General features: G+C 38.7%; 8 protein-coding genes across 16 annotated transcripts; 4 read left to right on the top strand and 4 right to left on the bottom strand.

Annotated features, from left to right (window-relative positions):
• Nucleotides 1–17,570: 17,570 nt before the first annotated feature.
• On the top strand, nucleotides 17,571–138,391 carry osbpl3b (oxysterol binding protein-like 3b). Of its 5 annotated transcripts, XM_067402103.1 has the most exons (25): nucleotides 81,466–81,608; nucleotides 81,736–81,867; nucleotides 82,054–82,149; nucleotides 86,322–86,553; nucleotides 94,259–94,375; nucleotides 94,888–94,941; nucleotides 95,876–95,989; nucleotides 98,252–98,416; nucleotides 99,715–99,826; nucleotides 99,910–100,013; nucleotides 101,892–101,984; nucleotides 102,309–102,468; nucleotides 103,377–103,507; nucleotides 108,319–108,426; nucleotides 111,714–111,851; nucleotides 112,589–112,682; nucleotides 114,251–114,495; nucleotides 124,853–124,990; nucleotides 127,196–127,259; nucleotides 127,353–127,431; nucleotides 133,266–133,410; nucleotides 134,462–134,606; nucleotides 134,808–134,934; nucleotides 137,125–137,247; nucleotides 137,450–138,391. In XM_067402103.1, the coding sequence occupies exons 4-25, from the start codon at nucleotides 86,458–86,460 to the stop codon at nucleotides 137,544–137,546; spliced, it is 2,649 nt and encodes an 882-aa protein (XP_067258204.1). In that variant the 5' UTR covers nucleotides 81,466–81,608; nucleotides 81,736–81,867; nucleotides 82,054–82,149; nucleotides 86,322–86,457; the 3' UTR covers nucleotides 137,547–138,391. The 5 variants fall into 5 exon arrangements, with proteins under 5 accessions (XP_067258195.1, XP_067258233.1, XP_067258204.1 ...); XM_067402094.1 differs by lacking the exons at nucleotides 81,466–81,608; nucleotides 81,736–81,867; nucleotides 82,054–82,149 and adding an exon at nucleotides 17,571–17,927; XM_067402122.1 differs by lacking the exons at nucleotides 81,466–81,608; nucleotides 81,736–81,867; nucleotides 82,054–82,149 and adding an exon at nucleotides 84,666–86,208.
• Nucleotides 73,996–81,461, top strand: LOC137029109 (histone-lysine N-methyltransferase set-1-like). Its single transcript, XM_067398634.1, has 8 exons — nucleotides 73,996–74,051; nucleotides 74,947–75,059; nucleotides 76,858–77,020; nucleotides 77,766–77,958; nucleotides 78,058–78,126; nucleotides 78,322–78,420; nucleotides 81,114–81,242; nucleotides 81,393–81,461. Exons 1-8 carry the CDS (start codon nucleotides 73,996–73,998, stop codon nucleotides 81,459–81,461), a joined length of 891 nt encoding a protein of 296 aa, XP_067254735.1.
• Nucleotides 138,392–143,890: 5,499 nt separating the features above from the next.
• On the top strand, nucleotides 143,891–164,756 carry gsdmeb (gasdermin Eb). 4 transcript variants are annotated; one of them, XM_067402071.1, is made up of 11 exons: nucleotides 143,891–143,976; nucleotides 144,763–144,905; nucleotides 145,883–146,090; nucleotides 148,047–148,239; nucleotides 149,558–149,726; nucleotides 149,888–150,014; nucleotides 150,262–150,378; nucleotides 152,863–152,990; nucleotides 156,332–156,503; nucleotides 156,680–156,753; nucleotides 159,200–164,756. In XM_067402071.1, exons 3-11 carry the CDS (start codon nucleotides 145,883–145,885, stop codon nucleotides 159,428–159,430), a joined length of 1,419 nt encoding a protein of 472 aa, XP_067258172.1. In that variant the 5' UTR covers nucleotides 143,891–143,976; nucleotides 144,763–144,905; the 3' UTR covers nucleotides 159,431–164,756. The 4 variants fall into 4 exon arrangements, with proteins under 4 accessions (XP_067258172.1, XP_067258156.1, XP_067258182.1 ...); XM_067402055.1 differs by having other exon boundaries at nucleotides 145,849–146,090; nucleotides 159,200–164,755; XM_067402081.1 differs by lacking the exon at nucleotides 144,763–144,905 and having other exon boundaries at nucleotides 143,904–143,976; nucleotides 145,849–146,090.
• A 41-nt stretch (nucleotides 164,757–164,797) lies between these two features.
• pals2a (protein associated with LIN7 2, MAGUK p55 family member a) lies at nucleotides 164,798–190,644 on the bottom strand. Of its 2 annotated transcripts, XM_067402033.1 has the most exons (14): nucleotides 190,519–190,644; nucleotides 182,115–182,193; nucleotides 181,388–181,489; nucleotides 176,239–176,357; nucleotides 174,794–174,946; nucleotides 174,402–174,551; nucleotides 173,263–173,490; nucleotides 170,600–170,731; nucleotides 170,374–170,470; nucleotides 169,749–169,820; nucleotides 168,578–168,739; nucleotides 168,288–168,490; nucleotides 166,899–167,027; nucleotides 164,936–166,556 (listed from the first exon to the last, which is right to left on the bottom strand). In XM_067402033.1, the coding sequence occupies exons 3-14, from the start codon at nucleotides 181,416–181,418 to the stop codon at nucleotides 166,380–166,382; spliced, it is 1,653 nt and encodes a 550-aa protein (XP_067258134.1). In that variant the 5' UTR covers nucleotides 181,419–181,489; nucleotides 182,115–182,193; nucleotides 190,519–190,644; the 3' UTR covers nucleotides 164,936–166,379. The 2 variants fall into 2 exon arrangements, with proteins under 2 accessions (XP_067258143.1, XP_067258134.1); XM_067402042.1 differs by lacking the exon at nucleotides 181,388–181,489 and having other exon boundaries at nucleotides 164,798–166,556.
• Nucleotides 190,645–191,509: 865 nt separating this feature from the next.
• Nucleotides 191,510–196,690, bottom strand: LOC137025017 (pro-neuropeptide Y-like). Its single transcript, XM_067393031.1, has 4 exons — nucleotides 196,645–196,690; nucleotides 195,864–196,024; nucleotides 191,790–191,906; nucleotides 191,510–191,608 (listed from the first exon to the last, which is right to left on the bottom strand). The coding sequence occupies exons 2-4, from the start codon at nucleotides 196,022–196,024 to the stop codon at nucleotides 191,551–191,553; spliced, it is 336 nt and encodes a 111-aa protein (XP_067249132.1). The 5' UTR covers nucleotides 196,645–196,690; the 3' UTR covers nucleotides 191,510–191,550.
• Nucleotides 196,691–199,604: 2,914 nt separating this feature from the next.
• Nucleotides 199,605–225,486, bottom strand: LOC137025009 (serine/threonine-protein kinase 31-like). Its single transcript, XM_067393019.1, has 24 exons — nucleotides 225,456–225,486; nucleotides 225,299–225,351; nucleotides 225,055–225,150; nucleotides 224,777–224,848; nucleotides 222,657–222,815; nucleotides 222,239–222,548; nucleotides 220,709–220,887; nucleotides 219,205–219,330; nucleotides 218,979–219,091; nucleotides 217,306–217,462; nucleotides 216,984–217,109; nucleotides 213,501–213,683; nucleotides 212,366–212,482; nucleotides 211,480–211,599; nucleotides 211,231–211,362; nucleotides 210,935–211,036; nucleotides 210,765–210,845; nucleotides 206,333–206,458; nucleotides 203,126–203,245; nucleotides 202,927–203,013; nucleotides 202,433–202,582; nucleotides 202,155–202,280; nucleotides 199,791–199,862; nucleotides 199,605–199,709 (listed from the first exon to the last, which is right to left on the bottom strand). Exons 1-24 carry the CDS (start codon nucleotides 225,484–225,486, stop codon nucleotides 199,605–199,607), a joined length of 2,943 nt encoding a protein of 980 aa, XP_067249120.1.
• Nucleotides 225,487–232,788: 7,302 nt separating this feature from the next.
• Nucleotides 232,789–245,744, top strand: LOC137025003 (uncharacterized). Its single transcript, XM_067393008.1, has 9 exons — nucleotides 232,789–233,365; nucleotides 234,801–234,963; nucleotides 240,619–240,826; nucleotides 240,965–241,051; nucleotides 241,427–241,518; nucleotides 242,820–243,047; nucleotides 244,129–244,556; nucleotides 245,010–245,183; nucleotides 245,426–245,744. The coding sequence occupies exons 1-7, from the start codon at nucleotides 232,988–232,990 to the stop codon at nucleotides 244,413–244,415; spliced, it is 1,443 nt and encodes a 480-aa protein (XP_067249109.1). The 5' UTR covers nucleotides 232,789–232,987; the 3' UTR covers nucleotides 244,416–244,556; nucleotides 245,010–245,183; nucleotides 245,426–245,744.
• A 7,380-nt stretch (nucleotides 245,745–253,124) lies between these two features.
• Nucleotides 253,125–254,276, bottom strand: uts2r3 (urotensin-2 receptor 3). The gene has a single exon (XM_067392994.1). The coding sequence runs from the start codon at nucleotides 254,274–254,276 to the stop codon at nucleotides 253,125–253,127; it is 1,152 nt and encodes a 383-aa protein (XP_067249095.1).
• Nucleotides 254,277–255,434: the final 1,158 nt, after the last annotated feature.

Here is a 255,434-nt window from a genome sequence, read left to right as displayed (position 1 = left end):
GGCGCGGCCCTCGCCGTTAAAGAGCCTCCCAATTTTTCAATGCCTCACCACTGTGCTACGTGCAGAGCCCCGCTGCACGAAGATGACGGACACGGGGAGTGCGTTGGATGTCTGGGCGTTGCCCACGCAGATGACGTGCTTGCCGGTGGCTCATGCCCACACTGTGAGTGCATGAGTTTAGCGTCTCTGCGCTTGCGGGCCGCCTTCTTCTCTGAGATCGACCCCCCTGTTCATGCCCTCCCGTCTCCCGCGCCTGCCAGGAAAAGACCGCGGGGCAGAACAGTTCAGCACATGGAGACGGGCGAGCACACATCGGCCCAATGCCCGCGTGCCTCGCCCTCTCCTCACAGAGAGCAGACCCCCGTCTCATTCTCCCGCCCAGACCAGCGTCCCTCGGTAGATGCGAGCGACCTCGTCTCCTTCGGTGGATCAGATGAGGAGCCGCTCTTCGACTCCTTATCCATGGCAGCCTCTGAACATGAAGCGTGGGCTGGCGAGCCGGACGACCCCGCCCCCCTGCCTTCATTGGAGCCTATTGACCACGGCACTGGCATGGACCCCGAGTTATTCCGCGTCCTGTCTAAGGCCGTAGAGGAACTGGACCTCGACTGAGCTCCGCCAGAGGAGCCATCGCGGAGCCGCTTGGACGCTCTGCCCTCACCGCCATGGACGGCGCGGAGGAAAAAGGGTACGAACACCTGCCGCCCCTGGACGAAGCAGTGGCCGCTCATCTCTGCCCTCCCGCGGCCGTGGGATGGAAAGCCAAGAGAGCCCTCCCGTCCAAACCCTGCAGGACCACCTCCGCCCTAGCAGGAAGAGCCTACGCCTCAGCGGGCCAGGCCGCCTCAGCACTTCAATCTATGGCCATCTTTCAGGTTTTTCAAGCCAAACTCCTCCACTCTCTGGACGAGTCCGGTATTGATGCGCCTGCCTTTAAGGACCTCCGCAGCGCTACTGACTTAGCCCTGCGGGCCACGAAGGCCACGGCCCAGGCCATTGGCAGGTCAATGGCCAGCCTTGTTGTGCTGGAGCGCCAACTGTGGCTGAATCTGACGGAGATCAAGGAGCAGGACAAGACGGCCTTCTTGGATGCCCCCGTGTCCCCGTCAGGACTCTTTGGACCCGCGGTGGAGGGTTTCACAGAATGCTTTACTGCGGCGCAGAAGTCCTCTCAGGCTATGAGACACTGTTTGCCGAAACGTTCTAGCTCCGCGTCTGCCTCTAGCTGCCCCAGGCCTGCGCCGGCTCAACAGACCAAGCCCACCCCTTCTGCTTCCCAAAAGCAGCAACGCCCAAGGAGCAACGCCAGCACTCGCGCTCTTCTAAGCGCTCCTCCTTCCCCAGGCGCCAGGGACCCCGGCCCAGGATTGTGCTGGACCCTGTGACTCCTAAGTCATCCTAGTCTGAGAAGGAAGAGGATTGGGGCAGGTCCCGCCGCGGCCGGACCCCCCCAAAAACGCTCCCGTGCAAACTCCCCTCCGCCTCGTTTATATCTGGGCGCGGGAGAAACACAACCTGCTGTAATAGGGCCCACATGTGCTGCGCCCTCACCAACTGCCGTTTTCACGGTGACCCATTTTTTAAATATTTCACAAAAGAGCAAATTTCCTCTTCCACCCAATACGGTGCTCGACCCCCTTCTAAGCGGGCCGTCATCCGATATTATTCTCCCTCTCGCCACCCGGACCGAGGCTTGGAAAGCCATCCCCGGCGTGTCAGAGTGGATTCTGAAGGTCATAAGCCAGGGCTACTCGCTCCAATTTGCCAGAAGACCTCCACGGTTTGGCAGGGTCATTCAGACTTCAGTACAAATGGACGACGCACATGTCTTCCGATCCAAGGTTTTAACCCTGTTGAGAAAGGGGGCTATAGAAATAGATCCCTTCCCAGAGAGCGAGTCGGGCTTCTACAGCCGCTACTTCCTGGTGCCGAAGAAAGACGGCGGTCTCAGACCCATTCTGGACCTCAGGTTACTGAACCTTTCCCTCATGAAGGGAAAGTTCAAAGTCCTGACGCTGAAGCAGATCCTCTCGTAGATTTGCCACGAGGACTGGTTTTGTTCACTGGATCTGAAGGATGCTTACTTTCACATCCAGATAGCCCCCTATCACAGGCGATTCTTGAGATTCGCGTTCGAGGGTGTGGCTTACCAATACACGGTCCTCCCCTTCGGGCTCTCCCTGGCTCCTCGCACTTTCACGAAGTGCATGAACGCGGCCCTTTCCCCTCTGAGGCAGATGGGAATACGTGTTTTAAACTACCTCGACGACTGGCTCATTTTAGCCAGCTCGCGTACAGAACTAGAGCACCACAGATCCGTGCTTCTCAGCCACTTACAGTGCCTGGGTCTCAGGGTCAACCCAGCCAAGAGCTCGCTGCTTCCCACTCAACGTATCCCGTTCCTGGGCGCAGTTTTCGACTCTGTCCATATGACGTCAGTAGTCTTGCCAGAGCACGCCCTGGCCATTCAGCAGCTCGCGGCATCCGTCAGGAATAAAGCCTACCTCCCTCTGAAGCTGTTCCAGAGGTTGCTAGGGCTCATGGCTTCTGCCTCTCCAGTTCTTCAGCTTGGCCTACTTCGCATGCGGCCTCTGCAGTACTGGTTGAAGGTTCGGGTACCTCCCTACGCTTGGCGCCACGGTCGCCTGCGCCTCAAGGTAAATCAGGCCTGTCTGGCAGCCCTGAAGCCCTGGATGAACCCCACTTGGTTCTCACTCGGAGTACCCCTTCAGGCGGTATCACGAAGAACGGTACTTTCGATAGACGCATCCAACTCGGGTTGGGGCGCTCTGTGCGAGGGCAGTCCGGCCTTCGGCTCGTGGACACACGAGGAAAGCCACCTACATATCAACTGCCTCGAAATGCTGGCAGTGGCACGAGCCCTCCATGACTTTCGGGCTCATCTGAGGGATCACCACGTCTTAGTCCAGTCGGACAGTATGACAGTGGTCTCCTATATAAATCGCCAGGGAGGTCTTTTGTCCAGCCGCTTATACGCTCTGGTGAAAAGCCTTCTGGAATGGACATCCCCAAGGGTTCGGTCGCTCAGAGCGACTCATATACCCGGAAAGAACAATCTGGGAGCAGATATGCTGTCGGAGCTCTGTGATCTACATCTGTGGATTCTCGTCGGGAATCATCTGACCTTCCGATGGAAGTGCTAGATACCATTTTACAGGCGAGAGTCCCATGTACAAGACGCCTCTACGCCCAGAAGTGGTCGGTCTTTGTTAGCTGGTGTTCCACACGCAACATCGACCTGGATGGATGTGATGTTTCTTCCATCCTGACCTTCCTCCAGGAGCGTTTAGAGTTGGGACGAGCCCCCTCTACGCTTAAGGTCTACGTAGCAGCCATTGCAGCGTTTCACTTGCCCATTGCTGGACAATCAGTAGGGTGGAACGATTTGGTCATTAAGTTCCTGAGGGGCTCTAGGCGATTGCATCCTCCTCGTCCCCTCACCGTTCCCCCCTGGGACCTCTCCGTGGTCCTCAGAGCTCTTAAAGGTCCTCCTTTTGAGCCACTGCGTCTAGCGGGCCTCAGACCCTTAACACTCAAATCTGCCTTACTACTTGCTCTGGCATCAGTAAAGCGAGTTGGCGATCTGCAGGCACTCTCGGTGAGCTCTGCATGCCTTGAGTTCGGTCCAAACAACTCCATGGTCGTTTTGAAACCAAAAATTGGCTACGTTCCCAAAGTGCTCTCAACGCCATTCAGAGCACAAGTGATTTCACTCTCTGCGCTTCCCCGTTCATCGGACGAGCCAGAGCTGGAAACTTTATGCCCCGTTAGGGCTTTACGCGTCTACATTGAGCGATCACAGCCTTTCCGGCAGTCTGATCAGCTATTCGTTTGTTTCGGTGGTCGCACCAAAGGGTCCCCGGTCTCGAAACAACGTCTATCACGATGGATCGTTGACGCTATAGCTCTTTCATACTCCTCTGTGGGCGCTACTTGCCCCATCGGAGTTAGGGCCCATTCCACTAGAGGCATGGCTTGGTCGTGGGCCTGGTCCAGTGGAGTCTCAATCAAAGACATTTGTGAAGTGGCCGGCTGGTCTTCGCCGTCCACCTTTGTCAGATTCTACCAGTTGGACGTTCCGACCTTACATGCTCGGGTCCTTTCAGTGTAAATTCGCGGCCCTCTAGGTGTTCCGCTTTTTGCACAAACCCAGGAGTTCTCTCCTTTGTAGTGTAACAGGGTAACGGCAGCTTCGGCCTTGTCCTTGGTCCCCCCTTAATGGCGTCCGGTCAAGTTCTGTCGTTCCTCAGCCGTGGCACGGCGCGGTTGAATTCGTTCCCCCATACGCAGTACGAGTGAAATATCGAAAGGGAACGTACTCGGTTACTAACATAACCTCGGTTCCCTGAGATATGGAACGAGTACTGCGTTACTTGCCGTGCCACGAGGCTGCGGCTTAGGTCGTCGCTTCAGTCGATATGGCCTGATGGCCTATGGCGAAACGCTCGCTTATATAGCACATTACCCCGCCCCTGTTGGCGGGAATGTTTGCGCGCTCTCTTCTTATAGGCCGCGCAGCTGAGCCGCGCCGCCATTGGTTCAACAACTTGTCTGAGTGAACCAATGACGGTGCAGTTACACTGCGTTATTGAAAAGACTTCAGTAGCGGGGAAAAAGGGAAACTTTTCCCCCATACGCAGTACTCGTTCCATATCTCAGGGAACCGAGGTTACGTTATTAACCGAGTACGTTTTTAAACATGCCCTACATTATGGTGACAATATTGCAAAATTACAAAGCTCACAATTAGTTTGAAATATGAAAACACAACACAACATAACAAAACAACATAACATAAAAAAATAACATAACATAACGTAACGCAATGTAACAACATAACACAAAACAAAACATAACACAAAACATCATAACATAACATAATGTAATGTAACATAACAACATAACATAAAACATAACATAACATAAAACATAACGTAACATAACAATGTTACAACAGAGACACGGAGGCAGAGATAATAACAATCCAGGTAAGTTTTATTCACGTTAAGCAGAGCACTGGGTGATGGTAAGCAGATAATGGGAAGATGAGAGATGAAGAGAATATAATACTGTCCTGAATTTGTCTTGCAGATGCAGATGCAGATGATGGAAGGAGCTGGCGGAGACACTCACACACACAGGCAGGTAAGTACACACGAGGAGCAGGAGACGAGGGAGCTGGAGGAGACGTCTGGAGCAGGTAGATAGAGCGTTGGGAGTCCTTGAGGTAAGCATACATTTGAGGTAAGTGCAAACGAGACCGGACAGTGAGTGTGTGTGAGTGTGGTGTCTTTATACTGGTGCTGATTGCAGTGCTGATGAGTCACAGGTGGCGGTGATCAGTATGCTGGTGATTGAGTGCGTGGGTAAGGGAGTGAGGTGGAACCTGACGTGTCTGTGACAAACAAAACATAACATAACATAACATAACATAACATAACATAACATAACATAACATAAAACATAACATAAAACATAAAACATAAAACATAAAATAACATATAACATAACATAATATAACATAACATAAAACATAAAATAACATATAACATATAACATAACATAACATAAAACATAACATAACATAAAACATAAAATAACATATAACATAATATAACATAACATAAAACATAACATAACAACATAACATAAAACATAAAACACAACACAACACAACACAACATAACATAACATAACATAACATAACATAACATAACATAACATAACATAACATAACATAACATAACATAACATAACATAAAACAACATAAAATAACACAACATAACATAAAACAAGATAACATAACATAATATAAAACATAAAACATAACATAACATAAAATATAACATAAAACATAACATAAAACATAACATAAAACATAACATAACATAACATAAAACGTACTCGGTTACTAACGTAACCTCGGTTCCCTGAGATACGGAACGAGTACTGCGTATGGGGAAAGGTCTCCCTTTTTCCCCGCTGCTGAAGCCTTTTCCAATAACGCAGTGTAACTGCACCGTCATTGGTTCACTCATAGACAAGTTGTTGAACCAATGACGGCGCGGCATAGCTGCGCGGCCTATGGCGACAAAGCGCGCGAATATTCCCGCCGAAATGGGCGGGGTTAAGGGCTATATAAGCAGGCGTTTCGCCATAGGATTTCAGTGTCATTCGACTGAAGCGACGACCCTGAGCCGCAGCCACGTGGCACGGCAAGTATCGCAGTACTCGTTCCGTATCTCAGGGAACCGAGGTTACGTTAGTAACCGAGTACGTTCCCTTTCGATACTTCACTCGTACTGCGTATGGGGAATGAATTCAACCACGCCGTGCCACGGCTGGGAACGATATAGCTTGAAGTTTGGACACCTGAGAGGGGGCCAAAAAGACAAGCGAGAGGGCAAGCCCTTACCGAACCCTTGCGTTACACTTAGAGGAAATTTATTTCCATGATAGCGTGAGGCGGAGCTCATCTGAGGCCGCTAATCACACTGAAAGGACTCGAGCCTGTAAGGTCGGGACATCGAGATGGTAAAACCTGACAAAGGTGGACGGCGAAGACCAGCCGGCCGCCACACAGATGTCTTGGATGGAAACTCCGTTGGACCAAGCCCATGAGGAGGCCATCCCTCTAGTGGAGTGGGCTCTGACTCCTATGGGGCATTTGGCTCCCAGTGAGGAGTAGCACAGCGTAATAGCGTCCACTATCCAACGAGAAATGCGCTGTTTTGAGACCGGAGATCCTTTGGTGCGGCCTCCAAAACAGACAAAGAGCTGATCTGACTGTCTGAAAGACTGCGATCGCTCTATGTAGGTCCTCAATGCCCTGACAGGGCAGAGTAACTCCAGCCCTTGCTCTTCCGTCGAAGGGGGCAGAGCAGAGAGCGAGATGACCTGAGCTCTAAACGGCGTTGAGAGCACCTTAGGGACGTAGCCATGCCTGGGTTTCAGAACGACCTTAGAGTCTCCAGGCCCGAATTCGAGGCATGCAGGGCTCACAGAGAGGGCCTGCAAATCGCCAACGCGCTTAACCGAGGCCAGTGCTAACAGCAAGGCGGTTTTTAGCGTCAATGGCCTGAGGTCGACTGAGCCCATTGGTTCAAATGGGGCTCCTTTTAAGGCCCTGAGGACCAAAGACAGGTCCCAGGAGGGAACGGTGAGGGGGCGAGGAGGATTCAATCGCCTAGCGCCCCTCAGGAAACGGATGACAAGTCCGTTTCGTCCCACTGATTGGCCAGCAATAGGAGCATGGAACGCTGCAATGGCTGCTACGTAAACCTTGAGCGTGGAAGGGGTGCGCCCCATTTCCAAGCGTTCTTGGAGCAAAGACAGTATAGAAGATACGTCACTCTCCATTGGGTCTATGTTGCGTGACGAACACCAGTCAGCAAAGACCGACCATTTCTGGTCGTAGAGGCGTCTCGTGGACGGCGCTCTAGCCTGAGAAATGGTATTTAGGACGTCCCTGGGGAGGTTAGTAGGCTCCCATCGAGGGACCAGAGGTGCAGAGCCCAGAGCTCCGGCTGTGGGTGCCAGATTGCCCTGTTCGCCTGAGAGAGGAGGTCCCGTCTCAGGGGGATCGGCCACGGGGCTCTCAGAGAGAGCTTGAACAGCTCCGAGGACCAAATCTGGTTCCTCCAGAGCGGGGCTACTAGAAGGACTCTGTGTTGGTCTTCTCTGATGCGCCTGATGACCTGAGGGATCAGGGCGATCGGAGGAAAAGCGTAAAGGAGCGTGCTGGGCCATGAATGGGCCAGAGCGTCGACCTCCTTCGAGAAAAATGTTGGGCAATGAGAGTTGTCTTCTGAGGCGAAGAGGTCTATCTTTGCCTTCCCGAAGAGCTCCCAAATCCTGAGGACAACTTGGGGATGGAGCGTCCACTCGTCGGAGGGGACGTTGCTCCGTGACAGCATATCTGCACCCAGATTGTTCCTGCCAGGAACATGAGTCGCTCTGAGCGACTGAAGCCTCGGAAGAGCCCATTCCAGTAGACGTTTCGCCAGAGCGCATAAGCGGCTGGACGAGAGACCGCCCTGGTGGTTTAAATATGACACCACTGTCATACTGTCCGATTGGACTAGAACGTGACGCCCTGTCAAATGAGCCTGAAAGAACTGAAGGGCCTTCATCACTGCTAGCATCTCTAGACAGTTGATGTGCAGAAGGCTTTCCTCTTGGCTCCATGAGCCGAAGGCCGGTCTGCCGTCGCACACAGCGCCCCAACCCGAGTTGGAGGCGTCTGTTGCTAGCACCGTCCTTCGTGAGACCGCCTGTAAGGGCACTCCGCGCTTGAACCATACAGGGTTCGTCCAAGGTTTCAGGGCTAGAAGACAGGCCTGATTGACCTTGAGGCGAAGGCGGCCGTGCCGCCAAGCGCTGGGAGGAACCCGGAACTTCAACCAGTACTGAAGAGGCCGCATCCGAAGAAGGCCGAGCTGTAGTACCGGAGAGGCGGAAGCCATTAGCCCTAGCAGCCTCTGAAAAAACTTCAGAGGGAGGCAGGCTCTGTTCTTGACTGAGGCTGTGAGCTGCTGAATCGTCAGAGCGCGCTCTGGCGAGACTACTGCCGTATATGGACTGAGTCGAAAACTGCTCCCAGAAACGATATTCGTTGAGTGGGGCACAGCAAGCTCTTGGTTGCGTTGACCCTGAGACCCAGGCATTGTAAATGGCTGAGGAGCACGGATCTGTGGTGTTCCAGCTCGACTCGCGAACGGGCTAGAATGAGCCAGTCGTCGAGATAATTCAGGACTCGGATTCCCGCCTGTCTGAGAGGGGAAAGTGCCGCGTCCATGCACTTGGTGAAAGTGCGAGGAGCCAGAGACAGCCCGAAGGGCAGGACCGTATATTGGTATGCCACTCCCTCGTATGCGAATCTCAAGAATCGTCTGTGACGAGGGGCTATCTGGATGTGAAAATACGCATCCTTCAGGTCCAGCGAGCAGAACCAGTCCTCGGGGCAGATGTGCGCGAGGATCTGTTTCAGTGTCAGCATTTTGAACTTCCGTCTCATGAGGGAATGATTCAAAAGTCTGAGATCCAGGATGGGTCTGAGACCACCATCTTTCTTGGGGACCAGAAAATAGCGGCTGTAGAAGCCTGACTCGCTTTCCGCGGGGGGAACTATTTCCACAGCTCCTTTTCTTAGCAACGTCATGACTTCGGCTCGGAGGACATGGGCGTCGTCCGGATTGACCAAAGTTTGAAGCACCCCGCCGAAGCGAGGGGGCCGGCGTGCAAACTGGAGCGAGTAACCCTGAGTTACGATCCCCATGACCCAATCTGACACATCGGGGATGGCCTGCCAAGCCTCGGCCCGAGTGGCAAGGGGTTGAATGATATCGTGTGACAGACCGCCGCTGAGGGGGTTGTACACCGAGAGTAGCGGAAATTTGCTCCCTTTTAGATGATATAAAAATTTGTTCGCCGTGAAAACGGCGTTTGGAGTGGGCGCAACAGTTGTGGGCCCAGTTGTCACTTGAAACATGTTTCCCACGCCCGGATTTAAACGAGGCGGAGGGGAAAATGTTCGTGGGAGCTTTTGGGGTGGTCCGGTCGCGACGGGACGATTCCCCATCCTCTTCCTTCCTGGCAGATCAGGATGACTTCGGAGGCACCGGGTCCAGCACAATCTTGGGCCGGGGTCCCTGGCGTCTCGGGAAGGGATGGCGCTTGGCAGAGCGCGAGCGCTGGCGTTGCTCCTTAGGTGGCGCTGACTGCGGTGCTGCAGGTGGAGCGGGCTTGTGCTGCTGAGCCGACGCAGTCCTGGGGCGGCTGGAAGCAGAGCTGGAGCGCTTGGGCAGGAAATGTCTCATGGCCTGAGACGATTTCTGTGCCGCTGTGAAGCGTTCAGTGAAGCCATCCACTGCAGGGCCGAAGAGACCAGAGGGAGAGACCGGGGCGTCTAAGAAGGCCGTCTTGTCATTGTCCTTGATCTCCGTCAAGTTAAGCCACAGGTGGCGCTCCAACACTACCAGGCTGGCCATGGAACGGCCGATGGCCTGAGCCGTAGCCTTCGTGGCTCGCAGGGCAAGGTCAGTAGCGCTGCGAAGGTCCTTGAAAGCCGGCGCGTCAATCCCAGACTCGTCCAGAGAGCGGAGGAGTTTGGCCTGGAAGACTTGGAATATGGCCATGGAGTGTAGCGCAGAAGCGGCCTGTCCTGTCGAAGTGTAAGCTCGACCAGCTAAGGTGGAAGTAGTCCGGCAGGGCTTGGAAGGGAGTGACCTCTTAGCTTTCCATCCCACAGCCGCGGGAGGGCAGAGGTGAGCAGCCACTGCTTCGTCAAGGGGTGGCAGGTGCTCGTATCCCTTTTCCTCGGCGCCGTCGACGGCAGTGAGGGCGGAGCGGTGCGTGGTATGAAGGCGGGCGGAGTACGGAGCGCGCCACGACTTCGTCAGCTCCTCGTGGACCTCGGGAAAAAAGGGCGCTGCTCGCTGGCGAGGGGCTTGGCGGCGGCCAGGCAGGAACCACTCGTCAAGGCGACTGCGCGACGGCTCCTCAGGTGGGGCCCAGTCGAGGTCCAGCTCTTCTACGGCTCTGGATAGGATGCGGAAAAGCTCGGCATCCATGCCCTGGCCATGTTCAATGGGCTCCAAGGTAGGCGGGGGGGCGGGATCATCCGATTCGCCAGCCCACACTTCTGCTTCGGAAGCCGCAAGAGACATGGAGTCGTCCTGCTCGTCGTCTGTTCCACCGAATGAGACGAGGTCACTCGCTTCCGCAGAGGGACGCTGCTCAGGCCGAGAGAACAGGACGGGAGAGGGTTCCCTCGGAGGAGAGGGCGAGGCACGCGGGAGCTGGGCCGGCGTGAGCTCGCCTATCTCCTGGCGCTGGGTCGCTCTGCCCCGCTGTCTCTTCCTAGCCGGCTCGCGGGAGGAAGGAGACGGGAGGGCGCGAGCGGCGAGATCACCCTCTGTGAAGAAGGCGACCTGCGAGCGCAGGGAACTGAGACTCATGCACTCGCAGTGCGGGCATGAGTCCCCAGCGAGCGCGCCGTCTGCATGGGGCCTGCCCAGGCAAGCGACGCACTCGCTGTGACCATCACCATCGTGCAGGGGGGCCCTGCACGTGCCACACGAGTGGCGGGGCATCTGAGAAGACGCCGTTGCCGTGAAAACGGCACTTGGGTGGCTCTTTCAGAGCGGCGAGGGCCGCGGAAGCTCTAGAAGCGGTGAAAACCGCTGAAATACGCTCTTTTAGAGCGGCGTTAAGCCGCGGTGAAGCTCTCAAGACGGCGCGCCGGATGGCGGCAGGGGACACACAGGAAGCGGCCGGGAGCGGGAAGCGGGAGGCGGCGACTCGGCGACGGCGCTGACGCTGCAGACGGAGAGGGCGCCGGCGCTGTCCTCAGTCCGGCGAGTCCAGGCGAGTCCGCTGCGGGAGCCTCTTCAGACGGCGGCGAGAGCAGTCAGGAAGGCGGCGAGCTTCTCGGCTTCAGGCGGAGATCAGCGAGGAGATGATGAGGTCGTCGCTGAAGGAGAAAACACTGAAATCCTATGGCGAAACGCCTGCTTATATAGCCCTTAACCCCGCCCATTTCGGCGGGAATATTCGCGCGCTTTGTCGCCATAGGCCGCGCAGCTATGCCGCGCCGTCATTGGTTCAACAACTTGTCTATGAGTGAACCAATGACGGTGCAGTTACACTGCGTTATTGAAAAAGGCTTCAGCAGCGGGGAAAAAGGGAGACCTTTCCCCATACGCAGTACGAGTGAAGTATCGAAAGGGAACATAAAATAACATAAAACATAACATAACATAAAACATAACATAACATATCATAAAACATAACATAACAACATAACATAAAACATAACATAAAACATAAAATAACATATAACATAACGTAACATTGACATAAAACATAAAACATAAAACATAACATAACATAACATAAAACATAACATAACATAAAACATAACATAACATATCATAAAACATAACATAACATAACATAACAACATAACATAAAACATAACATAAAACATAAAATAACATATAACATAACATAACGTAACATTAACATAAAACATAACATAACATAAAACATAACATAACATAACATAACATATCATAAAACATAACATAACATAAAACATAACAACATAACATAAAACATAACATAACATACATAACATAACATAACATAACATAAAACATAACATAAAACATAAAACATAACACAACATGACATAACATAACATAACATAACATAAAACATAACATAACATAACATAACATAATCCTGGGCCACCAAACCAGTCATAAGTTGCATGGGTATATTTGTAGCAATAGCCAACATACATTGTATGGGTCAAAACTATAGATTTTTCTTTTATGCCAAAAATCATTAGGATATTTAGTAAAGACCATGTTCCATGAAGATATTTTGTACATTTCCTAGTGTGAATATATATATATATATATATATATATATATATATATATATATATAAAAATATATAAATATATAAATAACTGTGAGTGGATATGTGTTGTTAAGGACTTTTTGGACAAAGTTCTCTATAAAACTTCTGCTTTTAGTAAAATAGCCACTAGATAATGAGAACACAATTTTGTAGTATCTTAATTCCAACACTAGATGGGAGCATTGTCTTTCTTTAGAAATCTTCAGCCAACTGAAACAAAGCCCTGTGTAGCAGTGGGTTTTATTTAAAACACTCCCATCCTCTTTGTCCAAGACAGTATTTGAAGGCTTTCCTATCTAAGCTGATATGTGCTTGTACTTCTGTTGTAATTTATTCATTGCATTTAAGCAATTAAGATCATGTTCATATAACTGAATTTAAATAAGTTAGCAGAAGCCCTCTAGTGGGCACCAGCACCCTGATTGAGAACCACTGCTGTAGAGCATTTGTGTTGATTATAGCTGAACTCATTTGAATAATAGAGTTATTTTGCCTACTCGTTATTGTAGCTGGAGGCAATTACAACATGTAGTGTAGTTTAATACGCTGTACATATAAATTTTTTCAAAAAATAAAGACAGACATCGATAGTGTAATGTTGCTTAGTTAAAGGATTAGTTCACTTTCAAATGAAAATTTCCTGATAATTTTCTCACCCCCATGTCATTCAAGATGTTCATGTATTTTTTCTTCAGTCGAAAAGAAATGAAGGTTTTTGATGAAAACATTGCAGGATTTTTCTCCATATAGTGGACTTTAATGGAGCCCAAACGGTTGAAGGTCAAAATTACAGTTTCAGTGCAGCTTCAAAGTGTTCTACACGATCCCAGATGAGGAATAAGGGTCTTATCTAGAGAAACCATCGCTCATTTTCTAAAAAAAAAAAAATTACATTTTATACAGTTTAACCATAAATGCTCATCTTGAACTAGCTCTCTTCTTCATCTCTATTTGAATTCCAGCAGTGTAGACACTGCTAAGTGTATTACTCCCCTTTACAGGTCAAAGTTTTAACTAAATTGTCATATTCAATATGCTAGTACAAGTATATAACAATTAGTTCAAACTTTAACCTGAGGAGGGCTGTAATACACTTAGCAGTGTCTACACTGCTGGAATTCAAATAGAGAAGAAGAAGAAGAGAGCTAGTTCAAGATGAGCATTTATGGTTAAAATGTATATAAAAAAAAAAAACAAATTAGAAAATGAGTGATGGTTTCTGTAGATAAGACCCTTATTCCTCATCTGGAATCGTGTAAAACGCTTTGAAGCTGCACTGAAACTATTTGGAGGCCATTGAAGTCCACTATATGGAGAAAAATCCTGAAATGTTTTCATCAAAAACCTTAATTTCTTTTCAACTGAAGAGAGAAGGACAAGGACATCTTGGATGACATGGGGGTGAGTAAAATTATCAGGAAATTTTCATTGAACCAAAGTGAACCAATCCTTTAAAGACTCAACAAACCACATTTCACCATGGGAACTTCCTCAAACTCTGTGCTTTGGAAATGTTTTTGGTTGATGGTGGATGCAAATTGTTATAATGCTGTGTGATTATTGTTTGCATCTAGTTTTTGGTGGAAGCCCACACATTTCCAGTGCAGTCACGCACAAACCCACTTCACATGAATGAATACACTGTCCTCTAACACACATAAGCACTCTCAATGATGAGGGTGTGTGTAATACCCCAGGAATGTGCTAAAAATATGCACAGCTTGGTGAACACACCCCCATAACACACAGCATGTCCGACAATGACTAACAATACCCTCAACATCCCTTCTCTGTTTTTACTTTCTCATCCATTACAGGCAACACCAAACTGATGAAAGATACATTGTGCTACTCATGTATTATTTGGCTTCTCTTTATTGCTGCTGATTGGTTTTGATACAAACTAGAGGCTTGGATGCTCTTGAACATTCTTGAATGCTCTGCAGTTATTATCTGATAGTTCATTCTCTGAAGGGTTGTCCACTTCTTACTCATTGGTGACTTATTGGTGTTATCATGGTGACAACCTGAACATAATTTATGTGCCTGTGGATGTTGCTATGTATAACAAAAAGGATATGACATGCATTTTTAATAACCTTGAAACATTATAGAAACATCATAAATCAAACTGTAACATCATACATTTTATGTGTTTATGTGTAAAAGCAGTGATTCCCATCCTTTTTGTGTCAGGTGCCTCCACAACTGAATGAGTAGTGCCACTCCATTTAACCAAACCATTAGCACTGTAATGAAAAGGACTAAAATTGCAGTTGCACTTTATATATATATATATATATAGGGATCATATTGAATTAGTTTGAATTAATTTTATTTTAATTCAGTTTTGAATATTATAAATTAAACAGCTCGTAAACACTTTATCATTAGGAAAAAAAATGAGTCACACTTTAAATTAGGTGTCTTTAACTACTATGTACTTACAAAATTTGTTTGGTACAATGTACATTGTATTGATGTATTTCAAAACATTTGTGCTGCTATTGAGATGGGATATGGGTAAGGTACAGGTTTGATGGTCTGGTTAGGTTTAAGGGTGGGTTAATGTGTAAGGAGAGGGTCAACAGCCGTAATTACAAATGTAATTAAAGAAATTAAAGAGTTAGTTCACTCAAAAATTAAAATTCTGTTATTTATTACTCACCCTCATGCCGTTCCACACCCGTAAGACCTTCATTAATTTTCGGAGCACAAATTAAGATATTTTAGTTGAAATCCGATGGCTCAGTGAGGCCTGCATAGGGAGCAATGACATTGCCTCTCTCAAGATCCATAAAGGTACTAAAAACATATTTAAATCAGTTCATGTGAGTACAGTGGTTTAATATTATAAAGTGACGAGAATATTTTTGGCAGGCCAAAAAACTTAGTGATGGCCTTCGTGAACACCTATAGGTGTTACGGACAGATGGGACGGAGACACAGCAGGAAGTGAACAGAGATGCAGATAAGTGAAATGGGTGAATAGAATGTAGTTAAGCGGAGACTGGAGATAATACTTTATCTTGCAGGTGCAAGGATCTTGAGAGGATGGGTGATTTGTGATGGTGAGGATACACATAGGAAGTAAGTTGACGCACGGAGACTGAGGAAACACGTTGTAGTGGAACAGGATAGTAGATTAGCCATCTTGGCGATAACCATGAAACAGTCCTCTTCGTAATAACGAGACCAGACAACTGAAGGAGGTGAGTGGTGTGTGAGTCCTGTGTGATGAGGTGCTGATGGGGAACAGGTGTGTGTTCAGCTGATGGTGGAGTGAGGGCCAGGGAGGATGATGGGAGATGGAGTCCAGGACAGACGGAGACTGTGACAATAGGGTTCTATATAGAAACCTACTTTTTTTCTTAGAGTAGCTTTTACCAAAAGTACTAAAATATACTGAAGGTGCAAACAGTGTCATACACACACATACAAAACACCATGACAGTGAAATATAATGCAATAACCATTAATTCAACAACATAAGATGTAACAAACCCTAATGTGCATGACAAAAACAAAAAAACCCAAAAACAAACAAACAAACAAACAAAGAGACATATGCTAAAAATGAAAAGCCGTAAAATGTGAAGTGTCAGGGAATTCTAGAAACGCAAGTTTATAACTTTTTAATGTTAATTATAAGACGATTTGTTTATTTTTACTCCCAAAATGGTACATTAACCACATTTTACCGTGAAATTACATCAATTAATTATCAATTACCCTCACACACCTGCAGGTAATGGATAGATACGTAGGAGAAAGGACCAAAAAAGTCAAAAATCAAAAGCAAAAGAAAGTCCCACACACTGTCAATGCTTACAAAAGATGGATATGCCTGATCAAAGTCAAGACCAAAACGTGCAAATAAAGGTATTTTGGTGATTTTGTAAGCATTGATAGTGTGCAGGAGTTTTTTTAAATGTAAAATTACATGAAATGTATTGCAGTTTATAACATCTACAGCAATTAACAGGTTTTTTTTTACTTTAGCAGTTTTTACACTCTTTTACAGTTAAAATTACAATCTTTTTACAGTGAAATCAATGCCATAGTAGAAAAACTCATCAAATCTCTCACCTTTTCTGTTAATGAGACATCCAGGCTTGTTTATCTTTCACAGGTTTTTATAGTTCTAGGAGCAAACATGTGAAGAACCGTTCATGATGAGTTTCTGAAATCTGGCTGGTTGAATGTACATTTTCAGCTATGAGTGTCATCCATACAAATGACCAAACATGTGCTTTCGGCCAGTGGATCCCAAACACGTTCCCACATTTGCATGTCTTTGTCTGACACACCAATTTTAGATCTTGAAGTCGCTATGAGCTGATAACCCTAATCAGGTGTGTTTGATGGAGGAAACATGCAAAATGTGCAGTGTAGGTGGGCCTCCAGAAATGTGTTTGGGAACCACTGCTTTAGGCTATATCTTTCCTCAAATTAACTAAAACAAAAACAAAACAAAAAAGAAGATAATTGCAAATATATTCATCTTTTGACTAATATTATTATAGGTTTGTTATAATAGGCTATTTAAATACATTTAGAATAATTGTAATTTTATTATAGATTAATTATTTAATCTAATATTTCATGCAATCATTTATTGCAATCAACAACATTAAAATCATCCAACTGGGTAGCTTTACCCGTGGGTATGTCATTGCTATATAGAGGGTCTTTTTTCAATCTATGGTCCATCTGGAAATGTGTCAAAGGTCAAGGAAAGTCTAAGAAAATGATGCTATATATATTATAAAAGCTGTATACAAAGTGACTTTGGAGTGACCTTCATAAGGACCAACATCCATCACCAAATAGCCTATTTAAAATGTTGCTGACCAGGCACAAGATGTATTAATAAATTAGAAAATGTAGGCATTATGTTAAAAAGAACCATTTATATTCATGAAAGTAACCAAAGAGCAACAAAATTGGGTGCTTAAAAACATTATGTTACATTTAGTGAGCTCTGAGAATGTGGCGACGTCACGGAAAGGTGTTGTCAACCCGGTGTAGCCCCGCCTCTACTTGTGACGTACGTGGTAATTCCCCCGCTGATTGGTTAAGGTCACTTTCAGTTGCGTCTGTGAACCGCTCGCAGAACCCACGCGCACAAGACCGTTTATTTGCACAGTGAGCGCGAGGGCAGCGCATCTTCTGACTCGTTTTTGATTCAGCTCATTTAATCTTTTTATTTCTACATGTCGAATAACAGCGGTTTGTTTCAATATTTAACTGTATCCAGTCCTATTGCTTGGAGGCCAGTTACGCTAATACCCATCGTAAACTTCAAAAGAGGTGACAGTCTCCTCACAAATCTATTTGGTTTGTTATTATTCTTCGCTTGATACGCTGTGTTGTCGACAAGATGCCGCGCGGATACATTTCGTAGTTCTCTCCGCAGTTTTCTTATCCTCCGGAAGTGGCGGTCAGTTTAACACTAGTTTCTTCAGTTTAAAAGGTAAGTTAAAAACTTCTTAAACTACTGTAATTATGGCATTCCTTATTCTTTTCACAATTTTATTGGTTCTGCATGCCATGCAGTCCGGAAACATGTCCATGCATGATTGCAAGCAATGTATTTACCATGTAAAAATGCTATAATAACTGATGTGATTAGGAAACTATTTTAGCTCGGGCGTGGACGACAGGAATTTTTGCAGCTATAACTAAAAATCCCTTTTGAAGAGAAAAGTATATCAGTGTTTTAGTTTGAGAGTTGCTTAATGGCTATACATTATCTTAATTTTAACGGTTGGCTGACATTTATAAAAATACAACCCATGGCATTATATTAATGTGAGCTATTTTCTTAAATGCACAAGGCATCAAATGTTATTGGTCTGTCAAAGTTATTCTTTCATCTTTCTTCATTAAAGAATGTAATCACGCATATTTCAGTATTAGAGTCTTTCTGTATTGATGACTTTAATCTCTTTAGATGCAAATAGGTTCATTAAATTTGCAGTAGGAAATTTGGTGCTTGCACTTCAACATGTATTAAATAACAAGCAGTCTAAAGTACAACTCACAAGCTTGTCTAATTGCCTCAGTGAAATGGCATGTAGTTGCAAGTGAAGATGATGAAGGTGATGATGATGGTTTGAAGAGTTAATGTCAAAGAATGTGTTTGAGAGGTCTGGGTGTGTGAACTACTGGGTGTCTGACTTTGAACACTATCTGAATGTGACAAGGAGCACTGTATCCATTAGAAATACTCTCTTTTGTCATTTCCCTGTCACCATGGTAACAGATTGTGAAATGTGTTTTCTATGTATGTACTAGTCCTAACCAGAACTGTGTGCCAGTGAAGTACATTTTTTTAATACTTGCTACCACATTATTTAAAGGGACATTGAGCTGCCTCAGTGGCCAATTTGTGAATATTTTCGCAGAAAGATATATTGGGGGTGGACTGACTTTTATCTTCCTTCACGGCCATTTAGAGTAGAAGCTATGAGGAGGATGTTCTCTCTCCCTATCTCTTTATTTGCCACTTTCTATTAACAATACTCCAAGAAACACAGACTTCAATGCATTACAATTTTAAAAACTGAACACCGCAGTTGAACAGGACAGAGCATTTCTGCAGAGATTCCTGAAATGAATATTTCACACAGTATCCCACTGTGAAATTCAGTGCGTAGTGATAGCCCAATATTTTATTGATTAAAACGACACAAATTTACGCTGAGTCAGAGTGTGTTTGTAGATTTCTTCAGCCTGTGTCAGTGTTTCAAAGCATGATTGGATAGAACAGGGGGTCAAATTGCCCTCTGCGTAGCTTGAGCACCAGTTGATTTTTGCAGTGATATGTGAAAAGGCTGTTTCTAACAGACTGGACTGAAAATGAATCTGGCAGGTCCCGGATGTCTTCAATAACATCTAAAATGATGAATGACAGCAGTTAATCCTGCCTCAAGATCAGTGCCACAATGTCATGAGAAATACAGCTTTAACCTAGTTTGCAACCTAATGTGTCAATTTGTACATTAAAGTATTTTTGTTTACTAAAAATGTTACAAATTGAAAGTTTCACTGTAAGTTCAACTGACAAATAGAACAGACATAATCCAAGAATGCATAAGTCAACCTCAGACATATTGACAAACTCAAAATAATTTCAGAGATGCTTAAGTTCAATGATAAAGATTTTTTTTTTTTTTGTATTATCTGTTTATTCATATGCCTATGAAGTAATGTTTTAAAATATCTTCATTTAAAGGCACAATATGTAAGATTTTTGGATTAAAATATCTAAAAACCATTAGAACAATGTTATATATTTTGTTGACTTGTGTACTTACATTATCTCAAATGTTTCCAAGAATGTTTAAATCCAGGGAAATAAGTAATTTTAACCAGGACACAGATCGTGTCCTTGCGTCGCCTATCAATGACATCATACCTGCATCACCCTCGATTTCCGGTTTTACTTTTGTAGAAACCATGGAAACACCAAAGACACTTTAGTATATGAACCACTTGCAGAATCTGCGAAAATGTGAGTAATTTTAACAAAATAAGAGAGATGACCCAAGGGTGAAAACTTTTTGAATTTGAAGGTAAATTGTACTTAATTTGTCTTCCGGGAAACATGCAAGTATCTTCTGTTGCTTCCAAAGGGCAGTACTAAATGGGAAAAAAAGATATTTCAACAAAATAAGAAAAATTTCATCCTGTTCAAAAGTTTTCACTTTCACTTATATGTAAACATCTTTTATGTAAAATATCTTACTCAGGACAGTTCTAAATAAAAAAAATAACATGCATTTTGTATGATCTCTCTTATTTTGTTAAAATTCACATTTTCACAGATTCTGCAATACTTTTTAATGCAACTGTATTATGTGTTTTATTAGACAGGTGAGCAACTGTTTGGATACATTCATTGACAAAAAACTAATCATGTTCAATAGTTCAACACAGTAAGTCTTATTGTTTACCGTAAATCTCATTTTCTTGATTTACCACGAATACCATGTTTTACCATGCACGCATAATATCGATCTAGCTTACTGCAGTGTGCAACAAGTGTCTCATAGCAGCTGCCGAGTGAACAAAGAGTACCACTATAACAACTTTCAACAAACACAAATGTATCTAATATGAAAAAAAAAAAAAAAGCTCTGCTTTACCCCACATACTCATGACCAGAAGAAACGGAAGTGGCGACAGCGGCATAATAAAAGTTCTGCTGCTCTCGAGCTGTGTGTCGCGCTCATCTCTCATTAGCAATCGCTCTAGCGGCCTCATTCCACTTCAGCGGCTTTCAGCCACACCCTGCTTACTACTAAATAATAATATAATAATAATAATTCCTTACATTTATATAGTGCTCAGTGCTTCCCACACATAGACTTTACTTGGGCGGGCCGCCCAGGAAAAATAACGGCCGCCCAAGTATATTGGAGACACATTTTTGCTTTTATTATATTTATCTCTTATACTTTTATATCCGCCCAAGATAATGAAACCATCCGCGATCGATTAACTAGTCGTTTCGTACCTTTTCGTATTTTTTTTTACAGTCTATGGTTCTACAGGCTCGCGCAAACCTGCTTCAAAGTGACTCTCAATCAATGAAAAGCGCAGATTTATGCCAAGCGATTGCACATGAACTGAAGTTGATGAATTATTAGAATGTCTACTTCATGGCCTTTATATAAATCATTTCATACGGTTGTAAGAATTGGAAGGAACATACATTTCAAAATAAGAGTCCCGGTGTATTTCGAGCTTGTTTATAATTAAAAGTCACATGCTAAGTTGGATTTATTTTGGTTACACAATAAATCGTATTTAATTTGATTTCCATTTAATTCATAGTAAATTATTGTAGTCTCCCCCACAGGAAGAAAAGACTAAGAACATTATTTGACACATATATTATTCATTTTATAAATTGTACTAGTAAAATCTGTGTCCCATTCACTGAGAGAGACACCATATGACAGCAAAGAAAACATAAGAAAAGGAGAACCATTTAAATGCTGTAATTTTGCATAATTTACAATGCATAATAATGCATAATATTAGTATGTAATTAAATGTAATAGTATGCTATGTAATTAAAATTAAATAAAAAATACAATAAATAATTATAAAAACATTATTTGTTTGTCACATGTAGTAGACCATTTTTGTGCTGTGGGTAATAGGAGGATTTTTTCATCCGGCTACCACCACAAGTATATTTCAAACCTGTGGGAAGCAGTGAGCGCTTTTTCTGGGCACTCAAAGCACTTTACATATTGAAGGGGGAATCTCCTCAACCATCGCCAATGTGCTGCATCCACCTGGATGATGCGACAACAGCCATATTGCGTCCAGAAAGCCCACCACACACCAGCTTATTGGTGGAGAGGAGAGTGATGAAGCCAATCAGTGTATGGGGATGATTAGAAGGCCATGATGGACAGAGGCCAATTGGCAAATTTGGCCAGGATGTCAGGGTTACACCCCTACTCTTTTCGAAGGACATCCTGGTATTTTTAACAACCACAGAGAGTCAGGACCTAGGTTTAATGTCTCATCTGAAGGGCGGTGCTTTCTGACAGTATAGTGTCCCCATCACTATATTGGGGTGTTAGGACCCACACAGACCACAGGGTGAGCACCCCCTGCTGGCCTGACTAACACCTCTTCCAGCAGCAACCTAGTTATCCCAGGAGGTCTCCCATCCAGGTTCTAACCAGGCTCAGCCCTGCTTAGCTTCAGTGGGCAACAAGTCATGGGCTACAGGGTGATATGGCTGCTAGCAAACTACTAAAGTAATGCTAATAAATCTATAATACATTAGCTCATCCATGAATAGACATGAAGACACCCTCCATGATTCGGCAAAATCATGCCATCATCAAGCTACGCCTTTGTTTTGAATAAGCGACCTCTAGCGGCAAAAAATTACATATTGTGCCTTTAAGGACTTTTATCTATTAATGAATTTATGCATTTAACTGTGATTAATTTTATTAATTAATCAGCTTATCATGTTAATTTACATTAATCCAAATATATATATATATATATATATATATATATATATATATATATATATATATATATATATATAGTATTAAACATGCTTATAACATTGTTATAATGTAAATATGGCTCGCACATTATATTAGGTGTCTTTAAATACTATTCACTTGGTGAACAAGGTGTCCATGTTGTATTGCCATTTGCTGCTATTGAGGTGGGATACGGTTAGGTTAGGGAAGGGTTGGTGGTCTGGTTAGGTTTAAGGGTGGGTTATGTACCCCCGGCGTGCGGTGGGTTTTGTGGGGGTAATTGAGAATGAATGGGGTAAAGTCACGTGAGAGGAGGCAATGTCTCCTTTGCGGTATGATTGGATGTAATTGGATATGATTGGTTTGTGCGATAAATCCTGCCTCTTGTTGATGTGCACGCTTTGGCGTCAGTTTCAATGAACAAATAATGGCGTCAATGGGAAGACTAATTGAAAAGTAAGTAAACAGATCACCCAGTTGGATATCACCGCTTTATGTCACGTCAAAATCAAACTTGAAATTGCATTAAAAACCCCACAGTCATCATGTTTTCAGTCCATCAGCTTGGTGAAATTAAAAATACATCTTCCTGTCTGTGACAGACGGTGTTTACGGAGCATGATGATCCAAAATAGCTCAAGTTGACTATTAAAAAGAAAAACATCAATACACAAATAAAATGTATTGTTTAAATTATTATTGCCTTTAGTTATTATTTTGTAATGAATGTAGAAATTCTTAAAACACTAACTTGATGAGATTGACTTGGTTTTGATAAATAGAACATTTATTATAATACATTGTTAATGTAAAATTACAAAACAGAATTTTATTTGGTTTCTTTTTTTCTTTTTTGTTGTAATGTAATGTTCATTCAAAGGAAGATATGTCAACGTTAAGCGTAATGCACATGAATTTACATTGATTCATAAATAAATAAAAATTGTGCCTCATTTCAGAACACCACTGCATGCCACTGGTACACAATAAGTGCATTGTATCAAATGATACATAGTTGCAAGGGAATGAGATGGTCCTCTATCCATTGCCCTTTCTCATAAAAATAACCTAAAAGAAAGTTCCATATCATCCATTCTGGCTTCTATTTCAGTGCTTGGTATGTCCCAGCCTGGACAAACCTAAAGGATGCATTAGAGGCTGTAATTTCCTTTTCCATCAATATTGTATTATGGTGCCATTATGGTGCACTTTCCATTTCTTCTCCATTTCTTCAAATGGAAACTTCCTACAGCTTTTCTGCTTCCCACTGTAGAGCCCATGCAGCTCTCAGATTAGTTTTCACACTGAGTGTGAAAAACACTGCTAGATACACCATGTAGGAGAATAACTTAAAACTAAGCTGTGGGCAAATGACTGGGCCAGAGCTTATGGGAAGAAATGGAAGTTTTAAGTTCTATGAGGATATCCACCATATGTTTGGCTTTTTGGTTTCACCTGATGTCTGACAGCAGCTATGCAGGTAATCCTCCCCAGTATGGGGTTGCACATAGTAGCTGTGTCCTTTAACAAGAAAATGCACCTTTATTTTCACACCAGGACAGCATCCTGAGCTCAGGACCGTTTTACAAAATTACACACGCTGTTGCCATAGTCACAGTGTGAGGTGAAATAAGTTGAGTTTGATAAGAGTCCTCGGGAGGGTGAAAGAGGCTTGATTCTGTGGTTCTTTCATAAGATATGGGAAGTTCTCTACGATCTCAGCTGTGTGTTGGAAATGTGTTGTGGATATGGAGAGAGTGTATAGGGCTTTGAGAGCAGATGTTGTCGCTGCTCAAGAACAGTGGCAGGTGTTGCCACCGTCTGCCTTCTTCATCCATAAAAGATGTGATTTCTAAACCTAAACAGGTGGGTGAGGTTACAGCTAGATGGAAAGACACCATTCTGTCTCAGACTTCTCTGGTTTTAACTGTATTAATATGTTGTTTATTTAAAGCAGTTTGTTTTTCACATGCTTCATTCACCTTTATTGAGGCAAAATCTGATCTCTTTAACATCGTATTTAAGCCTTAATGATGACACATGATCTCATTATGTCTGTTCAGACAGTCTGTGCTGTAGACAGTTGATATCAATAGCTCAGTTCAACTTTCCTTTGGTGTCATTTCATTGCTGTCTTCTTTGTGTTGTAGAAAGAGGACAACTCCCAAAAAAGTACATGTATTAAATTTATTATATGTATGTTAAATTGTTAGTTCACCCAAAAATGAAATTTCTGTACTCACCCTGTTGTCCCAAACATGTCGTCCCATAACTGCAAGACCTTTGTTTGTCTTCCGTACTCAAATTAAGATATTTTTGATGAAATCCGAGGGTATCTGATCCACACATAGGCAGCAATGACATTGCACCTTTTGAGGTCCAGAAAGGTGCTAAAGGCATTGTTAAAACAGTCAACGTGATTACAGCAGTTCAACCTTAATATCATGAAGTGACAAGAATACTGTCATTTCTTTATCCTGTAAATGTAAGAAACATCATTTATATTATATTACACACTGTTATCCCATTACAGTTGCCACTCTTATAAAACATTTGAATTACATGTTGACTTTTAAACCTAAATTAAAGGCCCAACAACAGATATTTCAGCAAAATTAATATTTTTGCAATAAATATTGTCTTCCTCTCTAATGCGTCCTAAAGTTTGAAGTTTAACGCAGACTGTCAGGATGAGCCATCATGCAAATGGAAATATGTGAAATTGTAACACTTACAAAAAATGTTATCATCATAAAATAAAAGTTTTGCTCTGAGGAAACATATCACATATGATTTATAATCTGTCAAAGTGCATGACAGGGCAAGCCATGTTAAACATTAGGATAATGCAGTGGTTCTCAACCTTTTTTCCCAGTGGGGCACACTGTGGTCCAAGTGCAAGTTTCACGGGCCGCATATCATATGAGGTCACCAATGAAAACCAATCAGATTTAATATTATGGAATTAGCAGATATTATTATATTATACCTACCTATTATTAAATTATTATTATTATACCTAGATGTTGCACATACAGAAGAGTTGGTGTTTTCTGGTGCCACATACTGTATTTTATTTCTGTCACACTCTGCAAAATCAACAAATACCAAAAGAAATTTGTTTTTGTTTCAAACTGTGTTGAAATTACTGGCATTGTGACTTCTTCATATCAAAGTGAAACTCTCTTCTTCAATAAACTCATGTTACACAATCCCCTGATATACAGTAGGCTATGTCACAGAAAACAATTTATTCCACTAAATAAAAACTTACTGACATTAGTATTACAGTAATCAGATTATAATGCTCAATGAACATACACAAAATGTGTACAAGCACTTAAAGTAACTATTTAACTCTGGATGTAAATCTTCAACAGCATCGTAACAGTCACCAAACAATGACAGTATGTTATACAAGCCACAAGTGCCTTAATAAGCAAATGCTATTGAACTCTTTTTACAAACAACACTGAGCGCCTTGTAATTACAATCTCTGACGATATCAAGCATTCTTTCACGTCGCAGTCCCTCGCGCAGCATCCGCTAGCATTCGTGTGTGCACCAATGTGGTTATTTTTTATCAATTTAAAATACAAGTACATCAGAGAAACACATCGAATTCACATGTCTTTTGACACTGTAGGTTTTGCATATGCCAAGTACTTTACTACAGAGTAAACAAAGGCTACCCCTCTTGCTCATTGACAGCAAACTGATTCTTTCTCTTAAATTCTTCTTACCTTCACTGCTGATGCTACGATTCTTCTTGTTTGCAATGTGTTCCTTCATTGGTATGTTCCTTACTTCATTTTTCTCCTCTAATAACAAATTTGTCCATTTTTATCCCTAAATTTACAAAAAATAATGGCTACTATTGGAATTCTGCCAAAGTGCGTGCTTGTAAGTGTTCGTTAACTGAGTAGCCTCAGTAGTAGGTGTGTCTGAAAATAATATATATAGGCCATATGATCACCAAAATAATTTTATATGACAAAAAAACATTTATAGTTCAAACTTAAATTCCTCTTATCCATTTAAATTTAATTTAAAAACAAAAATGAATTGTAAAACTGGAATACATTTTTTCAATGTGGTCGGCATATTGTGGGCTGCATTTCCATTCGTGACGGGCTGCAGGTTTAGAAACACTGGGCTAATGCATTAGCTTGAAGCTTAAAAGAGAATTCTCATGTTTTTGGCAGCTTGGATCACGTACCTTTCCCTCAGCAGCTCACTCTGTTTCCTCCACTATTTGCATTTTGTCCCTAGAAATGCGTTATTAAAGGATTAGTCCGCTTTCAAATAAAAATGTCCTGATAATTTACTCACCCCCATGTCATCCAAGATGTCCATGTCCTTCTTTCTTCAGTTGAAAAGAAATTAAGGTTTTTGATGAAAACATTCCAGTATTATTAGCTCTCTTCTTCTTCTCTATTAGAAATCCGGCAGTGTAGATGCTGCTAAGTGTATTACTGCCACAGGTCAAAGTTTGAACTAATTGTTATATACTTGCACTAGCATATTGTATATGACAGTTTAGTTCAAACTTTGACCTGTGAGTTTATTGAGCAAGAGATTTGCCAGTCATTTCAACACACTGTGAAACAAAAACAAATTTCTTATAGTATTTGTTGATTTTGCAGAGTGTGACAGAAATAAAATACAGTATGTGGCACCAGAAAACACCGCCTCTTCTGTGTGCAACATCTAGGTATAATAATAATATTATCTGCTAATACCATAACATTGAATTTGATTGGTTTTCCTTGGTGACGTTATATGTAAATGAAATGCACCCCACAAGACTTGCACTTGGATCACAGTGTGGCCCGCTGGGAAAAAAGGTTGAGAACCACTGAACTAACCAGTCACACCGGTTATTTCATCCCGATCTAGCTTTTATAATATTCCAAATTGTCTATTAATAGGCAAGTCAATGTGACATAAAATGACATTACCTCATCGCTCATTCACAAATGTTTCATAAATGGAGTTCATCTTATCTTAATAATGCTTTCTCCAATGTTTTTTTCCGTTCAAAACATTTTAAATAATGTACATGTGATTGATGTCTGTGTCAGGGCAACCCATTACTACAACTTTTCACATATTTTGGAATCCTGTAAGAAATCTGCAAAATATTTATGCTGTGTAACCATACCAACTTATTCCATCATTCTCTTCTAATTCTTTTCAAGTAAAGAATTGTATAGTACATTTGAGGATATGAACGTCCAGTACTTTTGAGGATATCATCCTCGTACCGGTGGCCTAATAAAAGCTGTTTTATTTTACATGGAGTGGGTTGCCTCACTGAAACATGGTGGTGCCATAATGAGATCACGTGACCTGCTGAATATTCGATTTACCTCAGTAAATCTGTGAACAGAAAAATTAATCATGATTGCAAATTCAAAAAGTTAATCACGACTGCAAATGCTTTTATTTGAAATGAAAAATGTAGCTTTTGCACGATGCAGTGCAACATCAACGAAAAATGACTTTTGCACCTGAAGTGCACCTTTAAGTTTTTTTTTAACCCAGAGCTCATTCGAGACTATTAAAAAACCTGGCAGTCATAGAGAGTGCAAGTGTTTCTTTCTGGACAGGTTTTCTGGTTTAATAAGTCTTGCGAAGAGAAAGCAAAAAAGGTCAGAAAATCAAAAGACCTGAGCCAGTTTGCAGAGACGGTTGAGTTGTCAAGCTCAGAGGTCATGACTAATTGGCTACTCTGCCTTTTAAATATTAAAGACAACAAAGAGCTTCAACATGCTCCTCCACTGTTCCCCTGCTGTTCTTGCCTCTTAAAAATACCTGTAACTAAAGGGTCAAAATCGCTGTGGTCTAAAAAAAATCTTTGGCCTTAAATAGAAATGGATCAAAGCACATCTGCATCCCAGCAGCCTGTGGAATGAGGCCTCTGGTGGAGAGATAAGAGTTTATGGCCCCTTTGTGATCTAACAAGCCTCATTAAATAAACTTTGCTGAAGATACAGTACTAGGCTGTTCTTCTGCACAAGACTGCAGTCTAAAGTGGAGTTTTATTCAATTCTAGCTGTGATCGGGTTTTATCAAATGGTCGCTGATTGAAACTATGCACTTTAGCCTCCCTCTGCTTCTCTGTGCTTGCCTGGATGCGCTGGAGTTTGTAATAAGAGTGGAATTTAATATTCTGGCATCTCCTAGAGTGCTTTAGATTACTATATGTTATGTCACTTTTTTTTAGCGTTTAGAGCATCAGAGTTTGCCTGTTATTTGCAGGGGGTGTATGGGGAAGGCAGGATAAAGCTCTTACTGGCGGTACTGGCTAACTGATGTGAATTATCGTACATTAGACACATTATTTCAGGAGGTGGAAATTTTTCCAGAGCAACGCTGAAATGTGAGCCTGTGTTGCCTTTGTTTGCAGCATCTTTCCATTTCAGCAACAAAATGGAAACCTTTTATTGGTATTCTCACTACATGCACTTTATTTGTGCAAAAGAATCAGACACTAGCCCTCCTAAACAAAGACGCCTACACAGAAAATAAATAGCTGAAGTTTGGCTCACTGTCATTGCTTTGCTTATGAAGAAATGTGTTATCACGATTTGATAATTAGCAGTCTTACAATGCATAAATTAGGAGAACCTTTGGTGTCCAGATTCACCTTTCTTGCATTTTCTCTACAAATATCATTAAAAAAAGAGATGCTATTTTGATGATGTTTGTATGATTTGATGAAGTGGATTTCTATTTGGAGAATCAATGGAGCTATTGATATTAGAGCTGCTTTTTAAAGAATCCCTAATTATTTTAAAGATGAAGTGTACATTCTTAAAAATGCTGGGTTGTTTCAACCCATGTTTGGGTCAAATATGAGCAAACCGCACCATTGGTTTATATTTTTAAATTAAATTTTCAAACCCAATGGTTGGGTTTGTCTATATTTGACACAAACATGGGTTGAAGCAACCCATTATTTTTTAGAGTGTTTACATTATGTGCCACTGTATTAAAAAAAAAAAAACTTAAAGCTGCAGTCCGTAAGTTTTGCATCTTTGTCACCATCTCTGTTTGAAACATGCAATTGCAGTTATTTGCGGAATTATCATCTTTATGTGTGTTGTGCATCGGCACGGCTCCTCAGCGTGGATGAATGTAATGTTTGCTGTCAGTCACCACATCGGTGGATACTGTGCTTCGGAATCACAGATTTTAGTCTTGGAAGTGTGACCAAAATAAGAATTTTTACTGGAGAATGTCATGAAAGTAACAAATCTGCCACTTTTGTTCTGACCAACTGAGAAAAAAAAAAGCATTACAATAAATCGTTCTGCCAATGGTCATTAAATCTAACTATAGCTTAGCACATATCACATCAAACTGTGCAAATTATTGTTATTGTTATACTTTGTTCTCAAATTGTTAATGTTAACAACATCAGCATTGTGTAACTATGTGTATTTAGCGCGAATTAGCTTTACCTGTAGATTTCAATTTCTGTACAGTCTAATCACTAACATTAACTCCCTCGGGTCGGCGGTCACGCCGGCGTGATCACCGCGTTTTTTTTCTAACCAGTGTGAAAGAGACTCAAAATACTCTGTCAATGTTGCACATACAATTAAGAGTTATACACCATTTTAATCTGTGGAATATCTTCTTCAGAGTAACAACAAAATGTTGTGCGTTTTATAAAATAAAGAAAACTAACATGATGCGTTATCTCTCGTCTCCCTCTGAACTAACTCCAATCTGATAGATCTCAGAAAATTAACTGTAACTTAGTGAATACTTATCACAAAAAAATTAGACTTTTTGAAAAAACATTGAAATGTCCGGTTTTAAATCGTGTAAGTCAAATTAAAAACAAATATTCTGTGTTTATGTAATCTATATGAAAAGAGAGCCATGTCAGAAGTCCATGATTCAGCTCATTATCCGCTAATGCGGCCACGCATGTATCATAATGAGGGAGCGCTATTCAGACGCAAATTCAGTCAATACATGCATACATCGTCTCAATCGTGTATTTATTGTCTTGAAACGTGTTTTGAATAGCCACAGATCTCTGGCCTCTGTTAGTTCGGTTAGTTCCTGGATTGCCTATTCTTCTTTAGCAGGCATTTGTGGACAAAAGGGGCAGAGCGCCCTCCGGCTGCAAGTATGAATTGAAAACACAGTATCCAGCAATCATAGTAATGACAATAAATCCTGAATAAATATTACTCCTCTGTATAGAAAATTGACAAACATATGAGAATCCAGCAATATTTCTCCAAATGTGCATGCTTTTAAGCTAAAAGCCTATATGAAATGCCATAGAGGTAACATAATTGTTCAGACACTTTGCATCACAGAAATACATTATATTTTAAAGAATATAAATTGTAATAATATTTCACAGTATTGCTGTTTTTTCTGTATGTTTGATTTACACCATGATGAGATTTGAGACATGATCAACAGAGGGTTTTTTCACAGCCTACCTGTCTGAAAGAGTTCATTATTTATGCAGGTCATTAGAGCTCTTTATGCGATTATTTTGTCTTCTCAGGTGAGAATCACCCATTATTCATGATTATTCACACCTCCACGCATACTGTTTCTTGACCAAAGATGTTTTAGAAAATTTTAATCTCTCTATTGTTTTATATGAACAAGCAGGCAGCATAATTTTTACCTCATTTTGAAGAAAAAACTCTGTCTACAACCTCAAATACCCAGAAGTCTTGTGAACAAAGATTTAATATAGATTTTTTGGCTTTATTTCAGTGACTTAAGTTTTTTGTTTTTTCAATAACCACGCATAAACGTTATTCCTTCAAAGACACAAACATGTACATACATGTTCCTCACATATTATTGTAGCCTAGTTTGTGCTGAATACAGTGTAATGACACTTTTTCCATTAATATGTTTATGAACAACTGAAAAAAGCACAAATGTCAGGGCATGTTAAAACTTCTCCAGGGTCCCAAAAATCCTCAGACCCCTGAGGGTTAATTTGTCATACCAAACTACGCGTCATCAAAATGATAAGTTTAATTATTCCAGCTGCTGTGAGAAAAGGCTATAAATGATACGTCACCTGCAGCATCCTCACATGATATAGCCTACTAGCTGGGACTCCTTCTTATGTAAACAGACATGAAGTAATGACGAAAGGAGGCAAGTTCGAATTTCCTGCGAAAACCCACCAGTACCACTCAAACTAGAAAATATTAGTACAAGCATTCTGTTGTGAATCAGGCTAAGGTAAGAAGATAGTTTTGAACACTTTCTGGTTATGTACTTGCTCAAAAATTGATTTTAGGTCATTTTTAATAAAAAAAAAAAAAGCTGACTGCAGCTTTAAGTTTGGTTGCTACCTTAAATTTTTAAGTGCAAACAACTTGTCATTTCAACTTGAATGATATTAAACTGACATAAAAAAGTTGAGTATTGTATAAGAATAATTTATAAAAAAAAGTTGAAAGTTGCTTAACTTATTTTGATGAGTTAAAGTAATGTAAAAATGTCATTACTTTTTGTACAGACTAAACAAAAACTGTTTTTGAAGATTGTTTCAAACGATTTTTTTCATTGGACCCCACTGATCCAATTCATGTGGACATTTTTCATTTTTCAAACCACTGGGACATGTGTGTGTGAGAGGGTTTTGTTTTATTTCTACTGTGTCTTGTTGCTCAAGTGATAAACTGTGTTGAAATAAATGAAAAACACACGTTTTGTAGTGGCAAGGTTTTATGCATTGTTGTTAATAAAATAATGTTCTGTTTTATGAGTAATTTGAAGTGGTTTACTTGTTGCCTGCAGTATTGATTTAAAGGGTTAGTTCACACAAAAATGACAATTCTGTCATTATTTACTCACCCTCATATCCATTGATGAATGTTTATATGTGAATAAAAGCCTAAATTTAATCTGTTCATCATATAAAGCGATCGTGTCTACAAAACCTCTCAATTCATATGGATTAGTTGTATGATCTCTTTATGACATGACATGAGGGTGACTAAATGATGAAAGAATTAAATTTTGGGGAGAACTAACCCTTTAATATCACCACTGTAGTAGAAGATCTTTGTATTGTACTGAAGCTAAAATGTTTGTATCGATCCAACCTCTAACATGCATTAATATTCAGAGAATTTGTCTTAAAAATATTTCAAGTCCAAGAATAAATTCAAGGTTGTGCAGTTATAAAGTATCTGCTGTTGACATTGGTTTTCTGCAAGGCAGTAGTTTTATTAGGTCAGGGCCTCAGTCTCAGAGCTGACACAAGGAGTCTTCAGTAAGAGCAGAATTTTCCTGCTGGGCTTCTGTGGGTCCACTGGGAATGAACTGCCCTGTTTGCGTTCTTGCCAGAGGAGGATTTCTGCTGCTCTTACACAGTCTTGCTCTCACTAAAGTCAGTGTGACATCTCTAAAATATTCTCTATTTTAAGATATACATGACTTCTAGTAGCCACTCACAGTGTCTCTGCAGAGATCTGATCTTTCTAGATCAAAGGAGTTGATGAAATATTTCAAGCAAACATCCGTTTGGTCTCTGTCGAAGAAGATGGTTTTCCCCGTCTCGGATATTGTTGTCTTTCCCCTCAGCTCTAATGAGTCAGTATTTGGCACGATCACGTCATCTGAAGAAAAGGGAGGGCATGTAGCATGTTTCAAACAGTCTGAATTCATGTCAAGAGATTTACGAGGAAGGGAGGGGCCCTAGGGTGGATGGGGGTCGGAAGTGGTTGAAGCACAGGAAGCAGAGCTTGTTCGTTCAAGAAACATTCAATCGGAAAAGTGTCTCACAACGCTAGACTTCATGAACTGTATTAACAAGGAATCCTCCCACATTCTGTCAAAACCGTTAACTCTTCCATCTCAGCTAGTGCTGCTAAGAAAATGTCAAATTTGAAGGTCAAGTGCGTGAAGTATTTGAGTGATGTAATATTCATCATTCTTCTCTCTACCTTCTCAATGGTTAACCTAAGCGATTTTTACTAAAATCCAACACCCATCATGCCCACCTGCACACCATTTGAAAAACTAGAAGTTATCTTCACAGTTCACTGAAGAGCTGTTTCTCAATATTCTACATTCGCTCTGAGTGCCAATACTAATGCCAGTACATTTGTAAATGTGAGCGCGCTGGCATGGTCTCATGGAGGCTGAAGCACCAGGGTTTGGCAGGCGCTCAGATGGAGCTTTACAGCATCTCATGAGGAAAAGAGCACATCTGTGCAGTCTCATGCTAGAGGGAAAATTCAGCCTCGAAAACACATCAGTGTCATGCTTTCTGTGTAGACATCTTTGTTGATTATAATGGAAGAAATTTCAACACATCATATGGCTTCGTTCATGTTCAGTGTAGAGTGTACACTAGAATAGAATGATCAGCATTTATTTGAAATAGAATTTAAAATATTTATATTTTTTCTGCTTAATTTTTTTTTTTTTTTTTTTTTTTTTTTGTGTGGAATCTGTGATACACTACCATTCAAAAGTTTCCCAGGTGAAAAAAAGTACACTTCCATAATGTACTTAAAGTGTTCTATTTTTGATTACTTAATATACTAAAAAATATATATATATTTCTTAAGATCATCTTAAGAACATGTAAGTGTACTCAACTGTGCTATTTTGAGACACCATGAATATGAACTAAAATGTGCTTTTAACATACTATCTCTACATTTTTCAATATAGAAGATAGTATTTTAAAAACACATTTTAGTTCATATTCATGGTGTCTCAAAATAGCACAGTTGAGTACACTTAGATTTTCTTAAGATTATCTTAAGAAGTACTAAAGAAGAATTTTTAGTATATTAAGTACAAAATTAGTGTGTGAAAATAGAGCATTCTAAGTAAATTATGGAAGTGTACTTTTTTCACCTGGGTTGAATTTAAAAGGAAAGAAAGGAAATTAATACTATTATTCAGCAAGAATGCATTAATTTGGTCAAAAGTGACATTAAAGACATTATAATGTTACAAAAAGATTTATATTTTAAATAAATTAGGTTCTTTTCAGCTTTCTTTATTTTCTGTTATAATTGCTGAGCAACACACAACTTTATATATTAATATATAGCTGCTTTTCCATCCACATTTTCATCATTTTTAAAGAGATAGTTCACCCAAAAATGAAAATTATCTCATGATTTACTCACCCTCAAGCCATATAGGTGTATATGACTATCTTCTTTCAGACGAACACAATCAGATAAGGATATTTTAAAATATCCTTAGTCTTCCATGGTTTATAATGGTTGTGAATGGGGGCCACGTTTTGAAGTAAACAATAATGCATCTATCCATAAAAAAAGTAATCCATACGACTCCAGGGGGTTCATAAAGGCCCTCTGAAGCAAAGGAATGCGTTTTTGTAAGAAAAATATCCATATTTAAAACTTTTTTAAATTCAAATAAGTAGCAGAAACACATGCCCAAATGCTAAAAACAAGTAATAGTTTTTGGAAAAAACTTACCTTAATGCAAAACTCCAGAAAATCAACCTCAGCCAAGTTTATGTGGAGAACAAATGTTTTTCTTTAACTGAAAATTTGCATAGTTGGATGAAAACCCAGCATCTGCTAATATATAATTGAACTGATGTCGGGTCACAAGTTTGTGTATATTGACTGTTTAACAATGGTATCAAACTTGACTCATCCATTGTACTATTTTAGTGTTATATAATGTGAAACTGTTTTTGCACAAATTCCAGAGTTATTCAGTTGCGTCCATCAAGTTCCACTTAACCTTCAATTTGGAAAGTATTTCTAGGAATTCACTGGATTATCAGAAATATGAATTGTGACATGGTTATATAATATATAAAACAGTTGAATTTACAGAAAAATAACTATATTATGATACAGCAGATACAATTATGTTGATATAAAATTTCTTGTACTGTAAAATAATATTTAGGCTATCCTGCAAACCACATGCAATTTAAGTAGCCCTAATTTAGCCCTTCAGTTTATGCTTGACCAACACACTAGTGTGTTTCCTTTTTTTAAAGTGTCTGTAAAGCAACTAGTGCATCTGATATTGTACAGCATAATGTTCTGCTCAAGGACACAGATGGAACAGACCAACAGGACACTACGCTTTCAGGAAAGCTGCTGAGAGACAATCTGATTTTGTTAATGCAGTGTCATTGTTGTCATTGCGAATGTTTTATTAACAAAGTTCGGGAGGAGTACGTTCAGATAATCTACAAAATTGGCTGAAGAGGAGGCCTAATAGCTGACCAACATCTGTCCCACAACAATTTTCCAGCATCTCTCCTCCATCCCAACTGCTCATGATTATCTGTTCCCATCCCACTCAGGGATGGGGGGAGGGGAGTACTCTGGGTTTGAAGTTTGAAGCTCTCCCCCTCGGACAGCACTTCAAATACTCCTTACTCGATTATATGCAAGTGTGAACTCATGAATTATCAGCATAACGATTTGCCTGAATAATTGAATTGAAATTTACAATTTCAGAAAGTCTATGACAGCAGCACTTGAGCTGAATAAACTCTTTTGTTTTAAATATTCTAAAATCAGACACTGCAGTATTTAACAAGCACAATGTACTGAATGTTAATTTGTATTTAAAGAATGCTGAACACATTCTGCTCTAAATGAAAGATGCATGCACAGAAACTAAGAACTTTGTCTATTGTAAAGATTTGCATTTTACCTGCATATTTGAATTTGAATGTAAATGCAGACAGAGGTGCAAAGTGGAGTTTGTAATGGATCAGATCAACACACCAGCTGAATTTTCTATGTTGGACAGTAAGCTGGAGCAGACATATATGATAAGAGCTGCCAGAGTGAAAGTTAATGAAGACCGATGTCCAGCTGAGATAGAACATCCTCTGAGAAACCTGCTCACAAAAGCAACCTCTCTGCTTCTGAACTTCCCTTTGAAATTGAAGCCTGCAGCTCAGTATTACAGCATAGACTTAATGAGAGATGGTACTGATTCTTACGTCATTCTACCATTATTTGAGTCCTTACGGATCCCGGTAAGACATTTATCTGTCCTGAAGACGCTAGAGAAGTCACTATAAGCGTGAGAATGTCATTGTTCTTGTCTTGTTTGTTTTTTAACCGTAAAGATGAAAATCCCATCACCCATCTTAGGGGTGTGTCTTGGGTAATTGTAATTTGGGTGGGACAGGGGCATTTTTTGTTCATACCGTGTTCATATATATATCATATATCTCCATATGTATCTCATTGCTGTGTTTGGTTCTTGAGTACAGTTGTGATAATGGCACGATTTCACCCTCTGGATCAGTCTGAATCTGTTGGTGTGAGGAACGCTGTTACGACAGAGATAAAAATCACACCTATAAAACACTTCCAAAGCAGAAGCTCCCATGTTTCTTGCACAACACTATGAGTCATTCATGCCTCTAAGACCTCAGACCTCACATAAGTATCAATAAAAGCTCTATCTGTGTCTCATCCACAGCAATTCATTGCGAATCAGAGAGCAATGCATTTGCCATGCGCCACTTTGTTTTTGAGTGTCTTCAGGATCTGCTGCATAATTCAAGCCCACCAGCTGATTAGATTGAGGCTTTGCCCACGGGCTTGACTCAGGGCTGTTAAGCGGAGGTGGCACAGTGTGCATAAGCCTCTTTGGGCAGGGCTTTCTCAATGGAGTAAGTAGGGATTTCCTGACTTAATCTATTGGAAACACATTAAAAGACAATGGGTTGTATAGATTAGCCTACGGCAATGTTTTGATTTTGCAGCAGGGGATACCAACCCCTTCAAAAAAACTGGGCCAAACAACATTTTTTCCAACATATTTTGTGTGTTTTCCATTTATGAAAAAGTTTCCATTTATGGAAAATTACTAATTATTTGAATTGCTATTTATTATTTATTATAACAAATATCTAAAACTCTTTAACTACATGTTGTCATATGAACAACTAATCAGTAATTAAACTGGACATTAGATTTAAGCTACACTTTTTAAAGGATTAGTCCACTTTCAAATAAAAATTTTCCTGATAATTTACTCACCCCAATGTCATCTAAGATGTTAATGTCTTTCTTTCTTCAGTCGAAAAGAAATTAAGGTTTTTGATGAAAACATTCCAGGATTATTCTCCTTATAGTGGACTTCAATGGCCTCCAGATGGTTGAAGGTCAAAATTACAGTTTCAGTGCAGCTTCAAAGGGCTTTAAATGATACCAGATGAGGAATAAGGGTCTTATCTAGCAAAATGATCCTTCATTTAAAAAAAAAAAAAATACAACTGTATATGCTTTATAAACACAAATGATCGCCTTGCACGTGCTTCCGCTTTCCGTATTCTTCAAAAAGCTTACGCTGTATGTCCTACACCTTCCCTATTCAATTTACGGAACGAATGCAGCGCCAGTTCCGTTTTTTTCCGTAAGTAGAATAGAGAAGGTGTAGGACATAAATCGTAAGCTTTTTGAAGAATGTTGACAATTTTTGAACAATGTTGACAATGACAATGTTACTATTTTATGAATTCTGTATGAACACAATCATTTTAATGAATCAATTTAGTAGTTAATTTAACTCTACCATACCTTAACATAATATTAAAACCGAGCATGTATTTCTAACTGGCAAAATGCCGTAAATCCATTACATTTAATCAAATTACCTCATGTTTTGCAGTCTAAAATGACTGCATCCACACAAGCAGCATGCAAATGATAGATTGCGTGCAGAATCTGCTGCCTCAAATCTCGCTAAATTACTGCCGTTCTCGAAGATGCACCTTTGTAAAAGTGAGGATTTAGCACTTGCATGAAGAACATATATAGACACAGATAGTGGATTTATATCAATTTAAGACTCAAACTTTCTTCGATATAAAAACATACCTTGTGTGAGTTCTTGTATTTAAGTACTGTCAGTATTTACTCTATTTTGCAACGAAAAAATATTTCTAACGAAAACCAGAGCAGAACTACAACACACGAATGCGGCTTTGAACGAATCGCGAGAGTCAATGATTCAATTGTTCATTCACAGCCACTTGCTTCGTTACTGAATGAATGACTCGATGACTCACTCATAAAAACAGTGACTGCTGCCACCTACTGGCAGTTTTAGTTTAATATTTAAAAGTATCACTTCGTTTTACCATCATTGCATATTTCTCTATTAAACATTTTTTATAAACATTATTTATTTTATAAAGTTATTCATAAACGTAAAAATATGCACTGGAAAATCAATTTAGGGGGCAAATATTGTCCCTTAATGGAAAAGGTGTGACTGTAGTCTAAGTAGAAGAGAGGGGGTACGCAGAAGGATGGGAATCCCTTCAGGGGGTACTCCATGCTAAAAAGTTTGAGAACCACTGAGTTAGGATAACACAATAGAAAACACTTTCAGTTATTTTGAAATGCCCAGTCTTTCTCTCTCTTCACATTCAGTTGACAAGTTCACAACTAGGCTAAAATATATGTTTGTGGAGAAAACGTATATCTTTTGTGTTTCTTTTTTTCTTTTCTTTTTTTTTGGCTTGGCCATTTTCCCTTTTCTTTATTTGGTTCTCTTTTATGTTCTCTTTCTCTTTGTGTGTCCTGCTTGTGTTTCTCTCACTCTGTGTTTCTGTTCTGTCTCTGTCGATTTTCCTCTATTTCTGTGATCATTCACCCAGATACCCCCACTATTATAGTGTAACGTTGTGCAGTCATATATGTTTTATCCTCTCTCAAAGTAACAGACCTTGTGTGATTCAAAACAAGGTCTTTTTCAAGTCAGCCAGTGTAATATTACTTGACGTGTAGAACCAGAGACCAGACTTCAGACTGACATGTTTTGTAAACTGGACTGTTATGCTATGGATGCTGGAGTGTTGAAGAAACAGTTGACCAAAAATGAAAATCTGGTCAGCATTTACTCAACCTCATGCTGTTCCAACCCAGTATTATTATCATTTTTTTTTTTTTTTTTTTTTTTTTTTTTTTTATGAATTCACACAACTTGAGTGTTATATTCCAAGTCCATATGATCTCTTCATATGCAGAACAAGACTGAAATTTAAGCTGTTATTTACTGCTAATCTTCCTTTATGGCAGAGCTCTCAAATATCCTCATTGTGTTTAAAAATGTTAATATGATATAGGGAGCTACGGCAAAGGGGAAGATTATCAGTGTCATTAGTTGACATGAAATTGTCACAAATACCAACAGGAAGCCTGAAACTAAAAAGTTAATTATTAAGTTAATTATTTCATATTTTGTTGTTGAAATTTTTCATGTTTTTAAAGGGTGAATTTTACATAACATTTCTGGGTCTCATTTTATTAAAATTAATAACATAAGAAATTTAAGGCAGTAAATAGTAATACATAAAATAAAGCATAGACTTTTATCATTTTGTTTAAAGTCCCTGTAAAGTCATTATAAAGTATGTGTTCTGAGTTTGTCACACCACAGAAAAATGTGTTATTAACCACCCAGCCAAATTTGAAGGATTAAAAAAATCTGCAAGTAAATGAAATAAGTAATCAAAATCTCGAATAAATAGGCAGCGCTCTTTGCTCTTAAACGCTAGGGGCATGTCCGCTGTCGGCGCTGAAACCACACCCACTCGCGAGAGCTGCCGTCTCAACTTACTTGTCTAATGAGTCAAACATACTGGTGCATATAAACAAAAGAATCACGTTAGAGGGTTGCACTTTTTAGTGGAGTTACTGTGGGCTACCTACTAATTATAACATAAGCACACACGACAACTTACACTCATTGGGCACGTACTGCCGGACTGTTGTCGAGTCGACAAATGACGGTGCCGCGAGACGGGAGGATGAAGGCCGGGAAGGGAGAAACTCTGTCCGGCCCCATATATCATCGGTTATCGTCGGGACGGTAAGAAGGCCGAGGCGGGATGGGGGGCCGAGGTCTGTTCAGTCACATTCACCAAAAACAGCGGATTATCTGTGAATCCCAGCTGTCTGATGAAAGTTTGTAAAATTAACCGGTGTAGAACGATCACTTTAGAATCCTTCATATCATCGTTTTAGGAAATTTAAATAAGGAGACATTATAACAACCATGTAATATGCATTTGCGTGATGAAGGCATTACTAGCTAAATGTGCAAAGGGCTGTATATAACTGTAATGACACTCTAGAATCTAGCTGTAGAGGCGGTGCCACGCTCGGTGCGTCATCAACAGTTATATAGTGTTAGGGGCGGGGCTATGCTCGGGGGACGATGTGCGTCATTAGACCCCCGTTTTAGCTCCGCCCAAAAAATCCTAAGCAGAGACTTGGTGAAAAACTGTTTAACGCTCTAACTTCACAATTAAGCATTACTCAATTCACAGACTATGTAATGTGTTTCAGCAATACATTTGTAACATTTATAAAGTTTTTAGAAAGAATTCTCAGAATTGACTTTACAGGGACTTTAAGGGATAGGTAACCCATAAATATCTTCTTTCAGAAGAACACAATTGGAGATATATTTAAAAATATCCTTGCTCTTTCAAGCTTTATAAGCTTTATAATGGAAGTGAAGGAGCTAAGTGGTAAGCTTAGACTCCTCTTGCAGTTCAAACAAATAGGGCTGGGCAACAAACTCAAGCTCCTCTTATATCAAAGTCCTCCCATATTTCTCTTTAAAAATGATCACTTTAGACTAATTTGTGACCGGTGTTTTGTTTTGCTCTATCCTCTGCTTCCATGTTCATCATTGCGTCGTGTGTCGGGTCAGAGGTTTCTCTTACGCCGCAAATCGATGCGTACGGCCTTCTGCCGGAAGCTACTTATTAGTTTTAAATAAGGATATTTTTCTTACAAAAACCCATCGCTTCACATCAGAAGGTCTTTATTAATCCGTTGGAGCCATATGGATTATTTTTATGATGGATGGATGCATTTTTTGGCTTCAAAATGTGCCCCCCCCCCCCCCTCCCCACAATTACATACCATTATAAAGCTTGGAGGAGCAAGGAAATTTTTAAATATTTCTCCATTTGTGCTCTTCTGAAAGACGAAAGTCATATACACCTAGGATGGCTTGAGGGTGAGTAAATCATGGATTAATTTTCATTTTTAAGTGAACTAATCCTTTAAGATCATATATTAATCTACTTTTTAATTTGACAATGTACTCAAAATGTATCGATGTATACATAAACTGTAAGATCTAGTCTGACTTTGGCACCCATTTCTCTGCAACTTAATCACTGTTGCACCTTGGCATTAAAATATGTAGCCCCAAAACACAGATCAAGGGAGTTATTTAAAGCCCCAGCAGGCCTCCACATCATCTTAGACCCAGATCTCGCCGACCTGGGGAGAAGGACCTGATATCTCTCACTGCCATTTCTGTAAACATAAGAAGAAAACTGTTTAGTTTGCAGAACGAAGTTTCATGTCAGTGTTAATCTACTCTCACAGCAATTAATTAAAAAAAGAAAGATAAAACAGGAAATTGTATCATGGAGAGGACTCCTGCAGACCTTCTTGACTGTGCGGCAAGGTCAATTAACCTTTTAAAATATGTAAAATATATTTTAGAAATTTTTAAATATTGTTTTTATGACATGCAAGGTTATTTTAGGTTGTTAAATATAGTACATGGGTTATTATCGATAACTAAAGCTAAAATCATAAAAATACATGTTCATTACTTTAAATAAAATAAACATTAACTGAAATAAAACAAATTACCCCCTAAAGGGGTATGTCACATTCAGGTCATGTTCTGTTTTGTTCATTGTCATGTTCTTTTTAGTTTCTAGGTCATGGTTTTTGTTTTTTGTTGGCTATGTTCAGACTGCAGGCAAATCGGATGTTTTCTCGAATCAGTTCTTTTCAGACAGACTGTCTGCACTATTAATTGTAAGTGAACAATTAAGATTTGTTTGTCCAGACATAACCAACCTATCTGCATGGGTTGCTTTGGTAACAATGTAGGCATACCCATGTATGTGATGAACCTTTCAAAACACATGCAGGGAAAATGGAGGTGCATCATCTTACTCTCCATATAAGCACCCTGTCAAGCTGCGGTGCTGAATTCCTCCATCGCACAAGAAAAACATCTCGGGTTACGAATGTAACCCTTGTTCCCTGAGAAGGGAACAAGGTGCTGCGTTGTCTTGACAACATTTTGGGGAAGCCCTCGGCGTGTAAACATTTGAAACATCTGCGTCGTGACATACTCAGTGACGTGGTATACACGCAAACTATAAAGAGATGCCGGCACACAGTAGCATCAGCTTATGATAGGTCGAAGCAAGCAAATGGGATGCAGCGTCTCATTCCCTTCTTAGGGAACAAGGGTTACAGTCATAACACGAGACATTCCCTTTCAAGGGAACTTGCGCTGTGTCATCTTGACAACACTTTGGGGATTGTAATGCCCACTGCGCCATGCCAATTGATGTCTGTCCTAGCGTGTCCAGGCACAGCTGCCCAGGCACAGCTTAGGACGAGAGGACCTGTGCAGCTGGTGTGGAAGGAAGATGCAGACTATAAAATCTAATGAATGTTTGCGGGGTAGCCCAGCCCACAAATTTCTTGCAAGGCATGCCGTGCACCTGGCAGACCCAAAAAATTGCCTCGACAATCCAGTTGCTGATTATCTGCTTGGAGGCCGTAGATCCTTTCCTGGGCGACCCGAAACATACTAACAGCTGGTCTGACTTCCCCCAGTGAGAAAACCTCTGAACATACAACTCTTGGGCCCACACAGGGCAGAGTAAATGAAGTCTCTTCTCTTCCTCCAACACATGCGGTAGAGGATGGAAGGCCTGAAGAATGGTAAATCTAGGCACCTTAGGCATGTAGCCAGATCTAGGGTGTAAGATAGCCTTCACCCTCCCAGGAGCAAATTCCAAGCAGGGAGGGGAAATAAACAGAGCTTGAAGGTCCCCAACTCTCTTGATGCATGTAATGGCCAGCAAAAAAGCTATCTTTAGTGTGAGAATTTTGTCAGACACTGACTCAAGCGTTTCAAAAGGGGCCAGGGATATCCATTCGAGAACCACCACCAGATCCCAGGCTGGGACTCTGGTATGAATCGTAAGCCTCAACCTCCATACGAACAACCAACTGGTGCCTACCCAGAGTATAGTCTTGTCCACTCTGGCTGAGAGACCAGCCTCTAGGTACTGAGCCCCCTTAGGGGCCTGACCCACAGTTTCCACAGCTCTGGAAGGCGGTGAAATATTGTGCCCCCACCCTGAGAAAGCAGGTCCCTCCTGATGGGAATCTCCCAAGGGGGACTGGCCAGAACGGGGCTACCAAAAGTATACTGACCCATCCCGATGGACCTTATTAGAACTCCCGGGAGCAGAGCAATCGGGGGAAATGCATACAGGCAACGTCTGCACCATAGCGTCCAGACCCAGGGGTGCTGGATGCTTGAGAGAGAACCACAGCAGATCTAGAGCACAACCTCTGCTTCTCGCAGGGCCAGTCAATATTTAATTCCACAAGCTCCTCATACACGGAGTCATGGAGTGGTGAGTCTTCAAATTCTCCCATGTCAATGCTGAGCACATCCTCAGATACAGATAGCTCAAGCATCAAGCCCTCGTCCTGGGTGGAAGAAGCCACAGAGCGGGCTTCTGCATTGGGATTGAGGCCATCAGAGCTGGCTGATGAGTGCTGAAAAAGTGCCTCAGCGGCATTTATTAACCCACTGGAGTAGTATGGATTACTTTAATGATGGATGGATGTGCTTTTTGGAGCTTCAAAAACTTGGGCACTATTCAATGCCATTACAAAGCTGGGAAGAGCCTGAATATTATTTAACATAACTCTGATTGTGTTTGACTGACAGAAGATAGTCATATACACCTAGGATGTCTTGAGGGTAAGTAAACTATGGGTTAATTTTAATTTTTAGGTGAACTAACAGTTTAAGATCACAGAAACTACATTACCATGGTAAATACACAATACTAATAACATGAGCTGTTAAAAAAAAACATATGGACAATGATACTGATGAATAGAATGACATGAAATCATAACTGCATGCAAGTACTTCCCAGCTAACACATGGCATACCAGTTATGTAATTTATTTGGTACTTTTTGTTAATTTCATGACTTATTAATTGAAAACATAGCTATGACGTTGAATGCTCATAATTTCATTTGCTCTTTATAGTGAAGTGATATACAGCACATAGCTCCGAATTTGCGCATGCTGCAAGCACAGTATATATGACAGGACAGGAAAGTTGTTTTTCTAAGGTGAGAGACAAGTTATAAAAATAAATAACATTAGAATAATGACACTGACATATAGCCTGACAACATCTCATCTGACATCAGATAATGAATCAGGACAACGCGTTTTTCTCAGGCACACTTTACTTAAACTGCGTCTGACAGAAGAGTCAACAAAATAAAAGTCTTGCATCAGAAAAACATTTAGAATTATGTTTTTTGTTGTTGTTTCTTTGCGACCCACTTTTTTGCGACCCAACATTTGAGAAACGCTGTTTTAAAATATGTTTTTAGAAAATGTTTCCTCTTCTTTATCATTTACCAGGGGAATCAGTGATCAACCATCAGAACTTCACAAGAAGTTATAAATATTTCAAACTCTTTTCGAGTTGTTTTGAACTTGAAAAATAAAGCTTTGGCAACCAAATTATTGCTATACACTCATACTAGTAGATTTAATCAACCTAGAATTCAATTAATTCAGAGGTCTCCAAAGAGCACCGGTTGTCATAGAGGTTGCATTAATACGGGTAAATTTCCTACATTAAACTTGTTTCTCCTGAGGGAAATGCAGGCCTGTGCCACAAATCAAGCTCAAACATGTCTCTATCCCCATAGGTCCCTCCCACAAGAGTAGAGTGCCTGCTTGATATGTTTGCCAACACTTTGTGCAGGCAGAAGTTGTGAGAAATCCCTTACCATAACCATTAATCTAACAAGCTCTGCTGGTCATAAACCTCTCAAATATACTCCAGTCTGCTAAACCACCATCTCGTTACCGCTGTAAGATGTATACCTCTTTAATCAAACTCGATCGCTCCAGTAATACTGCCAATTACTCTAGCCTGCTGTAAAATCCCCCTGATTATCCCGCTTGCTTATGATAGAGGCTGCAGGTTAATGATAATTTGCCAATACGATCAATCTGGTGCATTTACGCTTCTGTCTATGACTGAAGCTGCCTCTTACATTTTCAGTAATTAAGCGTTCTGTGGTTTACTTATATACCTTATACCTTAAATATTAGAACAAACTATAGCGATTTTTTTGTGGTGTATTTGTGTGTGTGGGTGTTTCTGTGTGTGAGAGAGAGATTTGGGCATCCTACATTTACAGCGACCCCTTGACATCACCCTCTCATTTTCTGGAACATTATAGCACCTCAACCCTCCGCCGCCACCCTGCCTGTACCGCCACTGTCATTCGTTTTCCGTCAGAGCTTTGTGTGGTAGTTATTTTTGGCATTGTGTGTGCCGTGCTCACTTTCAAAAGAAACATGCAATACGCTGCACCCTGTGACAGAGAGATTAAATTACAGGGCCGCAGACACAGAGAGAGCTGCCAGTCATTCTATCTCACCTAGACCGTAATACGTCACTCCCTCGTCTTTGCAGACGCTGCAGTAACAAGTGCAGGTCTTGACCCGCAGAGGTGGTTTTCACTGTCTTTCTGCTGTGCTGCATCTGAGTATTATCCTAATTTGTCTCCCTGTCGTTTTTGTTTTAGATGGTTTGTTGTTGCAGCCCATTCACCATAAATAATAAATATTGTTCTGAGAGTTGCCTGTGATTTTTTAACAGTATTTTTATTTATTGAAATTAATTTTAATTACATAGCATATTACATTTAACTACATAATAATCTTATACATTATTATGCATTGTAAATTATGCAAAATTACAGCATTTAAGTGGTTCACCTTTTCCTATGTTCTCCTTGCCGTCATAGAGTGTCTCAGTGAATAGGACACAGATTTTTACTAATAAAATTTATAAAATGAATAATATGTGTGTCAAATAATGTTCTTAGTCTTTTCTTCCTGTGGGGGAGACTACAATAATTTACTATGAATTAAATGGAAATCAAATTAAATACAATTTATTGTGTAACCAAAATACCAATAATGCCCAAAAGAAAAAAAAACTTAGCGTGTGACTTTTAATTATAAACAAACCCGAAATACACCGGGACTGTTATTTTGAAATGTCTGTACTATTGCAGGCTGATCCTTCAGATTCTTACAATCGTCTAAAACATTTGATATAAAGGCCATGAAGTAGACTTTGTAATAATTCATCAACTTAAGTTCATTAACAATCGCTTGGCATAAATCTGCGCTTTTCATTGATTGAAAATCACTTTGAAGCAGTCTGAAGCGCTGTTGCGCGAGCTTGTAGAACACTCCAGAACATAACAGCGCCGCCTAGTGACTTTGCAAAATGCAGCGCCCGTGGGAATGCTTGCGGGAGTAAACAGTTCTGACGCACACATAACGAGCAGGTATGAAACGACTAGTTAATCGATCGCGGATGGTTTCATTATCTTGGATATCTTATATCACGGATATAAAGTCTGCACAATCCTTATAATTGTAATCCAATAGGGGTGTAACTATACGAACCAGGCCCCACAGTTCACAATGCATGTGATTTGTGGATTAACTGCATTTAGCCATTATATAGTGAAAGTTTAATATTTGCACTTGTTTGTAAGTCTTACCAATTTAAAACACTCAAGCGTTTTTAAACAATTCAAATGCAAGAAGAGTTTAATTTCGCAATCGTGCGTTAACCTGTCGGACAGTTTTTGTTTGCCTGTCGACTAAGTTTTGTCACTGTTCCACACCGTCGGCTGAAGTTGGTCCTCGTCTGCTTTTTTTCAGCCGATTCAATATGTTGAATTGGCGGCAGAGCTCGTCAGGCCATCTGATCATTCTGATTGGCTGTTCAGCTACTGCCACCTGCTGGTACGGGAAGGAATTTCTTCTTACGCAGGCGCAGAACGGACGTGCTACTTAGCCGTTGGGTGTCTAGTGTCGGTTTGAGATGTCAGAGCAACTTTGGACCCAGATGCTGCCGACATGAGCCAACCCCACAGTCTGCTTTCGTCGGCACTAGTTCGTTGCCGTCGGCTTGGTGTGTTCCGGGCTTAACAGTTGAGATAACTTGAGAAAGAAATTGGATGCGTTTCATCATATTGGTTCCATGCATTCGGTCGTGCATTCATACTTGGTTCCACGCATTTAATGACAGCAGCCTAAAAATAAGGATGTCATTAGTTGTCAAACAACAAAACAACTTTAACAACGATTATTGTATATTTATTTTATACAGTGAACACTTGCAGTGTAATTACAATTATATTTATATTATTACATTTCTGTACATGAATACTACTGTTAGACCTAACTTTATTCGTAACTGTTCTTTAGTATTTATCTATGTTTTAATTTGGGTATTCTTATTTTTACTGTCTGTTCACTTGTCTTTAATGATGTTTGAACTTTATTAGTTAGGAGTTTTGGCTGTGGTATCAAAGTACTTAAAGTGTTTTTAAAGTTAAATGTTCAGTATAGTTACAGTTGTCTTAAAAACTCAATTTTTATTTGTTTATTTTTATTTTTTATTTATTTTTTGCTATTTATCTTTTGATTCAAACATATTATTACAGTTTAACACAATTGTTTTGTAAGTTTTAAAAAAATAAAAAATAATAATTGCATTAATTTGTTCCTGTGGTGGAAAAGATGCTTTTTTAATACATAGGCAGAGATTGTTGCTCTTGTGATTCTGTTAAGATAGTCTATTGTTCCATTTCTCTTTCGCTTGCTTCCTTTAATAAATAATGAATAGGTCATAAATAGTACTAAAAACAGCTGCCTCAACAGAGTTTTGATTAAAGAGTGAAAAGAAGAGTGTGTATTTATCTGTTATTTCTGTGTCTATAATTGATGTTGTGAGAGAGGGTCTTGGATTGCCCACGGCATTAATAAATCTTTGATTCAGACCGGCTGTCTGGGTTGGAGCGCTGTGATGTGGCCCATTTCCCCAGTCTGTCACTTCTATGACGTAACAACCAGAGATTCACACATTAACAACGAGGGGTGTGAGGGGTTTCCCAAAAGCATTATTAGTGATCTATGGTCACAAGTTCCATCGTTACCAGCACAGTTCAACAAAGTTCAGGTGTTTCCCAAAACCATAGTTCCAACGAACATTTGCAAACAGTATTGCAGTATAAGTTGTGTGGTTGAAACTACAGCTCTTGAGCCTCAACCTGTGGTTAGAAGGATAGTTTCTTGTTAGTGTGTCATGTGACCTTACATAGATTGTGCTTTTGAGCAAAATAAGCAACAACATGAAGTACATTCTATATCTTTCATTCCAAATATATACAAATTATATTCTACGTCTTTTAGTTTGTCAAGAGAATTAAAGTGCTGCAAACCCCAGAGTGATGTAAGAGGGAACTTGCGTTTAAATGAAACATCTGGAAATAAACCAAAACAATGGAGAACAAAAATAGCAAAGTAGTCTTCAGATGCCATGTTCCTTATTTACAGCAATAATCTGACATGAATTCGATATAGAATGGATTAATGTTATTTCTCCACCACCTGTGATGCATATCGTTGAACCAATGTGGTTCGAAAGACGGATGTGCAACAAAGTTACTATGTTTTCGGGAAACAGTCGTGACTAGCTAGTTAATTTCTACAATGATGCATTGTACTATAGTAGTTAAGCAGTGTTAAGTGACTGAGACCAATCAGACACAATTATTTGTTATATTTCATAAATAATCATCCAGAGCCTTACCCAACAAACAAATTAGGTATCTGTGAAGTATTCCCAAACTGTAACTAACACTCAGATACAGGACAGGCCTCTGTATACCCTGGTAACAATTAATAGTTTCTCCATCAACACCCTATCAAATTACATATTCAAAACACCATGCTCAAAGACAAAGGATTGTATGGTTTCCTTCAGAATGTATGACTCCTTATAGGCTCACCCACCTCCTAAGGGTGTGACATCTTCACACTTTAAAAGATCACAAGATCACATGGATTCTGAGAAATTCTGACCTGAAGATGATGCTGAGCTAGATAACCTAGCTTAGATAACTAAGTTTGTGACAGGCTGCGGTTGAGGTTAAGACTTTCCATTCATCAAAGACCCTCTGACTCAAACTGATTTGCACAAGGCAGTTCATGTGCTGGATTTCAAACAATGTGATAACTTCTTGCTTTCCTGTATTCTGCTTCAGCTCTCTTTCCATTGCTAAACTATATGCACGTATGCGTATGTTAGATTGGGTTAAGTGTTTAATCTAGTTAATAAAGTTTTGTTTGTATCACATATAAAGTTGTTTGCAGTTCATGCTCATACTGTAGTCCCTGCAGATCATGCAGATTTTGGCTTCATGCTACATACAGTGTTACTGTACAGTAAGAAAGTTATTTCCCATGTCCCCCAAAAATGAACATTTCTTAGAATTAATAAACAATGAACTTGATTGCTGGACGAACTGGTTAGTTGATTGTGGCATTAATTCTGATATATCAAGTAGGGCCTAAATTCTTACAGCTGATCTAAATATAAGATTAGTTAGAATTAATTATTCAGATTTCCTTTTCAGCTAATTTGCTACAGCAGGTTACATCATTGTACAGGAAATGTACCCCAGAACTTTTGACCTTGCTCGGCTGGATCTCAGGGTCGAGTTGGTAATAAACTTCTCATCTCTCTTTTCCTAATACAAGTGAATTTCTAAATGTTTGCAAGAAACTAATCTAATCCTGTTAATAATAACACAAAGATATATAAGTGGTTGCTTACCTGCTTATCATCAACTCTTGTCCAGTAATATGGTTTTATGGCTGCAGTAATACTCTAGAACAGGGGTATTCAAATAAAGTTACAAGAGGTCTAGTCTATATATTTCCTTCCCAGCGGAGGTCTTTTTTGGAATAGTAATAAATATTTCCATCTGGGCAGCATTAGTATTTTGTAAAAGAAAAGAAAATAGCTAAACATTTAAAATAGCCATCAAAATGAGGATATTGAGTCCCGAGAGCCAAAGCAGTGGCGTCTGAGAAGTTTTTTTTTTAAAGTCAATATCTCATTTGCACAATTGGATATGAATATTAGTTTTCGGTGTAACGTGCAATAAATCTCATCAGAATCTCATCTCCCATTCCCCTTATAAAGCCAGTTGTTCTCACACCATGGCGGATTCGCTATGGCGGAATTTGCAAGTGGGAAAACATCTCGGTTACGTATGTAACCCTCGTTCCCTGAAGGAGGGAACGGAGACGTACGTCAGTAGTGACCTACGAATTGGGATATCGCTTAGAGAGCCCTATCATCTTCGTGTAAACTAAAACAAGCCAATGGAATTGGCGTGCGATATTTGCATAATGCGCACCGCCCCCGTCAGGTGTATATAAATAGGAAGCAGATGCAATTGCACTCTGTTTTTCGCTGAGGAGACAACTGGTGTCCGCGCTACAGCGAGGGTACAGAAACTGTGGCGACGGGACGTACGTCTCCGTTCCCTCCTTCAGGGAACGAGGGTTACATACGTAACCGAGACGTTCCCTTTCAGTCGGTCACGTTCGACGTACGTCAGTAGTGACCGACGAATTGGGATCCCAACTAAAGCGCCACAGTTACGAAACCCCTTCCAGTGCCCAGCGCAAGCTCAGCCGCCCATAGCACCGGCTGGCGGTGAAGGGGGCGAGCTTACACCGAGAGAGTCTACTGCTGTCTAACCACTACCCACTTAAGTAAACTAGACACACTGGGGAAGCGAACCCGTAAGGGACGCTGCGGAGACCACTACCTACCCAATGGGGGAGGAGTTTACGTGGGAAATACACACATGGACTGGCCCGGGGGGGCAGTACGCATATGGAGTCCCTGGGATGGCTCCACCTGGTTAGGGGGAGACTCATCTGACAGGTGACAGCAGAGCTGGCTCTGCTAAGGGAAAGACACGGACTCGGCCCGTAGGGAGTTTTAAACCGTGGAAAATACACATATGGGACCGCTCACGTAGAGGGGTCACGACATATGGGCCCCAGCCAACAGACAGCGTCAGCGACGGATGTAGGCCTCGCATCAGACACTCCGCAATGTCCGAGCCGAAGGGGGAGGCGGAGGAACTCGACAGGGTTCGCCAAGCGGGGAACACGACTGGAGTGAAAGTATGCACGTATCCGGCCAGTGGCGGGAATGGCATTGCAAGCCGACACTTAGAGCGGGTACAACACGTCTACCGACTAGTGGATGTGAGTACACGCGAGGATACCGGCTCTACACGTAGGCTATAAAACCTAGCGAACGTGTTAGGTGTCGCCCAGCCCGCAGCTCTACAGATATCTGTCAGCGAGGCGCCATGAGCCAGCGCCCAGGAAGAGGCCACCCCTCTGGTGGAGTGGGCTCTCAACCCGAGCGGGCAAGGCACGCCCTGGGATTCGTACGCCAAGGCGATGGCATCCACTATCCAGTGGGCCATCCTCTGCTTGGAGACAGCCTTTCCCTTCTGCTGGCCTCCGTAACAGATGAAGAGCTGATCTGAGGTCCTGAAGCTTCGCGTTCTGTCCACGTAAACGCGCAGAGCGCGGACGGGACAGAGCAAAGCTAGGGCTGGGTCTGCCTCCTCCGAGGGCAGCGCTTGCAGGTTCACTACCTGATCTCTGAAGGGAGTGGTAGGGACCTTGGGCACGTATCCAGGCCGGGGTCTCAGGATGACGTGAGAATCACCGGGCCCGAATTCTAGGCACGTTTCGTCGACCGAAAATGCATGCAGATCCCCTACCCTCTTCAGGGAAGCCAATGCAACCAGAAGAACCGTCTTAAGAGACATTAGTTTCAGGTCGACTGATTGCAAAGGTTCGAAGGGATGACCCCGGAGAGCTGTGAGAACCAGGGTCAAATCCCAAGAGGGTACGGAGGAAGGGCGAGGAGGATTCAGTCTCCTGGCCCCCCTCAGGAATCTGACGATCAGATCGTGTTTCCCCAGGGACTTACCCTCAACTGCATGGTGATGTGCGGCAATAGCGGCAACATACACCTTGAGGGTGGAGGGAGACAGCCTTCGCTCCAACCCATCTTGCAGAAAGGAAAGCACGGATCCGACCGAACATGATCGGGGGTCCTCTCGGCGAGAGGCGCACCATTCGACGAACAGGTTCCACTTCAACGCGTAGAGATTCCTAGTGGAAGGAGCTCTAGCGGAAGTGATGGTGTCTACGACCGCTTGCGGGAGATCACTCAGAACCTCCGCATCCCGTCCAGGGACCACACGTGGAGGTTCCACAGATCGGGACGCGGGTGCCACAGGGTGCCCCGTCTCTGAGTCAGGGGGTCCTTCCTCAGAGGAATCGGCCAGGGAGGTGCTGTCGCGAGGAGAATGAGGTCTGAGAATCAGGTCCGAGTGGGCCAGTACGGAGCCACTAACAGAACCTGCTCCCCGTCCTCCCTGACCTTGCACATGAGTTGTGCAAGAAGGCTCACTGGGGGAAACGCATGTTTGCGCAGACCCGGGGGCCAGCTGTGTGCCAGGGCATCCGTGCCGAGCGTGCCGCCGGTCAGGGAATAAAACCACTGGCGGAGGGCAGTTTCCGGGGAGGCAAACAGGACTACCTGGGCCTCGCCGAAACGCTGCCAAATCAGCTGGACCGCCTGGGGGTGGAGCCGCCACTCGCCCGCAAGTAGATGCTGCCGTGACAGCTCGTCGGCTGCACGGTTGAGCACACCTGAGACACGAGTGGCCCGAAGGGACCTCAGATCCTTCTGACTCCACAACAAGAGATGGCGGGCGAGTTGCAACATGCAACGGAAGCGTAGACCACCTTGACGGTAGGTGTACGCAATGGCCGCAGTGCTTAGTGAGCGGACTAGAACGTGCTTGCCTGACAACAGCTCCTTGAAGCGGGCCAGCGCAAGACGAACCGCTAGCAACTCGAGGCAATTGGTATGCCAATGCAGCTGAGGCCCCGTCCAAAGACCTGTCACTGCATGCCCGTTGTACGTGGCCCCCCATCCCGTGGCAGAGACATCTGTGGAGACCACAGCGTGCCTGGACACTCGTTCGAGGGGTACTCCGGCCCACAGGAACGAAGGGTCCAACCACCGGACAAGGGTGCGACGGCAGCTCGGTGTCACGGGGACACGGAGCGTGCCGCACTGCCACGCCCATCTCGGGACCCGGCCGCGGAGCCAGTGTTGAAGCGGTCTCATATGAAGCAATCCGAGCGGCGTTACCGCGGCTGCAGATGCCATATGCCCCAGGAGCCTCTGAAAATCTTTCAGTGGAGCCGCTGTCCTGCACTTGAGCGAGCTCAGGCAGTTCAACACCGACTGGACGCGCACCTCGGTGAGACGCGCAGTCCGTGCAACCGAGTCTAGCTCGAGACCGAGACAAGAGATCCCCTACCCGGGGGTGAGTTTGCTCTTGTCCCAGTTGACCTGAAGACCCAACCAGCTGGGAGCTACAACCATGTCGGGTAGGACTTTGTACTGGCATGCCCGACCCTCGAACGCAGACCGACCTAGGAAGGGTCTGTGTCGAGGCAGAATCGAGACATGAAAGTACGCGTCCTTCAGGTCTATTGCTGCAAACCAATCCTGGGGACGGTCCAGGATTGGCCGTAGCCCACCGCCCTTTTACGGTACAATGAAGTAGGGGCTGTAAAACCCCGCCTTCATATCGGCTGGAGGGACCGGCTTGATTGTACCCTTCGCCAGGAGGACAGCAATCTCCACCCGGAGAACAGGAGCACTGTCCAACGACACCGGAGTGAAGTGGACAGCCCTGAAGACCGGGGGACGCCGGGCGAACTGAATCGCATAGCCGAGTCTGATAGTACGAATGAGCCAACTGGACAGGCTGGGGAGCGTGCTCCACGCTTCCAGACACTGAGCCAGCAGGACCAAAGGCACCACAGACGCACCGGGGGTGGGGCAGCAAGGCAGAGAGGGAACCGACCCAGACGGCTTGGGGGCGGCCCGGAGTGGGGTCAGACTCTGCGAGGCAGCAGTGTGCATGGGAGACAGCGCACGGGACGCGGTCTGTACAATCACACTGCCACCTGCTGGCGAATGGGGAGGGAGCTGTCAGCGGCGAGGCGGAGCCTGGCACACTGACAGACACCCCTTGTTGTGACCTGGAGTTTGAGGAAACTGCTCTTTTTGTGAAAAAGTGGGTACCGCTGGACTCCGGAGAGCCAGCGGCGGTGGACAGACAAACACAAATTCCCCCCGGCCCTCCTCCGGGGGTGGGAGAGATGGTGGAAAACTCTCCCGAAGAGCAAGATCCTTCCCCTCCAGGTTGCCCGTCTCAGTGCCGTGTTTTGCTCTTACGCTTACCACCGGGCTTAGCGGAGACGGGCTGGGCACCACGCCCGCGACCGGCACCCTGCTGTCTGGCTGGTGTAGGCTGCTGCTTTGCCGTTTTAGCAGGGGCGGAGGACGATGCAGGCGGGCGCCCTCGGCGACGAGCGGGCTGACTGATAGCCTCAGCCTGCTTCTGTGCAGCGGAGAACTGATGGTCGAAGCTCTCCACCGCGTCGCCGAATAGGCCGACCGGGGACACGGGGGAATTTAGGAACCTCTGCTTATCGGCATCCCGCATGTCCGCCAGGGTCAGCCAGAGATGGCGTTGCTGGACTACCAAGGTAGACATCGCATGACCAACAGCGCGTGCTGTCACCTTCGTCGCCCGGAGGGCGAGGTCGGTGGCAGCGCGCAGCTCCCCCAGCAGCTGTTGGTCAGGACCTTCCTGGGGCATTTCTGACAGCGCTTTTGCCTGGTAGACCTGCAAAAGCGCCATCGCATGCAGGGCAGAGGCAGCTTGCCCACAGGAACAGTAAGCTTTCTCAGTCAGACCGGCTGAGAATTTACAGGCCCGGGACGGGAGACGCGGCTCACCACGCCAGCCAGCGGCCGTTGGACACAGTTGCATCGCAACAGACCGCTCGACTGGCGGGATCCTCGCGTACCCCCTGGCTGCCCCGCCGTCCAGGGAGGTGAAGGCGGACGGGGGGCCAGGCCTCGAACGAACACTATACTGTGTCTGCCAAGACCTGGTCACCTCATCGTGCACCTCCGGGAAGAAAGGCATTGGGGCGGGACGCTGGGGCTGACCAGCGCGACCCCCCCCCCAAGTACCAATCATCCAGCCGCGATGGGCCGGGACAGGGTGGAGGGTTCCACTCGAGCCCGACACACAAGGCGGCCCGGGAGAGCACAGCCGAGAGTTCGGGATCCGATTCGGGCAACGCCGCCGTCCCGGAGGGCGGCAGCGCGTCCGGATCTTCCTCCCCCGAACACTCAAACTCGCCTTCCGACGCAGCAATCGACATCTGATCCTCCGCCGGCGCACCAAAGGTAACGGCTGGACAGTCCGAAGAGGGCCCAGCGGAAACCAACGGCGGCAGGATGGGTTGCGGTGCTGATGAGGGGGCAGGGGCCCGCGGAGCGTTTCCGCTCGACGGGGGAGCCCTGACCGTTATCCTCAGGTCGCCCTCCCTATACAGCGCCCTACCGTCATTCCGGTTCCCGGGGCCGGAAAAAACGGTCGTACGCGGCATAGGAGAGGGGACTCCCGCTTCCTGAGACTTCAGGAAGGAGAGCCTCGACCTCAGCACCGCGATGGTCATGTTCCCGCAATGGGAACATGAACCATCCACAAACGCTGCTTCAGCGTGCTGAACGCCCAAACACGAGATGCAGCGATTGTGCCCATCAGCAGGGACCAGGGAACGACCGCACCCAGTAACGCACAGACGAAATGACATACTGTCAGGGTTCGTCTGTAAAGCTCTTTTAGAAGGGGAAGTCAACTCACTCGTGCTGAAGCATCCAGGGAGCGACGCGATGTGTCAGGTACACCACTCCCTGACACACCGAGGAACCGGCCCAAATCGCTACCTCACACACACTCTTTGTGTTGCTGTGAAAACAGCAGTTTAGAGCTTATAGCTCGGCTCCTCAGACACTCGCGACCTCGCTGCACGTGCCCTCTTCACCAGCACCGAAGCTCGCTGCAGATCCTCTTCTGAGGCAGTGTTTTAGTAGAAAAAACACACGAAGAAAGGAGTCTTCTAAATAGGACACCAGTGAATGGCTCCGAAGCGAAAGAGTGCGATTGCATCTGCTTCCTATTTATATACACCTGACGGGGGCGGTGCGCATTATGCAAATATCGCACGCCAATTCCATTGGCTTGTTTTAGTTTACACGAAGATGATAGGGCTCTCTAAGCGATATCCCAATTCGTCGGTCACTACTGACGTACGTCGAACGTGACCGACTGAAAGGGAACTGAACACTTCTCTAGTGAGGAAACAAATCTGCTCGTGCACGAGGTTAAAGTACGCAAGCAGACCATCTACGGGAAAAGCTGGCTTCCACCAAAGCATTTTTTCCTTTATGCACACAATAATCTTTTACATTGTAATCCTTTTCTTTTTAATATTTGGCATGTTTGTGTGCTTGTGCGTGTCCCTGTGTGTGTAATAAGCAGAGTGTACACGCGTTGTGCACCCACATATAGGCGCATATTACTAACGCGCTCTTTAAATAACAAAACAAATATTACACTATTGACTTTAGACCAGGTTTCAGTTGGTCAGTGGCGTAGTCTTTTTCAGTTTCCTCAAAATAGCAATGCGTCAACAATGTGCCTGAACACACCTCGTTTTCAGACCAGTACGCCACAAATGGGCGCAAATGCATTTGCTGTTAAAATAACATGGTGCAGGACATGAAAATGATAACTGCGTCGGGCTGAAACTAGCAAAATACATTGCGCCAGGTGTATGATAGGGCCCTAAGTCTGGTACGGTAAGTCTAAGTCTAAAATGCTCTATTCAGCATTTTGAACAGAAATTGTTATATATATATATATATTATGCTATGCTGGTGTAGAGATGAGGCTGATACGGATTTCCACAATTACCATAGAACTTTAATCAAACAAAGGCAAGGAACGCCAACATACACAGTAAATAACATTCAAGACGGACGAGGAGTGAAGGGAGTGAGTGCAATATAAAGGGAGTGCTAACAATAGAGTCCAGGTGCAGGTGATGAGTGATGATAAGGAACTGACGAGGGAAGTGAGTGCAGGTGTGGAGAACAGGAGGATACTGGGAAATGGAGTCCAGGGAAACAAGGGATCTGTAACAGTACCTCCCGGGCGCCCTGGAGACCTCAAACTGGAGCAGGGGGAGGAGTAGACTGGAGTGGAGGTCTCCAGGGCAGGTCCAAAAACCATGGCGGGTCAGGAGCCGTGGGCAGCCATGGTGGATCAGGAGCCAAAGGCGGCCATGGAGGGTCAGGGGCCGAAGGCGGCCATGACGGTTCAGGGGCCGAAGGTGACCATGGCGGGTCAGGTGCGGCGGGCAGCCATGGCGGGTCAGGTGCAGCGGGCAGACATGCAGCGGGCAGACATGGCGGGTCAGGTGCAGCGGGCCGCCATGGCGGGTCAGGGACCGAAGGCTTCATGCCGTTGTGCCCAGGCGGCGCTGAAGGACCGGCGGGAGATGGCGGAACCAGCGGCTCCAAGTTCATAATTGGAGCAGCTTGCTCGGCGGCGGAGACTGGCGCTGCTTGCTTGGCGGCGGAGACCGGCGCTGCTTGCTCGGCGGCGGAGACCGGCGCTGCTTGCTCGGCGGCGGAGACCGGCGCTGCTTGCTCGGCGGAGGAGACCGGCGCTGCTTGCTCGGCGGAGGAGACCGGAGAACTTTGCTCGGCGGAGGAGACCGGAGAACTTTGCTCGGCGGAGGAGACCGGAGAACTTTGCTCGGCGGAGGAGACCGGAGAACTTTGCTCGGCGGAGGAGACCGGAGAACTTTGCTCGGCGGAGGAGACCGGAGAACTTTGCTCGGCGGAGGAGACCGGAGAACTTTGCTCGGCGGAGGAGACCGGAGAACTTTGCTCGGCGGAGACTGGGGTTGAGGGCCATTTCATCCCCTCAAATACAATTAAAATCCCCACAGGCACTGGAGCTGGCTCTGTGGGGACTGGAGCTGGCTCTGGAGATACTGGAGCGGGCTCTGGAGATACTGGAGCGGGCTCTGGAGATACTGGAGCGGGCTCTGGAGATACTGGAGCGGGCTCTGGAGACACTGGAGCGGGCTCTGGAGACACTGGAGCGGGCTCTGGAGACACTGGAGCGGGCTCTGGAGACACTGGAGCGGGCTCTGGAGACACTGGAGCGGGCCCTGCAGACACTGGAGCGGGCTCTGGAGACACTGGAGCGGGCTCTGGAGATACTGGAGCGGGCTCTGGAGATACTGGAGCGGGCTCTGGAGATACTGGAGCGGGCTCTGGAGATACTGGAGCGGGCTCTGGAGACACTGGAGCGGGCTCTGGAGACACTGGAGCGCAGGAGACTGGAGAGCGCTCGCCCTTCTTCCTCTTCCTCCGTTTACTGGGCCCAGTAGAGGAATGAGGGTCCAGCATGGGGCAGGCAGGGAGTTTGCTGGAGGGGTATGCGGAGGAAGACTGAGGTTGACTGACTGGCCCGGCCAACCGTGTTTCTGGATGGACTGGACGACAACACTTATCCTGAACCCTATCCACGAAGAATTTGGAGCCATTTAAACACAAAATTAAATTGATAGTTTCGCTTAAAGAGAAACAAAAAACAGGTTCATCAAAACGGATAGTGTCGTCATCCAATCCATACAAAAACAGGGAGATCAAAACTGCTTCAGGCCAGTCAGACAAATAAGCAAGCTCAACGAACTCCTCCACATACCTCTCCAGCGAACGTCCTACCTGCAGGAGCCCGATAAGGCGATCGCTGGCTGTCAGGGTGAGAGGCGTTGGAGGAGCTGGATCCAGGGAGCTGGGGAAAGTCTCCATTTTTTTTCCCTGTGAAAATCCAACGTCTTTGGTCTGTCTTTCTGTTATGCTATGCTGGTGTAGAGATGAGGCTGATACGGATTTCCACAATTACCATAGAACTTTAATCAAACAAAGGCAAGGAACGCGAACATACACAGTAAATAACATTCAAGACGGACGAGGAGTGAAGGGAGTGAGTGCAATATAAAGGGAGTGCTAACAATAGAGTCCAGGTGCAGGTGATGAGTGATGATGAGGAACTGACGAGGGAAGTGAGTGCAGGTGTGGAGAACAGGAGGATACTGGGAAATGGAGTCCAGGGAAACAAGGGATCTGTAACAATATATATATATATATATATATATATATATATATATATATATATATATATATATATATATATATATAGAAACCGTTGCAAACCTGGTTTGAAAGGTCAGAGACATACTGTATGACGGATAAAAATAACTATTTGCTTCATCCTCATTTTCTAAAGCGTTTTAGTGAAAATATACATTATTTTGCTGCTCACCATGTTTCTTCTACTGTTACTGTGTCATGTGCAGCTCTTATAGAGCTTTACGTCTATAGCAGGGGAGAGAAGTAATGCGCAAGGAATGGAAAGGGCTTAAATGTAGCGAGTTTGGCTCTATATAAAAATAATGCTAAATGATCATTACCTTAAACGGCCCTGATGCCTGCTAAAATATTTGTTGGCCAAAAAAGTTGTGATCCATACAGCTTTTGTGCTTTATTCCAATGTTTTTTGGAAGCCGTACTATAGCTTGCTGTGTTGAACAGACAAAAATGTATGTTATTTACTGAAAGTCTTGACATCCACTCTTTAAAATGCACACCTTGGCACACTTAGCGATGATCATTCTTGTCAGTTGGATCTCTTCAATTAATGATTTGATCTGGTACACAAAACCAGTTGATCTGTTCAACTCAAAGACCGGTCACAGCAATTCTGAAAAAGAAGAAAGTTGTCAGTGTGTAATGACAATTTCAATCTGTTCTTCACAAAAAAACTGGCTTCAGAAGGCATGTAATAGAGTCACATAGACTATTTTATGATACTATTATGGTACATTGGTGTCCATTTCGAAGCTTGAAAGCTTCAATCTCCGTTCACTGCAATTGCATCAAGAGCAAGTTCTTTCAAATTTCTCTTTATGTGTTCCATGGAACAAAGTTAAATGGGTTTAAAATGACATGAGGGGGTGTAAATGATGCTAGAATATTTATTTTTGGGTGGACTATATCTTTGAAGCTCAAGCTGACTGCCTGAGCCCCTTGATTTCAGAAGACAAGCTGCAATTGAAAAAGGATCTTGTGAACATATGAACTCATGAAGCAAATACACAACAAAAGTGCTATTTAAGGATCAATCAGGATTTAAGCATCAGGTTCCTAAGAAAGAATGTGAAAAACATAAATAGCTCATATCTAACTGATATCCAACATCTATATTTACAACTTAAACCATTCTGTCTTTGTGTCTGTATTGTCATAAATAAATAGCCTGTGCTGTATTCAACTGTACACATGACAGTAGGATGTGACTCAATGCCCAGAGATTTTCTTAAGATTTTCTTCAGATAAACAGCCTGCTTCATAAAGCTAGAGTTACATGCCGTGTGTGCATGTGTTTGCACTTCTGCTGGTCTTTGTAAGATGGTTATTGTGTGTGTGCGCGCATAGTTTATATGCTTCTGTGCACATATATGTTTGCATATTCCTGCTTGTGTGTAAGGTTAGATAATGCATGTCCGTGGATTTTCTCTTTAATTAACATAGATTTTACAACCCAGGCTCATTGGAATAACGTGCTTGTGGCGACATTTCTGCAAAACGATATTATGTTGTTTCTGGCACATTTCGAATCACTTTAATAGTAAAATGTTCAGTGAGTGGCATTAAAAGCGTTTAGTTTCATCTGAAACAGATGAATGTGAATCTGGAAATGTACCAAAAACATAATCAGTCCGATTAAAATCATTCCGATTGAAAGATTTGGTGGACTGTTTACATGAGACATTATCTAATCCGATATGGTGTTTACATGCGCCAGCGCTTTCAATCGGAATGACTTTGTGACATGCGCACATTAGCCTATGTCCTGTTTCAGTTTTACTCCAGATTGATTTTGCCACCGCCATTTTGCATTCTGACGACCCCTGGCCTATTGATGTGATGACGTAGACGAAAACTAAAATCAGTTAAACGTGTTTAAATCTCAGAATTTTTATTTTGTTCGGTTTATAGAAAGGTTTATCCCACCCCTCTCAAACTGATTACAATTTCATTCGATTTGGGCATTTTTATTCCGATTGAGATGTTTATATGGAGCACTTTTTTATTCAGATTTGACTTTTAAACCGATTACAATGCTCCGTGTAAACGTACCTATTGACCAAAGTCAAGTCAAGCTAAGATGAATATTGTATAGTTTGTCTGAGCTGTAAAAATAGACTGGTTTCATGTTCAGTTGAGCCAGATTGGAGATGACTCTTAAAGAGAAGTTTACTTCAGACAGCTAGCGCATTTAGCAAACCGTTAGGGAATGAAACGGGTCCGGAGAGTCTGCAGGGTCCAGAGACACAATTTTTTAAAACTTTTAATGTAATCTTCAAAATTAAAAGCCTGTGGTGAAATGCTTAAAAACAGTGTCTAAGGGTGTGTTCACATTTGGCAGGTTTATTTAGATTAAAATGAACTCTGGTGTGATTGCTCTCAATGCTTTGTTAGTGCGTTTCATTTGAATAAGTGTGAAAGCTGCCATTCGAACATTGGTGCACACCAAAGAAGCAGACCGAGACACCTGAAAATTTTGGTCTCTGTCTGCTTCCAAACAAACTATGAAATATGCAACATGGACCAAAGACATCTAAATGAACCAAAAGATCAGTTTCAAACTCAGTTTCAAGATCAGTTTCAAACCAGAGTTTAGTTCCAACCCACAGAGGAGTTTTCCTTGCAAACTGTAGCAACTAAACACCAATTTAAGCAGCATTTATTTATGGTGTGTGTATATATATATATATATATATATATATATATATATATATATATATATATATATATATATATATATATATATATATATATATATATATATATATATATTGAAATATAAATTTTAAGAAAATAAATCTAGGAAAGATGTATATTATAGATGCTTTGCTTTTTCAATCAACCTTTTGTCTTTAGAATAGTTAATCATTGGTAACACTTTACAATAAGGTTCATTAGTTAAACATTAGTTAGTGCATTAACTAAAATGAAATAACCATGAGCAATACATTTAGGTAACACTTTATTTTACAGTGGCCTTGTTACACATGTTACATTTAGTTATTGTAGTAATAACTATAAATTATGCATAATTACATGCAACTAACCCCAAACCAAAGCCCAATCCTAACCCTAACCCTATAGTAAATACATGTAGTTAATTATTATTACACAGTACTTAAATGCATAATTACACTGTAACACGGACACCTTAAAATAGTGTAACCTACATCTTTTACTCTATTGACATCGTTAAGGTTAGTTAATTAAAATACAATTGTTCATTGTTTGTTCGTGTTAGTTCACAGTGCTTTAACTAATATTAACAAGATTTGAATAATGTATTAGTAAATGTTGAAATTAACATTAACAAAGATTAATAAATGCTGCAGAAGTGCAGTTCATTATTAGTTCATGTTAACTAATGTAGTTAACTAATGTTAACTATTGAACCTTATTGTAAAGTGTTACCAAAGGTTATTAAAGCGCATTTATGATGATTAAAGAATTAGAAAATGCAGTTTAAATTGTTTTAGGTGGAGTCATGTCATATTACAATGCAGGATATATCTTCCCACAAAGATTTCATGTCAGCTACTTATGTGTGCGCGTCTACGTGTATGGCTGCATGTATAGTGTGTGTGTGTGTGTGTGTTGAGTGTGATCAGTGGAAAGTGAATGAATAAATAATAGGGGCGGCAAACGGAGGCAGCTGCTCTCTGTTGGCTTCTGAAGTGGCGCGGGGTGAGGTGAGACAGGCGGCGGTGGAGAGTGCCGTTTATTCACAACCAGGAGTCTGTTTACCGGAACAAACCAGTCACCACAGCTACTTAAAGCGACCGCATACTGAGACCGTAATTAGCCGTATTTGTATCCTCGATTGCTCAGTAAGAGGTTTAGGAAGTTGCTGTCAATTCAAACAATCAACTTCATGCTGACTGATTTGACTCATCTGAGATTAAAAAAAAATACAAACTCCAATAGAATTGAGAAAGTTGAATGAGAATATCCAGCTGTTATTTCACCTAAAGATGCATATAGAAACAAATAGGCAACAAACCTCTCTTGGTGTTATAAATGTCACAACAGCACCCAGTAAAAGTATAAAGTGTAAATACTAAAACTGTTATTACTATTAGTCATCATCAGTGAGGTGCTTAACACGCACCATCTGTGTAACTGCAGGTGTAAATATGATTTTGTGATCTGATCACTGAAAACAGGGACTCAACTGAAATAACAATGAGCATTTCAACATTTGTGGTGAAAGTAAAAATCAAGCACATTGAGTTCAACAGCATTATTTTGTGGTTTTTCAACATGTATAGTAGTGACACATTGACTAAAATGCCATTGATGACATTTTTGACTGGTCACAGGGGACCCTTTTGAATGCATGTTAATATCAGGTGGAAATGGCAACATGTTTCGGCTATCCACTTTGGATGCAAGATTGATGTTTTTATGACAGGACGCGGTCAATGCAGATCACTCTCTCAACATGTTTTCTAGTCTATGAAGGTTCAGTCATCCAGGTCATAGCTTGTCAGTTAAAATTAACACAAAAGCTGATTGTAAATTTTAAAGACACGTCTTCACACTGCTGCATTAAAAAAATGTGGATTACGCCATCCTCACAGGAAGTGATTAAACCTCAGAATGTCATTGTGCAGCAGACACATGATCATTAGCTGATGAGTCGTCATACTGCAACATACTGCATATTTTCACAAGTTCCTGTGTCGTATACTGCTCTAAGTGAAGAGAAAGTATAATTTTACTAAAAGAAGTAGGAGTAAACAACCGAAAGAGAGAGTGAGAGAGAGTTGCAAGAAAGGTTGTGTGTTTCTATTGACTTCCACAGGCTGATGGAAATGAAGGGGGGTTTAGTTGTGGAGTGCAGAACTAATCTAATTAACCTTGCTGCATTTCACTGTCCCACATTGTGACCTGTGCTGCTGCTCATAATGAAAAGAGAGAGAAAGAGAGCGAGAATATGCTTTTTAAAATGCCATCAAAATACACAGTAGAAATCTCAGCCAATATGTGCCTTGCACATATGTAAGACTCGGCTACCACAAACCATAAACAATTCATGGATAAACATATATATATACTAAAATATAGAACATTTTGCTTGCCTTTCTATTACTAATAAATACTAATTTGGAGGAAGACGCAGAACTGGTAGATGGGACAACCCAGGACGAAGGAAGAGCCAGGGAGGAGATGACGGAGGAAGAAACCAGGACAGCACTTACTGTACAGCGGGAGGAGACAAAGGCAGGAGGAGCCAGGTGGGAACCCAGAGTACTGTCAGGATGAAAGCCCACGGTGGATTCGATGGTTGGTGGTGCCAGGGTGGAGTCAGCGGTTCTACCAGTAGTCTGAAGTACTCAACAGCGGTGGAGCCATGAGATTTGGAGACACAGGCATAGTTTGGGTGTCTGCTTGGGCGCTCTCTCTGTGTCTGCGGTGGGCTTAGGCAAAATGTCAATTTTGGGTGTTGTTGGTGGCTGGCTGGTCTCTGGGTCTGGAGTGGGGCTGGTGTTGGCCTCATCCGAGAGGCAGACAGTCACTGAAATAGTTAACCCTGGGTCATTCTAAATTCCGGGTAAATGGAATCCTGGGTTATCTTGCTTCACGTTTCACACTGCTCATATTTTACCTGGAGTTAACAATTAATCCTGGGTTTTTGTAAACTGATGTTTAATGTTCTTATTTGCATATTTGTGGTGTCTGTGTCATTGATTGGATGAACGCAGCACGTGATCTGTTCACATAACGCTCTAGCATTCTGCATCCTCGTATTGACGACCGTACTATCGTGTTTATACTGAATGGACATTTCGGACTAATATTGTATAGTCTATATGATGATAATATGACATATATATGACATTAAATAAAAAATACAGTTGACGAGTGTCTGTGTCTTCCACGGGTTTATTTTAACATGCAAACAGCAGCATAGAACAGATAAACAACAGAACCTGGATTCACATTATCAAATTGTCACGCACCTGCAGCGTTTCTGACAACAGAAAAAAATAATTTAAAAAAAAAGCATAAAATAAATAGGCCTACACTAAATATTTTTCACTTAAATGTTTAACAAATTAAGATGACAATACAAAAACACGGTGAATCCATTGAAGCTTTGAACAACCGGTATTTTAGACTTTTCCGTCAAATAAAAATAGCAGGCCTACCTCAAGGATTGTTATTGTTATGACCACGGACGGTGCACGTGTGCATACCGAACGCGTCTTTCTGCGCTCATGGGCAAAGGAGTTTCTATGAAAGGCTCGGGCACGAGACTGAGCGGAATGCAGGAAATGAAGTATACCATGGCCCTAAATTGTAATGGACTGGAGCTCACGGTTCACATCGAGAACCGCGGGGGGAAACGCGGGGGCACTGCGATGCGACCGCAAAAGGCACTTTCACTTTCGTGATCAAAGTGCATGCCACTGATAAGCTTTGTAAATGCAGTATTACAGTAGCTATACACATACCAGTTATACGCGCAGGTCTCCTTTCGTGCGTCCTCCCCACTGTGTCGCCGGTCGAGGCAATAATTTTCGTTTCGCTTTTAGATATGTCTTTTATAGATGCCATCAATGCTTTTAACTTTCTAGATGTAATTACCAAACTCAAAACAGTCCATAAACTACAAATCCTCACGAAAACTTCAGTCAAGCCAGCTCGCGCGTCAATCTGAGAGATCAGCCTCTTACCTTAAAGTGTCAAATTTCTCGGTTTCTGAATGGACGGTTTTGCTTGATTGACAAACGCTAACGTTCGGCCACGATTGATATACCATCGACCTGTCCTAAAACGTTAGCACGCTGTGATCGATTATTTATGAACAAAAGCTCACAGAAATGTGAAAATGGTCTCATTTGAAAGAAAATATCCTAAGCTAAAAGATGATATATTGTGACTGATTGAAGCAGCCCTTATCAAAAGTGCGGGGGTCGAATTCTGTCTTTTCAAAACTGCGGGGGTCCTGATCCCCTATCGAAATGGTCAGTACTTCTTTTCGCTCGCTTCATTTTGCTTGTTGCTTAGCGAAATATGTCTGGCACGTGTGAAACGCCCCGCAAGTTAACAAATAAGCATATATGTATATATAGCATATTTTTCTTTAACCATGCAGCAAACAGCAAAAAAAAAAAAAAAAAAAACGTTTAACTGATAGTATTAATCGGTTAAAATTCTTACTTTCGGTTAACTGTTAAACGGTCAATGTGAGCATCCCTATACAGTATACAAGAGTAAATACAAACAAGTGTTTGTTTGTCGCAAACAGCACAGCATCTCCAGACAATCACTGACGCTCACACCCAGAGTTACTCATGTGTGAAGCGTCTGTTTTCAGGTTTTCCTGCTTGGCTCTCTCCAGCGCTGGAACGCTTTTCTAATATTAACGCGGGTCCTAAAGCGCTTGCCCAGTCATAAACCTTCATTCCAGTGATATTCTTTTGAGCTCTTTTATATTGTCTCATCTCTCTTTCTGCAGTTTTTTTTTTTCAAATCTCCCTCTTGCTCGTTCTGTGTCCTCGACCGTCATACGCCCCCTAATGCTGATTGGTTACACATTTGTTGTTGGTGTCGGCCCAACTAACTTCCAAACAGTGTTTTTGAAAAAACACTTTTAATCTGTTGAGGAAAAACATACACAGGGAGTGGTCGGGGAAGGTGGTAAGGCACGGCAGGTCTAAAACATCACTTGTGTGGTCCTCGAGGGTTTCATCTAAACAGAGCAATCTGACCGCAGGAAGATTAATTTTTTGTTAGGTTGGGTATTCTGTAACGTTGTGGCTGTATAATGCGCACAATGACGAGTTTTTAATGAATAAATCCAAAATGTAATGCTGCAGCTCGACAGGAAAACAGAATAGCACAACCACATAAACAAGTCCAAACACTGAACAAAGGGAACCAAGGGCTTAAATACACAGAGAGACTAATTACAGGAACTGGGAACAGGTGAGTACTTAATTAAAACCTATGAAAACATATGAGTGACTAGGACTAAACCAAACAATGACAATGAAAACTAAGACTAGACAGAACAGAACAACAAAAGAACGTGATAATACCATTCACTTTCTTTGTTTAACAGTTCTATTAAATAATTTATTAGACAGATAAACAAAGACTGTACATGTATGAAGACAGAGAATGGGAGCTCATGTGAATCTCCGCTTAGGTGCTGCAAAGCTGCTTTCTCAGCGCTGCCAAAATAAAAGTTCTGGTGCTGTCAGAATAAAAGTACGCTTCCGACACTTATTGGCCAAACTTAAAGGTGCCGTAGAACGTCTTCTTAAAAGATGTAATATAAGTTTAAGGTGTCCCCTGAATGTGTCTGTGGAGTTTCAGCTCAAAATACCCCATAGATTTTTTTTTAATTAATTTTTTTAACTGCCTTTTTTAGGGGCATCATTAAATATGAGCCGATTTAGGCTGCGGCCCCTTTAAATGCTCACGCTCCCCACCCACGGAGCTCGCACTTGCCTTAAACAGTGCATAAACAAAGTTCACACAGCTAATATAACCCTCAAAATGGATCTTTACAAAGTGTTTGTCATGCAACATGTCTAATCGTGTAAGTATGGTATTTATTTGGATGTTTACATTTGATTCTGAATGAATTTGATAGTGCTCCATGGCTAAAGTTAACATTACACACTATTGGAGAGATTTATAAAGAATGAAGTTGTGTTTATGAATTATACAGACTGCAAGTGTTTAATAATGAAAATAACAATGGCTCTTGTCTCCGTGAATACAGTAAAAAACGATGGTAACTTTAACCACATTTAACAGTAAATTAGCAACATGCTAACGAAACATTTAGAAAGACAATTTACAAATATCACTAAAAATATCATGAATATCATGAATATCATGGATCATGTCAGTTATTATTGCTCCATCTGCCATTTTTCACTGTTGTCCTTGCTTGCTTACCTAGTCTGATGATTCAGCTGTGCACAGATCCAGACGTTAATACTGGCTGCCCTTGTGTAATGCCTCGATCATGGGCTGGCATATGCAAATATTGGGGGCGTACATATTAATGATCCCGACTGTTACGTAACAGTCTGTGTTATGTTGAGATTCGCCTGTTCTTCGGAGGTCTTTTAAACAAATGAGATTTATATAAGAAGGAAGAAACAATGGAGTTTGAAACTCACTGTATGTCATTTCCATGTACTGAACTCTTGTTATTTAACTATGCTGAGGTAAATTCAATTTTCAATTCGATGGCACCTTTAAAAACTAATCAGCCAACACAATAATTATCAAAATACCAATATATCAGCCTTGGTGATGTATCAGTCTGTAGGTTGGTGAATAATCAAATAAACATGCAGAAAAATATTTTTAGAACATTTAATAGGCTTAAAAGTTAAAACATTATCTATATTAGCATTTGTGAGGATAATACTTCATGATAATACATAATGTTAAATTTATATTAAATCACAACCCATAGGTGTATTTAAATTTAAATGTGCAGTAGGTGATCTGGGAAAAGCTAGCACTGAAAACATACGATCCCACCCTCCATGCAAAATGCCATCTGAAGCCACGCCTTCTCCAAAACACATAACACACAGCTGCTCTTGGCAAAGCGTCACAAGAACACGACGTTAAAGTACCTCATGTCTCAAAGCACATAACATTACAAAAATAATGAACGTAAACAACTTAGGCCCCGTTTACACTAGTGCGTTTTTGTTTTAAAATGGCGTTTTAAAATGAAAATGATCTTTGTCTACACAATACACAGCCGAAAATGCATGTCACATGATTGTTCATGCACACTGGGAATCAGAGTACAAGTGTAAACAGTTGCCTCTTGCTCATGTAGGTAGCTGCAGTATAAAAAAAATGCAGAGTGCACAATGGGCAGCCCATATATACTTATATTATGTGTGTGTGTGTGTGTGTGTGTGTGTGTGTGTGTGTGTGTGTGTGTGTGTGTGTGTGTGTGTGTGTGTGTGTGTGTGTGTGTGTGTGTGTGTGTGTGTGTGTGTGTGTGTGTGTGTGTGTGTGTGTGTGTGTGCTTTTGTTTATATTACATTGTGGGGACCAAATGTCCCCATGATGTAATATAAACCTGAGTTCACCTACATCGTGGGGACCAGCCAGCGGTCCCCACAATGTAAATGGGTTTATAAATCATATAGAATGAGTTTTTGTGAAAAAGTAAAAGTTTGCACAGTTTCCTGTGAGGGTTAGGTTTAGGGGTAGGGGCAGGGTAGGGGGATAGAATGTACAGTTTGTTCAGTGTAAAATGCATTGAAGTCTATGGAAAGTCCCCACAATTCACAAAAACAAACATGTGTGTGTGTGTGTGTGTGTGTGTGTGTGTGTGTGTGTGTGTACCTACTTATGTCACTTTTGGGTACATTCACCAGGATACACACCAGTAAACTGGGGACCACCAAAAAAACTTGGGACATTTTGTATGTCCTCATTTGTTTGACCATATAGTGGCATTCAGCATGCTCTAAAATGGTTTCCTGGCTTAAAATCTCATTTGTCCCAAAAATTCACTTTTATGTGATTTGTGTACTTAAAGTGTGTATGCCCCCCCACTAAAGTGTGTATAACACAGCGCCCTCTAGGAGAACTGCACTTCCGGAAAGATACACACTTTTGGGATTCTGACCAATCAGAGCGCAGGAAGATACTACGAGCGCGGGACTGGTGATCTGACCAATCAGAGACCAACACGTCACCAATAAAGATGGCGGAGGCAAAAACTATCATGAATATGAATGAATTGACATATAATCCACATTTAATTTGAGAAATATTCACAATAATTTGTGTTTAAATAAAAATAGACTCATTTGCAGGAGCTCTCATGCTTTATATTGGCATGTATTATTAACTTTTAATCCTCGGAGTTTTGCTCTCGCATCAATGTGTGTGTAAAGATCGCGCTGCCCCGCCCCCGCCTAACGGAGACTATATCCGCGTACTGTAACTACAGTTTATTAATGTACGAACGAGTTTGACGCGGGGATGACAGACATTACGTCATGTGAATATGAAACATACATATTTCCTCCCAAAAGCGGAGGGACAACTGTTTTAATCCGTCAAGTATGATGATTTATACATATGAGTTTATTTAATAAAATACACAAGCAACAAAAAGATTTGAAAACCTTCAAAAATCGCTTGCTTTTATGAGTGATTTTATTTGCTTTAAGTGTTTTCTCCTACTTTGCGTTCTGCTGTTCCTCCATTAGTATCAGAGACAAGAGACAAGTACAGTACACAAATAGTAACATAAAAAATAAATAATAAAGATATGTGAAAAAAATATATTATAATATTATATAGATAGGAGCAGTTACAGCAAACATTCTCTTTATATTTTATATATAATATAATAATTTATATTTATATATGATATTTATAATAATTAATATTATATATAATATAATAATTTTATATTTTATATTATATTATATATAACAGTTTCTCTCACTTTGGTGCATTTCTCCAATCACAACTAAAATTCTTACTTGTTCAACATCCACATTATAGTCTCTTGTTCACATCATAAATGAAGATATGTGAAAAAAATATATTATAATATTATATAGATAGGAGCAGTTAACAGTTAACTAAAATTCTTACTTGTTCAACATCCACATTATAGTCTCTTGTTCACATAATAAATAAAGATATGTGAAAAAAATATAATATTATATAGATAGGAGCAGTTACAGCAAACATTCTCTTTATATTTTATATATAATATAATAATTTATATTTATATTTGATATTTATAATAATTAATATTATATATAATATCATAATTTTATATTTTATATTATATTATATATAACAGTTTCTCTCACTTTGGTGCATGTCTCCAATCACAACTAAAATTCTTACTTGTTCAACATCCACATTATAGTCTCTTGTTCACATCATAAATGCAGTTTCTCATTCTCCTGAACAAATTGCAAATGCTTTGGTACATTCATGCATTTGATGTACAAGTGTCAGATGTTTCCTACATTATCACTTGCTTATGTCATGTTCATCAAAATATACTAGGTGTCGAATAGTTTTTATTTTCATAAGCCATTAAATGCAAAATGGTTGAACTAGTCATAAACTGTCAAGCATATTTTCTATACATTTCTTTTAGACTTTTTTTGTCCTGAATTATTAAATTTCAGGGATGAATTTTGAATTTCAATAATGAAGGGGAATGTAATTCAAGCAATGTTCAACAGTTCTCTAAAATATCTCAGATGCCATCTCATTTGGGAGGCACAGACAGAGCACAACACAATGTTACACACTCTGAACATGAATGAACAACAAGGACACAAACAGAGTCAACAGACAGAAGAAGGAGTAAGGATGTGTGGTGGAAGGGTACGGAGGAGAACAGAGGAAGAGGAAGAAGAGGCCAAGACTGAGATGTTTCTGATGGAAATAAGAGCCACTGTTGTAGATCATGCTCTCAGTCATGACCTTAAGGCCGAGATGGGTCAAAATAGCCGAATGATGGGAGATGTGTTTGTAGACAGAACAGGTGTGAAATCAGATAATGTTCACTATGTACTGTTCACTACATAAACTGTAGACTGATGTAATGCTATGTTACTGCAGTCTACTTGCATTTTACATTATACAGTAAATATTACGGTGGCTGAGAGAGATCACCGCGCACAACTGAAGAAAACACATGCAAACAGAAAAAATGAACAAAACATCTTGATCAGTTTGACAACACACTTGCTGCAAATATTCACCCAAATACAGAAACTTGCTGCAGACAACACACATACAATGATGATGAAAACTTTCAGGTAATCGACAACACCACTGACAAGTGTTCATTGAACAAGCATGTTCCAGCCAGGTTCGTCACTTGTTTGGGGTACCCTTGAAACATTTCTTTGTTATCAGTTCTCCTCTGTCCAACAGTGAACAGAGCATAATTCAGGCAGCTATCATAAGTCCGATTGGGATGATCGCAACAGTCAAAGTACTTATTCCAGTTCCATCCAGTTGAGGATCATATTCATCACGCTGGAATGGATGGTTTGGTGAGGATCTGTGCCACTGGCTGTCATTATATCACATGACATTGTAGCTACTGTAATTTTTTGACAGACCACCAGAAAGTATATCTGAATCCTGTCTCATCCAGTCTAGAGTGACGTGTTCATACTGTTGAAATGTACGCCATACAGATAAAGTGCAGTCTTGTGTATTTTCAATCACTGACATCAAAATCGTATCCATATTACTTCTGAAAATACTGTCAGAGTGTCTTTGTGAACAATGATACAAGGACTTGTCATTTTGATGACACTGATATAAGGATTATGAGCTGGTTACAGGCTATTGCATGTAATCCATTGTGTGCTGTTATTTGTATGAACTGTTTTAAGAAATGCACATACTGGTTTACATCTTAAGGATGCATATGAATGAGAATATATAATAGGAGAGCAGTTACAGCAAACATTGTTTTATATTTAGAGAGAGAGAGAGAGCAGTTACAGTGTTTAGTATAAAAAGTGTTTAAAAGAATCATGACTCAAGCTGGGACGTTTACATGTTTGTTTACAGATTTATTTTGTTCATACTTTGATTTTAAAAGGCACTGGATGTGAAACCCCTGCTCCCCTAACACTAACCCTAACCCTAACCCTAGCCCTAGCTGAGAGCTGCAGACAGTGACACTGAGTGACTCGCCGCCCTTCCCCCACCGGCTTCTGATCGCGCGGGTCTCCCGCCCATCCCCCACAGCAGCAGCGCAGCAGCTTGAGTGCAGAGTGAGATGAGCTCTGAGGAGAGATCACGAGTGCTGCTCAAATGATGGAATAATCTGTCGTGGCTATGCGTTTTTAAAGCACTTTTACAAGATCTAGCAGCTTTTCCTTCCTTTATATTTAATATAAAATACCATAAATTAAAAAAAAAAAATTGAAAGAAAATGCTGTTAATAAAGTGCACGTTAAAGTTTATTTTAGAGCCTCGAAATAATCCACACATCTCCCTGATTTTAACTCAAACATTTGATTAAACAGAATTAGTAAAAATTAAGATATGTTCCAAAGAGATCGTTTAAAAGTGATCATGTGCTCTGTCCATTAGAAAGACGTACGCCTCCGTTTTTATTTTATTTTTTATTTTTTTATTTAAGTTTGAAGAACCAGTACTGTGAATAAATCAAACAAAGATCTAGGTGTTTGCCAAAATATTTATTAGGTCAAATAAATGTAGTCACAATTTCAACGTGAAATCCAAATACGTAACTACGTCATGCACGCACGTCAGCTGTGGATGTGTTTTCCCGGGAAATGCAATCACATGGCATTGCTTGACGCGAAAAAAGACGACAACCCCCATCAATGGACGCTGGAGAGGTGAGATCAAGTGTTGTCCCGAAAATGCATGATAACTAAAATACACTGTGAAATATGAAAGTTAGTAAGATGTATGTTTACTTTAGTGGTTAAATTATTTTCTGTTAATGTTTTATTTCTCGATTGTATTTGAGTTTGATTCTCATTTGATTTTTTTTTTGCAATAAGGAAAAAAACAGTTTATTGCTTATTTGTAGGCATTGATCAGCAAATATAATTTTGTTATATTTCATATAATATCTCTTTAGATTCTACAATTTAATCAGTGGTAGCCTGTTTTTCTCATTTTTTGTAAAATGTCAACAGTATGTATTGTAATTTGAAATAATTAATTTTCATTTTTTATTATTTGATGTCATTTTTAATTTTATGTAATACATTATTTACACTTTTTTTTTTTTTTAGTGGAACACAAAAGTATCCATGTTTTTTTATTTATCTTCACAGAGCTTTTTTGCACAATGACAGTACATAGACACTTTATAGTATTTTTTATTCTGTGTGTCAAGCTCCAAAGCAGACAAAATAGTCCATATGAATCTATCAGGTTACTGACTGAAAATCTGTAGCTTTTAAATTAATATGAATATGGATTGACATCAATCATCTGGTCACAATGGTTTTTGGCATCAATGATATTGCTGTTTTTTTTAATCTAAATGCCTGTTTCAGACTGGTCACATGTGCTGTCATTGCATAGAGCTCTGTATTACATTTAAAAATAAACTTTAGTGTTCCACAGAAAAACACAACACAGGTTTGTACAATTTTAGTACAGGATTAGTACAATAATTATGTACATTTTTGGGTGAACAATTCCAGTAAGATCAAAAAGATTTTTAAAATGCTTATTTAATCCATTCACCTTATATTTCTTTTTATTTCTTTTTTCCAGAAATAATGCTGAAAAGCAAAGGCGTAAAACACCTCTGCAGGATGCAGAGGATCACATGACCCGTAGAGCTGATAAGCCTGGGCTTCAAGAGCAGTTCATCAGCAAATATAAAGGCAAGTATTTATGACTAACCAGATACACGAATGGTTTGGTCTTGATGTCATTAATGCAGAATAACCTGCTTTACAAATAAAGTCTTGTAGTTTAAAGGGTTAGTTCACTCAAAATTGAAGTTTCTGTCATTAATTACTCACCCTCATGTTGTTCCACACCTGTAAGACCTTCATTCATCTTCAGAACACAAATTAAGATATTTTTGATAAAATCTGATGGCTCGGTGAGACCTCTAAAGCTACTAAAGACATATTTAAAACAGTCATGTGACTACAGTGGTTCAACCTTAATGTTATGAAGTGATGAGAATATTTTTTTGTGCACAGAAAAACAAAATAACCACTTTATTCAATAATATCTAGTGATGGGTGATTTTGGGCACACAAAAGTATTGAACTGCTGTAGTCACATGATCTGTTTTAAATATGTCTTTAGTAGCTTTCTGAACACTGAAAAAGGAAATGATTTTGCTCTCAATGCAGGCCTCACTGAGCCATTGAATTTGATCAAAAATATCTTAATTTGTGTTCTGAAGATGAATGAAGGTCTTACGGGTGTGAAACGACATGAGGGAGAGTAATTAATGACAGAAATTCATTTTTGGGTGAACTGAACTTTTAGGTGGTTATTGGTTTGTATGTAAACCAGGACAATGGATCATTTTTATAATAGGGTTAGTTCAAATAATGTCATTTATTACTCACCCTCATGCCGTTCCATACCCGTTAGACCTTCAATAAGGTGATTATTTTTTTTGCAGCTATCAGTATATCGTTGTGCATGATCATGTACATGATCAATGTTTTTTTAATTTTTTTTTTTTATTATTGGGTTTTGGTTAAATTCCTGAAGTAAGGGCTGCTTTTTCACTTTTTTTTTTCTAAGACACAATATACATCAGTAATACCCTCTTGTGATTTAAAAAAAAAAAAAAAAGCTTTTACTTTAAAGGCAGTTGCTAACAAGTGTCTAAATGGGAGACAGAGGTTTGTCTGGGACATTAAAAATCGTCACCTGAACAGATAAAGTCATCTACTCACTAGTCACTTTCACAGCCTCGTTGTGTTTAGAGGTAGATTTAGGGATGTACACTGTACACAACCATTCAAACATACATTATAAGAATGCAAAACATTATACTTATTACACAGGGAGATGGATTTTTAAAGTTTTACAGTTCCTGGAGGCACATTTATCAACAACAACAAAAAAACTCTTTATCTAAAGCCAAAAACCATCCATAAACATCCATACACCACAAAGACAAACTATCCAGAAGCGATGCATGTTAAACACAGAATTTTCTTTTAAAAATAATATAACAAAAACATGTTCTAGATGATTTCTTGAAGCTTAATCATGAGGACGATGAAGTTTTGCAACTGTGGTGTATTAATAGGCAAACTTAAGCTTAGTTTCTGCAGCAATACAAAAGCCAGTTAAAACAACATATAGGGTTTTAGTTGAGGGAACCAGGGGTGTGTGAACTACCGGATCACCTGCAAAAATACGTCATCGCTGCAGCACTCTATTCTAAACTATATAAAGCCAAGATAATATTGCTTATGTATGAAAGAGTATAAAAATTTTAACTATATAATTTTAAGACTTTAAAGTATAATGTAATGTATAAAAAGCACAGCATACTTAGAAATTTGCCTGGCTATTGACTATTTTCATTCAGTAATTTCCCTTTTACATATAATGTACATCATATGGCAGAGAACTTTAAGTAATGATCAAAATGATAGTTGACTTTTAATAAACTGCTGAATCTAATGCATTTCTCCTCTTCAGGGCGTGGAGTTTTCACCACTAGAGCTTTTTTCAGAGGTGATTTTGCTCTTGAATACAGAGGTGAACTTCTGAGTTCAGAAGAGAGTCTTGACCGAGCTGAACACTACACTGAGGCCGAGAACGCGTTCCTGTTTGAGTTTCAGTGGTGTGGCAGAAATTGGTGGTGAGTACAGACCTGTTGGATTGATGTAGTAGAGGCACTATATTGTATCGCAAACCTGCAAGATTTAATTCTAGCGGGTTTGCTGTCTCGTGTTTTTTAATTGACTTGCTTTAAATGACCATCACATGCAACTTGAAAAAGAAATGCCTCTATCGTGGTCAGTAGACGAGGTGGCAGCACAACTGTAATGATCAGACTATAATCCCAATCACTTTGAAGCGGTACTAACTGCAGTGGAAGAACAAACCGAGCCGAGTTGAGTCGTACCGCACAGTGAGAAAGTGCCATAAAAGAGCAATGGCACCAGGGTTCGTTTTAATCTAAACAAACATACCAAGTGTGAACACACCCTTAATACTTAAAATCAACCATGAACTGACTTGAAGGGTGCTGAGTGCAGTTTCTTTGAGTCATCAATATTCGTTTTTAACCGTATTCCCAAAAGAGAACAAAATGGTGAATGTTAGATGCATTTGTCTGCTGAGAGGATGTTGCCATACACTGTCCGATAGATCCGTGGTTCTCAGACCCTCCTCTCTGCAGATTCTGTTTGTCTCCTTAACCTGACACACTCGGTTGAGTTCATAGAGCTGTGTCCTGATGATCAGCTGATGGTCTGAATCGGGTAGATTAAAAACGAGACATACAACTTATGCAGAGCGGTGGGTTTCCACTTAAAAATAACTCTACTTGTCTAGCATATATAAGATTACAAGTATTGAGTAATAATTTTATGTCTTTATAGCATAGATGCATCTAAAGAAGACGGTTCCTTGGGAAGACTTGTAAATGACGAACACAGAAATCCTACTTGCAAAATGAGAACCCTTGAAGTGAGCAGGAAACCTCACCTGTGTCTCTTTGCTGTGCGAGACATTCTACCAGGGGAAGAAATCACTTTCAATCACGGATACTCAGATTGGCCATGGCGAGTCAAGGTACTATCAAGAAAATGATAGAAAGATTGATCAGTAATTCAGGATAATCTTTTACTATCTGATTAGTTACCATGTGATTGTGGTCTCATATTTCTCAAGCCTTTGAATCAAGCATCAACTGAATCCTCTGATAAAAAGCCATCCATCAGTTTGGGTCCGCAGAGATCGGTAAGTCCACTTTAAAACATCTGTATCATTATTCTATATTATTGACTCTTTTGTGAGTAGTGTGTCTGGGTGTTAACAGAAGGAAAGGAGTGATAGATAAAGTTACTGTAGGACAGCTAGAGTAATTACTAGTTTTTCTGTTCTATACAAACATTTCTGATTTTTATATTCACTGGTTCCTTTTCTGGCATCCAGCCTCATTGTGCTGCTCCTGTTTCTTCACCTGGATTGGACGAGGTGAACAGCAGTGGTCCACATAAGCAGTCAGGCAAAGCAAGAACATCAAGAAAAACGGTAACTATCTCATAATGCAGCAACTATTAGATGATTTCTGGGAAAAACTGTTGATATTTGAAATCGACACCCAAACAACCACACCCTCCCCTTCATTGCTCCGCCCCCAAAATACTGAACACCCTATTCAACACAGGCAACTACTAACAGCTGATGCACAGGTGTTCAACTAGAAAAGATCTTTATCGCTGGCAGACCATGGGATGCATTAGAAGGTTTGTTTTTAGTTGATTGTAGGTGCGTGTCCACTTCATCCAGCACACTTTGTGTAAACGCTCCAAATGGTACAAAATAATATTCTGTCAGAATTGTAAAAAGTTAAATTGGTTCCTTCCCGGTCTGGAAGGAACCACTGCGGAGAAGCACAGTATCTGTGTGACTCGTCATAGACATAAACAGAGAGAAGTAGCTCCAGCTACAGTGTTCTTTAGACACATGCAGTTCTGTTTATTAACCGCTCAAGCACCAAAAGTTATGGAATGTAAATGTAGCGCCTTACTACCCACCTCTGCTAGTTACCTAGTTATTGTCACAATTTTATTTTCAATATTGTTAATGTACATTTTATGTTTGTTTAAAAGGTTAGTTCAAATAATGTCATTAATTACTCACCCTCATGCCGTTCCACACCTGTAAGACCTTCATTCATCTTCAGAACACAAATTAAGATATTTTTAATTAAATCTGATGGCTCAGTGAGGCCTCTATTCAAAGCAATGACATTTCCTCTCTCAAGAACCATAAAGGTACTAAAAACAAATTTAAATCAGTTCATGTGAGTACAGTGATTCAACCCTAATATTATAAAGTGACGAGAATATTTTTGTGCACCAAAAAAACAAAATAACGACTTTTCAACAATATAGTGATGGGCCGATTTCAAAACACTGCTTTGGAGCTTTATGAATGGGTTGTTTGCACATGACGTCACAGCAGCAGCGCGAATGAGTCTGGAGGGCAGGGAGTGATGTTTCTATATAGGAATCCTATCAAAAACTCAAAAGGTTTTGCATTGTTTATAGTTGCTCAAATCGTTAAAATCGAGAACCCAGAAGGTGTTTATATCGTTTACATAACTTATACCGTTTTTTATAACTTTTCATTTTTTAACGTTAAAAGTTGTCGCCTTTTTATAGCGTTTTGCATCTGCTGATACTGAAATTAATATGGATACTTACCTTTTGTTTTTGACTCGGTTAAATATTAACATTCTACATGCTATCGTTTGCAGGGAGGAGAAGATATTTTATCCTATTTAATTATAATTGGGTGTTTTCCCTTCAGTTTTGTAGAATTGTTTACAATGTTGATCTGGTTACCACGAGAATAGTGTCACGCGCTGCTGCTTTCAGCCGTCGTATGGTAGAAAATGTCCAAATAAAATAAATATTTAACAAGCTGACAGAAGATGATGCATTTCTTTGTTGGAAGCGTGTAAATGTAACTAGTTTTAATGTTATTTTTGTAAATATTCACTTTCCCCATAAGGAGAATCGGAGGGTCACGATCAGGGGACGGACACCGACACGCTGTATTTTTGTATTTATTTCAACAAATGACCAAAATCAAACCCATAGAAGCTTGTGAACAGTTTTGAAGTGGCTGTGTGCAAGTTACAATCATTCACAAGCGAGTGATCATACTCGCAAACATAATGTTAATTAATTATTGCACAAAAACCAAATACAAAACTCAAAAAGTATGTTTGTTTTTTTAGTTTTTTTTTAAGTGAAAGGCAGTGGGTTTATTTAGTCACATTATTACATTTGCTAAAAGTCATCTTTCCTCACCTTCTCAACCAAGGCGAAAATTGTATTACCGTCCATTTTTTTTTTCCCCGAACGATACTGTGAGTTCCTATTACAATTCTCGATTCAGCATAAATGACCAACAATGGCGACATTTTTCACAATCAAAAAATTAAAATACTGCACTTGACTTCACTAGCAGAAAGGCAGCGCGATATAAACAAACCAGACTAGAACTGAACGCGGCGTGACGGCAGCTTCACATTCTCTATATCTGCCTCCGCGATGGCAATCAAGTCTTTCAATTCAGTGGAAAAGTCTCTCCTCTTCATAACACAAGGATCGCCAACATATGTTGTGATTTTCTGTTTAAACCTTTCTAAACCAGCACAGAAAGGACTTTTTCTCCATCTTTTCCATTCTAATTTTCACTGCTTGCCCTCCACCGGAATTTTGCGCTTCACCAGAACCACGTGATTGCAAACAACCTATTGAATCAGTGACTCGGAGCGCCAAAGTCATATGATTTCAACAGTTTAGCCGTTTGATAGGAGAGCCGAGTCACTGATTTGATTTGTGAAGCTCCGAAGCAGTGTTTTGAAATCGGCCCATCACTATATTGTCGAAGTCGTTATTTTGTTTGTTTGGCGCACAAAAAGTATTCTCGTTGCTTTATAATATTAAAGTAGAACTACTGAACTCACATGAACTGATATAAATATGTTTTTTAGTACATTAATGGATCTTGAAAGAGGAAATGTTATTGCTTTGAATAGAGGCCTCACTGAGCCATCGGATTTAATCTAAAATATCTTAATTTGTGTTCTGAAGATGAACAAAGGTCTTACGGGTGTGGAACGACATGAGGGTGAGTAATTATTGACAATATTTTCATTTTTGGGTGAACTAACCCTTTATGCTAAATACTTCTTTATATATCCACAGAAGCGGTTTCAATCAAGACTGGCAAAATTAAGAAAACATCATGAAGATTGCTATGAATGTTTTAACAGGGCAGAAATTGAAAATGAATGCAATACGATTGCTAAACAGCTATCACAAAAAGATTGTTTGGTGAGTAATATGTCAACATCATCACAATACTCTGTGATCAACACCTCAGTCCATTAACAGCTAATTATTTTAATATTAATTAATAGTTTCCTTAGTTCTTTTGCTTGTAGACCTTGTTTTTATTCAAATTATATTTTCAAACTGTTACAGTCATCCTTAGTCACGTCCACAACTGATGCATCCTCTTCATCACCACCTGTGCTGTGTCCACCTCTGTGATGACCTCATCACCGTCACCGTATTACCGGTTACCAGAGGGGACACTGCAGTTGGCAAAAATGAGTAAAGTCCTAATGGCCATGGAGAAAGGAACACTGTCTGACTTCAAAGGAAAGAAACTTGACAACATTGAAATTGACCCAAATGGTATGAGTATACTTGAATGGTCTGTGTGTGTCTGTGCTGTATATATTTGCAAAAACTGTACATTATCATATGTTACAGATGCTAAGTATAATCAATAAACTGTTGATTTTTTTTATCAATTGTTTAGAGCAACTTGAGGCTCAAGGTGATTCCATGTCAAGTGATGAGGAGGATTACAGTGACGTATCTCAGACAACAGCACCAGCAGAGACTGATCCACCTGTTCAATCTGATCAATCTGTTTCACAAGAGGATCAAGGTAAGAAAAATCTCTAAACTACACACACAATAATCATCAAATAACCATAAATTAGCTCCAAGCAGCAATAGCCATCCAAAGGCTTTTCAAAATTCCAGAAAAATCTACACATTAGGACATATGTATGATTTGGTCATACTCACTGATTTAGTTGTTATGAGAATTACATTTTTAATTATTCCATAGGTTCTTCAAATGCTCCAAAAAAGAAATGGGAGGACAATGAGGTAAAAGCAGTAGAGAGACACATGATGGAGTTCATCAAGACATGCAAATTTCCTGGTAAGCAAGACTGTGAAAGATGCATTCACGCAGAGCCAGAAGCTTTGAAGCAGCGAACATGGACTGGTGTGAAAAATTATGTGCGGAACAGGATCACGACTCTTAAAAGAAAGGGTGGTTTGTGAGGAGGCACAAACACAAAAACACTTCAGTGCCTTTTATAACTTCTTTACTTTAAAAAAAAAAAAAAAAAAAATAAATAAATAAATAAATATATATATATATATATATATATATAAAAAAATATAATAATACTGTAAAAATATAATATGATGTGGAAAGTGTTAAAAGTATTATTTGTGTGAAGAGAGTGGCTCAACTAGTGACCAGCTCATTGAAAATGCTGTACATTAAAGTTGTTAGCAGAAGACTGTACTGCGATGTTGCATAAACTAATCAAAAATACTTTTCTTTAATCTGTACCATTTATCCCAAGTAAAATAATCCCATATTAGCTCTTATAAATATATTTTACATCAAGAAAGACAGAGTATAAGAACGCTAATGAAGAAAGAATAGTTCATTTTCAATTAGGGCTGGGCGATATATCGTATGCGATTGTCACGCGCATTTCGTCAGTAAAGCCGGTTCCCTGATTACCACTAAATCGCCATCACCTGCTTTCAAATGGAGCGGCATTTAATAGGCAGAGCCGTAGGATCACTGACAAGCTACGCAATATCGCGTTCATTATTGCAGATGAATCGCCTTCGATAATGAAGGCGATATTGCGTAGCTTGTCAGTGATCTACGGCTCTGTCTATTAAATGGCGCTCCATTTGAAAGCAGGTGATGGCGATTTAGTGGTAATCAGGGAACCGGCTTTACTGACGAAATGCACGTGACAATCGCATACGATATATCGCCCAGCCCTATTTTCAATGTTCCGTTTTCATTGTTGAGGTAAAGGGGATAAGGGGGAGGAGCGAATGTAAAGGTGAAAAGAGGGAGGAGCGAATGTAAAGGGGATGAAAAGAGGGAGGAGTGAATGTAAAGGTTGTGAAAAGAGGGAGGAGCGAATGTAAAGGTTGTGAAAAGAGGGAGGAGCGAATGAAAAGGTGAAAAGAGGGAGGAGCGAATGTAAAGGGGATGAAAAGAGGGAGGAGTGAATGTAAAGGTTGTGAAAAGAGGGAGGAGCGAATGTAAAGGTTGTGAAAAGAGGGAGGAGCGAATGTAAAGGGGATGAAAAGAGGGAGGAGTGAATGTAAAGGTTGTGAAAAGAGGGAGGAGCGAATGTAAAGGTTGTGGAAAAGAGGGAGGAGCGAATGTAAAGGGGATGAAAAGAGGGAGTAGCGGAATGTAAGGGTTGTGGGAAAAGAGGGAGGAGCGAATGTAAAGGGGATGAAAAGAGGGAGGAGTGAATGTAAAGGTTGTGAAAAGAGGGAGGAGCGAATGTAAAGGGGATGAAAAGAGGGAGTGAATGTAAAGGTTGTGGAAAAGAGGGAGGAGCGAATGTAAAGGGGATGAAAAGAGGGAGTGAATGTAAAGGTTGTGGAAAAGAGGGAGGAGCGAATGTAAAGGGGATGAAAAGAGGGAGGAGCGAATGTAAAGGGGATGAAAAGAGCGAGTGAATGTAAAGGGAAGGAGGAGGGTGAAGGTAAAGGAGGAAGTTAGAGAGAATTTAAAGACTGATGAATGGAGGAAGTACGGAAGCCTCCAAGTTAGTGCCAGTTTTGCATTTGCATCGTTGTCCTTTGTAAATTGTTTTTTTTTCCTAATCTTTTTGAATTTCTGTTATTCTCCACAATGTGTTGATATTGTTAATATTAAAGACTCATTTAATCAGTTTGTCTCACTAGAGTCCCCAAAGAGTCATTTTATCGGAGTGTGTGTATCACTAGAGTCCCCAAAGAGTCATTTTATCGGATTGTGTGTATCACTAGAGTCCCCAAAGAGTCATTTTATGGGATTGTGTGTATCACTAGAGTCCCCAAAGAGTCATTTTATCGGATTGTGTGTATCACTAGAGTCCCCAAAGAGTCATTTTATGGGATTGTGTGTATCACTAGAGTCCCCAAAGAGTCATTTTATCGGATTTTGTGTATCACTAGAGTCCCCAAAGAGTCATTTTATCGGATTGTGTGTATCACTAGAGTCCCCAAAGAGTCATTTTATGGGATTGTGTGTATCACTAGAGTCCCCAAAGAGTCATTTTATCGGATTGTGTGTATCACTAGAGTCCTCAAAGAGTCATTTTATCGGAGTGTGTGTATCACTAGAGTCCCCAAAGAGTCATTTTATCGGAGTGTGTGTATGACTAGAGTCCCCAAAGAGTCATTTTATCGGAGTGTGTGTATCACTAGAGTCCCCAAAGAGTCATTTTATCGGAGTGTGTGTATCACTAGAGTCCCCAAAGAGTCATTTTATCGGAGTGTGTGTATGACTAGAGTCCCCAAAGAGTCATTTTATCGGAGTGTGTGTATGACTAGAGTCCTCAAAGAGTCATTTTATCGGATTTTGTGTATCACTAGAGTCCCCAAAGAGTCATTTTATCGGAGTGTGTGTATGACTAGAGTCCTCAAAGAGTCATTTTATCGGAGTGTGTGTATCACTAGAGTCCCCAAAGAGTCATTTTATCGGAGTGTGTGTATCACTATTTTTATTCATATAGTTTTTTGACTATTATTACATTTTGCAGAAAACATGCCTAATGTCTTAAGGCCCCAGTGAGTAGCCAGAGATGACTCTGGTGAGGAAAACTTCTTAAGATGTTTTTGGGGTAATGATTATTTGCAGTCAATACTAAATAAACTAGAGGGATGCAGGCAGTGGTCAGGGAAGTGTTCTCTGCCTTGAAGTCAAGACAACTTTATTTCTAAAGTGTGTTATACTATACAGTTAACTTCAAAACACCTTAAAATAACTGTTGCAAATTGTAACAATTGACATGACTTATATTTGAGTTGTAAAACAGTTCTGCAGAAGACAATAATGTCATTATTCAGCTTAATTCAGTTCATCTTTTGTTCTCTGATAGTCAATACAGTCGAATCAATAATATTTCTGAATGTTAATTGTCATTTCCCAACTGAGCAATCCAAAGGCACTCGATCTCAAGCTGCAAATCAAATGAAAATGTATGCTACCCATTTTCAGTGCTCTTGAAGAAGTTAAAAAGCCCAGTTTAGTCTCTCACACTAGTTTCTCTGCTCTAGCTTGATTCCAGTACCCAGTATTGAAACTTTGAATTGTAATATTACACTTCTGTGTCTTCTTAGGATAAATAACTTACAAAATTACAAGTTACAACAAAGTCCTGAAAGTGTACCTTAACCAGAGTCTGTGTATCTCCACAGTCCTCAAAGGATGACTAGATCAGAGTTTGTGTATGTCCCCAAATTGGACATATAAAATACTGTCCCCAATGTGAAGGTAAAGTGTCAGGTCTTTAAGGAAGTGTTTTATTGATAAAATCAAGTGATATCTGTAATAAGGGCTTCTCCAGAAGCGCAGTGATGTCTTTCTTTAGTCTCTAGACCCTTCAGAAAGGGTAGTCCCTAAAGGTAGGGTATCCAGTCATACGTCCTCACATTGTAGTTAAGTAGGTATGTGTGTGTGTGTGTGTGTGTGTGTGTGTGTGTGTTTGACTTATACACCACACCCTGTAACCTACTCCATTATTTGACACTAGGTACAGGTGCTGTAACACGAGTATGCATATGGTGCTGTCGTGACACAAGACTTCAAACAAACCCAGACACAAGCAAGAGGATATTTGCATTTTGTTCTCCATTCATGTGAGAACCACACTGAGAGGAAGACAGAGCAGTTTGGACGAGATGAGACAGGGAAGGAAGGACGATTACTACAGCGATCATTGACGTCTGTTTCTGCTATAAATGAAGCACAGATTCAGTCAGTGTGTGTTCAGTGTAGCCCCCACACTTTCATAACTCTGTAATCATAATTCAAAGAAGCTGAGTGAGTAGGAGACGATCTGTGGACGACATCTATAGTATGTTTCACACTGGCATCTTTCCTCAGCACAACCCTCAGATTGTGTATCACGCTGACCAAGCCTTTATGCTTTCAGATAATTCTGCTATTTGATATCCTGTGGTGGGTGAGTGGTGTTCATTACCTGTACAGATGAAAGCCTGACATCATGTTGAGGTTGCCTTTCTCATACATCTCCTGATCGACCCTTTCTTTCTCTCTTCGTCTGTCCACAGGCTCAAAGCTTTGGAAGAACAAGCAAATGGAGACCCACAACTGCTGAGCTATCGGTTCTCCCTCCCTCTTTTCCTCTCCTCCAGTTCCTCCTCTTCCTCTTCTTTTTTACGTTCTCCATCTCACTGAGAGGACGAGATGAGTTCAGAGGAGAAAAGTTCCACCATGTCCCAGAAGATCTCCTCTCCATCTCACAGCAATAGCAGTTCCTCCTCCAAACATGACAGCAGACAGGTGAGTTTGTGTGTGATTTGACAATTAATAAGCTACATTGGTATCTAAGTCATCCTGTACCTTTGGATGGATGAGAAACCTCAAATCATTTAGCATGTTTTGGAGAGGTGTTGTATTGCTTTTCTAAGCTATCAGAGAATGATTTTCACCTGATGGATGATAAAACGACCAAATCAGAAAAAAACTGAAATATATAAGTTTAGTATAACAGCACAAAGCAATCAAAAAGTCTAACTAGCGCTATCAAATACAAATGAGGTGAGGATGAACAAGACAGACTTCCAGCTGTTTTGTATTAGTGTGTATGAGATCAATTAAGACAGTGTTGATATTCCAGGTTTAATAGTCCTGCTTATACTGTAAATAGGTAGTTGGCGTGAAATACTTTTGGGAAATTGACATCCTGTGGTGTGACATGAAATGCGTCATTTAAAATTCTTTTTAGATGATGGTTTCTGACTCTTTTATAGTAAAAAGCATGAAAGCCTGCACATGTTTATTGGAAAACAATTTTTTTTACATGTTTTTATTCAGAGTTCAGTACATAAAAAATGCACAGTGCAAAGACAAAACATTTTTGAAATCACATCATCATGAGTGTCTACCATTCTTTTATAATTGTTATGCGTGTATTTATATGCCTTTGTAGTAACTGAGAGAATACATGAAATATTAAATATTAATTTGCCACACCACAGGACTATTAAAAAATGAATTTTGAAAGAAAAAGGGTAATTAACATCAATAGTTAAAGGGATAGTTCACCCAAAAATGAAAATTATCCCATGATTTACTCACCCTCAAGCCATCCAAGTTGTATATGACTTTCTTCTTTCAGTCAAACACAGTCAAAGTTATATTAAAAATATCCTGGCTCTTCCAAGCTTTATAATGGGAGTGAATGGTACCATTTTTTTGAAGCTCAAAAAAGCGCATTCATCCATCATAAAAGTAATCCATACGGCTCTAGAGGGTTAATAAATGCCTTCTGAAGTGAAGCGGTGAGTTTTTGTAAGTAAAATATTCATTATTATAACTTATTATAACTATAAACTGTAATCACTATCAAACATTCACGAGAGAGTCAAGTTCCGGTGTATAACGTAGGGTAAGTGTAGCGTGAGCTTAGATGAGAGTAGACGTCTCTCATGATTCAAACAAATATACTCAAGCTCCTCTGACATTTCTCTTTAAAAATGATCTTTTTCAACTTCTAATTCATGACCGGTGTTTTGTTTTGCTCTATCCTCTGCGCGTCTGCGTTTGTCAGTACATCATGTGTCTTGTTACAGGTCACTCTTTGACCAGAACTAAACTCGTTTACGGCCAGATATTATATTTTATAAAGTTATAAATAGGGGTGTAACGATACATCGATATGGATCGATGCATCGATCAAACGTTTAACGATACGATGCATCGATGCCACATTTATAATGTCGATATGAGGTACCTTTATTTTGACACCCTCCACAACCTCACGTGACGTCCGCATTTCCGCTAAAGTGTGCATTTTCGTTTTCTCACCATACAGTCTGCTTGCGTGTCAGATTGCGAATGCGATGGAGCAACAAAGCGGTTGTAGCAGCGAAAAGACAGATGCAGAAAAGTTTGTGCCTGCTGTAGGATGCAAAGCATTGGTTTGGAAACATTTTGTATTTCTGAAAGCAGATGGGCAGGCAAAGAAATCCCACATTATTTGTAATCTTTGCCAGTTCCAGTTGAAATACTCGGGAAATACTACAAACTATTTTTACTATAAATACTATTTTTATTTATTTATTTTTTGTAAATGTCCCAATTGGGATAGAGGGTGTGTAATAATAATAATAATAAAAAAGAGATTAATAAAAAAGTTCATGTTATCAATTTTGGTTGTGGTTATGAGTTAATAAAAGTATAACTCGTTGTATAAACCTGGCACATAATATCTAAATATCGATAAATCGATCGATATAGCCCTGAATCTAATCGAATCGTAATCGTTTCGTGGAATTTTTTGAGGTATCGGCAAATATCGTATCGCTGGCTGACAAAATCGATATCATATCGTATCGTGATGAACTGTCCGATTTACACCCCTAGTTATAAATTTGGATATTTTTCTTACAAAACCACATTGCTTCGCTTCAGAAGGCCTTTAATTATTAACCGCCTTGAGCAGCATGGATTACTTTTGGATGGATGAATGCATTTTTTTGGGCTTCTTTCCCATTATAAAACTTTTAATATAACTCTGTGATTGGCTTGAAGAAGAAAGACATGTACATCTAGGATGGCTTGAGGGTAAGTAAATTATGGGATCATTTTCATTTTTGAGTGAACTGTCTCTTTAAAGGCCAGAACACACCAAGCCGACGCCGACGAACTAGTGGAGACTAAAGCAGACTGCGGGGTTGGATCACGTCGTCAGCGTCTGTGTCCAAAGTTGCCCTCATACACCAAACCGACGCTAAACAGCCGACGGCCAAGCAGCACATCAGTTCTGCGCCTGCGTGAGATGAAATGCCTTTCAGAAACAGCAGGCGGTAGTAGCTGAGCAGCCAATCAGAATGATCAGATGGCCCGACGGACCGACGAGCTCCAACGCCGATTCGAAATGTTTCGAATCGGCCGAAAAAAGGCAGACGAGGACCAACTTCAGCCGACGGTGCAGAACACACTCAGAAAACTTAGTCGGCCGACGAAGAAAAACTGCCCGACGGCCGACCGTCAGCTTGGCGTGTTCCTGCCTTAAGGAAATTGAGACATGACCAGCAAACTCTTGATGGTGCAGAATGATTCTGTCTCGGCATGTAATCTGCTAGCAATCACATTGATTACTTTATGGCACAAGCTGATTGGTCTCAGATATATCTGCAACCCAATGAGCTTGCTTGCTCAACATTTAAATAGACTGGTTCAGAGTTTTCTGTAAGCCGGTTCATTAGTATGCTCTCAGAGTTCCTCTGATAACTTCCACCTCCCCCAGCGCCACCTGTCTAGATCTGCTATATGGGTAATTTTATGTATGTATATTTGTGCAGCTGCTGCACATCTGTGAATGTATTGACAGAAGCAAGTCTTTGTACTTGCTCTGCAGCAGCAGAAGCATGCTTAGCAGATCTAGTCCTTTAAGACCAGATAAAATGACATTGTCATAATCATTAACATGTTAAAACTGAGGGTCGTCATGACTGAAATATATTTACCCTTATACATTTATATGAAAGTATTTATAATCATTTAAATTTGAACCTAAAATCTTGATAGAAATAAAAATTGTCAAGAAATAAAAATTGCATGCATACATGCATCAACTGCACAAACATTAGCTTTTAGTTAGATATGATATAGCAGATATGAGAATCTATAATAAAACAGCTATGGTTTGTTCTTAATGCCTGATGTTCTGTTTAGCATCATGTAACTTTTCTTGATACTTTTCGTGATTTAAAAAGATATTGAACAAAACCATATGAATAATTGACATTGCTCAAAATGAGTTCTTTTTTGTAGTTTTCTGAAAGCAAATGAAAACTTGATGGACATGACAGATGAAAGCAGAAAGCAATGGACTGGACAAAATTTTTTTGGACTTTGTCCAAAAATTTCTCAGCTATTCTTTTTTGATTTATCTTCTTCAGTCTCATTACCCACTGTTCTGAAACACAGTATTAATCTGTCTTCTCTCAGTCAGAGGACTCTGTGGGAAATATGAATATCACTGATCTATGAAATGAGCCTTGAGCGCCAGATAAATAAAAAAAACTCAGCAGCCCTTTTTTTTTTTTTTTCATTTATTTCAATCCCAAAACACTTCCTGATACTTTGATGTGAATGAATTAGTGGTAAACTAATCATCTTCTGTGGAAATGAAGGATAAATACAGCAGGATTCAAAAGTGCTCCCAGACTTTTGGACACCGTTGCGTGTCTTTAATCACACTTTGTTCATGCAGGTTTATTTATATTGTGTATAGACTTAATATATCTGTGTGCATACAGTATGTACACCTGCATGTGTGTGCGTTCATATGCTTTGAGCTCCGGAGGGCGGATGGGTGTCCTTCTCCCCAGATGAACACGCTGACCTGATTATGAGGCTGTAATCTCTAATCTCATCATTTGGTAGCATTATAAAGCTCATTACTCCTTCTAAGCGGAGATATGTTTCACTGTTCGGGTGGCAGACGTTACTCTCAATACCAACATCATGGAATTATGTTGTGTAGAGTTTGAACTACTGCAAGGGGGTTGAAATCCCAGCAGATGATCTGATGCCCTCATTAACAGAAGTATCTATCAAATAAATACTTCCTGAGAGTGCTGTTTTTAGTGCTGTATATACTTTGTGTCACAACATGGGGAACAACAGACATTTTTCCCATGTGGGAAAAAAGCACACTAAAGAATATATTATTTATATATAAAACATTATTTCTGTAATAAGTACTCTTTTTAAAAGTATGCTAAAGTGTACTTCTTTTTCACCAGGGTGATCAGCTGGGCTCTTTCACTGTCATAACTCCCTTGAAGGTTGTGTTTGCTCTTTGATTTGAAATATTGTGTAAGAGCCGTTGGTTTCATTAGTCTCACTCTGTGGTTCTTAATGCATGTTTGGGTTTTGTCCTTGGCAATATAGAAATGTCTCTTTGAATGTTGTCCTTGATGTAGTGAATTGCTGAGATTGTGTTTGGGCAGTGCAGCTCTTGCCTTGAGGAAGAGACAGAGTTTGCTGAAGAGGGAGAATGGAGACCCACATTTATGTCCCGTCTGTCAGGGCTCTAAATAATAGAGAGAATATCTCTCTTCTCTAATTCCCACCTGATTGCTACCAGTGTATGCACATAAATTTGTTATACAGTGCCCTCCACTAATATTGGCACCCTTGGTAAATATGAGCAAAGGTGGCTGTGAAAATAAATCTGCATTGTTTATCCTTTTGATCTTTCATTAAAAAAAATCACAAAATTCTAACCTTCCATCGAAGTAAAACAATTGAAAGTGGGGAAACTCACATTATAAAAAAAATGTTTTTCTCCAATACATGTTGGCCATAATTATTGGCACCCCTAGAAATAGTAAAATTATATTTTACCCCTAGTAAAATATCTCTGAAGTATATTCCCATTCATATTTAAAATTTTTTTTAGCACAACAGGGTGACTAGGAGCATGACATTGTCCAGCCATGACTTCCTGTTCCACAGGAGTATAAACATGAGGAATCATGAAAGGCCAAATTCCCTTAATCGTTCATCACAATGAGTAAAACCAAAGAATATAGTTCTGATTTGCAGCAAAAGATTGTTGAGCTTCACAAAATAAAAGGGGCTGTAAGAAAAAAGTTAAAGGATTAATCCACTTTTAAATAAAATTTTCCTGATAATTTACTCACCCCCATGTCATCCAAGATGTTCATGTCTTTCTTTCTTAAGTCAAAAAGAAATTAAGGTTTTTGATGAAAACATTCCAGGATTTTTCTCCTTATAGTGGACTTCAATGGCCTCCAGACAGTTGAAAGTCAAAATTACAGTTTCAGTGCAGCTTCAAAGGACTTTAAACGATACCAGACGAGGAATAAGGGTCTTATCTAGCATTTAAAAAATAAAAAATACAATTGTATATGCTTTTATAAACACAAATTATCGTCTTGCACGTGCTTCCACTTTCCGCATTCATCAAAAAGCTTACACTGTATGTACTATGCCTTCCCTATTCAACTTACGGAACGAGCGCGGTGCCAGTTTCATTTTTATCCGTGAGTAGAATAGGGAAGACGTAGGACATACGGTCTTATCTATCGAAACAATCGGTAATTTTCGAAAAAAATACAACTGTATATGCTTTATAAACACAAATGATCACCTTGCACGTGCTTCCTCCAAAACCACACTTTTGTGGTGACTTACTTACGAAAAAAAAAACGGAACTGGCGCCGCATTTGTTCCGTAAGTAGAATAGGGAAGGCGTAGGACATACAGCGTAAGTTCTTGAAGAATACGACAGTGCGGTTTTGGCGGAAGCACGTGCAAGGCGATCATTTGTTTATATAAAGCATATACATTTACAATTTTTAGCGAAAATGACCGATCGTTTCGCTAGATGAGACCCTTATTCCTCGTCTGGTATCGTTTAAAGTCCTTTGAAGCTGCACTGAAACTGTAATTTTAACTTTCAACCGTTTGGAGGCCATTGAAGTCCACTATAAGGAAAAAAATCCTGGAATGTTTTCATCAAAAACCTTAATTTCTTTTCGACTGAAGAAAGAAAGACATGAACATCTTGGATGACAGGGGGGTGAGTAAATTATCAGGAAAAATTTTTTTTCAATGTGAACTAGTCCTTTAATGTTCAGAAAGGCTGCATTTTTTTATCAAAAATACAATAAAACACTAATATATTGAAATAATGTTATAGTCTTTTTTACAAAAACTTTTTTTCTATTTTAATATGGTTTAAAATGTAATTTGCTCTTGTGATGGCAAAGCTGAATTTTCAGCAGCTGTTAATCCAGTCATCAGTTTCACATGATCGTTCAGAAATCATTCAAATATGCTGATTTGGTGCTCAAAAAATATTAATTTTTATTATCACAGTTGAAAACATTTGTGCTGCTTCATATTTTGGTGGAAACCGTGTTCTTCCCCCAGATTTTTTTGATGAATAGACAGTTCAAAAGAACAGCTCTTATTTGAAATTATATCTTCTGTAACAATATCACTTTTGATTAATTTAATATATCTTTGTAGAATAAATGCCAGAATTTTCAATGGTAATGTGTATATATGATTTGTGTTGGTTCTGAATTTTATCCTAAATTCAGTATTTTCTTTTTACACTGCTTTTTATTCACAAATATTTCCAGTTTGTGATCTAAAGAAATGACAGTCCTTGCATGCAGGAGCTCTAAACCTATAAATAAGTTGAATACTGGGATGAGTTGATTGATTTTATTTTTTTTTTCTGTGTTCCTAAATAAGGGGAGAAGAATCATAAGCTTGCATCAACTCCATTTTCTAGGCCTGGTGCCTTCATGACCTATTAAAACATTTTCTGTAAATTTATTATGCATCTTCATCAAAATTGGCAAATCTCTACATTATTTCACACACAAATAAGGACAGTGCGGTACGACCAAAATCATATACCTGTATGATCCTAAACCAAACCCTAATGTAACCCTTATAGTAAGTAGTTGGTTTGGTGTTTTATGTTTTTGTATTTTTGTTATTTATGGTGTTGGAATGTTGTTTTAATGGAAAGCACTTTGGCCAACTCAAGTTGTTTTTAAATGTGCTATAAAATTAAAAAATAAAATAATAAAAACGTACATGTGGTTAATTAATATTACTCAGTAAATCTGTAGTTACACTGAAACAAGGACACCTTGAAATAAAGCGTAACCCTTATTTCATATTAATGTGTCGAGGTTCTTGGCAGTCGCAAGTGATATCTTTGTCTTGAAAGACTGACTGTTTTCACATTGCATGTTTTTTCATCATTCTCATGTGTAAATAATGCAAAGCAGTCCTGCCTAATGATTGTCAAGTAATTATATTTACTGCAGTGTAAATTACATCTCTACCAGTTATGGTCAAATGTTTTATTTAATTGCCATTTTTTCATAAGATGTATTTTGATAACCCATATTTTCAAGACAACTCATATACAACTTTGTGTTTCATTGTGCAGTGTAAATATGTATTGAACTGAATTGTACAGGACACCTGGGAGATCGTCGAGGGCTTGCGTGGTGGTCTTTCCATTGTTCAAGAGCCAGAGAAGCAGGCCGGCTACATGTTGAAAAAAAGAAAATGGCCCATGAAAGGTTGGCACAAGGTATGTGTGGGAAATTGTCATGCCTCTACCAGTGTTTTGTTCAAAATATTTGGAAAAAGTGGAATAATTGGATGAATTAGTGTAAGTGCAGAAATTTTCAGCATTACATCTCAAAGTAGCTGAGTGGATTAGTGCTAACCTGTCTGAACACATTATGCTCACACTGACAGACTCTGGGTTGCTGATGAATGATCTACCTGTGCATCATTTTGTTCAATTTAAGCACACAAACACATCTTTTTTGATGCTAAAATACTTTCTCATGCTATTCAATGTGGAGATACAACCCTAAGTATGCCATTCTAAGGTTTATTTGCCTTGAAAATACACATATTCCCCTTCAAACAAAAAGAGTGTATACAAGAATAGACAGAAAAGAGGCACAGTGATATACAGCCTCTCATTCATCAAGAGTGTGTTAGCGTCCCCTGAGAGGACATTCATCATTTACCGAATAAATCTGACCCAAGTTTCTCCTCTGTCCTTTCCTCTTTGTGCTTCTTTTTTCACAGAGATTCTTCCACTTGGACAAGGGCATTTTGAAGTACGCCAAATGCCCAGCTGATGTGAGTCTAAAGGGCCTCACGTATATGAATACTGTATACACACACACTCACTCAATCCATTGAACTAAAGCACTTAGGACTTTTAGTGGTTAGTTCTCCTTCATGAAAGTCTTTACAGAGCTCCAGCAATCTTCAGATGTCTTCATCCTCCATCTTTCCATCAAAACATGTTTCCTGCTGATAAAGCCTCTACTGTGGGAATGTAAAATCAAGGTTAATTTCCTCAGGGTGTGACAGCCGATAGTTTGCAAGTGTGTACATTTAATAACAGAAACTGTTATGCCACTACCACCGTGCCGTGCTTGCCTTCCCTCACTACAATCTGCCCTCTTAAGCAGCATTATAAAGTGGAAACTTATGGCCAGGGCATTAAATTATAATGAAAGTACGTAATTAACCTGCCATATATCTTTCAGATTTTTTTAGCCTCTAAATCAAGGCCACTAGTCGAATGTGCCTGTGAGAATGGATCATTGACAATTTTACAGTACTGCAAACTCCTCACCTTTATGTGAAAAACACTGTTTTGAATGCACAATATGATGCTGAATCACTTTACTTTTTTCAAATATTTATTCCTTATAAATACTAAAAGAGATTTGTTAATGGAACAGTTAAGGAACCAAATCCATCTATTCTTCACAATTCTCACCCTTACTTTTATGTCACTAATGCAAATCTATGAAATAGCCACAGTAAGATGGGTTTACTTGGGCTATCTCACTCTATCTGTTGTATTTTTGGTGTAAAGGATGCAGTAGATTTGATTATTTATGGAAAAACAAAACCAAGAATTCAATTTGAATCTATATTCAAACCAAGAGCAACACATTTGCTCAGTAGTAATTTGAGTATGTTGCAACAGAGTAACAATGTTGTATTGATATATGAGGTAACGCTGATATTTATAGGTCAAACCTTCTGCTGTGTGCAGGTCGAAAAAGGCAAGCTCCATGGCTGCATTGATGTGGGGCTGTCCGTCATGGCCATTAAGAAGAAAGCCAAGTGCATTGATCTGGATGCTGAAGAAAACATTTATCACTTAAAGGTATCACAACAATTATAGTATTACACTGACCTCAGAATGTTCTGCGGTCACAGGAGGAGCATTAGTGGAGATTGATGCATACTGTAATTTTGCTGCAGTTTTACTGGAACATTTTACGTTATGATGGAACAGTAGATTTTTTCTTTACCCTCATATTAAAGTAGCACTAGAAGGTTATTTTGCCTTTAAAGGGGTCATGAACTGAGAAATCAAAATTCCCATGATCTTGTGACAAGTGGGCCCCGCCCACCGATTCGCGCATGTAATAGGTAAATAACTAGAGAGGCATACGCAGGTCTACCCAGAAACTAAACATTAAAGATGGCTCCAAAGACAGCAAGATGCTGTGCAGTGCCAAGTTGTGGAAAAACACAGTCTTTGCGTTGCCTTCCTTCTGATCCCAAAATTAGGAAAGAGTGGATGAACTTTGTTTTAAAGGATTAGTACACTTTCAAATAAAATTTTCCTGATAATTTACCCTATGTCATCCAGGATGTCCGTGTCCTTCTGTCTTCAGTCGAAAAGAAATTAAGGTCAATGGCCTCCAGAGGGTTGAAGGTCATAATTACAGTTTCAGTGCAGCTTCAAAGGGTTTTAAACGATACCAGACTTTGTATAGATACCATGCTTTGTATAAACAAATGATCGGCTTCCAAGTAGTTCCACCAAAACCACACTTTCGTATTCTTCAAAAAGCTTACGCTGTATGTCCTACGCCTTCCCTATTCTACTTACGGAAAAAATGGAACTGGCGCTGCATTTGTTCCGTAAGTTGAATAGGGAAGGCGTAGGACATACAGCGTAAGCTTTTTGAAGAATATGAAAGTGCGGTTTTGGCGGAAGCATTTGGAATTCAATGCAAATAAACATGTATACACAACACATTGGGTATTTATATTAATATATTAATAATAAAATGACATAGTAATAACATTGTGTACGTATTTAATTCATATATATTTCAATAATTGTATGTGTATATATATATATATATATATATATATATATATATATATATATATATATATATATATATATATATATATATATATATATATATATATATATATATATATATATATATATATATATATATATATATATATATACACTACCATTTAAAAGTTCAACATTACTATTTTACTTACTACTCTTACATTACTACCATTCAACATTTTTTTCAAACATATTTTTAATGTTTTTGAAAGAAGTCTCTTCTACTCATCAAGCCTGAATTTATTTGATAAAAAATACCTTTTTTCAGGAATCTTTGATTAATACATTTTTTAAAAAAAGCAGCATTTATTTAAATTAAATCTTTTGTAACGATATACACTACTGTTCAAAAGTTTGGGGTCAGTATTTTTTTTCTTTCTTTTTTTTGGAAGAAATTAATACTTTTTTTCAGCAAGGATGTGTTAAATTGATAAAAAGTGATAGTAAAGATTTATATTGTTAGAAAAAAATTATATTTTGAATAAATGCTGTTCTTTTTAACCTTTTATTCATCAATGAATCCTGAAAAAAGTATCACAGTTTCCAAAAAATATTAAGCAACACAACTGTTTTCAACATTGATAATAACTGAGTATCAAATCAGCATATTAGAATGAAGTTGTTGTAGATAGATAGATCATTTTTTCTCTCAATAATTTTCATTTTATGAACAATGGTGGAATAACACATTTCCCAGAATGCTTTGAGTAAATATATTATAGATTAAAATATGATATGAAGTTGCTTAATATAAAGTAAAAAATAATAAGAATACATGTCTGAATGAAAATTATTTGTTTTGTTCAGAAATTTCCTGTGTTTAATTTCTTTGAATTCCAGTATCTTCTTAAATTCTGAAATTTGTCCAACCATGTTTTTACTGATATTATCTTATAGGTTGTATAGGCTGGCATATCATGTTCAAAGCTTTTAGAAAATCATTACAGTCCCAAAACAGATTAACATTTTAAAATAAGAAAGCTTTATAAAACTCAAGAGAGAGATTGATTTTAAAATGAATTTCGGCTCCCATGTAGTGGATCCTCTTTTAAAGAGATCATTTAAGGGGCAAAATCGGTTTTATCAGCTTCTATTTGTTTTTCTCCAGTTTGAACTCTTGATCTTAGGAATAGGCAGCTAGTCCTTCAAATACGAAGTCATGAAGTCAACAGCAGCATAGCATCAAGAAAAACAGCTTCTGAATCCTGATTGAGTATAGGTTTCCTTCATCCCAAAGCTTTAACTGTGGTCTCCTTGTGCTTGCAGATCAAGTCCCAGGAGCTGTTTGATGAATGGGTCTCTAAGCTACGTCACCACAGACTTTACAGGCAGAATGAGATTGCAATGTTCCCTCATGAGAAAACACTCTTCCACCCTCATTACCCCCTCACCTCCTCCCCCACGATATCCGACAGTCAGTCCATCAGAAAGGTAATGCCATGGGACATGTAGAGGGTTTAGATGGAAAGATAATGTCAGATGAAATGACAATGACTGTGCCAGTGCTTTAACTTTGAGAGGACATTAAAGGACTATTGTACTGTAAAGTCTACAGCATTTAGAGGAAAAAAAACCCTCTCAAAAATCACTTTCCACACTAGTAAATTTATTTTGTCCACTAACAACATCCAACAGTGTAAACACATTTATCACAGTACAAGTTTTTTTCTGAAGGTAATGAAAATTAACACCATATTTCCACCACATCTCAAATAATTTATTGTGTTCAATATCATTCTGTGATGATTATGGAAATGGCATTTTTTTAATATTTTGGCATAAATTGGTTTTTGTCTTGCTCAGGCTAACTTCATAGCTAATATTAGTCCTAAATACACATAATAAAGCTGCACATTCACACTTTGGTCGCTCTATCGACATCTATTGCATGTTCGCAGCTCTTACATCAGTTACGTGCTCTTCTGCACGGATGAATCTGATGCTTAGAGGTATTCCTATGGTTACCAGTGATTACCATATCAGAGTGGATCATTATACAGTACACCAAGATCCACTGACAGTAAGAAGATTTTGCAGATAAAGTGCAGATACAGTACCAAATCTCAAGCTCAAACTTTAAAGCATTATTTTGTAGGTTTTGAACACAGATTTTATGTACTCAGTCAATAATGGAATTTCAGTCATATTTAATCAAAATATCTTTCATAATACAGCTTTAAATAATATTGTTATCCTTTTTTCCCATAATTTGACCATCACAGATGGATTGGAAATGGTGCACAATTAAAATATTCCATTCATAAGCAATATTTACAATAGTTTGGTGTGGTGGAAATGATGTCACAGCTGTGGGACAGTTGTAGTTTTTGCAAAATAAATGTAAATCAATTTCACAAAATAAATATTGAAATGGTTTATGTCATAAACATAATTTCATTTGAATGTGACCTTCATATAATAAAAAGAAAGGGAAGCCTAGCAGGCATTCAAGAGGATTTAAAACTGGAAATGTATTACAGTATATATATATATATATATATATATATATATATATATATGACATGATATATGACAATGAATTTACTTTAATTTACTTTAATGAAAATAAAATTGTTTTACTTAGCTGGAGTTATATTAATACATTTAGCTTTCTTTCTCTTTCTCTCTCTTCTCAATCATTTCCTGTCTTCTTTTCTGTCTCTATCATCTCCATATCATTTTTTCATGCTTCTCTCTCTCTCTCTCTCTCTCTCTCTCTCTCAATGTAGCGTGCCTCTCTTGCAAAGCAGTCGTCTCTCCACTCGCCTGTATCTTTTACCAGCCAGGCCAAGGTGACCGCCTGGCTCCAGTCTTCTGATGACATGGACAGGTGCACCAAAGGTACGCACATACCAATCTCACACTGAAGATGCAGTGTCTGCAGATTTTTACAACACAATGTTCTTTCTTTCTCTCTCTCTCAGAACTCTCTGTATGTGAGGCTCAGCTCCTGGAACTTAATCACTTGTTAAGAAGTATGGAGGTGTTACACCGCACCTACTCCGCCCCAGCCATCAACGCTCTGCAGGTTACATGTCATTCACACACAAATTTATAATATTTTTTGTTTTTATTTTTTTTTGTTAACATAATTACACAAGTCATATATCAGAATTTGTTCTTGGTTAGATTAAGTGTTTTACATATCAAACAAAAGTAAAGATGTTTTTGGTGAAGTGGTATTATTTTATATTTTTTAAAGTGCCCCATTATGTGCGATATATAGTGTGAACAGCTGTTTATGAATGTAAAAGAACTGCAAAGTTTCAAAGATCAAAGTGCACTTTAAATAAAGTTATTGTCTCCCAAAAGAAAGAACCGATTCTCAACTGCCTGAAATGAGTCTTACTTCCTGCATAAACCTATATGTAAGTTTGTAAGACAAATTTGCATAATGCCACCTGATGGTCTTCATTGGCTGCCTGTCAACATCATCTGCATCATCATTTTGCCCTGCACTCAAACACTGTAGTTGTAGCTGAGGCCTGGAAGAGTTTGGTTTGTGTTGTCGAGATGTTGAGAAGACGCTGTTTTCTGCGCTATGAAAGCAAATCCACTTTGCATGCACTTCTAAAGGATGAGGGCTAGCCCTGGAATTAAAACCAACACAATTGTTCCCATTCGTATCCCTGTGTAAATGTGCTGAGGAAGCCTTCGAAGCTGAAATTCAGATACGGTAATGGGAGTTTCCTTTCCGACACACGCTGTAAGCAGTAGACCAATCACAACAGTTTGGGCCATCTGACCAATCAGAGGAGAGCAGGCTCTCGGAAAGGTGGGGTTTAAAGAGACTGAATCCTTAATCGAACGCTTCAGATGCCGTAAGAAAAGAGGTGGTGCTGCAGTGTATATTATGAGAAAATGAAAGCATTTTTTGATCTTGGATGCATGTAAACCTATTGTAGCAGACCTCCAAAACTAAATTAACAGGCACTTAAAGTTTTACTTGGAAAACTTTAAAAAAAATCTTTAATAGAAAAAACTTCTTTAAAATCGCTACCTTCAAAAAAGGCTAATCTTAGTCCCTCAGGCAGTGGTCCAGCTGTGCCTGTGGATGCTGTTAATGTTCTTGCCTATGGTACAACTGACAAACAGTCATTCGGTTGATAGCACAAGTTCAGAGGATAGCCATGATGAGATTTGCAGTAATAAATCTAATTATTCCACATAACTGCAGTAACAGATGAGATATTATTCAGAGAGCTGTCCTTTTCATCTGCCAAATGGGCCACCTTATTTTATTACAATTTCTGTTTACTTTAGCTGCTGCAAATTTAAATGTATTCTCTGTACTTAAAGGACAAGTTCGCAGATTTTCATTTTGTGTCATATGGCAGACAAGGAAACAGAGAGATCTGGGTTCAGGTAACATTGGGAGAGAGTACACGTTGTTCATTTAAATATACTACCGACACTGTAACAATGCAAAGATGAATGAAAATTGCGAACTCATCCCTTGAGATGTTGTGAATTAATCCTCTTATTTTGCAGTAGAATTGTATTTACAGTATGGCCAATAAAACACTAAGCTAAAATCAGTCATTAGGTAAATGAAAGCATCACAAAATGATGTTTAGTATGAAAAATAGATATTTATTTTGAGATTCGCTAAAGATTATATTTAATTTGAACTCGTAAATTATAAGTGTTTTTAAAGATTAACTTTAAGCGGTTGTTCAATGATGGCAAAGCTTATCTAAATGTAAAACTAGGGGAAATGAGCATAAACAATTAAATTTCCAACATTATATATCCAATATTAATCGATAGTGGTATATTAAAACATGTCTAATATCGGCTGATAATCCATATGGTACTGATATATTGTGCATATGTACAAAGAATACATTTTAGCGAATGGTTTTCAGTATGTATTGGGTATTTCAGTATTTTTTATTTTGTGTAGGCTTCAACGTACGACAGCCCAAAAAAAGAGAAGAGACATCCCAGAAAATGGCGTTCCAAGAATTATGGGAAAGACAACAAAACAACCCTGCAGGTGATCCGTGACCTTCTACTTGCATACCTGATATTAAAAAATCTTCACTTCAGTTTACACGAGAGCCATGCATTTTTAATGTTAATGCAATGTTTTATTGAGCTGATTTGCTGATGTGACTATGAAAGTCACTCTCGTTCGCATGGCTCGTCCTGTAGTCTCTTAACTATTACACAAAGGACCATTAAGTATTACTGCATGGACGAGAAATTTCCTATTACGTTTTCCTCAGGCCATTTATCTCGCAGTGTTCCTTTTGCAAAAATGAATAGCACCATCATTGACCACTGACCTGGTATTTTCTCCTTCCTCTGATGTTTTTAGGTTCCAAGCTGTATTTCAGCAGGTTCTATCCGTCTCCATGCATCCAATCCCAACCTCTCTTCAGTAGACCTGACCAATGAGAAGAGTTACCATGAACCTCTAGACTCACCCATAGATGTATCCAAACTGCAGGAAGACTTCTGCCGTGTCGCAAACAACCGTGAGTGCTTCAACAGATTGCAACTAGATTTAGTAATATATATCTAGAATGTGTCCTTTGTGACAAATGATACTTCATCATTCTCCCCCAAATGCTACATTTTTGGCTCAGAATTTCTTATTTGCATATAAAAAATGTGTCATTAGGAAGAAATTGCTGAGGGACAAAGCCAAATCTCAACTGATGTTGATTGCAAATCGTTTTTTGCACTTTATCTTCAGGAGGATTGTGAAAATCAGTCTCTCATGGTCAAAGAAATTTGCCAGCTGCTCCTTTAGTACAAGTCAAGAGGTTTCATTGGACAATATAACAACTTCTCTAGATGAGCAACAAGAATAAAATACTTAAGTATATATAACATATAATTTAGTTTTCTTTCCGCAAAATGAAGGAACTGAATAAAATACATTTAATATAGAAAAATATAACCACCATTAACTATTTACCTTATAGTATCTAATCTAATCTAATTGAACTAATGTAAATTCACTAAGAACATATGGAAGAAGTAAAATTTGGAGAAGCCATGTTCAACAAGCTTTCTTTTTTTTTATTTCTGCAACATATCAAATCAATATCAACTCAAGTACAAGTTTTCACTGCACACTTCCTGTTTCCTACCTATAGATTCCTTTTCAAATCACTCAGTATGATTTGCATCTGTGCCAGTTTTCATGTGGAGGCCAAAGCAGCTTTTACTCTCCTGCTATGATGAAACAGAGACGCTTCTAAAATGCACATTTTGCTTCCAGACATATGATTCATATGTATACTCCCTCAAATTACAAACAGATTGTGTTTTATAAATCATGCATGAAGAGAATCAAAACCAGATTTGTAAATGATTTGTCCACCTTGTATATATCTGAAATGGTGCTAAACTCTTTTTTTTACATGTTTGTTTCCAGTTCATACAACCATGAAATCAGCCCTGTGCATGCTGACTACAGAGAAAGAGAGACTTAAACAGATGCTGGAGCACGAGTCTTGTCCCTCCCCCTCAGCCCAGCTCCTAGGACTGAAGAGTGCCCTGACTGCTGTAAGAACACACACACACACACACACACACACATTTCCTCTCTGAGCATTTCCTCATGCTCAACACTGTTTACTAACAATTGTTCTGTTTCTTGCCTAAATACTGCTTTAAAGCATTGCATGCTACTCAAGCAGATCTCTTGTTTTGTGCAAATGTAAACATGCTTCTCTTATCATCAATTCATGAATGGCCAAAGAATATATTTAGATGTGCTTTCTCATAAAGTTCAGGGAATTACCTGTGGAAGGGCTATTGTAATATAACGAGTATGTCGGCCTTCTAATGAATCTTGTGAACAATAGAGTTGACCCTCCAAGGAGCCATTTTTACATGCTAAAAACAGTCTGTGCTAAATCGAGTTCTGTAACGCTGAATTATGACTCATCTTCTTTAGTGAGTCACGTTATTGTGAAGTAGACCCCTACTTTAGCACTTCTGAGAAAGAACGCCAAACATCTGCTCTCTGTTAGAACTACTGGGGAATCTTTTTGAAATTCACAGTGTATCCTTACTGGCCACATTTCAAGTAACTTGGAACTCCATAACTTTGTTCTGTGAGACTTTTTTAAAGGAATAGTTCACCCAAAAATGAAATTTTAAAAGTTGTTTACTCACCCTTATCCAATCCTATTTAACTTGCTTTCTTTTATACAACATAAAGAGAAATATTTTGAAGGATGTTCATGCTGCACTTTCCCATACAGTGAAAATTTGCCAGGACCAGGCCTAACTAAGACAACAACAAAAAAAAAGCATAAAGCACCATTAAAGTAGTCCATATAGCTTGTTCAACTTTCAAGTTGTTACATTATTAAAAGAAAATACCTTTATCTGTCACATTTTTTTATTTTGTACTCAAATCTCAAATTCACTGTCACAATATCAGTCCACTATACGTTTATCTGGCCAAAATGACATTTTTTGCTGCCTAAAATATTTGTGGCAATTCTTGTTGTTTTGCTGTGAAAATATACTACAGACTACATTCTTCTAAAATTGTTACTACTTTTCTGACCCCGAGAACCACTGACAGGGCTCCAGACTAACATTTGAAGGCAGTAGCACGGGTGGAATTAAAGGGTCAGTTCACCCAAAAATGAAAATTCTGTCATTTATTACTCACCCTCATGCCGTTTCACACCCGTAAGACCTACGTTAATCTTTAGAACACAAATTAAGATATTTTAGTTGAAATCCGATGGCTCTGTGAGGCCTCCATAGGGAGCATTTCCTCTGTCAAGATCCATAAAGGTACTAAAAACATATTTAAATCGGTTTATGTGAGTACAGTGGCTCAATATTAATATTATAAAGCGACAAGAATACTTTTGATGCGGCAAAAAAACATAATAACGACTTATTTAGTGATGACTGATTTCAAAACAATGCTTCAGGAAGCTTCGGAGCATTATGAATCTGTGTGTCGAATCTGCAGTTACACTGATTCATTTATGCTCCGAATCTTCCTGAAGCAGTGTTTTGAAATCGGCCATCACTAAATAAGTTGTTATTTTGTTTTTTTGCCGCACCAAAAGTATTCTCGTCGCTTTATAATATTAATATTGAACCACTGTACTCACATGAAATGATTTAAATATGTTTTTAGTACCTTTATGGATCTTGAGAGAGGAAATGACATTGCTCCCTATGGAGGCCTCACAGAGCCATCGGATTTCAACTAAAATATCTTAATTTGTGTTCCGAAGATTAACGAAGGTCTTACGGGTGTAGAACGACATGAGGGTGAGTAATAAATGACAGAATTTTTATTTTTGGGTGAACTAACCCTTTAAGTTCTACATTTAACGTCTTTTTATTTTTAAATAAGTGTTTGCTTTCTGGTCATCACATTAAAAATAACTCAAATAATGGTGCCATTATCAGTTCAAATTGGGTAATATTTAAAGCTTTGAAATGCTGGGAAAAGTTGTGTAAAGCACTTAAAAGCAGACAAAACATTAGACCATTTCAGCCACAAGTTGTTTTTGTTAGTGTTACTACAGTAAAACCCATGGTGAATGTTGGTGATTTGTGGACTGAGTGATTTGTGTTCATGGAATAATGTTTCCCATGGTTTCATAGTCGGCACTGTTTGATCTGATATCTGTGGTTTAACAGAAAATTATGTGCTGAATTTCAATGCTTAAAAGATTTCACAACTATGTTACTGATTCTGTGGTGAATTCAAGCTCTTTCTAAACAGGATCTCCCAACGCTGTATATTAACGGTGTCGCTTGATATAGATCAGCCCGTTTAAGTCAAACAAGTAGCGTGGATTAGTTCCACTTTCCTGTCATTTGTCCATTGTTTCCATTGTAGATCGGTCTTCATGCAAGACTGTTCTTTCCATTTTTGGATTTGAGAAACAGCCTTTGTTTCACTGAACGCACCTTGCGATGATGTGACAGGATGTATCTAAGCCCAAAATCTGCAGAACATCTGTGGCAAAGAACAAAAAGCCCCTCTAAATATTGCAGAGTTTGCTTGATTTTGCGATAAATTCAGCGATCGCAGAATTGCGAAATCCTGGAGGGATTGGTAGTAGCTACATACTCCCTGTGTTCCATTCAACCCTATGCCCTAAGGGTGAGTGAGAGCTCTGAAGGGAGAACGGGTGTAGAAGAAAAAAACAAACAAAAAAATAAACTGTTGCCTGTGCAAAGAATCATGGGTGCAAAGTGTCAATCAGTTGTACTCTTTGAAATCCTTCATTCCAAAGGCACCTTTGGAGTGGCCAGTTTTGAGCACTTCGGTTAAAACAACCCTTCAACATGGCAGCCATGATTGTTCTCCCTCCGCAGTTGAATACACTGCGTTCCAAATTGATATTGACATATCAGTAAGATTTCAGTAGAATAAACATTCAGATTTTAGTTTTTCTAAGAAAATGTTTGTTTGTTTATTTATCCATGTCTTTTTAGATAACTGGTATCAATCTCAGATAAAATAATTTGCCAGATCTATGGAAACCCTACTTAGAGGTTGTTCCACATTATTAAGCAAGTCATAGTTCTCATGCAATATGGGGAGGAAGAAATCTAACAAAGAGAAACATTTACAGAGGGTGTAGAAATACATTTTCAAACAGTTTTATTGCTATGGTGTTTTTTTTTTTTTTTGCAGCATGGGATAGTACATAGTGCATTGTACAATAGTGCATTGTACTATGCACTATCCTCCTTTTTATACCATAGCTGAACATTTTTGCTGCTCTACACTGGCTTTTTTATAACTGCCCTTTTAATACAATTAATTTTTTTGACAGGAACTTTCCTCAATAAGCCTTTATATGACCAAGTTCTCCTGTGCTCTAAATCACTCACAATCTCCATTCAGTTTCACACATTATTAGTTGTTTTCATGCCTTTTGCACAACATTGCACCATTTCATGCTTTTCATCTTCAGAAAGATCTTTCTTCATCCCCATATTGCATGAGAACTGTGACTTGCTTAATAATGTGGAACAACCTCTAAGTAGGGTTTCCATAGACCTGGCAAATTATTTTGTCTGAGATTGATACCAGTTATCTAAAAATACATGGATAAATAAACAAACAAACATTTTCTTAGAAAAACTAAAATCTGAATGTTTATTGAACAGAAATCTTACTGATTTGTCTCTTGCATAATAATTTGGAACGCAGTGTATATCCCATTTGGAATGCAGCCACTTTGTCTTCTTATCCCTTTTTTTAGCCTAATATGTTGGAGTGTCAACCAGGGCTGCGTTTCCTAAAAGCATCGGAAGCCTAAGTAGATCGTAGAACCATTGCCACCAATAGTCTCTACGATCAACTTGACTCACAATGCTTTTGGGAAACACAGCCCTGGTTGACACTCCAACATAGTAGATGGCTGTACTGAACCTTAACGGTAGGTGACAGTGCTGCACCTTAATAGTTACTGGTACTGGATTATAAATGCTATTATAATATGTGTAATATTAACACAATATCAGTAGTTATCTTGGATATCGTCACTGTACCGATATAATTGCAATATCCTTAATTCAATCACAGTCACAATCCAAAAACTTTGACTGTTTATGAAAAACACAAGAATCAGTGCCATTTGATGCCATCAACATCAAAACCATTGCAACAAATCTTCGCACACCACATTTGAAGTGCGAGATTTGAGAATGTATTTGCATTTTTTCTGAATAAGGGCCAGATTTACTAAACAGGGTACATTTAGAGTGAGAGCGCAATTCTAAAAAAGCGCAGATGGGAGTGTAAAGTTCTGCGCATGATCTGACGACATGCAAATTAAAGATCAGATCACTTCCATAATGACCAACAACAATCTACCAAGAGCAGCGCAAATTAGTGTCTAGTTTAAGACATGCTTTTTTGGGTGGTAAATAATGGAGAAAACACCAATAAATTAACTAGCTCAAACATCAGTAAATCACCTTGCATGATTAATTTACATACTCTTCCCCCATAAATTTTGCGTCTGAAAGGGAAACTCCTACAAATGCATATGCGATAAGGTCGGCTGCAAAAAATAACTGTGTCCATGCCCATTCAGCACTAATTTTTTACTGCCTGTCTTTAATAAATCCTGACAGTAGGTTTTTAATGGTAGAAGAGGGTTTGTGCTGGTGCAAGCTGTGAGTAAATCTGGCCCGAAGTGTTCTTTTCTTAGCTTGACAGTCCTAGTCACTGTATGCCTTTGTCGTAAAGGTTTGAAAATCCATGAGGGTGAATAAATAATGAGCTGATTTCTGTTAATTGCTTAAGGTATGTTTAATAGTTAGGAGCTCTATGTGGACTCCATGTGAGTTTTTGCTGGTTGCTTTTGCAGGCTGTAACACAGAACACTGAGCTGAGAGAGCGTCTGTGCAAGATTCACGCTGAGTCGCACATCTCTGAGCCCTCTGTCCATATAAACCTCAGTCCTGGCCCCCTGCAGGTGGGTCTGGGAAATGTGCTATTATTACACCCACCCACCACCCCAGTGCCATTATCAAGACCAGACCATTTCTACAGCTGCCACTAACCATACACACTACATTTCATTAGTCATTGCTCACTAATCACAAGTAGCGTTACTGTAGAAAGAATTACCGTAAGATTTGTCAGCCGAATATTTTTTATCACCTTGGGTTAAAACCTGAGGCTTAAGTTGATTTATGCTAATTGAATCCACAGATACTCTCTGGAGAGGCTGAGTCAGACTTACTAATGCCAGTTAATCATGTCTCTGGGTAGTATATGCCCAAACCCACTTGCATGCACCCTAACAATCTTATATTGCACCCACGCTTCACATGCTATCAGTGATATGTTCCTGTGGAATTGTTTTATCAATAACCAACTTCCCTAATTGACATTCCAGTCAACATAATGCTTTTACGCTAATTATCTTGCAAAGCTCTGCCAACTGTATTTCCTTTTTGTCTTACTCCTTCATAACAAGTCGTGATTCAAAAGAAATTGCTTGCTAATTGTTTATTTTACTTAATTATGTTTACTTGGTCTTGTGCTGATATTCTCTATTATTTAGAATTTTTGTTTGCTTTAATCTTCTGTTGGGAACTTGTATCCTGTTTGCTTCGTATTTCAGCTAATGAGTTGAATCTCATGAAAGCTGCAGGAAATATCCAGGACAAATCTTTCCTCAAAATGAAAAGGAACAAATAAGAAATGTTGTCTTTTATAAAGAAAATTAAGCCTATTTTAAGACCAATAATATTTATCCATAGTGATTTTTTGGCATTTTCATGACAATTAGGCATATTTAACAGATCTCTGTAGCCTACTGTGACATATAAAAATCTTATTCTCATAACTGACATGTAGAAAACTCATTTACCTTACTCTAATGTGAAAATGTGAAAGTATAAAGTACATTTGTACAGTACAATTCTAAGTCTAATATTTGATGTTGTGAATGTAACCCTTCTAATGTATTCAAAAACTACCAACACTTTTTGCATTCCTGGTTTAGTTTTGACACGTAGGAATGTGAGCTTATAAAACAAAACTAAAACAATATTTTATCTGAGAAGTAACTTAATTAGTGAATGCACAAACATTTCTAAGCATTGATTGTTACTGTGTTATTATTACCATTTTATTACTATATCCATTTTGGACTGTCGTTCATTTGACATTTTGTTTATTTGTTATATCTTTTTTCTGCTTATAGTTTCTTTGTGCATGCATATGTTTACCAACAAAAAAAAAGTCCTAAAAGTGTATGAAATATGGGAAAGAAGCTTAATATATTTAATATATTTCACAAAAATACTTTGAGACAAATCTGGGCTGGATTTCCTGAATCCTTGTTAACTCTACGTCATTCTTAAATTATTCCTTAAGCTGTACCTCAACGTTAATATGTATATTTCCCAAAATGCTCTTAGTCAAGTATACCTTCTGTAAGTCATTCGCTCGTAAGGTTGGTCTGAACCACTTTTAGCTATACCTTATCACTGTTGACAATCTATACGAATATAATTCCGAAGTTGTTATACAAACAATGTTCATTTAGGATAATGGCAAAGAATAAAATGCAAAGATTTTCATGCAAAGAATAAAATTGTCATTGGTTGTTAACTTTTTAATTAAAGGTACATCAGCTGGCTATCCATTAGGCAGTAAAGGAGTCTATTTAAAGAGAATGATTGTGGTGGGGAGTTTGTCGAACTATGGCAGCGATACAGCGAATAGTTGTGCTAAATCAAAGACGCCGCCTTCGACCCCCAAAACATTTTAACCTTTTGACGTGTACGATCACACCGGTGTGATTAGAACATTCAGTGCGTCACTGCTAAATTCACTTGTGCTTTGGCACTGAGACAGACATGCTCAGCGCTTGTCATATATCACTATTCAGTGTTTTCAACCACACCAGGTTTATTTTAGGTTTCATACATTTAAATAGACATTTGACAAACAGACATTTACAGTTTGTTAAATTAAAATTCCATACACTGATGTCTATGGAAGCTGCGATAATAATCCTTTTATAATTTGACAAAGTGTTTTATTCATATCAGATACACATCGTGTATGAAACAATAAAGCTTACTCTATTCTTCTCCCAGTTCACCGGCCACTTATTTTTATGTATTTCGGGGAAAATTTTGTAAATCCAACAAAATTTACTTCCACATATTTTACAATCGGAATATATATAATTCATGATATATTTTGTGAATATTTTGAATAAAAAAGGAAAAACTAAATAAACCCGATACCTACATATCTGTCAGCTGCATGACGCGTTTCCAAGGAATTCATACGTTATAAAATAATGTTCTAAAATAACAATCGCCTTAAACTCACGCTGGGGGCTCAATATAGAATATAGAGGCCCCAGAATATAGATAAATTTCAATATAGATTTAGTTTGCAATTTGTATTATTTTTATAAGATAACATGAGTCCTGATACATGCAATTTCAACTTCTGAAGTGCTTCTTTTATAAAGACCACTGCTTTCTTACATAACACAGTGAAGCAGCCCTGCATAGAGTGAATTATCGATTCTCGAGCCATCGATATCAAACAAATCAGCACCGCCACCATGGACAGCACCTGATAACATCGCACTACCTTAAGCAACCTGATTAGGTATAGTTAAGGGAATATGCCTAGAAAAGGTATAACTTTAGTTAAGATATACCTTTAGAGTCTTCGTAGCATGCTAAGAGACAACGTTATCAAGAAATCCAGCCCCGACTCATAAAAAAAGTCTCCCAAAAAGACTCATGTGTAAAGCCTCAGTTGAAACCTAGATTAAAATTGACCCAGAAGTGTTACAATGTATATTTTTAAATGATTATATCTATTTCAAAAAAAACATTTGTATTTTGATATTCTTAATCCATTTTCAAAGTTAAGCTCTTTAAAAAACAAAAACAATGTAAATGGACAGGATGATTCATTTCTATATTAGAGGATAGTGTGCCTAATTGTTGTGATAATAATAAAAAATAATTGAATGGTCCCAAATAATATAATATAATATAATATAATATAATATAATATAATATAATATAATATAATATAATATAATATAATATAATATAATATAATTTTCATTTTTATATTAATATAATATTATGAATAATTTATATAATTTATGAATATAATGTTTGATTATAGGGACAAATATGATCCACATAATTCTTTTTGAGATTCACCCATTTGGCTCTATGTGACGTAAAGCCATGATTTCTCTTCAAACAGAAGCAAGACTCCGCTGATGGTTCCCGCCCCCTTGTCCACCAGGAGTCCAATGAGAGCAGAGCTTCCATTACAGAGTCTCTTTCGGAGTTCTTTGATGCACAGGAAGTGCTGCTGTCAGCTAGCTCTTCAGAAAATGAGGTGAGGATGAATTCCCCTCTTTTCACCTGTCCAACCAATGTGCTACTATAAGTATCATCACAGTTGGGCACTATGACCAAAATGAGTCACGCACTGAAAGTGTCCCTGTATAACACAGTTTGGTTATAGTAGGTTATAGTATAGTTTCAGGTTTTTTAAATAGCTTGACAGACTGATACATTTTGCCTAGCTCTACCAAAGCATCAAATATTTCATTTACTGCACTTCCTCAAGAGACCAGCTTCCTCTGCTCTTCCCTTCACCTAAGGCAGACATTGAACTAAACACCCAATTAGGAGACAGAGGAAGGGACTAATTATATTAAACATGTAATAAGTGCTACGGATGACATTCCACAGCTAGAGGAACCAGCCATCCCTGCTTTCTCTCTAACTTAATTTCTGACTCACATTGAGGCCGACCTGCTCAAGCGTCTCCTGTAGCAGAAGTAATATGAAAATTGAGATAATTGCTTCTCTCTAAAAATACCTTATGAAGAATTTGGCTTCTTTGACAATTAGAACCCTGAAAAACTTCCTTCATCTGCTCCATTTGAGTGATGGACACACAAACACACTGAAGTCTTCATTGTTATGATAATGTGGTTTATTAGAGGGTGCAGAGAGATCCATTTGTTAATTTGTTTCAGTTGCTAGATAATTAATAGACAGCCTTTGATACATTTATACTGATAGAGAGCCAAACACCTGTAATGATGATGTGTGGTTTCCCGCTAGCCTTCGGAAGATGACTCATATATCAGTGACATCAGTGACAACATGTCCATGGATAACTTCAGCAACGAAGCAGAGAATGACAGACTCAATACAGGTGGGTAATGTTCCATCTAAGTTGCACACGTACGTGAACATGATCATGATGTCGCACCCACGCAGAAAACATAAAATGCTGCGCAGAAGGCAGATGCAAAATGTGTGGGAAAAGCCATTTCGATTGTATTCTAGTGAATGAGAAATCATTGCAATGTTCTGGTCAACCACTATAGAGTTATAAAAGCTGCCATTTTAGAACCGGTGAAAGCGGTTTACTGGTTTCATAGAAAGAATGGACAGTTCCTGTTCTATGAATGATGCTCTAAAGAGCTCAATAGGGGAACGCAAAGATAGAGAAAAAAGTCATCATGTTTTAAAGAAGAGTGACTTGGTCAGATGCGGAAATAACAGATGATTTGCACAACGTAGTATTTACAATTACACACCCACCACAGGTGTAAACTCAAAATACCTCAATTTAAACAGATTTTGTGCACCAAAAACACATAATAATGACTTTATTCAACAATATCTAGCGATGGGCGATTTCAAAACACTGCTTCATGAAGCTTTGAAGCTTTACGAATCTTTTGTTTCGAATCAGTGGTTCGGAGCATGTATCAAACTGACAAAATCATGTGATTTCAATAAACGAGGCTTTGTTACATCATAAGTGTTTCGAAATGTTTTGAAATTTCAGTGGTTCACGTGAGTTTCACCATGACTTCCTGTTCCACATAAGTATAAATATGAGGAAACACTAAGGCCAAATGATGGACTAAAACCAAAGAATATACTTCTGATGTGCAACAAAAGATTGTTGAGAACAGTCTTGATTAAGAAAACAGCTAAAGCATTGAAAATCCCCATTTCCACCATCAGGGCAATAATTAAGAAGTTCCAATCAACTAAAGATGTTACAAATCAGCCTGGAAAATAATATAATATAATATAATATAATATAATATAATATAATATAATATAATATAATATAATATAATATAATATAATATAATATAATAATTTAATATAATAATTTAATATAATAAAGAATTGAACTGTTCTGCAGTTCTGACTTTAAAAAAAAAAAGTTTTTATTGAATTTCTTGGCAAAGAATGGCACAGCACTGTATAAAACATTCTCAGGTAACCTTAAATTGTGCTTCATATTTAGTAACTTCTGAATTAACTGCTTATTTTCAAAAATATGATTTAGAATCACATAAGTTACATCCAGGGTCAAATAAAATATATGTTGCAACTGCAGGATATGTAACCACTTTTTGTGTTTACGCTGTACAGGTCTGCTGGTACTGTACAAGGGACATTTTTGCTTAGAAAAAGAAAAAGGTTTTGCTAAACAATAAATACAAATTAGTGGGTACATTGGTTGGTATGCCACATTTTTCCTCAAGTCATTGATATTTTGCTTTAATTCCAGTGAATGCATAATGCATTTCATACATTTGACAGCTGTTTTATAGCAGTATGAGGGATTTGGTATGCTCAGAAAGACCACTGACAAGCAATTTTAGCATGCCATAACAGAAAATCCCAGAGACACAATTGCTGTAGATCAATCTTAGATGCATTTCCTGAACCACAAATGTTTTTTTGTTTTTTTAGGTTGCATAGAGAACGGTGGTTCTCAAGAACAGCGGCGGTCTTGTCTTCCCTCCCCGAGTCCCAATACCAGCAACATCAGCCTCTGGAACATCCTGAAGAACAACATTGGGAAGGACCTGTCTAAAGTAGCCATGCCTGTTCAACTCAATGAGCCGCTCAACACACTGCAGAGGCTGTGTGAGGAACTGGAGTACAGCGAACTGCTGGACAAGGCTGCACAAACACAGGACCCGTTTGAACGCATGGTAGGCAGAGGTCACATGCATAATTGCACAAACCTATTTGCATATGAAAAGTATTTGGAATTTAAAAACATGCATGAACTTAAGCCTACATTAATATTTTTAGCTAATCACAATTATTTTGCACATTAAAATAAAAGAAATATTGCCATCCAAATGCTTTCTGGTGAATTTTCAGGAGATTTTCACTTTTGCGAATGCTGGTTTTGCATATCCTTACAAAGTTAAAGGGTTAGTTCACCCAAAAATAAAATTTCTGTCATTAATTACTCACCCTCATGTTGTTCCACACCTGCAAGACCTTTGTTCATCTTCAGAACACAAATTAAGACATTTTTGATGAAATCTTAGAGCTTTCTGACTCCATAGTCAACAATTTAATTACCACTTTCAAGGCCCAGAAAGGTAACAAAGTTAAAATAGTTAAAACAGTCCACGTGACTACAGTGGTTCAACCTTAATGTTATGAAAAGACGAGAATACTTTATGTGCACTAAAAACAAAAAACAAAAAAATGACTTTATTCAACAATTTCTTCTCTTCCATGTCAGTCTCCGTCACTGTTCACATAATAAACACAGTGCAGTGGTTCCGGGTTTTACGTCACGTGGACTATTGTAATGATGTCTTTATACCTTTCTGGGCCTTGAAAGTGGTAATTAAATTGCCGTTTACGGAGGATTCAAAGAGCTCTCGGATTTCATCAGAAATATCTTAATTTGTGTTCCGAAGATGAAAGACAGTCTATTGGGTTTAGAACGACATGGGTGAGTAATTAATGACAGAATTTTCATTTTTTGGGTGAACTAACCTTTTAATGTAACAAAATGTCACTGAGGAAGAGATGAGAGCTCAAAGTTTGCATAATAAAGAATAATATAAGTATAAAAACTACATTTTGTCAAATAGGGTCAAAACAGAAACTCAAAAAGTTCTTCCTTCATGTGAAGTAAAGAATCACAGGTGTAAATGATGAGCCATAAAAATAATATTGTAATGTTTAATTTAATAACTATCCATATTATGTTACAACATTATATACAGTGTACACCGATCAAGCATAACATTATGATCACTGACAGGTGAAGTGAATCCTCAAAGTTGATGTGTTAAAAGCAGGAAAAATGGGTAAACATAAGGATTTGAGTGAGGTTGACAAGGGCCAAATTGTGATGGCTAGATGACTGGGAGCATTTCCAAAACTGCAGCTCTTGTGGGGTGTTCCCGGTCTGCAGTGGTCAGTATCTATCAAAAACGGTCCATAGAAGGAACAGTGGTGAACCGGGCAACAGGGTCATGGGCGGCCAAGGCTCTGGGGCCATGGGGAGCGAAGGCTGGCCCGTGTGGTCTGATCCAACAGAAGCTAAATTGCTCAATAAGTTAATGCTGGTTCTGATAGAAACGTCTCAGAACACACAGTGCACCACAGTTTGTTGCGAATGGGCTGCAGAGCAGTCAGGGTGTCCATGCTGATCCCTGTCCACTGCTGAAAGCACCAACAGTGGGCATGTGAGCATCAGAACTGGACCATGGAGCAATGGAAGAAGGTGGCCTGGTCTGATGAATCACGTTTTCTTTTACATCACATGGATGGCCAGGTGTGTGTGCGTCGCTTACCTGGGGAACACATGGCACCAGGATGCACTATGGGAAGAAGGCAAGCCGGCGGAGGCAGTGTGTTGCTTTGGGCAATGTTCTGCTGGGAAACCTTGGGTCCTGCCATCCATGTGGATGTTTCTTTGACATGTACCACCTACCTAAGCATTGTTGCAGACCATGTACAATCTTTCATGGAAACGGTATTCACTGTAAAAAGTAATACGCTATATCTACTCCATAAAATTTTGGCAACAGATTACAAGCAATATTATTAATTAAATTCAACAAATAGAATTGAGTTAGGATTAATCAAATTAATTCCTTAAATGTCAACCATTTAAAAAATATATCTGAATTAAAAAATATATCTGAATAACAGACAGACGTCAAAGATGAATTAAGAACTTTTTAACATTGAACATGAACATGATGATAACAAGCAGAATCACTGAAGAAAAGAGAAACACAAGAATTAACAGAGGTTTAGATGTGTAATGATTCATCACTCGACATAGGATCCATTTTGCAAGCTTTATTAAGAGATGTCGTGGTCATACAGGCAGGGGTCAGAACCAGCAAACACAGCAATGTAGAGCAGACAGAATCGTAATCAGGGACAGGCAAGGGATCGAGGCAACAGGCAAGATACACAGTCCAGAGAACAGGCAGAAGGTCGGTAGGCAGGCAGCAACGGGTCAATAAACGATAAGCAGACAGAAACAGCAACAGGTAATCAAACAGGGTACAAACGCTCAGAAATGACAGCCGGGGCAGTAATCAAGACTTCGCGTCAGACCAGTGTCTAAGAGCCGCTTAAATAGCGGTCTAAACGAGCTGCAGCTGGTAAGCAATCAGAGTCCAAGGCACGGGGTTATGGGAAATGTAGTGAGGATCAGTATAAGTGGCTGAGTGGATGCGTGATTGTCAGTATTCTGGGGATGGAGCCCTCTGCTGGCCAGTAGAGGGGCTCACGGGGTTCGTCTCCGTGACAGAGCCCCCTCCCTGCGAGCGACTCCTGGCGCGAGGTGGAACACGACGTCGGGGCCTACCGCGTGGTCGAGGGGCCGGTCTCCCGGGATGGCTACGGTGAAACTCGTCGATCAGGTTGGGATCAAGTATATCCTCAGCGTTGACCCAAGATTGCTCCTTGGGACCGTACCCCTCCCAGTCAACCAGGTACTGGACAATGCGTCCCCGACGTCTGGAGTTGAGTAGTTCTCGCACCTGATACACCTCCTCGCCTTCCACTATGACAGGCTGGGGACTCTGCTCACGGGACCTCCCCTCCCCCTCCTCACTGGGATCAGCAGCGGGCTTGAGCAAGGAAACATGAAATGTGGGAGAAATACGATAAGTGTTAGGTAATGCAAGACGGAATGATACAGGTGTAATTTGACGGATGATTTTGAACGGACCCACGTACCTTGGACTCAACTTTCTGCAGGGAAGCCGGAGGCGAAGGTCCCGAGTCGAGAGCCAGACCCATTGACCGGGGTGATATTCTGGTCTGGGGCGTCGTCGACGATCAGCATATTCTCTCTGGCGGCGAATGGCTTGTTGGAGGTGGACATGAGCTTGGTTCCAGGTCTCCTCACTTCGGTTGAGCCAGTCAGTGACAGCCGGCACATCGGTGGGTTCTCCTGACCACGGGAACATGGGTGGCTGGTAGCCCAAGATACACTTGAATGGCGTGATTCCGGTGGCAGGTTTAACTAAAGAGTTCTGGGCGTACTCGGCCCATAGAAGGTAACGCCCCCAGTCCTCTTGATTCTGGTGGCAATATGATCGAAGGAAGCGAGTGAGTTCTTGATTAAGCCTTTCGACCTGTCCATTGGCCTGAGGATGATAGCCGGAAGTCAGGCTTACGTTGACGCCCAATGCCTGGAAGAAGGCGCTCCACAGACGAGAGGTGAACTGGGGGCCACGATCTGAGACGATGTCTTCCGGTAATCCGTAGAGACGAAAGACCCAGTTACACAGGAGCTCTGCCGTCTGCATGGCCGTTGGGAGTTTGGGCTGAGGGATTAAGCGACAAGCTTTAGAGAAACGGTCAATGACAGTGAGAATGACGGTATTACCTTGGGACTGGGGAAGGTCAGTGATGAAGTCAATGGCTATATGTGACCAGGGACGTTGAGGAGTGGGAAGTGGATGGAGTAATCCAGCGGGTAGCTGTCTCTGGCTCTTATGCATGCTGCAGGTGTGGCACTGCTGAACAAAGACCGTGGCATCCTTGACCAGAGATTCCCACCAAAAGCGGTTCTGTAGCAGATGGATGGTGGCTGTGATACCAGGGTGGCCGGAAGATGGCAGACTGTGGGTGAGGTTCAAGACCTGGTCTCGGAGACTGAGAGGCACGAACACCTTATCCGGAGGGCATGCGGCTGGAATGTCTTGCTGAGCGTTATGTTGTTGAATGAGAGTCATGATGTCCCACTGGATGGGTGCTACGATTACTTGGAAGGGAAGAATGGCTTCGGGTTCACTGGAGGTCGGTTCCTCCTCGTACTGGCGAGACAGGGCATCAGCCTTGACGTTTTTGGAACCTGGACGGTAGGTGACTGTGAAATTAAAGCGAGTAAAGAATAAGGACCATCTGGCCTATCGTGGATTGAGTCTCTTGGCAGTACGCAAGTACTCTAAATTCTTGTGGTCAGTTAGAACCGTGAAGGGGTAATTGGCACCCTCTAGCCAATGCCTCCCCTCTTCGAAGGCTGCTTTCATGGCAAGGAGTTCTCGATTTCCTACATCATAATTGCGTTCCGCTGAGCTGAGTTTGCGGGAGTAGAAGGCGCAGGGGTGAACTTTGGCTAGAGGGCCCTGTCGCTGAGAGAGGACTGCTCCCACTCCAGTATTTGAGGCGTCCACTTCGACGATGAAGGGAATGGAGGGATCAGGGTGGCAGAGTATGGGTGCGGTGATGAAGCGCTGTTTGAGCTCCTGGAATGCTTGGCGGGCTGTGTCTGACCAGTTGAGATGACGCGTTCCTTTCTTGACCATGGATGTCAGAGGGTTTACCACGGTGCTGAAGTTCTGTATGAACCGACGATAGAAGTTGGCGAACCCCAGAAGGCGTTGTTACTCTTTCAGGGTGCTGGGTTCGGGCCAGTTGAGGACAGCATTGACCTTACTCTCATCCATGGCGACCCCCTCTGGGCTAATGACGCATCCAAGGAAGACAGTGGACGTGGTGTGGAACTCACATTTCTCAGCTTTCGCATACAGTTTATGGTCGATTAGTTTCTGAAGGACAGCTCGGACATGGTGAATGTTTTCATCTAGAGTGTTGGAATATATGAGGATATCATCCATGTAGACGATCACCGATCTGTTCAGCATGTCCCTGAATATGTCGTTGACGAAGGACTGGAAGACTGACGGACTGTTGACTAGGCCGAACGGCATGACCCGGTATTCGTAGTGCCCGTTGGTCGTAGAAAAGGCCGTCTTCCACTCATCACCTTCTCTGATGCGAATTAAATTGTAGGCGCAGCGTAAGTCCAGTTTAGTGTAATATTGAGCCGTGCGAAGCTGTTCCAGGGCTGAGGGTACCAGTGGCAGAGGATAACGGAACTTTAGTGTGATTTCGTTGAGACCCCTGTAGTCGATGCACGGACGAAGCCCCCCATCCTTCTTCCGTACAAAGAAGAAGCCTGCGGCTGCAGGAGAGGTTGACGGACGGATGAACCCTTTCTTTAACTCCTCCGCTATGTATTGAGCCATGGCTTCAGACTCAGGTTGGGACAGAAGAAAGATACGGCCTCGGGGAGGTGAATGACCTGGGAGCAGATCGATGGCACAATCATGTGCGCGGTGTGGTGGAAGAGTGTTAGCCTTCTCCTTACTGAAAGCCATTATGAGGTCGTGGTATTCTTGAGGCAGATTGGGAACGGATGACTCTGGTGGCTTGACACAGACAGCGTGAACTGGAATGGGTGTAATGGCGGAGAGACATGAATCTTGGCATTGGGCGCTCCATCTGGTGATCTGTCCCTCTCTCCACGAGATCTGTGGGTCATGGAGCCATAGCCATGGTAATCCTAGAATGATTGGGGCATTTGAAACAGGCAGGACGTAGAAGTGAATCTGTTCGTTGTGAAGTAGACCCGTTGACATTGATAGTTCCTGGGATAACTGATTGATTGAGCCCGTCCCCAAGGGACGTCCGTCTATCGTGGCTATGGAAAGGGGAGATGAACAGGGAATGAGAGAAATATTATGGGATTTAGCGAACTCCTCAGAAATTAAATTGCCAGCAGCCCCGGAGTCCAGCAGGGCGGTGGTGATCACTTGCTCTCCATTTATCAACAATGTGATCGGCACCGTTACACAGTTCAGAGAAGTGACAGAGTTCGAGGTGGGACTCAACGATCTGGGGGCGGTAGAAGAAGGACGTGAAGGGCAAGAAATCCGCTGATGACCAGGTAATCCACAATACAAGCATAGACGGTTAGTGAGACGACGATTTCTTTCCTCGGCTGAGAGATGATAGGAGTTAACCTGCATGGGTTCAGACGTCTCTTCTTGACGCGGTGGTGCAGTGGCAACGGGGCGTCGCGTGTTGGTGCGGCGCGCCCGCTGTAAATTATCAATGGTAATAGCCAGTTCAATGAAACTGTTGTCACGGCATGCGAGTTCGGTTTGCAACTCGTGAGAAAGGCCCTTGCGAAACAGTACTTTTAGCATGTCATTCACCCAGGTAGTCTGTGCAGCCAGCGTGCGGAAATTCATGGCGTATTCCGCTGCCGTTAGTTTCCCCTGGGACAATTCCAGCAAACGTTCGCCTGCTCCCTTACCCTCTCTGGGATGGTCAAAGACCTCACGGAACTGTCTAAGGAACTCGTTGAATGAGACAAAAGCCGTTCCCTCAGCGGACCAGACAGCAGTAATCCAGTCCAGAGCTCTGCCCGTCAGTAGAGAGCAAACAAAAGCGATCTTACCCCTCTCTGTGTTATAAAGGGTAGGCTGTTGCTCGACGAACAAGGAGCATTGCAGAAGGAAGCCTTTGCACTTGGAAGCATTCCCGTCGAACTTCTCCGGGAACGCCAGGCGGGGGTTGACATGAGATGGCGTCTCCGCTACATGTGTAATGGCGGACGCTGCCGGCGGTGACACCGCCGCCGCGGTGCTGTGAAGACTCTGAACGGCCTTAGCCAGTTCCTCCGTAACAGTGGTCAGGCGGTTCAGCTGGTGTTGGTTGGCAGCAATCTGACTTGCTTGGGCAGCCATGTGAGCACACAGACGATCATAAGCTGCTGGATCGGATAGTGGCGAAGTCTTCTGTAATGATTCATCACTCGACATAGGATCCATTTTGCAAGCTTTATTAAGAGATGTCGTGGTCATACAGGCAGGGGTCAGAACCAGCAAACACAGCAATGTAGAGCAGACAGAATCGTGGTCAGGGACAGGCAAGGGATCGAGGCAACAGGCAAGATACACAGTCCAGAGGGTCAGAGCAGAAGGTCGGCAGAAGGTCGGTAGGCAGGCAGCAACTGGTCAATAAACGATAAGCAGACAGAAACAGCAACAGGTAATCAAACAGGGTACAAACGCTCAGAAATGACAGCCGGGGCAATAATCAAGACTTCGCGTCAGACCAGTGTCTAAGACCAGTGTCTAAGAGCCTAAGAGTCTAAGTGTCTTAAATAGCAGTCTAAACGAGCTGCAGCTGGTAAGCAATCAGAGTCCAAGGCACGGGGTTATGGGAAATGTAGTGAGGATCAGTATTAGTGGCTGAGTGGATGCGTGATTGTCAGTATTCTGGGGATGGAGCCCTCTGCTGGCCAGTAGAGGGGCTCACGGGGTTCGTCTCCGTGACAAGATGTTGGTGTTGATTTTATTTAAAATGTTTGGTCACTATTATGGTGATCAGTATTCCATTTAGTTGGGCAGTTTAACTCTGCTTTTTATGTCAGTTTGTGGGTTTTGCAATGGTGTTTGTTAATTTTACACATTGATGTAAAATGGTTGTCTTTTAAGGAATTAATTTGATTAATTCTAACTAAATTTTTATATGTTGAATTTAATTAATAATATTGCTTGTAATCTGTTGCTACAATTTTATTGAGTAGATAGAGCATATTACTTTTTACAGTGTTCCCTGGTGGCTGTGGCCTCTTTCGGCAGGATAATGCGCCCTGCCTCGAAGCAAAAATGGTTTAGGAATGGTATGAGGAGCACAATGAGTTTGAGGTGTTGATTTGGTCTCTAAATTCCCCAAATCTCAATCCAATCGAGCATCAATTGTTTAATCAAACATTAATTTACAGAATTGAATTAGAACAGAATATACCATTCTAATACATAAAAATAGCCTAATAAAAAAAAAATGAAATGGTCATAATCAAGTCAAAACTGCAAAATGCCTGAAATGCAGGAAACATAGCCTATATTCAAAACACAAGCCACAAATAGTTAAATTAGATAACCTAGAGTGATCAATAAATAGATTAAAATTAAAGAAATTATTAAAATAATGAAAGTATAGCCAGAATTGTCAACTTTTGTCTTTTTAACTGCAGAGACAATAAACACTAAACTGGAGTGGCAGTCTTTTTAGCTAAACATTCACAGCATCCAAAAATCAAATTAGAACCGGCTAAAATGTTTTGAAATCACTTGTACCCTACCTGATCGAAAAAAATTCTTTCACGTGATCTGCCTGTGTCCGTTTGAGTCTTTTCAAATAGCGTGCTAGTCAGCTAACATTAGTCAGCTCGTTGCTGGCAGAAGCGCAACGCAATGTTTGACGTTGTTGAGCGGTAGGACATGAGCTGTTGGCACAACTTGCATCATGAGTTTTTTGGATCATTTTTTACAATTTCAAAGTGCATCCAATTTTACACTTTAGATTTTCTTATCCCAGACATTGTTAAAGATTTAATCCCTGATGCCAGGATGCTCCTCTATCAGTCACAGATCATGGTTCATCAAGTGAAACTTAAATCTGTCACAGGGGTGGTTGGATTTATTCACGCACATTAAAAATATTATTAAAAGCTTCTTTCTTTTCACATTTTTATTTACAGGATTAACATAATAGGCTGTATATAAACCTACTAGGAGAGAACCGGTACATCTATGTAAAATCACATATTGAGCGCATCCATATCTCCTTTCATAACACCACTCCTATCGAAGCATCGAATTGTCGACTATTCAGGGTCAGCCCTAATATATATATATATATATATATATATATATATATATATATATATATATATATATATATATAGTAAATTTTATTGTTTACTACTATTATATTGTAATATTCACACACTTCCATAGTCTGACTTAAAGTGTCACAATGCATTAGAATTTATTAGCCTCATGTGATTGTTTAGAGTGATAAAAAATGTCTGATCCAGGCTCATAATCATGGGACCTGCACTCTACTGTATCCAATGACACTCAATGAGTGCCCATCATCGTTCTGTCTTAGTCTCTGGAGGAAGACAGCAATCCTTTCTCTCATTTTAAATAATAGCTTCATCTTTTGAATTTCCAATGCACTAATGTCTTGGTAGCTTAGTGTCTTGTAGCTTTTCAGTATGATGTTGTTATGATCACCGTCTGTTCCTGTCACATCCCGGACTACATTTCCCATGATCCTCCATTGCTCATCACCTGCACTCACTTCACAATCACTCCACACTAATCACCACACCCAGCTGCCACTCATTACCAGGACTATAAAGGACTGTCACACACACCACCTCACCGCGAAGTCTTGATTCCTAGTGACAATTCTGAGCGTTCCTTCTATCCTGTCTGCTTGTGTTTGATTTTGCCTGTTCCTGTTTCTTGACCCGTTGCTGCCTGTCCTGACCCTTGCCTGTTATACTGTTCTGTGAATGATATCCGCCTGTCCTGACCATTGCCTGCACGCTGATTACGATCCTGCCTGTCCCTTGCTGTTCTCGTCTGCTCCTGATTGACCCTGCCTGTACGACATTCTTAATAAAGCTTGCGTTTGGATCTTACCATGACTCCCGCATCGTTACAGATGTAGTTTAATCACAAGAGAAAAAGAATTTTAAATCAATATGAAATCAATATTGACCGGTTTACTCTAGTTGTGCATGATTCATCATTGCACATTATTTAATTGGAAAAAAAAACAAAAAAAAAACTGGTCTTCAGTCAGAAAAAAATAAATTACTTTGCCTCTGAAATGAGTTTCCTTTTTGGCTGATGTCTCATAGGCCACATTTTCCCTCAGGTGATTGCTAAAAAATGTTTCTGGTACTGAATGAAAATGAAGGTGTATTAGATACCCGTATCACAGTAATTTAATGCCAGTTAACATTAATATAACAAAGGTTACAGCAATAAAATAAAGACAGGTTTGAAAAATAAGCGTTACCATTGGAATACTTTGAAGTGCTCTAGAGAGGGTAGACTTGATTTTCAGCTTTCACATCCCTGTCAAAAAGCCTCCCAGGTGCTGCCAGTGTTCCAGAAGAGGGATTCATCCTCCACAATGAAATGCAAAGTCAAATTCAGGTCTAAAAAAACACACTTTTCGTGATCTAATCATTTCCCAATGGATAAAAACAGGTCCAGCCTAGATTTTTTTATTGGTTGAATATTTTGTTTCACACCAGAATATGTAAATAAAATGAGTTGTGAATAATATTTCACATGCCGGACAGATCAGAAACAGTGTCATTTCAATAAAGTCTTAATAAAGAGTGTAAAGAAATGGGCAACATATATCAGAGCATAACTAACCAAGAGTGCACTGATCTGTTTGTAGGTGTACATCGCTACATTTGCCGTGTCTGGCTATGCTTCCAGTTACTACAGAGCAGGAGGAAAACCCTTTAATCCAGTGTTGGGCGAAACCTACGAGTGTGATCGTCCAGACAAAGGCTTTCGCTTTGTTGCCGAGCAGGTAGGATGCTCTACGTAAACTGTGTTTTTGTATGGTATGTGAACATAGCTATGTTTCCATTTACCCACTTTTAAGCGAATTTTGTGTTATTGCATAAAAAAAATGCTGATTGGAAATGCCAAAATGCTCATAAATTCCAAAAATGCGTATAATTTTTTTCCGATAAGAAGACATGCACATAAACTACAAACCCGATTCCAAAAAAGTTGGGACACTGTACAAATTGTGAATAAAAAAGGAATGCAATAATTTACAAATCTTGCTTAAATTTTATTCACAATAGAATATAGATAACATATCAAATGTTGAAAGTGAGACATTTTTAAATGTCATGCCAAATATTGGCTCATTTTGGATTTCATGAGAGCTACACATTCCAAAAAAGTTGGGACAGGTAGCAATAAGAGTCTGGAAAAGTTAAATGTACATATAAGGATCAGCTGGAGGAACAATTTGCAACTTATTAGGTCAATTGGCAACATGACTGGGTATAAAAAGAGCCTCTTTTAGAGTGGCAGTGTCTCTCAGAAGTCAAGATGGGCAGAGGAACACCAATTCCCCCAATGCTGTGGCGAAAAATAGTGGAGCAATATCAGAAAGGAGTTTCTCAGAGAAAAATTGCAAAGAGTTTGAAGTTATCATCATGTACAGTGCATAATCTCATCCAAAGATTGAGAATCTGGAACAATCTCTGTGCGTAAGGGTCAAGGCCAGAAAACCATACTGGATGCCCATGATCTTTGGGCCCTTAGACGGCACTGCATCACATACAGGAATGCACAACATGGGCTCAGGAATACTTCCAGAAAACATTGTCGGTGAACACAATCCACCGTGCCATTCACCGTTGCCAGCTAAATCTCTATAGGTCAAAAAAGAAGCCACATCTAAACATGATCCAAAAGTGCAGACGTTTTCTCTGGGCCAAGACTCATTTAAAATGGACTGTGGCAAAGTGGAAAACTGTTCTGTGGTCAGACGAATCAAAATTTGAAGTTCTTTTTGGAAAACTGGGACATGATGTCATCTGGAATAAAGAGGACAAGGACAACCCAAGTTGTTATCAGCACTCAGTTCAGAAGCCTGCATCTCTGATGGTATGGGGTTGCATGAGTGCGTGTGGCATGGGCAGCTTACACATCTGGAAAGTCACCATCAATGCCGAAAGGTATATCCAAGTTCTATAACAACATATGCTCCCATCCAGACATCTTCTCTATCGGGAAAGACCTTGCATTTTCCAACATGACAATGCCAGACCACATACTGCATCAATTACAGCATTATGGTTGTGTAGAAGAAAGATTAGGGTACTGAAATGGCCAGTCTGCAGTCCAGATCTTTCACCCATAGAAAACATTTGGCGCATCATAAAGAGGAAGATGCGACAAAGAAGATCTAAGACAGTTGAGCACCTAGAAGCCTGTATTAAACAAGAATGGGACAACATTCCTATTCCTAAACTTGAGCAACTTGTCTCCTCAGTCCCCAGACGTTTGCAGACTGTTATAAAAAGAAGAGGGGATGCCACACAGTGGTAAACATGGCCTTGTCCCAACTTTTTTGAGATGTGTTGATGCCATGAAATTTAAAATCAACTTATTTTTCCCTTAAAATTATACATTTTCTCAGTTTAAACATTTGATATGTCATCCATGTTGTATTCTGAATAAAATATTGAAATTTGAAACTTCCACATCATTGCATTCTGTTTTTATTCACAATTTGTACAGTGTCCCAACTTTTTTGGAACCAGGTTTGTATAATAGAAACACAACAAAAATCTCACGTGACTTTTGACTAAACAGATGATGTGAGTGCAAACTGGACTAACCAGGGGACCAGTTTCATTGCACAGCATCTCAAATGTTGCTTTGATCATTCTGAAATGCCTGAGCCAAAATCTGTCATCAACATGTTTGGGTATAATAACCTTTCAAAACTGTCTCACTCGATTGTGTTCCCAAACACCAGGCATCTGCCTCTGAACGCAAGATAACATGACAGTGCTTATTGCGTTTCATCTGCATGCTCTGGGGCGCAAGTAATTTATGAAAAAAGAGCCACAATGGCTTCCCTGATTGCAACAGCTTCCATTTTTATTCCAGACATTTTTTGCCAATTTTCTAGGAACATATGGGATGGAAACGGTGCTTTATTTGCAAATGTTTAATGCAATATTACAATTTTGTTTTCATCCTCCAGGTCAGCCATCACCCCCCTATATCAGCATGTCATGCTGACTCTAAAAACTTCATCTTTTGGCAAGGTAACACCACAGTAATAATGCAGGCTTATTGTGTGCAAATTAGCTGATGTCTGCAGAAGTGAAGCTGATTGTGTTATATGTGACTGATTTCAGATGTGAGGTGGAGGAATAAGTTCTGGGGAAAGTCCATGGAGATTGTACCTGTAGGAAATACTCATGTGGTTCTCCCTGGGTAAGTGCTTCTGTTTATTTCACATGCTATCCGGTCTGCTGTTTTTGGGCTTCCTGATATATGAGGAAGTGCGATTTAAAAAGTGTGATTTATAGATCTGGAAAAGTCATGTAATTGAATACAATTGTAAAACACCATGTGTGAATTAATATACTGAATGAAAATGAATACATTTTTCTAGTTATGCCAAGCTCTTTAATATTTTGTCAGGTAGGAATGTTTTAAAGGGAACCCCTGGTATTAAGACTTGTATGACTTAATATAATGTAAATGATGTCTCTTACTGAAATATGTAGTGGAAAACCCATGAATGATTTATGTTTTTTTTTTTTTTTTTAATCTTTGACATATTTTGGACAATGGGGGGCTCCATTTTGTTTAGGTGTACGGTGTATTCTCCTCTTCTTATTGCTAGGAAAGCAGTGAAGACTTGCATCGCTTTTCTTGTTGCCCTTTGACTGAAAATTACAATCAAAAGCCGCACAATGTTGCATCGAATATTATATTTCAAATTGTGTTGTGGTAAAAATAGCAACAGGGTAGTGCCAGTAGCTCACTGAATGCAACCATTTGACATCATCGACATAGAATAAACAAAACGGCGCCCCCGATTGTCCAAAATATGGATAGGATATTTATATAGGATAATAGGATTTTTTTAAAATAACGAAAATCTTTCATGGGTTTTCTATTACATATTTCAGTAAGAGACATCATTTACTTTATATTAAACCATACAAGTTTTAATACCCGGGGTTCCCTTTAAATGCTTATCCTTAAACCTTATCCACTAAATCACAAACAATTGAAAAAGTCATGGGCTCTTTTGAATATGGTTTTGGAATATTGTGTGAATATTGCACACTTGAGAGAAGCAAGCATGTATTATTAATACATTGAAAGTCTGTTTATACATTAAGGGCAGGGCTGTACATACATGATGATGCAGTAAAACAAGTGTTGAATGTAAATGTAATAAGGTTTGTTGTGGCGTAATGGTCAGAGAGTCGGACTTGTAACCCGAAGGTCATGGGTTCGAGTCTAGGTACTGGAAGGAAATGTAGTTGGGAGTGGTTTCTTTCACTCTCATTACCCAAAATTGGAGCTTGAGCAAGGCACCTAACCCCCAATCGCTCCCCGGGCACCGCAGCAAAAAATGGCTGCCCACGGTGGGTGTGTGTTCATGGTGGATGTGTGTGTTCAATACTCACTGCTGTGTCTGTACTATTGGATGGGTGAAATGCAGAGCACAAATTCCAAGTATTTTTGTGTTATTCCTCACCTACAGGCATATTAATAGAAAAATAGACAACAAACTCACACTATAGCTAAAGTTCAACTTGCTCAGTCAGCCTAGTTCTGGTTCTCCAAACTCCCAATAGATTGTTCTCCATAACTGCATCCTCAAGGATGAGACATGCAGATGACTACATAGTTCAAAGATTAGTCAACTCTTCAGTAATTCTGAGACTGTAAGGTCTGTTTCAAATGTTTAACATTCTTTTAGTTGTCAAAATAAATTAATTGCAATAGTTCCAAAGCCTATACTTAAATTGAACTCAGTACAAAGGAAAAAATTGTGTTCTCTTTTGAATCCCCTTGTGCAAGAATGTGAATATAACAAAGGCAGAAGCCAGTCTTCTGACAATTTGTACTACCCTTTCAGATTTTGCTACGTCCTATTGAAACAAGTAGGTAGCACAATTCAACAGCAAAAAATGAAATGGATGGATGAAATGTCAGGACACCTGTAGCACATATGCCAGAATGTAATTCATAATTTGTATTGTATTTGACCAAATAACACAAAATTGGCGCCTATTTGCTAGTACAAATGCACAGTGCTCGCATTTATTGTGCATTAAATTACATATAAAAAAATACATATCAATTTGTGCCTTAAATTGTGATCTCACATAGCAGTAGGCTCTATTTTAATCCTTACATTTGAGATGTGACGCATATAACAAATACGTATATGCAGGGGTTAAATTAGGATTTGTTATGTGGGGGGGGGGGGCTCTGTGGTTTTAGGGGTTCGTGTGTATGTGAAGACACACTAAAATATAACAAGTTGAGAGAGCCCTCTGCTATGAACACTAAAATTCAGATCAAAATCATTCTATAGATGCTGGTAGTGTGCAAGGCTACATCTGATGACAATAAAAATCTTTCTGTAGGCCTGTGCCTTCTCCTTTGTGTCAGTATCAAATATAAGAGTGATGCTACCATTAAAGGAGAGAATATAAATACAAAATACAGTGCTCGACATTAATAGGATTTTTTGTGTGTTGTAAATATAATTTATTCTGAAAAACACAATATTCTCATCAGTGTTTTATCAGCAGTGACATATTTAAATCTGCATATTATAATGTTAAGAGATTCTTTAAATATTTTTGAATATACAAATAAGAAATGTTGGTGGGAAATTTTTATTTTTAAACATGAAATTAAACCGCCAGTAGATGGCGGCAAGTGACCATCTTAATGAGTGACCCATTGAGTCATTTATTCAAACGATTCATTCAAAAGGCTGGATCAAGAATGAAGCAGTTGTTTATGACTGGGCCATTAAATCTTCACTCAACCGATTCGTTCAAAACGCTGAATCATTCTAAACAGCTGAGCGCAGCTGCGAGACGCGTTGGTTCTGCCTTGTTTGGTAAGCCTATGTGCCGGGGCTCAGCCCTGGACGGCCCCGGCCCAATTTAACCCCTGCGTATATGCATGCACAGTTTTGACACTGCTTTAATTGCCTCCATATTTAATCATGTTGTAATAACTCTTTCACAATCTTGTATATCTACTGTTCACCACTTACCATTTCCTCGCTCATTTGACTTGTGCCTAGCACTGAGGCAAAGTTGGCGTGCGCACCTTAAAAGTCTCCTATTTATTGTAGTTGTAAATAGGCGGTTGTATGTCTAAATAAACACAATTTGTGTCAAGAAAAAAGAGAAACAGCAATTGTGAGCGAGGTGGCCAAGATAAACCCCCTAGCTCCACCCCTGCAACTATAACGATAACAACACAGAGAAACACTATTGTCGGAATCATTGAGAGCCAATAAAAACATTGACAGCCAATCAGAATCCATCCTTCTTTAAAGTGCATGAGGATTTAAAGTTCTAGATGACATAACTACAGTGTTCGCTTAGAATAAACAGAAAGATAACGTCTGTTGGTGTGGACAATAATATAGTTATCGTTATAGTTATCCTTCTAGTTGTCATTCTTGGTGTGAAGGGGCCTTTAGTGTTGCTTTGAAACTTTTGACTAAAGTAGACCATAGAGGTAAGAATAGATTGTAGGTAATTGGTGTCTTGAATGATGGAACTGTCCAAATTATAGCAGCAGCTGTGGTTGATGTTGTCAGTGTCCTTATTCTCTCTAAGCAATGAAGCAGTTATCTTTCCTGGAAACAGTAGACTGGGGCAGCGAGGTGTTGAAGTTGTCAGTGACAACAGCAGCCAGTTACTCAGCAGCACACATTGTGATGACATATGATGACGGACTGTTTGTGATGAGTGGGTTGCGTTGCTTTCACTGTTCTACAGGTTTTACAGATCCTCCAGTTCTATGAATGGAGCTCAGTTTTCTCCGCCTAACTCAGCTCATAATGTAAAAGTTAGAAATGGTAGTGAAGAGTTATAGTTTTGGTGATTTAACTATGGTATTGTTTTGGAAATTTCTCTCCCGCAAGTACTTAACGCTGTATAAAGCTTATATATGGCAGGGCTCTTTGGAATACTTTATTCTGATTGGTCGATCATGGCATTCTGTGTTGTAATATGTTTGAGTAATGAAACTAAAATTTCTAAACTGTAAAATTGACATTTGAAAACAGTTGTGCTGCTTATTTTTATTTTTTTTATGGAAAACGTGATACTTTTTTCAGGATTCTTTGATGAATAGAAAGTACAAAACAACAGCATTTATTTGAAATAGAAATCTTTGTTACATTATAAATATCTTTAGTGTCATTTTTGATCAATTTAATGCATCCTTTCTGAATAAAAATTTTATTTATTGATTAAAATAAATTTATATATATATATATATATATATATATATATATATATATATATATATATATATATATATATATACACAGTATATACAGTGGGTAAGGAAAGTATTCAGCCCCCTTAGATTTTTCACTCTTTGTTATATTGCAGTCATTTGCTAAAATCATTTAAGTTCATTTTTTTTCTTCATTAATGTACACACAGCACCCCTCATTGACAGAAAAACACAGAATTGTTGACATCTTTGCAGATTTATTAAAAAAGAAAAACTGAAATATCACATGGTCCTAAGTATTCAGACCCTTTGCTGTGACACTCATATATTTAACTCAGGTGCTGTCCATTTCTTCTGATCGTCCTTGAGATGGTTCTACACCTTCATTTGAGACCAGCTGTGTTTGATTATACTGATTGGACTTGATTAGGAAAGCCACACACCTGTCTATATAAGACCTTACAGCTCACAGTGCATGTCAGAGCAAATGAGAATCATGAGGTCAAAGGAACTGCCTGAAGAGCTCAGAGACAGAATTGTGGCAAGGCACAGATCTGGCCAAGGTTACAAAAAAATTTAAGGTTTCTAAGAGCACAGTGGCCTCCATAACCCTTAAATGGAAGACGTTTGGGATGACCAGAACCCTTCCTAGAGCTGGCCGTCCGGCCAAACTGAGCTATCGGGGGAGAAGAGCCTTGGTGAGAGAGGTAAAGAAGAACCCAAAGATCACTGTGGCTGAGCTCCAGAGATGGGAGAAAGTTGTAGAAAGTCAACCATCACTGCAGCCCTCCACCAGTCGGGGCTTTATGGCAGAGAGGCCCGACGGAAGCCTCTCCTCAGTGAAAGACACATGAAAGCCTGCATGGAGTTTGCCAAGATGGTAAAAAATAAGATTCTCTGGTCTGATGAGACCAAGATAGAACTTTTTGGCTTTAATTCTAAGCAGTATGTGTGGAGAAAACCAGGCACTGCTCATCACCTGTCCAATACAGTCCCAACAGTGAAGCATGGTGGTGGCAGCATCATGCTGTGGGGGTGTTTTTCAGCTGCAGGGACAGGACGACTGGTTGCAATCGAGGGAAAGATGAATGCGGCCAAGTACAGGGATATCCTGGACGAAAACCTTCTCCAGAATGCTCAGGACCTCAGACTGGGCCGAAGGTTTACCTTCCAACAAGACAATGACCCTAAGCACACAGCTAAAATAACGAAGGAGTGGCTTCACAACAACTCCGTGACTGTTCTTGAATGGCCCAGCCAGAGCCCTGACTTAAACCCAATTGAGCATCTCTGGAGAGACCTAAAAATGGCTGTCCACCAACGTTTACCATCCAACCTAACAGAACTGGAGAGGATCTGCAAGGAGAAATGGCAGAGGATCCCCAAATGAAGTTGTGAAAAACTTGTTGCATCTTTCCCAAAAAGACTCATGGCTGTATTAGATCAAAAGAGTGCTTCTACTAAATACTAAGCAAAGGGTCTGAATACTTAGGACCATGTGATATTTCAGTTTTTCTTTTTTAATAAATCTGCAAAAATGTCAACAATTCTGTGTTTTTCTGTTAATATGGGGTGCTGTGTGTACATTAATGAGGAAAAAAAAACTTTAATGATTTTAGCAAATGGCAATGGCTGCAATATAACAAAGAGTGAAAAATGTAGGGGGGTCTGAATACTTTCCGTACACACTGTATATATGTATCCATTATTTGACTATTATACACTATTAGTTAACTAACACTAATGACTAACTGGGCATATTATAAATTTACAGTAGACACACACTCACAGTTTACTCTCACCTGCAGCTTTGGGGATCATTATGAGTGGAATAAGGTGACATCATGTATCCACAACATTCTGAGTGGGCAGCGCTGGATCGAGCACTACGGCGAAATCTCCATCAAAAACTCCAACAGTGAGAAATGCCAGTGTAAAGTCACCTTCATCAAGGTCAGCTACCTCTATATCCCATTCATTCTGAAATTCTTTTTTTCTGATATTTTAAGGTTTCTTCACACTGCATTATATGGAATCTTGTTTCTGTCACTAGATAAAATAAAATAAGGTAATTGCAACTTTGCAATTCTGACTTTTTTTTCTTGCAATTCTGACTTTTGTTTTCGCAATTCTATATCTAAACTCTGAATATATATATGATATATAATATCTTAACTTTATAACTCGCAATTGTGAGATATCATCCGAAATACTGACTTTTTTCATGCAATTGTGAGTGTATCCCAATTCTGACGCAATTCAAAGTTTATAACTTGCAATTCTTACTTTTTTTCTCAGAATTCTGAGTTTAAATAATCTCACAATTGCGAGACATAAAGTCGGAACTGCGATTAAAAAATAAAAAATAAAAAAAATTTGAGATATAAAATTGCAATGCAAAAGCTTCCATAGCCTTGGGCCAGTTGCTATTCTGATTCAACACTGCCTTGCCTGACAAACTTATAAGACATAAAATGTCGGTCACCTCTACCTGCCCTTTTAGAGAGCACCACATTCTTTAGCATGTAATGAGGGATCTGTGTGGCACAGTTTAGATAACTGAACTCAGACACTGAGGTCTTTAAAGACTTCCAGCAGACTTCAAGGACAATGGCTCAGGCTTTGCTGAGGGGTGAAGGAAAGACAGAAAAGATCAATTAGGGCAAAGGAGAGCAAGATCAAACAAAAAAACAGGACAGAATGAGATTCTGCAAAAGTCAGATAATTATTCATGGTTCATCCCCTCTGAGATTAGTTAGGTTCACTGACTGACTCAAGTATGACATCTACTGGTGATCTCCTTCATCTGACCTGATTGCTGCAGTTACTGTTAAATGTCACTGTTCTTTATAATGCCACATTAGTGATGCCTTAATGGTGAATTGATTCGGTATTTTCACTAATTTGTTCAGTATCAGTAAACCTAACCCAGGTGGTCTCATTTAAATATGCACACACTTCTTTGTTCAGAGGTGACCTGATGAAACATCTATGTCCTTTGCAGGCGAAGTACTGGAACTCCAGCATGAATGAGGTGGAGGGAGCTGTCACAGACCACAAAGGAAAAGTCATCCATAAGCTGTTTGGGAAATGGCACGAGGGAATGTACTGCGGCAGCCCACCCTCTGCTACCTGCATCTGGAGGACGAGTAAGAAGCAACACACACACACGCAGTCTGCCCTCTTTTTTAGATGTGCCATAATTTTCTGGTGTCTGCTATCTGATGTCATTCACAGAAGATACAGTTATTAGTGTTTAGTAGTTATTTATTCATTTGCTTAATATTTCAGAATGTATTTAAATGAAAACTATTTATCATCAGCTTTTATCTGTGTATGTTTGTGTACAGATCCCATGCCTTCTGATTATGAGCAGTACTATGGTTTCACCAAGTTTGCTATGGAGCTCAATGAGCTCGACCCTCTTACCAAACCACATCTTCCACCCACGGACACCAGACTACGACTTGACCAGAGGTAAATACTTACATCTATATTGTTGAGCTTCCAATGAAAGGTTATACACTGAACAAAATTATAAACGCAACACTTTTGTTTTTGCCCCCATTTTTCATGAGCTGAACTTAAAGGTCTAAGACTTTTTCTATGTACACAAAAGGAATATTTCTCTCAAATATTGTTCACAAATCTGTTAAAATCTGTGTTAGTGAGCACTTCTCCTTTGCCGAGATAATCCATCCATCTCAGAGGTGTGGCATATCAAGATGCTGATTAGACATCATGATTATTGCACAGCTGTGCCTTAGGCTGGCCACAATAAAAGGCCACTCTAAAATGTGCAGTTGGCATGCTGACTGCAGGAATGTCCACCAGAGCTGTTGCCCGTGAATTGAATGTTCATTTCTCTACCATAAGCCATCTCCAAAGGCGCTTTAGAGAATTTGGCAGTACATCCAACCGACCTCACAACCGCAGCCACCACACCAGCCCAGGACCTCCACATCCAGCATCTTCACCTCCAAAATCGTCTGAGACCAGCCACCCAGACAGCTGCTGCAACAATCAGTTTGCATAACCAAAGAATTTTTGCACAAACTGTCAGAAACCGTCTCAGGGAAGCTCATCTGCATGCTCGTCGTCCTCATCGGGGTCTCGACTGTAACTGACTTGAGTGGGCAAATGCTCACATTCGATGGCATCTGGCACTTTGGAGAGGTGTTCTCTTCACGGATGAATCCCGGTTTTCACTGTACAGGGCAGATGGCAGACAGTGTGTACGTTGTCGTGTGGGTGAGTGGTTTGCTGATGTCAACGTTATGGATCGAGTGGCCCATGGTGGCGGTGGGGTTATGGTATGGGCATGCGACAACCAACACAGATGCATTTTATTGATGGCATTTTGAATGCACAGAGATACCGTGATAAGATCCTGAGGCCCATTGTTGTGCCATTCATTCACGACCATCACCTCATGTTGCGGCATGATAATGCACGGCCCTATGTTGCAAGGATCTGTACACAATTCCTGGAAGCTGAAAACATCCCAGTTCTCATCCCAGCATACTCACCAGACATGACACCCATTGAGCATGTTTAGGATGCTCTGGATCGGCGTATACGACAGCGTGTTCCAGTTCCTGCCAATATCCAGCAACTTCGCACAGCCATTGAAGAGGCGTGGAGCAACATTCCACAGGCCACAATCAACATCGTTGATTCGAAATGTTGAATCGGCGTCAGAGCTTGTCGGTCTGTCAGGCCATTTGATCATTCTGATTGGCTGTTCAGCTACTGCCGTCTGCTGGTTCAGAAAGGCATTTCATCTCACGCAGGCGCAGAACGGATGTGTTACTTGGCCGTCGGCTGTTTAGCGTCGGTTTGGTGTGTCAGGGCAACTTTGGACACAGACACTGCCGACGTGAGCCAACCCCGCAGTCTGCTTTCGTCGCCACTAGTTGTCGGCATCGGCTTGGTGTGTTCTGGCCTTTAAACTGACAAACACAACCAACTAATGATCCACAGGTGGGAGAAATACTGGGAGAGGAAAGGAGTCAGGAGTGCCCTCTGGTGGATATCATGGGCACTCCAGCAGGCAGATGTAACATTTTCATTTTTTATTATATTATTATTATTTTCAGTTTTAGTTTTAGTCATTTTAGTATTTAGAACTTTATAACTCACATAACTTTATAACTTTATAATATCTTATTTTATTTCAGTCAGTTGCCAAGGCAACATTTCTAATTTTTGTTTGTCCAATATTTCTATTTTAGTTTATTTCAGCTTAATTTCAATTAACATTTTTTTAATAGCTTTACTAAACAATAACTTCACTGCAGTAGATGATACCAGTGCCAGGGAAATTGTACAATTATCAATACTCAATTTCAATATCTCAGCAGAACCTGAAATGCCAATATTAAAATTGATATACCATGAATATTAAGCTATGATCACATTAATATTCATGAGCTAAGTTATTCACATTGGAAGGTTTAAAATTGTGCAACTCGCATACCTATTAGACAATTTTGCACAAAATTACCATTAATTTTGACATCCACAGTTGGAGTTATTCAGATATAAATGTATCACATCCAGGACCAGAAATAACCATTAGGGCCACCAGACGCTAACATCATTGCATCCGTCGGGTTGTGCAAGAACAAATGAATTTCATATGAGACTGTTTGTGTGTGCATGCAGGTTATTGGAGGAAGGGAATGTTGAATCAGCAGAGGTGCAGAAGCAGAGGATCGAACAGCTGCAACGAGAAAGACGCAGAGTGCTGGAGGAGAACCACATAACACACCAACCTCGATTCTTCCAGTATGAGCTAACTATCCTGCTTTACCAATCTTTAAAAAAAAAGGACCTATTATGCTTTTTTACATTTTCAGCTTTCTTTAGTGTGTAATGTTGCTTTGTGAGCATGAAAAGGGTCTGCAAAGCTACAAAGTCCATTCCAAAGGGAGTTATGTGGGGTCCAAATCCAAGTTGTTACAACTATTTTCTGCTTTATCACCAACAGGAAGTCCAAAGATGACACCTGGGTGAGCAACAACACTTACTGGGACTTAAGGAAAGAACCTGGATTCACTAACCTTGACTGTCCAGTCCTCTGGTAACTCAGAGGAAGCCAACATACATCTGTGCTCACCGTTGCCTGCTCTGACCAACATTAAAGCTTCAAAAGACAACAAAAACCTTTCAAAGTGAGGTAGAGACTGATAAAGCTGTGAGATACTGATGGCCGCAGAATTACAATCTGATCGTTTCAAATCATTTCTTAATATTCATTATTTAATGTCCCAGCAGTTCACTTGCCTTAATATGCTTGCATTATGTATGGTTTCATTTATGCAAATGGATCCCTTGGAAGTATGAGAAATATGCAATTTTGGCCCAGTTCATATTTTTGTTTTGTTGATGTGCACAATACGTAGCACAAGAAACCAAGAGAAAAACTGTTGGATTGTGGTCTCTTGTGGCTAAATGTAGTACTGCAGATGACCGCAGCCCAAAACATTGTTTTTTTTTTTTGTTTTTTTTAAAGATATATAGTATGTTGTCAGAACAAAACTGCGTCGTCTACCTCTTAAAATGATTTGAAAAAATGTTTATTAGACTACTATGAATATATGATACATACATATAATGCCTTATATAACATTATATACATTTACTTTGCTAGAACTTTTAATCAAAACCAATGTATCGTTACAAAGTATTGTAATTTTTCGACCGCCTTTTATTCTGAGACTCTTGAATGAACAAACTGTTTAAGGTTCTCAAAAATATTTATATTCATCTTAACTTATTCACAAGACTGACAGATGGCTCAACAGTACCATCACAGCGTGAGCCTCGCAGTGTTTTAAAGCTTCTTCCACACAGTTTGACCTGTAACCTGTGTTCATTTCACTACGCACTACGACAAAAAATGTTGGGGGACTGGGTTACTTGCGTGTTGATCGCTGCAGTGTTTCCTCTGTCCTTCAATAAAGTCTCATTTAAAAGATTGTTCTTTGTTGGTTTTATTTCATATTGAGACAATGCGTGCATTTGCTGGGCTTTACTTGGCTGAGGAAATGAACCTGGGCTTTGTAAGATTCAGATTGTGTGATCTGGGTTTTTTTCTGTCACATCTATTGCATGCAAACATCATCTTTGAGCTGTTTGTGTAGACCTTTTTTAATGGCTTTTATATTGTTTGACGTAAATCGTTGACAACCCACAAAGTATTTCCTGTCATATGCAACACTGGATATTATGAGTCATTCAGTTAATAGGGAGATTCTTCCAATCAGTCTTGTGCAGTTTTGGAAAAGAATAGTGTTGCTAATCCTATAACTAGATTAAGAGAATGCAATTCAATAAAATAATACACTAATCTTTTTAGTTTTTCAGTAGTAAATATGGAGAAAGATTAAAGTGAGTAACTGGACTCGGGTGTTTCAAAGATGACTCAAACCAAAACTCTGGTTTTCACCACACTGGTTCATGTTTCAGTTAAAGGCACACTATGTAAATTTTCACCGCTAGAGGTCACCTATTCAAAACAAAGGTGTAGCTTGATGACGCCTTGATTTCGTGGAATCATGGGAGGTGTTGTCTTCATGTCTACAGCCGGTGGAAAAGAATCAAGACAGGACTTGGGCAGAAATTATGTTCATGGATGAGATTATTAAAGGGTTAGTTCACACAAAAATGAAAATTATGTCATTAATTACTCACCCTCATGTCGTTCCACACCCATAAGACACAAATTAAGATATTTTTGATGAAATCCGATGGCTCAGTGAGGCCTCCATTGCCAGCATGATAATTAACACTTGCAGATGCCCAGAAAGGTATAAACATATTTAAAACAGTTCACGTGACTACAGTGGTTCAACCTTAATGTTATAAAGTGATGACAATAAAAACAAAATAATGACTTTATTCAGCAATATCTAGTGATGGGCGTTTTCATAACACTGTCTCATGAGGGTTCGAAGGTTTACAAATCTTTTGTTTCGAATCAGTGGTTTGAGTAAACAAGGCTTTGTTACGTCATAAGTGTTTCGAAATTTCAGTAGTTCACGTGATTTTTGCAGTTTGATATGCGATCTGAACCACTGATTTGAAACAAAAGATTCATAAAGCTTTGAAGCTTCATGAAACAGCGATTTGAAATCAGCCATCACTAGATATTCTTGAAAAGTCTTTATTTTGTTTTGTTTTTTGGTGCACAAAAAGCATTCTCGTAGCTTTATAAGGTAACACTTTACTTGAAGGGGTGTGCATAAGACTGACATGACACCTTCATAATCTTGACATGACACGTGTCATGAATATGAAGGTTTTATGAATGTTTATGACAACTGTCATTAAGTGTCATTCGCTCAATTATGTCATTTTTAATGCAAAGATGACATTGTTTGAGATGTCCGAGTTATGACAACTTGACATAAACCAACACATCATAACCTGTCAGTATCTTTGTCATGACAACTTGACATGATTTAGCTTTATGGGTTAACATTACATTAAACTGTCATGTGGTTGGTTTTGACATGAGGCCATTATAATAGTGTCATGAATATGTATCTTGAGCTCAAGTACAGTGGTACAAATTGAACTTGTCGTTAAAATGTCATTAAGTGACAAAACTCTGACAAATAATTTTATAACAGCGTCATGACTATTTTTCATTTCATGTTTTTTGTTTTTGTTTTTTTTAAGTTTCCTTCAACAGAAGGTCAGATAATAGACAATTTCAAATTTCGTGAAAAAGATGACACTGATATAAAATAATGGTAACACTTTATTTTAGGGTTTTTTAACTAGTTGCTTATTACTATTAGCATTCATATGGCTAAAATATTGGCTATTTATTAGTACTTATAAAGCACATATTAATGCTTTGTTCTGCATGACCATATTCTACACTCTTAATCCTACCCAATACCTAAACCTAACAATTAACTATAATAAGCAGTAAATTGAGAGTTTATTGAGGGAAAAGTCATAGTTAATCGTTTATATATGTGTTCCCTTTACTGAAGTGTTACCAAAATAATGTAATGTATGTTAACCCATAAAGCTAAGTAGTTTTTTAAGTTTGATAATTAATCTGCTATGTCATGTTTATGACAGGTTATGATGTTTTGCTAATGTCAAGTTGTCATGACAAAGACATCTCAAACAATGTCATCTTTGCATTAAAAATGACATAGTTGAGCGAATGACACTTAATGACAGTTATCATAAACATGCATAAAACCTCCTTCATATTCATGACACGTGTCATGTCAAGATTATGAAGATGTCATGTCAGTCTTATGCACACCCCTTCAAGTAAAGTGTTACCCTTTATAATATTAAGGTTGAACCACTGTAATCACATGAACTGTTTTAAATATGTCTTTAGTAGCTTTCTGGACATCTGAAAGTGTTCATTATCTTGCTGGCAAAAGAAGCTTCACTGAGTCATCGGATTATAACAAAAAATATCTTAATTTGTGTTCGAAGAACGAAGCAGGGTTCCCACTCCTGGAAAACCTTGAAAACCTGGAAAATTGATGACAAATTTTCCAGTCCTGGAAATCACATGGAAAATTAGAGAAAATGTAAAATGTCCTGGAAAATTATTGTTTAAGAAGTTGTTGGGTTTTTCTTTAGTCGATACCAAAGAGTTTATCACTGACATAAAACATTGCGATGTTCAGGAATGCTGAGTTTTGAAACACAAGATTAGTATTTTTTCAATGATGTTTAGTTTTGTGTTGCCACTTGCAGCAGTTATTATTATATTGTTATAGTATGTTATTAACTGCTTAAATGCATGATTTTTTGCTTAATTACTATGCAAGTTGATTTTATGATCATATTTTTCCCAAGCACATTTTACCAATTCCAAGCCAATCAATCTAAAAACAACTATTAATTAAGTATTTAGTCATGAAGTTAGTTTATGAAGGCTTGTTTTCTTTTTTGAGCCAAAAAGAGATTTATCTCAGACTGAAAGGTCAAAAATGATTAAATTCCCATGAGAAGGACGCAATACTAATGCAATACTAAAAAATTACAGTTAAGGCATGAACATTGGACAGCAAAATGCTCATTGGGTCAGACAAAAATAGGTGGAGAAGAAAAGACAAGTTAACTGCAAACGAATTAAGAATTAAGGTGAAGAATTAAGTGTGAAACCATGAGAAACCTTTTAGTCTTCAGTGACACCATTTACCAGAACTGCAACCTACCTGGATTCTCCAGGAGTGCGAAATGTCAGGATCTCAGAGACTTAGATTAGGTAAAGAATCCTAAAAAATGCCCCCCATTTAAGGATCACATTCTGAATTGTAGTAAAATACAAGGAGACAGATTTTTTATAGGTTTTATAGACAGACAGATTGAGAGTGACTCTTGAAGGACCAGCACCACATCCTTTAGTACCACTGTTTGAAGAATTTATCTTCCGGAATCTAGCTGTAAGGTGTTGGAGTTTAATTTTATTCCATCTTTTATCCTGAAAAGTCTACCTTGCAAAGATAATGATCTTCCAAAATGTACTGCCAAAAAAAATAGAAGTGTGCATCAGTAGTTAAGTAATGACAATAAACTATGGAATCTTGTTTTTCGCCACTGAATAATAAATAAATAAATAAAAAGTTAGCCTAATTGCAACTTTTTATCTCACAAGTCTAAATATTTTTCTTACAATTGCGAGTTTACATAATTGTGTAAAACTGATTTTATAATTAAGTCATGACAATAAACCTTTTAAAGACTAAAGAGAGCAATATATTACTTTAGGGTGTAATCCCAGTCTTTTATTCCCATTGTTGTAAAATTGAAAATGTCCTGGAAAATGATCACTGAAAAAGAGTGGGAACCCTGACGAAGGTCTTACGGGTGTGGAACGAAATGAGGGTGAGTAATAAATGACATAATTTTCATTTTTGGGTGACCCTTTAACTAACCCTTTAATGTTATGAAGCAGAGCAGGGCTGAGTGTTGTGAGAGCAGAAATGAGGCCACTGGAGCGATTGCTAATGAGAGACGAGCGCGACACATGGCTTGAGAGCAGCAGGACTTTTATTATGCTGCATTTGCCACTTCTGCTTCTTCCGGTCAAGTGTATGAGGGGTAACGCAGCACTGTTTATCATATTAGATGCTACTCTGCGTTCACTCGGCGGCTGAGAAACTTGCTGCACACTGCAGTAAGATAGATCGATATTAGACATGGAAAAACATGGTGCTCATGGTAAATCAAGAAAACAAGATTTAAACAGTAAGACTTACTGTGTTGAGCTATATAACATGATTAGTTTTCCATGGTTCCCACAAAATAAAACCAGAAACCGAGAGTAATGCGGGTATGATGTCATTGATAGGCGACGCACGGACACGGTCTGTGTCCTGATTGAAATTGCTCATTTCTTTGGATTTAAACATTCTTGGAAACATTTGGGATTGTGTAAGTACACAAGTCAACAAAATATGACATTGCTCAAGTGGTTTTTGGATATTTTAATCCAAAAATCTTGCACATTATGCCTTTAAATAAGGATTTTAGAGGACCTCCGAAATAAACTTCTTTGAATCTCACCAGGCGTCCTTCCTAGTTTTAGAAATTGCTGCCTGTCAAAAACCACAGAACTTCTGGAAGAATGTTTTGTGGGTAAATTAGTCAATATAGTACTTTCTTGTTTAAATGAGAAGTGATACGTTTGAAAAACACTGAATTCAATATAGGAACCTCACTCAACTGATAAAAAAAACTGCATTCAAAATTAGGAACCTCACTCAACTGTAATGAATGGTGGTGACAGTATTGCTTTGAAGCCACTTTGCTACTTCTGGACTTGGGCTGAGATTCTGAAATGCATTATAAGTCTGATTGTAGAAAACAATGGCACTACTTCTATACATATCTACTTGTGTTAACAATGCTTTTGGCAAACGCAGCCCAGGATGGTTTAATCTGAATTCTGTGTTACACCAATGGTGTCAGTCTTTACTGAAACTACACAGAAAGAGAGTCCTGCAGCAAGACAGTCACCCTAAATCACCAGTAGATTGACCATAGATTTAATGTTTAAAGCAGAAGAAATATAAGGTTTTGGAATGGTTAAAGTCAAAGAAAAATGAAAAGAAAGCAGTTTATGAGGCCAACAAGCAAACATTCCTCCAATGTGCAGTACTGATCCACAGCAGATAGAAATGTTTTTGTTGCCTTTATTGCTGCTTAAAGGATATTTGACCCAAAAAGGAAACTTCTGTCATCATTTACTCACCCTCAAGTTGTTCCAAACCTGTATGAATGTCTTTCTTCTGCTGAACACAAAATAATACATTTTGTGTGATTGTTACGTCATGACTCTTATATTACCAGCTAGTGTGAAAGTAACACCATCTCACTGACGTTATCTCATCCCTCCAGGCTGACCCTCGCCTAGATAGCAAGAACATTGGTGCCAAATGTGACTGATAGCTGGCAGTTACTTCCCTCTCATGCTCTCATTTTACAACAACCTCCTTTGCCCAAATAAGCTCTAATTGGCTTCAGGTACGTGCTGTTTTTGTGTTTTAAAAGTTTTTATTAATATTAAGTATATCATTAAGTATTATATGTCTAAAAATAGCCTGTTACTAGAGTAGTCTTCATTTTAAATGACACGCAAACCGATTTAATACTGTTTGATATTTTAATTTTCTTTAAAAAAAAAAAAAGGGGTAAGGTAAATGTGGTTAAATTATGGCATTTGGTGTGTTTAGCCATGTGTGGGCCACATAAGGGCCGTCAGCCCTTTGCAGAACTCAGTCATACAAAAATAACATATAAGGTTCACATATGGGCCACGTCTGTTTTTATTATTTGGCCCTCTTTTGGTTTAGTTCTGGCTAAAAGATGTGGGTCAGATCTGGGCTGGCAAACATGATCTAAAATGGGCCACACCTCAGCTGTTTATTTGGGCCACATCTATATGCCAAAGGAAATTTACTGACTACTGTGAACCACGCCAGATACTCAAAGCTATCTTCCTCTCTTTTGGATAGTAATAGATATTTAGATATCTGACACGGTGATATATAATTAATAATGGATCAACATTTAATGGTTTTTGATTCCCAGAAAGGCAAAAGGCTACTTGTTTTAACAACCTGCTATATAAATTACAATAGATTAAATTTTTACACTAAAATATTGTTACATGAAATCCACTGCAAATTCAACTAAGTATAGAATTTCATACTTTCTATGACAACTTATGTAAAGAACCTACAGGTTGTTTACAAGTACACCCTCTCTCAAGAGACAAAAATCCCGCTCTTTGATTGACAATCTGTGCAGCGAATGAAATAATCTTTGCCAGACAAAGTGAGCCAATGACACACGTGTAGGCGGGGCTAAGCGAACAGACGCGCTGGGCTTTTGTTTCAGTTGTGGTACTAGATGACCGTCTTCACCCACAGACACGTCAAGAGCAGACGACGGTAAGCGCAATAAGTTTTCTGTTGTCTGCCAAGTTGTATTGGTTACTTTAAAATTAATTTAGTGCGTTTTTGTCAAAGCTGTTATGTTCTGAGGAGAAGAAAGGATTGCAATGTATAGTCACTACATTGTACCTGTCGGCTTCTTTAGTGTAACAGTTTCAGTACAAGACTAAATTATGTATAGGTATGAATTGGTTGTTGGTAACTACGGAACTAGACCATAATATTGTTGTCGCTATGTAAATACAGCGAGTTATTTGAACAAGTGTGTCATAATCAACATGCCTGTTATCTGTTTATTGCAACGTTAGCTAGACTAGTGTTCATGGTAAACATATGGCATTGGTTGTAATACCATGGTACTGAATGATTTTTTTTAATGAATATTCCTTTACATCTTATTTTAAGGTGTCCTTGTTATAGTGCAATTAGGATATAAAATTAAGTACTGACATGTACTGTGACTTAATATTTAATGTGGGTTAGTTGCTTGTATTATACATAATTTTCTGATATAGTAAGTACATGTTACGTGTAACAAGGACACTGAAAAATAAAGTGGGTTACAAACCCAAAAGGGTCTGTGTTACAGTGTAACTATACATTTAAGTACTGAGTAATAATTAACTACATGTACTTACTATAGGGTTAGGGTAAGGATGAAGGTTTGGTTTAGGGTTAATTGCGTGTAATTATACATAATTTATACTTATTACTTCATGTAACGTGTAACAATGACACTGTAAAATAAAGTGTTACCATAAAGTGTTACTGAATACCATGTGCCATTGGTATTTACAAGGTGCTTCAAAGAATCCCTCTCGCATTGCTATGGGAGGCTACATTACTAAATAACCATGATACTTTGCATTTTTTGTTTTTTTGTTAGTAATGCACACTGATAGAAGTAATACTTTTTTAAATGCACTTGTGCTTTTTCCAGCTAATCCTCAAAAATCTTCCTGTCTGCATTAAAGATGTTTGCTAAAGCCACTAAGAACGTGCTCTCTGAGATCGACACTGAAGGATCCCTGATCCCAATGTCCCGTCTGAATGACTCGGACGGTCTGGATCCTCTGTCCCTGGTCATCAAGCGTAACCGCTACTGGTTTTGGCAGCGGCCCAAGTACCAGCCATCAGACTTCAAACTAAATGATGTTCTCGTTGGAGATCCGATAAATCCAGGTACAGAACAACTGTCACTCTTTACTGAAAAATATATGGTCTATGAAAGCTTGAATTTATCATTAATCCATCACCTTTGAAGGCCCACTCCTTGTGAAACACAATGTAATGCATGAAACACACTTAAATGCATGTTAAATGAGAATGTATTTGTTTAAATTTAGATTAAATGCAGATAGCTAAACTTTTTTGACCCACTTCAGTACACCTTTGTATGTTATTTCATAATTCTATTTTCCTAGAACTATGGATTTATGGTAAGCTATGAATGTCATTTTTATTGATACTTTATGTCAAGTATTTAAATATATATGTAATAATGAAGTAGTACATTTAAAATCTCTAATAAAATATATTGAATAACACACTACAGTTAAAATTATAATCAAGTAATTTACACATGCTTTAGTCAACACATCAAAGTAAGTGTACTTCTTTTAAAGCACGACAAAAGCTTATTAAAACATAATGATTTAAAATGTAAAACTTTTAATTTGACATTATTACAAAGTGCACTTTTTAAAGTTTACTATGTTTCTTAACACACTTAAAGGGTTAGATCACCCAAAATGAAAATTCTGTTATTAATAATGTCTTGAATAAAAGCCTAAATTCAATCTGTTCATCATATAAAGTGATCATGTCTCTTCAGAAAATTCGGACTAAACCACTCAATTCATATGGATTCAATCTCTTTATGAACTTTTTGAAGCTTCAGAGTTTCAGTTGCACAGTCTGTCTATGGAGGGACAGAAAGCTCTCAGATTTCATCAAAAAGATCTTTATTTGTGAACGAAAGTCTTACGGGTTTGGAACGACATGAGAGTAATTAATGACAGAATTTTCATTTTTGGGTGAACTAACCCTTTAAGAGTGTTAAGAAACATAGTAATGAAAGTGTACTCTCTTTAAGTACACTTCAAAAATGGTTCCCAAAAATTGTTTGTATAACTATTTAGAACCAACCAGTGATAGTTGATGGTGATTTTGTGCTTAGGTGCAATATGTAATATTTTTGCAGTAAAATATCCAAACACCACTGGGCCAGTGTTACATATTTTGTTCAGTTGAGTGCTTACAATATCCTAAATGTTTCCAACTATTTGCAAATTTAGAGAAAACTGCAATTTTAACCAAGGCTCTGGGAAATGTGAGTGAGTCGCCTGTAAATGGCATCATATCTGCATTAACCTCGGTTTCTGAGGGAACATCTGTTTTGATACATTTATAGACAGAAATTTACTAATCATTGTCATATAGCTCAACACGTTTAGTCTTATTGTTTAAATCAAATTTTCTTGATTTTCTGTGAGTACCATGTTTTACCATGCCTCTGAGAAAAACATGCTTTTGTGAAGTAGCTAACATAACAATCAGATGCAGCTTTATTTGTAGTAACAGTAATACAGATTTTCTCCATCATATACGTTTTAAAATTAATCGCATGCCATTTATCAATACAGCCCATCCAGCATTTAATATGATATTCTAAAATCGATCAGCTTACTGAAGTGTGCAACAGTGTCTCACAGCAGCCACTGAGAGAACGCACAGAGTAACGTTATAACATCATTTTCAACACAGTCAAATGTAATGTCATGACCGTAAAAGCAGTAGCAGCGCCGGCGATTGTGGCATAATAATGCTCGTGAGGCGTGTGTTGCGCAATCGCTCCAGTGGCCTCATTCAGCTCCCACAACACTCGACCCTTCGCTGCTTCGAGTAACGTTAATAATCGCATCCATGAACATGATTTCTGCCCGAGTCCGATCCTGATTCTTTTCCACCGGCTGTGAGGTGAAGACGACGACTACCAAGTTCCTCGCTCAAACTTGGCGTCATCACGCCTTTGTTTTGAATAGGCGACCTCTAGCAGATGAAAAACCACATATTGCACCTTTAACAAGATTTTTTTGTGTGGGAGAACTGATGGAACATAGATATTTTTGTTCACAGTTGTGGTTGAAACAGACTTTTTGACCTATAATGGCAAAGTTGTGGATAACAAAAGTGGAAGTGCTGCAGCGGAAATTGGGCCAGGGAGCATTAATGTAGGGGGGTCTGGCTCCAGCAAACTTCAGTCATCGTTTGGAAACCTAAAGAAACAGGAAGTGGATGTCCAGAAGCTCTTACAGGATTCCAAATCTAGGTGAGTGACTGACCACATCCTAGAGCCACGGTCTTCTCAAGCTTGGCGAGATAAGGGAGCGTTGTGATGTGGAATGTAATTTTAAAGTGAATCTCACCCACAGTGACAGATATGGGCACTGGTGAACTAAAAAAGGGAAATGAAAGTGCTTAAAATGCACAAACAGTAGCTCATATTTCATAGCCTCGTATTCACATACTTTGGACACAGAAATGCTGTGCGTTATATAAACAGTAGTTTCAGCATTTGACAGTAAAAATATCTTCTTTTTTTATTTTTTCACTTCAGTTCATTTCAGTTGTAAAATGTGTAAAATGACTTGAACATATGGTGTCATTGTTACACGTGACATGCCTTTATTATAGTAACAGTAGATTATGCATAATTATAAGCAAATTACACTAAACCATTAATGTTTTGCCGCATGACTTAAAGGGTTAGTTCACCCAAAAATGAAAATAATGTAATTTATTATTCACCCTCATGTCCTTCCACACCCGTAAGACCTTTGTTAATCTTCAAAGCGAAAATTAAGATACTTTTGTTGAAATCCAATGGCTCAGTGAGGCCTGCATAGCCAGCAATGACATTTCCTCTCTCAAGATCCAAAAATGTACTAAAACAAAACAAAATAATGGCTTAGTAATAGCCGATTTCAAAAGCTTCGGAGCGTTCGTGTCGAATCAGCACCAAAGTTACGTGATTTCAGCAGTTTGGCGGTTTAACGCGCAATCCGAATCATGATTCGATACAAAAGATTCATAACGCTCTGAAGCTTAATGAAGCAGTGTTTTGAAATCGGCCATCACTAAATAAGTTTTTTTTTTTTTTTTTGGCGCACCAAAAATATTCTTGTCACTTTATAATATTAATATGGAACCACTGTACTCACATGAACTGATTTAAATATGTTTTTAGTACATTAATGGATCTTGAGAGAGGAAATGTCATTGCTCCCTATGCAGGCCTCACTGAGCCATCGGATTTCAACAAAAATATCTTAATTTGTGTTCCGAAGATGAATAAAAGTCTTACGGGTGTGGAACGGCATGAGGGTGAGTAATAAATGACATTATTTTCATTTTTGGATGAACTAACCTTTTAAAAATATGATTTGTGCTGTAACAACAAACTAAATTGGTTTATTTTTGTATGTCAAAAATAGGAAAAAGTCGAACTCCAACAGTTTCTTTATTTAAAAATGATGAATTGATGTAGGTGAAAAGTTCTAGACTTTTGCCACGTGTAGATGAAAACATTCTGGACAATAAAGACATGTGACAAACTTGTCACATTTGAATCTGTGCTGTGGTTTTAGAGTTCTGGACCTGCAGCACTCTCTGATCCAGCAGATACGGGAGACGCAGAGGGAGGTGTTGACGGTAGTGAAGGAACGAATCTTCACCACTCAGCCCTGCACCGTCACTGAGGAGGTTCAGGAAGGAGGTACCTGCACTGGAATGTTGGGCTTCAATAAGACAATAAAGGTTGGGCTTTCTTCTTTGGTGAAAAAAATCACACACCCCTCTTTTCAATTGACATACTCTTGGGTGTATCATAAAGTAAAAACATTCCAGAGTGGGCATGTCCAGTCGTGCTTGTCCCTCTAAAACAAACTGTCTTGTCTTGTTCTTTTGTGTCTCGACAGGTTTCAGTCAATGATAAAGGGAAGTCTTTTATTGAGTATGACACCAATGTGTCTATCAATATCCCCCCCAAAACCAATATTGCTTACAGCGTGATTGAACTCGATGTTGCGCACACTGGACAGTATGGTATTGACTGCTCTGCATGTTTTGCTAAAGCGAAGTTTTATCATTCTGTAGTAGCTCATTGAAAGTTTTGTACCAATTACGTTCTAGATCATTCTCAATTGTTTTTGCTCGAGTTTTACAAGATTTACTTTTAACATCATCAAGTGTCAAAATGGTTAATTGTACAAAAGTAAAAACATTATGGGAAAGGTTATTCTGGAGAGTCGAAGAAGCAGTAATATGATTGTACCATTGTCCATTTTGCCAGGATTGTGTCTGCTGCCAAATGTAAAAGGCGGTTTTGAAGTTGACGGGCCAGTGAAGGTGACGCAAGCTAACTCACTTAGTGCTGCACCAGGGAAAACAACCAGCAAACTGCAGAGAGGTAACAGAGACAACTAGTAGTTTTTAAGCTATTATCCCTGAAATGTGTAAACATTATAGCTTTGTAGCACAATCAAAACATTACTGTTTGTGCATTACGACTAGCATGACAGAGCAACCAAAGGTGTGAGCTTGGGGTGGATGGGTTTTTTGAATAGGATTTTGGTAAAAAGTCTGAAATAAGGTCAAGCTCAAGATATTTTCATATTTTATTCCATGACATAAAACACACCAGTTATATCCAAATTGTTGTTGTTTTTTAAAGCTTTTAAGAAAAGGTGGTTGCTAACAAGTTGTTAAATGGACTACAGAGGTTATTGGAAACATTAATGTCATCACACTGAACAGGCAAACTCATCTACACACTCAAATGTATAGCTAAGTATCATAAACCGTTGATCACAGAGCATATTTTTTTACCATAATTCAAATCCTATGAAAAACGTCCAGGTTGGCCTACAACCCAAATTCTGGAAATGTTGGGACGTTTTTTTAAATTTGAATAAAATGAAAACTAAAAGACTTTCAAATCACATTATACAATATTTTATTCACAATAGAACATAGTTTAAACATTTGTTATATTATCTGAGAAATTTTACAATTTTGTGCACAAAATGAGCTCAGTTCAAATTTGATGACTGCTATAGGTCTCAAAATAGTTGGGACGAGGGCATGTTTATCATGGTGTAGCATCTCCTTTTCTTTTCAAAACAGTTTGAAGATGTCTGGGCATTGAGGTAATGAGTTTTGCATTGTCCAGCTGAAATACACAAAGCCTTCCCTGAAATAGACGTCATCTGGAGGGGAGCATATGTTGCTCTAAAACCTTTTATATACCTTTCAGCATTCATAGTGCCTTCCAAAACATGCAAGCTGCCCGTACCGTATGCACTTATGCACCCCCATACCATCAGAGATGCTGGCTTTTGAATTGAATTCTGATGAGTCCCTCCTCTTCAGCCCGGAGGACATGGCATCAGTGATTTTCAATAAGAATGTCAAATTTGGACTCGTCTGACCAGAGATCACTTTTCCACTTTGAAACAGTAAATTTTAAATGAGCCTTGGCCCACAGGACATGAGAGCACTTCTGGACCATCTTCACATATGGCTTCCTTTTTGCATGATAGAGCTTTAGTTGGCATCTGCAGATGGCACGGCGGATTGTGTTTACCGACAGTGGTTTCTGGAAGTATTCCTGGGCCCGTTTAGTAATGTCATTGACACAATCATGCCGATGAGTGATGCAGTGTTGTCTGAGGGCCTGAAGACCATGGGCATCCAGTAAAGGTCTTCAGCCTTGTCCCTTACGCATAGAGATTTATCCAGGTTCTCTGAATCTGTTGATGATGTTATGCACTATAGATGATGAGATTTGCAAAGCCTTTGCAATTTGACGTTGAGGAACATTGTTTTTAAAGTATTCCACAATCTTTTTACGCACTCTACAGCAGAGACTCTGCCTCTCTAAAGCCGGTTTCACACTGTGCGATTTATAATAGTCCTTTACGATTGTTGCTTGTCAGACTGTACGAACATTATCCTCATGTCACACTGTGGGATCTCAGCTGCCCTATATGTCAGACTGTACGACAGTCAAGATGCGTTAAAAACGGACACGCGCTTAAAAACTTGTCCGGAGTTTTACATCAACCCACGCACATTCGGTTACAGTGAGCTGCATTACACGCGGGACTGAAATGGTGGCTAACAAAGACATGTCTAGCGTTAGTTTTTTTTCATGGCTTGTCTTGAAAGACAATTTGACATTTGTCGTGGAAGTCACACTGCAGGACTGTGCGTCAAATCTTATGACACTGCCAGAATTTCGTAGTAGGTAAGATTTGATCGCAACGGTCATTATTTGGCTCTATGTGAACATGTCAATCTAGCGATCAAAGACTACAGATTTTAGCCTATGATTATAGGAATCTTTTAGGATTCTCAATTTTTCTCAGATGACAATCAACTTAATTAGTTGCTAGATGTTCTCCCAGCTTAATCTTTTCAAAATGTCTTGCTTTTTCAGCCATTTGTTGCCCCTGTGACAACTTTTTTGAGACCTGTAGCAGGCATCAAATTTGAAATGAGCTCATTTAGTGGATGAAAGTGTAAAATTTCTCATTTTAATCAATTATTTTATTTATATTCTATTGTAAATAAAAAAAATATTGGCTTCACTTCATGTGATTTGAAAGTCTTTTAGTTTTCATTTTATTCAAATTTAAAAAATGTCCCAACGTTTCCAGAATTCGGGTTGTACAAAAATCCGTCATCCATGCAGCACTCTATTCAGGCACATTACTGACGAGGAGTTAAGGCACATCACCTTTAAAGAGTTTGTTTGTTTTTATTACACATTAGTTCTATATTGACCTAATGGAGTATGAGCAGGGAGAGTTGGTGAATACTTTAGAGTATACTTTATTTCTATAAAAAAATTGCTGATAAACATTATTTACACCTCTTTCTCTCTCTTTAGATCTTGAAGGACTCCAAGGGCAGTTTACAGTTCTCTCTAAACTCCCATCCAACACACGCCGCTCATTATTTCAGCAGATCTCTCTGCTCCTGCAGAACAGTGTAGCCATCAGCTTGTTGGAGGATGCGGTGAGTGAGCTAGGGAAACATCAGATTTTGTTTGTTTGTTTGTTTTAAGTGAAAGACTATGAATTATTCAATTTAATAAATGTGTCATCCATTATTTAATATCAAAATGTTTTTGTGTATATATTTCATTACAGTTACATTTTAAATGGGTGGTAATCAAATTACAATTACATCTGAAAAGTATTTCAGATTACCAAAGTGATTACTTTGAATTTTAATGTCATAAACATTAATGTAAACTGTGGCAGGCAATTAATGTAAACATCCTAAGCTATAGTTCTGCTTAAAAGTTTCTTACCCCTTGCAGAATATGTAACATTTTAATCATTTTACAAAATAAGAGGGATCATAAAAATTGCATGTTATTTTTATTTAGTCCTGTCCTGAATAAACTATTTCACATAAAAGATGTTTACTTAGTTTAAAATAACTGAATTTATAAAAATTGCCCCATTCAAAAATGTACATACTCTTGAATCTTAACTGTCCTGTCATTACTGGATGACCCATGACTATTTTCATGTTTTGCGATAGTTGTTTGTGAGTCCCTTGTAATTGTAAAAATGTTAATTGCGACTTTTTATCTCACAATTCTGACTTTTTTTCTCAAAATTGTGAGATAAACTCACAATTGCAAGTTATAAAGTCAGAACTGCGTGATTAAAAACTTGCAATTCCTACTTATTTCTTACAATTGCGAGTTTATATCACAATTATGACTTCTCAAAATTGATTTTATATATCAGAATTCTGACATTTCTCAATATTGCATGTTTATATCTCACAATTCTGACTTTACAACTCGCGATTGCAACTTTATATCACAATTCTGAGAAAAAAAGTCAGAATTGTGAGATAAAAACTTGCAATTGCCTATGTTACATATTTATTAGTATTCCAAGGTATTCTAAAGTGTTTAGATTAAGTTACAAAACTTGGGTAATCTAACGAAATACGTTACAAATTACTTTTTAAAGCATGTATTTTGTAATCTGTAGTGAAATACATTTTAAAAGTAACCTACCCAGCCCTATACTGTATATATAATATATTCAACAAGGTGCTGGAAACATTCCTCAGACACTTTTGATCCATATTGACATGATAGCATTACACAGTTGCTGCAGATTTGTCGGCTGTTCGTACATGATGCGAATGTCCCATTCCACCACATCCCAAAGGTGATCTATTGGATTGAGAACTATTGACTGTAAAGGCCATTTGACTATAGTGAACTCAATTGTCATGTTCAAGAAACCAGTTTGAGATGTTTTGAGCTTTGTGACATGGTGCGTTATCTTTCTGGAAGTAACCATCAGAAGATTGGAATATTGTGGTCATAAAAGGATGGACATGGTCAGCAACACTCCTGTGGCATCTGAATATCTCAGTAGAAATCGAGACTCATCAGACCAGGCAAAGTTTTTTAATCTTCTATTGCCCAGGTTTAGTGAGCCCGTGTAAATTTAGCCACTGTTTCCTTTTCTTAGCTGACAGGAGTGGCACCAGTGTGGTTTTCTGCTGCTGTAGTCCATCTGCTTCAAGGTTCGACGTGTTTGTGCGTTCAGAAATGTTTTTCTGCTGACCTTAGTTTTATTGAGTGTTTATTCGAGTTACTGTTATCTTTTTATCAGCTTGAACCAGTCTGGCCATTCTCCTCTGACATCTGGAATCAACAAGGCATTTTCGCCCACAAAACTGCTGCTCACTAGATGTTTTCTCCTTTTTTAACCATTCTCTCTAAACCCTAGAGATGGCTATGTGTGAAAATCCCATTAGATCAGCAGTTTCTGAAATACTCAGACCAACCCGTCTAGCCAACAACCATGTCATGTTCAAAGTCACTTAAATCACCTTTCTTCCCCATTCTGATGCTCAGTTTGAACTTCAGCAGTGGTGCGTTTCCTAAAGCCAACTATGGTTTTATGTTCCGTCATTACCAACACAATTCAATGGAACTTGCTGCCAGAGTTGGCTAACAGTGGTTTTGGGAAATGCACTCTTGATCATCTTGACCATTTCTACATGTCTAAATGCACTGAGTTGCTGCCATGCAATTGGCTGATTAGATATTTGTGTTAATGAGCAATTGAACAGGTGTACCTAATAAAGATATACACTTACTGGTCACTTTAATAGATATAGATACACTATATTGCCAAAAGTTTTTGGACACCGGCCTTTACATGCACATGAACTTTAATGATTCGTTCCACCCTTTGCAGCTATAACAGCCTCAACTCTTCTGGGAAGGCTTTCCACAGGGTTTAGGAGTGCGTTTATGAGATATTTTGACCATTCTTCTAGAAGCGTATTTGTGAGGTCAAGCTCTGATGTTGGCGAGAAGGCCTGGCTCACAGTCTCCGCTCTAATTCGTCCCAAAGGTGTTCTGTGAGGTTGAGGTCAGGACTCTGTGCAGGCCAGTCAAGTTCCTCCACACCAAATTCACTCATTCATGTCTTTATGGACCTTGCTTTGTGCACTGGTGCGCAGTCATGCTGAAACAGGAAGGGACCATCCCCAAACTGTTCCCACAAAGTTGGGAGCATGATTTTGTCCAAAATGTCTTGGTATACTAAGGGGCCAAGCCCAACCCCTGAAAAACAACCCCACACCATAATCCCCCTCCACCAAACTTTACACTTGGCACAATGCAGTCAGGCAAGTGCCGTTCTCCTGGCAACTACCAAACCCAGACTCGTCCATCGGATTGCCAGACAGTGAAAGGTGATTGGTCACTCCAGAGTACATGTCTCCACTTCTCTAGAGTGGCGGCGAGCTTTACACCACTGCATCCGACTCTTTGCATTGCACTTGATGTAAGGCTAGGATGCAGCTGCTCTGAGATGGAAACCCATTGTATGAAGCTCTCTACACACTGTTCTTGAGCTAATCTGAAGGCCACATGAAGTTTGGAGGTCTGTAGCTATTGACTCTACAGAAATTTGGCGACTTCTGCACACTATAAGCCTCAGCATACATTGACCCCGCTCTCTGATTTTACGTGGCCTACCACTTCGTGGCTGAGTTTCTGTTGTTCCTAATTACTTCCACTTTGTTATGATACAACTAACAGTTGACCGTGGAATATTTAGTAGTGAGGGAATTTCATGAATGGACTTATTGCACAGGTCGCAACCTATCACGGTACCACGCTTGAATTCACTGAGCTCCTGAGAGCGACCCATTCTTTCACAAATGTTTGACTAATTTATTTCATCCTTGTTCAATAAAAGTATTTCTAAAACAATCAAAAAATCTTCTGAATGGTAATTTATAGTAAAAAAAAAAAGATAAGACTCAATGTTTGACATCCTTGTACTTGTTTGTCCCTCTCTCAGCTAGAGGACCTGTGCAATGGGATGCAGCCTGATCCCAATGCGTTAGATGAGGTTCCTACTCTGAAGGCCACACTGGAGCTTGTACAGAAGGCTGCTGGTTCAAACTCTATTGGACAGCAGATGAAACCCAGTGCTCTTACTGCCACCCACCTGCTTTTCAGCTCCTTAGATGGTGAGTTCAGTTCAAAAGACAGAATTTTGACCAATATAGGTCATAGATTGAGTCAGGTATTTATATGAATTATTGTCAGCCACAAGGCCAGAATGACATTCACCTGAGGATTGTTTGTTGTCATACATCTGCTGTCAAATTGACCTTTGTTCCCATAAACTCTCATGTCCATGTAGAGATGACCGACTCTGCCCTGTTTGAGCTCAAATCCTGCTGCAGTTATGCAACCCTGCAAGCTCTGCTCCATCTTGTAAGTATTCTTACATAACAGTACTCCAAAATATTTAAAAATATCCAAATATTTTTTGAAGTATTCAGTCATGACGCTAATTTACAGAACATCTTGCAAGGCTAATTAGCCTTGGGATCCCTCTGGTATTTCCTGTGGGAAGTTTGGATATCAGAGTGAAAAGGCTTGTGGTAAACATTATTTGAAGAGACTTTCACATGTTGTTTTGCAACATAAAATTGCACAGATCCTTCAACATTCACATCTGATGTTTGACAATTGTTGACAAACTGCTAAAAGATTACAACCACTTGGATGCGAGTTTACATGATTTACCTTACATCCTAAACCATAAAGTCACTGTAAAATCAACAATTTAATTAACTTTACAGTTCAAATAATACAAGTTGACAAAAAACAAGTTATAAAATTATAAACCTCACATTTCTGCCTTTTATAGCATTTTTTTTAAAGAAAAGGTATGTCAAAATGACAAATGGTTATACAAATTAATTTAAAATGATGTATAATAGTTTAGATGCCTTATTATTTTACTTTTTTTTTTTTTTTTTTACACAAATTAGCTTCTTATCGATCCACAGGTTCACATTTACAGCACTGCGTGTAAGCAAAAATGGCAGACATACTGAAGAAACATACTGAAAAAAATTGCTAATTCACTCTTTAACAGTAGATGGCGGTTATGAAAAAGCAGAAATATAGCAGTTTCCCCATTTGTCCCAGCCAACAAAGCAGCACTGCGCTTGTATAAACTACTTTATTATTAGGTATTGGGAAGTAATATGAAAAGAAAATACGGTCTAAAATGAAAGGTGGCATTTGCAAGTATGATATAAACACCTTGAAGTTAACAGTCCTAATTCATTAATGGTAGATCAAAGCAATTTTCTCATTCGTTGTGATAGTGAACTGCTCTGCCTTCCCTCGTAAAAACTAATATATAAAAAAATAAATAAAAAAATTCATACCAAGTCTAGTTTCTATTTTCTGTTAAATCTATTAACATTTACTGACATATCACTTGAGACTTACTGATAAAAGTTATAATTAAAACTTTATTTGGAGCATTTCTTTATCGCACAATGCACATTTCTTAAATATTAAAGGTGCTCTATGTAAGTTTTTGACTGTACTAAAGCATAGAAATACCATAATGTGTTTGCAGATATTGAATATCAGATGTCAGAATTTCTGTTTTTGTTTTGGTCTGTGCAAGACCGCACGTTGCCAATTTACTCAATAGTATTTCATCACCCCAGGTTGCCAGTCGGCGGAAAACGCATGCAGCGAATTGCAGCCATGGAAGCCAGCGAACAAACTGGCAAACAATATTTTAAATTTGTACTGCAGTACCTATTTCAACCACTAGCTGTTATTCTTACATAAAGCACCTTTGTTTGAGCTGTTTTAACTGAAAGCAACTAGAACTGACATGTTAAATACGTCAGTGTCATTGTTTTGACTCAAGATGTACACCAGTAATGTTTTTTCAAGGATATGTTTATAAAAGCTACTTAAATGTCCTATTTTAACTAAGGTCTAATCCAGGCTTAGTCTAAGCCCTGTCTGTGAAACCAGGCCATAATGTGTTTTAATGTCACTATTAATAAGGACTGTATGATCTTTAAATGCAAGATATTTAAAGTTTACTTAAAGCATACCTGCAATAGTTCCACTTTAGCATAATCAAATAAACTTTAAGTATATCTTTAGCACTCAGCACTATTTTCATACAATTAAAGTGCATTAAGTACAAAATTAGTTGTTCCAATTTAGCAGACTTTAAGTATACCAGTTTAGTATATCAAAAGTACAATTCTAGGGCATTTTTATTAAGTACATAATACGTAAATGTATTTGTAGTATACTTGGCATGAAATAAACGCATTTCATATACATTATAGTACATTTATTTTTCACTAGGGTTTTGAAGTTAATTATCTTAAGACATTTTTTAAATGAGAATTAATATTTTTGTAAAACCATTTAAGGCTTTAAGGACCCGTGGGGACCCTGAAATCTTACTGGTAACAGTCTATAGTATTCTGATTTATTGAAGTAATTGGTTACATTGTTCTCTTGTGTCAAATATTAAAGAGATACAATTATAAAAGTTACCCTTACCAACTTTTAGCCCCTTACTGGAAAAGTTAATTTGTACCCCTGAGAACACGTTTTGTTGATAATCGCAAAGCACTCCATGACTTTGTTCACAAGCATTGTAAAAATCTCAAGTAATGTTAACTACAGGTCTTCATTTATTTAATTTACTTTTATAAATCCAGAATCATCATTATAAAAACCCACAGAAAATCCCTAATCCCTCATCATTGGCTTAAACATGCCAATTATCTTCTGGCTTGTAGGATCTCAGAGCAGTTCTGTACCACATGTAAGAAACAGAGCTTCTTTTCTCTGCCTGTGTGACTTGTCCATTTTTGTGCAGGTGCAAAATATGGCTTCAAATAAGAAGTCCTCTTCGAAAGATGCTGCTCTGGCTGTCTTAGCGGAAGAGAAGGTTTTCAAGAAGATTACAGCACTCTTTGCTTCTTGTGACGTGACCTTGCTTAAGGAGAAGGATTCACTTGTTACTAAAATCAGCAACACACAGGATCGCCTCCCCCTCATGCTATGCATTGCAATCAAAGGTTTGGCATCTCTAGCGCCCCCTGTCTGACTGGAGTACAAAAAAACAAAAAAAACTGGCACAAGCCATTAACTTAGAAGGACCAAAGGGCCTTAAAGCCTGCAGGTGGATGAACTGGGGCCCGTTTCAATAAGGAGGTTCAAACAAGTCTGAGTTAAAACTTGAACTCTGAGTTGACTTACCCTGAAATGGGAAACTCTGAACATCTGAATTGAGTTAGTTCAGTCGACTCTGAGTTAAGCGCGTGCACCACGACTATGAAAAGCCATCATCAATGGAGCTCTGATATTACGATTCACCATGGCAACAGCATGTGACAAAAGGACAATGCAAGTTTAATTCTTATCACTGTTATAATATCAGAGGTGAAAACTGGCAGAACGGTAAGTTATTGAACTTTTCATGGTATCCCACATGCAAAAAAAAAAAAAAAAAAATGCATTTTTTTATTTTGCAAATTATGTTCTGTTTACCATGTAGGCTCAAAGTAGCAGTACTTTTCAATAAGTTTAATTAGGTATTTAGATAATTAGGCTACTATTTATATTTTATGCTGGCAGATACATACTATTTGCACCTCAGTATAGTTGTACATTAACAGGATGCAACTAGATGAGTAAAGTTCGTAGACAAACTTTAACTTGGCTTGAAAAAGCCTAGCCAGAAAGTTTGGAGTAGTTTTAAAAGCTTTTCAGTTTGAAATAATTTCAGTTTAGTTTAGTAGTTTAAAAGCTAGATAGTGTGTGAGTGAGTAAGTGTGAGTGAGTGTGTGTTGATAAATATAGTTGGTTAGATAGTTAGATGGTTAGTAAGTTAGATCCATAGATAGATAGTCAGATAATAAGTTAGATAGTTAGATTGTTTGTAAGTTAGATAAATAGTTACATAGATAGATAGAAAGTAAGTTAGATAGATAGTTAGATAGAAGTAAGATAGTTAGATAACAAGTTAGATAGATAGTAAGTTAGATAGATAGTAAGTTAAATAGATTGTTAGATAGGAGTAATATAGTTAGTTAGATAAAAAAGTTAGATAGTTAATAAGTTAGATAAATAGTTAGATATTAAGTTAGATAGTTAGACAGATAGATAGTTAGTTTATGAGTTTGAATGGTTTAGTAATAGTACATAGAATTGCAGCTTCATTGAGTCTAATGGGCTTCAGTGTGTTTAGATTTGAATTTGTGACAACTGGAGGTTGATGGCTAGATAGTTAAGCCGGGCACACATTTAACGACTAGCTAAAACATTCTAAGACTGTGCTCAACATACAGCGATTGTTTCCTGCGACTGAAGCAGATTTAAATACTTACACACGGAATTTGAACACCGACTGTAATCACAGATTGAACGCAACTGGCTCTAACTGGACGCGTTTGAGCGCGATCAGTCGTAAGTATCAATTTACATTCATATTCGCCCTTACAATCGTTAAGTGTGTGCGCACCTTTAGTTAGTTTGAGTTTGAATGAGTTTGAATGGTTTAGTAATAGAACATAGAATGGCAGCTTCATTGAGTCTAATGGGCTTCAGTGTGTTTAGATTTGAATTTGTGACAGCTGGAGGTTGATGGCTTGGTTTTTCCAAGTTTTGATCAGCATTTTTAGGAAAACTGTAAGTTGGATCAGTTTGAAAAGATAAAGCAACCACAGTCAGAACATTCTGAAGGTCTGAACCAAGTTTGGTGGTTGTAGCTTTAAAGCTCTAGGAGGAGATAGTGTTCAAATCTTTGGTCAGAAGAATAATAAGAAGTTTATATAGCAGATCAGTAAGTTGTCTTTTTCAAGCCAACTTATTAATTAATAAGAGGAAATGATTTTATCATTATTAAACACTCGTTAGGCAATTTACTTAAACTTTTAGAACATGAATACCTTTCTGATGTGATAAGAGATGAGAAAAGGGAGAAATGCGGGCTAGGCAAAAGGCGGACTCGAACCTGGTCAACATATCACAAGTTAGTTCTCTGCTCCCAACACGCAACTGCCTACACCACTGAAACCATTAATCACATGTGTTGATTTGAACATTGTGTCACATTGTGGACTGAACTACTGTAAATTCGCACTTAGTAATAGACTCTCTGAATAATCCTGTTTTCTGTTTGCATTAAGATTTTTATTACCACACTGGCAGATAGTTCTGTAAAAACGCAGTATAATGCACTTAATTTAGATCCCCTGGGAAACAAGACTAAATATCTTATATAGAAAATCCATCTTGATTTAAGAAGAATTTTTAGATGCTTGAAATAAGACAAAAAAATACTCTAAGAAAAGTGTTTTTGCAGCATGAATGAGGTATTTAAACATCGCTTGCGCTTTAAAAAGGAGGAGGAGACCGAAAGAAACTCTCGGTTTGCCGAAGAAAACCTGCCCGCAACCAGGTTAGGTTCACAGAGTAAGTTACCATGGTAAATGACTCGGAGTATAAGTTACCTCTCTTTCAGAAACGGGCTTGACTTACCCTGCTTTCTTGGGTTTAACATACCTCCCATTTTGAAACGGAAAACCCAGAGTTTCCCTCATTTCAGAGTTAACATAAGTTTTCACTTAACCTCCTTTCTGAAACGGGCCCCTGCTCTCTGCGATGACAAATAATAATACAATAAATAATGGATGCTTAAGTGGCCTTTCAGCTGTTTTGTGAATGACACAGTAAAAACAATCATTTTGAAATTGTCTTTTTGTAAATTGACTTTTTAATTTCATGTTTATATATTTGTTGTTATTTTTTAAAGTACTTCTGTAATATCAAATCTTTTAAAGTGGATAGCCAATACTGTGAAATAATGTACAATAAATTCACGTATTTGGGCTGGTTTTGTAATTCACTGTATCTGGTTTCCTGCCTTTGATTTTTCATAAAAAAAAAAAAAATTTATATTCTGGTATGCATAAGATTAATACAATGATTCAAAATTAAGATTAATTTATTAGACAGCCATTTAATTTCAGAAAATACAACTCTCTGTATTGCAAAATATAGAATTTTCAAGTGAATACAAGCTGGATAAAAATCTGAGTTATACAGCCTTGAAAAAGACATTGGAGCAAGTTGCCAGAGACAGAGATACATCACTACAGACAAAAAAAAAAAAAAAAAAAAAAAGACTTGTATGCATGAATCTGTGAGGCCAGGTAGCTTGTGATCATGACACACTTGGTCTATATTCCATGTTAAAAGGTGATTTTGTGTCCATGTAAAAGGCATTTAGCTAAATACAGCTCTTATTCTGTATACTATGACATACAAACAGCACAATAACTGAGCTCATAATTCTACAACAATATAATTGAAACCATGATATTGGTTGCACTTAATTTTATAGTACATGCACTTACACAAGAAAGTACTAAGTATACTGCAAGTAAAAAGTGCTGCGTCGCAATTCAGAGGCTGCATTCTTCGAAGGCCAAATGAGTCACCGCTGCGCAACGGAGGAAACAACAGACGGATCAAGTAATGGGTTTCAACTTACTCCAATATCTAATGATACAAATGTAAAAAAAAAAAAAAAAAAAAAAAAAAATCTTACCAAGATGTGATTATATATCATTTATTATATACATAATTTAAGCCCAAAGTATACTTCGGCCGTCTGCGCGCCATCCACATGACGTAATTTTCATCATCAGGAGGGTCTGCGGACGTCCGTGTGCAGCCAGTTTTTAGACCACATGCACAATAGCACGCAAGTGACTGGAGCGCTTGAACGAAAAACTGTGTTCGAGATGGAACGTGGTAAATTAAGTATACCTGGGCCTTTAGGCAGTTTGTGAACCATTCTGTTTTCAGACAGTTTAATATAACTTTCAAAAAAAGTCCAACACAAACATTACTGCCACTTATCAACGGCAGCTGTCACAGTTGCTAGGTGCCAAAAAAAACAATCCTCCTTAGGCCATCCCATTTAACAACGCTCGCTACAAAGGCATGGCCTTTGAAGTCCATGTCCTTCGAAGGATGCAGCCTCTGAATGGAGACGCAGCTAAGGTAACTTGGACTTAGGTTTGGGTTTAGGGCAGGGATGGGCCAACGACACTCACTTTCCTGCAGATTTTTGCTCCAAACCTAATCAAACACACCTGAACCAGCTAATCCAGGTCTTCAGGATTACAAGAAAGCTACAGACATGCGAGTTTGATCAGAGTTGCAGCTCAACTCTCCAGGACACACGTTGACAAAAGGCGATGTAGTTTAAACAACAACGAAGATTGACATAACTTCTGGAGAGAAACAACTCGGACAATGGACAAGGATGAAACTTTCTAGTATGTATGGGTCAAGCACCTGACAGCATCGAATCAACATCTGCTGTACGCATATGCCAAGTGTTTAAAACTGAAGTATAGTTTGGGCTCAACGTGTACTTCAGTTCTTACACGTACGCTAGAGTATGCGTACCAACGTGCATTATGTTAATTTCATTATCAGCATAGTACATATAACTATACACATGCAAACAGAGGGCCTGTCCCAATACCCACACTTGTGGCCTTTCTGTACTTGACCACATGTCTACTTACATATGTTTGGCCAAAGTGTTCAAGTGGATGTAAAAGACTGCAAGTGTTTTAAGACTTTTGTTCACTCAATGGAACACAATGTAATTGAAGCACCACAATCACTAAAACATCTTGTCTTTTGCAAACGTTTAACAAAATACATATAATATCTGTAGTCTCATCTCTCCAAATTATATGCAACATTTAATTCAACTTGCATTGGAAAGTTTTCCTTAGAAATGTCACGAAATCAGGGCATGCAAGTTCCTTAATGTGATGAATTATGGTTTACGCTTAGCCTCAGAGACAGCTCCAACATTTGGTGTGCGTTAAGTGTACTGCACTTTGGTATTTTTCAGACATGGGAAAGTCTTGTGCAGTTACTTCCTGTTCCATGCACACAATCTCAAGTGGCCAAAACCACAAGTGTGGGTATTGGGACAGGCCCAGATTTTTCAGGCCGCACCTATTCTGTATGCTCATCTTGCACATGAGCCTTTGCACTAATTTGTTTGTCCACAAGGTGGAAAACCTGGCCCGGCATGTTATTTCACAGTCAAACAAGAAACAGATTAGATGAAACAACAACGACAGACTACTGGAGATGTTAACAACAACACACACCTACATTTTTCATATTCTGCACACTCAGTTTTTGCATACACCTTGAATTTTTTCTGCAGTAATTAGTTTGTCCATAAGGTGGCGACACTGGCGCAGACATTAGATGTATTCAGCTGTACACAGACCAAGCTTTCACGTCAGAATGAGATTAGTTCAGTTCAGAATTAAAATTCCCTGATAATTTACTCACCCTCATGTCATCCAAAATGTTCTTTCTTTCTTTAGTCGAAAAGAAATTAAGGTTTTTGAAGAAAACATTCCAGGATTTTTCTCCATATAGTGGACTTTAACGGATACCAACGGTTTGAAGATCCAAATTGCAGTTTCAGTGCAGCTTCAAAGGCTCTACAAGATCTACATCACATGTGACCTTTCCAACGTGATTACGTAATGTGTGGTTGAAGTAATTTCTCTCGGCGGCCATCTTTGAAACGCCTCTCGGGCATCCTGGGCATCCTGCCCTATCTCTTTGAATGGGGAAACATCTAATTCTCGAAAACTGTTTGCCAACCTTACGATTAAATTTCATATTTGAAATCCCCAATGAAATCTAACAACAACTGGCTCATAAATTTAGTTTTTAAACGCTCGAATCATGACAAAAAAAACTATTTTTTCAGGCTCGATCAAGCTAATGCGCATGCGCAGACCTAACTTCGCGTCTCTTCTGAGGCGAGCGTCTGACGGTTTCTATAGAAACCGGCAATTCTAACGGCCGCTGAAGTGACGCGATGACTTTACCAGTCGGCGATTGGCTCTTATTTAGAAGGCGGGACTTATTCCGCCATATTGCGCGTTACACTTTCTCCCATTCAAAACTATATGAGTGACACGTCTTGTGTTATTCTATAGTCTTTGTCACAGAGCAGTGCAAGACGAGAATTTGTGGTCAAAAATTATGTCAATTTTTATTTATTCATTTTAAATGACTGATCGTTTGGCTAGATAAGACCCTCATTCATCGGCTGGGATCGTTTAAAGCCCTTTGAAGCTGCACTGAAACTGCAATTTGGACTTTCAACCCGTTGGTATCCGTTAAAGTCCACTAACTTATATGGAGAAAAATCCTGGAATGTTTTCCTCAAAAACCTTTATGTATTTTCTTTCTTCATTCGAAAAGAAATTAACATCTCGGATGACATGGGGGTGAGTAAATCATCAGGAAATTTCAATTCTGAAGTGAACTAATCCTTTAAGGTACTTTGCGCTTCAGCAATAGGTTCAGGGTGAGTACCTAGTAATTATAGTAAGTAAACAGTGCATATATGTATAACAGGACTGTAAAATAAAGTGCACCCATATATTTATAAAAAGTTAAAATTGGCTTACTCCTAGCATTCCTTAAATTTAACTCAAACAAAATCAAGCCTAACAGGATGACCCTAATGACGGTCTTAAGTCAGAAGCTGGATAAACTATATTATTTGACATACTGTAGTGACTGAACTATATGACATCACAGTTCAGAAAGATGAAGAGATGCGAGATGAATCCTGCACTGTAAACCAATGTTAGTAACACTAAAATTACAGCAAGAAAACAGACTCCTGCTTTCAATACTGTAATACAGCTTATACCTGTCATTAAAATGATAATTTTCCATACAAGTCATTCAAAAATTCCTATTTGTTTCTGTCCCTCCAAGTTACATTCTTTAAAGTACATTTAGTCAGTAGAACATAAAAAACGTTAATAAATAAGTACACTTCCCTTATGTCTGTCCTGACTGGATAGCTAGTGTACATTTGCATAGTGACAGGTGGGTCCGTTCAGTGTGAACTTGTGTTCTGTGCCGCCGCCGCTGCTGATGATGATAGTGATGATGATGATGATGATGGGCTGTATGTCTCAGTAAACCCAGTTCAAAGGGACCCATTGTGGTTGTGTGGCCAGCTGCTCCACAGCTTCCTGCAGTTTCTCAAAGGCCTTGTCCAGATTGTCATTAACTATAGTCATGTCAAAGTAGTGATTGTACGCCCGCTTGATCCTGGCGCTTTCGTCCACTGTTTTCTTTAGGTCCGTTTCCTAAGAGACAGGAAGAGATGAGCTGACTGTTCAACTGCTTTGGTTCCTAAAATATTTTCATCCATTCATTTATTTTCTCTATAAAGATTGAATAAAATTCTTCAGTAAGAAGTTGTAAACCATGAACCAAAACTGCAAAATCAAAACAAAACATTTTAGTGGTTTCTAAAGAAGCATAAGAATGTCAGAGCTCATGGAAGCTCTAATATTTCTACAGTATTGCTAAAAAAAAAAAAATACATTTCTCTATAGAGAAAAATGATTTTGATACTTTATTTTCCGAACTTGACTGTTGCGCTCTATAGAATGCATGAACTGTGAAGAGACAAAAATGAGGCTGACCGTCAGTAGCTTGGTTGTGATCCCAGCATCCACCACAGCTTTGTGCATGGCCCGTAGTGTATCGAGCTCTGGGGCAGCGATGAAAACCACGAATGGCATAAACTCTGATGTCTTCAGTATCTTTAGCGCCTGTAGAGCATTTATTAAATAAAGAAAAGAAAACATTTATATTTTGCAAGTGATGAGAAAAAGGCGCAAGTGCACTTAGGCCGTTTCTGAATCCACTTTTGCTAGTTTAATGACAAAAAAAAAAAAAAATAGTCGTCGCGCCAGGCGCATGATCCAAAAGGGTTGTACTTAGTCTCTTAATGAGTCATGGGTGTGTTTTTTGTGTTTCAGAGTCTCATCTCCCATTCCCTCTAAAAGCCAGGTGCGCTTGCACCATTGCGGATTTGCTATTTACGTGGCGGAATAGACACCCTCAACCTGACGAGTCAGTTTAAATACATCCGTGTATTGCCACAATTGGTCAAATAATTAGCCAATTTGATTCGACCATGGGCAAACAGATGGGCGAGAGTGCTTTTGGTATTTAAACAACATGGTGCAGGACGTGAAAATGATAACTGCGTCGGGCTGAAACTACCAAAAAACACTTGCATTGCGCCAGGTATATGATAGGGCCCTGGGTCTTATTCACTTAACCGTGCATACGCACAAATTTGTGCGTGAAATCAATGTATGAGCGTTTTCACTAACAAATCATGATGATTAAATAACTTTTGTTCAAATTTTTTTTCTTAATTAAAAAAAAATAAAAATAAAAATAGTACTAATGTATATAACATAATGTATATCACACACACACACACACACACTCTGTATATAAAGTAATAGAAAAAGTGCGTTACAGCGAGTTTCCTCCGCACAAAGATGCAGATTCTCATATATGTACAGCTGGCTAATCAGAGATCTGTAAACTAGGTCAGTTGTGACCTAATGGTTAGAGAGTCGGATTTGTAACCCGAGTTGTGGGTTTGAGTCTCAGTACCTTTAGGAAATGTAGATGGGGGAGTGAATGAACACAGCACACTCTTCCTTTCTCAATACCCACAACTGAGGCGCCTAACAAACAGGCGCCACAGCAAAAACACTAGTTGTCAAAAGACTACTACAATATTATGCAAGCTTGTTTCTGCCACGGACACACACAAAAAAAAAAAAGAAAATACAAAATGTAATTGAGACTTTTTATCTCAATTCTGACATTTTCCCCGTTGCAATTTCAAGTTTATTTCGAGAAAAAAAATCTGATTTGTAAGATAAAGCCAGAATTACCTTAATTTTTTTTTTATTCCGGGGTGGAAACAAGCTTCCATACTATACGTATACATGCATACTTTAGAGGATAAATGTTTAAGCTAGTCTGTTATTCACAAACCCACTCACCTGTGGGTTGACGTCCAGTATGCAAGTACGTCCTGTGCGTACGACTTCATGGATAGAGTCAATTTTGGTTCCATACAGATTTCCGTCATATTCTCCGTGCTCAAGGTAGCGACTTGCCTTGATGTCCATCTCCATTTCCTCTCGGGAAACAAAGCAGTACGACTGGACGTCCTTTTCATCATCCCGTGGACGCCGGGAAGTGACTGAGAAAATGAGTGAGAATTTTTATTGGTAAAATAACACGTGACAACTACAGTGAATATTAATGTTCGTGTTGTTTATAGACTCACAAGGTACAGTAGTTCCATATCGCAGTGGGTTTAACACAATCAGACGGTTCTTGAGGCTTCGGCGGCCTACACCTTGTGCACCAATCAGCACAAGAGTTTTTCTCTGGAATGGAGGCATCTTTGCTACTTCCTCATAGATCTGTAATTCATGCCGATCAAATTCTATTAGAAAGAGAGAAGTTGACAGTTAATTTTTATGTTTTTAAAAGTACACTGCCATTCAAAAGTTTAGTTTAGTTTTTTTTTTTTATGTTTTTGAAAGAAGTCTCTTATGCTCACCAAGGCTGCATTTATTTGATCAAAACTACAGTAAAAACTGTAATATAAAAATACTATTAAAACTTTAAATAACCATTTTAATATATTGTAAAATATAATTTATTCATGTAAGGGGCTTCAGTGTCATATGACCCTTCAGAAATCATTCTAATACTGATTTGGTACTAAAGAAATGTTTTTTTGAACTTTTCAGTGTTGAAAACAGTTGTGCTGCTTGAAAAAAAGTATTTTAAAAAAAAAAAAAAAAAAAAAAGACCCGAAACTTTTAAACGATATATATATATATATATATTTATGAATTTATATTTTTATATTTAATAAATTAAAATTAAATAATTCTATAGAATTAATAATATATTTTTTTATACTACCGTTTTAAAAGTAGTAGTAAAAAAAAAAAAAAAAAAAAAAAAAAAAAAGACCCAAAACTTTAAAACTATATTATTAAAAAAAAATTATATATATATATATATATATATATATATACACACACACACACACACACACACACACCGATAAGCCAAAAAACATTATGACCACCTGCCAAAGCATGTACTCCACTAGACCCCTGAAGGTGTGCTCTGGTATTTAGCAGCAGATCCCTGCCATGCGGCATACATTGTTCAGGAATGGTTTAAGAACATGAGGAGTTCAAGGTGCTGCCCTGGCCAGATTTCAATCCAATTGAGCATCTGCAGGATGTACTGGACCAACAAGTTCGATCTATGGCAGCTCCACTTCACAACCTACAGGACTTGAGGGATGTGCTGCTACAGTCAGAGCCAGATACCACAGCACACCTTCAGAGTCCATGCCTCGTGGGTGGGCTCTGTTTCGACAGCACATGGAGGACTAGCAGCAGATATAACAAAAGAGACCGAGCAATTCTAACCTGCATTTTTTGCTGTCAAGTACATCATTTTCTTTTTCTTCTTTTTTCCAGTTAATGTCCCACAGAGGATTCCTAAAACAAAGTTGTAATACAGTTGTAATACACAATAGGAAAGAACTTAGCTATAACCTAAATGAGAAAACCTAGACAGTTGATTCTCAAATAAAATATGATTTAGTCCACAGTTACACTACCTAGTTTCCAAAGGTACATTTACACAACAACAATGTACAAAAAAAAGAAAAAGTATTTCCTTTGACACCAACGTCGTCAAAACTATCCCCGTTCACACGTATCCGTGAAAATGACTAAAAACACTATTATGCATGCCAGGCCAGTAGCTGGCGAGGTCACTTAGAAAAGAAACACTATGCGCCTATAGACTGAACACGTAATACACATGCGCATAACGGCACAGTTTTCACAGACTATAATGGTATTGTTTTCAAAAACTTGCATTTAGAAACCCATTTCAAATGTTTGCATTTTCAGGCCCCCAAAATGGTGATGTGTAAATGAATGGCTAAAATGCACAATTTGTCCGTTTTTAGTTGAAAACTGTTGCGTAAACATCCCTCAAAATCTTGGGAAAACCATTACCAGAATCCTCTAAAATCCACTGTACCTGAACCATCCAGGTCTCTCCTAACAAACGCCTTCCTCTTTTCCTCAAGAAACTGACTGGGGATCAGGCCAGTGCGGCCTCCATTTATGTTACATGCCTAAAAGAAAAGAAAAAACACTATTGAACTTCAAGATGTCAAATATTTAATCATTTAAAAGAAATTGGACCGAAACAAAGGTCTGGGAAAGAAAAAAAAGAAAAAAAAAAAAAAGTATCTTCTTCTCACTTGCCACCAGTTGGGGTCCTCCTTGTTCACTATATGCAGAATGTCTCCTTTAGAGAAAGCCAAACCCGCCTCTTTACAAGGGATCAGGTTATCCGTGTCAGGATTGTAGTTGAAATGTGGCTTCAAATACACCTAAAGGGCAAAGAATGTGTAACTCCTGCTTATTGACATATTAATCATTTTAAGCTGCTAATTATAGCCTACAAATGCAATTGTGTCACAGCTCACTCTCAGACAATAGACTTCTTTATAATCAATCACTGTTGACATGTAATGCTGATGATGATAAAGTTGGGAAAGGAGAAGTATTTTATCATAAAACTAAAAATAACCACTTCACCATTAAGATCGGCTTAAACATGTGCCCATTACATCTGATTTCAGTAATGCTGATAGGGCTGATTCCTCTTTCACATTGTCAACATTTGTCTACAGAATACTGCAGCCTGAAAATAAAAATAGGGGAAATAAGAGTATCAGAAGCAACCCATGTTGTTGTGTTTTGTAAATGGACTTCTCTATGGAGGACAACAGCATGTTTTCACATGAAATATTTATGGATCGTGTTGGATCTTTATCAGCGATGAGGACCCGACAGTAAACATACAGCGGTCATTCACTGCACATAACCAGGCCACCGAGTAAAGTTCAGTCGAAAGAAGACAGAAATTTAGGTTTGGCACAAGCAATGGAACCCTGTAAACCCTCACCTCCGGTGTTTGCTCTTTGTGCGACTTTTGTAAACATTATTCAAGGAACGATGGTAAAGGACTATTCCTGTTTAGATGCATACACTCAGGAAGTGGTTGATGTGCAGCAACAGGACTGTTTGGGGATCTAAATGTATTTGGATCAGAGTCTGAAACAACAAATATTTTGCATATACGTGGACCTGAGAAACCTGCTTAACTTGTGTATTATAGTTCTGTATGAATTTGTAATGTACTCTCTAGCTCGTAATATAACAATTACAGTCATCTCTGTCAAACACTTTTGAATGCGTGGTAAATATCACTCATCCAGAATCAAATTAGAAGCAAAAAGAAGAAGGAAAAAAAGGGGGGGGTTCCTAATCAGTTCATTCTGACCATTTGTGAAATGTTGCACATTTCAGCTCTGACTGTTATAACATAATGCAGTCTTTGCAAAAAAACTTGTTATAGAAAGACCAGTTAAAAACTTCATCAGACCCAAGTTTTTAAAGACATATTTAAACACGTATCAGAGACTTTACACGGCATTAGCAGAGGAATAAGCCCTTGTCTTAGTGGGAGTCTCTTAAAGGCACAGCAGCATAAAACGGACCATATAATTCTAAGGGTTAGAGAGAAGATAGATTCAGAGGTTGTGACAGGATCAATTATGACTCATTTTGGTGCAAAACACTTTACTAACATTATAACTCGAAAAAAAAAAAAAAAAGCATCGATCAGGACTACTTTTCAGGATCCATTTCTTTCTAGGCCCAGATCTCAGAGTAGAAAGTAAGGGTGTGCGCGTGTGTTCGACTCCTCCCAACTGCCCTACTTAGCGCAGGTTGTGTTATTAATAGGGATAACCATGCTCACAATGCCACCAGGCTGAAACGGAGTCACCCAGAGGCCAGGTCTCTCCTTCCTCCTTCTCAAGGACTGTTTTAACCCATATCCCATCAGGAGGTTATACAGCACTAAAATCAGGACTACGGGAAAAAGACTGCTTTGTACTCTCAGCATCTGATTATTAGGGAAAGATACTAGCAGTTGTACATCAATCCACATCTTGTTGCAGAAAAAAAAGTTTATTTTACATTTATTTTTTAGGAGTTTTGCCTCAACCCCACAACCTTGTTACTAAAATTTCGGACATAAAAAAATGGGGGAGGGGGGGGAATTCGTAATGTGTGTCCTTTAATAAAGCAAACTAAATTGATAAATAAATGTAGACTAAATTAAGCCATCAAAGCAACTTTGTCTCCAAATGCGAATATATAATTATGAATATAACCGTTTACAATGTTGTACATGTAAACATAAGAATGGCACTTTTGAAAAATGTGTTGAAGTCATGTACACTCACTGAGTATCCAGTCATAACAGTAGCATATCACGTTATCTCAGTTTTCTCTCATTTTAGCTTGGTTTACTGCATTGATACTAGATCATTCCTACAAATGGCATTAGTAACTGAACTTTTCTGCATGATGCTGCATGTACACTGATGAGTGTCAGTATAAATCCAAGAAGACTGCATAAAATTGGCTAGAGTAACAAACAAAAAGTGACTGAGTACAAGTTTAAATAGCATGGACAATCAAAATCTGAATTTGAATAAAAAACATACACTCCAAAAAAACATTCTGGATGTTAAATCTAATAATAGTTTACATACTAAAGAATGAATTCAGTTATATTTAAAGTATTGTATTCAAATAAATAAATAAAAGTTTTTGCCATCAACTTGGATGTGGTTATGAGAGATAGAATTTAGAAGTGAGGAGATGGGGTGGTGGAGGGATGCTGATAAACTGTCAATCGAATGGAGGTAAGGCTGCAGTGTATATACCTCCGTTGGTTGATTAGCTGAATGCTTCCACCTGTGATAATTAGTCTAATAATCTGCACCTGCTCCTCCCGAATTTTGGTAATAAAACATCATTTGTTGTGAATCAGCAGTGCACTGACCTGCGCGGGTGGAGGTGTGTCCCTGTAGCTGGGCAGGATTTTGAGAGTGATGGTTCCATTGCAGTCCCTCAGCATGTGCTGTAACGCCATGGGGTCTTTGCCCACCTCTCGGCCGTTCACCTCTCGGATGACATCACCTGTGTGCAGCATCCCCTGCCTGTCAATCATGCTGCCATGCATAACACGCGCGATGACAAGGTCGCCCTCCTCCACCCGGAATGTTACACCCTAGAAGAGTTGACACCATAAATCTCTGAAATGCCAGAACAGAGAGTCAGACATCCTTTTTATTAAGGGATATTATTTGCACCCTGGAACCAGTTCTCAGAATTTTATTTATTTTTTACTTTATAAGGGCATATTTTCCTATAATATCATATCATCTCAGAATAAATAAATAAAAGTTATTTTCAGTGGCTTTTAACATATATAATACAGTATCCCTAAATAAATAAAATATTTAGTTTTTTTATAATATAATAAAATTAATTCAGTTGCTTTTAATATAATATAATATCTATAAATAAATAAGTGGCTTTTAGCATAATAAGATAATATAAAATCCCTAAATAAAACAAAATAAATATTTTCAGTGGCTTTTAATATAATATACAAGACAACACAATATTCCTAAATAAAATAAATTAAATAATGTCATTTTTAGTGGCTTTTAATATAATATACAAGATAACACAATTTCCCTAAAATAAATAAATAAATAAATAAATGCAGTGTTTTTTAATATAGTACTAATAATAATAATAATATAAATCAATCAATTGATTTATATCATATTATATTATATTATAGATGGATAATTAATTTCAGTGTGTTTTTTTTAACCAAGCACCCTGGTGAATTTCTGCCCTTGGCAGAGACATAATGACTTTTTATTTTACAAGGTGTTAAAAGACTGCGTGGCAGCCCACTATAAATCTGCTCAAGAGACTGGTTGGCCTTATATCTTCCTTGTATGTTAAAGTCTGATTTAAACTTTCCAAAGCAGAACAACCAAAAATTACTATTCGCACTGCCTGAAACACAAGCTGTTAGTAGTTTGTAGACTTACTCTGAAGGAGCTGAACATCTGACAGACTGTCGGATCTAATCCTGTGAAACTGAGAACGTCTGTCACTCACCAGAGGCTCTCCGGCCTTCTTCTGGATGCTGATCATGCGAACCGTGTCAGCCGGCATGAGGGATGAGCTGGTCATGCTTGTGGAATTGGTGCTGGTGGGAGGAGCTTCATATGACTTAGAGGCCACCTTGTCGTGAGCTTCTAACAGGGACTGAAATTACCAAGAGAATTCAATTTATGTTTGGAGAATTGAATTACCAAATGAATCATATTCCCCCAAAATAGGAAATGAGCAACTCATTTGTTCATTGTCTCAAGTGCTTAAAGATGATTTTGCTTTACTACTGAGAAACAACAGGCTGAATAAATTGTTGTAAATAAACAGTCAAAATAATGTTATGAAAAGAGGCAGTCAGACAGACACACACACACACACACAAAGAAGTCTTGTACCTGGAAGTGCGGTTCCTTCAGGATCTTACAGAGTTCTGCAGCACTTTCGTCATGACTGATCAGACTGTTCATATCAGACAGGATCTCGCTCACTAGCTCCACGTTATTACTTTGCACTGCCTCCAGCTTAACGTCCTCCAATCGCTCGTGTGCCTGTGAGAGAGTGGGCGGAGTCAAAATAGCTTGAGTATCTTGCCAAGAAACGGATTAATGGATTACGTCTAGATTGACTCAGAGCATTAACAAACGCACTACCAGGTACACTTCAGATGAAAGAGAGTTTTAACAACCCTACACAAAGTCAATAAGAGAAATAATTTAATCAAGTGTCTCAGGGGTTGATTTTTATTTAAAAAAAAAAAAAAAAAAATCATGCCTTCATTTATTTTTTACCATTTTTCAAATGACCTAAATAAAAGTGAATAAAAGATCAGACTTTAAATCTTAAACTATTAATATGCATCATAAAAATATTAATGATAACATTTAAATTATATCTAAGCAAAGAATGAAATAAACTTAAATAATTTATATACAATAAATAGTAATGCATTTGCAATAAATATTTAGCATTTCCACCACACTGAACAATTTTGTCCTAGTTTATTTTTTTCTCTTCAAATTAGTGTACTTGTTTAGCAATATCAGTTATGTGCATGTTTGAAATGAAATATAGCAATAAATAAAAAATATTATTACCTGAAGAATGTTTTTATAAAATATTGTCATGTTGACATGTCAAACGAAGCCAAAATAACATTAATTTTTATTAAAAATATATATATAAATAAATAAATAAATATACATATGACATGGTAGAAATTACACTGTGGTGGGAATTTTAAAATAAAAGAAATGACAATTGAGAAATCTACTTGAATATGTACATTGTTAGACTATGTTAGTGAACAAATGAAGTAACAAATAATCAAATATTTAAAAAATGTGTTTGAGAAAGATCATTATGGAATGAAAGCAGGTGTTATTCAGGGGAGATTGACAGTGTCAAACCAGACATCTAAAGCAGATGAAACTGTCAGTCATGTGTATTATGGACCAACTCTTGCTATTAAATTAACAGATGGTACAGTAACACAAACTGCATGTTTCTCACAACAGAGTGTTAGTTCCTAATCAAACAAAGTGAAGCTCAATCAGTATCTCTCACAATCTGAACAATTTCACACAGCTATATAAAGAATAAGAAGTGAGCCCCTGTACATCACGTTCTTATGACCTGTGACACAGCAAACAACCCCTGGCCTCCAGCTCATAAATGTGCGCACACTATGTGAACAGTGTGTTGATTTTAGGTGGTGGATACAAGCTCTCTTATTAACTAATAACTTAAATGAAACATTGTATTTAGTCACTTGATATCCTCTAATAGCTTTAGAGCCAAGCAAGAGGACAAACAAGAGTTAAAATGAAGAATTAGTTTATACCTTAGCGAGGGAACGAACTATGGGACTCTCCATAATGCCACGGAGGAAGATGAGGTCGATGTCTTTGGCCCCTGTTGAAGGTGGCAGCTCCTTGAGGTTATCCAGCACCTGCTGCATGGCTGAGGGTCACACATAAATCACACACGTCAGTAAAATAGCCCATAATGTACTTGATGTGATTATAATATGACTTAACTGGTGTCCTATAATCGATGTTTATTCTATACACCAAACTGACCATCTGTCCCATTACAACCATCACCCTATATCAGTACTCACCAAGCACCTCAAAAAAAAAAAAAAAAGTATTTTCCTAGTAAATCTGACAACTTTTTACAGCCAACTGGCCAATAACTTGTGTAATAGTACATAGAAAGTCATTGGGAACTACAATATTATTTTGTTTAAAAGGTGCTTTATGTAATTTTTTTGACTGTATTAAAACAATAAATAAATAAATACCATGATATGTTTGCAGTTAAGAAGCATGTTAAGTTTTTCGAAGAAATGTGAACTTTTCTACAGTCATGTTATTCTACTTTGAAATGTGTGTTCCATGTCGGAATGTTGTCCAATTTACCAATAATTTAATAAAAAGTTTAACAATTTTTTTTTTTTTTTTTTTTTTTTTTTTTTTTTTAGGGACCTACATTTTATTCTTTCCCCTCAAATTTTATTTTGTTTTCTGGATTCCATTTTAATGGTTTAATTCCATTTTAAAAATTAAAAAGCATGTCTAATTAATTGAATTCTTAAAAACATTAATATATTTTTTAACAGTAATTTATTTTTTATTTTTAAATATATTTTTATGAATTTTATTTTCTTCAGAAGTTCTGTTGTGGATTTAAATTTTTCTGGCAATCAAATGAACGCATACCATTTAATTTATCTTTTAACCATGAAATTAAACTTTTTTTTGCCAAACAATGTGCTGCACAACAGAGCTTTACTGTTAAAATTAAAACATGGAAGAAAAACTGAGATTATTGTTTAAAATATATTTTAAGAATTTATTATTAAATTAATTTATCTAAATTCTACTGTACAGTTAAATTGAACTTTTATTTTGACAGTTTACCTAGAACTTTGAGTTTCTCTGTGTTTATGACGGTAGTTTTCTCAAACAAAGCGTTTAAATGCTGATGAACTGATTTTCAGAGCAGCTCTGGAGATGAATTTGTGAGGCGACAGAGGCCGAAAACACCGTGAGCGTCGCACGTGCTTCAGCGTGCGTGCGCCCGCGCAATTGTGTGTGAGGCGGTGTGAGGTAAATGAAACTGCGCTTCCGCATCATTCATTTCAGAGGCACACAGGCATGCAGGATTCATGTTTAAATAGTCCTTTTGCGGTTTAATATTCAGTCACTAGTAGGGATGGGTATCATTAAGGTTTTAACGGTATTACTACTCTTACCGATACTGCTTATCAATCCGGTACTTTAACGGTATTCTTATCGGTACTTTTTGTTTATATATATATATATATATGAGCTGAATTAACTTTGCTTTATATTATATAGTGTCTGCCATTTTTGGTGTTTTATATAAGATACAGTAAGAACATGAACAAAGAAACAAATTGCCAAATACAATAAAACAAAGACACAAATGAAATAAAGTGCTTTCATTTATTGTTGTGTTCATGTAGGCCTAAGTAATATAGGCCTAGCCTATAAAAGAAATCTAAGTAAAGTAACCAAATGTAAAATAACACTGCATGGTTTTCACAGTATAAATTAATATATTAAATCTTATTAAAGCTAACGTGCTAAAGTGCTGTGAGTGATTTTCTCTTTGCATTTTGTTGTTTTTATTAACACTGATGGCATAATCGTCAGAAGGACTGCTGTCACTTCAAAACAATAGATATTAATAAACATTTGATTTTCTCCCAGCTGTGCTTGTACACTTACGATATAAACTGCGTTTAAGTAGCTAAACACACTCCAATCCGGTCATTTTAACATACTATTGTGTGTATTTGATCGTTTGGACGTGCAACTGAAGCCCAACGTGTAATTTGTTTGTCTATTTGCGATCCGTTTTGGAGCGCGCGCCGCAATTTAGCCTGAGGAACAGTGTCTCTTGCGCGGATTATTGTGCTTTCAACGTTTTAAACATTGATAATTTTCAAACCCTTTACTGCAATTTAGCAACGTAAAAGCAAAGACTGCATTTTACAACAGTCACCGATTGTGCTGATTCTGACGTTAAGGGAGGAACGAACGCGCACAGCTGTGAAGAGAATGAAGGTGTGAGGTGAAACGCGGCTAGTTTTTAATAGTTTTACCTCAGATATCTTCTTTCTGATGATCCTTGAAAGCCAACATCGAAAGCAAAAATGCATCATAGACAAATTTCCTAATATTATTGCATACAGACTCAGCTTGCGACTCTGGCTAGATAGAATCTGCAATAGCAATAATAAATGCACATGTATTTTCTTCATAATTTCTCCAGTACCGATAGCAGAACCGTTAACGTCAGAGCTTATCGATACACCGGTCTTTCAAAATTTAGCCCCGGGGTCAATTTAATACCGGGTTTCGGTAACCATCCCTAGTCACTAGTGTATATTGCAATTTAATTTACGTGTACTGACCCGCTTTTAATTCATTCATCAAAAATTTGACCAATTCCGTGACATTCCGCGTTATATAGTAAATTCCGTTTTTATGAATGGATTCCGCGATTCCGTGATTGCGGAAATTATAGGGCCCTAGGAATGTCCGTTTTTGTTTTGGTCCATGTGATCCCGCCCTCTGCCAATTTACCCAATAGTATTTCATCACCCTGGGTTGCCAGTGTAACCCCTCCTGTTCAAACCTCCTGCTCTAAGCAGGACTCGAACCTGGGTCTGCCGGCATGGGAGTCGGGCGCTCTGACAAGGAGGCTAAAGACCACAGTCTCTAGCGCCAGTTACTAGAACACCTCTTGAGTTCAGGGGAGTAAGGTTTTACACGCACAGCTCTTACTAGCCTACATCGGTTACACTCACCCCCCTAAACCTCACTCTCATCTGGGTCACGGCACCAATGTAACCCCTCCTGTTTGAACCGCCCACTCTAAGTGGGTCGAACCTGGGTCTGCCGGCATGGGAGTCGGGCGCTCTAACAAGGAGGCTAAAGACCAGTCTCTAGCGCCTCTTGAGTTCAGGGGAGTGAGGTTTTACACGCACAGCTCTTATTAGTCTACGTCTGTCACACCGGTTGGCAGAAAACGCAGCGTATTGCAGCCATGGAAGCCAGCAAACTGGGTCAGAGATCGCAGATTCTACCTGACCTAAAAAAGCCTCAGAATCCATCTAAAAAGCACAATGATCAGAGGCATTTTTAAACACGAATAAACAAACTCATCAACTTACACGGTCAGGGTCGTCGCAGGGTCAATTGCACTCGTTCCTGTTGAGTGTCCTCAATTTGGAAGTCTGAGGAGGGGTCGGGGCAAACAACTATCTCCAATATTTTAATTTTTGGACTGCAGTACCCATTTCAACCACTAGCTGTCAATATTACATACTGCACCTTTAAATCTGCATCAACAACATTGTCATTATATATATATATATATATATATATGTGGCGACCAGGGCGGGCGAGAGCCGTGAGGGAACGGCGCGAGGCCGGTGGCGCGAGTGTTAATGAGCTTCACCTGGGAGGCGCACCGGCCTTGAGTCCCTCACGGAGGAGCTCCGGGAGCATAAAAGGAGGAGCGACTACCGTGGAGGACAAGAGAGGACCAGGCCTGGACTTTATTTTATGGTTTATTATGTTTGTGTGGCCGGCAGACGTCCGCGAGGGTCTGCCGGCATTACTTTCGTTTTGTTCTTTGTTTATTTTGAATTAAAGTTACGTTGAATGTTCGCCGGTTCCCGCCTCCTTCTTCCCATTTACGAACTGTGTTACAATATACAAAAAAAATTTCCCCAGATACAATTCCCACAGCTTCCTACAGCTTGGCTGCATGGTGTGGCAGGAAGCTGATTTTTGATCCTAATTACAGTCAATCCTACGCAACCTTCTGCTCTCCAGTACCAGAGAATGACAAAAACAATCCATGTGTATTACTGCATCAGAAAGCACAATTTTAAACTTGAGAGGCTAGAAAAGGGCATATTCATCACGAAGTGGAGTAATTTGCATAGTGCAAACAGCAATAATTTCCATGGTGAACAAACCCACACACAAACCTCTCCCCCTATAAGGCATCAAACGGCACAACACAGCAGAGAAAATGGTGTGTCAGTCGAAGCAACTGAAAGAAAACACTGCACTTGAGAGTCATACATGCAGGTCATTAAGGCTCTGAGACATGCTGTTTTATCAGCACTTTTCTATAACCTCTCTAGCTCCATAGTGAGCAGCATGTCTCTCTCTATACAGCCAGGATACATTAGACACTGCTTAAGTTATGATGACATGGCTGGAAGGACTGAGGAGGTCTTTCTGACCCATACTCAGGAGCAGCTGTCAGCAAAAGGTCTATCAACAGCAGGTCATAGGGTGAACTAGGTCAAAATCTAATGAAAAAAAAAAAAAAAAAAAAAAAACAAGAAACTGCTGCTGAAGATTGATGCATTGAAAATGGTGGTACTTGTTCATGTAACAATTGCTGCCAAAATGGCAAAGTGTTGCTAAGCTGTTTTTAGAGTGATTTTTGTGTGTTGCTGGGTGTCCTGGATGGTTGCTTACTGGTTGTTTTAGTCAAAATCCCAAATCTATGATTTTTATTCCTTAGTTTTTGAAACTCTTTACTGCCTCATGCAATATTAAAGTTTAATTGTTTATGACTTATTTGTAAGATTTTCTTGATTCCATTTTTTCCCCCCCATTTTAATTTTTTGGACTCCATTTTAATGCTTAAATTCAATTTTAATTAATCGAAATTTTTAAATTCATTCAATTTAAACAATTTATTAAAAGTTGAACAAAAATGACATTTTTTAGGACTCTATAAAATATGTCAATTCAAATTATTTAGGATATCATCTCTGAACTTTAAACAACTTAAAATAAATGTATTTTTTAAAGAATATATAAATATACGTACATTAAAATAAATAATGTAAAATAAATCAATAAAACCACGAGTATCCTACTGATGTATAAAGCATCCCATAAACCTGTAAGAGGCTCTAAGGTGCTTACCTGTGCCAGACTTGGCATTGGCAACGGTCATTATTCCTATATGGCAGGGCAAGCTCACGACTAAGACAAAATTTGTCTTCAATAGTAATGAGAACCATGCACCTGGGGGACAGGAAGAAGCAAGTCCACATCAGAATGTTTATTCACTCCATTAATCTCTGCTACTTCTCACATTTTCATTTAAAAACAGAATGAGAAAGTCACACGGTTATAATAAAAACAAGCCGGAAACATTTCGGTCATGCAGTGTCTAAGTGCATCAGAGTCATCCAATTGAGCTTTTCTTGGAAATCTCGGCATTACTGCCACTCTTTTCCAGGGCCTTTGTACTATGAATGAGGCGAAACCAAGAAAAAGGAACTTTACCCACAAACAGACCATCTTTACACACAATAGGATCAGAGGCACACATTGAAAAGATATTCTACAAACAATACCTGGATCTGTTTTTGCAGACTGCAGATACTCCAGATAGCTTTGACATAAACACCAATCCTACGATGTGTGTGTATGGATACACAGTGTACTACAGAATCACACTGGTTTCATGTAGAGACAAGCAAAACTCTCAGTTGCACTTCAGCATATGGCAATAACATTAAGCATCTCTGCATATTATACTCCTACCCGTTATGAGCTAACGTGATGATCATGTCACTGCAGTGCAGAAAAAAAATAATGTGACAACAGAATATAACAATACATGGTGATATATGTAATATCTCACCCGCAAATTGAATTTCAGTGCAGTTCACAGAAGCTCTGCTCACTCTCTTCTCACCTGGAGCTCATGGAGACAGCAAAACCTGCGAGAGAGGTCAGATATTTCCAACATTACTAAAAACTGCAAAAGCTCAGCAGTGTGTAGGCCTATATACATCAATACACACTATACTGACTGAGATTGGCATCTGATTAAAAGAACTAAAATTTGCCATTTAACATTTATTTAATTAGCACTGCTTTGTTGTGGATAAATGAGCTAATAACTCAATGCAAGCAATAAACAACATCCCCTGTAAAACTAAATGAGCAGCTATAACACAAAGAACACTGTATAGTTCCTCTGAAAGTGATAATAATACTTCCACATGTTCAGACTATGGTGTTAAAAACTAAATTTGTGTCCTAAATGATGCACTGTGACCCATGTATTCATGAGTCATGACGCTACTGATCCACAATCTGATTTCTGATTTAATGCTGCTGCCGGACTCATCTTACAGCATTCGTTCGTTGGCCAGAGTAGAACTGGCCCCCCGACTGAGCCTGGTTTCTACCAAGGTTTTTTTTCCTCCATTTTGTCACCTGATGGAGTTTGGGTTCCTTTCCACGGTCACCTCTGGCTTGCTTATTTGAGACACTTAATATTAAACAAAATTATTGATTTGACTGCACTGACACTACATGGTTAACTTACCATCACATATACCCCGAACTCTTGGTTGATTAACCCAAACCTTGTTTGCTTATACTGGTTCCAAAAACGTGTCTGGGAGCAAGTTCTGCCAACCCAGAGTATGTTCATGTTTAACAAACAAGACATTCTCAACAGAGTGATAATATATATATATATATATATATATATATATTCTATTAATAATAATAATAATAATAATAATAATAATAATAATAATAATAATAATAATAATAATAATAATAATAATAATAATAATATTATTATTATTATTATTATTATTATATACACACACAACCTGATCATGTTGTTCCAAAATATCAATATGAAAGATTAAAGCAGAATGGATAGAAGAGTTAGAAATTGACATATCCGAAGATACCTGGGATAAAGCTGTTGACTGAGTAAATGGGACTTCATCTTGTGCAAGATTAAATCTGATTCAGATGAAAGTTCTCAGCCTAAACTGTCCCCAAATATAGATGAAACATGTGACTGTTGCAATGCATTAAAAGGCAGACCTAACTATATATATATATATATATATATATATATATATACTTAAATAGCTTGAAAGTTACCTCCGATTTTGGAACCGAAGTTTGAGGTTATGATTATGTCACATAACCTGTTTTCTGGAATACCCCCCAGGATGAGAATTGAACTGAGCTGGATGACGACATCACCGTTTTTCTGCAGAACTGCTTTGTAGATTAAATGAACTAATTTAATAATTAATGATCTTTACAATGGAAATTAATCAACACGGATCCAACTTCAGCTGAACAATGACACTACTTTCTTTTAGAGCTGCTGTACAGCCGAAATGAACTCCATGCATCACTGAATCATTTTCCTGTTTTCACTGTAAAGCTGCTTTGAAACCATCTGTATTGTATAAAGCGCTATATAAATAGACCACTCAGTCATGTCCTATGTGCTCATGACCCATGTACTCAACCATATAGTGTATGAACTTTATAAGGTTATTTTATCATTCAACATTGGCATCTGATAGCGGAGGGGGAGGGGCTATGTAACTAAAGCTGTGACAGTTGTGTGCATAAAGTGTCTAACACTCCACACAATTTTTTCTAATTAAGTGCATCATCATTAAGCTGAACACAGATCTTTTAGTGAACTTAAGAAATCAAGTCCAGATACACTACCATTCAAAAGTTTGGGATCAGTATGTCTTTTTAATACTTTTTTTTATTTTTTTTTTCAGCAAGGGCACATTAAATTGATCAAAAGTGCCAGTAAAGTCTTTTATATTGTCACGGAGTTGGAAAAAAGATCACCCCCTTCTGTCAGTATTTTGCTTTAATTACAGCCTAAGTCTGTTGGGATACGTCTCTACCAACTGTTGTACTAACTTTGCACATCTAGACTTTACAATATTTGCCTACTCTTCTTTAACTCAACTTGAGCAGTTTTGCAAATTTGATGGTGACAATTTGTGGACTGCTGTATTCAAGTCATTCCACAGATTTTTAATGGGGTTTAAGTCTGGGCTCTGACTAGGCCATCCAAGGACATTCACATTTTTCTCAGTTTCTGATGCGTGCTTTGCGTCGGTCATGTTGGAAGGTAAACCTTCTTCCCATTAACAACTTTCTGGCAGAGCGCAGCAAATTTTCCTAATTTCCTCATGCCATTTTGTCCCATTCAGTTTTCCTTCCATCCTGACAAGTGCTCCAGTCCCTGCTGCATAGAAACACCTCCATAACAGGATATTACCACCTCCATGTTTTACTGTAGGAATGGTGTTATTTAGATGGTGAGCTGTATTGGATTTCCACCAGACATATCATTTGGTGTTGGGGCCAATAATAAATTTTAGTCTCATCTGACCATAACACCTTTTTCCATGTGGCCTCAGAATCTTCAAGTCGTGACTACATGCGGCCTTTCTTGAGGAGTGGCTTTTTTCTTGCAACCCTCCCATACAAGCCACATTTGTGGAGAATTTGTGTTATTGTTGTCACATGCACATAATGACTACTCTTTGACATAAATTCCTGCAACTGCTTCAGAGTTGCTGTAGGCCTCTTGGTAGCCTCTCTGACTAGTTTCCACCTGGCTCATTCATCCAGTTTGGAGCAACGTCCTGATCCAGGGAGGGTCTGTCTTGTACCAAATACCTCAATAATAGATTTCACTCTGCTTCTATGCATTGATAAAGCCTTTGAAATGTTTTTTGTATCCATCTCCTGACTTGTGCCCGTCCACAACTTTATCCCGGAGATCTTTTGACAGTGTCCTTGGTTGATTGTTTGCTTCAGTTGCACTACCAAGAACTGAAATGCTCCAGTAAAGCTCTTTTCAAGCTGAGCTAATTCAAATGACCACATCTGATCACAGTTAAAAAAGTCAAATGACTTTGTGTGCCATTGAGAAGGTGTTTAGCCACACCTGATTGAGTTTACAAGTCATTTTTAGGAAGGGGGTGATCCTTTTTCCAACTCAGTGATCCTAGTTTTTATTTATTTATTTTTTCTGACATGTTGGAGATTCTTTTCTAAATCCATTGTGTGTGTGTGTGTGTGTGTGTGTGTGTGTGTGTGTGTGTGTGTGTGTGTGTGTGTGTGTGTGTGTGTGTGTGTGTGATATATATATATATATATATATATATATATATATATATTTAGTAAAAAACCAACCCCAAATGTTTGAACAACAACAGTGTACACCGGCAACACAAGGAGCAAAACATACCATCATAATCATGTCACTAAAATAATCATGTCTTCACAAGTCCAGGCACCTGTCATACAATGTATATCCGTTCCAAGACTTTGACTGGTTAAGTTAAGGAAGTTGAACCCAACCACAATTGTAGCAGCAGGTGAATATAACAGATTAAGAACAAGCGTGGAAGTTTAATCTGATTGTGAGTCATTATGAGATCAAGGCTGCGCCTGAAAGCTAAGACAGCGGCATTCCTGTCTCACTTCACAGGGGGCATTTTAGTATGAAGGCACCTCCTAAAGAAACTAAAATGTCACATTTAAATGATTTCAATTGCCCCATTTGGACAGAGGCTACAGGTTTTAGGAGTCTCATTTTGAAGCCCAGTAAACTGGTCATTTTAAGTGATCAGAGTGATCACATGCTGATTATCCGTCTTGTGTGATTTGATATGAATATTGTACTTGATGTGCGGTTGCAATCTGGTGTAAAATAGCATGTACACACTAATAGCTTGAGGCCAAAAGGCTGGGGAGAACGTAACTAGGCCAAGGTGTTTCAAAGTGAAGGAGCTTGTGAGAGAAACTTACATTCTGTAACAAGTCAGCACAAACAAAATCACATGAAATGTTTGCTCAACTAACTGCAAACACCACCATGCATTAACTAATGACCCTTCTGAGGCATCTGATTATTCATTCATCTGAAACCAAAGCTACAGTTCTCAGTATTTTTTCATTAAGGCAATGAGAAAATCTTTCTTTAAAAATAAATAAGCAAATAAAAAAGTATTTCGAAGTAATCACAATGCGTTACAAACCCTGTGAAACTAACGCGTTTTATTTTTGATTAAAATAGCAAATAACCCTGAATTATGACCAAAAGTAAATAAAAGACACGGAATATAAAGTGTATTTTGAGTGCACAATGTGGATTAAAAAAATATTACAATTTATAAACATTTTAACAACAATAAAAACATCATTCATCTCTGCCAGTAAAACACCTGAAAGTGTTAAAGGTAGTGTAAGCAATTTCGGAGAGGCTAGCAATAGAAAGACTAGACTTTGAACGTGCAAAATTTCATCGGGTGCTGCAGCGGTCGTGATATGACGTCATGGTCTACGACGTCTTTTTTTATAGACAAGAATTCAACATACAAGATTATGGTAATACATTAAAAATGTAAAAATATACAATCTCTTATCTCCCTAACTTAATCGCGTGCGGCACCTCTCAGCCTATCGTGTAATGGCAGTAACATCAGTTGCAACATTCCCTCTGCCTTCTCTTGAAAAAATTTATTTTTATCAAGCGAAAATCTACATATAGTTCCCAAAGAAAGTATTGTTTAGTGTAAAACATGCTGAAGATTAGCAAACAGGCTGTTGATTAATTAAATGATTAGCTATTTCCCCTATTATTTGATTAGCTATTATTTGGCTAAAGGTTGCAGGCTTGCCTTCCAGTGGCTTTGCTTTTCGCTTGCGTTTCCAGTCTGATGCATTTGTATATGTTTGAATGGAAGTCACAGGAACGAAAAGTGCAGTGTGACCGCCCTTTATGATCCTACCCTCACTTCAGTACGCTCTGCAAAGACAGCGTTGAATTACCTCACATCTCAAAGCACAGATCATTATAATAATGATGAACGTAAACAACTTACAGAGCTCTGACTTGTACCACCTGACTGCTGCAGATTCATTTCACCGTTGATGGCGTTATAAAAGAAGAAACAAACGCACTTCGTCCGAGGTGCCAGTCAAGAAGGATAAGTCCAAATATATATGAAAAATATGACTGCACACTCAACTTACAAACAGTTTATTCACCAACACCGTTGATGGTGTTGCCATAGAAATGCATAAATTTGAGTCTGAGGATATGAACCACTCCAGGTATAACATCAAGGGTTGCCATCTCTTAATTAAGAAATTACAACTTAAACGCAGCATAATCTCATTGTTTTGGTTCAGGAAGAACTGTAAAATGTGGCTGCTGTTTGTATTCATCGCTCAGGTGCTTCTGAATTGGAAGGCTACATCCTAGTATTGGTGCATTAAAGTCATATCTGAAAGATCGTATTTACGAGTTGAAAGCACATGAACAGCACCACAATGTCGTAAAATATGAGTAGGAAGCTCTGGATTTTCTTTAAGCCCTGATCTTTACGAGTTGGGGGCGTGTCAGTGAGAAACATGGCGGAATAAAGGTATTTAGCAGTAGGGCTGCATGATTTATCGCACGATGCTAAAAATAACATTAAACTTGAATGCAATTGTCGCTTATTCTTAATGCGATTATGAAATCGCAAAGGCTGCGATTATTTTTTTATGCACAGCTTGTCAATGAAGTATGGCTCCAAATGCTCATCCATCTGAAAGCAGTGTCAGTTTGAATGGCTTATAATGTCAGAGCGCCCTCTGGCTTTCAGATGGAGAAGCATTTACTACTGATCACAGAGCCGTACAGCTCTGACAAAGCTGCGCATTAAATAATCGCAGCCTTTGCCAAAATCGCATGCGATTTAAATGCGATAAATTCTGCAGCCCTATTTAGCAGTGACATTGTCAGGCATTTCTATTTACAACTAAGTAAGCCATTTCCCGCACAAAAAGCGTTGTAATATAAACAATATGATATGCAATGATAAAGTAGTGCTTGGCGTTATATCGCATGCGATTGTCACGCGCATTTCGTCAGTAAAGCCGGTTCCCTGATTACCGCGAAATCGCCATCACCTGCTTTCAAATGGAGCATCATTTAATAGACAGAGCCATAGATCACTGACAAGCTACGCAATATCGCGTTCATTATAGCAGATGAATCGCCTTCGATTATGAACGCGATCTTGCGTAGCTTGTCAGTGATCTATGGCTCTGTCTATTAAATGGCGCTCCATTTGAAAGCAGGTGATGGCGATTTCGCGGTAATCAGGGAACCGGCTTTACTGACGAAATGCGCGTGACAATCGCATGCGATATATCGCCCAGCCCTAATACCCACCCATCCAAACAAATACCTGTCCATCTAAACAAACAAACACTCACCCATCCAAACAGTCAAACAAACCAACACCCACCCATCCAAACAAACAAAACACCTGGCCATCCAAACAAATACCCATCCATACAAACAAACAAACACTCAACCTAGGGCTGCACGATATATCGCATGCGATTGTCATGCGCATTTCGTCAGTAAAGCCGGTTCCCTGATTACCGCTAAAACGCCATCACCTGCTTTCAAATGGAGCGGCATTTAATAAACAGAGCCGTAGTTCACTGATAAGCTACTCTATATCGCGTTCATTATCGAAGGCGATTCATCTGCGATATGAACGCGATATTGCGTGGTTTGTCAGTGATCCACGGCTCTGTTTATTAAATGACGCTCCATTTGAAAGCAGGTGATGGCGATTTCGCGGTAATCAGGGAACCGGCTTTACTGACGAAATGCGCGTGACAATCGCATGCGATATATCGCCCAGCCCTATGATAAAGTTGACAGTTTTTCAATAAACTAATGAAAAATTAATGCACATTATTTGTTCTTCATTTTCTAGAAGAAGAGTTAAAAACCTTGCTGTATTTTTGTGTACTTAAATAACAGTTGCTCCAACGAAAGTGACTTGGACCATGGGGGCGGGAACATGCGTGAGATAGCCATGCGCACTTACTAGACCATCTCAATCTTGTGTTTAGGAGTATAGCCTACAAGCCTCCGAACAGTCTGGACTAGGAAGGACACAGCCTCACGTTTGAGAAGCACCCTTTAACTCTGCAGAGCATCATCATGCAACACGGTGAAGACGGACGTCTGCACGAGCAGGGTGCTATATGCAAGTACATATTAAGTTGACAGGCAGGCAGGACATCCTATCATTGCATTCGGTCCGAATGCAATGATTGGATGAACAATTTTTGGTCCTGTTTTTTAATATTTAGACCACTTCTATTATTGATTGCTATCAGAATGTGAAAAAAGTGTTTTTGCCTAATGCCTCAAAGTCGGGTTTCCATTCACATATTTGTTTGCAAATGTTGGGATACTGCATTTAAAAACACTGGATGGAAACACAAAAATGCAAACATATATAAAGTTAGGGATTTGATTTGGTGCCCATTTTTAAAAACGCTTAAGCTGCTTTATATTTTTGTTGAAACCATGATGCATTGTTAACAGGATTCTATGTAAACTTAAGTCTCTACTGCCACTTTGATCAATTGACTGCACCCTTGAGGAAAAACATTTATAATGACAGTTATTAATAATGAATATTAATTTCTTAAAATTAAAAACTGCAGGTTTCTGTTTTGATATGTAGATACGTAATTTACCCACTAAACAAGTCATAAACATGTAGATGAAATTCAGATAAGCACTTAATAATGTGCGTTGTAGATGAGTTATAACGTCACAAAGGCCAGTGACTGTCCTGAATAGAGCTGCTCTTATTGCTACAGGCAACTTGCTCGCGCATTCTAGCTACAGTTGACTGTCCTGGCAGTGGCTCGTCTTTTTCAGATACTATTCCAGTGCATATAACCCCCCTTTAGTTAACGTTTCCAGTCACTCTGGACCGTACTTAACATAACGCCATAGATTTTTATGATGGCAACACAAGCGCACGTGCGGCCCATTCAACTTAAAGGAAACGCGCAGTAGCGCGTGGGACGCACTGAGCACATTGCTCGCGCTGTGCTAGTACAGCTTTTACAAACCCGACTCGTTTTTCCTACAACATAAAGTTAACATCGTGAGCTCGGTCGGCTCGTTTGTGCAGTTCTTTCATTCATGGCTTGAATTGGCTTCAAGAGTTAGCTTTAAGAGTGTAGCCGCGAAACGCTAGCAGCAATCAGCTGTTTATTATTAGACGGCTAACTGGATTTAGCTGGTTAGCGCTCCAATCAAAAGTGTCCACAGGGTGAGACAGCTGTATAGACAGCCACGTGTAGAGCCCTACTCACACAAAAACACCCGCAGACACAATCACAAGAGACCCACAATCCCCGAGACTTACCGCACTAACCTCCCTGGGTGGCTCTGTGTCCCGGTGAGAAATTTAAAGCCCCATGAATGTCCCAGGCAGACAGAACAAGACACTTATCCTCTCTAGTGCTCTATATGTCAGTCAAGACGTTCGGACATGCCCCTTTCGTTTACGCCCGAGTGGAATGACCAATTAGAGGCATGGGGTGCAAAAAGACACGCCCACTGACCGTTGTGTTCGCATGTGCGACTCATTTATGAAATATGTGAGATTTTCTCCGCCCTTACTCAGTTTGAAGTGTGTGTATGACCAGGCAAAAATGTTGAATATGAATGTTATGGTTTCTCTGACATTTTTTTTTAATTACAATTCCCTTTATAAAGAATATGTCAGTGAACTAGGAGTTTGGACTTTTTAACAATTTGCGTCTGTTGTCCAGTAGAGAGCACCATCAACACATTTAAAGCATTTTATATATTATATGTATATATATATATATATATATATATATATAAAATAGTATTATATATACATTTTATATTATAGTCTCTCCCTCTATATATAATTTAATTTATAATGTCAAACACACATATAAATAGTAAGGTATTATGTTCTCTGTTGATATTACAATATATTTCAGAATATTTCTGAATACATATATATATATATATATAATTTATAATTTACATTTATTTATTATAACATTTATTATATATAAATATATTTTTAATATTATATTATATTATATTATATATTATCAGTTTTGACACTGGAATCTATATATATATATAAATTAAATTGTTGTTGATATTAAAATATATTTCAGAAACTTACATTTCTCAAAAATGTCTAGAAAAGTATCTGTTGACCCAAAACCAAAGACTATACTCATGCATTATAAATGTTTTCAGTCTATTGTGAGGTTGATTTAATGAATATACAGCTATTAATATTCATTTCTGCAATGCTTTTAATTCACAAATACTGTGCAATGAATTTAATAGTACAGAACATAATGAAGGCAGTATCAATGGTTTAAAGCTGCACACTGCCACTCTCTGGTCATCGCTGACATCGTTTGGTGGGTGACAAAAATCTCAAAACTGGCATTTCCTTGAATCTGAAAAGACACAATCAAAAAGCAATACATTTGTAACTTTGTATAACATGAAAAAGAGAGAGAGGAAATTATGTAAAACCTTTTTAAGTGAAAGTTTTTATAAACTCTTTTTGTATGTATGACAACTAATAAAAAGAGAATATCCAGTCTCCAGCTAAATAGAAATGTGCAGTGTTCTAACCTGATGCTGTCATGTTCAGTGTCTGCTTCCTCATATGTCAACTCAGGAATGCTTCCTGGTGTCTCTCTCAAGAACAGACTCTGGAACATAGGTTCAGGACTGTTTCTTTTCCCATACCTGAGAGAGGTTAGGACAACAAGCACGCAAGCTCATTTCTGCCACGGACTAAAAATTAAAAAAGGTAATTGAGACTTTTTATCTAACTCGCAATTGTGAGTTTAAATCTCACAATTCTGAGAAAATAAAGAAATTGCGAAAAATAAAGTCAGAATTGTGAGATAAAAAGTTGCAACTACCTTTTTATTTTTATTTCGTAGCAGAAACCAGCTTCTATAATCAAAAACTGCAAAAGAGGTCTGCATATATAGTCAAACCAAAATTTATTCAGACTTCTTGAACATTTCTTTTATTAATACAGTTTATTCACTATAATTAAAAAAAGAAAAAAGAAAAAGGTAATTAAATATGACAAGATCTCAGAGTTAAACTGTGCCAGAAAATTTTTGGCTCCAAATTTTTATCAATTTTACTGGTAGTCCACTGTATGAAGAATTTTTGGGTATAATACAATATATTGCCAAAAGTTTTGGGACGCCTGCGTTTACGTGCACATGAACTTTAATTACATCCCATTCTTAATCCATAGGGTTTAATATGGAGTTGGCCCACCCTTTGCAGCTATAACAGCTTTAACTCTTCTGGGAAGGCTTTCCACAAGGTTTAGGAGTGTGTTTATGGGAATTTTTGACCATTCTTCTAGAAGTGTATTTGTGAGGTCAAGCTCTGATGTTGGCAAGAAGGCCTGGCTCACATTCATCCCAAAGGTTTTCTGTCGGGTTGAGGTCAGGACTCTGTGCAGACCAGTCAAGTTCCTCCACACCAAACTCACTCATTCATGTCTTTATGGACCTTGCTTTGTGCACTGGTGCATAGTCATGCTGGAACAGGAAGGGGCCATCCCCGAACTGTTCCCACAAAGTTGGGAGCATGAAATTGTCCAAAATGTCTTGGTATGCTGAAGCATTAAGAGTTCCTTTCACTGGAACTAAGGAGCCAAGCCCAACCCCTGAAGAACAACCCCACACCATAATCCCCCTCCACCAAACTTTACACTTGACACAATGCAGTCAGACAAGTACCGTTCTCCTGGCAACCGCCAAACCCAGACTCATCCATCGGATTGCAAGACAGAGAAGCGTGCTTCGTCACTCCAGAGAACACGTCTGCACTGCTCTAGAGTCCAGTGGTGGCGAGCTTTACACCACTGCATCCGACGCTTTGCATTGCACTTGATGTAAGGCTTGAATGCAGTTGCTCGGTCATGGAAACCCATTCCATGAAGCTCTCTACACACTGTTCTTGAGCTAATCTGAAGGCCACACAAAGTTTGGAGGTCTGTAGCTATTGACTCTGCAGAAAGTTGACGACTTCTGCGCACTGTGCACCTCAGCACGCGCTGAACCCGCTCTGTGATTTTACGTGGCCTACCACTTCATGGCTGAGTTTCTGTTGTTCCCAATTACTTCCACTTTGTCATGATATCACTAACAGTTGACTGTGGAATATTTAGTAGTGAGGAAATTTCACGAATGGATTTATTGCACAAGTGACAACCTATCACGATACCACCCTTGAATTCACTGAGCTCCTGAGAGTGACCCATTCTTTCACAAATGTTTGTAGAAGCAGTCTGCATGCCTAAGTGTTTGATTTTATACACCTGTGGCCATGGAAGTGATTGGAACACCTGAATTAAATGATTTGGAGGGGTGTCCCAATACTTTTGGCGATATAGTGTATGTCACAGTTTACTTTATTTTTCTATCTTACCTTACATAAATTAACTATAGTGTCCTGCACCCACTAGTAAAAATATATCAAAAATATAAAAAATGTCTGAATAATTTTTGGTTTGACTGTATATTCTAAATATTTATTACGTTAAAGCTGCAGTCCATAAGTTTTGCCTGTTTGTCACCATCTCTGTTTGAAACCTGCAATTGCAGTTATTTGCAGAAGTATTATTTGTACGTGTGTTGTGCATCGGCACGGCTCCTCAGTGCGGATTAATCTAATGTTTGCTGTCAGTCACCACATCAGTGTAGATACTGTGCTTCGGAATCACAGATTGTAGTCTAGGAAGTACGACCAAACTAAAAATTTTCACCGGAAAATGTCATCTGAACAAGTAAGCAACAAATATGCCACTTTTGTTCTGACAAAAAAAAAGTTTGTTCTGAGGAAAAAAAAGCATTACAATAAATGGCGCTGCCAATGATGATTAAATCTAACGATAGTTTAGTTTATATCACATCAAACCATGCAAATTATTATTATTGTTATAATTGTTCTCAAATTGTTAATATTAACAATGTGTATTAGTATGTATTAGCTTTACCTGTAGATTTCAATTACTGTACAGTCTAATCACTTACGTTAATTTGTCATACCGTACAATCCGCCATCAAAATTATATGTTTAATTATTGCAGCTGCTGTGAGAAAAGGCTATAAATGATCCGCTGCCTGCAGCATACTCACATGCGATATAACCCACTAGCTGTGACAACGTCTTTATGTAAACAGACGTGACGTAATGACGCAATGACGAATGGTGACATGCTCGAATTTCCTGCAAAAACCCACCAGTACCACTCGGATTAGAACACATTATTACTACCGCTGTGAATCGGGCTAAGATAAGGAGATAGTTTTGAACACTGGCTGTTTATGTACTTGCTCAAAAATTTATTTTGGATCAACCAAAAAACGTTACGGACTGCAGCTTCAAAGCAGGAGATAATAACCATACAAACATTTGGGCTGTTGAACATGCTTCTAAGGAAGTATCTTTTATAAAATCTTCTATTCTGTAATGTGAGAAAGAAACTGAAACCACATATAACAGGGAGAAATTAGATGAACTACAAATTAACAACCAGGAACAACTCAGGACCACTTTTAAACTCCACACAAGTTCAGGCGAGACACAATGGACTATAAAGAAAACAAGGTCTACAGATGGATATCTGGGAACCTGGGGAAACATTGAGTTCCACGTCCATGGGAAAATATCTATATCTAATTGTTTTTGCAAAATTAATTTATAAACAACTTTCAAATTATCTAGGCATTAATAATATTTAACACCATTTCAATCTGGTTTCAGGTCCAATCATTCTACCACTACTGCATTACTTAAGTTTACTAATGATGTGTTGTCAGCTTCAGATGATGGTAAACTCACAGGTGCAATTTTTTTAATTTTTTTATTGCTATTGGTCTTATTGAAAATTCAGTTTTGTGGTTTAGTTCATACCTGCATAATAGAAAACAATGTGTTGTCTTAAATGGGAATAAATCAGATTTTTTGATTCAACAAAGAGTTGTGCCCCAAGGTTCAATATTGGGACCACTTTTTTTCAATTTATGTTAATGATTTACCATTAATTTTCAAAAACTGTCATGTTCAACTTTATGCTGATGACACTGTCATACATGTATGAAATTCTGATTTTCTTCAAATACAATCTCTTCAGTCTGATTTTATTATTTAACAAGATTGGCTTTTGGATAATAAATTAGTGCTTAATAAAAGTCTTCCTATAACATTATTTTTGGCTCTATAATAACTAAAATCCAAAACTGGTTATTGTGTTGTATCATGTAAAGATCTCTTTTGCATATGCTAGTTAGATCAGATGTTGTGTGTGATGACAAAAGAGCATACAGTATATACAAGGTAGTTTTCCTGTGGAATTTGGCTACTTTTACACTGTTGCCATGGGTTGTTTTTCATGTCCTCGGGTAGAAGCAACCCCAGATAACATGATATTAAGCCCAGGAATGTGATTTTTACCAGGTGAATCCTGCCAAAAATGTGTATTTTACCAACCGGAATGCGATTTTTACTGTGGGACCCCCTAGTTTTGGTCTAGTTTCGAATAGCAACTGGTCGGGTTTTGTTGTGAAAACCTTGGCAAACCTGATTTCAACTTGCTTGCACTTTGCTAAATACTTTAGGACTTGCTGCTTGTATATTACGGATTAATTTACACTTTTTTTTTTATCTTACCTTTGTCGTGTGATGAGCTTGATATAGTGCCGCAGGGCAGTGTAGTATTTGGTCATGTCCTCTGCAGGAATGTTTGTGTCTGGTGTGTATGGATTTGCATCTGTGACTGTCACTATCCACATTACAGCAATGATCATGAACATGAACTGATGAGAGTGCATCTAGAAAATAGAGAAAATAAAAATAAAAAGGCCACTCTGTAATACATAATCTGTGGATCAAGATTCATGCAATTGCATATAAATTTAGCTTACATTTTTTAAATAAAATAAATGTATACTATATTTATACTATATTTATAATTATATATATATATATATATATATATATATATATATATATATATATATATATATATATATATATATATAATATTTAAATTGTAAAAAAAATAATTGCTAAATGCACAAAACTCAACAGGCCTATCCTTGATCTAAGAACTTCAGCTTTCTGCAAGAATACTTTAATAACACAGTGTGTGTGTGTAATATTATATAGGTCTAGTTTCCCCAGTGTTAAAATTGTGTTCACGTGTTTACCTACAACAGCAGCAAAATATTATGGTGAAACTGATATTTTAATAGTGTATCAATATTTTTAATAGATAAAATGAGTGTTTAGGACTAGGTGTTTGAAACCAAGCCTCTCATACACTTTTGACTAAAACCTAATAACTTGTAGCTATAGCCTACTTTACTTTTGAGCGGAAATTTAACTTGCACATTAACACTGACGACTTACATTAGATTAAAACAAAACAAAAATGTTTTATTTGACTTACCTTCCTCTGACAGACTCGGTATTTCTTGTGAGGGTTTGACTGACAGCGCGGCTCCTGTGATCTCAGATGTTCTGACTGACTGAGGGCGCTTCCTAGTGTTTTATAGCAGATCTGAAGCACGCCTCTCTTGGCGCGTCATCAGTGTTACACACGATGTCTAAGGTATAATTATATATATATATATATATATATATAAAACATGCAGTTGCGGCTCCTAGCCATAAATTTAGGTAAGGCAGATTCTTATGATAACCATTTTTGTAAGGTTTATTTTCTTCTAATCGCACATCAGACACACTTTTGGCAGAATTCTAATGTCCGTACGTCATTCAGCCTGAGGGTGGCGCTCTAATGATGATTGACAGACTTCAGAACACATGACAAACGCACAGTGATTATTATGTCTCTAGCATGTTATATGTTTGGCAACAGTTCTTTTAACCCTAAAAGATAAGATGTGTAGCTTTTCATTTCTTAAACCATGTATTAAGATGTATCATGGCCATATTCCAGGATGACAATGTCAAGATTCATCAGGCTCAAATTGTGAAAATTGTTGGGAGGGAGCCTGAAGAATCATTTTCACACATGAATTGGCACTGACCTTAACCTCTGTGTAAGTTTTTGGGATGTGCTGGAGGAGACTTTACAGAGTGCTCACCTCTTGCTTTGTCAGTACAAGATCTTGAGCAAAAAAATGATGCACTTCTCACTGGAAATAAATGTTGTGATGTTTGGTCAAGATCTTGTATTGACAAAGCAAGAGGTGAGCACTCTGTAAAGTCTACTCCAGCACATCCCAAAGACTCAGAGGAGCCAATTCATGTGTGAAAATGATTCTTTATGTTCTCTGAACCATTCTTTCACAATCTTGACATTGTCATCCTGGAATATGGCCATGATGTGTCTTCCTACATGGTTGTTTAAGAAATGAAAAGCTACACACTCCATCTTTAAGAGTTAAAAGATCCGTTGCCAAACATATAACATGCTAGAAACATAATCACTGTAATAAGAATCTATGAATGAATCATTAAGTATTTGCCTATTAAAATATAAACAGCAAGTACTGGTAGCTTTGGCACTGTGTGCAGGTGCCAAATCCTGTTGGAAAATGAAATCTGCATCTCTAACACTTCCTGGTATACGGCTGCGTTGACCTTGGACCTCAGAAAACACAGTGGACCAACACCAGCAGATGACATGGCACCCCAAACCATCACTGACTGTGGAAACTTTACACTGGACCTCAAGCAACGTGGATTGTGTGCCTCTCCTCTCTTCCTCCAGACTCTGGGACCCTGATTTCCAAAGAAAATTCAAAATTTACTTTCATCAGAGAACATAACTTTGGACCACTCAGCAGCATTCCAGTCCTTTTTGTCTTTAGCCCAGGCGAGACGCTTCTGACGCTGTCTGTTGTTCAAGAGTGGCTTTATGCGACAGCTGAAACCCATGTCTTGCATACGTCTGTGCGTAGTGGTTCTTGATGCACTGACTCCAGCTGCAGTCCACTCTTTGTGAATCTCCCCAACATTTTTGAATTTGAATTTGGCTTTTGTTTCACAATCCTCTCCAGGGAGCGGTTTTCCCTATTGCTTGTACACTTTTTTTCTACCACATCTTTTCCTTCCCTTCGCCTCTCTATTAATGTGCTTGGACACCGAGCTCTGTGAACAGCCAGCCTCTTTTGCAATGACCTTTTGTGTCTTGCCCTCCTTGTGTAAGGTGTCAATGGTCATCTTTTGGACAACTGTCAAGTCAGCAGTCTTCCCCATGATTGTGTAACCTACAGAACTAGACTGAGAGACCATTTAAAGGCCTTTGCAGGTGTTTTGAGTTAATTAGCTGATTAGAGTGTGGCACCAGGTGTCTTCAATATTGAACCTTTTCACAATATTCTAATTTTCTGAGATACTGAATTTGGGATTTTCCTTAGTTGTCAGTTATAATCATCAAAATTAAAAGAAATAAACATTTGAAATATATCAATCTGTGTGTACTGAATGAATATAATATACAAGTTTCACTTTTTGAATGGAATTAGTGAAATAAATCAACTTTTTGATGATATTTTAATTAAATGACCAGCACCTGTATATATAGTGCTATGTTCTATTAAATGACCTTGGTTCAGTGTCTTAACCTTCCAGTTCAGGCCAGTGTAGAATGACTCTGTGGTCTGATTCCAATAACAGAAAATTATTGTCAATGAAAATCAACTATTAAGATCTCACCCTGAGCTTGAGTGGCATAAATTGTACCTTTCATCAATGTTTGGATTGATGCGTTTAAAAGAAGAAAAAAAAAGAAGAGTGGCTAGAGGAGTACCAACCTCACTTGAAGTACCAGGTGACCTATCCAAGGTCAACAATCACACAGAGAGGCAACTTGAATGGTGATTGTGCTGTGCTCAAAATACTAATGAAAATGTGTTATTTTCTGTGTACTTTCTCAAAAATTCATTGATGACACTAGAAAGTTATTATATACTCATGTGATTCCTGTTAAAAAAAATAAAATAATCAATAGCATGCCAAATTGCTCTCCTTTTCAGAAATGTTCTGCACTCCACAGATGATCCTGGAAAAAAAACAAGGACAGGAAGATAGAAGATAAAATGAAGAAACAATTTTCGAACGGGGCAATTTCAAAGTAAGGTCTTGTCAGTGACTGAGATAACAGCAGACAGCCTTTTACGTTACGATCGGGTCTGGAACAGGATAAAACATCACATAATGGAAAAACCAAGCATCTTCTCCATCTTCTCTGATGCACATACTGTACTGTATTGACAAAAATTCACACTTTCTTCTGCCTTTACATATTTATTTTTATTTATTCCAGGAACACGAAACACGGTGTGAGGAACAAACAAACAAACACCATTGTGTTTTTTTTCTTAGAAGAAAATCAAAAATAAAAAGGGCAAAGAACACAAACATGAACACATTTCACTTTTACACATCAACTGAGATGAAGTATTCATACTTTAGGGCCTCAGAAGCAGACAGTCTTGTAGAGGAAATCAGCAGCTTTGAGAGCAGCTTGAGCAATTTAGCATCCTGTCACAGACACATTCGATGATTGAATAATTTTGGAGTAATAATATTAAACTAATATTCATCAGCTTATATTCTACATACCAGATCCAAAGCAGTGAACTCTACATTCTGATGCTCATTCTCTAGAGTCCCACTGAAGTCTGGAACATGCAGCTGTGAACAAATAAATCAACTTTACTGACAGAAAAAGACTTAGATTTTTAAAGTGCCCCAATTATGTTAATTTAAAATCTTCTAATTTTGTTTTGGAGGTCTCCTATAATAGGTTTACATGCATTCAAGGTCAAAAATCATTTTAATTTTCTTATAATATACATTGCAGCATCACTTATTTTCTCAGTGTCTGAAACGGTTCAATAAAGGTTTCAGTCTCTCTGTGACTGGTCTACTGCTAACAGCACGCACGATTTTTTCCACCAAACCAGTTCAGCGGAAATCCCGCCCTGGAGCCAATTCTAAACATTTCATTGGCCGTGTAAATCACAGTAACGATTGCCTACACCCAACCCTGATCCCTAAACCTACCCGTCACTGTAACCTCAACCAATGAAATTGGTTGCAGTGCGGGGATTTCCGCTGAACCGTTTGGAAAAAAATAAATAAAAAAAATCACGCTAACAGCACTTGTCAAACAAAATGGCCATATTTCAATTTCAGCTCAGGAGGCTTCCTCAGCACTTGTATAGAGTGCAACAGTGCCCACACACTTTTTCAGTGGCGTTGATTCTAGAAGAATTTTTTCCATTCATTTCTCCCATAGGGATTAAAGGGTTAGTTCAACCAAAAATGATAATTCTGTCATTAATTACTCACCCTCATGTCGTTCCACATCCGTAAGACCTCATCTTCGGAACACAAATAAAGATATTTTTGTTGAAATCTGATGACTCCGTGAGGCCTCCATAGCCAGCAATGACATTTCCTCTCTCAAGATCCATTAATGTAATAAAAACATATTTAAATCAGTTCATGTCAGTACAGTGGTTCAATATTAATATTATAAAGCCAAAAACAAAAATAACGAATTATATAGTGATGGCCGATTTCAAAACACTGCTTCAGGAAGCTTCGGAGCGTTATAAATCTTTTGTGTTGAATCAGTAATTCGGATCACGTGTCAAAGCGCCAAACTGCTGAAATCACGTGACTTTGGTGCTCCAAACAGCTGATTCGACACACTGATTCATAACGCTCCGAAGCATCCTGAAGCAGTGTTTTGAAATCGGCCATCACTATATGTCATTATTTTGGTGCACCAAAAATATTTTTGTCGCTTTATAATATTAATATTGAACCACTGTACTCATATGAACTGATTTAAATATGTTTTTAGTACCTTAATGGATCTTGAGAGAGGAAATGTCATTGCTGGCTATGGAGGCCTCACGGAGCCATCAGATTTCAACAAAAATATCTTAATTTGTGTTCCGAAGATTAACAAAGGTCCTACGGGTGTAGAACGACATGAGGGTGAGTAATTATTGACATAATTTTCATTTTTGGGTGAACTAACCCTTTAACAGAAAAACCGTTATAAGCCATTAACCAAACCAACCAGCTATGAGATGAATCATACATTTTTTTGCTTCAAATCAAAGTTTGTATTTGAAAATCGGACAAAAAGACAAAAGGTACAGGGTTCAATTTCCCTATGGAGAAAATAAATGGATTTTACTTCTGGAACCCAACTGTTGCACTCTGATGTTGTCGGTTTTACCGTATCAAATGGAGTCCTCATCCTCATCCTTTGGAAGTGCATGTAAAGTGTATTTTATGGAGCCCCTAAAGGAAATGTTGATGGAAAAGAAATATGTCAATGCTTTTGCGCTCCCCCAAGAAATTTTTGTTCGCTTGCAAACCTGTTCTTTTTCAAACGAACACAAAGGTTCATGGGGGAACGCAAAAGCATTTTTCCCTTCTCCATCTCATATTTTTTATTCACCATATCTCTGCAGCGCAGAAAACAGCGTCTTCTTGACATGTCGACAAAACGAACCAAATTCTTCCAGGCCTCAGCTAAAACCACAGTGTTTAAAGGCGGATCAAAGTAGATGTTGTTCGCGGGCAACGAATGAAGACGATAGGCTGGAATTATGCAAATATGTTATAAACCTACGTAGGTTTGTGCAGGAAGTAAATCTAGAACGGCAGTTCAGATTCAGTTCTTTTGGGAGACGATAACTCCATTTATCATACACTTTGATCCTTGAAACTTTGCAGACCTTTTACATTCACAAACAGCTGCATTACAAAAAAAGCATAACGGGGCACTTTAAAGATATCAACTGTTTTTATATTTTTATATCTTATAATTACATATTTATATATAATGTACATATTTAGTATAACTGTATATCCTGTAAAATGATACAGTATAATTACATTTTTTTTTATAAATTATAATTGTATTTAATAAATAAATAAGCAAGCAAGCAATAGTTCTACCCAGAGCAAGATGCCTCCAAAGGCATACATATCAGTGGCTGGGGAAGGCGGCTGACCCTGCTTCAACTCTGGAGCCACCAGACTGATTGAACCAGCCACCATCCCGCTGTCAAACACCCTCTGCACCTATAAAACAAAAAACAAAAAAACAAATAAATCACATAAAAACGAGTTTTAATAACTAAGACCAGGTCTGTTTCCATTTGGGATTTTTTTTCCCAAAAAGGTAAATGAATCCATAATGTCACTGAAGTTGCATTTTTTAAAATTTCACTTACAGGTGTTTTTGTGAGATCGTAATCTCCAACAATGCCTTTCTCTCGGCCGATGGCAAACACATTGTTGGGATGCAAAGATGCATGAGTAACAGATGCTGCATGAAGACTCTGCAGTCCCAGAGCTACACCCTTCATCACCTTCCTAACCTCCTATATTACAACCAAAAAATAAAAAAATTAAATAAATCAGTAGATAAAAATAGCTTTATGCATTTAAAATAAATAATCACAAAATGTATAAGGATGCACCCAAATTAAAATTCTAGCCAATAATTATTTTTGATACAGATGATAACCTATTAATGCTTGATATTAAAATTCTATACTTATTGTTTAAATAAAAATATATAAACAAAAAATTGTCATGACCCAATTCTTAACACTTCAAAAGATAAAAAAAGATTTACGTGCTTTATAAGACTTTTATGTTAATCTGACAAACTTTAACACTTGTCTACAATGCGTACAAATATATTTGAAAGTGATGCACTCACACAGGAGGACAGTGGGGAGGATTTCTGAATGGCCCTGAGACTTCCATTAGAGTAGTGAGGTACAATGACGTATGCCAGTGGATCAGACTGGATAGAACAGAAGACATTTTAATCATGCGCTGGTACAACGCAGTAACTTTACTGAAATATGTACTGCTGTAAGACAGAAACAAGTATAGTAATAAAATATGAAGAGAACTTTGCCGCAAAACAGAGCCAGAAGAGGAACAGCTGTGGGTGGATTCTGCTGCTGAGCTCTGTGATAGTGAGCAGCTTGTTCAAGCATCTTCGCCTCTGACTCTTCATCCACAGCGTAGCACTGCAAACAACCAAACTTCTTTAGAAACACTCAGCAATGTACAATGATAACAAAACATGTTTGGATAAAAGAAAAATAGCACAGGCACACTTTCCAAGCAAAACAAGTAACAAAAAGAAGTTTAAAGCCCTTTAAGGTTCATTTATAAAAAGATATGTATTGTTCAAAATTATTGTTCATTATTATTATTATTATTATTGTTGTTTTAATACTTAAAAGTATTTGTCATACTTATAATTTTATGCTGTTATATGGATGGTACTTTTTGCATTTCTGTTCTTGACAGCTAAGTGGTACATACACACAAACTACTGCTTAAAGGTTTGGAATAATTAAGACATTTTAATGTTTTTGAAAGAAGTCTCTTATGTTCACAAAGGCTGATCAAAAATACAGCAATAATAGTAATATTGTAAAATATTTTTACAACTTAAAATAACTTTTTATTTAAATATATTTTAAAATGTAATTTATTCCTTTGATGGCAAAGCTATATTTTCAGAAGCCATTATTCCAGTCTTCAGTGTCACATGATCCTTGAGAAATTCGAATATGCTGATTTGGTGCTCAAGAATCATTTCTTATATTTAAACTGTGATACATTACCATTCAAAAATTTGGGGGCAAGTAAGATTAAACAAAAAAAAAACTACTTTTATTTACCAAGGACATTTCTATTTTAAATAAATGCTGTTCAATGAACTTTCTATTCATCAAAGAATCCTGAAAAGATGTATCACGGTTTCCACAAAACATTAAGTAACAAAAACATTAATGTTTTCAACATTAATAAATATAAGCACCATTATTAATAACTGAGCACCAATAATAATAATTGATAATTACTGAGCACCAAATCAGCATATTAAAATGTTTTTTGAAAACTTTATAAGATCTTACTGACCCCAAACCTTTGAACAGTTGTTTATATATAAGGGATAATTCCCATACTTCCATTTTTTAATTTTATTATTAGTTAACATTGTTTTAAAATGTGGAATATAGCAATAATAATGTGTGTTCTCACTTTTGGTATATAGTGTACATACCATATATCAGGGTTCCTACACATTTTCCATTTAAAAATTCCATACTTTTCCATACTCAAATTTCCAGACCTCCTTCCAAACGATTTCTGCCATTGGTGAGCCTCGGTCTCCCTTTCTATGTTTTTTGGCGCACCAAAAATATTCTCGCCGCTTTATAATATTAATATTGAACCACTGTACTCACATGAACTGATTAATGGATCTTGAGAGAGGAAATGTCACTGCTTCATGTTTGTAGTCCGGGTCCTACAGTCTTTTAGTGATTTTTAAATTAGTGTTTGATTGTTGAAATAAAGTTTTGTATTTAGTATTCATGTCTAGGCCCTTCTCTTCTTAAAAACCACGTACCTGTGTAACTTTTGTTGGGGATAAAATCTACAAGTACTAATATATTCCGTTTAACAAGTTGGCATGACTTAGTTTGTTTCCCTTTCCGGCCATACCACTCGCTACATAGGCGTGAATATTTAATTTGTCTATTAATTCGATACATTTCCTTTATAGAGATCCTTCTGTGATTTATACATCTGCTCTGTTCTCGACATTATATGTATCATATATTATCATATATCATATATACATATAATATATGAAACATTATAGGTTTCATATATTATATGTATCAAAGTATTTTTATAGAGTAGCCTACGAGTATGAGTAGCACAAGCAGTTTCCGTAATATTTTAGAAATTCGTAACTCTATAAACATATTTGCAAAGTGAAGAGAGGTGAAAAAGGTGACATGTAGAAAGTAGATAGTTGTAGGGGGTCTGGGGGCATCCTCCCCCAGGAGAAGATTTTTGTGATTTTAACATGTAAAGGAAGCATTCTGGTGCACTCTGAAAAGAAAATAAATGGAAAAAACAACATTTGCTTCAAGTAAAAAATAAAAAATAAAACATTTTGGCACCGGGGCTGAGCATTGACAAATTTCACAGTCGAATGCGATTTTGATTCAGAAGCTTGCGATTTGATTTTGATTTGATTACCTTTGATTCAGTATTGATTAATTTGGGCCTATCAGGTACAGTACATGGCAAATTTCCTCAAAGAAAAAAATCTCTCAACTAATGCTGTAAACAATACAGGGAACCACAGCTGGTACTTCATTATAATATTAGGTTAAATTGATCATAAGTTACTTACATATAGGCTAACTTACACATAAGGAAGTTTTTATTATAACGTTATAATAAAAGTGACAATTATTTTTCTACTCTTTTTATGTAGGCCTAAACATTTAAATGGTGACTGTCATAAAACAGATTTATGTATTCAATATAGAAGCACGTGTTAAGTACAAATACAATGAATATGTAATAGCCTATAGAGCATATATTTAGCAAAATGCTCCTCTCAAAGTTCATTTTTGTAGCTAAATGATGAGTTATTGGACATTGTAAGGCTTTTCTGAGGTAGGCTAAATGTGACATTTTTACAAGCTGTTTTATTGACGCCTTTCTGCGGTTGAAACGCTGATTAATCGATTGCATGTGACATGACAGATTTTGGTAAGTTGTACTGTATCTTTCAACATACCTTCAGATGTTCAATCATTTTGTGTTGTAACTAGTAAAGCCAAAGAGATGGCTGGTTCACGAGCGCTACAGCGATCTGTCACGCCACAGAGCACAGATACAGATCGTGACTAACTCCAGTCTATGGAAAAATAGTAACCCCATTTGCAATTCTTATGACAATCTTGTGTCACACAGTCACTCACCCCGAAAAAATAACTCTTCGGATGTAAACAATTCACATAAATTATGTATTTTGATTCAAAACTGCTAATTTCGCCACAAAGTGACTAGTTTGCAGGTATAATAAATTAGAAAACTGAATAGAGGCAATAGTCTGGAAACACAAATATTTTTCCATACTCTGATTTCTTTTTTCCATACTTTTCCAGACCTGGAAAAAACTCAAATCAAATTCCATACTTTTCCATACTTTTCCAAACCGCGTAGGAACCCTGATATATATTCTCACTGTACCTTTACTAAAGCACAGCAAATGAATGTTCAAGGCCGTAACTGACCTTCAGGACTACTTTCTGCCCTTGGAAGTCTGTGCTAAGAAGAGGTCTCCTCCCACTCAGCTCTCTCATCGGCTCTGCGTCAAACATGTCTCTGTCCAAGCTCTTCATTAACAGTCCTGCAGAGCTCTGAAAGCACACATACAGAGAATGAAATAATATCACTCAGTTCCAATGCTCACAGACCTTAAGTGACTTATATAATGCATTTAACATCAAATAAGCAAAATGTAGACACTTGGTCATCCTGGTCATCTTTCAAGGTTTCTAAAGATATATACACAGGTGCATCTCAATAAATTAGAATGTCGTGGAAAAGTTTTTTTATTTCAGTAATTCAACTCAAATTGTGGAACTCGTGTTTTAAATAAATAAATTCAATGCACACAGACTGAAGTACTTTAAGTCTTTGGTTCTTTTAATAGTGATGATTTAACAAAAAAACACCAATTCACTATCTCAATAAATCAGAATACTTCATAAGATCAATAAAAAGAAGAAGAAAGATATTAAACAGAAATATCAGGCTTCTGAAAAGTATGTTCATTTCTATGCTCTCAATACTTGGTTGGGCCTCCTTTTGCATGAATTATTGCATCAATGTGGCATGGCATGGAGGCAATCAGCCTGCGGCACTGCTCGGTGTAATGGAAGCCCAGGTTGCTTTGATAGCGGCCTTCAGATCATCTGCATTGTTGGGTCTGGTTTCTCTCATCTTCCTCTTGACAATATCCCATAGATTCTCTATGGGGTTCAGGTCAGGTGAGTTTGCTGGCCAATCAAGCACAGTAACACCATAGTCATTGAACCAGCTTTTGGTACCTTTGGCAGTGTGAGCAGGTGCCAAATCCTGCTGGAAAATGAAATCAGCATCTCCATAAAGCTTGTCAGCAGAAGGAAGCATTTAGTGCTCCAAAATGTCCTAGTAGATGGCTGCGTTGACTGTGGACTTCAGAAAACACAGTTGACCAACACCAGCCGATGACATGGCTCCCCAAACCAACACAGACTGTGGAAACTTCACACTGGACTTCAAGCATCTTGGATTGTGTGCCTCTCCATTCTTCCTCCAGACTCTGGGACCTTGGTTTCCAAATGAGATGCAAAATTTGCTCTCATCAGAAAAGAGGACTTTGGACCACTGAGCAACAGTCCAGTTCTTTTTCTCCTTAGCCCAGGTTAGATGCTTCTGACGTTGTCTTTGGTTCAGAAGTGGCTTGGTATGTGGAATGTGACAGTTGTAGCCCATTTCCTGAAGATGTCTGTGTGGTGGCTCTTGATGCACTGACTCCAGCTTCAGTCCACCAATATGCTTTCGCACAGCATTCTGCGAACAGCCAGCTCTTTCAGCAATGACCCTCTGTGGCTTACCCTTATTGTATAGGATCTTGATGATCGTCTTCTGGACAACTGTCAAGACAACAGACTTCCCCATGACTGCTGTTGGGATTACTGACCTAAACCCAGTATTTATACCCTGAGAATGGTAATTTAATAGAACTTGAAATTAAATATTCTAATAATTTGAGATACTGATTTTTTGACTTTGATGAGCAACAAGCTGTAATCATCAAAATGAAAACAAAAAAATCTGTAAATATTTAACTTTATGTCTAATAAATCTAGAATATATTTAAGTTTTACTTTTTGAATTAAATTACAGGGGGAAAAAAATCATGATTTTTTAATTTATTGAGATGCACCTATAAAAAAATAAAAAAATAAAAAATATATATATACACACACACACACACACACACACACACACACACACACACACACACACAAGTAATGGACAAAATTGTTGGAACCCTTGATAAATATGATCAAAGATGACTGTAAAAATAAATATGCATTATTTATCCTTTTGATCTTTAATTCATAAAATAAGCAAAAATCTAACCTTTCATTGAAGGAAAAGAATTGAAAGTGGGGGGAAAATGACATTATGAAATAAATGTTTTTCTCCAAAACACGTTGGCCACAATTATTGGCACCCCTAGAATTTTTTATGAGTAAAATATCTCTGAAGTATATTCCTATTCATATTTACATTTTTTTAGCAGACCAGGGTGATCATGAACATGAAATTGTCCAGCCATGACTTCCTGTTCCACAGGAGTATAAACATGAGGAAACACAAAGGCCAAATTCCCTTGATCATTCATCACAATGAGTAAAACCAAAGAATATAGTTCTGATGTGCAGCAAAAGATTGTTGAGCTTCACAAAATAGAAAGTGTCTGTAAGAAAATAGCTAAAGCATTGAAAATCCCCATTTCCACCATCAGGGCAATAATTAGGAAGTTCCAATCAACTTAGATGTTAAAAATCTGCCTGGAAGAGGACGAGTGACTAAATCGTCCTAATGCGCGATGAGGAGAGTTTGAGTGGCCAAAGACTCTCCAAGGATCACAGCTGGAGAATTGCAGAGATTAGTTGAGTCTTGACTCTCAGAAAGCCTAAAAAAAATGATCAAAAGCACCTACATCCCCACAAGTTGTTCAAGAGGGTTTCAAGAAAAATCCTCTGCTCTCATCCAGAAACAATCTCCAGCATATTCAGTTGTCAGACACAACTGGAACTTCAAACAGGACCACCTTCTATGGTCAGATGAAACTAAAAAAAAAAGCTTTTTGGCAGCAAACCCACCAGATGGGTTTGGTGCACACATGGATAAAAAGTGCCCCATGCCCACGGTTAAATATACTGCTGGATCTTTAATGTTGTGGGCCTATTTTTCTGCTGGAGGTCCTGACTGCTTCTGCTAGAAGTCTTATAATGGGCCGTGGTTGGATCATTCATCAGGACAATGATCCAAAACAAACCAACACAAAAATGGGTCACTGAGCACAAAATGGAGCTTCTGCCATGGCCATCTCAGTCCCCTGAACTGAACCCTAAAGAAAATGAGTGGAGTGAACTGAAGAGAAGAAGCACCAACATGGATCTGGGAATCTGAAGGATCTGGAGATATTCTGCATGAAGGAATGGTCTCTGATCTCTAGTCAGGTGTTCTCCAAACTCATCAGGCATTATAGAAGAAGACTCAGAGCTGTTATCTTGGCAAAAGGATGTTGCAAAAAGAAATGAATAAAAGGGTGCCAATAAATGTGGCCAACGTGTTTTGGAGAAAAACATTTATTTCATAATGTTATTTTCCCCCCACTTTCAATTCTTTTCCTTCAATGGAAGGTTAGATTTTTGCTAATTTCATAAATTAAAGATCAAAAGGATAAACAATGCTGATTTATTTTTTACAGTCATCTATGATCATATTTATCAAGGGTGCCAACAATTTTGTCCATGACTATATATTTTATATAGTTATATAGTTGTTTGTTTCTGCTGATATAATCCAAGCGATCGCACTGCACCTCATGCACACACAAATAACATATCAGTTCTTCTTACATTGCTAACTTGACATCGCAGCCTCTTATGAGATAACTAAATATACAAAAGTTATTCAGTTACTCAATTTAATTTGTCTGTTGTACAATATGTAAGCTGTGTCGGTCACCGTGAGCATGCATTTTCAGTGGATACTGGGACATGAGAGAAGTACAAAGAATTGTTTATAGAGTAAATAATAGTTTAGCAACCAAATGTTACACCGTGACTAACGACTCATTCATGGAAACAATTCATGCCAAATAAAGTGAGCCCACTGCAGGGTTTAGTTTAGCTTTAAATAATTTAATTAGGCTTGGCATTTCAAATAAATGTTGTTTGTAATAAATGCCACTATAATTTATTTCTATATTCTATTTTACATAGGCCTGTTTTTTTTTTTGTTTTTTTTTTGTTTTTTCTGTTCTGAATAGGCCTACCATTAAATGTAAAGGATTTAGAGTTAGGGGAAGTAAAATACATGTTTACAGTGTTTAGAATTTGTGAACGTTTCATTTTATTTACCAGTATTTTAAATTAAATTATTTCTGAATCTAATAATAAACTGCAACTTATCTGTTTTTTCCTCTCAATAACGCAAGTTTGACCTGGTTCGACTTACAGGTGCGACTTATTTTCTGGAAAATATGGTAAATAAAAAAATTGAGCTTTAGCCTATTATTAAAAAGTACATTTACAGTGGCAACCGTTTGCACCAATAAAACAAGCATATAACGTTCATTACTCTCACCCACATTAACATTTAATCACTCTTATAATAATTTTTCTACCCTATAAGGGGTACCTGACTCCAAGAAGTTTGAAAACCCTTGCATTAAAAGGTGCAAATAGTAGGCCTACCTACCACTATTTGCATTAAGTATAAATAGCATTTATTTACAACTATTTACACAATGAAAATACAGCTATTTTCTATTAGTGTAAATTGCACTTCGTGTAAATAGCAGCTGACTAATTTTAAACATTGTACATTTTTAAGCAAAAATAGAGGCTTGTAGGTACTGACAAAACAAGTACTCACCATATAGCCATTGATATCAGCATCAGGGTAGATCATTGGTAACTCAGGAAAGCCTCTTTTTACCAGGTCACAAAGCATTATCTGCACATCAGCACACAATTTCAAGCCTTAGATTCTTAGCTCAGTATCTTCTAAGAATGTGAATGATCTTTATACAAATCTAAACATACATATTGCTTCTTTTCATGGCTGATTTCTTGAAAGAGAGCATTCCTCGTCTCAGCGATCTCTTCCTTCTTCTTAAGAATCTCTGGCAGGTCCAGCTCTTCTGCCTGAAGGAAACTCAAACTAATAAACTGATCATTTCCATTGGATGCAATCAGCATGTTTTAGTGTCAAATCAAAATCAAACCAATAAATCAATATTTAGCTCCTGGTCATCCGAGATCCCAATGCTGTGTTCATTTTGTGAACTGCAGCCCCATCATGTGGTTTCTCAGAGCACATTAGATTGGACTGTTCTTACCTCCTCCAAACAGCTGACCTCAACCAGTTTCCAGCGCAGCTGAGACCGCAGGCTCCGGATGCGCTTCTTCACCACAGACAGCTCGTCTGCTTTCGGAGGGCCGCTCTGCCACTGCTGCAATTCCTGCTTAAACTGCAGTTAAACGACATAGCTGTGACAACTGATAAACTAAAGTGGAGATCAGCTCTCCAAAAATTCAGCTTTTCATCCTTAAATCCAAGAACAGCAGCCACTCAGGGAATCTTTTACCTTCGTGTTGAGTTCATACGTTTGCTTGATCTCCTCTAACAAACTTTGTTCTCTCTGGATGTCTCTCATGGCTTTACGAAAGGCATTAAACACTATTTTCCTTTCTTGATTGTCTTGTTCCTATGAAAATAGTGGAAAAAAAGTTTTCCATTCAGTAACAGTAAATTGCATTTCACACTTTTGTTTATCTGAACTTGGAAAATCAGTCTGGAGAAAACCTGGGGGATTGTGCCCTTGCTCAAAAAAAAGGGAATGCACAGGAAAAGACAGACATAAGCTATGTTTCCATCCAAAGTTGCGTATTTAACTTATGCGCAAATTTTGAATATCGCATAAAACATTTGCGAATAAAGCACTGTTTCCATCCAGCGAGTCAGAGAACAAAAGCGTCACTTCCTGATACACTGGCACTAAATATCACTAAGAAAAATTTCTGCAATAAAAGTCATTGTATATAATAATTTTCATATATCATAAATTATTTGCGCCTCAGAGCGTGCAGACGAAACATAATAAATGCTGTTATGTTATCTTGCATTCAAATGCCTGGTATTTGTGAATGCCTGGTATTTGTGCTTCTAGGAAGGAATTAAACCGAACCACTTTAACGACAGACTTTGCTCAGGCATTACAAAATGACCAAAAACAGCATTTCAGATGCTGTGCGACAAGATCGGTCCGCTGGTTGGTCCAGTTATGCTGTTACATTGCAAAGTCACATGTATTTTTTGATGTACATTTTTATTTCATTTTTAGAATTTATGTGCATCTTGGCGTTTCCATCCGGCATTTTTTTATGCGATATCCCAAAATGCGCATAAAAATAGGTGGATGGAAACATAGCTATAGTTGAGCGAGATGTGTAGATCAGGACAGAAACTCTTACAGAGAATTCAGTACTGAGTTCTTCACACAAGGCATTGTCAGCATTCATCAGGATCTCATCCACACTATCTGCAACATCTTCTTCAGTCACTGATGATTTCTCCATCAAACACGAAAACTGAAAATGAACAAAGGCTTCGTCTTATGGCTTTGAATAAAGTACCTTTATACAACAAACCATAGTTTTGTCCCAAATGATACACTAGTCACTACACACTATGTACTTATGTACTCAATGTACATACTATGTATCATTCAACATCAACATCTGATAGCGCCTCCCCCTACGCTACATAATTAAAGCTGCGACAGTTGAACTTTGTTTTGTTGGTTAATTAAAGGATTAGTTCACTTTTAAGTAAACTTTTGCTGATAATTTACTCACCCCCATGTCATCCAAGATGTCCATGTCTTTCTTTCTTCAGTCAAAAAGAAATTAAGGTTTTTGATGAAAACTTTTTCTCCATATAGTGGACTTCAATGGGCACCAAATGGTTCAAGATCCAAATGACAGTTTCAGTGCAGCTTCAAAGGCCTTTAAACGATACCAGACGATGAATAAGGGTCTTATTCACGTGATGTCACGAACGCACATCGCAGAACAGAGCAAGGCGAGCATTTGTGCTTATAAAACAAACTTTTTTTTTTTTTTAAATGACCAATCGTTTCGCTAGATAAGACCCTTATTCATTGTCTGGTATTGTTTAAAGCCCTTTGAAGCTGCACTGAAACTGTCATTTGGACCTTGAACCATTTGGTGCCCATTGAAGTCCATTATATGGAGAATAATCCTGGAATGTTTTCATTAAAAACCTTAATTTCTTTTCGACTGAAGAAAGAAAGACATGAACATCTTGGATGACATGGGGGTGAGTAAATTATCAGCAAAAGTTTATTTAAAAGTGAACTAATCCTTTAAGCTCATCATCTGGGTTTTTAAAGTGCACATTTTCTTTTGGGAATGTTCAATGTCAACACACTACTCCCACCATTTATACTACAAAATGGCATAGAATAGTCCATAAGTACATGAATTGAGATGCATCTCATGCCTATCCTTCTAAATTAAAAGCCAAAATGCTAAATAATTACCTACCAGTAAAAGGAGACATGAAGGTTTACATGAACTAACATACCTTGCTAAGCCTGGCTGCCCAGCTGCTAAGAGCAAGAAGAGCCTCATCTGTAGTTTTTCGTACGTTTTTGATTTTCTGTTGTTTGTGCCCCTTCCACTCACAGAACTTCTCAAAAGAGTACTCTTCAATCTGCTCCGCCACCATAACAGAGCTAAATATTGCAGTCAATGATGATGCAACTTCCTGTAGAAGCAGACTACACAGTTTAAAATGCAGTAATGATAAGCTGTAATGTGAATCTTTACTATGTGCAGTTTTTGACTGATACATCTTTTTTGTTTTATTTGTAAATTTATGGGCGTTTCACACCATTATTGGACAGGAAACAAGAAACTAAAACACAAGACAGTCCTTCATATCTCGCTTTATAAATCTGAGATGATTTGACAAATACCCAATTATGATAACTGATCTCTGGCTAATTTGGTTCTTCAAAATAATTTGCAGATCTTACTAAAATCTCTATATTAAGCTGCCTGATATTACTGCGTGTTCTTGTGTACATTGGAAAGGGCTGATATATTGATACTTGAAACCATGATCTGCAATGCAGCAATTGGCTGGCGTCAAGTGACATCATGTAATAATTAAAACAGGAACTGCCAAGCAGGCAAAATTATATAAAAGTTATAATAGATAAATGAAATGTGTAAATGTTACACGATTCCCAATCCCAATTATTTCAAATTTTCACTATGTCTAGGATTTGTACAGGCTTTACACTTTTTTTCAGTGTCAAGAGTAGCCAACTGTAATTAGCAATTCATTTAATTTTACATGTGAAGCGGGTGAAAGGGATAGTTCATCCAAAAATCACCCTCAAGCCATCCTTGGTGTATATGACTTTTTTTCTTTCAGCCAAACACAATCTGAGTTATATTAAAAATATCCTGGCTCTTCCAAGCTTTATAATGTGACCAAAAAAGCACATCCATCCATCATAAAAGTAATGCATACGACTAAGAAGCCATGCATTTTTGTAAGAAAAATATCCGTAATTATAACTTTTTAAACTAGAATCACTGGCTTCCATATGCAAAGTCTAGTTCTGGCGGAAGAGAGAACTTTGACAAGACGCATGAGGTATAGGTGAAGGCAGAAACACAGAGGACAGAGCAAAACAAAACACCGGTCATGAATTAGAAGTGTAAAATAAGATTTTTTAAAGAGAAATATCAGAGGAGCTTGAGTTTCTTTGACATTGAGCGTTTCTCAATGTCAAGGATACTTCCTTGGCAGGACTGGTCCTTCCAAGTCACTTCCTTCAGAGTCTAGGAGAGGCTCCTCGTTAGCATTCAGAGAACACGAAAATGGAACAGACTAGCAAGTGCACGTCATTGCGTCATTACTCCCCGGTAAACAGCTGCTTGTTTTCTACACGGAGACGTATGAACGCCTCCGTTTGTTCCTTGGTCCCTGTAAAAAAATACGAGAAGCTATGAATAATGCTGTGAATGGTATAATGGTATAATATTAACGTTAAATTACTTTAGACAACTTAACTAGTTATTTATAAAGGATGACGGTGATGGCAAACAAGCTAACAACGGTCCGGTTCAGTTAGCCATCAATAACGTAATTTGTATTTGTATAATTTATAATATCAATACGGTTATAAATTCTACTGGCATTTAAACGTTAAACTTTATTTATCTGACATATTTACTACTGTTATAACAAATGTTTGGTAACGTAAATATACTTACATTTGAAAGCATATTGCCCGCTAACGTCCAACATTTTTTAAAACATTTTTGAACAAGATTGCAAAGCTGCACGCATAGGATTGTGGGTGATTTGAGAGCGCGAAGGATACACATATGCATCCTTTCCTGTGTATGGGATATTTTTCGAACGAAGGACTCCTTGTTTGAAATTCCGAGGATCCTCGACATTGGAACAGTCCTTTGACGGATGTCGATGACGTAGCATCCTCGAAATTCTGGCTTACGAGGATCCTTCCTTGACATTGAGAAACGCCTTGAGTCGAGTCTCAAGCTCCTAGTACCTACATGTCTCCACTCTGGGACCTTCAAAGAACTGATAAAATGTATTAATGAGGTTCTACATTAAACAAAAATGACAGAAACGTGCATTTTACAGGGCACTGTATTTTAAAAATACTTAAAATGTAAAAATCAATACGATATGCCGAGAGAGAGAGAGAGAGAGAGAGAGAGAGAGAGCGTTTGTGAGTGATTGACTGAGTGATTTAGTGTGAGTGCGTTTGTATGTGTTCAAGTGAATGTGTGTGTGTGACGGCACGCGACTGGTCAGAAAGCAACGTGTAATGTAGTCTGACATGTTTCTTGTCCACGACACCACAGGATTTTAGGAGTCAAAATTGCGTCATCCATCTGACACAGTGACTATCGCAACAGACAAAAAAAAATAATGTAATCTGATCTGACACAGTGACTAGTAAGTTATCAACAGACAAAAAAATTGCGTAATCTGAACCAGACATTAAACATTGTCGACGTCTGATGCCAAATTGTTAAACATCGCCCAACCCTAGCTTCTTCTGTTTATTATCATATATGCATTAGTCAATAATAGTTTTTTTAAAAGCTAACGTTAGCCAATGGAAAGCATTTTACTTACTTTTCTGGGTGCATCCGTGACAGGTGTCTGTTAATGTTTGAAGTTGTCCCAGTCTTTTCCTCAATTGTGCGATTACACACACAACATTTAGCGCTGCTCTTTCCAGCATTAGATGCAAAATTCGTGTAGGCGAATTTCACGATCCGGGGCACATCTTTCTGCATTTTCCAAATTTGAACATTTAGCCCGCGAATCATGCACGAGCGTAAAGTGAGTGACGTCAGTGAGTGTGTTGTCAAGAGAGTGAGCGGTAGCAGTGTCTGTGAGGGAAAAACATAGATCCCGGCCGGTCTTGGGAATGAAAACTTATATAATATTATATATAAACGTATATAATTTTTTATAACATATTTAGTCAAAAACAACGTTATGAATGCTCAAGTCCGATTTTATATATCCTCGAGTCCGAGTCCAAGTACGAGTCATCAGTCCGCGAGTCCAAGTCGAGTCACGAGTCCAGAGAATGGAGTCTCGAGTCGGACTCGAGTCCAAAGAATATTGAGTCGAGTCAGACTCGAGTCGGAGTCCAGGACTCGAGTACTCCATCACTGCATCCTGCGTCACACGCCAGAACTCGTCTCTCTCGTAAACACGCGGACAAACGTTACTTGAAGCTAGTGATTATAGTTTATAAAGTAATAATTATGGATATTTTTCTTACAAAAGCGTATTGCTTTGCTTCAGATGACCTTAATTAACCCCCTAGAGCCGTATGGATTACTTTTATGATGAATGGATGCACTTTTTTGGGCTTCAAAATCTTACCATTACAATTCTCTCCCATTATAAAGCTGGGAAGAGCCAGGATATCCTCTGGAGCTTTATATCCTTCTTTGGTACGTCTGGTCTTGAGTGTGTATTGAGTGTATCACTGCATACCTTCAGCTTGTTCAAGCGTTCATTGATTGGCAGCTTGTCCACCTCTTGCAGGAAGTCATCTACAGCAGCTAAGAGAGCACCACGGGCCTCATTCCTGCTGTTCACCAGTGGCTCTATTTCTGCCATCTGACAGAACACACACAAACATCTTACAAGCAATGTCATTGCCAACGAAGGACAACAGGGAATGTGATTCCTAACAATAGTTCACTCATACGCTGGTTACTACGCCAAACTCTTTCTGAGCCACAGAGATGACATTCTTTTACCCGTAAACTCATTTCATTCATTCACTCATCAGAAGAATGTACATTTTACTCACGGTTTGACAGCTTCTTAGATTAGCCAAGGTTTCATCATAAGCTTTCCATGCAAGCTCCAGCCTCTCTGAGCTTAATGGCATTGAGATCCTGTAGTTCATGATGATGGTGATGGACTCCAATAGGTGATCTTCATCAGCGGAGCATGGATTACTCTCCCTGAGGTTCAAACCCATAATAATGAATCACCAACACTTTTACATTAAAACCAATGATAACTTCTCAAAAACAAAAAACAAAACAAAAATAAACTGTATGTTGTTGTAAACAAGAAGTGTAACATTATTTTTTGTTTTATTTTCTGAAGAAAACTGACCATCTCTCTACTTTGACTCAAAGGTGCCCTAGAATTAAATATTGAATTTATCTTGGCATAGTTGAATAACAAGAGTTCAGTACATGGAAAAGACATACAGTGAGTCTCAAACTCCATTGTTTCCTCCTTCTTATATAAATCTCATTTGTTTAAAAGACCTCCGAAGAACAGGTGAATATCAACAGAACACAGACTGTTACGTAACAGTCGGGATCATTAATATGTACGCCCCCAATATTTGCATATGCCAGCTCATGTTCAAGCATTAGACAAGGGCAGAACGTCTGGATGTGCACAGCTGAATCATCAGACTAGGTAAGCAAACAAAAACAATAGCGAAAAATGGCAGATGGAGCAATAATAACTGACATGATCCATGATATCATTTTCATTTTTAAACACTTAAGCAGTCTGTATAATGCATAAACACAACTTCATTCTTTATAAATCTCTCAAACACTGTGTAATGTTAGCTTTAGCCACGCAGCATAGCCTCAAACTCATTCAGAATCAAATGTAAACATCCAAATAAATACTATACTTACATGATCCGATCCATGCACGTAGCATGCATGCCGAACATCTTGTAAAGATCCATTTTGATGGTTATATTAGCTGTGTGAACTTTGTGTTTGCTGTTTAAGGCAAACGCGAGCTCCGGGGCGGGGGAGCACGAGATTTAAAGGGGTCTCAACCTATATATCGGTGCATAGTTAATGATGCCCCAAAATAGGCAGTTAAAAAAATGAATAAAAAATATCTATGGGGTATTTTGAGCTGAAACTTCACAGACACATTCAGGGGACACCTTAGACTTATATTACATCTTTTAAAAAGAAGTTCTAGGGCACCTTCAAGGGTATTTGGTAGCATAGTTGCAAATCCAGATTTACTAACAGCTTGCTCCAGTGCAAACCTTCTTTTGGCATTAAAAAAACTACTGTCAGGATTTACCAAAGACACGCAGTGAAAAATTAGCAATAAAAAGGCATGGACAGGATTATTTTTGCTGCTGACAGCTTTTACATATGCATTTGTAGGAGTTTCCCTTTCAGACGCAAAATGGGAGGGGAGTATTTAAGCGTATTATGCAAGGTGATTTAGTAAGGTTTGCGCTAGCCAATTTTATGGACATTTATTAGTAATTTGCACTACTCTTCGTAGATTGCGTTGGTCATTATGGAAATGATCCGACTGCTATAGTGTTCTTTAATTTGCGAGTTGTCAGTAGATCATGCGCAGAACTTTCCACTCCCATCAGCACTTTTTTGGAATTGCGCTCTCTCGCTAATTTGCCACGTTTAGTAAATCTGGCCCAAACAGAAAATAAAATAAAAAAAAATAAAAAAATAATTTTGCCTTAGTTTCCTCAGAGAATCCACTTTCTTAGCCAGCTGGGAAATTCTGCTTGCAACTGTTGCAGGATGTTTAAGTTCAGTGTCCTTTGTCTTCTCATAACTCTCCTTCACTGTCTGCAAAATATGAACAAAGCTTTATAAGATAAACCTGTGTCATGACCTAAAACATGCTGAACAACCAACACCCAAATTTAAAAAAAGACACGTGAAAAACAATTCATGGGCACCTGGAGCTCTAATTTGGCCTCCTCTAGCTGGTGCCCCAGGAGAGATGCATGCTGCTGGATGGCACTTCCTTCCTCTTTTAGCTTCTTGATCTCCAAGTCCTTCTCATTTATCACCTCTCTCATCCTCTGGGTACACAAAACAGCACAGCAACCACAGATTATCTCAGGCATGTTCTCACATGTAACCAGATTTTCACTTTCATTATATAACCAAGTGTTTTCTTACATGCAGCATAAAGATAATGAGAACCAAGCATTAATGTATGTACAGTACATATACACTCAGTACGAGTTTTTAAATGTTTTGAAAGAAGTCTCTTATGCTTACAATATCGTTTTATAATTTGAAATAACTTTTTTCTATATTAATACATTTTAAAACATAATTTAGGCAACTACTCCAGTCTTCAGTGTCAAACTCGAGACACCCGAAGCGCAACTGCACTATATGTTGGTGCGCAGCCCACGAGGCTATTGGCGCCAACAAAAAAACTAATTGTTATTATAGGATTATTCCACTTTCAAATTAAAATTTCCTGATAATTTACTCACCCTCATGTCATCCAATATGTCCATGTCCTTCTTTCTTTAGTCGAAAAGAAGTTAAGGTTTTTGATGAAAACATTCCAGGATTATTCTCCTTATAGTGAATTTCAATTGGCCCCAAACAGTTGAAGGTCAAAATGACAGTTTCAGTGCAGCTTCAAAGGACTTTAAACAATACCAGACAAGGAATAAGGGTTTCATCTAATGAAACGATCGGTCATTTTCAAAAAAAAAACAAAATGTAAATGTATATGCTTTATAAACAAATGATCGTCTTACAAGTGCTTCCGCCAAAGCGCACTTCCATATTCTTCAAAAAGCTTACGCTGTGTCCTACGCCTTCCCTATTCTACTTACGGAACTAACGCAGTGCCCGTTTCGTTTTTTCTGTATACAGGATAAGCTTTAAGAATAATCCTGGAATTTTTCATCAAAAACCTTTGTTTCTTTTTGACTGAAGAAACAAGGACACAGACATCTTGGATGACATGGGGGTGAGTAAATTATCAGGAAATTTTAATTTGAAAGTGAACTAATCCTTTAATAATAATTTAAAACATTAAATGAACAGTAAATAAATTACTTAAAAAAAAAAAAAAAAAAAAATTAAATTGAAATTTGCTCAATATGTTGACTTGTCTACATTGTTGGTTTTCTAAATTGTAGGCACACCCTTTAACATCAATAAAAACAAAAATGGTATGGGTATTTTCTTCTCCCTTTTGAAAGTTGACAGGGTCTAAATATCTCTGAATATTGGGTGGGAGATTTGTCCATTGGGTGCTTACAGTGTTTCATTTGTTTTTTCACATGTTTGATGTCAACAACCCTATCAGGAGAGAACTACCAGTTGATCACTGATCACTGACCACTGATTTATAATAATTAGATGTGCAGTGAACGTGGTGATAAAATGAAATTGATTGATAAAACATTTGAGAGAATGAGAAAGTGCCACCTGTAGTTCAGACTCTGTTTCATTTGGCATCTGCTCAGTATCCTGAGAGCACAACTGCTGTCCATCTCCACCTCCATCTGTCTTCAAGGCCTTGATCTCAGTAAGAGATTCCTGACCAACATTCATTTTCTCCACAGGCTGGAGAGCAATGATGGTTTTCTGCTCCCTAAAACATGTAGAAAAACAGGGATTCATAACTCAGAACATTCATTGTTTCCTCCTTGTGTAAATCTCATTTGTTCAAAAGACCTCAGAAGAACAGGCGAATCTCAACATAACACCGACTGTTATGTAACAGTCGGGATCGTTAATATGTACACCCCCAATATTTGCATATGCCAGCTCATGTTCAAGGCATTAGGCAAGGGCAGCCAGTATTAACGTCTGGATCTGTGCACAGCTGAATCATCAGACTAGGTAAGCAAGCAAGGACAACAGCGAAAAATAGCAGATGGAGCAATAATAACTGACATGATCCATGATAACATGATATTTTTAGTGATATTTGTAAATTGTCTTTCTAAATGTTTCGTTAGCATGTTGATAATTTACTGTTAAATGTGGTTAAAGTTACCATCGTTTATTACTGTATTCACTTTTAAACACTTGCAATCTATATAATTCATGAACACAACTTCATTCTCTATAAATCTCTCCAACAGTGTGTAATGTTAGCTTTAGCCCGTTAGCCACGGAGCACTATCAAACTCATTCAGAATCAAATGTAAACATCCAAATAAATACTATACTCACATGATCTGATGTATGCATGCAGTATGCATGACGAACACTTTGTAAAGATCCATTTTGAGGGTTATATTAGCTGTGTGAACTTTGTTTATGCTGTATAAGGCAAGTGCGAGCTCCAGGGGCGGGGAGCTTGAGGAATTAAAGGGGCCGCAGCCTGAATCGGTGCATAGTTAATGATGCCCCAAAATAGGCAGTTAAAAAAATTTATTTAAAAAAATCTATGGGGTATTTTGAGCTGAAACTTCACAGACACATTCAGGGGACACCTTAGACTTATATTACATCTTGTAAAAAAACGTTCGATTGCACCTTTAAAGTGAACAGAAATGTTATCCTTAAAGTCAACATGAAATCAAAATGGACCATTCTTATTTTTAATGGAGTATTTTAATGTTTATTATAAATGATTTATCTGTGCACATCATTTTTTTTAATTCACGTGTCCTCGAAAACTTTAATCAAAATATCTTCCCCTCCCTCTTGCAGCAACATCTCTTCTCTGACCAAGTGTTTACTTGGCCTGAGGGCGGAACAATCTGTCACTCACATGACATCATAGTAATAGCAAATGATAACAAACCAATCAATTCCCAGTGGACAAAACCAAGTTCGCCCTACATTTTTTCTTGTTTTAGAAGCCATTTCATTTGGATACACGTCACAATTGGGAAGAAAAGTCTATCGCAGCTTTCTTTTCTTTCTTCTAATTTAAGCACTTTAACAATAAGAGGTAAATGCTTCTAATACTGTCTGTGTGTATCTAAACTTACTTAATAACTTGAGGTTTCTGGTCTGAGAATATCGGCCGCAATTTGGGCATGCATCCCAATGAAGAGCCAAGTGTGTCCAACTCTCCCGGGGGGTTCCTGGTGGGCCACAGTCCTGTGCACTCCTGCAGGTTCACCGTGGGAAGGGAGTTCTCCCTGTTGCCTGGGAGACTGACTTTGGCAAACTTAAATTTCAACAGCTCCTCACCAATGTCAAGACTCCCCTGGAAGGCTTCAATCAGGATGGTTCCGTCAAAGCAAACTGACTTTTTATGGACGCGCAACTTTTTTCCATGAATCATATTGTGAAGGAAGGACTTCCCCTATAGTGAATACCACAACAGCCGTATCAGTCAGACTGAAACATTTCATGGCAAACAATATTAAATTCATATTCATAGGTGAACAGTCTATTCAGTTTTGTCAGATACCTGTGAAAAAAGTGGGGAATCCTGCTCACTTGACACATGAAAGCCCCAGAACTTGTACTTTTTTGCCAGTCCTGTTGTCTGCAGTTCTTCTGGGAGTTCAACTAAATCAGACCGACTGACAATCTCCAAATTTCCATAGTCAATGTACAAAATATAGAACTGAGAAGAAAAGACAAAGTAAACCCTTGTGTGTGATTTCCATGAGAACTACACCTGTGTAAAACATTTAAAAAACAGCTCTGTATTTTTCGAATTATTCATCAAGTTTAATTGGTGTTCAGGTCGTTTAATAGTCCCTAAAGAATTCATTAAAATTTCCTGATCATTTACTCATCCCTATGTCATCCAAGATGTCCATGTCTTTCTTTCTTCAGTCGAAAAGAAATAAAGGTTTTTGAGGAAAACATTCCAGGATTTTTCTCCATATAGTGGATATAGGGGTTCAACGGGTTGAAGGTCCAAATTACAGTTTCAGTGCAGCTTCAAAGGGCTCTACACAATCTCAGACGAGGAATAGGGGTCTTATTTAGCGAAACAATTGGTCACTTTCTAAAAAAAATAAAAATGTATATATTTTTTAACCACATATGCTCATCTTGCACTGCTCTGCGATGTGCCATGCATTACGTAATCACGCTGGAAAGGTCACGAGTGACGTAGGTGTAAATACCAATCCAGTGTCTACAAAGCGAACATGCAAAGACTAAAACAAATGGCCTTTACAAAAAAAACAGGTAAAACAATGTTGGACGATTTAGAAGTGGGAGGAGAAAATTAGTTTTTCGCCCTACAGCCGAACTTCCGCCTACATCACGTGTGACCTTTCCAACATGATTACGTAATGCGTGGCGCATCGCAGAGCTAGTGCAAGATGAGCATTTGTGGTTAAAAAGTATATAAATACCCCTTATTCCTCATCTGGGATCATGTAGAGCCCTTTGAAGCTGTACTGAAACTGCAGTTTGGACCTTCAAACTGTGGTACCCCATTGAAGCCCACTATAAGGAGAATAATCCTGGAATGTTTTCATCAAAAACCTTAATTTCTTTTCGACTGAAGAAAGAAAGACATGAACATCTTGGATGACATGGGGGTGAGTAAATTATCAGGAAATTTTAATTCTGAAGTGAACTAATCCTTTAAAGTAACTTCGTCCTGAGATAGAAATATTTTATGTCAACATGAAATGTACAGAAAATGCAGACTAAGGATGCTCAGGTCAAAGACCAGTCATATGATTAGCTTAGATCATTCAGAACAAATCACAGTGATGAAGACACTGATTTTTACTCAACTGTAAGACTTAAATGTGCATGTATCTTTCTATTCAGAGAGACTCAATCTGTTGTTGTAACGAGTGACCTCCCGGCCATAAATATTCTATACTTCATTTTTACAAAGAGCAATTTGAAAGTTGTGTCAGGTATATGCTGCGCAGCTAAGGAATAGAAGTACTAAAGATTCTAGTTCAAAAAACCACATGTCTTTGGTAACCTTCAATTTTTGTGTGATGCTACATTTACACCAATTTCAGAATAAGGTCTGAGGCCACTGTCATATCATCCAATAAAACACATATAATTCTAAACCACTTATGACTTTAGAGAGCAACAGTGCCCACTTTTTCAGCTGCCTTCTGGAATCATTTTTTCCCATACGTTTTTCCATAAGGGATATATTTAAAAGTTATAAGCCATGAACCAAACCAACCAGCTATGAAGTGAATCACAACATTCAAAACTATCACTTTTCAGCAGGAATTCCACTATTAAACATGATTATTTAAAAAATATTGTTGAAATAATGTGGACTGAAGGCTTCACCAAAAGCAATACCATCGATTTTGAAACCTCGTAGCTCACAGTAGGTCTGTCTTTAAAGGTGTACGAGTAATTGTTCAAAATCAATTTCCCTATAGAGAAAATTAATGAGATTTTTACTTCCAGAACCCAACTGTTGCCCTCTATTTCTTCTCTCATTGAGGCCACTATCTGATTGGTCCTGTCCCTAAAGCCAACTCTAAGCCTCATCCACACCTAACCATACTGGGAACTGTGAGAACAAACCGGCGAGTTCCTAAATGTGTGGATCCTTCTTGATTTTCACAGCTTTTTACAAACCTTGTCTTCTGTTTGCTGTTGGACTTTACACCTGTACCAGCACCTGTCCTCTGAAAATCGTGCCCCATAGACCTACACAGGAAAATGGAGTGAAGAGTCTGATCTATACTTGTAGACCTTTCCTATTCGTCAATATATAGTAGTCAACATCTGAAGTGGATCAAAATAGTGAATCAAAGTTCTCCTAAGAACGAAGCTGTCCTAAGAAGAAGGTTTTAGGTCAACTTTGATGAAAGGTTTTGATCCACTTCAAATGTTGACTACTGTATATGACTTACCTTGTGTGAACTTGGCCTTCCCATCAGTATAGGGGCGATGGGGCATTTTTCTGTCAGCATATCATTTATCTTCTCATTTATTTTGTCTGTCACATTCTGATGAAACAAAAACCAGCCACTTCGATGAATATATTGAATATTAGATGACAAAAACCAGCAATTCTGATTGTAGAAATTTACATTTTTTTCTTAATTAACGCAATTTGACATGACGAGGTAAACAGTAAATAAATATTTAGCTTACCTGAGCCCAAAACGTGATGGCATCCACGACATGAGTGACAACCACGAGTTCCACTGGATAAATAACAACGATAAGAAAAGCTCAAACATCAGCTCGTAAGAAACAAAACGAGTAATGAAGACTTTGAAAACTAGGAGAAAAGGTGCAATTAACTTACTTTTCTCAGGCTGAATCCCAGACTGATCCATGAGATTTGCCTAAAATCAACAACATGGCAGCCATTATATTAGTTTTTAGCTTTCCACGGGTCACCATTTGACAGTAATGTTAGGTTTATGTTGAATGTAATGTTGGTCTTACCAATGTTTAGGGACCGGCTAACGTAACTGAAAATCCCGTTGCTAATCCACAGGCGATGGTGTCTGTAACGTAAATGACTTGAGTATGAGAGAAATGTATTGTTAAACATGCAAACTGATCAGTCAATTTTAAGAATTGGTAAAGTCACCAAGGTTTATTCAGTGGTCTATCTCAGTTATTGTTGCCTTGTAGCTTTAGTGATTTGTTTTGCCCTTCAAAGTAATGTAACGTTAATTTTTTGAAGCATACGCTATTTTAATATATATTGCCACTGTGTCATAATTTTAACTGCAACTAAATATTATTTTCGCTAACTGTAAACTAATAATTCTTACCTTTTAATAAAAATTAAAATGTCATCTTTGTATTCGTGACGACCGATTTGTCACCAACTCGTTCTTATAACTCGGATCTTTTCAATGAATCGCTTGAACCGATCTGAATGAATCGATCACGAATCATACTCGGTCGATCCGAGCAGTTCACTAATCAACAACCGAGAACTGATTCTGAATGAGCCAAATTACTGCATCAAACTGGTGAAATTAAACTTATTAATAAAACAAAAAAAAAAATTATAATGACTATTTTGTCTAAAGACTACATATAAAATAGCTATCAAAATAAATTAATGTTGGTAACTGTAGTTTGACTAAAAGTAATGACTAAGACTTGACAAAAATGTGATGACTTTTCGTCGACTAAAACTAGACTAAAATATGAAAGACTAAAATGAATAAAATGTGACTAAGACTAAGGGGCATTTTCGTCTGAAGATAAAGTCTAAATCAAAAATGGCTTCCAAAATTAACACTGAACTAGACTAGTAGATACATATTTATTATTAAAGAGCCATACAGGCACCTAGTGGGTAAACAATGGCATTACAAATGAAAATTATTATTTTTCCCTACATCTTCGGAACACAAATTAAGATATTTTTGATTAAATCCAATGGCTCAGTGGCCTCTATAGAGAGCAAAGCCATTGTAACTCTCAAGGTCCATAAAAGGTACTAAAAACATAGGCTATTTTAAACATTTCATGTGAGTTCAGTGGTTCTACCTTCATATTATAAAGCGACAAGAATACTTTTATATAAATACATAACGACTCTCCAAAATATGTAAGGGCCGATTTCAAAACACTGCTTCATGACGCTTCTGAGCTTTATGAATCTTTTGTTTTGTATTAGTTATTCGGATGTTCTATCAAACGGCTAAACTGCTGAAGTCACGTGACTTTGGTGCTCCGATCCACTGATTCGATTCGTAAAGCTTAGGGCATCCGCGCACCGTCCGCATCGTGAAATTTTCGTCGTTAGGAGTGTTCGCGGACGACTGCACTACCCATCCACGTGCAGCCCAATTTTTTAGATGGCACGGACAATGTGTGTGTACTGTACAACAGCCCATGCCGTACAACAGAGTGAATTGAGTGCTGAAAACAAAAGTCCACTAGATAGTGCGCAGCGCACACGCCGAACGCGTCTTTCTGCAGCTAAATACTTTCAAAGGCTCGCACGCGCGTCTGTGCGCGAGACAGAACCTGTGTACATGTTCAGAAAAATGAAGTATAATAGAAATAATGTTGTTAATAACTTTCTATAGTCTGTATATGTTAAATATACTGAAAATCATTAAGAATCTTAATAAATTGACCATAAAATGGTCAATGCCATGTCTTAGCGATGATCTATTGTATTTGACCAGTTTGCTTTCTGAAAACTGATGCATGCAGTAATGTAAGTAGCAGGGGCGTCACTAGGCCTTTTTTAGGGGGGCTTCAGCCCCCCTAAACTTCTGCCCAGCCCCCCTAAAAAAATATATTTGATTAATAAATTTTTGATCGCTTCAGTCCCCTTTAAAAAAACTAATTTGAAACGGCGGCAAGCTGCGTCAAGTTTCGGCTCCTCCCCTTATCTGAGTCTGCTTGGATTTAGCGCATTTTTTAATCTGCAGGGGCGCCGAGCAGAGCGAACATCAGAGAGCACAAGGTGTGTGTCGTGTGTGCGTGCATTTATTGATAGATTGCTAATGCTATGATATTACATCTGCATCGGTGCAGTTCTTTGTCATAAATGCATTGCAGTTTACATAATGTATTGTTACTGGAGCATTGGGAGCACACGGGACGGCTCGGTTTCTCATCCAATACCAATACGTTTCGCTGCGTTCACCTTCAGCACTTGTGTGATAGTTGTTTTTTATCCCTACAAAAATGAAGTGATTAACACCCATGAAAACATACTTTAGATTCAGAAAACGATCATGATTTATTTTAATTTACTTTTTACAATTACAGACATATTATAATGTATTTTGACATTACATTATGCAGCCATGCACAGAAATGACACACATCATTGTCTGAAAGCACTAGATGGCCCAGAGAGAGAATGTGGAGTTATTTTGTTTTGTATTATTAAATATAGTTTTGTATTAAGTAATAATGAATCAGGAGGAGTGTCATGATACATAAATAAGTGTAGAGTAAAGGGATTTTTGATTTTCTTGATTTATACTATTTATACTAGATTTGAATTGATAATTCATGTTGTTATTTTTAATAAATAGAAATAAATATAGAACAGATTAATCATATTGCCAATAGACAATTACATTAATACATGGTTTGTCTATATTCTTAATGAATATTAGCTGGTTAGTTAAAATACTTAAAATGACATCAATTTTCATGGGGTGACTTTATGAATATCCAACTGTATTGTTGATTATAAAGGCTAAAAAGCTAAAAAACTAAAATATTTCATTGTAGATGGCTGCCAAACTGCCATCGTTAATCTTGCAGAGACGGCGAGCTTGAGCGGGGAGTTCTTTGGCGTGAGTGAGCAGGAGTAAGTATTCTGATTAATTATTTTGTATAATATTTTAAAATGTAACGCCAGTACGCCATATTAAGTTAATGCATACTATTGCCTGCGAGCTTCTCCTCCTGTCTGTACGGTAATTTCTCTACTGTGCGACAGAGAGTCGAGTGGTTATGACGCAATCGTTAGCCTATTTTTACAAAAACTGTTTCTACGGGGCCATAATGTAACATAGAAGGTAATGGAGCCCTTTATACATTGTCGTGTATGTTTAGAAATAAATTATGGACAAATGGAGTCTTTAAACGCCTCAGATGTAAAGTTATTCGCTGTCAAAGTGACGCCAAAATGAATGGGAGTCAATGGGATGCTAACGCAAGTGAAGTTCTGCTACAAGATGGCGGCACGCAGCCGACTTCAACTTCCGGTCGACATCCTTGGGCACTGGCAACAGTCAGTCAAATAATATTTTTTTAATCATACCCTTATTGGGGGCTGAGCCCCCCTAAAATCAAAATCCTAGAATCGCCCCTGGTAAGTAGTACAGAATTTTAAATGGATCATATTAGTTTTCTGAAAAAACATCAATGTCTGCACATTTTAAGATAATGCACAAGATGTGAATAAATGTAAGTCGTACACTCGTTGGGGTGGATACACTTTATTCAACGAAATAAACTGCACATAAAACGTGATGGAAAAATATTTAGAGAAGAAACGTACAGTAAATTTATTAGGAATAAAATGTGCATTTAAAAAAAAGACAGAATAATTAATTCATAACTGGAATAATCTTCGGACTCATCGCAGCTGAAATGATGCTGTGGTCATTCTGAAATTCCAAAGCAAGAGTCGAATCGGTCGAATTCAAATGTAGACTGTGTTGAAAAGAAGTTTTATCATTCCTATAATTTTTTTTTTACATTTCTGTCTGCATGTTAGTGATAATATCTTATTTATATTAAAGTCCTGGGACTCTTTCGCATAAGAGCATCCCCCACACCCCCAAAAAACAAAACAAAAACAACGGGGTTGACTTGCTACGCAAGTTATTGTTTCACTAGTTATTGTTGAAAAGTCATTATTTAGTTTTTTTGGCGCACAAAAATTAGTCTTGTCACTTTATAACATTAAGATAGAATCACTGAACTCACATGAACTGTTTAAAATTACCCTTATGGACCTTGAGAGTTTGAATGGCTTTGCTCTCAATGCAGGCCTCACCGAGCCATTGGATTTAATCAACAATATCTTAATTTGTGTTCTGAAGATGAATGAAGGTCTTACGGCTGTAGAACAGCATGAGGGTGAGTAATAATGACATTATTTTCATTTTTGGGTGAACTTACCCTTTAAATACTACACTAATTGTAATATAAATAATAAAAATATTGGGAAAAATATGATTTTAAGTGGTCAATAATGGACCATAATTATTGCGCAAATAGTATTTAACAAAAGATCTCCTCGAAATATTAAATAAATATTATTGAACTAAAATATAGAACATTTAATTAAAAAATAATTAAGGTGTATGGTCACATTTGACCACCAAGGAGTATGAGTGTGACCAATAAGTATGGAATACCTGAGGGTTAAATACAAGAAAAACATTTATGTTAATATTAATGTTGCCTCCCCATCACTCTCCAGACTATAATGATACTGTAAATGTCGTTGATGTAATAATCAATGCACACTATGCTATAATATGAGTTGACAGCGCTGGTTTGTTAAAGTAGTGCTTGCTTCAGAGCAAAGTGACCTCCAGCTTCACCTCTCTGGAGCTCAAGGGTGGAGCTTAACCTGTTTAATGGGTGGAGAGATGGGTTATGAGTGGAGTTAGGGTGTGACTGGAGGATGCAGCTCCACCCATCAGGCCCACAGTAGCTCCAGAGAGGAGGAGCTGGAGGTTATATACTCCACCCATCTCTGCAGAACCATGTGACCATGTGGAGGCCATGCGAGTAAGATGTTTATATATCTTGCAATGAAAATGATCCCTTTCACCTGACCCCACCCCTAAACCCTACCCACACTCTGACGTGGGCAAATCAGGTAACACTCTCAAAAACGCCCCTCTGTTTATGGCTTTGCCCATCAATCATTATGCTGCGTGCCAGGCAGGTTTTTGAGCCCGTGACCGTAAGTCATGGCTTCAAACCACGATGCACGACTTTGTAGCGTTCCAGGAAAGTCACGCCAAATTGCGTAAAAGTGTAAACAAACCAGCATGGCTGACCGTATGGGGCTTATGCTATTAATATTATCAATTATTTCTACCGCCAAAGGTGCTTACTCCTTGCTTATTTGAGGGAAACAGAAGAGGAAAACGGTGCATAAGGCAAGAGAAGCTGTTATACCTTTTATTTTACCGTGCACTTGCATAAACACCGCATCCGTAGGGACTGCCATTGTTGTTTCGCGGGCTATATGACGTCAGAACCCGTAACTGGGAGTACATCGATCTAGTACGAGTTCACGGGTGGGAAGTCACGGGTTTGACTGAAGAAGGTTGTAAAAACACGTTGCCTGGAACGCGGCATTAATGTGCTCGGGTGATGCCAGTTGTTGCTGTGAATATGGTGCAAAACACATTCGTATAGCAAAAAACGTGATGTCATGGACAAATTTTGCACATCCGTAAAGTAATATGTTTATGCAATGCAATTTGCACACTTTTAGAATAGCCTACTTTCTCACAAATACATTGCTTTTCTTTTATATTTTTTACAGCACAATCACAAGTTCATAAATACAAGTGCTTGAATCTGCCGCTATGAATCTTAAATGCTGCTTTTTCCGCAAACAAATGACAATAAGTTCCAGTAGCCCCTCACTGCAGAACACATGAGATCCAGGGGGCGGAGTCGGGTAGTTTAAGGGATATGTAAAGTGGGAGGAGTTGGATCCAGATCCAGGAGGTGGAGATCGATAGGTTTTGGGCAGGGGGCGGAGATGGGTAGGTTTAGGGCAGGGGTGGGGAACATTTATCCTGGAGGGCCATTGTCCTGCAGAGTTTATCTCCAACCCTAATTAAACACACCAGAAGCTAATCAAGGTCTTCAGGATTACTGAAGTTACAGGTAAGTGAGTGTTTTTTTCCAGGGTGGAGCTTAAAACGAACACTCCACTTTTTTTTGAAAATAGGCTCATTTTCCAACTCCCCTAGAGTTAAACAGTTGAGTTTTACCGTTTTCAAATACATTCAGCCGGTCTCAGTGTCTGGCGGTAGCACTTTTAGCATAGCTTAGCATAGTTCATTGAATCTGATTAGACCATTAGCATTAGGGCTGGGCGATATATCGAATGCTTTTGTCATGCGCATTTCGTCAGTAAAGCTGGTTCCCTGATTACCACTAAATCACCATCTCCTGCTTTCAAATGGAGCGTCATTAATTAGACAGAGCCGTAGTTCACTGATAAGCCACGCAATATCGTGTTCAATATCGATATGAATCGCCGTCGATATTGAACGCAATATTGCGTGGCTTATCAGGGATCTACGGCTCTGTCTATTAAATGGCGCTCCATATGAAAGCAGGTGATGGCGATTTAGCGGTAATCAGGGAACCGGCTTTACTGACGAAATGCGCATGACAAAAGCATTTGCCTACTTAGCATTTCACTCAATATGGCTAGAAACTATACTCTCATTCCGGCGTAATAATCAAGGAACTTTGCTGCCGTACAATGGATGCAGCAGGTGCAATGATATTACGCAGCCTCTCTCACAAATGTCTCCATGGTTGCAAGGCACACTCCCTGTGCAAACGGGTACAGCACCAAAGTTCCTTGATTATTATGCCGGAATGAGAGTATAGTACCTAGCCATATCACCTAGAAAATCACAACTTTTCATTTTCCGTCGGTCTTAGTACATGATGTAACTACAGAAGAGTCAAGTTTTAAATAGGAAAAATATCAAAACTCTTTGGTCATTTTTTTCTGAGCGAGATGTTAACGGTCTCATCAGATTCAATGAACTATGCTAAGCTATGCTAAAAGTGGTACCGCCAGACCTGGAGATTGGCTGAATGGATTTGAAAACGGTAAAACTGAACTGTTTAAGTCTAGGGGAGTTGGAAAATGAGCCTATTTTCAAAAAAAGAGGAGTGTTCCTTTAACTCTGCAGGACCATGGCCCTCCAGGATCAACGTTCCCCTGGTTTAGGGATATGTAAAGTGGGAGGAGTTGGATCCAGATCTAGGGGGTGGGGATGGGAAGGTTTAGATCCAGGGGGCGGAGTCGGTGGGTTAAGGGATATTTGTAAAGGGAGGGGTTTGATCTAGTGTTCTGCAGTGTGGATCTCATGAGTTTCGCGCACCCTCACTTTCGCACTGCATGCCTGTGTCAAACGTGGAGCAAAAGTGATCTGTGCGTTATGCCAGTTTTTCCATGAATTACCCTCACGGCGAAAGCATGTGTAACCTGTTGTGATTAACGCTACATTCATTGTCTGTATATGAAGTTTGGCTCAAAGCAGAGTAGGTTTGCATTCAGAGCGGTCGTGAGTCCGTGTGTTTTCAGTAGATTTTGTATTTCAATTCATCAACATCATGGTCAATTATTGTGTTTGTGGAGGGTGCACAAACTCCAGCCTGTCAGGACATCGAGTCCACAGGTTCCCTAACAAGAAAAAAAACTGCTCTATCTTCGGTGCCTGGGTGCGTTTTGTGCAGACTAAGAGACGGGACTTCAGTTCTGCATCTGCTTCGAAAAACGCGGTGGTGTGTAGCGTTCACTTCAAACCGGAGGATTATCGTCCCGGCGATATAATGGAGGTCAACATGGGATGCCGAAGCAAGAACCAAGTGAGGCTCCGAGCTGATGCGGTTCCTTCGGTGCACGCAACAATGGTTTCGGCCGGCGGGAGACGTTATTATGGTCACAGATCCGCCAGAAATGCAACTCCACGACAACGTAAAGTGTGCAGGGTAATTCTTGCTTTTTTACATTTTCTAACGATTTCAATAACGAGAAGCAACGTGATGTGTATAAGTTGTTGTAAACTAAGTCCCTTTCATGGAAAGTCTGTTCACGCGGCGGCCATATTTGCGACGCCTCCGGGCAAACCAAGTCCTATATTTGGGGGAATTCTGATATCTAAAAAAACTGCTTGCCGAACTCACAATTAAATAACATATTTCAAATCAACAATAAAATCTGATTTGAACTGTCTTATAAATGTTGTTTCTCATGCTCAAATAGTCTTAAAAAGCTTTATTATAATAGGCTAGACCAGTCAATGCGCATGTGCAGTCTTATGGCAAACCAGCTTATGGCGCATATTCCGCCACCTACTGGTATGGAGTGTCGGGCGACGATATCAAGCAAAGACTATAGCACAACAAGTTATTCAAGGTTATATAACAAAATATTGGTTTATTTCCCTTGATACAAAGTCCCTTTAAAGGGGGTATGGATTACTTTGTTTATAGATGGATGCAGTTTTTGTTTGCTTTAAAACGTGGCCCCCATTCACAACCATTATAAACCTTGACGGACTAAGGATATTTTTAAATATATCCCTGATTGTGTTTGTCTGAAAGAAGAAAGTCATATACACCTCAGATTGCTTGAGGGTGAGTAAATCATGGGATAATTTTAATGTTTGGGTGAACTATCACTTTAAGAGTAGTGTGTCCTATTCTCAATGGAGATATAACTGTATCATCCTTTCTATTACCGTAAGCAGTTCTTACATTGCCAATTTGTTTATGTATATTTTACAAATGTCGCCTTTTTGTTTCTTTTATCCCATCTCTCTCGCCTCATCTTTCAGACAGCTACTTCAATTAAACCTTTCATTTCTGATTTACTCAAGGGTATGTGGATGTCGATATTTGGATGCTTGTTTCACTATCTTGTCCACCTCATTTCCCTCCACTCCAGTCTCTGGTTTCTATGGGAACCGGAGCTTCTAACGGCAGCTGCAGTGACACAATCCCTGCATCCCAATGTGCATACTATCCACCCTAAATAGTATTGAATATTACTAGTGTGACATACTATTTAGGATGGATAGTATGCACATTGAGACGCAGGCAATGACTTTATCAATCAGCGATTGGCTCATTAGAGGGCGGGACGTATTCCGCCATATTGCATGTTGCAGTTTCTCCCATTCATAAGTAATAGGAGTGAACAGTCTTTCTATACCTATAGTCTTTGTTGTAAAGCACCGCACCTATCTTGTAAAAGGCATAATAGCTAATGCTAGTTAGCAATATATTTTGTAAAATCATTACCATATGCAAAGGCATAACTAGTAACCTCAGTTTGCTAATATCATAACCATCAAGTCTAGAGCTTAATGACTTTGTTTGCACAGCTAATTTGTAATTTATTGTCATGCGGTTTGTTTAAAAGGATTTGGGAGACATTGAAAGTAAGGAAGTGGGAGATCAATCTACAGCCAGTGCCGCAGTGCTTGCTGACCCTGAGCAAGAGGCTTTCTCTCCACTGGCCCCTCAGTCATCTGTGCTTCACTTTGGCCCACGGCGTAACCTCACATCTTCACATCGTTCATCAGGTAGATTGACATTATTCATATCTAGATGAAGTGTACATGCCACCATCTGTTTACATAATGTAGGAGGGCAAATAATTAGTAAAGTCTTTCTGAATGATGGCAACTCCAACACTATCTTTGACCTCCATTTTGAACACATAATTGCATTTACATATTTAGATTTTGTGACCGAGTTAGTGTTTGGGATTGCAGTAGGTTGGACAGGGGTACCTAAGCAGTGACATGCTGTTGCACAGTTATATAAAGGTGGACCATAGTGAGCATCGATGCTCCCTGCTTTTCACAGTGCATTGTGGGACTTTTTAGGGAGCGAACATTTCAGTGCCCTGGAAGGATTCTGCCCGTAAAATGGCCGACTCCCTAATCAGTGTTCTGACTACTGAACTAGGTAGGGAGCTGATTGAGATGCACCCTGACTCTGCAAATGGGGAGAAAAACGTCTGCTAACGCTATCTCGCTGTCAGATTAAACGCCTTGAACAGCGTAGCTATTTACCGTTAGCTAGCTGCTTCAGTACTCTTATGCCTCGTTTCCACTGAGCGGTACGGTTCGGTTCGGTACAGTTCGGTACGGTTCGGAGTGGTACACCTTGATCAGGCTTGCGTTTCCACCGCAAACAGTACCCTTGGCGTATAGGCGTGGTGTAGCCGGAAAATAGTGATCGACGTCATTCTCGCGCGAAGAAGAAAACGATATAGTAAACAACAATGGAGGACATACTACAGCAGATCTTGTTCTTGCTTCTCGGCTTGAGGCTGTCTGTCACAAAAAGAAGACGAGTTTTGCATTCGGCGTTTCAGAATACCAAGATTGCAAAGTTCAGACGTCCATGCCGCAGCGTATACCAGCAAGCGGAGGAGAAAACCCGCGTAATTTAAAAACTATTTTACTGTGTCATGAAATGTTGTTTTAAAAGTTTTTCAGGCGAGAATGTAGTTGTTTAAATCTCAAATCTGTGGTTAATTTATAAAGATAGCGCCTATTTGAAAATTTGATCTGACGTTGTCGGAGTTGTGAGATCCAGGCGATCACCGGGCGCTCGGTGCTCATGTACCCAGCCGAGAGCAGCTGTACCTCGGCTAATCCTTCTGACATTCGCCGCTGGCTCTGATGTCTCTGTAATGGTTAAAAACAAGATATCATTCATCTTGTGTATAATGGGCAATCTTTGGTCTCATGAATTTATAATTTGTTCCCGGGCAAATCGTTTTGGCCGAGGGGAAAATGAAGTTTTATAACTTTATATTTATTTAACTTTACCGTTAGTGCGCTGTACGTTTGACTGAATTGTTTGCTCTGTTTGTTTGTCTTTATTTCTTATTGTAGCCTATAGCTTCTCATATTTTATTTATAATGGTTATTATTGATAATTAAAACTGACGTTTAACAAAAAGAGAAGGTTGTTTTGTCTTATTTCATGTAATTTTATTATAGGCTACATACAGTGAAGATAATCAGAGCACATATGCACATATTGCCTGAATCACACATTAATAGGTTTCATATTTTTTAAATAAAAACGAAAAGAGGCAGGGTTGTGTTTTATATTATGTTTTGTTATATAGCCTACATGAAGTGAAGATAATTAATGCACGCATTGTCTGAACCACATGTGTGTGTGTGTGGCGCCTCTTGTGTTGTCATTCCCCTTGTAGCACGCGCAAGTGACGATTCTCTGTCAACCAATCAACGTTCTGCAGAGTGTAGCTCCACCCTTTTGGTACGGTACTGTTGTGCTTGGTACCCCAACGAAAGGGTCCCAAAAAAGTGGTACGGTACGGTTCGGAATTAGGGTACCATTCACAACTTTTGATAATGGAAACGGAAAAAAATGCGTACCGTACCGAACCGAACCGTACCGTACCGCTCAGTGGAAACGAGGCATTACATTGTACTAAATAGCATGCAAAAAAAGCTAGCTAAAGTCAGCGAATAAAACACTGACACAATGATGAACAAGTAACGATAATATTCACAATAACCTTGTTTTACTGAATAATTAAATATACTTTCTTAATTTATATTTGTAAAGAAACCTCATTGCTTGACTGGCTGCTCTATGTAGAATACTAGAACTCCAAATATAATACTAGAACTCTATGGAATACTAGAATAGTGCATAAGTATGCAAATTGGGATGCACCTATGGTTACAGCCTTGATGCAAAGGTAATATAATACAAAGTATAGTTTTATAAATACATAATTAAAATAATAAAATATTTGCAGGATTTACGATGCTGATGACCATTAAAACGTGTCATCACAGAGAAGGGTCTGTTGTGTTTGAGATTATGGGAGGCACTATTAGTTTGGTGTTCACAAACTTACTTGAATATCCAATAGAGACAGAGCTCATTTAGTATAATCTGAAACACGCCCACTGGAGGGAAAACAATCGAACCATCTCCATTGACTTTGTATTGGGTTTGGCTGCCTCCTTGTGATTTCTGACTTATTACAAAAAATAGAACAATGTCTAAAAGCTGCTGTGTGACAAGGTGTACAGCAAACAAGCTAAAAAACCCAGAACTAAGTTTTTATAAACTGTCGACCCCCAAAAAACAAATGTTTAAGGATACAAAATTGGATGCAGGCAGTGAGATGGAGCACAACGGGTCATATTATTATAAGAACTACACTGGAGGGGAACATAATCGGCGACAGGTTATGCAAAACAAACAAAGGGAAAAAAAAACATTAATTATTTTTAACCATGTCAAAGAATTATTTCACCTGTCACTGTTCCTCTCTAATGTATTTCTTATAGTAATTTGACCCGTTGTGCTCTGTCTCACTGCCTGTATCCACTTTTGTGTTCTTAAACTAGGCATGTGACGGTATCAAATTTCGATATCATGTTGCGGTTAATTGATGAAGCTTTTATCACGGTATACGGTATTATCACGATAATAAAATAAGTTGCAAAACAATTTTTGTCATAGTTTAACAGGTTTAAGAACTCTTTTTGTACTAAAACACACAACTCTGACTGAAATTTTCAAACAGATTAAAATTCAAAAGAATTAGGCTATAAAGAAAAACAGATAACACTTTACTCTATTTAATGCATTAACTAAGATTGAGCAGTAGCTACATTTGTTACAGAAAGTGTTATTTTTTGATAATGTTAGTTTAGAAACACAACTGATCATTGTTAGTTTTATCTCAGGTCCTTTTAAATAAGTTATTTTGATTTTAGTAATGTTATTAAATAGTAACTAAGAAATTAACATTAATAATAATTAATACTTTAAGTATTTTTATTGTCAGTTTAGTACTAATGAATTAACATGTTAACTAATGAAGCTGTATGTTTTCAAAGTTTTACTGAACAATAACAAATAATCAGAACATTTCTAATCATTAGGGCATGTTGTAGCAAAGTCCCTAAGACAAGTCATTTCACTCGGCGGCCATCTTTGAAACGCCTCTCGGGCATCCTGGGCATCATGCAGCTCCTAGCAGGTCTACAGCTTATAAAAACTTAGTTCTGAGTTTTTTGGCTTGTTTGCTGTACATCTTGTCACACAGCAGCTTTTAGACATTGTTCTGTTTTTTGTTTTAAACCAGAAATGACAAAGAGGCAGCCTCATGCTATATAAAATCAATGGAGACTGTTGGATTGGTTTCCCCCGGTGGGCGTGGTTTTAAGATTATGACTCGTGTCGCTCTGTCTCTATGAAAAAATAAAAACGCTTATCTTATCAAGATGATTTTCTAGATAGTTTATACTCTTTATGTAGTTTGGGTTAGTTCACCCAAAAATGAAAATTGTCATTAATTACTCACCTTCATGCTGTTCCACACCTGTGTGAACTTCGTTCATCTTCAGAACACAAATTAAGATATTTTAGTTGAAATCTGATGGCTCAGTGAGGCCTGCATTGACGACAATGGTACTCCCTCTCTCAAGATCCAGAAAGCTACTAAAGACATATTTAAAACAGTTCATGTGAGTACAGTGGTTCTACCTTAAAGGTGCCCTAGATTGTTTTTTTACAAGATGTAATATAAGTCTAAGGTGTCCCCTGAATGTGTCTGTGAAGTTTCAGCTCAAAATACCCCATAGATTTTTTTTAATTAATTTTTTTTAACTGCCTATTTTGGGGCATCATTAACTATGCACTGATTTGTTTCAGCATGACCCCTTTAAGAGATGCGTTTCCTCTGCCCCACGAGCTCTCGACTATACATTGCATTTACAAAGTTCACACAGCTAATATGACCCTCAAATGGATCTTTACAAGATGTTCGTCATGCATGCTGCATGCATGCTTCGAATTATGTGAGTAGTCTGTGGCTAACGTCTAATTCTACACTGTAGGAGAGATTTATAAAGAATGAAGTTGCGTTTATGAATTATACAGACTGCAAGTGTTTAAAAATGAAAATAGCAACGACTCTTGCCTCCGTGAATACAGTAAGAAACGATGGTAAATTTAACCACATTTAACAGTACATTAGCAACATGCTAACGAAACATTTAGAAAGACAATTTACAAATATCACTAAAAATATCATGATATCATGGATCATGTCAGTTATTATTGCTCCATCTGCCATTTTTCGCTGTTGTTCTTGCTTGCTTACCTAGTCTGATGATTCAGCTGTGCACACCCAGACGTTAATACTGCCTTTCCTTGTCTAAGGCGTCGAATGGGCTGACATTATGCAAATATTGGGGTCATACATATTAATGATCCCGACTGTTACATAACAGTTGGTGTTATGTTGAGATCTGAGTGTTTTCCGGAAGTCTTTTAAACAAATGAGATTTACATAAGAAGGAGGAAACAATGGAGTTTGAAACTCACTGTATGTCTTTTCCATGTACTGAACTCTTGTTATTCATCTATGCCGAGGTAAATTCAAATTCTGATTCTAGGGCACCTTTAATATTATAAAGCAACGATAATACTTTTTGTGTGACAAAAATCAAAATTACGACTTTTCTACAATATAGTGATCTGAAGCAGTGTTTTGAAATCTGCTATCGCAAGATATTGTTGAAAAGTCGTTATTTTTATTTTTTATTTATTTATTTATTTTTGCCGCACAAAAAGTATTCTTGTCGCTTTATAATATTAAGGTTGAACCACTGTACTCACATGAACTGTTTTAAATATGTCTTTAGTACCTTTATGGACCTTGAGAGAAGATGTACTATTGCTTGCAATGGAGCCGGATTTCATCAAAAATATCTTAATTTGTGTTCCGAAGATGAATGAAGGTCTTACGGGTGTGGAACAACATGAGGGTGACAGAATTTTCATTTTTGGGTGATCTAACCCTTTAACAAAGATGAACACATATAGGCGGATTGTGAACACTATTTTGTTTTCAGACAGTTTTTGTTTTAATAGGCTGACAGTCTCTTCACATCCTGATAGTAATCAATGAACAACGTTTTAAAACATTAAAGTTTCTAAATATTAAAGTCTTACGCGAAAGTCTCAGGACGATAAAATGTTCGACCAGTTTATGCGGTCCGCAGGTAATGATGACACGTCCTACCCGCCTGTCCACCTGTGTAAACTTCTGCGCACCCTGCTCGCGCAGCCAGGAGGCAGAGTAGAGCAGAGTAGCATCTTATATTGTTTACGGTGCGGTCACTGAACCAGAATGGCAGATAAACAGCAGCCACTTTTTGCAGTTTTTCCTCAACCAACAACGCCTGGCACAGGAAAACGAAGTAAGAAAAGAAAAACAGTCCTACAAACGGCTACGACGAAAAAACGTCTGGACCATCAAAGGGCTCAAACCAGAGTGAACATCGGCGTTGCTTTTCCACGCTGGAGACAACTGCGGGACTCAAAGGGACTGAAAACTGACGCGATGCTTGCAGTTTTTCTTTTGGATAGGTAATATATTGTTTGATTTGTTTTTGGTGGAGTATGTTACTTTTTTGAACTGTTAAACTTAAGTGTTTATTCCCTTTACGAATGAGCCCAACACTGACAGCAGCTGCGGTGCAAAACTGAACTCTTATGTTTTCAAAGTTACGAGAAAACTGCAGCATCCACAGCCTTGGTGCATGAACTCCCCAAACCACCACCACCACCAGTTTCGACTAATATTTCCGACCGGTGAGTGAAATGTCATGTTTGTCTTTGTATCAAAATGGTCTTCCTTCATTATTGAGCCTTTTTTAAATGAACATCCTTCTAGCTATTGTGTATGGCGTCATAAGCAAGGGAAATGCGCGATTTCATTTTGCATTGCATGATAATCTGACGATGTTTTCATTGTGGTGTTCTGCTCTGGCTGTGCGTGTTCATGCTTTTCGGAGGAGTCTGTGGGGAAGTTTCATAATTTAATTTTAAACCAGCGAAGCAAACCATATAATACAAAGTTACAAAGCATTTGCTCCCACAGCGTTTCATCTGATTTTGTATTGTGTGTGTATGTATATATGTAACTATTATCAGTTTCTTCAGAGAGCATGTGATCTTCTGTTCTAGCAAAGGGCAGGAGATGAAGTCTGAGGGTTTTGGTCCTTGGAGCTCAGTTTTACTTAAACTTGAGCAAGTGCAAGAAGATTGTGATGGAAATGGTAAGTAAATATTATTCTGTCTGGCTATATATATATATATATATATATATATATATATATATATATATATATATATATATATATATATATATATATATATATATGTGTGTGTATGTATTTTTGTTTTATATACACTACTGTTCTAAAGTTTGGGGTCAGTAAGATTTTTTTAATGTTTTAAAAGAAGTATCTTCTGCTCACCAAGCCTGCATTTATTTGATTAAAAATACAAACAAAAACAGTAATATTGTGAAATATTATTCCAATTTAAAACAGCTGTTTTCTATGTCACTATACAGTAAAGTGTAATTTATTCCTGTGATCAAAGCTGAATTTTCAGCATCATTACTCCAGTCTTCAGTGTCACATGATCCTTCAGAAATCATTCTAATATGATGATTTGATGATCAAGAAACATGTTTCTTACTGAAAATCTTACTGACCACAAACTTTTGAACGGTAGTGTATATCATTTGATTTCTGCAACAAGCACTGGCCATGTACACACTACAGTTAAATTCACCTTCTACTGCTCAGTCCTGTTCTGTACACAGTACAGTATTTAACTCTCAAATTAATGTGGTGACAACCGCATTTACAAAAATTCTGTACAGTTTGTATGGAACGGAGCTGAACAGCTAGTTAAATATGTCATTAACAAACACATATCAGTAGTGTTGTAGTACTCGAGACCGGAATTAAGACCATTTTTTGAAGGTCTTGTCTTGGTCTCAGACTAAAAGGACTCATATTTTACTTCTAGACCGGTCAAGACCACAACTGTCGGGATATTGCTAAATTGCTGTTGCATTGTCTGATTTATTTGTTTGGATGTAAAACTTCCTGCTTCAAATGAAAATGAAATCAATAACTTATTTCTAACATAATTTACTTGGTTACTGTTGTGCCAAGTCAGAAAACAAGGAATTGTCAAAAATGTTACCAAAATTAATACAAATGCCCACAAAATTCAAGATATAATTGCAAAAAAAGTACTTGTATAAGATCTTGATATTTATATTATAACATATGATATAATTAACCAATATTACAAGAAAGAGGGTTGTTTTCACAAATATGAGCACAATTGCAAACATGATATTTAGTAAAAATTGTAGAACAAACTGCAATTTAACTTTGGGAGTGAGTCATGTTCCATACACACACAGAATGATAATTTATGGGATTCACTCCTGTATTTAAATGCGGTTGTGTCTCCACGTTGGTTGGCTTGGATGATAGATTTAATATAGTATATGTACTTTAAGGAGAATCTTTATATATATATTTTCCTCTCCCAGATTCATCCTCTTTCAGTGTGGACATCGTACAGGTGAAGCAGGAAGACCCAGTACAGGTGAAGCAGGAAGACCCAGTACAGGTTAAGCAGGAAGACACAGGCGAGTCTGAGTTTTGGTGCAGTGCCAGCATGCAGCAAGATCCAGAGATGTCTGTGGGTGTAGATGCTAGTCACCCAGTTTCACTTCATTTCAACAAACTAAAAGAAATGGATCATTACTGTGGAAATGGCAAGTAATATGTAATATTGTTATATGAATTTAATGTTATAATGCTGATATGAAAGACTTATTGGATAATTTTGACATTTAAATAAGCACATTAATTTAAAAATTCAATTAAAAAAACTAGCAGTTTATGGTGTAATCAGTTGTATCAGTTACTTAAAGTTATGACCAGTCTTAAAGAAATTAATTCGATTTAATTAGAATTAATTAGATGACTAAAGGTTGACACTAGTTGCCAAAAGTCAGGGTATGGTCACAGACTTTTAAAATTTTTTTTATTTATTTATTCATTTATTTATTAGCACCATCCAGTCGGAGGATATCAAACATGTTTGATATTTTGAGTTTATTTTATAACACATCTTTTTCATTTGCCAACGATGCTTCTAGCAACAAGGCATGTGTTTCTGCGTGAGTTTGTTCTGTTCGTAATGACTTGAAAGTCTGGTAGTGTGTGATCCTTGGTCATTTAATGTATGATTTTTCAAAGTTGGCAAGTGGATGATGCCTAGTGTTTTAAAATCTGTTCAGATTTTAAGTCGTGTATGTATTCCAGCCTTAACTTAGAGAAGTCTAAATAGTTTATGAAACCGGCCACAGATGTCAGTAATTATTTTCATTACTACAATGTTGTCTAAATAAAACACTGAAAATCAAAATGAAATCACTTTAAGTTATACAAGTGAATGTAGGGTGCTCTTGGTTCATTTCTGCTGAAGGCGAGCTCAAACGAGATGAACATTCAATCTGCTTTGTTGTGTGTCAGTCACGCTTGTCAGGAAACCGTTACAAACCGGTGAGAACCGTTACACAAACAGTTTTATCGAATCACGTGTTATCAACAGCTGTTCTCTTCCACAATTTAGTGCGATTGCGTTCATATCGGCAGCGAACCATACCGGAGTTCTCACGAACCGTACCCCAGATTACCCTTTTTAGGCAGACTCTGGTACACGGGTGCGCACCAAAATTCTAGTGTGAAAGGCATCACAACATTATACTGTGCATTATTTTGAGATTTGCTGTATATTTAAATGCATACGTGTGTATATATTAAAATGTGTTTGTATCGATTGATCTACAGGGGAATCGTTACCTTCAGAGGATCTTGTACAAACTCTCAAAAGTGAGGATTTGAAGACTGAAGAGCCAATTGAAGAACAGAGCACGGACAGGAAGGATCACATAAAAGTCTGTTCCTCCAGCATCTCATACCAAGCAACCCACATGCAGACAATCATCCAGACACGCAAAGTGTCTTCTCCCACCACTCCAACTGCTAGCAGGGTTTCTGAACTGACCATGAAGAGTCAATGTGAAAATGCGTTAACTGAAAATGAACTAACTAAAATAAATAAACAATATAAATGAACTGAAACTGTCTAATTCTTGCCAAAGTCAGAGAAGAACTCCAAGTACAGATCGCAGTTCTTCAAAACTGAATTAGAGCGATTATTTGTATAAAATTCCCCCAGCACTCAGCCTGCTCTCCACAAAGTGATTTTGATTATGGTAAGCACATATATCTGCACTGTATCAGTTGAATTTTTAATTGTGCATACTCTCATTTCCTCTATTGTCATTTTTCTGTTTTTGCATTCAGCTGTCATCTACATGGGTTATTTAACAATACTTACAATGCATCCATTTTTCAAACTCTTATTATGCTGTGGTACCTCACTAACAACTGATTTTTATTTATTTATTTATTTATTTAATATTTTCAATATTTACATATTTATTATTATTTTATTTAATAATGGTCATTTTTTCAGTTTTGGACCTGCTTAATTTTTGGCAGTCTGAAAATGGTAATCGGCTTATTAATATTAGCCAGATTATTAAAATCTCAGATTTTTTTTTTTTTTTTTTTTTTTTTTAGTATTAGCATTGATTAGCATGAATTTTGCATTGTTCTTATAGGGACTGTTAATGGATATTTTGTGTTTTTTACCTTTTTTGCAGAGAAACTTTTCAAAGCTTCCATGGGCATTTCTTGGGTAAAAATCCACTATGCAAGGTGAGCAGAAACGCAAGGCAGAAGATCAGGCATGGGAGACATTTCATTCTTCACATGGCAAAAGGATATCCTCCAATCAAAACATTACCCTTCTTGGACTACATAGAGCAGATTAATGAGTGAGTATTAAAATCATTTATAGATTAAAGATTAATCTGACTTGCCATCTCTAATGATCGTCTTATCTCAGTAGTATCATCTCTAATGATAATATTTAAAAGCACAGTAAAAAGTAAAATAAAAATGTTAAACTTGTCAAACCTTTGGTTATTTTAAGGTGGGTGGTGACCCTTCAGAATGGTAACATGAATGTCAGACACTACTTACTGGAATTATTTGCCTTCCTGATGTTTTTAAACAGAACAAGTGGTCCAATCTACTGAGACAAAAGCTAAAGGACATTAACACACACAAAATCCCACAAACGGACACTCAAGGGATCTGGAGACAATCCCTCTACACTGAAGCAGCATGTAAACAAGAGCACTTCATGAGAGCAGGGCTGTGCCTCACTGCATGTGTGCTGGATATAAAAATGTTGAAAGTGTTGTTGATTTTTATATACAAACTACTGTACTTTTGTTTTAGAAGTTCTTCCATTCAATTGCTGTTTAGTCTAGTTTTTTTTTTTCTTATGGCAGAGAAATCACAGTTGAACATGTACATTAAAACAGTTTACTTCGCACATGGGTTCTCAGCCTTTTTTTTTTTTTTTTTAATTGATGTATATTTGGGGCAACGTAATGAAAAAATATAATTATATATTCAAACATTTGATACAAATATATGATTTAAATACCTTTCATAAGAATGTCTAGTAAATATTGATTGAAGTAGTGTTTAAAGATTGTTTGCATAAATGTATTATTTCAGGAAGTAGTTAAGGGGAATTCTGCACTTTGGGAGAAATAGAATTGTTCATAAGTTCAGGTGCTGTAAAGAATTCTGTTTCAAATGTATGAGCACGAGTAATTGTTCTTCTAGCAGACTTGTACCACCTCAGAAAAGGGTTTTGATTTCTATTGAATATTTTGTTGCAGTTTTTCTTCTTTGGCTGATAACTCATAAAATTTATTTTGAGACTAGTAATTGGCATTAAAAGATGTGACTTGGGCTGATTTTTTTTCTTCTTCTTTGTATTATACATTGAAACAAGATCCTATTCTAGAATACAGAAAGGGTAACTAGACTTCTGAAGCATTTGTATCTGGATGCATTTAAAACCTTAATTTCATAATGCGTTCAATTTAGAGAGACAAAGGCTGACATTTTCAGGTGTTATCAGTTATAATCAGACCACAAGGAGGTGCAAGATCTCTACAAAACATCTGTAGTATTTGCAGTGTCCATAAGTCAAGTCCCATATATTAAAAAAAAAACCTATAAACCTATACATTTTCAAATGTTGAGAAATGTAAAATAAAGTTTGGAATGAAATCCTTTGTAATCAAATGTAAGCAAATATGTGATTAACCACGTGACCTCATTTGCACAAAAGGTGCTTGCTTCCACTAAAATAGAAGAATCATCTCAAATCATGCTGGAAAACATCATCGGGGCTAATATTTTTGTTTGTTGTGTGTTTTTATGCTGATGATTTAGAAAAATGCCAAATTAAAGCATTTTCAGTAGTGGTCTCAGACTTGGACTCCTAGCCTACTGTATGCTCCTGAAAAAAGATGATGGCGAGAGGTGCAGACATGGCATTTTTACAGTTTGGCTTGCTGGTCAGACCGTCAGAATCAGTGTGTGAACAGTGGCTCTGATGTTCATTTATGTAACCTCCGGCCTCCAAAGTATGCAAACCAGGGTCTCGCCTGATCTTGGCGGCTGACATTGATGTGTGAAGACAGGGATTGAGGCAGGAGAAGGCGCTTTATGGCACCAGGGCCCCACGGGCTACAAAGAGATGCTTGTATTGCTGGCCATCTTCTGTTTGCTGGCAGTGTTAGAAAGGTTTTCGGTCACATCTGCCAGATTTGCAACATGCTGACATAAACGTTCTGGTATATGTGTGTGAACATAAATTACGGTAAAAGCACAGCGATCAGCACCCTTTAGCAAGTCATTGTGGGGTTTTTCCTGCTGCAAGAGTCTTTGTAAACTCTTTTGTTTCAAATGAACATTACAAAAACTGATTTATTGATTTTTTTTTTAATTATTATTATTATGCACATCATGATGAGCAGGGGCCCCAAAAGTATTTCAACCAATACTTCACCCTGCAGTAGTTGGCTGTCACTGGAATTGAAGGCTTGGTTCACCTAAAAAATGAAAATTCTGTCATTAATTACTCACTCTCATGTTGTTCCAAACCCATAAGACCATTGTTCATCATCAGAACACAAATTATGATATTTTTGATAAAATCAGTGAGCTTTTTGGCCTCCGATAGATTGCAACGTTTGCCACTTTCAAGGCCCAGGAAGGTAGTAAAGACATTGTTAAAATAGTCTGTGACTGCAGTGGTTCAACTTTTATTGAACAATATTCTTCCCTATAATTCTCCTACGCTGTTTATGTTGTAGATGCAGTGCATCGCTTTCAGGTTTTACGTCAGAGTGCCAACGCTGGGCCTTGAAAGTGGTAATTAAATTGCTGTCTTTGGAGGGGTCAGAAAGCTCTTGGATTTCATCAAAAATATCTTATTTTGCTGCAATCTAGTTGCATTTACAGGACTTCAACCAGCAGATGTCGCTAGAGTACGGAATTTTACAGAGATTTGCAACAAAGAGTCATTTTAAAGCTGCTGTCCGCGATTTTTGGCCCTCTAGCGGTTAATAAACAGAATTGCATGCATCTTGTGGAGGAACATTCTGGCCGGAGCTACTTTTCTCCATGTATGTCTATGGCGAGTCACGCAGTTACTGTGATACTCTGCGGCGAGTCTTACCAGTCCAGTCTGAAATCGTCCAAATATACAAACTTATTATAAGTGTACCATAATGATTCAGGATAAGAAAAAAACACGGTTTGGAAAATGGATTCATGTTGTATATTCTCATTATATACTTTTTGTACTGTTTTAACACAAAAAAGTTGCGGACTGCAGCTTTAAAAAGCCTATCACTTCTATCATCGCTAAGCACAAGCATTTTTCAAGTAAAACATTTCACAAAAAAAGACAAATATGCTTGCGAAGTGTTGAATTAAAAAACTATATATTGTTATACTGAAAAATGACAGTCACCATTTAAAGGGTTAGTTCACCCCAAAATGAAAATTGTCATTAATCATGTCATCCAAAACCTGTAAGACCTTTGATCATCTTCAGAGCACAAATTAAGATATTTTTGATGAAATCTGTGAGTTTTTTGGCCTCCGATAGACTGCAACTTATGACCACTTTCAAGGCCCAGAAAAGTAGTAAATACATTGTTAAAATAGTCCAAATGACTGCAGTGGTTAAACCTTAAAGGGTTAGTTCACCCAAAAAGAAAATTGTCATTAATCATGTCATCCAAAACCTGTAAGACCTCTGATCATCTTCAGAGAACAAACATGATGTTCTACAACTTTTATTAAATGATAAAACTTACAACTTTACATTTTATACTGGTTCATGGGTTCACTTGGCCAGAACGAAGCCTCGTTTCCTGAAATCACATGACTTGGTCAGTTTGAATCAGGCTACAAAGCATTCATTCAAAAGATTTGTAAAGTTTACAGGCTTCTTTACACTGTTTTGAATGCAGTTGTATCACTATTTTGTGATATCTTTCCCCCAGCTTAGTTCGATATTTTGTTTGCAATCTAATGTAATGGCCTTCATACGTTTTCTACATGTTGGGGCAATTGTATATTCTTTCACTGCTCGTAAAAAGAGAAAAACGGGCAAGGAAGAGCGATAGGCGTACAAAGAAAAAGAGAGAGAGAAAAAACAGATGGGAGTTTTGAATTTGGGTCTGTGTATGTGTGTCTTAGAGAAAGGGAGCCTCTTATTCTCTCTCAGCAGGAGCTTGGCCTAAACTTCGGCCTAGTCTCGTCTGCCCAGCAGGAGACTTTCCTGAGCTGACTGCCCAAGGGAGGGGCACCTGCCCCTGCCACAAACACTGCAGCACAGGCAAGGGACGAGGAGGGGAGTGTGAGGATGGAAAGACACTCAGGATTCCAGGAACAGGAACATGTGTTGGATTTATGAAGCACACAGGTAACACAAAACGATGCAGAGAAAAAAAAGGAACTATTTCACCCCATACGTACCTCTGAGGTCTGTCTTCAGCAGCTTTCTGCTGCCTCCTTCAAAATGAGAACTTTCTCTCCGACAGAGTCACAGCGGTTATTGTTGGAAACCTCAACTATACCAACTCTTGGTGACTACCAATATAAACTGACAGCTTATGGATTTGCTGCCCTCCCTCATGGCAATATTTTCCACTGTTTGGGTTCGTTGGATACTAGCATATGTTTGAAGTTTATCACATGCTCAATCATTCAGACCCTCTTGAGAGAGAACAACGGATAGAGGGTCTGAATTCAAGACCCCAAAGTCCTCCAGCTGAACTTGAATATTGTCATTAAACTATGAGGTTTGGAATGTTCCCCAAAAGACTTAGTAACACTTTATTTTACAGTGTCCTTGTTACATATGTTGCTTGAAATAACAGTAAATTATGTATAATTACAGGCAACTAACCCTTAACCAAACCCTTATCCTACCCTAATATTTAATTACACTGTAACAATGACATGAAGTGTAACCAACTTCTTCATGCTAAATGCTATTAAATTAATCTGAACCAACAGTTCTGCCTATATGATAGAGCATAAGGAGCAAAAATATTATAATAATTAACATTTTTCATCATTTATTCACCTTTACTGAGTCATTTTGACCCAATATTAGTTTCTTTCTTTTGTCAAACGCAAGATGTTATGTTTGGCAATAAAATTTTCCTTGCAAAGAAAGATTGATATATACTGCCACGCTCCAAAAAAAAGCATTATAAAGTATCACAGAAGTTGTTCATATGATTAATGCGCTATATTGCAACTCATACGATAAGTTTGTGTGAAGAACATTAACAAATTTAAACCATTATCCACCGATTTAGTTATTCAGAGCTACGGTACTGAGGAAGACTATCAGTGAACATTGACAAATCTCATTTCCACCTAAAGAGCATGGATTCAGTAGATTTGAATTATAGTGCATTAGTATGGGCTACTTTATCACACTTTTTGGAAACATGACCGTATAAATCCATCCATTTTACTTATTTTGAACACAGAGGCTCAGACGTACTTCCTCAACGTATAAAGTAATTAACGGGATAGTTCACTCAAAAATTAACCTTCTGTCATCATTACTTACCTTCACATTGTTCCAAACTTGTATGAATTTCTATCTTCTGCTGAACACGAAAGAAGATATTTTGAAGAATATGGGTAACCAAACAGTTGATGGGCCTCATTGACTTCCATAGTATGGAAAAAATACTATGGAAGTCAATGAGGCCCATCAACTGTTTGGACCATATTCTTCAAAATATCTTCTTTTGTGTTCAGCAGAAGAAAGAAATTCATACAAGTTCGGAACAACTTGAGGGTAAGTACATGATGACGGAATTGTCATTTTTGGGTGAACTATACGTGGTTGTAACGACACAGAGGTGAGTAATTGGTGAACTATCAATTTTTTAATATAAATTACTTTAATATAAAATAACGGACATTAAATGCACCACAAAATTGTTTTTCACAGGATTGTGCAGTGTGGATCAGTGGGACAAACTGAAGCTATGTATTCTCATGCAACAGGACATCATTTATGACTTTCACCAGTCTCGCACCGTGAGTTAGGGACATACACATACAGTATTACTCCTTCAACATGCTGTAATGTTTCTCAGGTAAATGGAAACACATGCCCAAGGAAAATGAAAAGAGAAAGGGAGGTCCACACATCAGGTCCTCATGGAGTCCCATGTTCGATGGCGTTTTTCCAAACTACATTGTAGAGACTGGATGGATCTTGTATTTAAAGCAAATGAGGAGAACATCAGTGTTTTATGATATAGCGTAATGAAATCACAACCCAGACATGAAAATGATGTTAGATTAGGTGTTTGATAATTGTATCCAGCTTATCTAAATCAGGATGTTTCAAATTATTTAGTTGTTATTTGTGTATTGTTGATTTTATATTCTTTTTCTTGTTTAATCTAAAAAAAACATCAGCCAAGACCCTAATGCATCCCCAAGGGGCTAAAGACACCCCTGTGACACACACATAGACATCTCTTTACTGTTCTCTATCAAACAATATTTGTTCATGTGCGTCACAGAGCAGCAGGCAACCACAAATCAATGCAGTGCTGCCATTCAACAATGCGCTTGATTTGTACACTTTTCAAAGACAAGGCTCCATTTTGGGTAATCTGAACTGGTTTATGATGATGTCAATAAGTCAGAAACTGCATTACAGAGTTTACTAATCAAATTTGAAGGTCGAAACACACACACTAACATTTGTGGGTCAGTTTCAGAAAGTGCAAAAAGCTGATACAGACTCAATAAGGCTGATATTATCCAATGAAAATACGGTCACATCCAAGCACTGCAGTGCAATACACACACACCCCATGCAAGACCCACAAAAAAGTGAATGCTAGCAAAAGCATAGTCCAGGCCAATGCAGACACATAAATAAATGCTTCCTGAATGAAAACCATATTTCATTTTTTTATTTGTACAGTCTCAATCTCTCCTTCTTTCTTGTTCTTTTCTGTGTTTTTCTCTTCATTTCTTATTAATTTCTCCATCTCTGTGCCCTTTCGTTCCCTCTCTTCATTTTCTTCACTGAAAAATCCACTCATCTGCTATTGTAATAAGGACAGTACTCCTTTACAGTGTCATGTTTCTGCAGTATCATTTAGGCAGTGTCAGGAAGTCTTCTAAAGCTTCCCAGAAGACTCATGAACCATTCTGTTGTTGTTCTTACATAGAATATTTCTTTATTGACAATTGTATGTTATAATAAGCACCTCAGATTTCACTTATAATTCTTTCAGCCAAGCTTTCTTGTGCAAAGCAATGCATTATTAAACAGTAAATCAAAACAAATATAATACAGGTAAGATAGAACAATTAAAAAAAAAACATCTTTTCAAAAATATTTTTTGAAGGGTCCAGGTTTGGTGCAATTTTTCAAACACAGTATGATTTTTAGAACATTTGATCTCAAAATTTGACAAAACTGGCTGACATTGTCTATTAACATGCATAAATAGGGGCAAAGATTGAACAAATTTGTGTAGATATGCTACTGGAAACAATTTATTTTTAAAAGTGGTTCAATTTTTTGTTTAAAAATGCCTAATTCAATTTAAAAACAGAATCATGTATAATAAAAAAAGGCAAATGATTCAAATAAGGTGCCAATAAATACACAAAGTCAGGATTGTAATACGTCTGTTGGCTAAAAAAAAAAAAAAAAGATGTTTTAGTTGAGTATAATGAAGTACCTCATAGAGAACATAATGTCCTATTGGAAGAATGAGAGAATGTGTGCCCTGGCTTCACGACAGAAGTGATTTATCCTCCTCAAAAGAGCAAACTCTGACAAGTCCTTTAGCTTTGAGCCAAATCCATGCAATTTCTCCTTTGCACTTAAACCAATTTGGTAGTTAAATGTTTCACACCTGCTTTTAGTGTATCCTGGGGCGATTCATGAATCCTGACAAAGCTTGTTTTGTCCCTTTCAAGTTGCCCTATAAACAGATGTTTCACACATTTTTGTACACTAGTATTTAACAGCGGTTTGACCAGAATTGATTTCTTAGTCAAAGGTGACAAATCCTAAAGATTTCAGAAACGCTTTCATCACTAAGTATTTCATTTTGGTTTGCAAGGACCATAATGCTGATCATATTAATTATAATTATATATGTACAGGGGTCCAGGGAGCACACACCATCAGTGGCTTGGATTAGAGAGTATTACTATATTTGCACAGCGTATAAAGCTATAAGCCCTTTAGCACCGAAATTAGTAATCTGTGCAATAAACATATATGCACAGTCTTATTGGTCATGGGTTGCACTAATAGTGGGCAGCTGTTACTGTTGTTCAGAGCTGCCCTTCTGGCAGAGTGGGGCAGCCGCACTTATCGCCTTCCTGCTGGTCCGCCTGCGCTTGCCTGTCAGCAGTGTGTAGAAGAAGGGATTCACGCACGAGTTTCCATAAGTCAACCCTGTGAGGATACGATTAATGGTCACCTGCGTGCCCACCGGCACCACACGCAGAACCTCAGGCCGGTACAATGGTAGAAGCTGCCAGATCCAGAATGGAAGGAAACAAGCCCAGAATGTCAGCACAATCCCCAGGATGAGGAGCAGAACTTTGGGGCGAGGTGCACGGGGCGGGTAGGCATTGCCCCCTCCGACCCAAGCTGGTTGAGTCTGAGATACCCAGTAAAGTCTTCCCAAAGCTGCATACAATGCTCCGATGGCCAGCCCTGGGCCTAGAATACTGGTGCAGAAGAGTACACTGAGGTAGGCTTTCGAACTCTGCTCATCCCAGGCGGGAACGCACAACTTGCCTTCCTGGTTCTCTCCATCTTCAAGGTGCAAAGTGATCATCATGGGCAAACTGAGAGCCACGGCAAAGCCCCAGGCCAAAGCGACTCTCAGGAGACCAGACGAAGGTGTGGACGAGGCTACCAGTGGATCAGCCACAGCTCGATACCTATCCAGACTCATAGCAGTGAGGGTGAAGATGCTTGCGTGCATGGTGAGCAAGTCCAGACTGAGTAGGAGTCGACAGCCTAGTTCGCCGAAGGCCCAGTCAGATGCCAGGCTGTCGTACACAATGAAGGGAGCAGTGGAGAGGTACACCAGGTCAGCCAAAGCCAGACTCAGAACCTGCAGGTGAAGGGAGGAAGAGGAGGAGGACGAGGTGGGAGAGGAGGAAGGGGAGAAAGAAGGGGAGGATGTGCCAAGGCAGGAAGGGCTATAACAACAGGAAGGAGCGGTACGCCGCCTTCTTGACATCCTGCGGCGGCGAATCAGAAGCCCTAGGGTGTACAAGTTGCCCAGAATGCCCAGTAGAGAAAGGAGGGATAGGAAAAAGCAAAAGAGAGCAGTGGAAGCTACACCTGGGGATGGGGAGAGAGAGGGAGAGGATGAGGGAAGGGAGAGGTTAGTAAGAATGGGAAAGGTGTATGAAGGTGATGTGGAAGAGGAAAGGGAAGTAGAACCAAAGACGTCCATTTGTCCTGGATGGCAAGAGTCCCAAGATGAGTAACTTCTGAGAGTAGGAGGCCAGTGGTAACTTCAGAGTGTATTAGGGTAATTACTGTGCCCAGGTTATCAGGGAATCCAAATTAGACGGGGAGAGCTGTGAGTGGACTGCTTTAATGGGTGAGGTAGAAGGGAGGAACAAAGAGACAAAGAAAAGAAACAGTGATTTTATAAACCTTTTATAAAAATAAATACGTTTGTCAGAGTGTGTTAATAACATCCATATCACCGATATAATTTCAAGTAATATTAATGAATCGTTAGCTGCACAGCGCCAGTAGGCTATTGACAGAAATTTGTATAATTTGCATACTGCTACAGGGCTTTTTTTTTTTTTCAATTAATATCAACACAACAAACTTGACAGGATTTGTTCAACTAACCTATTATTATTAGCTCACAAATATCATTGTTATTATCCGCTTGTTAAGTCGTGACGTAAGGAACGCCGCTTCCGGGTCCAAGCCTCGACTCGTTTCACTTGAGAATGCCATCGACGGCCATTTATGAGCGCTATTTATTCATATTAAACATCAATCATTTTAAAAAGCTAAACATTTTAAATACTTACAGTCTACGCAACAGTCTCCATTCTCACAACGTAAAAGAGGATTTATAAAAGATGAATCATTGTCTGGCAATCTGGAATTTTGGTATGGAGATACAGGTTATGATTATCATTTTTTGTAGTATTACACCACATCGTGTGTGTATATTAGCACCATTTGTTTTTTCTTATGGTATGAGATTGAGCGGAAGCGCTGCCATGTGACGTCAGACTTAACAACCGAATTAATATTGATTAAAGGGCAAGTACTCACCCTCATGTCGTTCCACACCCGTAAGACCATCATTCATCTTCAGAACACAAATTAAGATATTTTTGATGAAATCCGAGAGGGTTTTTTATCCCTCATAGAAAGCAACGTAATTACCACATTCAAGGTCCAGAGAAGTAGTAAAAACATTGTTAAAATAGTCAATGTGACTACAGTGGTTCAACCTTAAAGGGTTAGTTCACCCAAAAATGAAAATGTCATTTATTACTCACCCTCATGCCGTTCCACCCCAGTAAGACCTTCATTCATCTTCAGAACATAAATTAAGATATTTTAGTTGAAATCCGAT

Source organism: Chanodichthys erythropterus, chromosome 2 (assembly GCF_024489055.1).
Source record: "Chanodichthys erythropterus isolate Z2021 chromosome 2, ASM2448905v1, whole genome shotgun sequence".
In the NCBI taxonomy this organism is placed as follows: domain Eukaryota; kingdom Metazoa; phylum Chordata; class Actinopteri; order Cypriniformes; family Xenocyprididae; genus Chanodichthys; species Chanodichthys erythropterus.
The sequence above is the reverse complement of the archived record's forward strand: the minus strand, read 5'-3'. Positions and strand labels throughout refer to the sequence as shown.

Excerpts from the sequence above, each read along its gene's own strand:
- LOC137029109 (XM_067398634.1), top strand. The coding sequence starts at position 73,996 with ATGGCATTGCTTGACGCGAAAAAAGACGACAACCCCCATCAATGGACG. Across the intron at positions 77,021-77,765 it reads TGGTGTGGCAGAAATTGGTG|CATAGATGCATCTAAAGAAG; the intron begins GTGAGTACAGAC and ends ATGTCTTTATAG. Across the intron at positions 78,127-78,321 it reads GTTTGGGTCCGCAGAGATCG|CCTCATTGTGCTGCTCCTGT; the intron begins GTAAGTCCACTT and ends TCTGGCATCCAG.
- osbpl3b (XM_067402094.1), top strand. The coding sequence starts at position 86,458 with ATGAGTTCAGAGGAGAAAAGTTCCACCATGTCCCAGAAGATCTCCTCT. Across the intron at positions 103,508-108,318 it reads TGAAGAGTGCCCTGACTGCT|GCTGTAACACAGAACACTGA; the intron begins GTAAGAACACAC and ends TTGCTTTTGCAG. Across the intron at positions 134,607-134,807 it reads TACCTGCATCTGGAGGACGA|ATCCCATGCCTTCTGATTAT; the intron begins GTAAGAAGCAAC and ends GTTTGTGTACAG.
- gsdmeb (XM_067402071.1), top strand. The coding sequence starts at position 145,883 with ATGTTTGCTAAAGCCACTAAGAACGTGCTCTCTGAGATCGACACTGAA. Across the intron at positions 146,091-148,046 it reads TGGAGATCCGATAAATCCAG|TTGTGGTTGAAACAGACTTT; the intron begins GTACAGAACAAC and ends TTTTGTTCACAG. Across the intron at positions 156,504-156,679 it reads GCTTTTCAGCTCCTTAGATG|AGATGACCGACTCTGCCCTG; the intron begins GTGAGTTCAGTT and ends ATGTCCATGTAG.
- pals2a (XM_067402033.1), bottom strand. The coding sequence starts at position 181,418 with ATGACCGTTGCCAATGCCAAGTCTGGCACAG. Across the intron at positions 173,491-174,401 it reads AGAAGGCCGGAGAGCCTCTG|GGTGTAACATTCCGGGTGGA; the intron begins GTGAGTGACAGA and ends CAACTCTTCTAG. Across the intron at positions 169,821-170,373 it reads GAGAGACCTGGATGGTTCAG|GAATCCTCTGTGGGACATTA; the intron begins GTACAGTGGATT and ends ACTTTGTTTTAG.
- LOC137025017 (XM_067393031.1), bottom strand. The coding sequence starts at position 196,024 with ATGCACTCTCATCAGTTCATGTTCATGATCATTGCTGTAATGTGGATA. Across the intron at positions 191,907-195,863 it reads AAGCTCATCACACGACAAAG|GTATGGGAAAAGAAACAGTC; the intron begins GTAAGATAAAAA and ends AACCTCTCTCAG. Across the intron at positions 191,609-191,789 it reads ACTGAACATGACAGCATCAG|ATTCAAGGAAATGCCAGTTT; the intron begins GTTAGAACACTG and ends GTGTCTTTTCAG.
- LOC137025009 (XM_067393019.1), bottom strand. The coding sequence starts at position 225,486 with ATGGATCAGTCTGGGATTCAGCCTGAGAAAA. Across the intron at positions 212,483-213,500 it reads GGGCAGCCAGGCTTAGCAAG|TTTTCGTGTTTGATGGAGAA; the intron begins GTATGTTAGTTC and ends GTTCATTTTCAG. Across the intron at positions 202,281-202,432 it reads ACGATCTCACAAAAACACCT|GTGCAGAGGGTGTTTGACAG; the intron begins GTAAGTGAAATT and ends TTTGTTTTATAG.
- LOC137025003 (XM_067393008.1), top strand. The coding sequence starts at position 232,988 with ATGGTCAATTATTGTGTTTGTGGAGGGTGCACAAACTCCAGCCTGTCA. Across the intron at positions 240,827-240,964 it reads GCAGTTTTTCTTTTGGATAG|TTACGAGAAAACTGCAGCAT; the intron begins GTAATATATTGT and ends ATGTTTTCAAAG. Across the intron at positions 241,519-242,819 it reads AGAAGATTGTGATGGAAATG|ATTCATCCTCTTTCAGTGTG; the intron begins GTAAGTAAATAT and ends TTCCTCTCCCAG.
- uts2r3 (XM_067392994.1), bottom strand. The coding sequence starts at position 254,276 with ATGGACGTCTTTGGTTCTACTTCCCTTTCCTCTTCCACATCACCTTCA.